Source organism: Oncorhynchus gorbuscha, linkage group LG01 (genome assembly GCF_021184085.1).
Source record: "Oncorhynchus gorbuscha isolate QuinsamMale2020 ecotype Even-year linkage group LG01, OgorEven_v1.0, whole genome shotgun sequence".
Taxonomy (NCBI): Eukaryota; Metazoa; Chordata; class Actinopteri; order Salmoniformes; family Salmonidae; genus Oncorhynchus; species Oncorhynchus gorbuscha.
The window spans coordinates 38,189,884-38,478,241 of NC_060173.1; the positions used below are offsets into that span (position 1 = coordinate 38,189,884).

General features: G+C 45.2%; 6 protein-coding genes across 11 annotated transcripts in view; 4 read left to right on the forward strand and 2 right to left on the reverse strand.

The window, feature by feature from the left end:
- Positions 1-2,540: 2,540 nt before the first annotated feature.
- Positions 2,541-10,727, reverse strand: LOC124037150 (trafficking protein particle complex subunit 14-like). The gene is made up of 12 exons (XM_046351816.1): positions 9,676-10,727; positions 8,543-8,638; positions 8,146-8,275; positions 7,892-7,978; positions 7,568-7,688; positions 7,223-7,370; positions 6,671-6,753; positions 6,334-6,485; positions 5,974-6,110; positions 5,505-5,583; positions 4,180-4,294; positions 2,541-3,927 (listed from the first exon to the last, which is right to left on the reverse strand). The coding sequence occupies exons 1-12, from the start codon at positions 10,192-10,194 to the stop codon at positions 3,771-3,773; spliced, it is 1,824 nt and encodes a 607-aa protein (XP_046207772.1). The 5' UTR covers positions 10,195-10,727; the 3' UTR covers positions 2,541-3,770.
- Positions 10,728-39,648: 28,921 nt separating this feature from the next.
- On the forward strand, positions 39,649-55,939 carry LOC124037184 (transcriptional repressor CTCF-like). Of its 4 annotated transcripts, XR_006839140.1 has the most exons (13): positions 39,651-39,843; positions 41,068-41,158; positions 41,361-41,861; positions 41,999-42,353; positions 42,456-42,626; positions 42,721-42,975; positions 43,072-43,221; positions 46,954-47,114; positions 52,775-52,957; positions 53,058-53,205; positions 53,316-53,564; positions 54,000-55,391; positions 55,437-55,939. XR_006839140.1 is itself a non-coding variant. In XM_046351863.1 (12 exons), exons 2-12 carry the CDS (start codon positions 41,135-41,137, stop codon positions 54,209-54,211), a joined length of 2,394 nt encoding a protein of 797 aa, XP_046207819.1. In that variant the 5' UTR covers positions 39,649-39,843; positions 41,068-41,134; the 3' UTR covers positions 54,212-55,939. The 4 variants fall into 4 exon arrangements, 3 of the variants coding, with proteins under 3 accessions (XP_046207819.1, XP_046207813.1, XP_046207824.1); XM_046351863.1 differs by having other exon boundaries at positions 39,649-39,843; positions 53,316-53,549; positions 54,000-55,939; XM_046351857.1 differs by having other exon boundaries at positions 54,000-55,939.
- Positions 55,940-56,099: 160 nt separating this feature from the next.
- LOC124037207 (capping protein, Arp2/3 and myosin-I linker protein 3-like) lies at positions 56,100-134,391 on the forward strand. Its single transcript, XM_046351878.1, has 39 exons — positions 56,100-56,246; positions 56,506-56,600; positions 57,134-57,184; positions 78,058-78,117; positions 80,761-80,882; positions 81,177-81,274; positions 81,415-81,485; positions 81,623-81,772; positions 82,354-82,442; positions 82,682-82,776; positions 82,900-82,986; positions 83,193-83,302; positions 86,857-86,934; positions 87,082-87,158; positions 87,231-87,335; positions 87,494-87,563; positions 87,855-87,936; positions 90,706-90,802; positions 90,974-91,028; positions 94,661-94,833; positions 94,964-95,032; positions 95,171-95,264; positions 95,345-95,443; positions 96,134-96,262; positions 96,409-96,522; positions 96,720-96,895; positions 97,111-97,198; positions 97,723-97,812; positions 97,967-98,033; positions 100,042-100,391; positions 103,851-103,957; positions 124,430-125,162; positions 125,261-125,365; positions 125,669-125,705; positions 130,567-130,641; positions 130,765-131,139; positions 131,768-131,878; positions 133,247-133,351; positions 134,050-134,391. Exons 1-39 carry the CDS (start codon positions 56,210-56,212, stop codon positions 134,244-134,246), a joined length of 4,923 nt encoding a protein of 1,640 aa, XP_046207834.1. The 5' UTR covers positions 56,100-56,209; the 3' UTR covers positions 134,247-134,391.
- Positions 134,392-134,811: 420 nt separating this feature from the next.
- On the reverse strand, positions 134,812-140,643 carry LOC124037218 (transmembrane protein 170A-like). The gene is made up of 3 exons (XM_046351889.1): positions 140,174-140,643; positions 137,068-137,238; positions 134,812-136,919 (listed from the first exon to the last, which is right to left on the reverse strand). The coding sequence occupies exons 1-3, from the start codon at positions 140,286-140,288 to the stop codon at positions 136,789-136,791; spliced, it is 417 nt and encodes a 138-aa protein (XP_046207845.1). The 5' UTR covers positions 140,289-140,643; the 3' UTR covers positions 134,812-136,788.
- LOC124043283 (craniofacial development protein 1-like) lies at positions 140,601-189,801 on the forward strand. Its single transcript, XM_046361748.1, has 8 exons — positions 140,601-141,046; positions 141,240-141,372; positions 141,553-141,721; positions 141,769-141,786; positions 141,979-142,103; positions 145,171-145,296; positions 173,130-173,288; positions 188,697-189,801. Exons 1-8 carry the CDS (start codon positions 140,977-140,979, stop codon positions 188,788-188,790), a joined length of 894 nt encoding a protein of 297 aa, XP_046217704.1. The 5' UTR covers positions 140,601-140,976; the 3' UTR covers positions 188,791-189,801.
- Positions 189,802-201,233: 11,432 nt separating this feature from the next.
- The window catches only part of LOC124037227 (breast cancer anti-estrogen resistance protein 1-like), a 114,519-nt gene continuing 27,394 nt past the window's right edge, over positions 201,234-288,358 (forward strand). The window contains exons 1-2 of one of the 3 annotated variants that reach the window (XM_046351906.1): positions 201,234-201,735; positions 280,879-281,568. In XM_046351906.1, the coding sequence (XP_046207862.1) occupies positions 201,724-201,735; positions 280,879-281,568 (702 nt within the window). In that variant the 5' untranslated portion in view covers positions 201,234-201,723. Of the gene's footprint in view, positions 201,736-270,199; positions 270,528-280,878; positions 281,569-288,358 lie in introns of those variants that run through there. The other 2 variants (XM_046351898.1, XM_046351917.1) reach the window with 2 other exon arrangements.

The following is a 288,358-nucleotide window of genomic DNA, read 5'->3' on the forward strand; positions in this document are numbered from 1 at the left end:
AACTGCCGTCCAGGAGTTTCAACCGTGGGCTAAATTGTCGTGATCAGATGCTTCAAGTTTGTATCCATACATTTTTGATGAGCTGATCATAGCGAAAAAGAAAAATACTTCTGCATTTCCCGCTGTGTAAACACATTGATTCTCATTCCAAATAGGCAGATAAAGTTGGCCGTAGCTGATATTCATAGCTTAACAGGAAACTTCACCGCTATACACTCTGGGGTGTTGTTCAAATCTCCCTACATAATTACGAGTGATGAGAGGGTGTTTCACTCCACTCCACTTCAATGTCTGTGTGAAGTTGCTTGATATTGGCGGGAACTGGAACACGCTGCTGTACACGTCGATACAGAGCTTCTCAAACATGCTCAATGGGTGACATGTCTGAGTATGCAGGCCATGGAATAACTGGGACATTTTCATCCCCCAGGAATTGTGTACAGATTTTTGCATTATCATGCTGAAACATGAGATGATGGCAGATGATGACTGACACAACAAAGGGCCTCAGGATCTCCTCATGGTATCTCTGTGCATTCAAATTGCCATCATACCCGTACGTACCATAACCCCACCACAACCACGGGACACGCTGTTCACAACATTGACATCACCTAACCACTCGCCCGCATGACGCCATACATGCTATCTGCAACGTACAGTTGAAACCAGGACTCATCCGTGAAGAGCACACTTCTCCATTGAAGGTGAGCATTTGCCCACTGAAGTTGGTTACCACACCGAACTGCAGTCAGGTCATGACCCTCCTGAGGACGACGAGCACACAGATGAGCTTCCCTGAGACAATTTTTGCACAGACTGACGGAAACTATTTGGTTGTCCAAACCCACAGTTTCATCAGCTGTTCGGGTGACTGGTCTCAGACGACCCTGCAGATAAAGAAGCCAGATGTGGAAATCCTGTGGAATTGTGTTGTATGGCAAAACTACACATTTTAGAGTGGCCTTTTATTGTGCCCAGTGCAAGGTGCACCTTTGTAATGACCATGCTGTTTAATCATCTTCTTGATATGCTTCTTCTTGATTGTTCAGTATATGACTGAATACCTTTTTAGCCCTCTCAGTTCCTTCAGGTTGCCCACAGTAATTCCAAACCAAACCTCTTGTCAGTTTGTTACCATGGTGATATACAGCTGCTCAGCCGTCAACTTCACTTCGGTAATCAATCCATCAACAAGATTAACCAATAAACTGTATCAATCAATACAGTACTTATGGCCAAATCTTCACATAGTTGAGACACATATGGGCTCTGGTGAAAAGTAGTGAGCTATAAAAGTAGTGAGCTTGTTCCCTCCAGGTAGATATTGACCTGTGGATGCCTAACTGTCCAGCCTCCATGACGCTCCGCCCTCCCCAGTCCAAAGTCACGTTGACCAAAGATGAGATTCTCTCCATCTTCCCGGACATCAACTCCACCTGCAACCTCATCACTGTCCCTACTGTCCCAGCAGACTACGTACAATCCACACATCTTGTCTCTTATCCACTAAAATCTTGTCTTTTACCTCCATCTCTTCTTTCCTCTCCTAGGAAGCCTCTGTGTCAGTATCGTGAGCCTGTGTTCAGCAGTGGCGCTCCTCGCAGACTGGTGGAGAAGGTGCAGGCCGAGCTCAGGGCCATTTCTGATGAGATCACAGACAGGAACAAGAAGCTGGAGCTGCCCTACGACTACATGTCCACCGACAGCATCGAGAACAGTGTGGCCATCTGAGCTGCTGTGATTACACACTCACGTAGACACACACACACTTCCAGACAGACAGACACACACTTCCTGCCACATGCACACACTAGCATAATGATTTTACTATATCAACCACAATGTTTGTTCAGTTTATAATAATCATGATTACAAAAATATTTTTAAACACTGAAACACAACTGCTTTGATGGTGTTGTTGTCTTTTTACATAGTCATTAAGACTGCACTCCAGTTCTCATTACACTATTGACCTCAAAGCCAGTTTTTTAATTGTTACCCTTTAAAATCAGGGACTGATTTACAACTGGGACACCAGGTGTGTGTAATTAGGTAGAACAGAAAACCAGCAGGCTCTGGACCTCCTTGGGTAAGAGTTCAGTACCCCTACACTATTGTGTAGCCTATACCACGTGTCAAACTCATTCCACGGAGGGCCGAGTGTCCGCAGGTTTTCGCGCCTCACTTATACTTGATTGATGAATTAAGGTCACTAATTAGTAAGGAACTCCCCTCCGCTGGTTGTCTAGGGCTTAATTGAAAGGAAAAAACAAAAACCAGTAGACACTAGGTGTGAGTTTGACACCCCTGGCCTATACACTACACCAGGGGTATTCAACTCATACCTTACGAGGTCCAGAGCCTGTTGTTTTTCTGTTCTACCTGATAATTAATTGCACACACCTGGTGTTCCAGGTCAAAATCAGTCTCTGATTAGAGGAGAACGATGAAAAAAGGCAGTGGAACTGGCTTCGAGGTCCAGAGTTGAGTTTGAAGGCACTACATACTCACCTCAGTTTAAAATGACACAGTGTAGTGCTGCTGATGGGATTTAATGATCTTGATGAGATGCAGCGATACAGAGATCAAGTAGTTCTCTCCTCTCCTAATGTAAACCAGGAATCAACAATAGCAGAAAAGAATACCAGCTGCATCTCAATAGTCTATAGTGGCCTCCTCTCCTATTATCCTGTCCTTTTCCCCTCCATCTTTCCTGCGTGAGAGGCGGACTAGGACTTAGCTTCCACCTTGCCAGTTTCTTAATGTCAGTGTACTTAGATGGAGGAAAGGTGATGAGTGCACACCCCCTAAGACTATTGAGATGCATCCCACGGAGTTTCAACAACAGGGAGCAGCACTGATTCACTGTAAAGCGACTTCAATTAAAGTGCCTGAGCATTTTAAACTGTCAATATTAACAAAAGTCTTTAAAAACAATCAAAACATGCTTTCACAAGCAGCAGCTTAAAAGTATGGCTTTGCTGATATTACTATACTGACACTGAGCCAAGAAGGGGGGGGGGGGAGTAAGAGATCAGAATAATAAATAGAGCTAAACACTGTAAAAGGCATCATGGACAGTGAAGTTTGTACAGTGCAATAATGTTCTGTATAGCTTGCATAACTGGCAGCATTTAGCAAAGTATAACACAGTATTTGAGAAGTGTACAATAGTATTTCTCCTTAAAAGGGATAGTTCTATCTAAATAAGAAATTAATCAAGGGAAAAGTCTAAACGGAATCCTTAGGACATCACAATTCTGACGTCACCCCATTGAAGTTTAAATTTAACAGTTATGGCGAGAGTTAAGATTAGAGTTAGGTAAGGGTTATGTTTACAGTAAGGGTGGGGGTTATGGTTAGGGTAGGGACATCAAACCGACCACTGTGACCTCACAGATGCGACATGGTTTCACATGGGTTCTCTTCACACTCCAACAGGTTTGTTGTTCTGACCACAGAAATAGAATAAACTACTTCTATAGTTCACACATCAGTAGCAGCATGAGTGTTAGAGATCAAAACAGTTACATTTAGATAACTGTGGCTTCTGCCTCATCCTCAGTTTAGATCTTAGGCCCTCATCTTCACACTCATTTCTCTCTATCTGCATCTTTCGCTCATCTATCCTTGTCAACATTCTTCTCCCTCCATTCATCTTATCTATCTCTTATTCTCTCTCTACCCTATCCCCCCCCCATCCTCCTTCACCCCACATCTTGTATCTTCCCTTCCCTCTTCACCTCTCATCTCCCTCCCTCCCTCTCCTAGCTGATGTGGTCCAGCACCAGGACTTTGCACTCCCTCTTAGCGATCTTGTCCAATGACAGCACAGCTTTCTCCTGGGGGGGCAGGTAGAGGGGCCGACCTACAGGAGAGCCCACCGGGGGGGTGATGGCTCGCCTTTCCATCGCACTGCCAGTCCTGAAACACAGACACACCCGTATGAGCTTAAAGATGCATGCGATACAATAAATCAGTGTACAGAGGACACATAATGACTGTGTGTGTGTGTGTGTGTGTGTGTGTGTGTGTGTGTGTGTGTGTGTGTGTGTGTGTGTGTGTGTGTGTGTGTGTGTGTGTGTGTGTGTGTGTGTGTGTGTGTGTGTGTGTGTGTGTGTGTGTGTGTGTGTGTGTGTGTGTGTGTGTGTGTGTGTGTGTGTCCTCCCTGCTAACCTCATGATGTGAGAGCGTGACGGTTGTTGATGAGAGAAACTCTGTGATCGTCCCAGACTGGCCTGGTGTCTATCCAGTAGGTCTCTTACAGCAGGGCTGGATGGACTGTTCTTACCTAGAAACACAGATACAGTTGCTCTTTGTTTTCCTTCAGTTCATGTTAAAAAAGGATTTGTCATTTACTAATAATAGTAAAAAATTTGCTTAATTTGAAAAACGCTTTTCATTAAAAGTTATCTCGGAGCTCTACTGAGGAAAAAAATTAAACATACAATAAAAACAACAGTACTGTCACGCCCTGGTCGAAGTATTTTGTGTTTATCTTCATGTATTGGGTTAGGCCAGGGTGTGGCATGGGTTTTTGTATGTGGTGTGTATATATTGGGACTGTAACTAGTGGGGTGATCTAGCAAAGTCTATGGCTGTCTGGAGTGGTTCTCAATCAGAGGCAGGTGTATATCCTTGTCTATGATGGGGAACCATATTTATGCAGCCATATTATTTAGGTTTGTCGTGGGTGATTGTCCTTAGTGTCCTTGTTCCTGTCTATGTGTTAGTGTACACAAGTATAGGCTGTTTCGGTTTTCGTTACGTTTATTGTTTTTTGTAGTGTTTGTATTTAGATTCGTGTTACGTTTGTTTATTAAAACATGGATCGCAATCTACACGCTGCATTTTGGTCCGACTCTCCTTCACCACAAGAGAACCGTTACAAGTGCCTTTGGAAAGAATTCAGACCCCTTGACTTTTTTCCAAATTTTGTTAGGTTACAGCCTTATTCTAAAAATTGATTAAATTGTTTTTTCCCCCCTCAATCTACACACAATACCCCATTATGACAAAGCAAAAACAGGTTTTTCGTCATTTTATTCTCAATTAAAAAAATAATAACAATAAAAACATCACATTTAGATAAGTATTTGCAAAAAAAAATTTAAATCTCACTTTGTCATTATAGGGTATTGTGTGTAGATTGCTGATAATTTTTTTTATTGAATCATTTTAGAATAAGGCTGTAACATAGCAAAATTTGGAAAAAGTCAAGAGGTCTGAATATTTTCAGAAGGCACTGTACATTTAGAATCATGCAGGTACAATAGCATTAGTAGTCTAGTAACATGCATGGCAACATAACAAGCAAAAATAGAACAGAAAAATCTAGTTTTCACAATTTCTGATGAACATTATCGATATGCATATTCAAAGGGGTCTCCAAAAATGACGCATTAATGTATCATAGCCTATTGTCCTTCATTAACATGTCATAGTGTATAGATTGTCCTTCATGCCATTCTATAGACTCTGTAGATTCTCTAGGTTCTTACGGGAGAGAGGGCGGGCGTCGGGGGGTGGGTTGGAGACAGATGCTGTGAACTGCAGCTTCAGCTTCATATGTTGACTCAGCTATAGAGAGAGAAAGAGAGAGGAGAAAGGATAACATAATAATAATGATTCTTACTACACTGAACAAAATTTCTATAAACACAACATGTAAAGTCTTGATCCCATGTTTCATGAGCTGAAATAAAAGATCAGAGAAATGTTCCATATGCACAAAAAGCTTATTTTGTGCACAAATTTGTTTACATACCTGTTAGTTAGAATTTTTTAAATAAGCTTTTTGTGCATAGGTCAAATTTTGGGGATCTTTCATTTCAGCTCATGACACATGAGGCCAAAACTTATCATATTGACTTCACATATTTGTTCGGTATACAATGTTTTTTATCATCAGACACACCCGAATAGGCGAATACACACACACAGTGTATCCCCATCCCGTGTGTATTGTACCTCGTAGAGTCCTGCCTTGAGTATCTGGAAGGCGACAGTGAAGGAGAGAGTGCAGCCTTTCCGACAGTGGCCCAGGTTACTGAGGGGGGAGTGACACACTACAGCCCCCAACGATGCATCCTCACTCTGCCCACGACCTGGAGGGGGAGGTGAAGGAGGAGAAAGGGGGTAGAAAGGAGAGAAGAAACTGAGAAAATGAAAAGGTGCTTGAAAACTGTTCTTCACAGAAATAAGACACCCATCACCATTGGCAAAAACAACTTAATAAACTAATTGGTCACAATGATTGTACATTTGTCAAGGAATCTTCCTTCCTCGGCTGTCCAGAGCCTCCACACACCACCCCCCCCTCACCCTCACCCTCGGGTGTCCAGACCAGACGTACAGCCAGGAAGTCTTGCAGGTTGTTGAGCAGAGTGTATCTGACCCTAAAGTGGTCCTTGGTCTGCACGGTGCTGGGGCTACTGGCAGTCATCACGAACCTGGGACGGTCCAACCGGATACTGGGCAGTCTGGAGGGAAAGTGGGATGGATGAAGGAGAGAAAAGGGAAGGGTAGGAGAGGAGAGTTAAACTAATCTAAGAAAACTGAAGTTTCTGGGTGGATGGTAGCAACATCATAAACAGTTGTAGGCCAGACAGAAATTAGTAGTGAAGTGACATTGTGCACATGCAACAAACATGCAATTCAGTGGCACCTGTAGTGTGTGTAGATGCAGTTGGTGAAGGGCATCTTGGGAGTTGACCACTGAAGCACTGCTACTAGAGGAACTTCAAGACCCTGAATAAACACATAGTGACACATCACACTCTGAAGTGACAAAAGTTACTTTTTGGGTAACCGACCAAATTCAGAGAGAAATGTGAGTTATAGTTCTGTAATTCTCATTGAATGCAATTATAAGAAGTGGTCAATCTGTTCTATGTGCGCTATTTCTTAAGTTTCGTTTTTTTGCGTATTTTACTTTAGATTTTGTACACCAGCTTCAGACAGCTGAATATTAATACAATATTTTTGGTTATGGAAAAAATATTTCACAGCGGTTTAGATGGTACAATGATTCTCTACACTATACTTGCTTTGTCACATAAACTCAAATTAGGCAAACTATTTGAATTTCAGCAACCAGAAATGTCTTTCTGCATAGTGTTTTTAACTTAACTCAGAAAAAAAACATATTCACATACACACCACAGCTGGGTGGTGGCACCTTAATTGGGGAAGACGGGCTTCTCTCTCACTCACACACCTCTTTGGAGTCGTCCTGGGGCATGTCGCTGAGCTGCAGCTGGAACAGGAAGTCATATTCCTCCAGGGCACTGAGCATGCTGGGTAGTCGACAGGCTACACTCTCCATCCTGAAGAACGACTCCATGGCAACCTCTCCTGACTGGTGGCTGGAAGGATAGACAAAATATAACAACACGGATGTGAGGAAGACAATCATTTAATGTACCAGTAAATACACTATGTGTGGACACCAACATACAATGTAGGGTACTAACATTGTCCAGTCAACACAATGCACAAATAACACAGTTACACGTATACACAGACCCCCGCCCCCCTTTCCCTCTCACACACAAAGTCGTACCACACGTTGTCGACAAGCATCACAGATCCATCTGGCATCATGGGCAGGTAGGAGGTATTGAAGTTTGGCAGAATCCTGATGGCCCTCACAGTCACCTCCTCCTGAGAACACTCATTTAATACTGGAAAGTGGGGAGAGAAGAGAAGAGAGGCGGAAAGAAAGGGTTGAAATGGGAATAGGAGACTGAGAGAAGAGAAATAAGGGCAGGAGGCAGTAGTTTAAGTAACATCAATCTGATCCATCTATCTAATCCAATTATTGTATCAGTGGAACTAGTATTGACTCTCAAATGAGTTGTCAGTACTGGCCATCTGGCCCTCATACCTTTGAGCACAGTGAGATGCTTCCCAGAGACAGTCATCTGCTTACAGCGAACAGTAGGGGGTGGTAGCACTGTCAGAGTGGTGCTCACTGAGGAGAGAGGAGAGAGGGGGTGCTTAGTTAAATCTGATATGCTTTATTAAGTCAATAGATGTAGATAACGGATTCATATCCATATCTGATATGGTCAAAGAGAGGGTAGGATGGCTTTGTCAGTGATGCGGTGTTGACAAGTGTGTGTGTGTATTTTTCTGTACCCTGTGCTTTGAAGGTGTTAAGGTCTTGTCTGAAGGTGTGTGTGGGGATTCGCTGCTGTAGGATGCTAAGGTAGCCATGTTCCTGAACCTCCGCTTTCTCTGCCTCCCTCTTCCACACTGTCACCATCACCTGGACACACACACACACAAACAATATGCAGATAATGAGCCCCTTAAAAGCTGACATTGTTCACTTTTCACACTTGATCTAAAACCAAGCCTTCCAAGGGTACTACTGTATGAATGCAATTTCTTTACGCAAAATGTAAAGCATTAATGGAACACTGAGGCTGCATCCCAAATGGAATATTCCCTATATAGTGCAATAAAAAGTAGTGCACTACATAGGGGAAAGGGTGCCATTTGGGACACACCCTGAATTAGTCTGACCTCTCACCTTGACTTTGAGGGTGTCGACGGGAAGTTTGTCTAATGACACGGTCAGGGGGAAGATGACTTCATCAGTCAACACAACAGGCTCGTCCAATGGAGACTAGAGGAGAAAGAAGGGGGAGTGCGGGGGAGAAAGGGGGAGGAAGAGATACAGACAGACAGCAGAGTGAGAGGTAGGGAGGAAGTAAGAGGGGAAAAGGAAGACAAAAAAGGAGCAGGAGAAAGAAAAAAAGGAGAGATGGAAGAAGACAAGAGGCAGAGAAAGAGAGAGGATGAACATTACCCATGCTCTATTTACTGCAATCACAGAGAGAGGTCATTGTTACACAAAATGCCTCTCCATCTTCAGTCAGTCATTAAGAGACAACACAGGGAGTCATTATTGTTCTCCTCACACACACACACACACTATTGTCACGGGGTCAACAAAAGACAGCGGCAGACACAAATACTGTAGATGTTTTCTGATCTCTATGCCTATGAGACAACAGTACAGTAGTGGATTTAGTTAGTGTGATCTGTGATGTTGCTGCTGATACTTTACTAGCTAGCTACAACTCTATGATACTCATTCAAATGAAGGGACTTTACCTAGCCTATATAAATCACGCAAAATCTCCACAGGCCAGTAGGAAAGACTCTTGACTGAACAACCAACCAACCAACCCCTTACGATGTCATGTCAGTTTCTATCATAGAAGTAGGAATCAGAAATAATTTCTATACTGACACTAATATGAGGCTTATAAGAAAGTTCCCAGTATGTCAGCCAATATACAGTGCGGGTGCTGCTGGGTGTTGATGTTATGATGCAGATTACAGAATAGAGATGAGAGGCCATCCGTTAAAAACAAAAAACCTGTCAGTTTGCATTCTGAGGTGACTTGTGAGAGCAGGTCAGAGTAAATATAGCTAAGGTAAGGGGTTAGTGCAGAACAGACCGATAGGGGCAGATACAGAGATGAATTCCCTTAGAAGGGCATATAGAAAGAAAGAAAACATAATTAGATTCCTATCAAAAATGTTCATACCAGAATCTAGGAAACCAAAGTTACACAACAAACACACACAATACCAAAACACACACAATACCAAATAACCCATAACGATCCCCATAACCCATAATGATCACCATACCTGCAACGGCGCCCTGCGGAACTCCCGAACCCCACTCCCCGTGCTGTTGTGGATGAGAAGCGGCCTGCAGTCCCTGAAGCCCCGGCATCTCGCATCCACCCTGCCTGTCAAAGCCGGAGCCCCGTACTCATCCTCGGCCTCCTCCGTGCCCTCGTCCCCGCTGCTCTGGTAATCATGGTGGAGATGATGCGACCGGTGCCTGCTCTCTCCGGGGCTGACGCTGGCCACGGCGCACAAAGAACCGGCCAGCTCCCTCCATGCCCGGACACTTGGGGTCTCCGAGCCGAACCCAGCAACACCTTCCCCGCCTCCCACTATCCCAATCCCCGGCCCTGTCGGTGTCTCTCCGCTGGACGCGTCCCTGCACCGAAGCACCAGGAGGAAGCGGACCGTCTCGCCGAGGTAGAGGTGACTGCGCCGGGGTAAGGTTCTGTAACGGGCCGGGTCCGAAAGGTCGGAGATTGGCACCGCGGGGAAATACATGAAATACTCGCACTGAGACTCCATCATCCGAACCATCGCAGCAAACAAGCACCTGCCTGTCAAATATAGGCTATAGAGATTGAATATTCTACAGACGCTCCTGATGTAGCCTACACAAACAGATCATCAAGCATTGCACTGATATCAAACCGAATAAGATCCAGCATCCTATCTATTTGGTGATCAAAAGGTTAACACCATTCTTGATTTAAAGACAGTAGCATAGTCATTTCATAGGTCCTGCATCATCATCGCTCCTCTACATACATGTAGCTGCTACTGCAGATGGGCTAGCAGCCTCCGAAGCGATGTTCAAAAGCGCAAGTAGCCACGGGCAAAAGTAACTCAGCATAGAGGATGCTGCAACAATAACAAATGGGTTTCAGAATCATTTATCAATAATGACGTGCCCTGCCCTGTGTGAGTATGTGTGGTTGACCCTGGAATGGATTCAAATTAAAACATAATATAGCCACGTTGAAATAAGTTTGTATATCACATTTTAGCCACTCAAACATACAAGGTTATCACTATTTAACACAGCCACACAAGTCATAATTATGGCTAAACCCCGCCCATTTCTACAATTGATTGTAAAACCTAACCTTAACCACACTGCTCACCTTATGCTTAACCTCAACCTTAAATTAATACCAAAAAGCTCATTTGTGTAGTTTCGTGGCTGTGTTATTTGGTGGGAACCAACATATGGTTTTAGCTAGCAGATTGTATAAAGACAGTTTCAGATTGGATATTCGCCTGTAGTTTTCCTTTAGTCCACCAACAGCAGTTAGGGACCGTCAACATAGTGACAAATCAAATTTTTCAAATGTCAATAGCTATTTAACCACTACTCCTAAAACTTTCAAAACTGGTTCTAGCTAACCCGATGGCATAGACACACATTGCACACATTTATTTTTTGTCAATTTACATCTGCACTATTTTTAAATCATTTATTTACATTTTTTATTTCAATAGCTTATTGGTCATGACCTACTGGACTCAAACAATGTTCAGAATGTCCACTGACTACCCTTCTATATTGCACACCCTTTAGTTTGTCCATTTTCATCTCACAAGATTTTACATGAATTTTTCCAAATGTAAAATTCCAAAAGCTCCTTGGTCATGTGACCTACTGACTTCAAACATGGTGCAGAATGTACCCTTCTATATCGCACACTCTTGCTTGTGTACTGTAAAATCACTTTGGTCATGTCAATTACACACCTAAGAAGCGTGCAGTGAATATACACTCATATTGCACAACCTCGAGTTATGTCTTTTCTATATTGTTGTACATTAATATTATTTTGACAATTAAGGGGTTCAGTCCAGTGTTGTGTTTACCCTTTTCTTTAATATTTATCCATAATAATTACTTATTTTCCCAGTCTTTTATTTTTCTACAGTATTTAACAGTGGTGCACAATAGGAGAGAGACAGATAATATCTCCTTTCGTCGTTAATATCAACCATAAAGGAAAAGGGCAAAGTACGAGCGTCATGCTATTAATTATCCAAAGCAGGGATGGAGAGTGAGCTGGTGAGGTAGGCTGCAGTGGGTTTGCTGGTCAATACATATACTGAACATGTAACCACAGTAATGGTGGCCAGTAAATCAATGAATAAAAATGTAATATTGACAAATTAAACAGAAATTGTACACCTTTAATCTTTTCCAACATGTCAACAGACACTTAACTTCAAATAAGTATGAAACATTTCACAGTGTTAACTTCCTCTTTATCCCTGGTTGATGTACATTACAGAGCCTCTTCAGTGTGGATGGGGTATAGCAGACATGAACCCTGGTTGATGTACATTACAGAGCCTCTTCAGGTGGATGGGGTACAGCATACATTATCCCTGGTTGATGTACATGTCAGAGCCTCTTCAGGGTGGATGGGGTACAGCAGACATTAACCCTGGTTGATGTACATATCAGAGCCTCTTCAGGGTGGATGGGGTACAGCAGACATTAACCCTGGTTGATGTACATGTCAGAGCCTCTTCAGGGTGGATGGGGTACAGCAGACATGAACCCTGGTTGATGTACATATCAGAGCCTCTTCAGTGTGGATGGGGTACAGCAGACATTAATCCTGGTTGATGTACATGTCAGAGCCTCTTCAGGGTGGATGGGGTACAGCATACATTAACCCTGGTTGATGTACATGTCAGAGCCTCTTCAGTGTGGATGGGGTATAGCAGACATGAACCCTGGTTGATGTACATATCAGAGCCTCTTCAGGGTGGATGGGGTACAGCAGACATTATCCCTGGTTGATGTACATATCAGAGCCTCTTCAGGGTGGATGGGGTACAGCATACATTAACCCTGGTTGATGTACATGTCAGAGCCTCTTGGTGGATGGGGTATAGCAGACATGAACCCTGGTTGATGTACATATCAGAGCCTCTTCAGGGTGGATGGGGTATAGCAGACATTAACCCTGGTTGATGTACATATCAGAGCCTCTTCAGGGTGGATGGGGTATAGCAGACATTAACCCTGGTTGATGTACATATCAGAGCCTCTTCAGGGTGGATGGGGTACAGCATACATTAACCCTGGTTGATGTACATGTCAGAGCCTCTTCAGTGTGGATGGGGTATAGCAGACATGAACCCTGGTTGATGTACATATCAGAGCCTCTTCAGGGTGGATGGGGTATAGCAGACATTAACCCTGGTTGATGTACATGTCAGAGCCTCTTCAGGGTGGATGGGGTACAGCATACATTATCCCTGGTTGATGTACATATCAGAGCCTCTTCAGTGTGGATGGGGTACAGCAGACATGAACCCTGGTTGATGTACATATCAGAGCCTCTTCAGTGTGGATGGGGTATAGCAGACATGAACCCTGGTTGATGTACATGTCAGAGCCTCTTCAGGGTGGATGGGGTACAGCATACATTAACCCTGGTTGATGTACATGTCAGAGCCTCTTCAGGGTGGATGGGGTACAGCAGACATTAACCCTGGTTGATGTACATGTCAGAGCCTCTTCAGTGTGGATGGGGTACAGCAGACATTAACCCTGGTTGATGTACATGTCAGAGCCTCTTCAGTGTGGATGGGGTACAGCATACATTAACCCTGGTTGATGTACATGTCAGAGCCTCTTCAGTGTGGATGGGGTACAGCAGACATTAACCCTGGTTGATGTACATGTCAGAGCCTCTTCAGTGTGGATGGGGTATAGCAGACATTAACCCTGGTTGATGTACATGTCAGAGCCTCTTCAGGGTGGATGGGGTACAGCAGACATTAACCCTGGTTGATGTACATGTCAGAGCCTCTTCAGGGTGGATGGGGTACAGCAGACATTAACCCTGGTTGATGTACATGTCAGAGCCTCTTCAGGGTGGATGGGGTACAGCAGACATTAACCCTGTTTGATGTACATATCAGAGCCTCTTCGGTGTGGATGGGGTACAGCATACATTAACCCTGGTTGATGTACATGTCAGAGCCTCTTCAGTGTGGATGGGGTACAGCATACATTAACCCTGGTTGATGTACATGTCAGAGCCTCTTCAGGGTGGATGGGGTACAGCATACATTAACCCTGGTTGATGTACATGTCAGAGCCTCTTCAGGGTGGATGGGGTACAGCAGACATTAACCCTGGTTGATGTACATGTCAGAGCCTCTTCAGTGTGGATGGGGTATAGCATATGTTTTCAACAACAACCGACTGCACTTCCAGTTTGTGTTCTTTACTCTGTTGAACTCTTGTGTCTTCATTCCTGAGCACAGCACATGGAACCACCGTTGGAACGCAAAACATTCAATCTAAAACAAACAAAGTAAAACACGTTATAAATCATATCAAATATCAATGTAGTATGTCGAATGACAAATTAGCCAATCGAATGACAAATTAGCCAATGATTGTGTTATATCATAAATTGTCTTACACGCCGTCACTGTTATCAAAAGATTATAAACATGTTACATTTTAAGTTACTAACCCAGTCAGTCTTTGGGCAACATCCAGGTTCTTTATCAGTGGCACACAAGCAGTTGTTGGCTTTGTTGAATATGGCTGTCCGACACAACTACATAAAAATAAAGAATTGACATTTACTCTGAATTAAATGTCATTTCATACCAGACATTTTTAGTATATCCTCAGCCATTTCTTTTCGCAGTTGCTCCATGTGTTTTTGAGGTTCCATATCAATTTGGGAGGGGATGTTGGGGAAGTTCTGTGCAACTTCGTTGGCCATCTACACCAAAGAATAAAATATAATTTTTGACCTAATTTTCATATAACAGCTAACCATTCATTATTGAAAATTACCAAACTACCAAACCTGCATTACAAAGACCCCACAGCTGAAGGTGTCCTGCTGCATGGTGTGAATTATTTCCCCTCCTTTACACTTTATGTCCACACAGTCGCCTTTTCCATGGCAGGATCTTCTCATTTTGAAGTATTCTCTTTTTTTATGTAAAAATAATGGAATTCTGATTAGTTATAGTCAAATGAATACACAAGCCAAATTTGTATGCTGTTTTCCTTATCACTATAATCTAGTAGTAATTTAGTAATAAAGGTCATTTCCTTAATGCCCCATTCTACACACACAGCCTAAATTATAGTCACTGAACCATTTACAGGACAATAATAAAAGTAGCATATAGGATCCAACCCTATTACAGAGTGAATGAGTGTAAAGCGTTTATAGACTTTAAGAAAAAAAATATTAAGTGACAGTTTCATCAGTACGTGCTTAAAGAAAGTATATCACAAAGATCACAGATGACAGTGCCCACCAAATCTATGACAATAGAGAATGAATTGTAAGCACCAAAGTGTGTTTGTCAAAATAATATCTTAAAATGTCAGTTGTTGAACATAATACTTTGATTTGCAATAGCAATTTATGATATATGCAGTTGAGGAATATTCCATGTACCAACACTACATGTAGGACGGACGTAAGACATTCCCACATACAGTATTTTTTAAATTTCTTTTATTTTTTATTTCACCTTTATTCAACCAGGTAAGCCAGTTGAGAATAAGTTCTCATTTACAACTGTGACCTGGCCAAGATAAAGCAAAGCAGTGTGACACAAACAACAACACATAGTTACAAATGTAATAAACAAACGTACAGTCAATAACACAATAGAAAAGTCTATATACAGTGTGTGCAAATTAAGTAAGATTAGGGAGGTAAGCCAATAAACAGGCTGTAGTGGTGAAATAATTACAATAATAATTACAATTTCACAAATGGAGTGATAGATGTGCGGAAGATGAATGTGCAAGTAGAGATACTGGGGTGCAAAGGAGCAAATATATATATATATATATATATATATATATATATATAAATAAAATAAATAACAATATGGGGATGAGGTAGTTGGATGGACTATTTAAAAATGGGCTATGTACAGGTGGAATGATCTGTAAGCTGCTCTGATAGCTGATGCTTAAAGACAGTGAGGGAGATCTCCAGCTTCAATGATTTTTGCAATTCGTTCCAGTCATTGGCAGCAGAGAACTGGAATGAAATGCGGCCAACAGAGGAATTGGTTTTGGGGGTGACCAGTGAAATATACCTGCTGGAGCGAGTGCTACTGGTGGGTGCTGCTATGGTGACCAGTGAGCTGAGATAATGCGGGGCTTTACTTAGCAAATACTTATAGATGATCTGGAGCCAGTGGGTTTGGCAATGAATATGAAGCGAGGGCCAGCCAACGAGAGCATACAGGTCTCAGTGGTGGGTAATATATGGTGCTTTGGTGTCAAAATGGATGGCACTGTGATAGACTGCATCCAATTTGCTGAGTAGAGTGTTGTAGGCTATTTTCTAAATGACAATCCCGAAGTCAAGGATCGGTAGGATAGTCAGTTTTACGAGGGTATGTTTGGCAGCATGAGTGAAGGATGCTTTGTTGCGATATAGGAAGCCGATTATAGATTTAATTTTGGATTGGAGATGCTTAATATGAGTCTGGAAGGAGAGTTTACAGTCTAACCAGACACCTAGGTATTTGAGGTTGTCCACATATTCAAAGTCAGAACCTTCCAGAGTAGTGATGCTAGGGGTGCGGGCAGGTGCGGACAGCTATCAGTTGAAAAGCATGCATTTAGTTTTACTTGCAGTTGGAGGCCACAGAAGGAGAGTTGTATGGTTAGTTAACACAGTGTCCAAAGAAGGGCCAGAAGTATACAGAATGGTGTTGTCTGCGTAGAAGTGGATCAGAGAATCACTAGCCGCAAGAGCGACATCATTGATCTATACAGAGAAAAGAGTCGACCCGAGAATTGAACCCTGTGGCACCCCTATTGAGACTGCCAGAGGTCCGGACAACAGGCCCTCCGATTTGACACACTGAACTCTATCTGAGAAGTAGTTGGTGAACCAGGAGAGGCAGTCTTTTGAGAATCCAAGGGTGTTGAGTCTGCCGATAAGTTCCTAATTTCCCTGAAAAGTTGCATATCGCGGGGGCTATTCGATGTTAATGCAGTACACCACAGGATGTTTTTATTCTGGTCAAGGGCAGTCAGGTCTGGAGTGAACCAAGGGCTATATCTGTTCCTGGTTCAAACATTTTTGAACGGGGCATACTTATTTAAGATGGTGAGGAAAGCACTTCTGTGCTCAACCTTGTGGGTCCACAATCACGTCTGTGAATGTTTTGTTTTGTTGGTTGATTGAAAAACAAGAAAACTTAAGAAAACTTTCAATTGAAAAAAAAAGTAGAACCTAGAACTGTTTGAGCACAGACCTGGATAGCATGACAGAACTCTGCAGTAGATTGCAACTCCACACCCTTTGGCAGTTCTGTCTTGGTGGAAAATGTATACACATACAGTACATAGAGGAACTTTTCAGCTATGACTTTACCACTAAGAATCCAGAATGGATATGACAATGTGGCCAGCACAGGATGTAATACACCCTTACAACAATCTACTTTCTGAACTTCTTGACTTCTTATCTGGTAAACTGCTACTGTGTGTCAAGAAAATAGCCCCAATTAGGGGTTAGAGTACTCCAGTAAAAAAGGTCTGGTTTAGATTAAAAACTATTGACCTGTGTCCCCGTTCATAGGGGCATGAGAGACTCATCACTGGTAGAATTGAGTTGGCACTTTATTGGCCAAAACACCTACAAACCCACAAGGTTGAGGTTACTCATGGACAGTAATTAGTCATTTATTTATTTTTTGCATTGATGCATTGCGTCTTCTAACTGTCCAAGAATAGGATCCAAAGTGTTAGGAAATATTTGTTCCCATAAATACAAAGGAGGATGTCTCTCCTCATACCTCTGACACTTTCGTCAGACTGCCAGACTTTGCACCACAGAGCCAATCAGGAGGGAATACAAATGGTGCCATTGAAAGTCAAGGTGTGTGTCTGTGCCTTTTGCATTACTCTCTCTTTACAGAGAACTCCTGTGGTTCAAGTCAAGCGTTACCCTTCCCCTTTCAGTCTGCTCTGCGCATGTCTGAAAGTGACAGGGCCAAGAGTTTTTCACAGTATGTCATGAAAAATAATTACACTTATGAATGCATGTAAAATGCTAGTATGTATTAGATCCAGTACAATGGAATAACTAAGACCTGAATTTGAATGCAGCGTGTTTCAGATTCCTCCTTCTCCTTCTGTCCAGCAGGGTCAACCAAAAACACTTGGCCTGATGGTTCATGCAGATACTGGGGAAGCAATATAGAAATGTATTGATCCCTTAAATTATTTTACTCTTAAATGACCCATATCACAACCCTCATACACCATCACAAAAATGTACCTAAATCAATTTTGGAAAAAGGCTTTTACTCACAAAAGACGTAGGAATTTATTTCCCCAGTTAGAAATAGTAGGCCATGCATCAAATAATTATTTTCATCAGCAATACCAACCCTCAAATGCACTATTGCAATGTGTAAGTTGTCTGCAGGTGGCTTGTTGTGAATGCACTCAAATATCAAGTCATTATCAGGTTCTGTAAACTGCTTTCTAATACTCAACGTAGAAGGATTTGTCTTAATGTCAGTATATGAAAGTGATGCTATGAAAAGGATTCTTTCACCCTATCAAGCTCACTCTGACTGACAAATCATTGCGTATTACTGTAATTAAAAGGAGCACACGAAACAGTGTTTTTCATAAGGCATACCTGTGCACCTTCCTTTAAGCATCTCTGTTCGAACACCTCTCCTGTCCTTGATCCATACCACCTACAGCCATTTGCGGATCTTTTCAGTTTGTTATCTTCAAAAAATGTTTTTAACACCCATATGAAATGAAGGACTGCAAAGCTTACCGATTTAAGTCTAATAGCATGAGATGAAAGTAGACAAACATCAGAGTGTGAGATATGAAGGTATAGTCAGTGGACATTCTGAACCTTGTTTGGGGTCAGTAGGTCACATGACCAAGGAGCTATTGAAATTCTAAATTTTGATAAATTCATGTAAAATCATGTGAGATGAAAATGGACAAACTAAAGGGTGTGCAATATAGAAGGGTTGTCAGTGGACATTCTGGACATTGTTGGAGTCAAGTAGGTCAAATGACCAATGAGCTATTGAAATTTGAATGTAAAAAAGTTTGTATAGGTAGATAACAGGAAATCCGATAGGTTAAAGTACAGGCAGGGAATGGGCAACAACAATCATACATGGGAGGAGTAAATCACAGGAAACCACATCACTCTGAAAATCATGTGTCACAAAACAAACAATACCTCACAGTGATGGGGTGCAAAGAACTGAACTAAATAGTGTGTGATAATGACATACAGGTGGTTGAACAGGTGATTAGAATTCAGGTGATTGAGATCTGGAGGTTGAGCTGCGTTGAGGGGATCTACATGTTTGAGAGTGTGAGCTGGAAAGTAAGCTGCGTTCAAGGGATCAGATGTTAAGGTACCCGCTGTATTTAGCCTCGTTATTGTTATTTTATTGTGTTACTTTTTGATTTATTTTTTACTTTATTTTATTTAGTAAATATTTTTTAACACAATTTATTGAACTGCATTTTTGGTTAAGGGCTTGTAAGTATTTTATTTATTTTATTTATTTATTTCACACACCTATGTTAGAATCACATTTGGCAGCGATAACAGCTGTGAGTCTTTGTGGGTAAGTCACCAAGAGCTTTGCACACCAGGATTGTACAATATTTGCACATTTAGTCTTTTTTAAATTCTTCAAGCTCTTCAAACTCGGCCACTAAGGAACATTCACTCTCTTCTTGGTAAGCGACACCAGTCTATTTGGCCTTGTTTTGGGTAATGGTCCTGCTGAAAGGTGAATTAATCTCTGTTTTGTGGAAAGCAGACTGAACCAGGTTTTCCTCTGGGATTTTGCCTGTGCTTAGCTCCATTCTGTTTCTTTTTTTATCCTGAATAACATGATGCAGCTATCACGAAGCTTGACAATATGGAGAGTGGTACTCAGTAATGTGATGTATTAGATTTGCACCAAACATAACACCGACAGCGTCTGACGAACTTCAAGGCTGAAGGCACTCTGACTTCTGCCTCCTGGTCCGGGAACAATGGAGGGGCATAGCCAAACTGACACTCGTGCGGGGACATACCAGTGGAGGAGGAGCGCAAGGTGTTGTGCGCGTATTCGGCCCAAACAATGAAGGACGACCATGTGGACGGGTTGTTACGAGTCATACATCGGAGGGTGGTTTCCAGCTCTTGATTCATCCTCTCAGTTTGGCCGTTGGACTCCGGATGGTACCCTGAAGATAGACTGGCAGAAGCCCCCATGAGTTGGCAGAAGGCCTTCCAAAACCTAGAGGCGAACTGGGGACCTCTGTCAGAAACCATATCTTGAGGAATGCCGAAGACTCGGAACGCATGATTAATTACCAACTCAGCCGTTTCCTTGGCAGAAGGTAACTTAGTCAGAGGGACGAACCTGGCCGCCTTTGAAAACCTGTCGATAATGACTAGGATAGTAGTATTGCCATGGGATGGAGGAAGGCCAGTAATGAAGTCCAACGAGATATGGGACCAGGGTCTGTGGGGAACAGGTAAAGGGTGAAGGAGTCCTTGCGGGCGGAGGTGAGAAGATTTGCCCTGGCAGCACACGGGGCAGGCATTGACGAAAGTGGCAACGTCTTCTCTTATGGTAGGCCACCAGAACTTACGCTGGATGAACTCCAAGGTGCGACCTACGCCCGGGTGACAGGTGAGGCGAGAGGAGTGCCCCCACAGAAGGACCTGAGTCCTAACTGCCTTGGGGACAAACCGATTGGCAGGACCTCCTTTCGGGTCCGGTTCAATAGCTTGAGCTCGTCTCACGGTATCCTCAACTTGCCACAAGATCGGAGCCACGGTCTTAGCAGCAGGAAGGACAGGCATGTCCGTGTCATCTCGAATGGCAGGAGCGTAGACTCGGGACAGGGCATCCGGTTTGAGATTCTTCGACCCGGGCCGATAGGTGAGGATAAACTGGAATCGATTGAAGAAAAGAGACCATCTAGCTTGTCTAGAGTTCAACCGCTTCGCCTGCTGGATATACTCCAGATTTTTGTGGTCCGTAAGCACTTGAAACGGGTGAGAAGCCCCCTCGAGCCAGTGTCTCCATTCCTTCAATGCCATCTTAACCGCTAGGAGTTCACGATCCCCCACATCGTAGTTCCTCTCAGCCGGGGTAAGCCGGTGTGAGAAGAAAGCGCACGGATTAAGCTTCTTGTCTTCACCCCTCTGAGACAGGACAGCTCCAACACCAACCTCTGAGGCGTCTACCTCCACCACAAACGGTTTATCCGTAGTCGGTAGTATCAGGATGGGAGCAGAGAGGACGCGCTGCTTGAGTCCTTGGAAGGCCGTCTCAGCTTCTCTTCCCCACAAAAACCTTGCATTGCCACCCTTGGGTAAAGCTGAGAGAGGGGCTGCCACCAAGCTGAAGTTCTTGATGAACTTGCGGTAAAAGTTAGTGAAGCCCAGGAAACGCTGAACTTCCTTAACGGATTTGGGGGTGGGCCAATCCGCTACCGCCCCTACCTTCCTGGGGTCCATTTGGACTCGACCGGGTTCCACTACAAATCCCAGGAATTGTACTCGGGATGAATGGAATTCACATTTTTCCGGCTTAACGTACAGATGGCTGTCTAGGAGGCGTTTGAGTACTTGTCTGACATGCTTAGTGTGTTCTTGAAGAGAGCTTGAAAAGATGAGGATGTCATCCAAGTAAACGAACACAAATATGTTAAGCATATCCCTAAGCACATCGTTTATGAGCTCTTGGAACACCGCTGGGGCGTTGGTCAGGCCGAAGGGCATCACCAAGTATTCATAGTGACCAGTAGGCGTGTTGAAAGCGGTCTTCCAATCGTCACCAGGTCTGATCCGCACAAGATGGTATGCGTTCCGCAGGTCAAGCTTAGTGAAAACAACTGCTTCCTGGAGCAGCTCGAAGGCCGTGGCCATAAGGGGTAGCGGGTAACGGTTACGGACGGTTATGGCATTGAGTCCCCGGTAGTCGATGCAAGGACGTAATCCACCGTCTTTCTTGGCCACAAAGAAAAACCCTGCTCCCGCCGGGGAGGTGGATGGACGCATGAGGCCTGCTTCCAGAGCGTCCTTGATGTAGGTATCCATAGCAGCTCGTTCGGGTGGAGATAGGGAAAAGATCCGACCCCTGGGAGGGCAAGTGCCCGGAAACAGTTCGATGGGGCAATCATAAGGTCTATGGGGTGGTAGCATGGTGTCCCTCTGTTTGCTAAATACTAGTTTGAGGTCATGGTAACACTCGGGAACTCGGGTCAGGTCGATGGATTCTAAAGACTCGGGAGTAGAACTCGGGGAATTCGGGAAAATACAAGTAGCTTGGCACGTAGGAACCCACTGCTTGATAGTGCCCACAGACCAGTCGATGTGAGGGTTATGGCTGTGAAGCCAGGGGTATCCAAGGACGAGAGGGAACTCGGAACAGGAGATCAAATGAAAGTTCATCAATTCCTGGTGTTGTGAAACTCGCAAGTCGCAAGGAGGTAGTGACATGAGTGACAAGTCCAGATCCCAAAGGGCTTCCATCCAATGTAGTAACCCTCATGGGGTCACTTAGTGGTTCAGAGGGAACGCCATTCTCCTTCGCCCAGACACCATCCATGAAGTTACCTGCGGCTCCAGAGTCTACCAAGGCTTGAAGGTGAAGCTTGTGGTTGTCCCAAGAAAGGGTGACTGGAATGAGCAGACGGGAGTTGGACGGATGGGAGGAGGTTATGTTTCCCGTTACAGTTCCCCCCGGTCTGTACGGGACAGAGCGTTTCCCTGGAGCCCAGGACACGTGGAACGGAAATGGCCCGGTTTGCCGCAATATAGACAGCGTCGCTCCCTCATCCGGCGGTCTCTCTCAGCCTGGGAGATGCGTCCAATCTGCATGGGTTCCGGTGGAGCCAGCGAGGATAAAGGTGGGGACTCGGAGCTGGGACTGATAGGGGCTAGAGGTCTACGGTTGAGTTCTCTCTCTCTCAGACGCTGGTCAATGCGTGAGGCCAACTTGATCAGGGACTCGAGATTGTCCGGTGGTTCCCGAGTGGCCAGTTCATCTTGGATAGTGTCGGAAAGGCCTTTCAGAAAGCACACCGTGAGCGCCTCGTTGTTCCAGCCACTCGCTGCTGCCACCGTGCGGAACTGGATGGCATAGTCCGTCACGCTGCGCCGACCTTGGTGGAGAGTCAGGAGCTGTTTGGCTGAGTCAGGGCCACTGCTTGGGCCTTGAAACACTCTTTTGAATTCCTCAGCAAAGGCAGAGTAGCTGGCACAGCAGGAACTATGGGCATCCCACACAGCAGTAGCCCAGGCCAGGGCTTTTTCCGACAGCAGGGTGATGATATATGCGATCTTAGACCGGTCGGTGTGGAACGACGAGGGTTGCAGCTCGAAGGAGAGAGAACATTGGGTGAGAAACCCTTTACAAGCACTTGGATCACCTGAGAACTGTTGGGGAGGTGGAAGACGAGGTTCAGCCAGAGGGTTAACTGCCATGGGTACGTGAATCTGAGGTACTGGGACGGGAACTGTTGCCGGGGTAAGTCGATCAGATATCTGCTTTATGGAAGTCAGCATCTCCAACAGAAGATAAGAATGTCTAGCCATTAAGGCCTCTTGCTGAACCAGGGCGGCTTCGTGGCGTTGGACAGTCTCCTGGTGGTGGGACAGCATGGCAACAAGGTCCTGGGAACTGGCTGCCTCTGGGTTCATTTTTGGCTCTGTGTTTCTGTCAGGACCCGGTTACGAACCCGGGTCTCCGGAGTGAGAAACAGTCACTTAACCAACTGAGCCACAAATAGTCGGCAGAACCCAGAAGATGAGGCAGACACAGCAGTACTTGAGACGGTGTATTTAATGAAGTAAAAAGTGAAGTTCTTCAGGAAAACATGTGACTCCACAACCTCAAAAGGAATCCTACAAGAACAAATGTAATCCTCCAAGACAAAAAAGGTAAATCCACAAGGTGGAAGGTAAAGCACAAAAAGCCTCGAAAGATACTCAAAAAACAAACAAACAAGCACAAAAAACAGAATTCCACAAGAGAGTCCACCGGGATTAACAAGAGTTCTCAGAGTACTAGGGCTGGGTGCTAACATACAAACACAGAGCAAAGAACAGAGGAAAACAAAGGGTTTAAATACAATCAGGGGAAACGAGGCACAGGTGCAAATAATAATGGGGATCAAGGGAAAACAAAAGGTCAAAAGGCACAATGGGGATATCTAGTGCCCAAAACCCGGAACAACCCTGGCCAAATCCTGACAGAAAATAATAAAGATTGTAAAAAAAAACTCACTTCTCCCTAAGACAAGTAAAGTCCCTTTCGACTATTTTCTAGTTTCATTTATGATCCAATTAATAGTCTGGTTAAATCTGTCTTGACTAACCACAAACCACATGAACATGTTCAACAATATCCCTAATGGTGAGAACAACTCCACATACTTTTTTGCTATATCTGGTTTAAAGGGTAGGTAGCATAAATGTCACTTACCCCGGCAACAGTTCCCGTCCCAGTACCTCAGATTCACGTACCCATGGCAGTTAACCCTCAAGCTGAACCTCGGCAAGACGGAGCTGCTCTTCCTCCCGGGGAAGGACTGCCCATTCCATGATCTCGCCATCACGGTTGACAACTCCATTGTGTCCTCCTCCCAAAGCGCTAAGAACCTTGGCGTGATCCTGGACAACACCCTGTCGTTCTCAACCAACATCAAGGCGGTGGCCCGTTCTTGTAGGTTCATGCTCTACAACATCCGCAGAGTACGACCCTGCCTCACACAGGAAGCGGCGCAGGTCCTAATCCAGGCACTTGTCATCTCCCGTCTGGATTACTGCAACTCGCTGTTGGCTGGGCTCCCTGCCTGTGCCATTAAACCCCTTCAACTCATCCAGAACGCCGCAGCCCGTCTGGTGTTCAACCTTCCCAAGTTCTCTCACGTCACCCCGCTCCTCCGTTCTCTCCACTGGCTTCCAGTTGAAGCTCGCATCCGCTACAAGACCATGGTGCTTGCCTACGGAGCTGTGAGGGGAACGGCACCTCAGTACCTCCAGGCTCTGATCAGGCCCTACACCCAAACAAGGGCACTGCGTTCATCCACCTCTGGCCTGCTCGCCTCCCTACCACTGAGGAAGTACAGCTCCCGCTCAGCCCAGTCAAAACTGTTCGCTGCTCTGGCCCCCCAATGGTGGAACAAACTCCCTCACGACGCCAGGACAGCGGAGTCAATCACCACCTTCCGGAGACACCTGAAACCCCACCTCTTTAAGGAATACCTAGGATAGGATAAGTAATCCCTCTCACCCCCCCCCTTTAAGATTTAGATGCACTATTGTAAAGTGACTGTTCCACTGGATGTCATAAGGTGAATGCACCAATTTGTAAGTCGCTCTGGATAAGAGCGTCTGCTAAAGGACTTAAATGTAAATGTAATGTAAATGTCATGTATGGATTTGCATTAGTATACACATCGAAAGCCTCAAAGTAAAGTTACACCTCGCTTGTATTTTTTTCTGAGTTATTACATAAAACCGATCAGAATTCAGAAGAAAGTAATTGGACAATGTTTTTCCCGGAGGTTCATGTACTATGGAGGTCCCGGCAAGCCAGCCTATTCCCAATAATGTAAACTTGAACAGAAATAACTTCAAATGTATAACTTAGTTGTTTGCACTCATATCTACTGGTTTCAATAAAAATTTCAGGCAACTTACAAGCAAACACTTTATGAATGTAATGTTTCATATCAACTTGCAAAGTTGCTAACCCTATTAACCTGCTAACGATAGCCCTATTAGCCTGCTAATGTTAGCCCTACCAGCCTCCTAATGTTACATTAGCTCTACACGAGTCAGCAAGTTGCTATCAACACCTAGCTTACAGATACATTAAAGTAAACAAAGTTTTGGGAATGCATAACCAGTTATCAAATAATGTTAGCTATATGCAGTTATGTTAGCCAGTCAGCTAACATTTTCTATTTAGCTAACTAGCTATTAGCCTTCTCAGCAAGCTAGAGCCCAACCACTGTAGACCAGCTAGAACACAACTAAAACATAACCACAGATCAAAGCAAAGAGAGAGCAGAGACTTACAGATGGATGTCTAGGGCACATCCCATGGTAAAACTTAAAGCTTAGTTCGCTACCAAAGCCAGGGGGAAACAGGCACTTCACCAGCCGATGGAGAGTCAGGATAATCCAAAATAGATAGATTCAAGATGTCCGTCAGCTAGCGCACTTGCACTACTGTAAGTCAAGGTGGAAAAAGTTACAAAACTCCCGTAGCCTACTTCACAGAGAACATACCGAAAAGTTGTAAAAAAAAACTAAACTGAGAACAGACGAGGTCCTACATAATCAGAGCAAGTAGGTATGATTTTCTCTTTAGTTTTGAGCCCACAGTAAGAAGGCAGCAGAGCCTGTCGTGCTAAGCGGTTCCAACAAGATAACACAGCTACAAATTCTGTGAAGAGCAAGCTCCTCCTTCATACTTCCTGTGATTGGTGGATTGTAGCTCACCACCACCAACACTTGATCTGGAATGTAATTACATACTAGCATGGTTAGTGGCTAAAATTAGCCAGCTTGTGCTAGCTACCCAGCTAGCATACAAACTCGGTAGTACAGAGTAGATCCCCCATATGACATTGAGAAATTGTGCATTGTGGGTAGTTTAGAAGCTATCTGGAAATAAGGTAATAAATATGTAATAACCCCTAAACATAACTATGTACTTATCATAACTACAACTAAGTTACTAAGTATTTGACCACACTGTGTTGTTACATTGGTGAGCAAAAAGTAATGCTTCCTACTCCTTACAGCACAGGTGTCAAACTCAGATCACAAAGGGTAGAGTGTCTGCAGGTTTTCGGCCTCTCTTGTACTTGATTGATGAATTAAGGTCACCAATTAGTAAGGAACTCCCCACACCTGGTTGTCTAGGGCTTAATTGAAATGAAAAAACAAAAACCTGCAGACATTAGGCTCTCCTTGACACCCCTGCTTTAAAGCATCATATTTCAGTCTCTGTTTTAATTGTAAACTAGTCCCTGACAATTAAATGGAATAACATAAGTGAAATACAATTTGCAGAAAGACACACTGGGAAAAATGTATTTTCAACATAGTATATTAATTTGCAGCCCTAGCAAACTTAACTTTTTGTGTGATCAACTCAGCTATTTGAGTTGCAATTCTGAAGTTAACACAACAATTATTTAAATTTCAGCTCAATTTGAACAAAAGTTATTGGGTTGGTGGAGCATTCCATATGGCCAACTTGGATTTTTAAGCTAGCACATTATAGTATATATAAAAAAGTTGACATGTTAAGCCAAACTGTAGTTGATGTTTTATTTTCTAGTGCCCTTAGATCTGTAAATGCATCTATGTATATTGCCCCAGGGTTTACAAATATTTCATTCCAGCTACACAGCAGCACCTCTTGTGGTGCACATTTATAATTGGGCAACCAAAGTCCCAAAGAAACCATGAAACAGCATTCTGTAAACATTGTGTTGATTTTACTAAGTGATAGCATTTCAGATTTATGGGAATAACTGTCCAGGGGTGAAAAAAAATATTCAAAAGAAATATTCAAAATATTATTATTATTATTATTCAATTTAGAATGTGAAGTTTTGTCACACAACACAATGACACAGACGTCTCAAGTTTTGAGAGAGCGTGCAATTGGCATGCTGATTGCAGGAATGTCCACCAGAGCTGATGCCAGATAATGTAATGTTAATTTCTCTAGCATAAGCCGCCTCCAACATAATTTTAGAGAATTTGGCAGGACATCCAATCGGCCTCACAATCACAGACCACGTGTATCCACGCCAGCCCAGGACCTCCACAACCGGCTTCTTCAACTGTGGGTTGGTCAGAGACGAGCCACCCTGACAGCTGATGAAACTATGGGTTTGCACAAACTAAGAATATCTGCACAAACGTTCAGAAACTGGGAAGCTCATCTGCCTGCTCATCATCCTCACCAGTGTCTTGACCTTACTGCAGTTTGGTGTCGTAATGGGCCCGACAATGGGCAGGCATAAGCTACGGACAATGAACACATTTGCATTTTATCTATGGCAATTTGAAAGCACAGAGATACCGTGATGAGATTCTCAGGCCCATTGTTGTGCCATTCATCTGTCACCATCACCTCATGTTTCAGCATGATAATGCAGGACCCCATGTTGCAAATGGTAGTGCATGACCCCATGTTGCAAGGATCTGTACATAATTCCTGGAAGCTGAAAATGTCCCAGTTCTTCGAAGGCTTGCATACTCACCAGACATGTCACCCATTGAACATGTTTGGGGTGCTCTGGATCGACGTGTACGACAGACAGCGTGTTCCAGTGGAGTGGGACAACATTCCACAGGCCATAATCAACAGCCTTGATCAACTTTATGCAAAGGAGATGTGTAACGCTGCATTTGGCAAATTGTGGTCACACCAGATAATGACCGTTTTTTTTATCCACGTCCTTACCTTTTTTGTCAAGGTCTCTGTGACCAACAGATGCATATCTCTATTTCCAGTCATGTGAAATCCATAGATTAGGGCCTCATGAATTTATTTCAATTGACTGATTTCCTTATTTGAACTGGAATTTAGTAAAATCTCAGAAATTGTTGTATGCTGCGTTTTATATTTTTGTTCAGTGTACAGTCGTGGCCAAAAGTTTTGAGAATGACACAAATATTAATTTCCACAAAGTTTGCTGTTTCAGTGTCTTTAGATAATTTTGTCAGATGTTACTATGGAATACTGAAGTATAATTACAAGCATTTCATAAATGTCAAAGGCTTTTATTGACAATTAATCAAATCAAATCAAATCAAATGTATTTATATAGCCCTTTGTACATCAGCTGATATCTCAAAGTGCTGTACAGAAACCCAGCCTAAAACCCCAAACAGCAAGCAATGCAGGTGTAGAAGCACGGTGGCTAGGAAAAACTTCCTAGAAAGGCCAAAACCTAGGAAGAAACCTAGAGAGGAACCAGGCTATGTGGGGTTGCCAGTCCTCTTCTGGCTGTGCCAGGTGGAGATTATAACAGAACATGGTCAAGATGTTCAAATGTTCATAAATGACCAGCATGGTCCAATAATAATAAGGCAGAACAGTTGAACCTGGAGCAGCAGCACGGCCAGGTGGCCTGGGGACAGCAAGGAGTCATCATGTCAGGTAGTCCTGAGGCATGGTCCTAGGGCTCAGGTCCTCTGAGAGAGAGACTACTGCAGCATAAATACTGGCGGCTGAGACAGGAGGGGTCAGGAGACACTGTGGCCTCATCCGAGGACACCCCCGGACAGGGCCAAACAGGACGGATATAACCCCACCCACTTTGCCAAAGCACAGCCCCCACACCACTAGAGGGATATCTTCAACCACCAACTTACCATCCTGAGACAAGGCCGAGTATAGCCCACAAAGATCTCCGCCACGGCACAACCCAAGGGGGGGTGCCAACCCAGACAGGAAGATCACATCAGTGACTCAACCCACTCAAGTTACGCACCCCTCCTAGGGACGGTATGAAAGAGCCCCAGCAAGTCAGTGACTCAGCCCCTGTAATAGCGTTAGAGGCAGAGAATCCCAGTGGAAAGAGAGGAACCGGCCAGGCAGAGACAGCAAGGGCTGTTCGTTGCTCCAGAGGCTTTCCGTTCACCTTCCCACTCCTGGGCCAGACTACACTCAATCATATGACCCACTGAAGAGATGATTCTTCAGTAAAGACTTAAAGGTTGAGACCGAGTTTGCGTCTCTTACATGGGTAGGCAGACCATAGGCAGACCATTCCATAAAAATGGAGCTCTATAGGAGAAAGCCCTGCCTCCAGCTGTTTGCTTAGAAATTCTAGGGACAATTAGGAGGCCTGCGTCTTGTGACCGTAGAGTACGTGTAGGTATGTACGGCAGGACCAAATCAGAGAGATAGGTTGGAGCAAGCCCATGTAATGCTTTGTAGGTTAGCAGTAAAACCTTGAAATCAGCCCTTGCCTTGACAGGAAGCCAGTGTAGGGAGGCTAGCACTGGAGTAATATGATCAAATGTTTTGGTTCTAGTCAGAATTCTAGCAGCCGTATTTAGCACTAACTGAAGTCTATTTAGTGCTTTATCCGGGTAGCCGGAAAGTAGAGCATTGCAATAGTCTAACCTAGATTTTTGCAATGTTACGTAGATGGAAAAAAGCTGTCCTTGAAATGGTCTTGATATGTTCTTCAAAAGAGAGATCAGGGTCCAGAGTAACGCCAAGGTCCTTCACAGTTTTATTTGAGATGACTGTACAACCATTAAGATTAATTGTCAGATTCAACAGAAGATCTCTTTGTTTCTTGGGACCTAGAACAAGCATCTCTGTTTTGTCCGAGTTTAAAAGTAGAAAGTTTGCAGCCATCCACTTCCTTATGTCTGAAACACATGCTTCTAGCGAGGGCAATTTTGGGGTTTCACCGTGTTTCATTGAAATGTACAGCTGTGTGTCATCCACATAGCAGTGAAAGTTAACATTATGTTTTCGAATGACATCCCCCAAGAGGTAAAATATATAGTGAAAACAATAGTGGTCCTAAAACGGAACCTTGAGGAACACCTACATTTACAGTTGATTTGTCAGAGGACAAACCATTCACAGAGACAAACTGATATCTTTCCGACAGATAAGATCTAAACCAGGCCAGAACTTGTCCGTGTAGACCAATTTGGGTTTCCAATCTCTCCAAAAGAATGTGGTGATCGATGGTATCAAAAGCAGCACTAAGGTCTAGGAGCATGAGGACAGATACAGAGCCTCAGTCTGATGCCATTAAAAGCTCATTTGATTTGATTTGATTGGATTTGTCAGAATATGTGGGTTTTTGTTTGTCCACCCACCTCTTGAGGATTGACCACAAGTTCTCAATGGGATTAAGGTCTGGGGAGTTTCCTGGCCATGGACCCAAAATATTGATGTTTTGTTCCCCGAGCCACTTAGTTATCACTTTTGCCTTATGGCAAGGTGCTCCATCATGCTGGAAAAGGCATTGTTCGTCACCAAACTGTTTCTGGATGGTTGGGAGAAGTTGCTCTCGGAGGATGTGTTGGTACCATTCTTTCTTCATGGCTGTGTTCTTAGGCTGAATTATGAGTGAACTCCCTTGGCTGAGAAGCAACCCCACACATGAATGGTCTCAGAATGCTTTACTGTTGGCATGACACAAGGACTGATGGTAGCACCTTCTCCGGACAAGCTTTTTTCCGGATGCCCCACACAATCGGAAAGGGGATTCATTAGAGAAAATGACTTTACCCCAGTCCTCAGCTAGTCCAATCCCTGTACTTTTTGCAGAATATCAGTCTGTCCCTGATGTTTTTCTTGGAGAGAATTGGCTTATTTGCTGCCCTTCTTGACACCAGGCCATCCTCCAAATGTCTTCGCCTCACTGTGCGCGCAGATGCACTCACACCTGCCTGCTGCCATTCCTGAGCAAGCTCTGTACTGGTGGTGCCCCGATCCCGCAACTGAATCAACTTTAGGAGACGGTCCTGGCGCTTGCTGGACTTTCTTGGGCGCCCTGAAGCCTTCTTCGTAACAATTTAACCGCTCTCCTTGAAGTTCTTGATAATCCGTTAAATGTTTGATTTAGGTGCAATCTTACTGGCAGCAATATCCTTGCCTGTGAAGCCCTTTTTGTGCAAAGCAATGATGACAGCACATGTTTCCTTGCAAGTAACCATGGTAGACAGAGGAAGAACAATGATTCCAAGCACCACCCTCTTTTGAAGCTTCCAGTCTGTTATTCGAACTCAATCAGCATGACAGAGTGATCTCCTGCCTTATCCTCGTCAACACTCACACCTGTGTTAACGAGAGAATCACTGACATGATGTCAGCTGGTCCTTTTGTGGCAGGGCTGAAATGCAGTGGAAATGTATTTTGGGATTCGGTTAATTTGCAATTAGTTGCAATTCATCTGATCACTCTTCATAACATTCTGGAGTATATGCAAATTGCCATCATACAAACTGAAGCAGCAGACTGTGAAAATTAATATTTGTGTCATTCTCAAAACTTGTACATACGAGAGACTTCTTGGAGTTGGAGCGAGCGGTCGCATCGGCACTTCGCTCCGCAGGTAGTATAACTTTTTCATTACATTTCATTATAGCACAACGGTTTGATTTGTCTAATCTTAGCAATTTCTTCTTAGCTAGCTACATAGCCGTCTTTGTATCAAAGATAATTGCGTAATTATCGTATTTCGTCGTCCTAACGTAGTCTGCCCAGCAGCTAGCCAGCTAGCAAACGTCCACCGATTAGCTGCACTGTAGAAACTATTACACTCAACTGAACGACTTGATTAGTGTAGTGTTAGCTAGCTACATAGCTGTCTTTGCTGTCTTCGTATCCAAGATAATTGTGTAGTTTAGAGTGTGTAGTCTTAGAGTGATTATCTTAATTTACCGAGGTTAGCTAGCCAGTTATTTGTCGTCCTTAACGTAGGAGACACTGCTAGCTAGCCAACAGCTAGCCAACGTCTTCTGAATAGAACTCAACAACCCGGTCGCATTCACAGGTAGTATCACATTTTTCATTTCATTTCATTACAGTACAACGGTTTGATTTGTTTGATCGTAGCTAGCTACATAGCTAGCTACATAGCTGTCTTTGTATCAAAGATAATTGTGTAGTCTAGAGCGATTTTCTAGGTTAGCTAGCCAGCTATTGTCGTTCTTTTAACGCAACATAACGTAATCAACACTGCTAGCTAGCCAGCTAGCCCCCGAATAGCAGCACTGTTGAAACTATTACACTCAACGGAACGACTTGATTAGTGTAGTGTCAACAACGCAGCCACTGCCAGCTAGCCTACTTCAGCAGTACTGTATCATTTTAATCATTTTAGTCAATAAGATTCTTGCTACGTAAGCTTAACTTTCTGAACATTCGAGACGTGTAGTCCACTTGTCATTCCAATCTCTTTTGCATTAGCGTAGCCTCTTCTGTAGCCTGTCAACTATGTGTCTGTCTATCCCTGTTCTCTCCTCTCTACACAGACCATACAAACGCTCCACACCGCGTGGCCGCGGCCACCCTAATCTGGTGGTCCCAGCGCGCACGACCCACGTGGAGTTCCAGGTCTCCGGTAGCCTCTGGAACTGCCGATCTGCGGCCAACAAGGCAGAGTTCATCTCAGCCTATGCCTCCCTCCAGTCCCTCGACTTCTTGGCACTGACGGAAACATGGATCACCACAGACAACACTGCTACTCCTACTGCTCTCTCTTCGTCCGCCCACGTGTTCTCGCACACCCCGAGAGCTTCTGGTCAGCGGGGTGGTGGCACCGGGATCCTCATCTCTCCCAAGTGGTCATTCTCTCTTTCTCCCCTTACCCATCTGTCTATCACCTCCTTTGAATTCCATGCTGTCACAGTTACCAGCCCTTTCAAGCTTAACATCCTTATCATTTATCGCCCTCCAGGTTCCCTCGGAGAGTTCATCAATGAGCTTGATGCCTTGATAAGCTCCTTTCCTGAGGACGGCTCACCTCTCACAGTTCTGGGCGACTTTAACCTCCCCACGTCTACCTTTGACTCATTCCTCTCTGCCTCCTTCTTTCCACTCCTCTCCTCTTTTGACCTCACCCTCTCACCTTCCCCCCCTACTCACAAGGCAGGCAATACGCTCGACCTCATCTTTACTAGATGCTGTTCTTCCACTAACCTCATTGCAACTCCCCTCCAAGTCTCCGACCACTACGTTGTATCCTTTTCCCTCTCGCTCTCATCCAACACCTCCCACACTGCCCCTACTCGGATGGTATCGCGCCGTCCCAACCTTCGCTCTCTCTCCCCCACTACTCTCTCCTCCTCCATCCTATCATCTCTTCCCTCTGCTCAAACCTTCTCCAACCTATCTCCTGATTCTGCCTCCTCAACCCTCCTCTCCTCCCTCTCTGCATCCTTTGACTCTCTATGTCCCCTATCCTCCAGGCCGGCTCGGTCCTCCCCTCCCGCTCCGTGGCTCGACGACTCATTGCGAGCTCACAGAACAGGGCTCCGGGCAGCCGAGCGGAAATGGAGGAAAACTCGCCTCCCTGCGGACCTGGCATCCTTTCACTCCCTCCTCTCTACATTTTCCTCCTCTGTCTCTGCTGCTAAAGCCACTTTCTACCACGCTAAATTCCAAGCATCTGCCTCTAACCCTAGGAAGCTCTTTGCCACCTTCTCCTCCCTCCTGAATCCTCCTCCCCCTCCCCCCTCCCTCTCTGCAGATGACTTCGTCAACCATTTTGAAAAGAAGGTCGACGACATCCGATCCTCGTTTGCTAAGTCAAACGACACCGCTGGTTCTGCTCACACTGCCCTACCCTGTGCTCTGACCTCTTTCTCCCCTCTCTCTCCAGATGAAATCTCGCGTCTTTTGACGGCCGGCCGCCCAACAACCTGCCCGCTTGACCCTATCCCCTCCTCTCTTCTCCAGACCATTTCCGGAGACCTTCTCCCTTACCTCACCTCGCTCATCAACTCATCCCTGACCGCTGGCTACGTCCCTTCCGTCTTCAAGAGAGCGAGAGTTGCACCCCTTCTGAAAAAACCTACACTCGATCCCTCCGATGTCAACAACTACAGACCAGTATCCCTTCTTTCTTTTCTCTCCAAAACTCTTGAACGTGCCGTCCTTGGCCAGCTCTCCCGCTATCTCTCTCTGAATGACCTTCTTGATCCAAATCAGTCAGGTTTCAAGACTAGTCATTCAACTGAGACTGCTCTCCTCTGTATCACGGAGGCGCTCCGCACTGCTAAAGCTAACTCTCTCTCCTCTGCTCTCATCCTTCTAGACCTATCGGCTGCCTTCGATACTGTGAACCATCAGATCCTCCTCTCCACCCTCTCCGAGTTGGGCATCTCCGGCGCGGCCCACGCTTGGATTGCGTCCTACCTGACAGGTCGCTCTTACCAGGTGGCGTGGCGAGAATCTGTCTCCTCACCACGCGCTCTCACCACTGGTGTCCCCCAGGGCTCTGTTCTAGGCCCTCTCCTATTCTCGCTATACACCAAGTCACTTGGCTCTGTCATAACCTCACATGGTCTCTCCTATCATTGCTATGCAGACGACACACAATTAATCTTCTCCTTTCCCCTTCTGATGACCAGGTGGCGAATCGCATCTCTGCATGTCTGGCAGACATATCAGTGTGGATGACGGATCACCACCTCAAGCTGAACCTCGGCAAGATGGAGCTGCTTTTCCTCCCGGGGAAGGACTGCCCGTTCCATGATCTCGCCATCACGGTTGACAACTCCATTGTGTCTTCCTCCCAGAGCGCTAAGAACCTTGGCGTGATCCTGGACAACACCCTGTCGTTCTCAACTAACATCAAGGCGGTGGCCCGTTCCTGTAGGTTCATGCTCTACAACATCCGCAGAGTATGACCCTGCCTCACACAGGAAGCGGCGCAGGTCCTAATCCAGGCACTTGTCATCTCCCATCTGGATTACTGCAACTCGCTGTTGGCTGGGCTCCCTGCCTGTGCCATTAAACCCCTACAACTCATCCAGAACGCCGCAGCCCGTCTGGTGTTCAACCTTCCCAAGTTCTCTCACGTCACCCGCTCCTCCGCTCTCTCCACTGGCTTCCAGTTGAAGCTCGCATCCGCTACAAGACCATGGTGCTTGCCTACGGAGCTGTGAGGGGAACGGCACCTCAGTACCTCCAGGCTCTGATCAGGCCCTACACCCAAACAAGGGCACTGCGTTCATCCACCTCTGGCCTGCTCGCCTCCCTACCACTGAGGAAGTACAGTTCCCGCTCAGCCCAGTCAAAACTGTTCGCTGCTCTGGCCCCCCCCAATGGTGGAACAAACTCCCTCACGACGCCAGGACAGCGGAGTCAATCACCACCTTCCGGAGACACCTGAAACCCCACCTCTTTAAGGAATACCTAGGATAGGATAAGTAATCCCTCTCACCCCCCCCTTTAAGATTTAGATGCACTATTGTAAAGTGACTGTTCCACTGGATGTCATAAGGTGAATGCACCAATTTGTAAGTCGCTCTGGATAAGAGCGTCTGCTAAATTACTTAAATGTAATGTAAATGAGTAAGGGGACCAGCACCTAAGATATCGGCCCATAACCATGCGTTCCTGCTTTGCAGCGAGCTGACTACCTCTAAGACCTCAGCCTCAGAGATTGGTTGTCATAGAGATTCTCTATGTTTCTTATCAAAGAAAGTTGCCTGGTTTTCTCCCAAGTCTGCACACAGTAGAAGTAGTCAAACCTGGAGTATTAGAAAAAAATGTAATCAGTTTAGCGAGATAAACAGTTTGGCAACACTCATTTAAGAGCATTGTAAAGCATATATCAAAAGCACGTGTGGTAAATTAATCTTTAAGAATTCTGAACATTATCACAAGGATAAGTCTGCTTATTCAAGTGAATGATATTTGTAAAGGACAAAGCATTGCTCACAAAAAACAAAAAACAATTTAAGACACAACACACAACATTTAGCGCAAACACAAACCCACAGGTACGTGATACTGAAAGAAGTTCAACCAAAAGAGCGCAGTCTATCTCGAGAATGTCAATAAACTCCCCTTCCAAGCCCCACACCTGCACTTTCCATGACATAGACTGACTAGATGAATTAAGCTGAAAGATATGATCCCTTTTTGGTATCGTGTTAAATCCACTTCGATCAGTGTAGATGAAAGGGAGTAGGCAGGTTAAAGAATGATTTTGAAAGCCTTGAGACAATTGATAAATGGATTGTGTTTGTGTGCCATTCAGAGGGTGAATGGGCAAGACAAAAGATGTACGTGCCTTTGAATGGGGTATGGTAGTATGTGCCAGGCGCACCGGTTTGAGAGTGTCAAGAACTGCAACGTTTTTCATTTTCAACATTTTACCGTATGTATAAAGAATGGTCAACCACCCAAAGGACATCCAGCAAACTTGAAACTACTGTGGGAAGCATTGGATTCAACATGGAATGCTTTTGACACCTTGTAGAGTCCATGCCCTGACAAATTGAGACTGTTCTGAGGGCAAAAGGGGGTGCAACTCAATATTAGGATGGTGTTCCTAATGTTTTGTACACTCAATGTTTACAGTACCAGTCAAAGGTTTGGACACACCTACTCATTCAATGGTTTTACTTCATTTTTTACTATTTTCTACATTGTAGAATAATAGTGAAGACATCACAACTATGAAATAACACATATGGAGTAATTTAGTAACCAAAAAAGTGTTAAATAAAGATGATTCAAAGTAGCCTTGATAACAGCTTTGCACACGCTTGGCATTCTCTCAACCAGCATAACCTGGAACGCTTTTCCAACAGTCTTGAAGGAGTTGCCACATGTGCGGAGCACTTGTTGGCTGCTTTTCCTTCACTCTGTGATCTATCCCATACCATCTCAATTGGGTTGAAGTAGGGTGATTGTGGAGGCCAGGTCATCTGATGCAGCACTCCATCACTCTTCTTCTTGGTCAAATAGCCCTTACACAGCCTGGAGGTGTGTTGGGTCATTGTCCTGTTGAAAAACCAATGATAGTCCCACTAAGTGCAAACCAGATGGGATGGCGTATCACTGCAGAATGATGTGGTAGCCATGCTGGTTAAGTGTGCCTTGCATTCTAAATAAATCACTGACAGTGCCACCAGCAAAGAACCCCCACACCAAGACAGAGCGGTTGGAAACAAAAATCTCATATTTGAACTCATCAGACCAAAGGACATATTTCCACTGGTCTAATGTCCATTGCTCATGTTTCTTGGCCCAAGCAAGTCTCTTTTTCTTATTGGTGTTCTTTAGTAGTGGTTTCTTTGCAGCAATTCGACCATGAAGGCCTGATTTACGTAGTCTCCCCTGAACAGCTGATGTTGAGATGTGTCTGTTACTTGAACTCTGTGAAGCATTTATTTGGGCTGCAATTTCTAAGGCTGGTAACTCTAATGAACTTATCCTCTGCAGTAGAGCTAACTCTGGGTCTTCCTTTCCTGTAGCAGTCCTCATGAGAGCCAGTTTCGTCATAGCATTTGGTGGTTTTTGCGACTGTACTTGATGAAACTTTCAAAGTTCTTGAAATGTTCCGGATTGACTGACCTTCATGTCTTAAAGTAATGATGTCCTGTCATTTGTCTTTGCTTGTTTGACCTGTTCTTGCCATAGTTTGGACTTGGTATTTTACCAAGGCTATCGTCTGTATACCACCCCTACTTTGTCACAACACAACTTTTTGTCTCAAACACATTAAGGAAAGAAATCCCACAAATTACCTTTAACAAGGAACACCTGTTAATGGAAATGCATTCCAGGTGACTACCTCATGAAGCTGGTTGAGAGAATGTCAAGAGCCTGTAAAGCTGTCATTAAGACAAAGGGTGGCTACTTTGAAGAACCTCAAATATAAAATATATTTTTATTTGTTTAACACTTTTTTGGGTTACTACATGGTTCCATGTGTTATTTCATAGTTTTAATGTCTTCACTATTATTCTACAATATAGAAAATAGTCAAATAAAGAAAAACCCTTGAATGAGTAGGTGTGTCCAAACCTTTGACTGGTTTTGTATATACTTCATTATTTTCATGCACCGTTTTCTGAATTGTTAAAAATCTGAGTTATACCAATCAAATAATTTCCCCAGAGGTGGTGAAGGGGGCCATCCTCCTGCGGGAGCCCCCTCACTTAAATGCACTTTTGATCTGCTGTATTTGTAATGAAGCTGGTTTTCTGATGGTCTGTGTGGAGAATGTCAGCGTGTGGAAGGAGTAATGAAGTAAATCATGGGGGTGGAAGGGATTTGGTTGTTCCTCAGGAGATGATGGTGGTGCAGTTCCACACTCTAGGACCACAGTCTGATGAGGAGCTTATTGCCATGCCGGCCAGGAAGAAGTCGTCTGGAAAAACATTTATTACAGTGCCATCATTCCATACTATCATTCTATGATTCATGGGAATATATATTCCACGGGAAGTGTACACATTATGTAGTTGAATTGTAATTCAGTTGGCATTGTTAAAACAATCTAAGTAAATTAATATTTGGTTTGAGTGCTGATACCTCAATAAGTCACCATTCACTTCCTCAGACTTGCCACTAGGTGATATAACTGAAGATGATTTCAGCTGTATGGGTGGTGGAGTTCTTTTTTATTATCATTAATATTGAAAACTTAAAACTGTGATGGACTTGCCTTTTTGGAGCAGAAAATTTCTCACTGAAACAGACAACCAAACTGCTTGTACTGGCCACCTGCTGGCCATATAGAGTGGAATCAGGGTGTGATGAGAACGGGCATTCACTGTACATTATTACGTTTTCAGATTGATCTGTTTTATTATATAGCACTTCAAAATAACAATGGACTTCAGTGGATTCTTCAATGTATAAGTGGCTCAAGTTTACAGTGGAACGAGGTTTAATTAGACTTGAGATGAAATACTGTAAGAATGAATAGATACAGTGCTAATAGAAACAAAGTATATGTATTTACCTTTGACTGCAGCTTTAAAATATATATATTTGTTATATTGTCTGGCAAATATCATGTCTGGCATCAAATGTGATACAAACTATATATTGTAACCTTGGTGTTTGGCACGGGGTAAACATACTTAAATGATTGTTCAAACTGATGGAAAAATCTGGATATTATTGATGACAAAATTGAATGGCTCAATGAAATGTATAGGTTTTTAATAATTTTGGTACAACTACACATTTGGAGTATTTATTATAGGCCTGTTGGATAAATATAGAATACAGCCTGTGATAACCGCTTTTAACTGCCTGTGAAGATCATAAAACAGACATTGACATTCGTATGAAGTTAAAAATGAAATCAGATTTATGACAAATAACCTCATAAATGATATATTCATTACGGTGTACTGTATTTCAAAAGTAGCGCCCCACATGGCCAATCCCCATAATTCAATGTTTAGAACGGTTTACACCCACACTCTCGCCACCGCCCCCCTTCAATGCACAGGCGCACTAACTTTCACAAGGCCGCCATTTTGTGCGGAGCCCACTCTGCAAAAGCGTGAGAGGATTAAAACCGCAGGAGAAGAAGGGCGCAATTCTCAACCATCTCGATCTGATTGAAAAATATACTCTGGGCTTTCTGTCGAATTCAGCGAGGAATTAAACGACGAAGAGCAGGTAAAGTAACAGTACTTTTCAGGAAAGGGGGCAGTTTTGCAGGATCTTTAATCGGCCTCTAGGTGTCACGATGGGGCTCCCGGTCCAGGCGGTAGACGGGGGTGTTTGTCTCCCTCTATCGTTATCGAACATTCAGCAAAAAAAAAACATTATAACCCAGAAGTTCAACGAAATGTCTCATTAACGAGTATTTTTAGAGCTATATTAGTTTGCACTTTGGCATGGCTCGATCATTAAATACTTCAACGTGTTGGTTTAGTGTTTAGGCCAGGCGTCCATTTTATTTTTCTTCTTTGTGCCAAGATAGAAACTCGCGGCTGCATATGAAGTCAGCGAGCGACAAATTGTAGCTCAGTACACGGAATTTACTAAATCTCACAAGCATAATCTAACTAGTTAGACTCCTATCTACACAACATTAGTTTTGTTAGCTAGTAAAGCCATCAATCGAAATTAGCTATAATTTACAAGATCGGTTTACTGTCAATATTGCCCCACCTTGATAACGGCCTTCGCAAAAGCTAACGTTAGTAACCCCTTCCGTTGATCAAACGTTAAATAACTTTCTAATTAGCTAGTTAACGTTCACTGTTTTTATATTACACCACATTAACTATAACTTCTAGCGTTCGCTGACAAGCGTTTTAAAATGGTAAGGTCCTAGATGCAAAGACTTCACAATTTAGCAGACGCTATTTCTCTAGCAATATAAAAGTTAGCTGGCTTGGCTTGTTGCGCAGACCGAATTCAAACAAGGAAGATTCATAACGTAAATGTCTCCGGCAGTCATTAATGCGAGCGTTTCCACTAGTACGACGTATTCCTCCGGCCTCAAATTAATGCCACTTATCTAAAAATAAAAAATCTAAATGCCTCTGCTGCAGTTCGTCTTCCATCCAGTGTCCGCTGTCTGATTCAAAGCCTACATTGAGCTACAACGGCACTAACGTAAGCGGACTAGAATGGACAAAAACAGGGTAGAGCTCCCTCTACAACCCGGCTGGTAGCGGTACAAAAACATGACTACCTATGTGACTTCATGTCCACTATCAAAACGCTGGCCATGTTCACTGTGAATGAATGTCACATCATACTTGTAGGTTGTTTTTGATAATACCAGGTCAGCCACATTTGCTAGACTGGCTTAACTAGCTACGGATGTGTCTGCATTCAATACATGCAGTAGGTTTATGTAGACGTTCAACTTGTTTGTCTTCCCCACAGGTTGAGTGTCAGGTAACAGTCAGGAGTGTTGAGTGAGAAATTGAGCAAGCCAAGCAGATCTAGAAAGATGAAGTATTCCTTTCTAGAGCAGGTAACAATTTAGAAAGCTGGGGAAGTTGCATTATGTTTGAGATCTTGCCTGAACTGAACACAGTATGCCATTTTCAGTCTGTTAGGCCTTTCTAGATTGATCATATGTCCTGGTACACTTTCAACATTTATTAATAAATGGTTATGCGTTAAGATTACATTTTTAGATTGTGTGCTGATTGGTTTTGGGGCGACTCTCTCAGTTATTACCGATGGACGGAGGACCAACGGATGTTGTGGTTGAGGCCAAGGACTTCACCTATGAGGGGGAGGAGGTGGTGGCAGACCTGCTCCAGCAAGCAGCAGAAGGGGTGATGGACCAGCAGCCAGAGGGAGTTGCTGGTCTGGATACCCAGCAGCTGGTGGAGGGAGTCAATGTGGAGATGATGGTAATGGACTCCCTGGACCCGGCCCTGCTGCAGTTGAAGACTGAGGTGATGGACGCCCCTGTGGCTACAGCCCACGAGGCCACGGTCACCACGGTGGATGAGACCCAGATCATCACTCTGCAGGTTGTCAACATGGATGAGCAGCAGCTGGGAGGCCTCGGGGAGCTACAGCTGGTCCAGGTCCCTGTCTCTGCTGTCCCTGTCACCCAGGCTACTGTAGAGGCGCTACAGGGTACCTTCGTGGACACCACGGCCATGCCCAAAGACGGGAACCCTGTTATCTGCCACACCCTGCCCCTGCCAGAGGGATTCCAGGTAAGAGATGCTGCACTTCATGACTAAATATTACATTAATTCAGAACTAATAGGAGCATATTTCACTATGGGTGTACACAGGTGCCTATCTAAATGTACTAGTCGCAGAGAAATTAAAAACACTACTGCTTCTTCAGGTGGTGAAGGTGGGTGCGAATGGTGAGGTTGAAACAGTGGAGCAGGATGAGCTCCAGCACCAAGAGGCACAGCAGGTCCAGCCTGAGGAGGAGGAGGAGGAGCTGCACTGTGAGCCCCAGCCTGAAGAACCACAATGGGCCAAGGACCCCGACTACCAGCCCCCAGCCAAGAAGACCATCAAGAAGGCAAAAAAGAGCACGCTGCGCTACAACACAGAGGGGGATAAAGACAACATGGACGTGTCTGTGTATGATTTTGAGGAGGAGCAGCAGGAAGGGATGCTCTCGGAGGTCAACGCAGAGAAGGTGGTGGGCAACATGAAACCCCCCAAACCCACCAAAATTAAGAAAAAGGGTAAGATTACCCCTTCTTTCTGTGTCCTTTGTTTATGAGGTATTTTGTAACTCAAGTTGTGGTGCTAAATGCCTCTGCAAGTGCTGACTTTGTATGCTCCAGGTGTGAAGAAAACATTCCAGTGTGAGCTGTGTAGCTACACCTGTCCCCGCCGCTCCAACTTGGACCGACACATGAAAAGCCACACAGATGAGAGGCCCCACAAGTGCCATCTGTGTGGAAGGGCCTTCAGGACTGTTACCCTGCTAAGGAACCACCTCAACACACACACAGGTATGGTGACATCATAGGCACATTGACAGACAATTCTATATTCCTGTCCATATTACCATGTTAGATACTATTATAACTCTATTTCTGTTTACAGGTACCAGACCACACAAGTGTCAAGATTGTGACATGGCCTTCGTGACCAGTGGAGAGTTGGTCCGACATCGTCGCTACAAGCACACTCATGAGAAACCCTTCAAGTGCTCCATGTGTGACTATGCCAGTGTAGAGGTGAGCAAGCTAAAGCGGCACATCCGTTCCCACACTGGGGAGCGTCCTTTCCAGTGCAGTCTGTGCAGCTACGCCAGCAGAGACACCTACAAGCTGAAGAGACACATGAGGACACACTCTGGTGAGGCACAGCTGCAGGGATACTGTGTAAACACAATTAGTGACTGGCCTGATTTGTTGAACTTGTGCACTCATGTTTTCCTGCTTTGTTTTCCAGGAGAGAAGCCGTATGAGTGCTATATTTGCCACGCCCGTTTCACCCAGAGTGGAACCATGAAGATGCACATCCTGCAGAAGCACACAGAGAACGTGGCTAAGTTCCACTGCCCCCACTGTGACACAGTCATCGCCCGAAAGAGTGACCTGGGTTAGATAGCTAGTCATTGACTTTTGGCCTGATTATCCCAATATGCTGACAGCATAATTTGGAAATCTCCACCGTAAACTTAATTGTGACTAAGGCTGTTGCGGTGACCGTATTGGCGGTCACGAGTCATGAAGGCAGTAAACTTCCACATGACCTTTTAGTCACGGTAATTAGGCTTCTCCTAGCTCTGCTGCTGATGGTCATTAGTAGCCTACCGAACTTGCTAACTGCCTGGTACTCAGCACTCTATTGCCCCTCTAATTACTCTGACATCAATGCAAATGTATTGGGAAATTTAATCAAACACTTCAGGAGCTCGTGTTGCGCAACATTTCTATAGGCTATGCAATTGCGCAACAAAACAGAGTGATGGCCTCTACAAAAAAGAGGAGGATCCCATCAGCTTTCTATAGGCTAGGCCTAACTATATTTATTTCTCAACTTTCCTAATATTCAGCACATTGCTTATATTTACAACAAGAGTATAGCCTACCTGGCTGGCATGAAAATGAACCATGGGGAAAGCATCCTCTATTTGCTATTTAAATGCACAGATGACATGTATTTTTTTCATGCTGCACCTGTTTTGTTTCAGGTGCATGATAATGGTCCATTCTAAATCGAAACAAATTTCACACGTATGTTATTTAGTGTATGGAAAGTTAAGATTAAATCAAGAATAGTCTGATGGGTGACCGTATTAGCCGATTACGTGTGAATTATTCTTGTTTTTTGGTGCTAGTGGTTGTATTAATTTGGGATCTATTCTATCCCGCAGCTGTCCCAGACTACGTTTGGAATATTTATTTGTCGCACAGAATAGAATAGCTTAACCTTTGTACTATGGAGGATTTGGAGGATGATGGAGGCAACAGGTGAAAAGAACCTCAGATCTCCAAAGTCCCTTCCACCAGGTGGCTGATGAGATATGTTTGCACGACTGCCATATTGCATCTCCATCCCAAAGCCCTTGCTTGGAAGTGTACTTTGCCAGACTGCCAAGAACCTTGCCCTCATCCAGGCCAATGTGGCAAGAAACAGTAGTGATGACACCATAGGCCTTGTTGATCTCTGCACCAGATAGGATGCTCTTGCCAGCATACTTGGGGTCTAACATCTACACTGCGGCGTGTATGGGCTTCAGGCAGAGGTCTTCACGCTTTTTAAAGTTTTTCAGAACTGCAGTTTCCTCTGCTTGGAGCAACAGTGAAGAGGGCAGGGCAGTACATTTCTTCTCTTACATCTGCAAACAGAGTCTGAACATCAGACAGGATGGCATTGTCTCAATCTGTGCAATGGCTACTGCTATAGGTTTCAGGCTGCTTACCACTCTCTCCCAAAATAAATCATCCAGGAGGATCCTCTTGATGGGGCTGTCCATATGGGCAGACTGTGATATGGCCATTTCTTGGAGAGACTCCTTCCTTTCCAGGAGAATATCAAATATGATGCCAACACCACCCCAACGGGTGTTGCTGGGCAGCTTCAATGTGGTGCTTTTATTCTTTTCACTTTGCTTAGTGAGGTAGATTGCTGCTATAACTTGATGACGCTTTACATAGCTAATCATTTCCTTGGCTCTCTGTGGAGTGTATCCATTGTTTTCAGTGCCATGGTGTCCTGGAGAAGTAGATTCCAAGCATGAGCAGCACAGCCAATGGGTGTGATGTGAGGGTAGGACTCCTCCACTTTAGACCAAGCAGCCTTCATGTTCGCAGTATTGTCTGTCACCATTGCAAATATCTTCTGTGGTCCAAGGTCATTGATGACTGCCTTTAGCTCATCGGTAATGTAGTGTCTGTTGTCCCTTGTGTATGTGCTCTTGTAGAATACTGGTTGAGGGGTGGAGATTATGTAGTTAATTATTCCTTGCCCACGAACATTCGACCACCTATCAGAGATGATTGCAATACAGGCTGCTTTCTCTATGATTTGCTTGACCTTCCCTTGAACTCTGCATCCAGTAAATGAGTAGATAAAGCATGTCTGGTTGGAGGAGTGTATGCTGGCGAATAACATTCAGAAATCTCTTCCAATACAAATTTCCTGTGAGCATCAGAGGTGAACCAGTTGCATACACAGCTCGAACAAGACATTCATCAGCATTTCTCTGACTACTTTCCTCCATTGGGTCAAAAAAAAACATGAGTACCATGAGCTGTTGATATCGATAAGGTGTCTGATTCATCATTTTTACCTCAAATAGAAGTATAGGGACTTTTGTCAGAGGTTGCTTGTTGTAAGCGCTGAGGGAACTTTATGCACTTGACCAGATGATTCTGCATCTTTGTTGCATTCTTCAGATAGGATTTGGCACAGTATTTGCAAATGGACACAGCTTTTCCTTGTACGTTAGCTGCAGTGAAATGTCTCCACGCATTAGATAGTGCCTGTGGCATATTCCTATAAAGATTAGGGGGAAAAATTGTACAAAAAATTCCATGTACAGATAAGTGGTTAAACAGTTAGATTAAACAACTCCTTTGTAAGATGAATATTTCAAATTAAACATGTATGGAAACGGGTGAATTAACATTCCTCAGTTAGCAGGCTCAAGGAAGCTAAAACCCACATGGTAGCAAAAACTAACTAGCAGAAATTAACAAGTTAGAAATTATTTAAATACAATTTGCTGTAGGATACTATTTACTAGTTAACAAAAATCCTCTATGTCCTAAAAAATATATTCACCCCACCCAGTATTGCAATCAAAACTTACCAGAAATCATGTAGTCCTTGGCTCAGACAGTGTAGTAGTGTGGGTTCAATAGCATCTCATTAGTATGCAATATCTTGAGAATCAGCTGTACATTGATGAAGATTGCACTTGAACATACCTGTGATGGAAGAATGCACTGTGCATGCAGAGGGTTGCAATTCCATTGTATTGTGGATAGTTTAACCAAAATATGCAACAGGACCTAGAATTGCCTTATGTGTATCCCACAAAAAAGGTTCACAGTTATAAGCTAACTTTTTTGATGAATTTAAGCAAACATTTCAAGTGTCCTACAAAGTTTCCAACCCATTGCAACCCTACAATTAAATAATGCCACAGAATGTTAAGCAAATCTCGTCTGCTAAATGAACTCGTGTAGCCCCCAGCCATTTGGTATAGCCAGACCAGTACCTAACATAAGGATTCTGTTCTTCTGAAATAGACTACATTTTCTTCATATCATGTTTCTTCAGACCTGTCTAAAATAAATGATGGATTTATTGTGACGGTGTAGGCTATATTACATGGATTTATTGTGACGGTGTAGGCTATATTACATGGATTTATTGTGACGGTGTAGGCTATATTACATGGATTTATTGTGACGGTGTAGGCTATATTACATGCATTTATTGTGACGGTGTAGGCTATATTACATGGATTTATTGTGACGGTGTAGGCTATATTACATGGATTTATTGTGACGATGTAGGCTATATTACATGGATTTATTGTGACGGTGTAGGCTATATTACATGGATTCATTGGACTTTTTAAAATGTAAATGTTCCAATTGTCTGCATCATTGGCTTGTAGGCTGTGTGTGGAAGCCAGGAGATGCTAAATGTGTTTGTTAATTAACGGTAAATTACAGGGAGACCGACAGTTATTCGCTTGACATTCACCGGCTGACAATTTCGTGACCGACACAGCGATAATTGTGACTGAACTTGTTTATATTGATGACATTTTTCTCAATAAGCTTTTTTTTGCCCCCTTCTCCTCCCCTTCAGGCGTCCACCTGCGAAAACAGCACTCATTCATTGAGCAGGGCAGGAAATGTCGTTACTGTGATGCTGTGTTCCACGAGCGCTACGCACTCATCCAGCACCAGAAGTCCCACAAGAATGAGAAACGCTTCAAGTGTGACCAGTGTGATTACTGCTGCAGACAGGTGAGGTCCTGCTGTCTCTAACCTGGGATGATAGAGAATCTAGGCTGGAGTAAATATTAGGGGTATGAACGATTAAACCAGGGGTCGGAACCGGTTCAGGGAACAGAACTTGAAAACTGGAATGGAAGTGCTCAATACTTTTCCTGTACAGAACCATTATTTTAAACTCATTAGAACCGGTTAAAAACCTTTTGCTTTGCGGACATGTTTTTCCAGTCCCACAAAAAAATGCTACAAAGCACCTATGCAAAACTCTGCATTCAATCAGAATCTTCTTCCAGTGTCTGCCTGCCATCTGAAAATATTTGCCTGTGTGTGCGCATGTAGGCTTCCTTTCCCTCCCCCCGCAGACGCTGTAGCCTAGCCTATTGACGTTAAAACCGTGATTCAAATGATTGTGACATGTTTAATTGGAGAAGAATGGATTCACCTTTTTAATGCTAGCTTAGGATACTATAGTTATCACATTTCTCAACTACTTTTTAATATTCTGCTGCCGCACTGCAAAAACAAGCTTGTTAGCTAGCTTCTCTGGTCCAACGTTAAGCCAACTCTGAAGTTCAGACATGAAAAGTTCCTCCGTTTAAGCCACCCCTCCGTTGGTATAATTCTCCGGGCCTAATTCAGATAATGTCATCACCAGATGCCCAGCGCTTTAAGCCAAGCTGCCTCCACCCTTTATCCCCACCTGTAAAATTGGTTGCAAGCCTCATGCCTTGTCTTTCCATCACGCATGTAAACAACTCACTGAACTATAGCTTGCCTGCTCCAAAGCAAGCTGCTCTATCCGCACTGCATGATTGGTGAAGAAATGTCATGTTGAGCTAAATGTACAAATATATGATTTCAGAGGTTTAAAAAGGAACAGAAAGAAATGATAAACGGTACTTTTTTGTTCTAACCAGTTTTACTGGTCAGAACAGTGAAACAAAAAAAAACTGTGGTTCTGTTTTAGAACGAAACGATTGGAAAATAGTTTTGCACCCAACCCCTGGTTTAAACTTCTTGTTTAAAAAAAATAATAAAGAAATGTAATTGTTAATATTAAGAAAACAACTAAATTAAAATCACAGTGCCGTTATCACAAAACTACCACTAACAGGTCCTGATCATCATAAAGTTGAAAAAATGAACACAAAGGTCTGCCTAACCCGGTTTGTTACAGCATTGTAATGCATGTAGTGCCTCCCAAGTGGCGCAGCAGTCTAAGGGGTTATGGGGTTATTTTATTTTTATTAACCCCTACCCCCACCCCCTTTTCAGAGGACAAATATCTTTAGTTTTTTTACAGCTTTTTTGCATACATGGTACTTTTATTTAAAGCAGTCACATAACAGTAATACATTACCAAACATAAGCTCTTTAATCACCACTCTCAGCTCGTCCCTTCTTTCACTATAGACCACCCTAGTTTGGTTTCCATGTGCCATATATATTTAAATTGTACTATGATGTTTCACAACATTTTGGAACCTATTCTATTCATATATTATCCACAGATTGTGGGCTAAAGATGAAAACCTTTCCTACGGGTATTATTATATTGTTTATTGACTGACTACAGCTATCCAAATCACCCAAAACTGTTATTTGTAAGGTTAATTTTAAGTGCATGTTGTGATTTAAAAAATAATAAAAATAAAATAAACATTTTGCCATTCCTGAACCTGTGACCAGAAACGAGCTACATAGGGGCAATCCAGAATAAATGAACTATTGATTCTGTCTCTTCGCGACAAAATCTACAGAGCTGTGATTGTTGTATGCTCCATATACAGCTCTGAAAAAACATGAAGAGACCACTGCAAAATGATCCTTTTCTTTGGTTGTACTATTTATAGGTATGTGTTTGGGTAAAATGAGAATAACATTTTTATTCTATAAACTACTGACATTTCTCCCAAATTCCTATTAAAAATATTGTCATGTAGAGCATTTATTTGCAGAAATGACAACTGTCAAAATAACAAAGATGCAGTGTTGTCAGACCTCAAACAATAATTGTTTTATGAAGGTCATACCAAGGACCATTTAGCTATTGATTTAGAATTTTAAGACCTCTTGAAGTATTTTGTGTGTATATGTATGTGTGTATATGTGTATATATATATATATATATATATATATATGATAAACAATTATTTTGGGCATCACTGCTATTAGTTTGAATAATAGATTCACTACATGGAACAACAGATGGGAACAAAACATCAAAGGGAAGTTTGTTCCGAAGTGTCTCTCCTATATCTGAGAGGTTTTTAAAGCCATGTATTTAACCCCTTACTTTTGGCTCTAAACGGTCTCCATATTTACTTCCATTAATTATTTTCAACTGGTACCCGGGACCTTCAAACTTGTCTCCTAGAGCAAAACAACTGACATGTTCGTGAAAAACTCACCTTTCCACAGAGGGGTCATATTAGTGTGTAACCCAAACTGTTCGGACAGTTATGCCTGTAGCCAAGTTGGCAAATCGGCTGTACAGACTTTAGACGAGTCCCAAGACGCTTGTGGGGGTCATAGAGCAAGAGAACATCATCATATTCGTGAGTTATCTTTCCATAGAGGGGTCATAATAATGATGATGGCGATGATAATAAGAGCAAACCTGAGAACACCATTGTGTTTGTGAGAGTCATCTTTTAATAGAATGATCATAATAGATTCTAGGCCAAACCGTTTGGACGATACATACAATTATGTGAGGAGACCGATTTTCGGGATGTCTCGTGGTCTGACCTGACCGCTCTAGCTCTGCCACCTTTCACCGCAGATGGGATGTCTCATGGTCTGACCGCTCTAGCTCGTCTCATGGTCTGACCGCTCTAGCTCTGCCACCTTTCACTGCAGATGGGTTGTCTCGTGGTCTGACCGCTCTAGCTCTGCCACCTTTCACTGCAGATGGGTTGTCTCGTGGTCTGACCGCTCTAGCTCTGCCACCTTTCACTGCAGATGGGTTGTCTCATGGTCTGACCGCTCTAGCTCTGCCACCTTTCACTGCAGATGGGATGTCTCATGGTCTGACCGCTCTAGCTCGTCTCGTGGTCTGACCGCTCTAGCTCGTCTCGTGGTCTGACCGCTCTAGCTCTGCCACCTTTCACTGCAGATGGGATGTCTCATGGTCTGACCGCTCTAGCTCGTCTCGTGGTCTGACCGCTCTAGCTCGTCTCATGGTCTGACCGCTCTAGCTCGTCTCGTGGTCTGACCGCTCTAGCTCTGCCACCTTTCACTGCAGATGGGATGTCTCATGGTCTGACCGCTCTAGCTCGTCTCGTGGTCTGACCGCTCTAGCTCGTCTCATGGTCTGACCGCTCTAGCTCGTCTCGTGGTCTGACCGCTCTAGCTCTGCCACCTTTCACTGCAGATGGGATGTCTCATGGTCTGACCGCTCTAGCTCGTCTCGTGGTCTGACCGCTCTAGCTCGTCTCGTGGTCTGACCGCTCTAGCTCGTTTCGTGGTCTGACCGCTCTAGCTCTGCCACCTTTCACCGCAGATGCGGAAAGGCGATATCGGCAAATGCGGGGGGTTGAGACGCAACTTTAAACAGATGGATTTTGACTGAGATTTTTATTCATTTACGTTAATTAGATTTCCGCGGGGGGCGCCAATTGAAGGCTAACGGTTAAGCTAGGAATATTTTTTGCGCTGATACGCTGATGTCGTTGTGTGAATTTAGATCGGACTCTAAACCCTTACCTTCCTGCCAATGACCATGATTGGGTATTCAGTGACAAAGGAGCACTGAATTCATAGCCCAGCATCCTACATTCACTAGAGATGTGACAAATGGATGTTTTATTTTTTCATGTTTAAACTGCCTTTTTTTTTAAATCATTTTTTCATTAAAACAATAAGAAAATGTAATAACATTCCATGTGAAATCCTATTGTGCTGTATGACCACTAGGGGCAGTGAAGTTCTACCGCAGTCGTAAAGTAGGCTAAGGCATCTGGAATCTGCTTTGTGGCTGCCTGAAAAGCCAGGAGAGATTTTGTCCTGACGACCGCTGTTAATTCACATTGACTCGTGTTCCTTCCATTTGTTATGTGCATTAGCTACTCTAGCCAAGTGATTATACTTCTTCTCCCTGCATTCTCTTTTCCCTGCATTAGGCCTACCTATCTCTCTCACAGTTATGATCTGATCGCTCCCTCTACACACACACACACACACACGTGTTGCGTGCCCAAGCTCACATTAAGCCTACGGAAATGACTGCCTACAAAAACATATCTAACTGACGGGATACACTAACAAAGCTGTAGACCAGCAACATTCCTTGCCAAATCATGACATTTTTTTCACAATTTCAAAATGGACTGATTGATTTAAAGTAGAGAAATGCGTGTTCCAACCCTGAACTACAGTTCTGGAATAATATATGTGTTTTGTCTATTTTAGGCTTCTTTTTTTGCGAACTGCTATAGTGTTCTGTTTCGATTAGGTTATAACCCCCCCTAAACACTGGCAGGTTCTGGACTGAAATATGCAACAAAAACATATTCATTAGTCTCTGGGCCTACTTTGTTTCATGTTTAACAAAAGCCTGCCCACTAAGTTTAAGCTCACATATCAAACACAGGGCAAAAGAAAGCAACATGCCAAATGAGGGTATATATTGGTAAAAAGGGGGAAGAATTTTGGCTTTCTAATGCTGTGAATTGGGCTTTGACTAAACCAGTATCGTGATAATTGTTCCATGTCAATCGTGAAAACACGAAGCAGATAACTCTTTGGTCCTTTATAAACATGCTTTATGTAAAATAGTGTGCTATAGCTTGGAAAATGAATAAAATGTGACTGGATGACAACATAATGATTGTCCTGTACCTAGCTGTTAAACAGAAACAAACGAAACAGGTAGAGGCTAACCTGAATTTGTCAGATTTTTTAAAACTCTCGTTTTGCTCTTAGTTTATAAATGGTTTCATAATGAATACACCCCTGGCTGAGAGAGGGTGTGTGCGATGGTGTGATCAAAATGCACCATAGGTGTAGCCTGCTTGTAAACTGTTGACAATAGACCCATAACTGATCTAAATGGTTGGATAATCAGGCCTAGGCTTTATGGTACTCCGTGTATATAGCTCCATTCTTAATAATAGGCGTGCAGTAGGATATTCAGCAGTAGGATGCTTTGATCAGTTGATTGGCTGTTGTAGGCTACTGTAGAACAAACTTTCCTCTAGTGTGGATGCTCACTAACAGTTTTTAAAGTCATGTGTAATTTATAGTTATCATCCTTTAACGGATGTCCCTTAACACTTAAAGTGGTAAATGCTGCCCTCTAGCGGATAATATGACTGGTATGAATACAGTAGTGGTTCTCAACCAGGGATTGATTTGATAGAAATCACGACTGCAACATTGATCACCTAGTAAAAAGGGATTCAATATTCCCTGCTATTTTGTTTTAATGATCATTTTGGAGGGGGAAGGTTAAAAACAGACAGTCAAGTTTCAAGCGCTCTGGAAGGGCCAGGTGAAAATATATATTTTCCTCGGGAGGACCATCTATTTTAATTGCATTGCAATTACCTCCAGGTGTCCCTCAATATTAAAATGTTCACTCATGGATATTGGACAATCAGCATAGTTTTGAGATGGAGTTGGTAAAGGTTTTCTGTCCGTGTTTTTCTTGCTGTCCTTGCATTGACTAGGAGCGCCACATGCTGATGCACAGGCGCACCCACACAGGAGAGAAGCCTTACGCCTGTAGCCAGTGTGAGAAGACCTTCCGTCAGAAGCAGCTCCTGGACATGCATTTCCGGCGTTACCATGACCCCAACTTTGTGCCCACCGCCTTTGTGTGCACCAAGTGTGGCAAGGCCTTTACCCGCAGGGTATGGACACTTACTCAAACACACATTTATTGAGTGGAAGAATACATCCATTGTTTTTGGTATAGCCCTTCATTTGATCCTTTTGTTAAACTCTCCTCAGAACACAATGGCCAGACATGCAGAGAACTGTAACGGGGATCCTAGTGAAGGAGAGAACGGATCCCCACCCAAGAGAGGACGAGGCGGGAGGAAGAGGAAGATGCGCTCAAGGAAGGATGAAGACGATGATGATGACGATGACGACAGTGGTGAGAGGCCCTTTCTAATACTGAAACATATCTAATTGTAATGTCCTATAAACTATTGCTCTTTGGATGTAATGAGATCAGTGTTAGACTCTTTAACTTCCCACCTCCAGAGGACAATGCTGATCCTGAGCTGGATGACATTGATGAAGAGGATGAGGAGGCTGAGGCAGCACTGCTGGAGGAAGAGGAGGAGGAGGAGGAGATGATGGAGTTGGAGCAGGCTCCACCCACCAAACCTATTCCTGCCCCTGTAGAGCCACCTGTCAAGAGGAAACGCGGCAGACCTCCCAAGAACATCCCCAAACCCTCCCCTCCCGCCAAAGCCAGCAAGGCTGCCCCCAAAGGCAAGGCTGCTTCAGGTGAGTTAAATCTCCCTGATCCAATATCATGCAATGTTTAAATCAAGGATGGCAACTTTGATGGGGGTAGAGGCCACAAAAAATCTGAACTCTGCGATTCTCAAGTTTCCCATGTGTATCAAGAATAGGCCACCCCCCAAAGGACATCCAGTCAACATGACACAGCTGTGGGAAAGCAGTCCACATGGGCCAGTATCTCTTTGGAACGCTTTCAACACTTTGTAGAGTCCATGCCATGATGAATTAAGGCTGTTCCGAGGGCAAAAGTGGCTGCACTTAGTATTTTTTAAACATTTTGGGTAAATTGATCTGCAGGCCTACAAAAAGGGGACGGGCTGCCAGTTGCCCATCCCTGGTCTAAATCTATGCCCAGTTTATGCTTTACTGAGCATTTTAATGGCAAGTTATAATACCGGGTGTTATCTGTCTCCTCAGCTGCAGCCGTCATCCAGGTGGAGGATGAGAATACCGGCGCCATAGAGAACATCATAGTGAAGAAGGAGCAAGAGGCTGAACAGGCTGCCCCAGAGGTGGTGGTGGAGCAACCAGAGGAGGCAGGGGTGGAGACGGTGGAGCTGCCTGTAGCAGACGCTGCCCCCAACGGAGACCTCACCCCTGAGATGATCCTCAGCATGATGGACCGGTGATCTAGCCCACACAGACTGCTCAAAGACGTCCCCTTGTCTCAACCTTTCCCTTCAACAAGTCTACTCTCTTCATACGATCTGCCATCTTACAAACCACTCCGCTTTACACTTTTGGTTTTTGTCTTAAACAAATCGGTGTGTTTTCTTATCACTCTCAAAACCACTTCCTTCCATGCATTCACTGTAACAGTTTAAGTTCTAGCTGCTTGGTCTGTAGAAATGTAGATATTTTTTTGTGGGAGGAATGTTGTAGAAACGTGTAATAATGGATCCCTTCATGGAGGGATCGTAGCTGAGGTTTGACATTGGGACTTTCTATAGTGGTCTTATTTTTTTCCTCTAACTAATAAACTATTTTCTTAACCTGTTTGTGAGCTTGACATGGCAACAGTGCCAGTAATTTCAGCCTTGTTATCTAGGACCTCTGCGGTAGACTAAAACTATTACTTTCACTGTCAAAGGAAGTCCTTCCATTTTTTAACACTTTATTCACTGCATATTACATTTTACTTACTGTTATACTTGTCACAGATTATGGAGTTTGTAGAGGCTTACATTAACTACTATAATCGGGGACAGTGACATGCATTAAGACTGCAGTTATGTTGTACAAACGGTCATCTCGGCTGGTTTTGCTTGTAAATACTTTTTTTGTTTTATTACAAACATATTTTAATCTTTTTCTAGTGATCTAAAAAACTTTAATGCTGGGAGAAAGGAACTGTTAACCATAGTTGTTTGGAACACAGGCAGTATGTGGATTTCTAATCTCTAAAGTGGGAGGCTTTGCCCACTCTGTAAATCATGTTGGGGATATGATCTTTCAGGTTTTGAGCTTTTTAGCCTGAATATCTAGTGTTCTTTTTGGAGGTACAGAGGTTAGCAGCTTTACTCACTCTTAACCTACCTAACATCTCGACCGCATGGACTAATGTTAGAGGTTTTGAAAGATGACCATGTACGTCTTGTTTTGCTTTTCAAGATAAGGTAGAGCGATTGTGATGTAAATTGCGCCCATGTTCTGGAAAGCTTTAATCAAGTTCTGTGTGAAACTGTAAAGGGGGGAGGTGTCCAATTGAACTAGCTTCAGGTCTATACTGTAAAGGGGGGAGATGTCCAATTGAACTAGCTTCAGGTCTATACTGTAAAGGGGGGAGGTGTCCAATTGAACTAGCTTCAGGTCTATACTGTAAAGGGGGGAGGTGTCCAATTGAACTATCTTCAGGTCTTAACTGTACTAGCTTCAGGTCTTAACTGTAAAGGAAAGATGATGATTAAGGCTTTGGGAATCTTGTGAAGCAGAATGTTTCTCCCAGTTAATTTCTCAAACCATTTTGTTCTAATGGTGCAGTTGTGTTGTGGGATGTATACAGATGCGGACAGAGGGCCTCGTGGAATTCTGATTAGGAGGTTCAAAAAGGGGAGGAGACAACTATAAGGGAAATATATTTTGTATAAAGGTTGTTAGTCATTTCAGAGAACAATGCCCTTTCTTTCAGACCATTTGACGCTGATACAACATGAAGCTTCCTTCTATATGTAATTGCATTTAAATAGCTTTTGTCAAGCTCTTAAAAATTCTAGGTTGATGCATTTTTGTACCTGGCTGTACTGTGTGAATTTTACAATGAACTGAAAACCAACATAAATACATGTATTGTTGGGTTGAGAGGGCATGTTGGTATGCGGAATGTATTACTGTACAGCTAATAAAGATATTGGCCTACTCCTGTTTTTTCCTTTGTATTTTTTGTTGAAGTGCGTTTGATGTTACTATGTTATTGCAGAAGATCATGTAAGGATCTTTAGCAAAGGTGATACTGAAAGGGTTGTCATTTCCTGTCTCAGGGCTCCTAGCTTGCTATGGTTTCACTCTGAGTGTGGTAGACAGCAGCAGGATGTGTGTGTGTGTACCTCCCAGACCTTCCTGAGCTGCCTCTGCTGCTGCTACTCCCACGCTCTCTCTTACCCCTACTGACAAGAGCTGGGCCCAACATCATGGCTGGCAATACTGACATCTCTTACAGCCTGCAAGGTATGGAGCTCCACTGTTTTTCCTGCCACTTATCTTTCTCAATGTATTCCTGTTTGTATGCTCATTTAAGATTGAGATGGCCTCTATTTTTTTCTCCTGTCCCCCCGCCCACCCCCCCCAAATATATATTTGTGTTACGGCGGTGCTTGTGTCCTCTTGCCAAAGATCTGTCTGAATGCCGGGATGAGTCTGAAATATTTGATTTATTGTATGAATGGCTCGCTGTCCCTGTTATTCTTCTCTATTCTCTCCTGAGAAGAGTACATCACTCAGCTGCTGAAGCCCCAGAAGATTTGTCTCATGCGGCAGGTGCAGCTAAACCAACCCAAGGGGAAGGCTGAGAGCAGGGTTCTGGTGAGTAGGGACCTCGTGGTCCCTGGGTCCAACAAATCACTGTGGTGGGTGGTTTTTAACCTGTTCTGGTTAAGAAAACCCTGCTTCTTGGCATGGGCTGGGGCTTGTTTGGCGCTATTGGCATTTGTTTATGTTGACCACAGAGGGTTAAACTGTATTAGCTGTGTATGTTTAAATGTGCAAAAGAGCAGCAGCCGATTATCTGGAATCTGGTGTGTTTGCATATTGGGCTGGAACAAAATGCTACCGGAGGGTCTCCAGGAGGAAGGTTCACCCCTAGAGAAATAAGGTGTATCTGTTCGTAATGTGGCTGAAGTTACCAGGTTCCACCTGCAAGTGGAGCTATTAAGCTGACAGCTGACAGTCTACACTGCAATGTGAATGGGGGAGAATTTGAATAAACCTCCAATACAGTTAGCAACATACAATGTAGTCCATTCTCACACACACACACTCTCTCACACACATGCAGACAGTCATTGATCTTGTAGTGGTTACTGACATGTTTGTTTTTGTTTACACTTTGAAACCAGGTGATGACTCTCTGGAGAGCTTATGTTGTCCACAGTAAGCAACCTGCCAGGGTAAGTGTTTGTGTGTTTACTCAGGTTTACTCTGAACACAGTTGCTCCAACTGTAAATCAACTACATTGTTAACACCATTGCTTGAGTCTGGTTATGGTCAGTCTGAAATGAGCTTACAGAAGAATGAGGAAATGATTGTAAAAATAGACTTTGGTAACTGGAATTCAGGTATGTATTTCCCTTTAGAAGAAATACCCAGCCAGTGCCAGCTGAGTCCCAGCACACACCTGAAATAACAGTGAAGACCTGCAGGTCAAGTTAGTATTATTAGTAGTATTAACTTACCGAGCAGAGGAAGGGAGCATGAAACGCTAGATAGAGAGTGAGACTGGAGGAAGGGAGCATGAAACGCTAGATAGAGAGGGAGACTGGAGGAAGGGAGCATGAAACGCTAGATAGAGAGTGAGACTGGAGGAAAGGAGCATGAAACGCTAGATAGAGAGGGAGACTGGAGGAAGGGAGCATGAAACGCTAGATAGAGAGGGAGAGTGGAGGAAGGGAGCATGACACGCTAGATAGAGAGGGAGAGTGGAGGAAGGGAATATGGCACGCTAGAGAGAGTGGAGGAAGTCAGCATGACACGCTAGATAGAGAGGGAGAGTGGAGGAAGGGAGCATGAAACGCTAAATAGAGAGGGAGAGTGGAGGAAGGGAGCATGAAACGCTAGATAGAGAGGAGATTGGAGGAAGGGAGCATGAAACGCTAGATAGAGAGGGAGAGTGGAGGAAGGGAGCATGAAACGCTAGATAGAGGGAGAGTGGAGGAAGGGAATATGGCACGCTAGATAGAGAGGGAGACTGGAGGAAGGGAGCATGGCACGCTAGATAGAGAGGGAGACTGGAGGAAGGCAGCATGGCAAGCTAGATGGAGACTGGAGGAAGGGAGCATGGCACGCTAGATGGAGAGTGGAGGAAGGGAGCATGGCACGCTAGATGGAGAGGGGAGGAAGTGAGCATGGCACGCTAGATGGAGAGGGAGAGTGGAGGAAGGGAGCATGGCACGCTTGGGAGAGTGGAGGAAGGGAGCATGGCACGCTTGGGAGAGAGGGAGAGTGGAGGAAGGGAGCATGACACGCTAGACAGAGAGGGAGAGTGGAGGAAGGGAGCATGGCACGCTAGATGGAGAGTGTAGGAAGGGAGCATGGCACGCTAGATGGAGAGTGGAGGAAGGGAGCTTGGCACGCTAGATAGAGGGAGAGCGGAGGAAGGGAGCATGGCACGCTAGATGGAGAGTGGAGGAAGGGAGCATGGCACGCTAGAAAGAAAGACTGGAGGAAGGGAGCATGGCACGCTAAATGGAGAGTGGAGGAAGGGAGCATAGCACACTAGTTAGAGAGGGAGAGTGCAGGAAGGGAGCATGGCACGCTAGATAGAGGTAGACTGGAGGAAGGGAGTATGGCACGCTAGATGGAGAGTGGAGGAAGGGAGCATGAGATGCTAGATGGAGAGTGAGACTGGAGGAAGGGAGCATGGCACACTAGATAGAGAGGGAGAGCGGAGGAAGGGAGCATGGCATACTAGAAAGAGAGGTAGACTGGAGGAAGGGAGTATGGCACGCTAGATGGAGCGTGGAGGACGGGAGCATGGCACGCTAGAAAGAGAGGGAGACTGGAGGAAGGGAGTATGGCACGCTAGATGGAGAGTGGAGGAAGGGAGCATGTCACGCTAGATGGAGAGAGACTGGAGGAAGGGAGCATGGCACGCTAGATGGAGAGGGAGAGTGGAGGAAGGGAGCATGGCACGCTAGAAAGAGAGGGAGCCTGGAGGAAGGGAGTATGGCACGCTAGATGGAGAGTGGAGGAAGGGAGCATGGCACGCTAGATAGAGAGGTAGACTGGAGGAAGGGAGTATGGCACGCTAGATGGAGAGTGGAGGAAGGGAGCATGGCACGCTAGATGGAGAGTGGAGGAAGGGAGCATGGCACGCTAAATTGAGAGTGGAGGAAGGGAGCATAGCACACTAGTTAGAGAGGGAGAGTGGAGGAAGGGAGCATGGCACGCTAGATGGAGAGGAAGGGAGCATGGCACGCTAGATGGAGAGGAAGAGTGGACGAAGGGAACATGGCACGGTAGATAGAGAGGGAGAGTGGAGGAAGGGAGCATGGCACGCTAGATAGAGAGGGAGACTGGAGGAAGGGAGCATGGCACGCTAGATAGAGAGGGAGACTGGAGGAAGGGAGCATGGCACACTAGATAGAGAGGGAGACTGGAGGAAGGGAGCATGGCACGCTAGATAGAAAGGGAGACTGGAGGAAGGGAGCATGAAATGCTAGATAGAGAGGGAGACTGGAGGAAGGGAGCATGAAATGCTAGATAGAGAGGAAGGGAGTATGGCATGCTAGGGAGAGGAGGAAGGGCGCATGACACGCTAGATGGAGAGGGAGACTGGAAGAAGGGAGCATGGCACGCTAGATAGAGAGGAAGGGAGTATGGCACGCTAGATAGAGGGAGACTGGAGGAAGGGAATATGGCACGCTAGAGAGAGTGGAGGAAGGGAGCATGACACGCTAGATAGAGAGGGAGAGTGGAGGAAGGGAGCATGAAACGCTAGATAGAGAGTGAGACTGGAGGAAGGGAGCATGAAATGCTAGATAGAGAGGGAGACTGGAGGAAGGGAATATGGCACGCTAGAGAGAGTGGAGGAAGGGAGCATGACACGCTAGATAGAGAGGGAGAGTGGAGGAAGGGAGCATGAAATGCTAGATAGAGAGGGAGAGTGGAGGAAGGGACCATGAAACGCTAGATAGAGAGGGAGATTGGAGGAAGGGAATATGGCACGCTAGAGAGAGTGGAGGAAGGGAGCATGGCACGCTAGATGGAGAGTGGAGGAAGGGAGCATGGCACGCTAGATGGAGAGTGGAGGAAGGGAGCATGGCACGCTAGATGGAGAGTGGAGGAAGGGAGCATGGCACGCTAAATTGAGAGTGGAGGAAGGGAGCATAGCACACTAGTTAGAGAGGGAGAGTGGAGGAAGGGAGCATGGCACGCTAGATGGAGAGGAAGGGAGTATGGCACGCTAGATAGAGAGGGAGACTGGAGGAAGGGAATATGGCACGCTAGAGAGAGTGGAGGAAGGGAGCATGACACGCTAGATAGAGAGGGAGAGTGGAGGAAGGGAGCATGAAACGCTAGATAGAGAGTGAGACTGGAGGAAGGGAGCATGAAATGCTAGATAGAGAGGGAGACTGGAGGAAGGGAATATGGCACGCTAGAGAGAGTGGAGGAAGGGAGCATGACACGCTAGATAGAGAGGGAGAGTGGAGGAAGGGAGCATGAAATGCTAGATAGAGAGGGAGAGTGGAGGAAGGGACCATGAAACGCTAGATAGAGAGGGAGATTGGAGGAAGGGAATATGGCACGCTAGAGAGAGTGGAGGAAGGGAGCATGAAACGCTAGATAGAGAGGGAGACTGGAGGAAGGGAGCATGGCACGCTAGATGGAGAGTAAGACTGGAGGAAGGGAGCATGAAATGCTAGATAGAGAGGGAGAGTGGAGGAAGGGAATATGGCACGCTAGAGAGAGTGGAGGAAGGGAGCATGACTCGCTAGATAGAGGGAGAGTGGAGGAAGGGAGCATGAAACGCTAGATAGAGAGGGAGAGTGGAGGAAGGGAGCATGACACGCTAGATAGAGTGGAGGAAGGGAATATGGCACGCTAGAGAGAGTGGAGGAAGGGAGCATGAAATGCTAGATAGAGAGGGAGACTGGAGGAAGGGAGCATGGCACGCTAGATAGAGAGTGAGACTGGAGGAAGGGATCATGACACGCTAGATAGAGAGGTAGACTGGAGGAAGGGAGTATGGCACGCTAGATGGAGAGTGGAGGAAGGGAGCATGGCACGCTAGATGGAGAGTGGAGGAAGGGAGCATGGCACGCTAAATTGAGAGTGGAGGAAGGGAGCATAGCACACTAGTTAGAGAGGGAGAGTGGAGGAAGGGAGCATGGCACGCTAGATGGAGAGTGGAGGAGGGAGCATGACAGATGAAGAGTGGAGGAAGGGAGCATGGCACGCTAGATGGAGAGAGACTGGAGGAAGGGAGCATGGCACGCTAGATAGAGAGGGAGAGTGGAGGAAGACTGGAGGGAGCATGGCATGCTAGATGGAGCGTGGAGGAAGGGAGCATGGCACGCTAGATGGAGAGGAAGAGTGGACGAAGGGAACATGGCACGGTAGATAGAGAGGGAGAGTGGAGGAAGGGAGCATGGCACGCTAGATAGAGAGGGAGACTGGAGGAAGGGAGTATGGCATGCTAGGGAGAGTGGAGGAAGGGCACATGACACGCTAGATGGAGAAGGAGACTGGAAGAAGGGAGCATGGCACGCTAGATAGAGAGGGAGACTGGAGGAAGGGAGCATGAAACGCTAGATAGAGAGGGAGACTGGAGGAAGGGAGCATGAAACGCTAGATAGAGAGTGAGACTGGAGGAAAGGAGCATGAAACGCTAGATAGAGAGGGAGAGTGGAGGAAGGGAATATGGCACGCTAGAGAGAGTGGAGGAAGGGAGCATGACACGCTAGATGGAGAGGGAGACTGGAGGAAGGGAGCATGGCACGCTAGATAGAGAGTGAGACTGGAGGAAGGGAGCATGGCACGCTAGATAGAGTGAGACTGGAGGAAGGGAGCATGAAACGCTAGATAGAGAGGGAGAGTGGAGGAAGGGAGCATGACACGCTAGATAGAGAGGGAGAGTGGAGGAAGGGAGAATGACACGCTAGATAGAGGGAGAGTGGAGGAAGGGAATATGGCACGCTAGATAGAGAGGGAGACTGGAGGAAGATAGTATGGCACGCTAGATAGAGAGGGAGAGTGGAGGAAGGGAGCATGAAACGCTAGATAGAGAGGGAGAGTGGAGGAAGGGAGCATGAAACGCTAGATAGAGAGGGAGACTGGAGGAAGGGAGCATGAAATGCTAGATAGAGAGGGAGAGTGGAGGAAGGGAATATGGCACGCTAGAGAGAGTGGAGGAAGGGAGCATGACACGCTAGATAGAGAGGGAGACTGAAGGAAGGGAGCATGGCACGCTAGATAGAGAGGGAGACTGGAGGAAGGCAGCATGGCACGCTAGATGGAGAGTGGAGGAAGGGAGCATGGCACGCTAGATGGAGACTGGAGGAAGGGAGCATAGCACGCTAGATGGAGAGGGGAGGAAGTGATCATGGCACGCTAGATGGAGAGGGAGAGTGGAGGAAGGGAGCATGGCACGCTTGGGAGAGTGGAGGAAGGGAGCATGGCACGCTTGGGAGAGAGGGAGAGTGGAGGAAGGGAGCATGGCACGCTAGACAGAGAGGGAGAGTGGAGGAAGGGAGCATGGCACGCTAGATGGAGAGTGTAGGAAGGGAGCATGGCACGCTAGATGGAGAGTGGAGGAAGGGAGCTTGGCACGCTAGATAGAGGTAGACTGGAGGAAGGGAGCATGGCACGCTAAATGGAGAGTGGAGGAAGGGAGCATAGCACACTAGTTAGAGAGGGAGAGTGCAGGAAGGGAGCATGGCACGCTAGATGGAGAGTGGAGGAAGGGAGCATGACATGCTAGATGGAGAGTGAGACTGGAGGAAGGGAGCATGGCACACTAGATAGAGAGGGAGAGCGGAGGAAGGGAGCATGGCACGCTAGAGAGGTAGACTGGAGGAAGGGAGTATGGCACGCTAGATGGAGCGTGGAGGAAGGGAGCATGGCACGCTAGAAAGAGAGGGAGACTGGAGGAAGGGAGCATGGCACGCTAGAGAGGGAGACTGGAGGGAGTATGGCACGCTAGATGGAGAGTGGAGGAAGGGAGCATGTCACGCTAGATGGAGAGTGAGACTGGAGGAAGGGAGCATGGCACGCTAGATGGAGAGTGGAGGAAGGGAGCATGGCACACCAGATAGTGAGGGAGGGTGGAGGAAGGGAGCATGGAACGCTAGATTGAGAGTGGAGGAAGGGAGCATGGCACGCTAGATGGAGAGGAAGGGAGCATGGCACGCTAGATGGAGAGGAAGAGTGGACGAAGGGAACATGGCACGGTAGATAGAGAGAGAGTGGAGGAAGGGAGCATGGCACGCTAGATAGAGAGGGAGACTAGATAGAGAGGGAGGAGGAAGGGAGCATGGCACGCTAGATAGAGAGGGAGACTGGAGGAAGGGAGCATGGCACGCTAGATAGAGAGGAGACTGGAGGAAGGGAGCATGGCACGCTAGATAGAGAGGGAGACTGGAGGAAGGGAGTATGGCATGCTAGGGAGAGTGGAGGAAGGGCGTATGACACGCTAGATGGAGAGGGAGACTGGAAGAAGGGAGCATGGCACGCTAGATAGAGAGGAAGGGAGTATGGCACGCTAGATAGAGAGGGAGAGTAGAGGAAGGGAGCATGAAACGCTAGATAGAGAGTGAGACTGGAGGAAGGGAGCATGAAATGCTAGATAGAGAGGGAGACTGAAGGAAGGGAATATGGCACGCTAGAGAGAGTGGAGGAAGGGAGCATGACACGCTAGATAGAGAGGGAGAGTGGAGGAAGGGAGCATGAAACGCTAGATAGAGAGGGAGAGTGGAGGAAGGGAGTATGGCACGCTAGATGGAGAGTGGAGGAAGGGAGCATGAGATGCTAGATGGAGAGTGAGACTGGAGGAAGGGAGCATGGCACACTAGATAGAGAGGGAGAGCGGAGGAAGGGAGCATGGCATGCTAGAAAGAGAGGTAGACTGGAGGAAGGGAGTATGGCACGCTAGATGGAGCGTGGAGGAAGGGAGCATGGCACGCTAGAAAGAGAGGGAGACTGGAGGAAGGGAGCATGGCACGCTAGAAAGAGAGGGAGACTGGAGGAAGGGAGTATGGCACGCTAGATGGAGAGTGGAGGAAGGGAACATGTCACGCTAGATGGAGAGAGACTGGAGGAAGGGAGCATGGCACGCTAGATGGAGAGTGAGACTGGAGGAAGGGAGCATGGCACGCTAGATGGAGAGGGAGAGTGGAGGAAGGGAGCATGGCACGCTAGAAAGAGAGGGAGCCTGGAGGAAGGGAGTATGGCACGCTAGATGGAGAGTGGAGGAAGGGAGCATGGCACGCTAGATAGAGAGGTAGACTGGAGGAAGGGAGTATGGCACGCTAGATGGAGAGTGGAGGAAGGGAGCATGGCACGCTAGATGGAGAGTGGAGGAAGGGAGCATGGCACGCTAAATTGAGAGTGGAGGAAGGGAGCATAGCACACTAGTTAGAGAGGGAGAGTGGAGGAAGGGAGCATGGCACGCTAGATGGAGAGGAAGGGAGCATGGCACGCTAGATGGAGAGGAAGAGTGGACGAAGGGAACATGGCACGGTAGATAGAGAGGGAGAGTGGAGGAAGGGAGCATGGCACGCTAGATAGAGAGGGAGACTGGAGGAAGGGAGCATGGCACGCTAGATAGAGAGGGAGACTGGAGGAAGGGAGCATGGCACACTAGATAGAGAGGGAGACTGGAGGAAGGGAGCATGGCACGCTAGATAGAAAGGGAGACTGGAGGAAGGGAGCATGAAATGCTAGATAGAGAGGGAGACTGGAGGAAGGGAGCATGAAATGCTAGATAGAGAGGAAGGGAGTATGGCATGCTAGGGAGAGGAGGAAGGGCGCATGACACGCTAGATGGAGAGGGAGACTGGAAGAAGGGAGCATGGCACGCTAGATGGAGAGGAAGGGAGTATGGCACGCTAGATAGAGAGGGAGAGTGGAGGAAGGGAGCATGAAACGCTAGATAGAGAGTGAGACTGGAGGAAGGGAGCATGAAATGCTAGATAGAGAGGGAGACTGGAGGAAGGGAATATGGCACGCTAGAGAGAGTGGAGGAAGGGAGCATGACACGCTAGATAGAGAGGGAGAGTGGAGGAAGGGAGCATGAAATGCTAGATAGAGAGGGAGAGTGGAGGAAGGGACCATGAAACGCTAGATAGAGAGGGAGATTGGAGGAAGGGAGCATGAAATGCTAGATAGAGAAGGAGACTGGAGGAAGGGAATATGGCACGCTAGAGAGAGTGGAGGAAGGGAGCATGACACGCTAGATAGAGAGGGAGAGTGGAGGAAGGGAGCATGAAATGCTAGATAGAGAGGGAGAGTGGAGGAAGGGACCATGAAACGCTAGATAGAGAGGGAGATTGGAGGAAGGGAATATGGCACGCTAGAGAGAGTGGAGGAAGGGAGCATGAAACGCTAGATAGAGAGGGAGACTGGAGGAAGGGAGCATGGCACGCTAGATGGAGAGTAAGACTGGAGGAAGGGAGCATGAAATGCTAGATAGAGAGGGAGAGTGGAGGAAGGGAATATGGCACGCTAGAGAGAGTGGAGGAAGGGAGCATGACTCGCTAGATAGAGAGGGAGAGTGGAGGAAGGGAGCATGAAACGCTAGATAGAGAGGGAGAGTGGAGGAAGAGTGTATGGCACGCTAGATAGAGAGGGAGAGTGGAGGAAGGGAGCATGAAACGCTAGATAGAGAGGGAGACTGGAGGAAGGGAGCATGGCACGCTAGATAGAGAGTGAGACTGGAGGAAGGGAGCATGAAACGCTAGATAGAGATGGAGAGTGGAGGAAGGGAGCATGACACGCTAGATGGAGAGTGGAGGAAGGGAGCATGGCACGCTAGATGGAGAGTGGAGGAAGGGAGCATGGCACGCTAGATGGAGAGTGGAGGAAGGGAGCATGGCAAGCTCGATAGAGGGAGAGTGGAGGAAGGGAGCATGGCACGCTAGATGGAGAGTGGAGGAAGGGAGCTTGGCACGCTAGATAGTGAGGGAGGGTGGAGGAAGGGAGTATGGCACGCTAGATGGAGAGTGGAGGAAGGGAGCAAGGCATGCTAGATGGAGAGTGGAGGAAGGGAGCATGGCACGCTAAATTGAGAGTGGAGGAAGGGAGCATAGCACACTAGTTAGAGAGGGAGAGTGGAGGAAGGGAGCATGGCACGCTAGATGGAGAGTGGAGGAAGGGAGCATGACATGCTCGATGAAGAGTGGAGGAAGGGAGCATGGCACGCTAGATGGAGAGTGAGACTGGAGGAAGGGAGCATGGCACACTAGATAGAGAGGGAGAGTGGAGGAAGGGAGCATGGCACGCTAGATGGAGCGTGGAGGAAGGGAGCATGGCACGCTAGATGGAGAGGAAGAGTGGACGAAGGGAACATGGCACGGTAGATAGAGAGGGAGAGTGGAGGAAGGGAGCATGGCACGCTAGATAGAGAGGGAGACTGGAGGAAGGGAGTATGGCATGCTAGGGAGAGTGGAGGAAGGGCACATGACACGCTAGATGGATAGGGAGACTGGAAGAAGGGAGCAATGCACGCTAGATAGAGAGGGAGACTGGAGGAAGGGAGTATGGCACGCTAGATAGAGAGGGAGAGTGAGGAAGGGAGCATGAAACGCTAGATAGAGAGGGAGACTGGAGGAAGGGAGCATGAAACACTAGATAGAGGGTGAGACTGGAGGAAAGGAGCATGAAACGCTAGATAGAGAGGGAGACTGGAGGAAGGGAGCATGAAACGCTAGATAGAGAGGGAGACTGGAGGAAGAGAGCATGAAACGCTAGATAGAGAGTGAGACTGGAGGAAAGGAGCATGAAACGCTAGATAGAGAGGGAGAGTGGAGGAAGGGAATATGGCACGCTAGAGAGAGTGGAGGAAGGGAGCATGACACGCTAGATGGAGAGGGAGACTGGAGGAAGGGAGTATGGCACGCTAGATAGAGAGGGAGAGTGGAGGAAGGGAGCATGAAACGCTAGATAGAGAGGGAGACTGGAGGAAGGGAGCATGGCACGCTAGATAGAGAGTGAGACTGGAGGAAGGGAGCATGGCACGCTAGATAGAGAGTGAGACTGGAGGAAGGGAGCATGAAACGCTAGATAGAGAGGGAGAGTGGAGGAAGGGAATATGGCACGCTAGAGAGAGTGGAGGAAGGGAGCATGACACGCTAGATAGAGAGGGAGACTGAAGGAAGGGAGCATGGCACGCTAGATAGAGAGGGAGACTGGAGGAAGGCAGCATGGCACGCTAGATGGAGACTGGAGGAAGGGAGCATGGCACGCTAGATGGAGAGTGGAGGAAGGGAGCATGGCACGCTAGGTGGAGAGTGAGACTGGACCAAGGGAGCATGGCACACTAGATGGAGACTGGAGGAAGGGAGCATAGCACGCTAGATGGAGAGGGGAGGAAGTGAGCATGGCACGCTAGATGGAGAGGGAGAGTGGAGGAAGGGAGCATGGCACGCTTGGGAGAGTGGAGGAAGGGAGCATGGCACGCTTGGGAGAGTGGAGGAAGGGAGCATGGCACGCTTGGGAGAGAGGGAGAGTGGAGGAAGGGAGCATGGCACGCTAGACAGAGAGGGAGAGTGGAGGAAAGGAGCATGGCACGCTAGATGGAGAGTGTAGGAAGGGAGCATGGCACGCTAGATGGAGAGTGGAGGAAGGGAGCTTGGCACGCTAGATAGAGAGGGAGAGCGGAGGAAGGGAGCATGGCACGCTAGATAGAGGTAGACTGGAGGAAGGGAGTATGGCACGCTAGATGGAGAGTGGAGGAAGGGAGCATGGCACGCTAGAAAGAGAGGGAGAGTGCAGGAAGGGAGCATGGCACGCTAGATGGAGAGTGGAGGAAGGGAGCATGAAACGCTAGATAGAGAGGGAGAGTGGAGGAAGGGAATATGGCACGCTAGAGAGAGTGGAGGAAGGGAGCATGACACGCTAGATAGAGAGGGAGACTGGAGGAAGAGAGTATGAAATGCTAGATGGAGAGTGGAGGAAGGGAGCATGAAACGCTAGATAGAGAGGGAGAGTGGAGGAAGAGAGTATGGCACGCTAGATAGAGAGCGAGAGTGGAGGAAGGGAGCATTAAACGCTAGATAGAGAGGGAGACTGGAGGAAGGGAGCATGAAACGCTAGATAGAGAGGGAGAGTGGAGGAATGGAGCATGACACGCTAGATGGAGAGTGGAGGAAGGGAGCATGGCACGCTAGATGGAGAGCGGAGGAAGGGAGCGTGGCACGCGAGATGGAGAGCGGAGGAAGGGAGCGTGGCACGCGAGATGGAGAGCGGAGGAAGGGAGCGTGGCACGCGAGATGGAGAGCGGAGGAAGGGAGCGTGGCACGCGAGATGGAGAGCGGAGGAAGGGAGCGTGGCACGCGAGATGGAGAGCGGAGGAAGGGAGCGTGGCACGCGAGATGGAGAGCGGAGGAAGGGAGCGTGGCACGCGAGATGGAGAGCGGAGGAAGGGAGCGTGGCACGCGAGATGGAGAGCGGAGGAAGGGAGCGTGGCACGCGAGATGGAGAGCGGAGGAAGGAGCGTGGCACGGAGATGGGAGCGTGGCACGCGAGATGGAGAGCGGAGGAAGGGAGCGTGGCACGCGAGATGGAGAGCGGAGGAAGGGAGCGTGGCACGCGAGATGGAGAGCGGAGGAAGGAGCGTGGCACGCGAGATGGAGAGCGGAGGAAGGGAGCATGTCACGCGAGATGGAGAGCGGAGGAAGGGAGCATGGCACGCGAGATGAAGGAGAGCGGAGGAAGGGAGCGTGGCACGCGAGATTGCGAGCGGAGGAAGGGAGCGTGGCACGCGAGATTGCGAGCGGAGGAAGGGAGCGTGGCACGCGAGATTGCGAGCGGAGGAAGGGAGCGTGGCACGCGAGATTGCGAGCGGAGGAAGGGAGCGTGGCACGCGAGATGGAGAGCGGAGGAAGGGAGCGTGGCACGCGAGATGGAGAGCGGAGGAAGGGAGCATGGCACGCGAGATGGAGAGCGGAGGAGGGAGCGTGGCACGCGAGATGGAGAGCGGAGGAAGGGAGCGTGGCACGCGAGATGGAGAGCGGAGGAAGGGAGCGTGGCACGCGAGATGGAGAGCGGAGGAAGGGAGCGTGGCACGCGAGATGGAGAGCGGAGGAAGGGAGCGTGGCACGCGAGATGGAGAGCGGAGGAAGGGAGCGTGGCACGCGAGATGGAGAGCGGAGGAGACTGGAGGAAGGGAGCGTGGCACGCGAGATGGAGAGCGGAGGAAGGGAGCATGGCACGCGAGATGGAGAGCGGAGGAAGGGAGCGTGGCACGCGAGATGGAGAGCGGAGCAAGGGAGCGTGGCACGCTAGATGGAGAGCGGAGCAAGGGAGCGTGGCACGCTAGATGGACAGGGAGACTGGAGCAAGGGAGCGTGGCACGCTAGATGGACAGGGAGACTGGAGCAAGGGAGCGTGGCACGCTAGATGGACAGGGAGACTGGAGCAAGGGAGCGTGGCACGCTAGATGGACAGGGAGACTGGAGCAAGGGAGCGTGGCACGCTAGATGGACAGGGAGACTGGAGCAAGGGAGCGTGGCACGCTAGATGGACAGGGAGACTGGAGCAAGGGAGCGTGGCACGCTAGATGGACAGGGAGACTGGAGCAAGGGAGCATGGCACGCTAGATGGCAGGGAGACTGGAGCAAGGGAGCATGGCACGCTAGATGGACAGGGAGACTGGAGCAAGGGAGCATGGCACGCTAGATGGACAGGGAGACTGGAGCAAGGGAGCATGGCACGCTAGATGGACAGGGAGAGTGGAGGGAGGGAGCATGGCACGCTAGATAGAGAGGTAGACCGGAGGAAGGGAGCATGGCACGCTAGGGAGAGAGGAGGAAGGGAGCATGACACGCCAGATACAGAGTGGAGGAAGGGAGTATGGCACGCTAGATGGAGAGTGGAGGAAGGGAGCATGGCATGCTAGATAGAGAGGTAGACTGGAGGAAGGGAGTATGGCACGCTAGATAGTGAGGGAGACTGGAGGGAGGGAGCATGGCACGCTAGATAGAGAGGGAGACTGGAGGAAGGGAGCATGGCATGCTAGATGGAGAGTGGAGGAAGGGAGCACGGCACGCTAGATAGTGAGGGAGACTGGAGGAAGGGAGCATGACACGCTAGATAGAGAGGGAGAGTGGAGGAAGGGAGCATGACACGCTAGATAGAGAGGGAGAGTGGAAGAAGGGAGTATGGCACGCTAGATAGAGGGGGAGACTGGACGAAGGGAGTATGGCACGCTAGATGGAGAGTGGAGGAAGGGAGCATGGCACGCTAGATGGAGACTGGAGGAAGGGAGCATGACACGCTAGATAGAGAGAGAGAGTGGAGGAAGGGAGCATGACACGCTAGATAGAGGGGAGACTGGAGGAAGGGAGTATGGCACGCTAGATGGAGAGTGGAGGAAGGGAGCATGGCACGCTAGATGGAGACTGGAGGAAGGGAGCATGACACGCTAGATAGAGAGGGAGACTGGAGGAAGGGAGCATGGCACGCTAGATGGAGACTGGAGGAAGGGAGCATGACACGCTAGATAGAGAGGGAGACTGGAGGAAGGGAGCATGGCACGCTAGATCGAGAGGGAGACTGGAGGAAGGGAGCATGGCATGCTAGATTGAGAGGGAGACTGGAGGAAGGGAGCATGGCACGCTAGATGGAGAGTGGAGGAAGGGAGCATGGCACGCTAGATAGAGAGGTAGACTGGAGGAAGGGAGCATGGCACGCTAGGGAGAGAGGGAGACTGGAGGAAGGGAGCATGGCACGCTAGATGGAGAGTGGAAGAAGGGAGCATGGCACGCTAGATAGAGAGGTAGACTGGAGGAAGGGAGTATGGCACGCTTGATAGTGAGGGAGACTGGAGGAAGGGAGCATGGCATGCTAGATGGAGAGTGGAGGAAGGGAGCATGGCACACTAGATAGAGAGGGAGACTGGAGGAAGGGAGTATGGCACGCTAGATAGAGAGGGAGACTGGAGGAAGGGAGTATGGCACGCTAGATAGAGAGGGAGAGTGGAGGAAGGGAGCATGGCACGCAAGATAGAGAGGGAGACTGGAGGAAGGGAGTATGGCACGCTAGATAGAGAGGGAGACTGGAGGAAGGGAGCATGGCACGCTAGATAGAGAGGGAGACTGGAGGAAGGGAGCATGGCACGCTAGATAGAGAGGGAGAGTGGAGGAAGGGAGCATGGCATGCTAGATAGAGAGGGAGAGTGGAGGAAGGGAGCATGGCACGCTAGATAGAGAGGGAGACTGGAGGAAGGGAGTATGGCATGCTAGGTAGACTGGAGGAAGGGAGTATGGCACGCTTGATAGTGAGGGAGACTGGAGGGAGGGAGCATGGCACGCTAGATAGAGAGGGAGACTGGAGGAAGGGAGCATGGCATGCTAGATAGAGAGGGAGACTGGAGGAAGGGAGCATGGCATGCTACATGGAGATTGGAGGAAGGGAGAATGGCACACTAGATAGAGAGGGAGACTGGAGGAAGGGAGTATGGCACGCTAGATAGAGAGGGAGACTGGAGGAAGGGAGTATGGCACGCTAGATAGAGAGGGAGAGTGGAGGAAGGGAGCAGGGCACGCAAGATAGAGAGGGAGACTGGAGGAAGGGAGTATGGCACGCTAGATAGAGAGGGAGACTGGAGGAAGGGAGCATGGCACGCTAGATAGAGAGGGAGACTGGAGGAAGGGAGCATGGCACGCTAGATAGAGAGGGAGAGTGGAGGAAGGGAGCATGGCATGCTAGATAGAGAGGGAGAGTGGAGGAAGGGAGCATGGCACGCTAGATAGAGAGGGAGACTGGAGGAAGGGAGTATGGCATGCTAGGGAGAGTGGAGGAAGGGAGCATGACACGCTAGATAGAGAGTGGAGGAAGGGAGTATGGCACGCTCGAGAGAGTGGAGGAAGGGAGCATGACACGCTAGATAGAGAGGGAGACTGGAGGAAGGGAGTATGGCACACTAGATAGAGAGGGAGACTGGAGGAAGGGAGCATGGCACGCTAGATAGAGAGGAAGACTGGAGGAAGGGAGTATGGCACGCTAGATGGAGAGTGGAGGAAGGGAGCATGGCACGCTAGATAGAGAGGGAGACTGGAGGAAGGGAGTATGGTACGCTAGATAGAGAGGGAGACTGGAGGAAGGGAGCATGGCACGCTAGATAGATAGAGAGGGAGACTGGAGGAAGGGAGCATGGCACGCTAGATAGAGAGGGAGACTGGAGGAAGGGAGAATGACACGCTAGATAGAGAGGGAGAGTGGAGGAAGGGAGTATGGCACGCTAGATAGAGAGGGAGACTGGAGGAAGGGAGCATGGCACGCTAGATAGAGAGGGAGACTGGAGGAAGGGAGTGTGGCATGCTAGATAGAGAGGGAGACTGGAGGAAGTGAGTGTGGCACGCTAGATAGAGAGGGAGACTGGAGGAAGGGAGTATGGCATGCTCAGGAGAGTGGAGGAAGGGAGCATGACACGCTAGATAGAGAGGGAGAGTGGAGGCAGTATGGCACGCTAGATAGAGAGGGAGACTGGAGGAAGGGAGCATGGCACGCGAGATGGAGAGTGGAGCAAGGGAGCATGGCACGCAAGATAGAGAGGGAGACTGGAGGATAGGAGCATGGCACGCTAGATGGAGAGTGGAGGTAGGGAGCGTGGCACGCTAGATAGAGAGGGAGACTGGAGGAAGGGAGCGTGGCACGCTAGATAGAGAGGGAGAGCGGAGGAAGGGCGCATGACACGCTAGATAGAGGGAGACTGGAGGGAGGGAGCATGGCACGCTAGATAGAGAGGGAGACTGGAGGAAGGGAGCATGGCACGCTAGATAGAGAGGGAGAGTGGAGGAAGGGAGCATGGCATGCTAGATAGAGAGGGAGAGTGGAGGAAGGGAGCATGGCACGCTAGATAGAGAGGGAGACTGGAGGAAGGGAGCATGACACGCTAGATAGAGGGAGAGTGGAGGAAGGGAGCATGACACGCTAGATAGAGAGGGAGAGTGGAAGAAGGGAGTATGGCACACTAGATAGAGGGGAGACTGGAGGAAGGGAGTATGGCACGCTAGATAGATGGAGATGGAAGAAGGGAGGCAGAGATGGAAGAGAGGGCAGAGATAGAGAGGTAGACTGGAGGAAGGGAGTATGGCACGCTTGATAGTGAGGGAGACTGGAGGAAGGGAGCATGGCATGCTAGATGGAGAGTGGAGGAAGGGAGCATGGCACTAGATAGAGAGGGAGACTGGAGGAAGGGAGTATGGCACGCTAGATAGAGAGGGAGACTGGAGGAAGGGAGTATGGCACGCTAGATAGAGAGGGAGAGTGGAGGAAGGGAGCATGGCACGCAAGATAGAGAGGGAGACTGGAGGAAGGGAGTATGGCACGCTAGATAGAGAGGGAGACTGGAGGAAGGGAGCATGGCACGCTAGATAGAGAGGGAGACTGGAGGAAGGGAGCATGGCACGCTAGATGGAGGAAGAGAGGGAGACTGGAGGAAGGGAGCATGGCATGCTAGATAGAGAGGGAGAGTGGAGGAAGGAAGGGAGCATGGCACGCTAGATAGAGAGGGAGACTGGAGGAAGGGAGTATGGCATGCTAGGTAGACTGGACGAAGGGAGTATGGCACGCTAGATGGGAGAGTGGAGGAAGGGAGCATGGCACGCTAGATAGAGAGGGAGACTGGAGGAAGGGAGCATGGCATGCTAGATAGAGAGGGAGACTGGAGGAAGGGAGCATGGCATGCTACATGGAGATTGGAGGAAGGGAGAATGGCACACTAGATAGAGAGGGAGACTGGAGGAAGGGAGTATGGCACGCTAGATAGAGAGGGAGACTGGAGGAAGGGAGTATGGCACGCTAGATAGAGAGGGAGAGTGGAGGAAGGGAGCAGGGCACGCAAGATAGAGAGGGAGACTGGAGGAAGGGAGTATGGCACGCTAGATAGAGAGGGAGACTGGAGGAAGGGAGCATGGCACGCTAGATAGAGAGGGAGACTGGAGGAAGGGAGCATGGCACGCTAGATAGAGAGGGAGAGTGGAGGAAGGGAGCATGGCATGCTAGATAGAGAGAGAGAGGGAGAGTGGAGGAAGGGAGCATGGCACGCTAGATAGAGAGGGAGACTGGAGGAAGGGAGTATGGCATGCTAGGGAGAGTGGAGGAAGGGAGCATGACACGCTAGATAGAGAGTGGAGGAAGGGAGTATGGCACGCTCGAGAGAGTGGAGGAAGGGCTGGAGGAAGGGAGCATGACATGCTAGATAGAGAGGGAGACTGGAGGAAGGGAGTATGGCACACTAGATAGAGAGGGAGACTGGAGGAAGGGAGCATGGCACGCTAGATAGAGAGGAAGACTGGAGGAAGGGAGTATGGCATGCTAGATGGAGAGTGGAGGAAGGGAGCATGGCACGCTAGATAGAGAGGGAGACTGGAGGAAGGGAGTATGGTACGCTAGATAGAGAGGGAGACTGGAGGAAGGGAGCATGGCACGCTAGATAGATAGAGAGGGAGACTGGAGGAAGGGAGCATGGCACGCTAGATAGAGAGGGAGACTGGAGGAAGGGAGAATGACACGCTAGATAGAGAGGGAGAGTGGAGGAAGGGAGTATGGCACGCTAGATAGAGAGGGAGACTGGAGGAAGGGAGCATGGCACGCTAGATAGAGAGGGAGACTGGAGGAAGGGAGTGTGGCATGCTAGATAGAGAGGGAGACTGGAGGAAGTGAGTGTGGCACGCTAGATAGAGAGGGAGACTGGAGGAAGGGAGTATGGCATGCTCAGGAGAGTGGAGGAAGGGAGCATGACACGCTAGATAGAGAGGGAGAGTGGAGGCAGTATGGCACGCTAGATAGAGAGGGAGACTGGAGCAAGGGAGCATGGCACGCGAGATGGAGAGTGGAGCAAGGGAGCATGGCACGCAAGATAGAGAGGGAGACTGGAGGATAGGAGCATGGCACGCTAGATGGAGAGTGGAGGTAGGGAGCGTGGCACGCTAGATAGAGAGGGAGACTGGAGGAAGGGAGCGTGGCACGCTAGATAGAGAGGGAGAGCGGAGGAAGGGCGCATGACACGCTAGATAGAGGGAGACTGGAGGGAGGGAGCATGGCACGCTAGATAGAGAGGGAGACTGGAGGAAGGGAGCATGGCACGCTAGATAGAGAGGGAGAGTGGAGGAAGGGAGCATGGCATGCTAGATAGAGAGGGAGAGTGGAGGAAGGGAGCATGGCACGCTAGATAGAGAGGGAGACTGGAGGAAGGGAGCATGACACGCTAGATAGAGAGGGAGAGTGGAGGAAGGGAGCATGACACGCTAGATAGAGAGGGAGAGTGGAAGAAGGGAGTATGGCACGCTAGATAGAGGGGGAGACTGGACGAAGGGAGTATGGCACGCTAGATGGAGAGTGGAGGAAGGGAGCATGACACGCTAGATAGAGGGGGAGACTGGAGGAAGGGAGTATGGCACGCTAGATGGAGAGTGGAGGAAGGGAGCATGGCACGCTAGATGGAGACTGGAGGAAGGGAGCATGACACGCTAGATAGAGAGGGAGACTGGAGGAAGGGAGCATGGCACGCTAGATCGAGAGGGAGACTGGAGGAAGGGAGCATGGCATGCTAGATAGAGAGGGAGACTGGAGGAAGGGAGCATGGCATGCTAGATGGAGAGTGGAGGAAGGGAGCATGGCACGCTAGATAGAGAGGTAGACTGGAGGAAGGGAGTATGGCACGCTTGATAGATGAGAGGGAGACTGGAGGAAGGGAGTATGGCACGCTAGATAGAGAGGGAGAGTGGAGGAAGGGAGCATGGCACGCAAGATAGAGAGGGAGACTGGAGGAAGGGAGTATGGCACGCTAGATAGAGAGGGAGACTGGAGGAAGGGAGCATGGCACGCTAGATAGAGAGGGAGACTGGAGGAAGGGAGCATGGCACGCTAGATAGAGAGGGAGACTGGAGGAAGGGAGCATGGCACGCTAGATAGAGAGGGAGAGTGGAGGAAGGGAGCATGGCATGCTAGATAGAGAGGGAGACTGGAGGAAGGGAGTATGGCATGCTAGGGAGAGTGGAGGAAGGGAGCATGACACGCTAGATAGAGAGTGGAGGAAGGGAGTATGGCACGCTCGAGAGAGTGGAGGAAGGGAGCATGACACGCTAGATAGAGAGGGAGACTGGAGGAAGGGAGTATGGCACGCTAGATAGAGAGGGAGACTGGAGGAAGGGAGCATGGCACGCTAGATGGAGAGTGGAGGAAGGGAGCATGGCACGCTAGATAGAGAGGTAGACTGGAGGAAGGGAGTATGGCACGCTTGATAGTGAGGGAGACTGGAGGGAGGGAGCATGGCACGCTAGATAGAGAGGGAGACTGGAGGAAGGGAGCATGGCATGCTAGATAGAGAGGGAGACTGGAGGAAGGGAGCATGGCATGCTAGATGGAGAGTGGAGGAAGGGAGCATGGCACACTAGATAGAGAGGGAGACTGGAGGAAGGGAGTATGGCACGCTAGATAGATAGAGGGGGAGACTGGAGGAAGGGAGTATGGCACGCTAGATAGAGAGGGAGAGTGGAGGAAGGGAGCATGGCACGCAAGATAGAGAGGGAGACTGGAGGAAGGGAGTATGGCACGCTAGATAGAGAGGGAGACTGGAGGAAGGGAGCATGGCACGCTAGATAGAGAGGGAGACTGGAGGAAGGGAGCATGGCACGCTAGATAGAGAGGGAGAGTGGAGGAAGGGAGCATGGCATGCTAGATAGAGAGGGAGAGTGGAGGAAGGGAGCATGGCACGCTAGATAGAGAGGGAGACTGGAGGAAGGGAGTATGGCATGCTAGGGAGAGTGGAGGAAGGGAGCATGACACGCTAGATAGAGAGTGGAGGGAGTATGGCACGCTAGATAGAGAGGGAGACTGGAGGAAGGGAGCATGGCACGCGAGATGGAGAGTGGAGGAAGGGCGCATGACACGCTAGTTAGAGGGAGACTGGAGGGAGGGAGCATGGCACGCTAGATAGAGAGTGGAGGAAGGGAGCATGGCACGCTAGATAGAGAGTGGAGGAAGGGAGCATGGCATGCTAGATGGAGAGTGGAGGAAGGGAGCATGGCACGCTAGATGGAGGAAGGGAGCATGGCACGCTAGATGGAGGAAGGGAGCATGGCACGCTAGATGGAGAGTGGAGGAAGGGAGCATGGCACGCTAGATGGAGGAAGGGAGCATGGCACGCTAGATGGAGGAAGGGAGCATGGCACGCTAGATGGAGGAAGGGAGCATGGCACGCTAGATGGAGGAAGGGAGCATGGCACGCTAGATGGAGGAAGGGAGCATGGCACGCTAGATGGAGGAAGGGAGCATGGCACGCTAGATGGAGGAAGGGAGCGTGGCACGCTAGATGGAGGAAGGGAGCATGGCACGCTAGATGAAGGGAGCGTGGCACGCTAGATGGAGGAAGGGAGCATGGCACGCTAGATGGAGGAAGGGAGCATGGCACGCTAGATGGAGGAAGGGAGCATGGCACGCTAGATGGAGGAAGGGAGCATGGCACGCTAGATGGAGGAAGGGAGCATGGCACGCTAGATGGAGGAAGGGAGCATGGCACGCTAGATGGAGAGGGAGGGTTAAATGGAGCTGCTCAAGGCATTAGAGAGAGGATGGGACCTGTATTAGTACATTCTAATAATTGTTATACAGTGTAGAAACAAGTTATGCTGGCCTCAGTTTCTGTTGTTTGTTTACTTATAAAGCAGAAATGCCTCACGTGGAAAAAGGGAAGTAACACAAATAAAATGTCATCTCATGTGACAGAAAGTGGACATGAATTTATTTATGCTTATGTCAGTTGTGTACTTTGCTATAGGTACCGTGACCATGGCTGGAGGCCCATGAAGGCAATTGTTTTGTTTAAGTTTCAGTCGTAATGACCTCCCTCCCCCACTCTCCCCTGTTAGCTGACATAGTAATGAGAGCTCTTATCTTACTTTGACTCTCATTGGAGCCGTAGCTCCCGCCCCCCCCCCCCCCCCCCCAACCAGGACCTCAGTCTCTCCCACTCACCCCCCCTCTCTTTCTCTCTCTTCCCGTCACCTTCCCTTTCATGTATTAACCTGTGTGAGTCAGTATACATTTTCTTTGTTTGTTTCAGTGCTTCACTGTTGTCCACAGTCTGGTCTCTCCCTGCAGGTGGAAAGCTCCTTCAGCTATTTAGAGATTTATGCCATCAGCATTGAGAGTCTTAATCAGGTAAACCAAATAATGTCCTTGTATATGTGTTTAAGTGACATGTTTTGTATTGTGGTGTGTGTCACTTCTAACTTGTCTGTTCTGTTCAGCTTGAATGATGTATGTTTCTCAGTACTTGAACTATTTGAAAGCTGCCTGAACCAGGATGCAAAAATGTGTTGCACATACAGTACCTGTACTGTGTATATAAAGGGAGCGGGAAACAATGGTATATGGCTGGCTGACCACTGTGACCCATGGTTACCACTGCCTGGGTGTTAAGAGGTTTTAATGTCTGTTGGAGAAATAGCAGCCCTGATTGACAATAAGCTAGCTCTGATCACTGCTGGTCATGTAAATGATTTGCTGTAAAAACATGCTTTGTGCGGAATAAGTGAAACCGGGATCAGAAGCACATAGCAAATTATCCAACTCAATGCTGTTAAATGTGAACAGTAAAATATTCCAGATGTCATTTCTTTGTAATTTAGCAGACATATAGGAGCAATTTGGGTGCCTTGCTCAAGGGCAAATCAACAGGTTGTTCACCTAGTCAACTTGGAGATATCAAACCAGTGACCTTTTGGTTATTGGCCCAATGTTCTTAACCGCTAGGCTACCTGCTGCTGTTGCTGTCCTCAACTCATCACCATATGTTTACAGTATTTGACCTACCACATATGAAGATGGAATTATACCATTAAGAAATGGCGTAAACTTCAGATTTCCATCCACTCATCTGAAGAATCCCCTCCTTACGCACCTCTGGTCCCATTCCATATACACAGGATGCAGTCAAAGGTCACCAGACTTCAGTCAGGGCTCTGAGATTGTGGTGGTTTGTCTTCTGTAGCGCTGCAGAGATTAACACTCTACGTCCTGTTGGTAGGAAACATTAGTCACCACCACCGGTTCAGGTACTCGAGGGGTAAACATGTGCAGACACTGTCATTCTTTCTCTGACTGTTGCTCAGTTCAGGGACACCAAATATGTTTTAGAACTAACCCAAGATAGACCACAGCCTGTCGTTTCCAATGGGAATGAATGAGCCTAATAGGGTTAAACTGCATTTTAATGTCGACTTCGCTTGATGTGCTTTCCGTAAGCAAAGGGTTTTTACACATGGTCAGTTCTTGTGTCTCGAGGGCTATGCGAGTGGAAATTTGAAATGTATGTTATGGAACTCCCTTGTTGACATTAAATGTGGAGAATGATACATTTGCGTTCTTGTTTTAGTTTTTTTGCACCCCCCACTTTGAGACAAATTCAGGCGCCAATGTCACCACTCACCACAATGTCTACAGTAGTGGGGCGCTGGTCAGTTGTTTGTTCACCCAGAACTGCCTGACTATATGTGATAAAGTGAAAACCTGCACCTGAGCCTAAACTGCTATATAGAAAATACGCTGTAGGCTACAGTCAAAGATGGTGGAATGTTTTTTTTGACAGGGGGTACAGTATTTTTTGCCAGGTTTAAATGTTTCTTAAAATTTCCGACGCTGATAAAGAGCACCTCAGACTGTATCTAACTGGGCATTCACATTCTCTCAAGATGCTGAAGGAAAGAAGTCATGTTTCTCCACTCCTGTTCCCTAGTCAACATTTTGCCTACATTAATATTAAGGCTATGTGAGAGGTTACAGTCCAGATGTCAGTTTCCATTTAACCCAACCCTTGACGTGCCATAAACCTATTGTAAGTCCCATCTTGTGACTGTCGAATATGTAAAGCACCTCACAACCACACATCCAGCCACACAATAGTTAATGACCCCAAACCCACCGGGACTGCGAGCTATGAGTGCATCACTACTCTACAGGTATTTAGTTACACCAAATGAACAAGCAGAGACGGTGGGGTGGCAGCGTAGCCTAGTGGTTAGAGCATTGGACTAGTAACCCAAAGGTTGCAAGATCGAATCCCCGAGCTGACAAGGTACAAATCTGTCCTTCTGCCCCTGTTCCTAGGCCGTCATTGAAAATAAGAATTTGTTCTTAACTGACTTGCCGAGTTAAATAAAGGTAAAATATATATATATTTTCTCCCCAATTTCGTGGTATCCAATTGTTGTAGTAGCTACTATCTTGTCTCATCGCTACAACTCCCGTACGGGCTCGGGAGAGACGAAGGTTGAAAGTCATGCGTCCTCCGATACACAACCCAACCAAGCCGCACTGCTTCTTAACACAGTGCGCATCCAACCCAGAAGCCAGCCGCACCAATGCGCCGGAGGAAACACTAGCGCACTAGCGCACAATGCGCCCAGCCCGCCACAGGAGTCGCTGGTGCGCGATGAGACAAGGACACCCCTACCGACCAAGCCCTCCCTAACCCGGGCGACGCTAGGCCAATTGTGTGTCGCCCCACGGACCTCCCGGTCGCGGCCGGTTACGACAGAGCCTGGGCGCGAACCCAGGGACTCTGATGGCACAGCTGGCGCTGCAGTACAGCGCCCTTAACCACTGCGCCACCCGGGAGGCCAAAATATCTATATTTTTTAAAGAGACTGTGTTAATGTGTTTCCGAGTTCATGTGTCCACTAACCACTATTAGACAATGTTTCTGTCAGAATGTGTATCTGTGTCTCTGCATGGTGGTTGTATGTAATGGTGTTGACAGACCGATAGAAAGAATCCTTTGTACTGTGTGTGTTGACCATTCAGGTGGTGATTGAGACAGACAGACAGACCTGCTCTCTCAGTCTGACGTCTGTTGAGGACCTCGAGGCTATGGTCAGTCATGTGACAGCTTCTCTGAAGAAGATCTTCCCTGATTCATCTCCAGGGTGAGTGTCGTGGCAATGCAGATGGACATTTTCCTCCCTCAAACATGGTGAGAGTTGCTTGTGATATACTTATAGCAGAAACCCCTGAGGTGAAACCTCTCCACATTAACCAACTGATTAGGGCTCCTCTTCTATCCTCTTCTATCCAAGGAATGGAGCTTTTTTTACTCAGAGGTCACTTCTGAATCCTATTTCAATCCAATGCAGATGATAAAGTGGATACTATGTTAATATCTGTCATTTAAAGAGGATTCAAATGTGTGACATGTATGTGTGTCGATTTCCTGCCCTCAGGAAGATCCTGAAGAAGATCCCTCCAGACCTGCAGGAGCGGCTGTGGAACCTGGCAACCCGGGTGGAGGAGCACCTGACTGGAACACTGGGACCATGTGGTCAGTAGAATCAATCCGAGCACTGCAGCATTGTCCCCTCACTTGTGTGTTTCGTACTATGTGCACATTTTGTAGGTGTGTGAACGTGGATTTGTACAGTATTTGATCGCTCTGCCATTCCTTGGTTCTCTACACTACAGGAGGCTTCTCAGAGACGTATGCTGCTCTATGTGACTTCAATGAATTACCTTGCAGAGAGGAAGTCCAATGGGTGAGTAGGTTACATCCCCCTATGACGACACAACATTCAATGTTTCTGATTGAAAAGATTATCTACTATTAATATCAAATGATGTAGTCACACATCAAGAATATTAGTAAAGGTGTTTATGATTTATATTCTTTCAGGACGTGGACAACATTTACTATGTCCAGAATTGTCGGGAATTCAACCTCCTGGATTTCAGTCATCTGGAAAACAGAGATTTGGCCTTATCAGTGGCCGCACTTTCCTTCAACCAATGGTTCACCAAGATCTCCAGCAAAGACCTCAAACTGGTAAACATTTTAGCCACATCTTGGTCTGTTTCTCCAGGTCCAGTTGGAGAGCTCACTGTCTCATGTTATCACTCTCTATCCCTGAGTACTGCTCTCTCTGGGCCTGTCATGACTGTCTGTACGTGTTGGCAGTGTGAGCTGATGATGGGATCCTGTGGCTGACCTAACTGGCAGCCTGGTCTAGGCTGCAGGGCCTAGCAGGGCTTATCAACAGTCATCACATGTACACACAGACTGTTGTGCCCTGGAGGCAGGGCACGATAATGACTTCATAATCTAGCTACTTTTGTGTTAGTGATACTGGAGTGCCTTTAGGCAATCACATGGCTATGATGGAGTTCAGGCGAAATGACCTTCATGATGAGGGAGAGAAGCTGTCTGGAACTGCACAGATGTAGTTATATACTACAGGAAAATGTATTTAAGGTGGTTTGCGACCAGAGAAAAGGGCTGACACTGAAGATGGAGATCATATGGAGATTCTCATTGAGATGAGATTTCCTGTCAGTGTATGGAGGCGGGATGGCTAATGATTCATTAGAAATCAGAGGAATAATAATCCCCTCTGTATCTATCCGCAGAGCTCAGAGGTTCAAGAGCAGGTTCTCTTCATGATCAACAGATCCTCCACCTTGGAGGATGTGTGTCTAGAGGGATGTGGGCTCAAACTGTGAGTAGTCTACTACCTGATACACCTTCACCTCATTAAAAAATCCCTTATTCCCTCCCTCTCTACCTCCCTCCTTCTCTCCCAAAACAGTCTACCTGGTGCCAGAAGCACAGAGGAAGTGGGAAATCTTTGGATGACATTTGATTTATGTCATTGGTTGACACTTTATTATTCATTTTAGTTCACAGGAATAACTATTTTCCATTCCTCTTTCTCTCTCCTTGCCCTTCCTCTTGTAGGGATTTTGCAGTGAAGATGGCCTGTGCCCTGCGAGATCACACCTGCTCCGCCATCCACACCATCAACTTGTCAGCCAATCACATAGAGGACAAAGGCAAGCATTTAGTTATCATTGAAAACTTTTTAGGTTTGTCAATGTCCATTGCTAGTGTTCCCAAGGAATGGCTAGTGACTACTCATCTGCTCATGTGTGTAACGTTGTGATATCTGTCATCAGGTGTGATAGCTCTCAGTCAGGAACTGGAGAATCTGCCCAATGGTCTCACCCAGCTGTCCCTCTCCAGGATTAGTGTCTCTCACAAAGGTACATTCCAACTCTTCTGTCTGCTGCACCCTTTTGACATGCCCATCTTCCACAAAGATGTGAATGTAATGTCTTTTACATATTCTATTGAAAGCATGCTTGACTACTTGGGTTGCTTTTGTTAGTGCTACATACTGTGAATAAGTAGAGATCCGTGCAGCTTCTTTTCTCTCTCTGATTCCTTTCCCTCCCTTCCATCTATCCAGGTCTAGGAAATCTGACTCAGGCGTTACGGCAGAACAAGGCCTTCTCCAGCTCTCTGTGTCACCTGGACCTGTCAGGGAATACAGGCATTCTGGCTACAGAGGAAGCTGTGGTGAGTACGGGGGCAGCACTTGTTTTCAGTTCACTTCGTAGAATTCAGTCTCGCTCGCTCCATACACTTGAGTAAAGCTCCATACTGTAGACACTGCTAATCTCAGCTAAATGCATTTTGTAATGTATAGGGTGTATGCTATGGAACATTAACTCTGTGGTTATATTCAGTAATGGGTTGTCTAGAGGTTATTTGACAAAGGGAGTTTGTTTTGCCAGGACAGTCTCAAGTGACAGGATATGCATGCTACTTGATACTGATATGTGACAGGATATGCATGCTACTTGATATCGATATGTGACAGGATATGCATGCTACTTGATATCGATATGTGACAGGATATGCATGCTACTTGATACTGATATGTGACAGGATATGCATGCTACTTGATACTGACATGTGACAGGATATGTATGCTACTTGATACTGATATGTATTCTACTTGACACTGATATGTGACAGGATATGTATGCTACTTGACACTGATATGTGACAGGATATGTATGCTACTTGACACTGATATGTGACAGGATATGTATGCTACTTGACACTGATATGTGACAGGATATGTATGCTACTTGATACTGATATGTATTCTACTTGACACTGATATGTGACAGGATATGTATGCTACTTGACACTGATATGTGACAGGATATGTATGCTACTTGACACTGATTTGTGACAGGATATGTATGCTACTTGACACTGATATGTGACAGGATATGTATGCTACTTGACACTGATATGTGACAGGATATGTATGCTACTTGACACTGATATGTGACAGGATATGCATTATACTTGATACTGATATGTGACAGGATATGCTTGCTACTTGACACTGATATGTGACAGGATATGTATGCTACTTGACACTGATATGTGACAGGATATGCTTGCTACTTGATACTGATATGTGACAGGATATGTATGCTACTTGACACTGATATGTGACAGGATATGTATGCTACTTGACACTGATATGTGACAGGATATGCATTATACTTGATACTGATATGTGACAGGATATGTATGCTATTTGACACTGATATGTGACAGGATATGCATTCTACTTGATACTGATATGTGACAGGATATGTATGCTACTTGATACTGATTTGTGACAGGATATGTATTCTACTTGACACTGATATGTGACAGGATATGTATTCTACTTGATACTGATTTGTGACAGGATATGTATTCTACTTGACACTGATATGTGACAGGATATGCATTCTACTTGATACTGATATGTGACAGGATATGCATGCTACTTGACACTGATATGTGACAGGATATGTATGCTACTTGATACTGATATGTGACAGGATATGTATTCTACTTGACACTGATATGTGACAGGATATGCATTCTACTTGACACTGATATGTCAAATCAAATCAAATCAAATTTATTTATATAGCCCTTCGTACATCAGCTGATATCTCAAAGTGCTGTACAGAAACCCAGCCTAAAACCCCAAACAGCAAACAATGCAGGTGTAAAAGCACGGTGGCTAGGAAAAACTCCCTAGAAAGGCCAAAACCTAGGAAGAAACCTAGAGAGGAACCGGGCTATGTGGGGTGGCCAGTCCTCTTCTGGCTGTGCCGGGTAGAGATTATAACAGAACATGACCAAGATGTTCAAATGTTCATAAATGACCAGCATGGTCAAATAATAATAAGGCAGAACAGTTGAAACTGGAGCAGCAGCACAGTCAGATGGACTGGGGACAGCAAGGAGCCATCATGTCAGGTAGTCCTGGGGCACGGTCCTAGGGCTCAGGTCCTCCGAGAGAGAGAAAGAAAGAGAGAATTAGAGAGAGCATATGTGGGGTGGCCAGTCCTCTTCTGGCTGTGCCAGGTGGAGATTATAACAGAACGTGGCCAAGATGTTCAAATGTTCATAAATGACCAGCATGGTTGAATAATAGTAAGGCAGAACAGTTGAAACTGGAGCAGGAGCATGGCCAGGTGGACTGGGGACAGCAAGGAGTCCTCATGTCAGGTAGTCCTGGGACATGGTCCTAGGGCCCAGGCCAGTTGAAACTGGAGCAGCAGCATGGCCAGGTGGACTGGGGACAGCAAGGAGTCATCATGTCAGGTAGTCCTGGGGCATGGTTCTAGGGCTCAGGTCCTCCGAGAGAGAGAAAGAAAGAGAGAAGGAGAGAATTAGAGAACGCACACTTAGATTTACACAGGACACCGAATAGGACAGGAGAAGTACTCCAGATAAACAAACTGACCCTAGCCCCCGACACATAAACTACTGCAGCATAAATACTGGAGGCTGAGACAGGAGGGGTCAGGAGACACTGTGGCCCCATCCGAGGACACCCCGGACAGGGCCAAACAGGAAGGATATAACCCCACCCACTTTGCCAAAGCACAGCCCCCACACCACTAGAGGGAAATCTTCAACCACCAACTTACCATCCTGAGACAAGGCCGAGTATAGCCCACAAAGATCTCCGACACGGTACAACCCAAGGGGTGGGGGGGAACCCAGACAGGCCGACCACAACAGTGAATCAACCCACCCAGGTGACGCATCCCCCCAGGGACGGCACGAGAGAGCCCCAGCAAGCCAGTGACTCAGCCCCGTAACAGGGTTAGAGGCAGAGAATCCCAGTGGAAAAAGGGGAACCGGCCAGGCAGAGACAGCAAGGGCGGTTCGTTGCTCCAGAGCCTTTCCGTTCACCTTCCCACTCCTGGGCCAGACTACACTCAATCATATGACCCACTGAAGAGATGAGTCTTCAGTAAAGACTTAAAGGTTGAGACCGAGTTTGCGTCTCTGACATGGGTAGGCAGACCGTTCCATAAAAATGGAGCTCTATAGGAGAAAGCCCTGCCTCCAGCTGTTTGCTTAGAAATTCTAGGGACAATTAGGAGGCCTGCGTCTTGTGACCGTAGCGTACGTATAGGTATGTACGGCAGGACCAAATCAGAGAGGTAGGTAGGAGCAAGCCCATGTAATGCTTTGTAGGTTAGCAGTAAAACCTTGAAATCAGCCCTTGCTTTGACAGGAAGCCAGTGTAGAGAGGCTAGCACTGGAGTAATATGATCAAATTGTTTGGTTCTAGTCAGGATTCTAGCAGCCGTATTTAGCACTAACTGAAGTTTATTTAGTGCTTTATCCGGGTAGCCGGAAAATAGAGCATTGCAGTAGTCTAACCTAGAAGTGACAAAAGCATGGATTAATTTTTCTGCATCATTTTTGGACAGAAAGTTTCTGATTTTTGCAATGTTACATAGATGGAAAAAAGCTGTGACAGGATATGCTTGCTACTTGACACTGATATGTGACAGGATATGTATGCTACTTGATAGTGATATGTGACAGGATATGCATGCTACTTGACACTGATATGTGACAGGATATGTATGCTACTTGATACTGATATGACTTAATGATACAGGAGGAATCTCAATCAGAGTAAATCTATTACTCCACTGTACAGTATTGAATTGAGTTGCCCTGTAGTTGGGTTTGGCTCTAGTCTACAGGACCATAGCACTGAATAGCTTTACATCTTTACCTGTCAGAACCTGTTTAAGTTCCTGTCTGGGACCAATGCTGTATCTTACCTGGACCTGAGTGGCACAGACTGCCCTGTGGACACTGTAAGTGGCCTTTGCCCTTTCACCTCCAGCCAGGTGCTGTCATATTCATCCATTTAAAATACACAATCTGATCTGCTTTTCGATGTCACATGTTTGTGCCAATGTGAACCAAGAACCTTTACATCCCCAACTTCCTTCTCTCCCTAGCTGTTTGTATCTCTGTCAGCAGGCTGCTGCGCCAACCTGGCCCACCTCAACCTGTCCAGAAACCCCTTCTCCCACAGGTGAGCTCCCTGCTAGCTGTCATCTCTGACTAGTGTTTTCCAACCCGTCCACTGACCTGTCTCTGTCCCCAGGAAGGTGAGGGAAGTGACGAGGACTGTAAAGGAATTCTTCAGTAAGAGCAATGAGCTCAGATACGTGGGATTGGCAGGAACCAAACTACCCCCAGAGGCTCTCAGGTGAGCACTGATGGAATGTTAAACCAGTGCATGCCAAACAGAATTTGATGCCTACTTATAATTATGTGTTTTAATTTTGATTGACATATGTATGTGTATACTGCTGTTTGATACGCATCTTTTAGTGGTGAAATGAACCCAATCGGTCTTGTATGCAGATTGTTGTTGCAGGGTCTTGCCACAAATACTCATCTGTGTGGGCTGGAACTCGACCTGAGTGGCTGTGAGGTACCTATATATATATATATATATAACACACACACACACACACATACGCATGTTGTCGTGGAAATTCAGTACTGAGAGAGATTTGATATTTAATATTGATTAATTATTGCACTAATGAGGCTGGTTGACCCCCGCCCACCGTTGAGTGTTGGACCGAGTAACCTAACCTTTACACATTTTTCTATCACAATGTACTGTACACACACACCGTTCACTTTTTTTTAATCATCACTAACCAGGTAGCTGAGCTAGGTTTTGTCTGGCTGATAATCATGTGTATTATATGTGCAGCTGAGGTCTGCTGGGGCCCAGGTGATTCAGGAGCACATCTTTGAAGCCAAGGCCATCAGCAGTCTGGACCTCTCTGACAATGGTATGATTCCTCATCTCCCCATTTTCTCTCTCGCTCTCTCTCCTTCTCTCTCTCGCGTCTTCTCTCTATCGCTCTCTGAATCGGATGCTCTCTCATTTTCTTCCTACCCGGAGAGAGTACAGGGAGGTGTGTGTTAGGTGGTGCCAGCAGGTGATAAATCACACACAATTCAGATAATATAACATACATTATTCTCAGTGTGTGTGTGTCTCATGGGATGATCCCCTGCTCTATAGCACAATGAGAAGAGGCAGCCCAGCCTCACCAAGGGGGAGTGGAGGGGGCTGAAGGGCTGTTCTGGGAACTGATCAGGGGGACCAGTGTGTGGGCATCATTATGATCAAACCCCTTCACTAGCGTTGAGTATTCTGTATACATTTCTGAGCAGGAATCTCCGAGGGCAACCAAATGCTGCAGGCAATTTATATTCAAGACCAAAGAAAACATTTGGCTTTCCATTAATAATATGAAATGCGAAGTACCTGTTTTTTCTGCGTTAATATTATAACTAGGCATACTTTTGGAACTACCAATAGAAATGAGAAAATACCATTCTCTTCTCTTACTATGATCTACAGTAGCTTGCGAAAGTATTCATCCTCCTTTGGCATTTTTCCTATTTCATTGCCTTACAACCTGGAATTTAAATGATTTTTTTGGGGTCGTTTGTATCATTTGATTTACACAACAGGCCTACCACTTTAAAGATGCAAAATATTTGTTATTGTGAAACAAACAAGAAATAAGACAAAAAAAACAGAAAACTTGAGCGTGCATACTATTCACCTCCCCAAAGTCAATACTTTGTAGAGCCATCTTTTGTAGCAATTACAGCTGCAAGTCTCTTGGGGCATGTCTCAATAAGCTTGGCATATCAAGCCATTATGATTTTTGCCCATTCTTCAAGGCAAAACTGCTCCAGCTCCTTCAAGTTGGATGGGTTCCGCTGGTGTACAGCAATATTTAAGTCATTCCACAGATTCTCAATTGGATTGAGGTCTGGGCTTTGACTAGGCCATTCCAAGACATTTAAACGTTTCCCAAATGTTTCCCAACCACTCGAGTGTTGCTTTAGCAGTATGCGTGGGGTCATTGTCCTGCTGGAAGGTGAACCTCCGTCCCAGTCTCAAATCTGTGGAAGACTGAAACAGGTTTCCCTCAAGAATTTCCCTGTATTTAGCACCATCATTCCTTCAATTCTGACCAGTTTCCCAGTCCCTGCCGATGAAAAACATCCCCACAGCATAATGCTGCCATCCCCATGATTCACTGTGGGGATGTTGTTCTCGGGGTGATGTGAGGTGTTGGGTTTGTGCCAGACATAGCATTTTCCTTGATGGCCAAAAAGCTAAGAATACCTTATTCCATATGTTTGGGGAGTCTCCCACATACCTTTTGGCAAACATCAAATGTGTTTGCTTATTTTTTTCTTTAAGCAATGGCTTTTTTTCTGGGCACTCTTCCGTAAAGCCCAGCTCTGTGGAGTGTACGGCTTAAAGTGGTCCTATGGACAGATACTCCAATCTCTGCTGTGGAGCTTTGCAGCTCGTTCAGGGTTATCTTTGGTCTCTCTGTTGCCTCTCTGATTAATGCCCTCCTTGCCTGGTGAGTTTTGGTGGGCGGCCCTCTCTTGGCAGGTTTGTTGTGGTGCCATATTCTTTCATTTTTTAAATAATGGATTTAATGGTGCTCTGTGAGATGTTCAAAGTTTTGGATATTTTTTTATAACCCAACCATGATCTGTGCTTCTCCACAACTTTGTCCCTGACCTGTTTGGAGAACTCCTTGGTCTTCATAGTGCCGTTTGCTTAGTGGTGTTACAGACTCTGAGGCCTTTCAGAACAGGTGTATATATACTCAGATCATGTGACACTTAGATTGCACACAGGTGGACTTTATTTAACTAATTATGTGACTTCTGAAGGTAATTGGTTGCACCATATCCTATTTAGGGGCTTCATAGCAAAGGGGGTGAATCCATATGCACAAGTTTTTGAAAAGTTATTTTTTAAATTTCACTTCACCAATTTGGACTATTTTGTGTATGTCCATGACATGAAATCCAAATAAATTTCCATTTAAATTACAGGTTGTAATGCAACAAAATAGGACAAACACCAAGGGGGATGAATACTTTTGCAGGCACTGTAATTTAAACCTGGTTCTGGAAACACAGTCAAAAGCTGGACCGCTGAGAATAGCTCAAATCAGGCCATGTTATTTCTGGAACAGGCAGATAAGATCAGGCAGGCATTGGTCCCAGCCTCCCACAGACAAACCTCCATGCAGCACTGAAGAGTGACCAAGGGCAGACACATCAGTGTCAGTCAGAATAGACACAGCACTGCTGGGACACTGAGGGTCCTGCACCTGCCTGTCTCCCAACCAATTTCCTCATCCATATTCATCCGGTACAGACAGAGCTTGGACAACAATTTATAATGACGAGAGGATACTATGGTGTATTACTGTAACCATGTAGCATGAACACTTCTGGGGATCACACCGACATCACACTGACCAAGGCTATGATGATGTGGTACAATCTCCTACACTAGCCAGTGGCTCAGATACAGAGACCATTCGTTTTCATGGAGAATGCACCTTTCAAACGGCTCTTGGGAATCCTAATTGGTGTATTTATGACTGAGTAGGCTCAACATAAATTGATCTGACATGAGATGGCTTCCTCAAAGCATACAGATATACAGCATGCAGAATGTCTACTCTTCCACAGTGAGTTACTGATATACATCTCTCTCCTCTCAGGTTTTGAGAGTGACATGGTCACCTTGGTGCTGTCCATCGGTCGTAGTCACTCCATTCGCCATCTGGCTTTGGGACGCAACTTTGCCATGAAGTCCAGGTGAGTAATTTAATCTGTCAGAACCACTGTTCTCTATTCATCTACCTGTCAGCTGTCTCTTCACTCTCTCTCTCTCTCTCTCTGTCTCTCTCTCTCTCTCTCTCTCTCTGTCTCTCTCTCTCTCTCTGTCTCTCTCTCTCTCTCTCTCTCTCTCTCTGTCTCTCCCCACAGAGCTCTAACAGATGTCCTACACCGTATCGTCCAGCTCATTCAGGAGGAGGAGTGTGTGAGTGCTTGATTTCGTACAGTGCATTCTGAAAGTATTCCGACCCCTTGACTTTTTCCATATTTTGTCATGTTACAGCCTAATTCTAAAATCGATTGAATAAAAAATGTCCTCATCAATCTACACACAATACCCATTAATGACAAAGAGAAAAACAGGTTTTTAGAAATTTTTGCTAATTTATAAAAATGACAAAAACCGATACCTTATTTACATAATTATTCAGACACTTTGCTATGAGACTTTAAATTGAGCTCAGGTGCACCCTGTTTCCATTGATCATCATTGGGATGTTTCTACAACTTGATTATGGTCAATTCAATTGATTGGGCATGATTTGGAAAGGCACACACCTGTCTATATAAGGTCCCACAGTTGACAGTGATGTCAGAGCAAAAGCCAAGCTGCGACATCAAAGGAAATGTCTGTAGAGCTCCGGAGACAGGATGGTGTCGAGGCACAGATCTGGGGAATGGGGTCTGTAGAGCTCGGAGACAGGATGGTGTCGAGGCACAGACCTGGGGAATGGGGTCTGTAGAGCTCCGAGACAGGATGGTGTCGAGGCACAGATCTGGGGAATGGGGTCTGTAGAGCTCCGAGACAGGATGGTGTCGAGGCACAGATCTGGGGAATGGGACCAAAACATGTCTGTAGAGCTCCGAGACAGGATGGTGTCGAGGCTCAGATCTGGGGAATGGGGTCTGTAGAGCTCTGAGACAGGATGGTGTCGAGGCTCAGATCTGGGGAATGGGGTCTGTAGAGCTCCGAGACAGGATGGTGTCGAGGCACAGATCTGGGGAATGGGGTCTGTAGAGCTCCGAGACAGGATGGTGTCGAGGCTCAGATCTAGGGAATGGGGTCTGTAGAGCTCCGAGACAGGATGGTGTCGAGGCACAGATCTGGGGAATGGGGTCTGTAGAGCTCAGAGACAGGATGGTGTCGAGGCACAGATCTGGGGAATGGGGTCTGTAGAGCTCCGAGACAGGTTGGTGTCGAGGCTCAGATCTGGGGAATGGGGTCTGTAGAGCTCCGAGACAGGATGGTGCCGAGGCACAGATCTGGGGAATGGGGTCTGTAGAGCTCCGAGACAGGATGGTGTCGAGGCACAGACCTGGGGAATGGGGTCTGTAGAGCTCCGAGACAGGATGGTGTCGAGGCACAGATCTGGGGAATGGGGTCTGTAGAGCTCCGAGACAGGATGGTGTCGAGGCACAGATCTGGGGAATGGGGTCTGTAGAGCTCCGAGACAGGATGGTGTCGAGGCACAGATCTGGGGAATGGGGTCTGTAGAGCTCCGAGACAGGATGGTGTCGAGGCACAGACCTGGGGAATGGGGTCTGTAGAGCTCCGAGACAGGATGGTGTCGAGGCACAGATCTGGGGAATGGGGTCTGTAGAGCTCCGAGACAGGATGGTGTCGAGGCACAGATCTGGGGAATGGGGTCTGTAGAGCTCCGAGACAGGATGGTGTCGAGGCACAGATCTGGGGAATGGGGTCTGTAGAGCTCCGAGACAGGATGGTGTCGAGGCACAGATCTGGGGAATGGGACCAAAACATGTCTGTAGAGCTCCGAGACAGGATGGTGTCGAGGCTCAGATCTGGGGAATGGGGTCTGTAGAGCTCCGAGACAGGATGGTGTCGAGGCACAGATCTGGGGAATGGGGTCTGTAGAGCTCCGAGACAGGATGGTGTCGAGGCACAGATCTGGGGAATGGGGTCTGTAGAGCTCCGAGACAGGATGGTGTCGAGGCACAGATCTGGGGAATGGGACCAAAAAATGTCTGTAGAGCTCCGAGACAGGATGGTGTCGAGGCACAGATCTGCAGAATGGGACCAAAACATGTCTGTAGAGCTCCGAGACAGGATGGTGTCGAGGCACAGATCTGGGGAATGGGACCAAAAAATGTCTGTAGAGCTCCGAGACAGGATGGTGTCGAGGCACAGATCTGGGGAATGGGACCAAAAAATGTCTGCAGCATTGAAGGTCCCCAACAACACACTGGCCTCCATCATTCTTATATGGAAGAAGTTTCGATCCACTCTCCCTAGAGCTGGCCGTCCGGCCAAACTGAGCAATCGGGGGAGAAGGGCCTTGGTCAGGGAGGTGACCAAGAACCCGATGGTCACTCTGAAAGAGCTCCAGAGTCCCTCTGTGGAGATGGGAGAACCTTCCACAAGGACAGCCATCTCTGCAGCACTTCACCAATCAGGCCTTTATGGAGTGGCCAGACGGAATCCACTATTCAGTAAAAGGCACATGACAGCCTGCTTGGAGTTTTCCAAAAGGCACCCAAAGACTCTGACCATGAGAAACAAGATTCTCTGGTCTGATGAAACCAAGATTGAACTCTTTGGCCTGAATGCCAAGTATCTGGAGGAAACCTGGCACCATCCCTACGGTGAAGCACGGTGGAGGCCGCATCATGCTGTGGGGATGTTTTTTAGCGGCAGTGACTGGGAGACTAGTCAGAATCGAAGGAAAGGTGAACGGAGCAAAGTACAGAGAGATCCTTGATGAAAACTTGGTCCACAGTGCTCAGAACCTCAGACTGGGGCGAAGGTTCACCTTCCATCAGGACAATGATACTAAGCACACGGCCAAGACAATGCAGGAGTAGATTCAGGACGAGTCTCTGAATGTCCTTGAGTGGCCCAGCCAGAGGCCGGACTTGAATCTGATCGAACATATCTGGAGAGACCTGAAAATAGCTGTGCAGCGACGTTCCCAATCCAACCTGACAGAGCTTGAGAGGATCTGCAGAGGAATGGGAGAAACTCTCCAAATACAGGTGTGCCAAGCATGTAGCATCATACCCAAGAAGACTTGAGGCTGTAATTGCTGCCAAAGGTGCTTCAACAAAGTACTGAGTAAAGGTTCTGAATACTTATGTAAATGGCATATTTCAGCTTTTTTTTATATACATTAGTAAAACATTTTTACCCTGTTTTTACTTTGTCATTATGGGGCATTGTTTGTAAAATGATGAGGAAAATAAACAATTTAATCCGTTTTAGAATAAGGCATAACCAAATGTGGAAAAAGTCCAGGGGTATGAATACCTTCTGAATGCACTGTACATAGGGCAGAAGCCTCGAAGTTAGAGGATGAGTAACCTGGTGGTAGACTGCTAGTGACAGTGACTAAGTTCAGAGCAGGGTACTGGGTGGAGACCAGCTGTGTTTGCTATTTAACAGTCTGATAGCCTTGAGATAGAAGCTGTCTCTCGGTCCCAGCTTTGATGCACCTTTACTGACCTCGCCTTCTGGGTTGTAGTATTCTCCTGTTCCCTGCTAGGAGAGCTTTGTAATGATGGAGGCTCTGTGGAAGCATAGTCCTCTGGGACCTCCCCTTGAGTGAAAGAAAGTATTTTAATTATCCCAAATCTTTCTCCAGCGAGACGAGGCCCGCCTCAGTAATTACACATTGAGCAGCTGAGACTCGTACAGTATACAAGGCTCATTGAAATCAGGTAGACATTTTCTCTGAGTATCAAAAAGCCAGATGTCAGGCTGAAGGTCATGTAATCCAACTGAAGTTTTATCAGGCCCAGAGCCCCAGACTCTGGGCTCTGATTGGACAGATCAGATCAGTGGTGTATGTGTGTGTGCATGTGTGTGTGCCATGCCCACAGCCCCTTGAGTCTCTGTCAGTGTGCGACTCCAAGCTGAAGACAGGCACCACCATCCTCATCAACAGCCTGGGTTGCAATGCCAGCCTCACTAAGATAGACATCAGTGGCAACTGCATCGGAGACACTGGAGCCAAGATGCTGGCCAAGGCCTTACTCATCAACACTAAACTCAGGTAACCTAGCTATAACCCAACCTAACCATAAACTGACCTGCCCCAACCTTGCCTACCCTAGCCGCAATCTGGAATTATATAACCGTGAACTAACCAACACCTGACCTGCCCAGTGTATATCTCTACACAGGACTCTGGTCTGGGACAGGAACAATGTGACAGCCAGGGGATTTCTGGATGTGGCCAATGCTCTAGAGAGGTAAGTCATAGAGAGGAAGAGTCTCAGTCCATCAAACAGGAATATTGCCTAAAAGATAACGTTTACCCCTCTTTTCCTTCCTTTGATTGGTTGATTAATTCCTTATTCTTTTCTCTCTGTGTGTATGCATAAACACAGGAACTTCACACTGCAGCACATATCCATCCCCATGAATGATGTCACACACGGGTATCGTAATAGTCCCGAGAAGACAGAGGAGGCTCTGCAGAAGGTGAGATTGGGTTGTCCACGAGGTGCATGATAAAAATGCATGTCTGAGTCACCCTGGTATAAAACACCTGTTGTGTCCAGATCCAGTCGTGTCTGATCAGGAACAGCCAGAGAAAGTCTGCAAGCCCAGACCAGATACTAAACCTCCAACAGGGCCTGAAGACCGTACGCTCTGAACAGGTGGGTCAGTCCTTGTTCTTGGAGGCAACAGAAATATACACTGAGTGTACAAAACATTAGGAACACCTGCTCTTTCCATGACATAGACTGACCAAGTGTATCCAGGTAAAAGCTTTGATCCCTTATAGATGTCACCTGTTAATTCCACTTCAATCAGTGTAGATGAAGGCAAGGAACCAGATTAAAGAATGATTTTTAAGCCAATTGAGACATGGATTGTGTATGTGTGCAATTCAGAGGGTGAGTGGACAAGACAAGAGATTTAAGTGCCTTTGAACAGGGTATGGTAGTAGGTGCCAGGCGCACCGGTTTGAGTGTCAAGAACTGCAATGCTGCTGGGTTTTCACGCCCAACAATTTCCTGTGTGTATTAATGGTCCACCACCCAAAGGACATCTAGCCAACATGATACAACTGTAGGAAGCATTGGAGTCAACATGTGCCAGCATCCTTGTGGAATGCTTTCGACAACTTGTAGAGTCCATGCCCCTTGATGAATTGAGGCTGTTATGGGGGCAAAAGGGGGTTCAACTCAATATTAGGAAGGTGTTCCTAATTTTTTGTGCACTCAGTATATTAGTGTCTGTTAGTGTCTGTATATATGAGGGTCTGTTCCTTTCCCAAAGTCCTACATTTCTGGCACATTTGCCATTCTCACCCTGTGTCTGTCTGTCTTCATCCCACATCTCAGCTGGTTCAAGGTCTGTGTCAGAGGTTACAGGAGAGTGTCCGACCTTTAGCCCCCTGCAATATACAGGAAGTGCAGTCAGACATATTGGCTGCAGAGGAAGTGCTTCATAATACTAAAACCTCCATTATGGTAAGGTATCTTTGAGTCCCACTGATACGAAATGTTCATTTATGTTTTTGAGAGGTCTAGATTCAACATAAACATCTAATGCCTAATAATGAAGGATTTTGAGAATGGTGAAATATCACTAATAAGTTTGTGTGTTCGACCTCTAGCTATTGCCTTCACTTTATGATCTGGTGAAGACACCCTCTAGTGGTGCAATGCTGCAACACATACTGAATGACACGGCCAAAACAGTCACCAACGAAATAACAGAGGAGATTCAGGTAATACTGCCATTTTTGTTTCTGCATCATGTGTGTGAACAATGTATATGAGGCACATCGTATCAATGTCAGTTACCAACCACTGATGACGATCAACATTCAGACAGATTGAAGAGATATGTCTAAACCTGCAACATGTGGTAGGGAAAGTCTCAGGAGAGGTCATCCAGGTGACTGGTATGCCATGTGTGTTCCAGGAGCTGGCTCAGGCCTTGTTGCAGTCAGCCCAGACCCTCTGTCCTAGGGTCACCCACAGGTCAAGTGTCTGTGAGCAGCTGGCTGACTGTGTGGCTAAGAAGTCCAGACAGACAGCTCTGTTCATCCAGGACACCTTCATGCAGCACATAGGAGAACTCCTCAGTAACAAACTAAGGTAAGCAGCTGAATACACGCACATCCACCCTGAAACAAAAACACAGCTCATGTAGAACACAAACAGTTACATCGTACATAATCCTTGTTGTTTTGTGTAATGCTCATGGAATTTTTCCTCCCAGTGCCTCCCACATCTCTCATTAAGCTCACTGGTGTTGCTTAGGATTTACTTCTCCCCTTCCAATATTTCTTTGTTTTTCATTTCTTTTTCAGTGAACTCAAACTGTCAGTTAGTGTCTCCTTGGTGGAAAGTATCATTGATGAGGTTCTGCTGGACTTGTCTGTGGCTCAGCAGAAATTGGTGAGAGAGAGAGAGCGAGAGAGAGAGAGAGAGTGTGTGTGTGTGCCAAGCACACACTGGGAGAAGTTAAGCTACACTACATCTACCCTTAAGAAAAATACAGTTTACTTAACAAAAGTTGTTCCCTACATACAAACTACTTTGCGATAAATGATCATATCTAAATTTGAAATGTCTTAGACAACAAATTGCAAGAACAGATCACTCTGGAGTTGGATGTTAACAGAATGTGTCATTTGGCCTATTAAACTGAAAAACTGTTTCATGTAAGAACTAGACAGGTCTGATGACGGGTCATATTTTATTCTAGCAAAAAAGTAGTGTGAGGTTCCAATAGATAGCTACACCTATACATGGAAAAAAACAAGTTATTTATTACTGAAAACACTGAGTTCAACTACCACCAAACTACTGCATAATGTAGTTAAATTACTAGTTGAACTATGTATTTCCCTACTCCGCAAAACTCGTTGTGTTGGGTGTGTTCGATTAGTATAACTGATCACCACCCTCCCTCACCTCAGGACCGTCATATGAGGGAGCAGACCACCTCTGGACTCAAAACCAACGTCCCTCATCTACGAGTGGTAGACCATGACTTCCCCATGGATGATGTAAGAGCTCTAACTTAGCCCCTCTCTAAAACACACATAACCCACCATACTAAACAGTATATGCCATACCATTGTACCAGTCTACACAAGTATCTACATGACCTGCATTAGTTCTTGTTTAATACAACTATCTGAATTTCTCTCTCTTTGTCAGTATGTTCCTGTCATTTGGAGGAGCAGCATCCACTCCAAGAGTATCCGTCCAGCACCCTCAGTGAAAAGTAAGAACCAGGCTTGTCATCAGTCTAATTCTGATTTATTATACAGACTTTTTAGTAGGAAAGCTTGGAGTCTGGGATGAAACTAGCCAGATTGATTACAGTGTTAATCAGGTTTAGTTATTGGCTGCAGTCTGCTACAGAAAAATGCCCTTGACGTGTGATGTCAGCAGCTGCAATCAACCGCCACTGTGATTGGCTTAGAAAAAGGTTTCAACCAGAATTCACAGTTGAAAAGGTCAGGGGTCGTGTCTAAAGCATTTAATTATCCAGTTAGGAGTGAGCTCTAACAAAAGAGGGTCAGAAGGGCAGTAACATGAAAATAATGGAGCCGTCACAACAGAGGGAGATTCCACTAGAGCAATATGTTTCTGGATTGTTCTGCGTAAATCCCTTTAGTGCATCTTAAGTACATCCCAAATCAGATTTAGAACCAGTCAAAATGTGTCAGTGTGTTACACTCCTCCTGTGAGTAGAAAATAACACTGCACTTTTTTAGCTCCTTGTCTGTGGAAAACTCTGTCAAGAGGCACCTTTAAGCCCATGTGTTTTACCGAACGTGAAGGGGTTATTGCTTATGTGTGTCATTCATGCAGCCTGGAACACTTGAGGGGCAGTCCCACAATGCGTCTTGGGAGTTGCCCCTCCTTGTGATAGTGCTGTGTCAGGGTGCTGTAGGGTTAAGGTCCCATATCGGAGGGGAGATTCTGGGGGGCGGTGATGGAGGTGGTAGGGGGGTTAATACTCTAGCCTCAACAAAAGATAATCAGCTGTCTGTCCAATAAAAAGGGCTGTGGCTAACTGGAGCATGGCCGGGTTACTTTCAGACCACTGAACTTCACTTGGGGGGACGGGGGATGGAGGGAGAGGGGGGCTTACAACCATTGTACAACACCTCCCCCTCCTTTGCCACTCTCTCCAGCCGTCCTGCTCTGCCACTACCTGCAATCTGTCTCTCTCCCCATCTCTCTTTCTCTCTCCCCATCTCTCTGTCTCTCTCTCCATCTCTCTGTCTCTCTCCCCATCTCTCTTTCTCTCTCCCCATCTCTCTGTCTCTCTCCCCATCTCTCTGTCTCTCTCCCCATCTCTCTGTCTCTCTCCCCATCTCTCTTTCTCTCTCCCCATCTCTCTGTCTCTCTCCCCATCTCTCTGTCTCTCTCCCCATCTCTCTGTCTCTCTCCCCATCTCTCTGTCTCTCTCCCCATCTCTCTGTCTCTCTCCCCATCTCTCTGTCTCTCTCCCCATCTCTCTTTCTCTCTCCCCATCTCTCTGTCTCTCTCCCCATCTCTCTGTCTCTCTCCCCATCTCTCTGTCTCTCTCCCCATCTCTTTGTCTCTCTCCCCATCTCTCTTTCTCTCTCCCCATCTCTCTGTCTCTCTCCCCATCTCTCTGTCTCTCTCCCCATCTCTCTGTCTCTCTCCCCATCTCTCTGTCTCTCTCCCCATCTCTCTGTCTCTCTCCCCATCTCTCTGTCTCTCTCCCCATCTCTCTTTCTCTCTTGCGCCATCTCTTTTTTTGCTCTCTCCCTCTCTCGTCCGTCATTTAGATTCAGTGCTGTAAATCTGTCTGATTAGTCTCCTCTCTTCTCTGTGCTGTTGAGCCTATATCTATTGTCATCCGTCGGACTCCTCTTCCATCCATATTTTCTGTTTGTAGCTCTGATTTTTTTATTTGTCCTCTCCTCCCCCTTTCTTCATCAATGGTCTCTCAATCACTATTCTCAGCTCGTCCTCTCTCTCTCTCTCTCTCTCTCTCTCTCTCTCTCTCTCTCTCTCTCCCCCATTATATCTTACATCCCCTCCCAGTTTGTCATCTCCACGTTATACATAGTTGCCCCATTTTTACATGCATCCTATCATACGCCCTGTGCCTTTGTGTGTTGGTACCATTCCCTCTCTCTCTCTGTCCTCCTCTCTCTCTGTCCCCCGCTCTGTCTCTCTCTCTCTCTCTCTCTGTGTCCTCCTCTCTCTGTCTCTCTCTCTCTCTCTCTCTCGTGTTTCTCTCTCTGCAGGTCTCCTGGATGTGGACTCTGAGCAGCAGGCAAGAGAGAGCATGCATTATCAGCAGGAAGGAGCATGGGTAGGAGGGAATGTGCAGGCGCTGTCGTCAACGACGACACTGTCAGTCACAGTGGGAGGCCAGCTGAAATCTGAAGGCCCCTCCCACACAGGGAGAGAGGCGGATGCTGCTCCTGCTCCTGCAGCTGCTGCGGCTCTTAGCAACAGTGAGCCCCGGCGCCCTGAGCCCGCACCTCCTCAGGCCCCTATGGACCTGCCCATCGACTGCCACACACTGAGGCACTACACCCGCTCCAGGCCCAGACCCAACCGCCGGAACAGCAAGCCGCCCAGCAAGACCCAGGTAAGAGGCAACACGACGAGCACCATGGAGGATGGGGATGGAGGGAAGAAAGGGAGGGAGGCACAGACAGAAGAATAGAGAGTGGGTGGCATGCAGGGAGAGGCTAATCAATTGTAGCGACAGAGTTGCTTTCTGACAGAAGGCTGGATGAGAAGGGATGGCGAGAAAGAGAGATGAGGGAAGAGAAAAATCAGGGGAGAGCAGAGAGAATGGTGATAGAGGGGGAGGGAAGAAGAGTTGTGATGGCGGTATTCAGGTTATTGCAGCTACAGCAGTAGAGGCAGTGTCAGTGGCTTGCAGCTCTGGGCATTCTCTCTACATCTCCCTCCTTCCCTCTCTCTGTCGATCTGATTCTATTTCATCGTCTTGTCAGTGCTGCTGCTGTAGCTGTTGATGTGTTGAGGAGCCATTTCTGTGTGTTTTCTCCATATTTCCCCTGCATTAACGGCGGTCCTGTGGTTCTCAGTGGTGGACAGGGCGCTCTCCCCACACTGATTCTGGATGGCTCTGCTCTCTGTGTGACTGCTGTAGCATTTTAATTATTCATGTTTTCACATCAAGGAGTGCTCCCTCTCTTTCACTATCGCTCTCCTGTCAATGCCCTTCGGAGAATCCCTCTTTTTACAGTGTAATATTGTTAAGGATTGTCAATGGGAACTGGTTGTGCACATGTGTGGGTGTGTGCCTGTGGGTATGTGTTTGCATGTATATATTCATTGTCGTGTTTGATTAGAATGTCTCAATGTTCAGCTGGTGCTTGGTGATGATTGATGGAGTTCTAGTGGTCTGTCTGTCTGTCTGTGTGTGTATTTGCCTCTGACACGGTCTGTTTTGCCAACTGATCAAAGACAGCTCTCTGTTATGTGTGAAAAACAATGCTGCAGCCATCTTATAAGCAGCACTTGTTCAAAATAAATTGTTTTCTTTGTAACATCATCTGTGTGTGTGTGTTTTTGTGTGCGTCTGTGTTTTGTGTGTCTGTTGTTGTTAGTGCTGCTACATTGGTGTTGTAGTGTGATTCATTGTTGGTGTAGTAACAAGGGAATTGTTGTTCCTATTGCAGGTAACACTGTGCAATGGAATGTTTACCAATACCACATTAACTGGATGTCTGTATCCCCTGTGTTGTCATTACTGGAACACAGTGTCTACACTTTGTTATTTAGACTGGATTCAAGGTGCCCCATTCTGTACTTCTGTATTTCCAGTGCTGTCGCTGGTTACCTGTGTGTCTGTAATACGATTGAAACAGTCCTGGGACCTGTGTGTCTGTAATACGATTGAAACAGTATTTCCAGTGCTGATGTCTGTGGCCACCTGTTTTCCTGTATAGTGATTGAAACAGTCCTGGGACCTGTGTGCCTGTAATACAATTGAAATAGTTTATTCATTGCTATTGTCCATGGTTACCTGTGCTTCTGTATAGTAATTGTTCATGCAGTTCATCCCTGTGTGGTTATCTGAGCCTCTGGGGTCACTATGCAGTCAGGAAGGACGGGCGGCCAGCTCAGATCAGAGATTTTCTGGAGAGGACGACGACTACTCCTCAGTTACCACAGTTACCACAGAGATGAGAGGCAGATAGAACCGCTTTACCCTTCTTTACCCTTCTATGGAAAAGGCAGAAGTTCACATATACTTGAAGCTAAGTGTGTCTGGATCTATAGGTTTTTATGAACATAAAACATGCATGTGTATCACAAGTAGGTTTGTCTAATGTGCATGTTGATAATGTAGCTAGTTGGCCTGGTGAAATAAGGGGCCAGGTGGTGGTTGTAGCTTGGAGGGCTGCTTGCTGGCTGTGTTGACTGTGGAAAAGGAAAGGGAAGGGTCTACTGTTATTCTGCTGTAACACTCACTGTGGTTGGTGGTGGTGGTGGGACTGCTCCTTCTTCTGGGTGTGCCTGCTACCTGGCCCACTTTGAATATTCTCACATGACTATCGACTGTATATTATTCCTGCAGCAGCATTTTATTACAGCTGTAGAAAAATGTAAAACAATCTGCTTTGGGTTTTTATGTAACAGCATTTTCCTCCCCAGAAAATGTCTTGCGTCAATGTTGCAGAGAGGGAGCTCCTTGTTCTCATGAGGTTTGCTCATAAACCATTCACTTGCCATCACTTTAGTGCAATGTTGAAGCCAAAGCACAGCCAGTCCAGTGCTATATGAGGAATTTCAGACAGCCTAGCAGTTGAATTCTGCAAATGGTGGGAACTCCTACTGAATGATGCTCTGGGAATGTGGGGGAGACTATTCATTTGAAATCCAAGATATCATATTATCAAACATATGTCAGTGATTTCTCTTAGATTTGATGCTCACTGTTGATTGAATTAGATTGAAATATCATTGAATGAGCAGAGCCCTCTACCTACATTGACATGTACTGTATGTGGGAAAAGGCCACCTATTGATGTCCTATTTACCATAATAGAAAATACACTGCAAAGACAATAGAGTCCCACCCCCTTCTACATTATGAAGAAACCAATGGACACACCCCTACCACACAGTCTATCAGTAACTGTTGATATGCTAGATAGATAGATGAAAGTGTTAGTGTGTCGTCATCAATGGAAACACCATCCTTGTGCTTTATGGCAAGTATTTTTCTCTTCCTGAAGATAGAGTGGAGTGATGGGGATCGTTGCTCTCTGATTGGCTGGGAGGTACTAAATTATTTATAATACATTTCTCATGCGGCGTGGCACACCATTTGCATACGTTTGTTATAGCTGTTCTGCAGTGGGTTGGTTCTCCTGCTCTCTGTAACCACAGCGCCTAAAGGCCTCTCTCCTCCCTCACAGTCTGTTCAGCAGCAGCTGCACTCATAGACTGGCTAAATACAGAACATCGTCTCAGACACTGAGACACTGAGAAAACAGTCCTCGCCTTCACTCTCTTTCCACCCCTGAAAATTGTCAGCCAATACTACCTGTCAAAATATTGTGCACTGCCTGTTTGTATTTGAGTAAGCGACAGACAACCATTAAGAGATTGCTCTTCCCACCAGCCTGCTAAATAACAGTGAATAATGAATCTTTTAAATCATCACAGTATGATCCAAACTAAAGAGCTGCTCTTCAGACTGGAACAGAGGAGAGAGTGGTGGTGGTGAAGGGGGTGTCTGAGAGATATAATCATATTGTGGAGGATCAGGGAGAGGATGGGGCTGAGGGGTTGTGTTCTCTGCTGGGACCTAAAGCACAGATGTGCCTGCTGCAGACACACTAATGGTCTATAGAATAGAGAGGATGATCGTGTGTGTGTGTGTGCGCGCATGCGTGTTTGTTCATAAACATATATTTTTCTCTATTGCATATCTGTTGGCAAGCATCATAATCAGTATGTGTACTGTGAGTGTACTCAGCCTACACTATTCAGTCACACAATGGTATTACCATAAGCATCCGCCAAGCCTCTCTCTCTCTCTCTCTGTGTGTGTGTGTGTGCGCAGGAGCAGGCAGCTGAGAGTGAAGAGAATGGAGCCAATGAGACCATTGGCAGGGTGGATGAGGGAGTAGAAGAGTTCTTCACTAAGAAGATCATCCATGATGACCCTCTGTAAGTATCCATATAGTAAACCTCCAAGTGAATATACCTTTCCATACTAACACAGATGGCATAGATGTACTGCATGCACCCACACAAAACAAACCAACTAACACTGGCTCTCTACACCCACACTAAACAAACCAACTGACACTGTCTCTCTGCACCCACACTAAACAAACCAACTAACACTGGCTCTCTGCACCCACACAAAACAAACCAACTAACACTGGCTCTCTACACCCACACTAAACAAACCAACTAACACTGGCTCTCTACACCCACACTAAACAAACCAACTAACACTGGCTCTCTACACCCACACTAAACAAACCAACTAACACTGGCTCTCTGCACCCACACTAAACAAACCAACTAACACTGGCTCTCTACACCCACACTAAACAAACCAACTAACACTGGCTCTCTACACCCACACTAAACAAACCAACTAACACTGGCTCTCTGCACCCACACTAAACAAACCAACTAACACTGGCTCTCTACACCCACACTAAACAAACCAACTAACACTGGCTCTCTACACTCACACTAAACAAACCAACTAACACTGGCTCTCTGCACCCACACTAAACAAAACAACTGACACTGGCTCTCTGCACCCACACTAAACAAACCAACTGACACTGGCTCTCTACACCCACACTAAACAAACCAACTAACACTGGCTCTCTGCACCCACACTAAACAAACCAACTGACACTGGCTCTCTACACCCACACTAAACAAACCAACTGACACGGGCTCTCTACACCCACACTAAACAAACCAACTGACACGGGCTCTCTACACCCACACTAAACAAACCAACTAACACTGGCTCTCTGCACCCACACTAAACAAACCAACTGACACTGGCTCTCTACACCCACACTAAACAAACCAACTAAACAAACCAACTAAACAAACCAACTAACACTGGCTCTCTGCACCCACACTAAACAAACCAACTAACACTGGCTCTCTACACCCACACTAAACAGACCAACTAACACTGGCTCTCTACACCCACACTAAACAAACCAACTGACACTGGCTCTCTACACCCACACTAAACAAACCAACTGACACTGGCTCTCTGCACCCACACTAAACAAACCAACTAACAAACCCACACTAAACAAACCAACTAACACTGGCTCTCTACACTCACACTAAACAAACCAACTAACACTGGCTCTCTGCACCCACACTAAACAAAACAACTAACACTGGCTCTCTGCACCCACACTAAACAAACCAACTGACACGGTCTCTCTACACCCACACTAAACAAACCAACTGACACTGGCTCTCTGCACCCACACTAAACAAACCAACTGACACTGGCTCTCTACACCCACACTAAACAAACCAACTGACACTGGCTCTCTACACCCACACTAAACAAACCAACTGACACTGGCTCTCTACACCCACACTAAACAAACCAACTGACACTGGCGCTCTGCAACACTAAACAAACCAAAACTCTGCACCCACACTAAACAAACCAACACACTGGCTCTCTACACCCACACTAAACAAACCAACTAAACAAACCAACTGACACTGGCTCTCTGCACCCACACTAAACAAACCAACTAAACAAACCAACTAAACAAACCAACTAACACTGGCTCTCTGCACCCACACTAAACAAACCAACTAAACAAACCAACTAAACAAACCAACTGACACTGGCTCTCTACACCCACACTAAACAAACCAACTAACACTGTCTCTCTGCACCCACACTAAACAAACCAACTGACACTGGCTCTCTACACCCACACTAAACAAACCAACTGACACTGTCTCTCTGCACCCACACTAAACAAACCAACTAACACTGGCTCTCTGCACCCACACTAAACAAACCAACTAACACTGGCTCTCTACACCCACACTAAACAAACCAACTAACACTGGCTCTCTACACCCACACTAAACAAACCAACTGACACTGGCTCTCTGCACCCACACTAAACAAACCAACTGACACTGGCTCTCTGCACCCACACTAAACAAACCAACTAACACTGGCTCTCTGCACCCACACTAAACAAACAAACTAAACAAACCAACTGACACTGGCTCTCTACACCCACACTAAACAAACCAACTGACACTGGCGCTCTGCACCCACACTAAACAAACCAACTAACACTGGCTCACTACACCCACACTAAACAAACCATCTAACACTGGCGCTCTGCACCCACACTAAACAAACCAACTAACACTGGCTCTCTACACCCACACTAAACAAACCAACTAACACTGGCTCTCTGCACCCACACCAAACAAACCAACTAAACAAACCAACTGACACTGGCTCTCTGCACCCACACTAAACAAACCAACTAACACTGGCACTCTACACCCACACTAAACAAACCAACTAACACTGGCTCTCTGCACCCACACTAAACAAACCAACTAACACTGGCTCTCTACACCCACACTAAACAAACCAACTAACACTGGCTCTCTACACCCACACTAAACAAACCAACTAACACTGGCTCTCTGCACCCACACTAAACAAACCAACTAACACTGGCTCTCTAAACACTAAACAAACCAACTAACACTGGCTCTCTGCACCCACACTAAACAAACCAACTAACACTGGCTCTCTACACCCACACTAAACAAACCAACTAACACTGGCTCTCTACACCCACACTAAACAAACCAACTAACACTGGCTCTCTGCACCCACACTAAACAAACCATCTAACACTGGCGCTCTGCACCCACACTAAACAAACCAACTAACACTGGCTCTCTACACCCACACTAAACAAACCAACTGACACTGGCGCTCTGCACCCACACTAAACAAACGAACTAACACTGGCTCACTACACCCACACTAAACAAACCAACTAACACTGGCGCTCTGCACCCACACTAAACAAACCAACTAACACTGGCGCTCTGCATCCACACTAAACAAACCAACTAACACCGGCTCTCTGCAACCACACTAAACAAACCAACTAACACTGGCTCTCGACACCCACACTAAACAAACCAACTAACACTGGCTCTCTGCACCCACACCAAACAAACCAACTAAACAAACCAACTGACACTGGCTCTCTGCACCCACACTAAACAAACCAACTAACACTGGCACTCTCTACACCCACACTAAACAAACCAACTAACACTGGCTCTCTGCACCCACACTAAACAAACCAACTAACACTGGCTCTCTACAACACTAAACAAACCAACTAACACTGGCTCTCTACACCCACACTAAACAAACCCAACCCACACTAAACAAACCAACTAACACTGGCTCTCTACACCCACACTAAACAAACCAACTAACACAACACCCACACTAAACAAACCAACTAACACTGGCTCTCTGCACCCACACTAAACAAACCAACTAACACTGGCTCTCTACAACACTAAACAAACCAACTAAAACACTCACACTAAACAAACCAACTAACACTGGCTCTCTGCACCCACACTAAACAAAACAACTGACACTGGCTCTCTGCACCCACACTAAACAAACCAACTGACACTGGCTCTCTACAAACTAAACAAACCAACTAACACTGGCTCTCTGCACCCACACTAAACAAACCAACTGACACTGGCTCTCTACACCCACACTAAACAAACCAACTGACACTGGCTCTCTACACCCACACTAAACAAACCAACTGACACGGGCTCTCTACACCCACACTAAACAAACCAACTAACACTGGCTCTCTGCACCCACACTAAACAAACCAACTGACACTGGCTCTCTACACCCACACTAAACAAACCAACTGACACTGGCTCTCTGCACCCACACTAAACAAACCAACTAACACTGGCTCTCTACACCCACACTAAACAAACCAACTAACACTGGCTCTCTACAAACTAAACAGACCAACTAACAACACCCAACTAAACAAACCAACTGACACTGGCTCTCTACACCCACACTAAACAAACCAACTGACACTGGCTCTCTGCACCCACACTAAACAAACCAACTAACACTGGCTCTCTACACCCACACTAAACAAACCAACTAACACTGGCTCTCTACACTCACACTAAACAAACCAACTAACACTGGCTCTCTGCACCCACACTAAACAAAACAACTAACACTGGCTCTCTGCACCCACACTAAACAAACCAACTGACACGGTCTCTCTACACCCACACTAAACAAACCAACTGACACTGGCTCTCTGCACCCACACTAAACAAACCAACTGACAAACCACACTAAACAAACCAACTGACACTGGCTCTCTACACCCACACTAAACAAACCAACTAACACTGGCTCTCTGCACCCACACTAAACAAAAACAAACCAACTAAACAAACCAACTGGCTCTCTACACCCACACTAAACAAACCAACTAAACAAACCAACTGACACTGGCTCTCTGCACCCACACTAAACAAACCAACTAAACAAACCAACTAAACAAACCAACTAACACTGGCTCTCTGCACCCACACTAAACAAACCAACTAAACAAACCAACTAAACAAACCAACTGACACTGGCTCTCTACACCCACACTAAACAAACCAACTAACACTGTCTCTCTGCACCCACACTAAACAAACCAACTGACACTGGCTCTCTACACCCACACTAAACAAACCAACTGACACTGTCTCTCTGCACCCACACTAAACAAACCAACTAACACTGGCTCTCTGCACCCACACTAAACAAACCAACTAACACTGGCTCTCTACACCCACACTAAACAAACCAACTAACAACACCCACACTAAACAAACCAACTGACACTGGCTCTCTGCACCCACACTAAACAAACCAACTAACACTGGCTCTCTGCACCCACACTAAACAAACCAACTAACACTGGCTCTCTGCACCCACACTAAACAAACAAACTAAACAAACCAACTAACACTGGCTCTCTGCACCCACACTAAACAAACCAACTGACACTGGCGCTCTGCACCCACACTAAACAAACCAACTAACACTGGCTCACTACACCCACACTAAACAAACCATCTAACACTGGCGCTCTGCACCCACACTAAACAAACCAACTAACACTGGCTCTCTACACCCACACTAAACAAACCAACTAACACTGGCTCTCTGCACCCACACCAAACAAACCAACTAAACAAACCAACTGACACTGGCTCTCTACACCCACACTAAACAAACCAACTGACACTGGCGCTCTGCACCCACACTAAACAAACGAACTAACACTGGCTCACTACACCCACACTAAACAAACCAACTAACACTGGCGCTCTGCACCCACACTAAACAAACCAACTAACACTGGCGCTCTGCATCCACACTAAACAAACCAACTAACACCGGCTCTCTGCACCCACACTAAACAAACCAACTAACACTGGCTCTCGACACCCACACTAAACAAACCAACTAACACTGGCTCTCTGCACCCACACCAAACAAACCAACTAAACAAACCAACTGACACTGGCTCTCTGCACCCACACTAAACAAACCAACTAACACTGGCACTCTACACCCACACTAAACAAACCAACTAACACTGGCTCTGCACCCACACTAAACAAACCAACTAACACTGGCTCTCTGCACCCACACTAAACAAACCAAAACAACACCCACACTAAACAAACCAACTAACACTGGCTCTCTACACCCACACTAAACAAACCAACTGACACTGACTCTCTACACCCACACTAAACAAACCAACTAACACTGGCTCTCTACACCCACACTAAAACAAACCAACTAACAACCACACTAAAACAAACCAACTAACTGGCTCTCCACACTAAACAAACAACTAAACAAACTAACACTGGCTCTCTAAACAAACCAACTAACCCACACTAAACAAAACTAACACTGGCTCTCTGCACCCACACTAAACAAACCAACTAACACTGGCTCTCTACACCCACACTAAACAAACCAACTAACACTGGCTCTCTACACCCACACTAAACAAACCAACTGACACTGGGCTAAAACACCACACTAAACAAACCAACTGACACTGGCTCTCTGCACCCACACTAAACAAACCAACTAACACTGGCTCTCTGCACCCACACTAAACAAACCAACTAACACTGGCTCTCTGCACACACCAAACAACTAAACAAACCAACTAACACTGGCTCTCTGCACCCACCACTAAACAAACCAAACACAAAACTAAACAAACCAACTAACACACTGCACCCACACTAAACAAACCAACTAACACTGGCTCTCTACACCCACACTAAACAAACCAACTGACACTGGCTCTCTGCACCCACACTAAACAAACCAACTGACACTGGCTCTCTGCACCCACACTAAACAAACCAACTAACACTGGCTCTCTACACCCACACTAAACAAACCAACTAAACAAACCAAACACTGGCTCTCTGCAAACTAAACAAACCAACTAACACAAACCAACTAAACAAACCAACTAACACTGGCTCTCTGCACCCACACTAAACAAACCAACTAAACAAACCAACTAAACAAACCAACTGACACTGGCTCTCTACACCCACACTAAACAAACCAACTAACACTGGCTCTCTCTGCACCCACACTAAACAAACCAACTAACACTGGCTCTCTACACCCACACTAAACAAACCAACTAACACTGGCTCTCTGCACCCACACTAAACAAACCAACTAACACTGGCTCTCTGCACCCACACTAAACAAACCAACTAACACTGGCTCTCTGCACCCACACTAAACAAACCAACTAACAAACCACACTAAACAAACCAACTAACACTGGCTCTCTGCACCCACACTAAACAAACCAACTAACACTGGCTCTCTACACCCACACTAAACAAACCAACTAACACTGGCTCTCTACACCCACTAAACAAACCAAACACCACACTAAACAAACCAACTAACACTGGCTCTCTGCACCCACACTAAACAAACCAACTAACACTGGCTCTCTGCACCCACACTAAACAAACCAACTAACACTGGCTCTCTGCACCCACACTAAACAAACCAACTAACACTGGCTCTCTGCACCCACACTAAACAAACCAACTGACACTGGCGCTCTGCAACCACACTAAACAAACCAACTAACACTGGCGCTCTGCACCCACACTAAACAAACAAACTAAACAAACCAACTGACACTGGCTCTCTACACCCACACTAAACAAACCAACTGACACTGGCGCTCTGCACCCACACTAAACAAACCAACTAACACTGGCTCACTACACCCACACTAAACAAACCAACTAACACTGGCGCTCTGCACCCACACTAAACAAACCAACTAACACTGGCGCTCTGCATCCACACTAAACAAACCAACTAACACCGGCTCTCTGCACCCACACTAAACAAACCAACTAACACTGGCTCTCGACACCCACACTAAACAAACCAACTAACACTGGCTCTCTGCACCCACACCAAACAAACCAACTAAACAAACCAACTGACACTGGCTCTCTGCACCCACACTAAACAAACCAACTAACACTGGCTCTCTACACCCACACTAAACAAACCAACTAACACTGGCTCTCTGCACCCACACTAAACAAACCAACTAACACTGGCTCTCTGCACCCACACTAAACAAACTAACTAACACTGGCTCTCTACACCCACACTAAACAAACCAACTAACACTGGCTCTCTACACCCACACTAAACAAACCAACTGACACTGACTCTCTACACCCACACTAAACAAACCAACTAACACTGGCTCTCTACACCCACACTAAAACAAACCAACTAACACTGGCTCTCTGCACCCACACTAAAACAAACCAACTAACATTGGCTCTCTGCACCCACACTAAACAAACAAACTAAACAAACCAACTAACACTGGCTCTCTGCACCCACACTAAACAAACCAACTAACACTGGCTCTCTGCACCCACACTAAACAAACCAACTAACACTGGCTCTCTACACCCACACTAAACAAACCAACTGACACTGGCTCTCTACACCCACACTAAACAAACCAACTGACACTGGCTCTCTACACCCACACTAAACAAACCAACTGACACTGGCGCTCTGCACCCACACTAAACAAACCAACTGACACTGGCTCTCTGCACCCACACTAAACAAACCAACTTACACTGGCTCTCTACACCCACACTAAACAAACCAACTAAACAAACCAACTGACACTGGCTCTCTGCACCCACACTAAACAAACCAACTAAACAAACCAACTAAACAAACCAACTAACACTGGCTCTCTGCACCCACACTAAACAAACCAACTAAACAAACCAACTAAACAAACCAACTGACACTGGCTCTCTACACCCACACTAAACAAACCAACTAACACTGGCTCTCTGCACCCACACTAAACAAACCAACTAACACTGTCTCTCTGCACCCACACTAAACAAACCAACTGACACTGGCTCTCTACACCCACACTAAACAAACCAACTGACACTGTCTCTCTGCACCCACACTAAACAAACCAACTAACACTGGCTCTCTGCACCCACACTAAACAAACCAACTAACACTGGCTCTCTACACCCACACTAAACAAACCAACTGACACTGGCTCTCTGCACCCACACTAAACAAACCAACTGACACTGGCTCTCTAAACAAACCAACTGACACTGGCGCTCTGCACCCACACTAAACAAACCAACTGACACTGGCGCTCTGCACCCACACTAAACAAACCAACTAACACTGGCTCACTACACCCACACTAAACAAACCATCTAACACTGGCGCTCTGCACCCACACTAAACAAACCAACTAACACTGGCTCTCTACACCCACACTAAACAAACCAACTAACACTGGCTCTCTGCACCCACACCAAACAAACCAACTAAACAAACCAACTGACACTGGCTCTCTGCACCCACACTAAACAAACCAACTAACACTGGCTCTCTACACCCACACTAAACAAACCAACTAACACTGGCTCTCTGCACCCACACTAAATAAAACCAACTAACACTGGCTCTCTGCACCCACACTAAACAAACCAACTAACACTGGCTCTCTACACCCACACTAAACAAACCAACTAACACTGGCTCTCTGCACCCACACTAAACAAACCAACTAACACTGGCTCTCTACACCCACACTAAACAAACCAACTAACACTGGCTCTCTACACCCACACTAAACAAACCAACTAACACTGGCTCTCTACACCCACACTAAACAAACCAACTAACACTGGCTCTCTACACCCACACTAAACAAACCAACTAACACTGGCTCTCGACACCCACACTAAAACAAACCAACTAACACTGGCTCTCTGCACCCACACTAAAACAAACCAACTAACACTGGCTCTCTGCACCCACACTAAACAAACCAACTAACACTGGCTCTCTGCACCCACACTAAACAAACCAACTAAACAAACCAACTAACACTGGCTCTCTGCACCCACACTAAACAAACCAACTGACACTGGCGCTCTGCAACCACACTAAACAAACCAACTAACACTGGCGCTCTGCACCCACACTAAACAAACAAACTAAACAAACCAACTGACACTGGCTCTCTACACCCACACTAAACAAACCAACTGACACTGGCGCTCTGCACCCACACTAAACAAACGAACTAACACTGGCTCACTACACCCACACTAAACAAACCAACTAACACTGGCGCTCTGCACCCACACTAAACAAACCAACTAACACTGGCGCTCTGCATCCACACTAAACAAACCAACTAACACCGGCTCTCTGCACCCACACTAAACAAACCAACTAACAACACCCACACTAAACAAACCAACTAACACTGGCTCTCTGCACCCACACCAAACAAACCAACTAAACAAACCAACTGACACTGGCTCTCTGCACCCACACTAAACAAACCAACTAACACTGGCTCTCTACAAACTAAACAAACCAACTAACACTGGCTCTCTGCACCCACACTAAACAAACCAACTAACACTGGCTCTCTGCACCCACACTAAACAAACTAACTAACACTGGCTCTCTACACCCACACTAAACAAACCAACTAACACTGGCTCTCTACACCCACACTAAACAAACCAACTGACACTAACTCTCTACACCCACACTAAACAAACCAACTAACACTGGCTCTCTACACCCACACTAAAACAAACCAACTAACACTGGCTCTCTGCACCCACACTAAAACAAACCAACTAACATTGGCTCTCTGCACCCACACTAAACAAACCAACTAACACTGGCTCTCTGCACCCACACTAAACAAACCAACTAACACTGGCTCTCTACACCCACACTAAACAAACCAACTGACACTGGCTCTCTACACCCACACTAAACAAACCAACTGACACTGGCTCTCTACACCCACACTAAACAAACCAACTGACACTGGCGCTCTGCACCCACACTAAACAAACCAACTGACACTGGCTCTCTGCACCCACACTAAACAAACCAACTTACACTGGCTCTCTACACCCACACTAAACAAACCAACTAAACAAACCAACTGACACTGGCTCTCTGCACCCACACTAAACAAACCAACTAAACAAACCAACTAAACAAACCAACTAACACTGGCTCTCTGCACCCACACTAAACAAACCAACTAAACAAACCAACTAAACAAACCAACTGACACTGGCTCTCTACACCCACACTAAACAAACCAACTAACACTGGCTCTCTGCACCCACACTAAACAAACCAACTAACACTGTCTCTCTGCACCCACACTAAACAAACCAACTGACACTGGCTCTCTACACCCACACTAAACAAACCAACTGACACTGTCTCTCTGCACCCACACTAAACAAACCAACTAACACTGGCTCTCTGCACCCACACTAAACAAACCAACTAACACTGGCTCTCTACACCCACACTAAACAAACCAACTAACACTGGCTCTCTACACCCACACTAAACAAACCAACTGACACTGGCTCTCTGCACCCACACTAAACAAACCAACTGACACTGGCTCTCTGCACCCACACTAAACAAACCAACTGACACTGGCGCTCTGCAACCACACTAAACAAACCAACTAACACTGGCGCTCTGCACCCTCACTAAACAAACAAACTAAACAAACCAACTGACACTGGCTCTCTACACCCACACTAAACAAACCAACTGACACTGGCGCTCTGCACCCACACTAAACAAACCAACTAACACTGGCTCACTACACCCACACTAAACAAACCATCTAACACTGGCGCTCTGCACCCACACTAAACAAACCAACTAACACTGGCTCTCTACACCCACACTAAACAAACCAACTAACACTGGCTCTCTGCACCCACACCAAACAAACCAACTAAACAAACCAACTAACACTGGCTCTCTGCACCCACACTAAAACAAACCAACTAACACTGGCGCTCTGCACCCACACTAAAACAAACCAACTAACACTGGCTCTCTGCACCCACACTAAACAAACCAACTAACACTGGCTCTCTGCACCCACACTAAACAAACCAACTAACACTGGCTCTCTACACCCACACTAAACAAACCAACTAACACTGGCTCTCTACACCCACACTAAACAAACCAACTAACACTGGCTCTCTGCACCCACACTAAACAAACCAACTAACACTGGCTCTCTGCACCCACACTAAACAAACCAACTAACACTGGCTCTCTGCACCCACACTAAACAAACCAACTAACACTGGCTCTCTACACCCACACTAAACAAACCAACAAAACAAACCAACTAAAACAAACCAACTAACACTGGCTCTCTGCACCCACACTAAACAAACCAACTAACACTGGCTCTCTGCACCCACACTAAACAAACCAACTAAACAAACCAACTAACACTGGCTCTCTGCACCCACACTAAACAAACCAACTAACACTGGCTCTCTGCACCCACACTAAACAAACCAACTAACACTGGCTCACTAAACAAACCAACTAACACTGGCTCACTACACCCACTAAACAAACCATCTAACACTGGCGCTCTGCACCCACACTAAACAAACCAACTAACACTGGCTCTCTACACCCACACTAAACAAACCAACTAACACTGGCTCTCTGCACCCACACCAAACAAACCAACTAAACAAACCAACTGACACTGGCTCTCTGCACCCACACTAAACAAACCAACTAACACTGGCTCTCTACACCCACACTAAACAAACCAACTAACACTGGCTCTCTGCACCCACACTAAATAAAACCAACTAACACTGGCTCTCTGCACCCACACTAAACAAACCAACTAACACTGGCTCTCTACACCCACACTAAACAAACCAACTAACACTGGCTCTCGACACCCACACTAAAACAAACCAACTAACACTGGCTCTCTGCACCCACACTAAAACAAACCAACTAACACTGGCTCTCTGCACCCACACTAAAACAAACCAACTAACACTGGCTCTCTACACCCACACTAAAACAAACCAACTAACACTGGCTCTCTGCACCCACACTAAACAAACCAACTAACACTGGCTCTCTGCACCCACACTAAACAAACCAACTAACACTGGCTCTCTACACCCACACTAAACAAACCAACTAACACTGGCTCTCTACACCCACACTAAACAAACCAACAAACACTGGCTCTCTACACCCACACTAAACAAACCAACTAACACTGGCTCTCTGCACCCACACTAAACAAACCAACTAACACTGGCTCTCTGCACCCACACTAAACAAACCAACTAAACAAACCAACTAACACTGGCTCTCTGCACCCACACTAAACAAACCAACTAACACTGGCTCTCTGCACCCACACTAAACAAACCAACTAAACAAACCAACTAACACTGGCGCTCTGCACCCACACTAAACAAACAAACTAAACAAACCAACTGACACTGGCTCTCTGCACCCACACTAAACAAACCAACTAACACTGGCTCTCTGCACCCCAAACAAACTAAACAAACCAACTAACACTGGCTCTCACCCACCTAAACACACTAAACAAACCAACTAACACTGGCTCTCTACACTAAACAAACAACCTACACACTAAACAAACCAACTAACACTGGCTCTCTGCACCCACACCAAACAAACCAACTAAACAAACCAACTGACACTGGCTCTCTGCACCCACACTAAACAAACCAACTGACACTGGCTCTCTATACCCACACTAAACAAACCAACTGACACTGGCTCTCTATACCCACACTAAACAAACCAACTAACACCGGCTCTCTACACCCACACTAAACAAACCAACTAAACAAACCAACTGACACTGGCTCTCTGCACCCACACTAAACAAACCAACTAACACTGGCTCTCTACACCCACACTAAACAAACCAACTAAACAAACCAACTGACACTGGCTCTCTGCACCCACACTAAACAAACCAACTAACACTGGCGCTCTGCACCCACACTAAACAAACCAACTAACACTGGCTCTCTACACCCACACTAAACAAACCAACTAACACTGGCTCTCTACACCCACACTAAACAAACCAACTAACACTGGCTCTTTGCACCCACACTAAACAAACCAACTAAACAAACCAACTAACACTGGCTCTCTGCACCCACACTAAACAAACCAACTAACACTGGCTCTCTACACCCACACTAAACAAACCAACTAACACTGGCTCTCTGCACCCACACTAAACAAACCAACTAACACTGGCTCTCTACACCCACACTAAACAAACCAACTAACACTGGCTCTCTACACCCACACTAAACAAACCAACTAACACTGGCTCTCTGCACCCACACCAAACAAATCAACTAAACAAACCAACTGACACTGGCTCTCTGCACCCACACTAAACAAACCAACTGACACTGGCTCTCTACACCCACACTAAACAAACCAACTAACACTGGCTCTCTACACCTACACTAAACAAACCAACTAACACTGGCTCTCTGCACCCACACTAAACAAACCAACTAACACTGGCTCTCTGCACCCACACTAAACAAACCAACTAAACAAACCAACTAACACTGGCTCTCTGCACCCACACTAAACAAACCAACTAACACTGGCTCTCTGCACCCACACTAAACAAACCAACTAACACTGGCTCTCTGCACCCACACTAAACAAACCAACTAACACTGGCTCTCTGCACCCACACTAAACAAACCAACTAACACTGGCTCTCTGCACCCACACTAAACAAACCAACTAACACTGGCTCTCTGCACCCACACTAAACAAACCAACTAACACTGGCTCTCTGCACCCACACCAAACAAACCAACTAAACAAACCAACTGACACTGGCTCTCTGCACCCACACTAAACAAACCAACTGACACTGGCTCTCTACACCCACACTAAACAAACCAACTGACACTGGCTCTCTACACCCACACTAAACAAACCAACTAACACTGGCGCTCTGCACCCACACTAAACAAACCAACTAACACTGGCTCTCTACACCCTAAACACTAAACAAACCAACTAAACAAACACTGGCTCTCTGCACCCACACTAAACAAACCAACTAACACTGGCTCTCTACACCCACACTAAACAAACCAACTAACACTGGCTCTCTGCACCCACACTAAACAAACCAACTAACACTGGCTCTCTGCACCCACACTAAACAAACCAACTAAACAAACCAACTAACACTGGCTCTCTGCACCCACACTAAACAAACCAACTAAACAAACCAACTAACACTGGCTCTCTGCACCCACACTAAACAAACCAACTAAACAAACCAACTAACAATGGCTCTCTGCACCCACACTAAACAAACCAACTAAACAAACCAACTAACACTGGCTCTCTGCACCCACACTAAACAAACCAACTAACACTGGCTCTCTGCACCCACACTAAACAAACCAACTAAACAAACCAACTAACACTGGCTCTCTGCACCCACACTAAACAAACCAACTAAACAAACCAACTAACACTGGCTCTCTGCACCCACACTAAACAAACCAACTAACACTGGCGCTCTGCACCCACACTAAACAAACCAACTAACACTGGCTCTCTACACCCACACTAAACAAACCAACTAACACTGGCTCTCTGCACCCACACTAAACAAACCAACTAACACTGGCTCTCTATACCCACACTAAACAAACCAACTGACACTGGCTCTCTATACCCACACTAAACAAACCAACTAACACCGGCTCTCTACACCCACACTAAACAAACCAACTAAACAAACCAACTGACACTGGCTCTCTGCACCCACACTAAACAAACCAACTAACACTGGCTCTCTACACCCACACTAAACAAACCAACTAAACAAACCAACTGACACTGGCTCTCTGCACCCACACTAAACAAACCAACTAACACTGGCGCTCTGCACCCACACTAAACAAACCAACTAACACTGGCTCTCTACACCCACACTAAACAAACCAACTAACACTGGCTCTCTACACCCACACTAAACAAACCAACTAACACTGGCTCTTTGCACCCACACTAAACAAACCAACTAAACAAACCAACTAACACTGGCTCTCTGCACCCACACTAAACAAACCAACTAACACTGGCTCTCTACACCCACACTAAACAAACCAACTAACACTGGCTCTCTGCACCCACACTAAACAAACCAACTAACACTGGCTCTCTACACCCACACTAAACAAACCAACTAACACTGGCTCTCTACACCCACACTAAACAAACCAACTAACACTGGCTCTCTGCACCCACACCAAACAAATCAACTAAACAAACCAACTGACACTGGCTCTCTGCACCCACACTAAACAAACCAACTGACACTGGCTCTCTACACCCACACTAAACAAACCAACTAACACTGGCTCTCTACACCTACACTAAACAAACCAACTAACACTGGCTCTCTGCACCCACACTAAACAAACCAACTAACACTGGCTCTCTGCACCCACACTAAACAAACCAACTAAACAAACCAACTAACACTGGCTCTCTGCACCCACACTAAACAAACCAACTAACACTGGCTCTCTGCACACTGGCTCTCCCACACTAAACAAACCAACTAACACTGGCTCTCTGCACCCACACTAAACAAACGAACTAACACTGGCTCTCTGCACCCACACTAAACAAACCAACTAACACTGGCTCTCTGCACCCACACTAAACAAACCAACTAACACTGGCTCTCTGCACCCACACCAAACAAACCAACTAAACAAACCAACTGACACTGGCTCTCTGCACCCACACTAAACAAACCAACTGACACTGGCTCTCTACACCCACACTAAACAAACCAACTAACACTGGCTCTCTACACCCACACTAAACAAACCAACTAACACTGGCTCTCTACACCCACACTAAACAAACCAACTGACACTAGCTCTCTACACCCACACTAAACAAACCAACTGACACTGGCTCTCTACACCCACACTAAACAAACCAACTAACACTGGCTCTCTACACCCACACTAAACAAACCAACTGACACTGGCTCTCTACACCCACACTAAACAAACCAACTGACACTGGCTCTCTACACCCACACTAAACAAACCAACTGACACTGGCGCTCTGCACCCACACTAAACAAACCAACTAACACTGGCTCTCTACACCCACACTAAACAAACCAACTAACACTGGCTCTCTGCACCCACACTAAACAAACCAACTAACACTGGCTCTCTACACCCACACTAAACAAACCAACTAACACTGGCTCTCTGCACCCACACTAAACAAACCAACTAACACTGGCTCTCTGCACCCACACTAAACAAACCAACTAAACAAACCAACTAACACTGGCTCTCTGCACCCACACTAAACAAACCAACTAAACAAACCAACTAACACTGGCTCTCTGCACCCACACTAAACAAACCAACTAAACAAACCAACTAACAATGGCTCTCTGCACCCACACTAAACAAACCAACTAAACAAACCAACTAACACTGGCTCTCTGCACCCACACTAAACAAACCAACTAACACTGGCTCTCTGCACCCACACTAAACAAACCAACTAAACAAACCAACTAACACTGGCTCTCTGCACCCACACTAAACAAACCAACTAAACAAACCAACTAACACTGGCTCTCTGCACCCACACTAAACAAACCAACTAACACTGGCGCTCTGCACCCACACTAAACAAACCAACTAACACTGGCTCTCTACACCCACACTAAACAAACCAACTAACACTGGCTCTCTGCACCCACACTAAACAAACCAACTAACACTGGCTCTCTACACCCACACTAAACAAACCAACTAACACTGGCTCTCTGCACCCACACCAAACAAACCAACTAAACAAACCAACTGACACTGGCTCTCTGCACCCACACTAAACAAACCAACTGACACTGGCTCTCTATACCCACACTAAACAAACCAACTGACACTGGCTCTCTATACCCACACTAAACAAACCAACTAACACCGGCTCTCTACACCCACACTAAACAAACCAACTAAACAAACCAACTGACACTGGCTCTCTGCACCCACACTAAACAAACCAACTAACACTGGCTCTCTACACCCACACTAAACAAACCAACTAAACAAACCAACTGACACTGGCTCTCTGCACCCACACTAAACAAACCAACTAACACTGGCGCTCTGCACCCACACTAAACAAACCAACTAACACTGGCTCTCTGCACCCACACTAAACAAACCAACTAACACTGGCTCTCTGCACCCACACTAAACAAACCAACTAAACAAACCAACTAACACTGGCTCTCTGCACCCACACTAAACAAACCAACTAACACTGGCTCTCTGCACCCACACTAAACAAACCAACTAACACTGGCTCTCTGCACCCACACTAAACAAACCAACTAACACTGGCTCTCTGCACCCACACTAAACAAACAAACTAACACTGGCTCTCTGCACCCACACTAAACAAACAAACTAACACTGGCTCTCTGCACCCACACTAAACAAACCAACTAACACTGGCTCTCTGCACCCACACTAAACAAACCAACTAACACTGGCTCTCTGCACCCACACCAAACAAACCAACTAAACAAACCAACTGACACTGGCTCTCTGCACCCACACTAAACAAACCAACTGACACTGGCTCTCTACACCCACACTAAACAAACCAACTAACACTGGCTCTCTACACCCACACTAAACAAACCAACTAACACTGGCTCTCTACACCCACACTAAACAAACCAACTGACACTAGCTCTCTACACCCACACTAAACAAACCAACTGACACTGGCTCTCTACACCCACACTAAACAAACCAACTAACACTGGCTCTCTACACCCACACTAAACAAACCAACTGACACTGGCTCTCTACACCCACACTAAACAAACCAACTGACACTGGCTCTCTACACCCACACTAAACAAACCAACTAACACTGGCGCTCTGCACCCACACTAAACAAACCAACTAACACTGGCTCTCTACACCCACACTAAACAAACCAACTAACACTGGCTCTCTACACCCACACTAAACAAACCAACTAACACTGGCTCTCTGCACCCACACTAAACAAACCAACTAACACTGGCTCTCTGCACCCACACTAAACAAACCAACTAAACAAACCAACTAACACTGGCTCTCTGCACCCACACTAAACAAACCAACTAAACAAACCAACTAACACTGGCTCTCTGCACCCACACTAAACAAACCAACTAAACAAACCAACTAACAATGGCTCTCTGCACCCACACTAAACAAACCAACTAACACTGGCTCTCTGCACCCACACTAAACAAACCAACTAACACTGGCTCTCTGCACCCACACTAAACAAACCAACTAAACAAACCAACTAACACTGGCTCTCTGCACCCACACTAAACAAACCAACTAACACTGGCGCTCTGCACCCACACTAAACAAACCAACTAACACTGGCTCTCTACACCCACACTAAACAAACCAACTAACACTGGCTCTCTGCACCCACACTAAACAAACCAACTAACACTGGCTCTCTACACCCACACTAAACAAACCAACTAACACTGGCTCTCTGCACCCACACCAAACAAACCAACTAAACAAACCAACTGACACTGGCTCTCTGCACCCACACTAAACAAACCAACTGACACTGGCTCTCTATACCCACACTAAACAAACCAACTGACACTGGCTCTCTATACCCACACTAAACAAACCAACTAACACCGGCTCTCTACACCCACACTAAACAAACCAACTAAACAAACCAACTGACACTGGCTCTCTGCACCCACACTAAACAAACCAACTAACACTGGCTCTCTACACCCACACTAAACAAACCAACTAAACAAACCAACTGACACTGGCTCTCTGCACCCACACTAAACAAACCAACTAACACTGGCGCTCTGCACCCACACTAAACAAACCAACTAACACTGGCTCTCTACACCCACACTAAACAAACCAACTAACACTGGCTCTCTACACCCACACTAAACAAACCAACTAACACTGGCTCTTTGCACCCACACTAAACAAACCAACTAAACAAACCAACTAACACTGGCTCTCTGCACCCACACTAAACAAACCAACTAAACAAACCAACTAACACTGGCTCTCTATACCCACACTAAACAAACCAACTAACACTGGCTCTCTGCACCCACACTAAACAAACCAACTAACACTGGCTCTCTACACCCACACTAAACAAACCAACTAACACTGGCTCTCTGCACCCACACCAAACAAACCAACTAAACAAACCAACTGACACTGGCTCTCTGCACCCACACTAAACAAACCAACTGACACTGGCTCTCTACACCCACACTAAACAAACCAACTAACACTGGCTCTCTACACCCACACTAAACAAACCAACTAACACTGGCTCTCTGCACCCACACTAAACAAACCAACTAACACTGGCTCTCTGCACCCACACTAAACAAACCAACTAACACTGGCTCTCTACACCCACACTAAACAAACCAACTGACACTGGCTCTCTGCACCCACACTTAACAAACCAACTGACACTGGCTCTCTGCACCCACACTTAACAAACCAACTAACACTGGCTCTCTGCACCCACACTTAACAAACCAACTAACACTGGCTCTCTGCACCCACACTTAACAAACCAACTAACACTGGCTCTCTGCACCCACACTTAACAAACCAACTAACACTGGCTCTCTGCACATGCATGTTCCCACACTCTCCACAAAGACTGACAGATATGGCAATACACACCATGCATACATACTGTACAAACAGAAAGATAACAATGTTTTCGCAGAATGTTTGTCTACTGTGGTTGAAATTATGTATCCCAAATACACAGCATCCCACTGATCCCATCCCAAAAGCCACAATATCCCATCACTAGATAGTGTGAACACTGAACAAGCACCACCACTGAATGGAGACTCAGAAGTGTTGTTGCTGTTTTGTGCTTCACCTCAATTGCAGAAAAGCGCAGAGGGAGGAGATCCTTGACAAAGCACAACCCACAGAGTCGACTTCCACCACCCCTGCCCCTCCTAGCACGTCTGCCCCGGCCCCGCCCCCCTCCACCACCACCTCCTCTAGCACCTCTTCCTCCTCCGCGACTGAAACAACCACCCTTTCCTCCGCCCCCTCCAAAAACATAAAGAAAAAGTTTGGGGACTTCTTCGCCTTCAAGAAAGGCCGTGCCAGCCGGGGGGCGAAGGGCGAGGTTTGCCCAGAGGGCAAGGTCAAAAAGACCTCCATTGCTGATCTAATCAGACCACTCAGGGAGGCAAAAGAGAAGGAAAAAGAGAGGGAGCAAAACAAAAAGGGGAAATTGGAAGAGGAGAGGGGTGCTAAGGCCACCAGTGTTAATGATTCTGATGCCACCACAACAGTAAGAGCAGCAGATGACGACACCATGGCCCCCGCCACTCCCTCTGACGTCGCCACTACCTCCGCCTCCCTGCCCACCAGTGCCTATGCCCAGGAGAAGGGGACCCCCATGTCCCCCAGCGCTCTGACCCCCAGCCCCGTCATTAGCCCTATTGGGGGGTTCTTGGTGGAGAGGGAGAAGAGCCGGACTCTGGAGAAGAGCAGGACCCCAGATGGAGAGAGGAGGCTGAAGGCCACACGGCGCTCCCTCAGGGATGGGAAGTCCCAGTCCCTCATCCTGCTGACAGGCCTGGAGGATGGCACTGCCACACATGGAAAGGTAGGTACCACTCTGCACTGGTCAGAAAGCACATAGAACCAATCTGTGATAAACAAAATGCACATCATTTAGATATGCCTTTGGTCATCCTCTTTCAGAAACACGCATCTGAGAGCACATCCAGCCTTGAGCAGCGTCTCCACGTCATGCTCCACCGCATAGGGGTGGCCAAGACACCTCCTGCAGACACAAAGACCAGCCAGGTGTGTGTGTTAATGTGTGATATGAATGTTTGTGGACCACCCTTCATGTTCTCTACTTGACTATTTCCTTTCTGTTCTGAGCACACAGCTGTAGTGGGATTCATTAAGGATTACAGTACCTTTGTGACATTAATGTAATGTGGCATGGCCTTGAATGTCTCAGTATCTGATGGTGAGGGTGTGACAGCCTCTGTATTGTAAATGATTTAATAGGGCTTATCCACTGCAGCCTGCATTTTCAGTCCAGGTAGGAGCACATAGGAGGATAACTCAAGAATAACATTGTCTTATATCCCCTTGTAGAACAAAGAAGAGGAGCTGAGAAAAGCCAACTCAGAGGGTAAGACTCTCCCCACTCCTTCTCAGCTGTGTGTCTGGGATCTGGGATTTCCTGTTCCTAGCTCCTCTTCACACTGTATGTAGGAGAGACTGGGGTTGGTTGTCACACTTACTGGTTAGTGTTTTCCTCTCAGGTTGAAGTTTATTGTCACAAATCTTGCCCTGGAGGCAGAACTGGGCGATTTCCCCTTAGATAGGCTAGCTGCAAAGTCCAAATTGGCTATGTTGTAAAAATTCATGAAAACAAATTAGCTTTTTGGTCTTAATTTAAGGTTAGGCATTAGAGTTAGCTGTGTGGTTAAGGTTAGTGTTAAGGTTAGGTTTAAAATCAAATTGAATGACTTTGTGGCTGTGCCAGCTTGCGACTCCTTACGGAAATGAAATATATTGAAGATATATTTTTCATAATAAGATAAAACAGTATATTATCATATGTGTTGGGATATATTATAATATACCTGTATATATCATTATTAGCCATAATGACAAAAAAAATATCAAGCATTATAATTATTTAGATTATAGTGCTAACAGTGTGAATGAAACATAATACCCCAATAAAATAACATGTACACACTACCGTTCAAAAGTTTGGGGTCACTTCGAAATGTCCTTGTTTTCCATGAAAACATTGATGAAATTAGTTGCAAAATGAATAGGAAATATAGTCAAGACATTGACAAGGTTATAAATAATAATTTTTAATTGAAATAATAATTTTGCAGCAATTACAGCCTTGCAAACCTTTGGCATTCTAGTTGTCAATTTGTTGAGGTAATCTGAAGAGATTTCATCCCATGCTTCCTGAAGCACCTCCCACAAGTTGGATCGGCTTGATAGGCACTTCTTACGTACCGTACGGTCAAGCTGCCCCCACAACAGCTCAATAGGGTTGAGATCCGGTGACTGTGTTGACCTCTCCATTATAGACAGAATACCAGCTGACTGCTTCTTCCCTAAATAGTTATCTAAACAGTTCTTGCATAGTTTGGAGCTGTGCTTTGGGTCATTGCCCTGTCGAAAGTGGCTCCAATTAAGCGCCGTCCACAGGGTATGGCGTTGCAAAATGGAGTGATGGCCTTCCTTCTTCAAAATCCCTTTTACCCTGTACAAATGTACATAGAGGGAGCAGAGGGTCGGTTTGTGTAGGAGTATTTACTAGCCTCTCGAAGAACTTCATGATGACGAAAGTGAGTGTAACGGGTTGGTAGTCATTCAGTTCAGTTATTTTCACTTTCTTGGGCACCGGATGATAGTGGACATCTTGAAGCAGGCCTGAGCTAGAGACAGATTGAAAATGTCCAAAAACACAACAGCTACCTGGCCTGCACATTCTCTGAGGGCGCGGCTAGGGATGCCGTCGAAGGCCGGCAGCCTTGCAAGGGTTAACAGGTTTGAATGACATAAATATGTCCACCGTGGAGACCGTAAGCACATACAGTGGGGAAAAAAAGCATTTAGTCAGCCACCAATTGTGCAAGTTCTCCCACTTAAAAAGATGAGGCCTGAACTTTTCATCATAGGTACACTTCAACTATGACAGACAAAATGAGGAAAACAAATCCACAAAATCACATTGTAGGATTTTTAATGAATTTATTTGCAAATGATTGTGGAAAATAAGCAAGATTTCTGTCTCTCACAGACCTGTAACTTCTTCTTTAAGAGGCTCCTCTGTCCTCCACTTATTACCTGTTTGAACTTGTTATCAGTATAAAAGACACCTGTCCACAACCTCAAACAGTCACACTCCAAATTCCACTATGGCCAAGACCAAAGAGCTGTCAAAGGACACCAGAAACAAAATTGTAGACCTGCACCAGGCTGGGAAGACTGAATCTGCAATAGGTAAGCAGCTTGGTTTGAAGAAATCAACTGTGGGAGCAATTATTAGGAAATGGAAGACATACAAGACTACTGATAATCTCCCTCGATTAGAGATTATGGGGCTCCACGCAAGATCTCACCCCGTGGGGTCAAAATGATCACAAGAACGGTGAGCAAAAATCCCAGAACCACACCGGGGGACCTAGTGAATGACCTGCAGAGAGCTGGGACCAAAGTAACAAAGCCTACCATCAGTAACACACTACGCCGCCAGGGACTCAAATCCTGCAGTGCCAGACGTGTCCCCCTGCTTAAGCCAGTACATGTCCAGGCCCGTCTGAAGTTTGCTAGAGAGCATTTGGATGATCCTGAAGAAGATTGGGTGAATGTCATATGGTCAGATGAAACCAAAATGGAACTTTTTTGGTAAAACTCAACTCGTCGTGTTTGGAGGACAAAAATGCTGAGTTGCATCCAAAGAACACCATACCTACTGTGAAGCATGATGGTGGAAACATCATGCTTTGGGCTGTTTTTCTGCAAAGGGACCAGGACGACTGATCCGTGTAAAGGAAAGAATGAATGGGACCATGTATCGTGAGATTTTGAGTGAAAACCTCCTTCCATCAGCAAGGGCATTGAAGATGAAATGTGGCTGGGTCTTTCAGCATGACAATGATCCCAAACACACCGCCCGGGCAATGAAGGAGTGGCTTTGTAAGAAGCATTTCAAGGTCCTGGAGTGGCCTAGCCAGTCTCCAGATCTCAACCCCATAGAAAATCTTTGGAGGGAGTTGAGTCCGTGTTGCCCAGCAACAGCCCCAAAACATCACTGCTCTAGAGGAGATCTGCATGGAGGAATGGGCCAAAATACCAGCAACAGTGTGTGAAAACCTTGTGAAGACTTACAGAAAACGTTTGACCTCTGTCATTGCCAATAAAGGGTATATAACAAAGGATTGAGATAAACTTTTGTTATTGACCAAATACTTATTTTCCACCATAATTTGCAAAAAAATTCATTAAAAATCCTACAATGTGATTTTCTGGATTTTATTTCTCATTTTGTCTGCCATAGTTGAAGTGTACCTATGATGAAAATTACAGGCCGCTCATATTTTTAAGTGGGAGAACTTGCACAATTGGTGGCTGACTAAATACTTTTATGCCCCACTGTAACTCAAGTTCTCCTCAGAGGCTCTCCTCGGCAGCTCGGTTGTTTTGCATTGGTGTCCGAGACATGACGGCTTTATTTTTGTAATCCTTCATCGTTAGAAGCCCCTGCCACATACGCCTCATATCCAACCTGTTTAATTGCTCCTCCACGCTGTCCCTATACTTGTCACATGTAGTATATTCAGTGTAGTATATTAATAAGTGAAAAAAGTAAAGCTGTAAACATTTGTGTCAACTCAATGTTTTGTTGAAAACAAGGAATGCTTTTTCAAACAGGAAGAGGTGTGCGTGTTTGTGAATGTTGCTGACTCTGTTGGAGAAGCAGGTTCGGAACGGACCAAAACAGAACCAATCATAGACATCCATGTTTCCCAAGTTTTGACAGCACAATATACAGTAGAGCACAACAGAGTACAGTCAAGAAAAGTAGTGTATTCAGTAGAGTATAGTTCAGTAGAGCACAGTAGAATACAGTAGAATATAATGTATTGTATCTCAACTGTACTGTACTCTACTTTGCTGTACTCTACTATACTGAATTGTAAGTCGCTCTGGATAAGAGCGTCTGCTAAATGACTTAAATGTAAATGTAAATGTAAACTGTACTGTACTGTACTCTGCTGAATTAAACTCTATTGTGCTGTACTGTACTGTCCAAAACTTGTGAGGCATAGAGGTCTTCTATGCATCTTCTCAATGTAATTTAGCTTACTGGGCACATTGTTACAATGGAGATGGTTGTCAGATTGTGACAAGCAACCTAAACATCAATGTGACAACCATTCCCAATCTTAATTAGCATGCTAATTAAGATGCTAGTTACCACATGGCTTGATCTAAGAACTCACAAATAGGCTTGAAATAAAGCTCTCCCTTTCCTATTTTCAATTTTTATTTTATTTTTATGGACACTCCCATCATACAACTATTTATGAAAGAAATAACAAGCATATTAATATTTAATTTCACAGATGAAAAATCCAGTTATTCCTCTTACCTCAGTGTTTTGTAATCCTGACCTGAATTGACCAGATGGATGATCTCTCCTATAGAGGACACACATTTTTATCTTGAAATTATTACACAGCCGCCCCCCCCCCCCCACACACACACTGTGTGACATCCAACCCCCCGGTCTCCCCTACAGATCCTTTCCTGCTGATAGGAACGTGGCAGCATCTCAGGTTTGCTGTAGACGTGGAGACTAAGTCCATTTAGAGTTGGCTTGTTGCGCTAGATGTCAATGTCTCATCTTATAGTTGTTGGATTGTAGACTGTTAAGTAAAAGTGTTGCTGTGACACTAGTGATGTGATTTGACAGTAGATGCTAGTATAATGTCAACTGCAGTTGTTGTGCTTCTTGAGTAACCCTTGAAAATATAAAGGAACCTATAGATAATATTCTTCTTAATTTTGATTTGATAGAAATGTAAAAACTGTGCTTATTTATGTCAAATTCACCTTCAGATGATGAAGGTCAGTGAGAAGACCAGAGAGGTAAAGGTTAACAGAGAAATCAATCCTACATCTATAATAAAAGTGATACATGGAGTTGACCGAAATTTAGAGCAGGTCAGAGAGGCTCATGGGAGGTCAGAGCAACACAGACAGGCCAGCCTGGGAGTCATTTCGTCCATCTGTCACTCAGTGCTGGAGGTCAGGGGTCAGTTCACACATCCACTCAGAGGGGAACTCGGCACTATCAGCCAATGCCTTGTGCTCTAAAGGTGACAGTGACAGCTCCCTTTGTCTTTTGTGTGGATTTTTTTTTTCTGTTTCAGGCTGCTTCAATTATGGAGGGGCTCATCGTATGTGTAGGTGAACTTCCCCGTTTGCTATAATCTTCTTCTCTTTCTCAGGTGCAATTCTTGACAAAAAACCTGAACCTCCAACCACGTTGATGAAGCCTCGCACTATGTCCACATCAGCTTCAGGTAATTATGACACTTAAAGCTTGTGAATGGATGTCCATGTAATAAATCCACCCATACTCCAAACCAATATGTAAATGTTATGTTGCAGTAATGACTTCAGTGCTACTGCCCTTCTCTCCTCAGACACCAGGTGGCCAATCAGAGCAGGCCTAACTCCTCTGGAGGCCCCCCGAACAGATAAGCCCCTCCTCCCAGGACGACCCATCGGCCCCCTCCCTCCCAAGCCCACAGTGGCAGCCAAACCCCCTCTCCCTGCCCCCCAGCAGCCCCCTAATGCTGCAGCTAGGACGTCCCCGGGGTTCCCCCGGCAGCCAAACAAAGCTACAGGCCCAGAGACCCAGCCAACAGAACCAGAGCCCTCCCAGAGCCAGCCCCAGCAGAGGGAGCCCCCCTGCCCCTCCCCCCGCAAGGAGACTCCCCCTGCCCCATCGCCACGCAGGGGACCCTCTGCCCTGGAGAGCAGGGAGCGCTCTGAGAGAGCACAATCAGTTACTGAAGGTACAGTTATATACAGTCCTCACCTCTTCTTGGTGACAAAATATATGAGCAGCTTTGGTGTTTTTCTGTCTGAGCAGAAAAAGACCAAGCTAGCTTGTATTTGTCTCTTCTCTTTGTCTCTCCAACTCTCTTTGATGATTTGTCTTCCATTATGAGCTTAATATTAAATAATGCAAGAACAGTGAATGCTCAGAGCATGATAATTACTTCAGTGTCTCTCTCTGTTTTCATATACTGTAATATTTTGTGGATGGCAGCTCCTAATGCACTTTCTGTATTGGAAAGATTGTTTTACACAATCGAACAGAGCTGAGATCAATCCTGGGAATCCATTTGCCAGGAGTTGGACTGTATTGGTTTTGACTCAGCAATGCCGAATTCGAAGGACTGAATTACCACCACCAATATTTAACACCCACTCATCTGATGTTATTTGGGTTCAGATTATGGCAGAGGATGGCATCCCAAACATGTGAGCCAAACATGTGTTGGGTAGTGCAATGCCTGGTCTGGTCTTCTTTTGAACATGAATGTCATTGTGACTCAAGTGTCAAGTGCCTAAACCCACCTCCAGTTATGTTGTGTGTGATTGTGTATCTGAGTCCTGTGTGTCTTGGTCGTCCCCTAGAGAGCCTTCCTAAACCCCGGCCCCGCATGAAGCCCTCTCCCCAGCGGAGAGCTGTGTCTGTCTACGACGACTCTCTCCTCCGAGAACATGCTGCTCTGCTGGACTATGAAGGTGAGCTCAGCAGCAGAGAGAGAGCACTTCCTGCTGGACACCACAGGCTACTGCAGAGGATCAGAGCCATATAAAGCCTATACTGTGGTGTATACAGTGCCTTTAAAAAGTATTCACACTCCTTGACCTTTTCCACATTTTGTTGTGTTACAGCCTGAATTTAAAATGTATTAAATGTAGCTTATGTGTCACTGGCCTACACACAATACGCCATGGTGTCAAAGTGGAAAAACATTGTTTTTAGACATTTTTACAAATTCATAAAAAATTAAAAGCTGAAATGTCTTGAGTCAATAAGTATTCAACCCTTTTGTTATGGCAAGCCTAAACAAGTTCAGGAGTAAATATTTGCTTAACAAGTCACATAATAAGTAGCATGGATTTACTCTGTGTGCAATAATAGTGTTTAACATGATTTTTGTGTGACTACCTCATCTCTGTACCCCACACATACAATTATCTGTAAGGTCCCTCAGTCGAGCAGTGAATTTTAAACAGATTCGACCACAAAGACCAGGGAGGTTTTCCAATGCCTCGCAATACGCCCGGTTACTACAAAGATACAGGCATCATTCCTAACTCAGTTGCCGGAGAGGAAAGAAACCACTCGGGGATTTCACCATGAGTCCAATAGTGACTTTAAAACAGTTTAATGGTTGTGATAGGAAAAAAACTGAAGGTGGATCAACAACATTATAGTTACTCCACAATACTAACCTAAATGACAGAATGAAAAGAGGGAAGCCTGTACAGAATACAAATACAATCCAACAAAATACATCACTGAGTACCACTCTTCATATTTTCAAGCATGGTGGTGGCTGCATCATGATATGGGTATGCTTGTCATCAGCAAGGACTAGGGAATTTGTATGATAAAAATAAACTAAGAGATAAGCACAGGCAACATCCTAGAGGAAAACCTTGTTCAGTCCACTTTCTAACAGACACTGGGAGACAAATTCACCTTTCAGCAGGACAAAAACCTAAAACACAGGACCAAATATACACTGTAGTAGCTTACCAAGACGACATTGAATGTTCCTGAGTTACAGTTTTGACTTCAATCGGCTTGAAAATCTATGGCTAGACTTGAAAATGTCTGTCTAGCAAGATTCAACAGCCAACTTGACAGAGCTTGAAGAATTCCTTAAGGAATAATGTGCAAATATTGTCAAATCCAGGTGCGCAAGCTCTTAGAGACTTACCCAGAAAGACAGAGTGGAATCGCTGATTCTAACATGTATTGATTGACACAGGTGTGTGTCAAATACATTGAAAATACTAGCTGTGTTCATAGACGTCCTGCTGCAATTTGGATATGAGGAAAATTCCTGAGGCAGGTTGTTTCTTTTCTCTCCTTCTCAGAGCTGAAGGCAACATTGCCACGATTTCAGAGGTCACCAGCCCAGAAACGTGCCAACCCCGGGGAGCTCCCTACCTGTAGTGAGGACCAGCCTGAGGGGAAGGATGGTGAGTAAAATCCTCAGAGGAGGAAATCTTGACAATTACATTTTATACTGAGTGTTTTTACACATGGGGAGATAAGTTACTAAGTGAAAATGGTTTGAGAGATTTTAATGTGTAAGGCTGTAAAATGGATGCTCTTTTTGAGGCATTGTGCCAAATGTACAAATGTTTGGTTTGGGACCTATAAACCTTGGACTAATGGGCATATGCTCACTTCCTCCCCTTCTTTCTGCTTTGTTATATAATAACTCACCCATCAGGCCCTCAGCACCACATACACTGTAGTGCAATTACCATCCTATTATATCTCAAATACTTGTTTGTATTCTGACGCAGGGATATTCATCACAATTTCCTGGCAAATCACCTTCAATTACAGAAGGACTGAATATCAGGTCCTTAATGTGACAGATTTATTAAAGTGATGCTTCATCATTATGCCCACAACCCTCAGTAAATATCTACCTAACAGCATGCTATAGAGTGCAGCTATTAACATCTAGAATAACCTTGTTTTGGTTTAAACAGAAATTACTTATTGAATGATAAATCTAATCAAGAAACTTTTGTTTTTCTTTTCTCTGTTCAATTTTGTTAGGTTTATCTTTCTGCCTGTAAAAAAGTCAGGTTGTGTCTTGTTCTCTGTTGTCCTTGAGATTGAAAATCTAATCTCTGCTGTGTCTTATTAATAATCCAAACAGCAGAGGAGAGGACTGGCGAGGGGATGGACAGCAGGCCAAAAACAGAGGACAAGCGAGGGCCAAGCCCAGTGGGGACCAGTCAGGGAGAGAGCACAGTAGAGAAGAGGGGAGAGACTGTCTCACAGCAGCACACAGCACAGGCAGAAACATCAGACCAAAGAACTGAACCCCCCTTACCAGAGACACACATGGATTGACCTGCGCATAGTCTATTTTCTATCATGTCTACCTTTGCCTTGCACGCCAGATTATGGAGAAAAAAATAATTATAAACAAAATGTTTTAAAGAGTAAATCCATACATATACATGTTAATTATTAAAAAGTTGATTTTGAAGTGTCATTAAGTGCACTTTCCTCACTGCTTTAATTTGATGCACAAAGCTACAAAACCTTGGTTCATTCATTTATCAAATATTCAGCAGTGTTTTGCCTGAAGTGCATGGAAAACATGAAACATTATCTCAGTGATGATCATATAAAACGCCAGGCTGTCTCATGGAGTGCAGCCTGGATAGTGGCCCCCTCATGAGTCATCTGTGTGTAGTTTCTCCTTGGTAACGCCACATTACTCCCTCCGTCCGCCACTGAGCCATGCTGCTGCTGGGAGTTGGCTAGTGGAGGCAGTAAAGGCACAGGAGTGCCATCTGTGTGTATGGAGAGGCAGAAAGATGGAGCAGGAGATAAATAATCAGTATTTACTCTGGGGTTATGCAGTATTGTTGAAATCAGTCAGGTGTAAATCAATACACTACTCAAACGATTAATGTAAACATTTTTTATTACATGAAAATATTAACAATTGGCACTTAATTTACTGTAATAAAATCAATCCATGGATTCAAATCACATGGTAAATAAAGAGCATGAACTTAATGGAAATTGAGACAAACCAACCAGCTATAACAAACAGTGTGCAGTCAAGCTACAATGAGGAAAGTTAAAGAACTTTAGAAAAAATAAACTCTGTGGAATTGAGGTGTCCAAGGCTTAGATGAGCAGAGCATGGCTTTCAACATGTCACTGCCAGGACGTAGACCAGCTCTGGCCTGCTGTTAACTTTAATCACCACAAATGTCTACATTACAATAATGATTCATAATCCTGTAGTGTTATCGGCAAGCCAACCTCAATATCCTAATTTATTCCTATAACCTGTCTGCTCTCAATCTACCCCTTGTATTATTTACTGCACTTCTAATGGTCACTAATCTGCTGATAGTTTTGGACAATCTGCATGCAGCGGTGCTGAATAATAAAAAAACATTTGAGTTTAACTGTAATTAATGCTTCATTTCACTAGTCTTTGCTACTCTTGGCATGTAATAAGAGATCTCTGCAAAGTTGTGATTTTTTTTTTCTTGACAAATTTGACTTTACCCTTGTCCTTTCACACGACTCCAGATTTAGACTCTAGATACACTGTCAAAATCCTTAAAGTAGGATTTTGGTATATGGGCGCTTTCAGTTCAAACTAAATCGGTTCTCTTTGGTAAAAGTTAAAGAAATTCCACAAGGGATTTTAAGGAAATTAGATTCACATTCATGGTTTAGAGTTGCCTCTTCCTTTAGCATAATCAATGCCAAAGTAACAATATATTACACTATTCCTATATACTGTTCACCATTAACACCAAGGCCAATATCAAATTAACAAAAACTGAGCAATGCTGCAAAGGTTCTTGAAAGAGATATACAATTCTATAAGTGTGTTGATGCCAGATAACCAAGTGCAGTCTGCTACTGTTAAGATTTCACTCAGAAAGAAGTGTTGCATACACACTGGACGTAACCCGCTGATCAACCATCTGAAAATACCCCTAACAACATAGAAAAATATTTAAGAGAATAAAATACATGGATCAACTCTATTCCTTATGGCAGTGGTATATTGAAGTCCAGAGCCTGATGGTGTTCTGTTCTACTTGACCATTAATTGCAGCCTCCTGATGTCCCAGGTCTGAATCAGTCCTTGATTAGAAGGGAACAATGAAAAAAAAAACGCTGCGGAACTAGCTTCGAGGTCGAGAGTTGAGTTTAGGGCCCCATGGTTCTCAGCAATATACAGAATAAACTGGAATGGGCTTAAATATTATGTACAAACTTTCTTTTACACACCCCAAGTAGGAACGTTAAAGTATAGACAGTCTCTAATGCTATAAAACACGTGGAAATGACAAAGCTTAAAGTTGTAGCTATGTCTGACTTAAAATATTTAAAAAGTCAATACCAATGTCATATCATCGAGCACTGTGCCTCATTGTAAAGATATTACACCTCAGTCAAGACATTGTATTAAGCTGAATTACTTTGGGAGGAGCAGAGAATGTTCTTCTTTAGTGTTTCTCTAAAGGCATGCAGGCTCAGACATGTATAGGCGAGTCTTTTACAGGCTGTTGAACAGTGAAACTTAAAGTTTACTCAACCAAATTGTAGAGTGCAATTTTTCTGGAATGTTTCATTCCCAGCCATGTGTATGATACACATAACTCACAAAATGAGAAGGCTAGTTCAGAGTATAGTGCCACAGCCACAACAATCTGAATGAAGAAGACCGAGCCTCTGGTTAGCCCTGAAATATACCACTTTGGAAAAGAATCATGTATCAAACAAAGAGTCATCCAGTAACGGTTATAGAAAATAAGGCCTCTGAAGGAACAGCTGTCTCTTGCATATGCCGTCCTGCTGATTGCATGTTCTTCCCCCCCTCACTCCCTTCTTCAATTCCTGTGTCATTGTGCTAGAGTGTAGCTAGGATTCTGAGGAAGGATATAATGAGAACACAGAAGGACTGGCCCACTCCAAACACCAAGGCCTCCAAGGAGATCATCCTCTTCCCTGCTGCTTTGTAAACCCCAGCTATGGCAGCACCTACAAGCACAAATATTTTTGTTTTTAGAGCAATGTATAAAATAATTTGAACATCATGGCTTTGAGCACTGAGTTGATGAGTAGTGATGTTTGTGTACTATAATGGATCATGTTTATAGCTTATCAGAAGATGAGGTGAGTAACTCACTGGTAAGTACTCCACCACACACAAGGCCCACGATGCCCATCAGTAGGATGGCGATGGGCATGAAGCGGGCCATCTTGTGTTGTCGCAGGGTGGCGAGGGCCAGGAGAGCAGCGGGGAGGTGGAACACCAGTGAAGAGACAGCAGCCCACAAGAAGACTCCATACCACATCTCTGAGCGAAAGAGCAGAGGGAGTTAAGCAACCGAAGGAAGTAAGTGTAGGCAGGTTAAGGGCGTTGGTTTGAATCCAAGCCCGGCTAGGGGGGGGGGTCTGTCGATGTGCCCTTGAGCAAGGCACTTAACCCTAACTACTGCTGTAAGTTGCTCTGGATATGAGCTTCTGCTAAATGACAAAAATGTAACTAATGCAAGCGCATCATGATATAATAGAGCTATTCCATGTAAATGGACCCATGAGCACCAACAGGTGAAGTTCATAGGAGCATGTCAAAGGAAAGCCAAGAGTCAGTTTTTTTATTAAGGTATGTATATACACATTTCTCCAACCAATTTCTATCCTAAAGTTAGGAATAAGCAAATGCTTTGATTTCTGGTCAAACAAATGGAAAAGAAGTCTTAAAAGATATTAGAAATACATCGAAACATAATGTTGAACTAAAGACCGCTGCCTAATATCAACATTTATATTTCGTTTTGGAGAAATGAATTGCCTTTAAGTTCAAAAGAATATTGCCTACTGTAAATCTGTTACCAAAAAACCCACATACAGTGCTGCAAAAACATTTTTTTCCCCTTTCTGATTCTCTCAAGTTTTTATTAGGAATATTAAAAGATCTTCAACCAAAACCTAATATTGGATAAAAGGAACCTGAGTTTACAAATAACAAAAAATGTATAACCATTTTCATGAAGCCTTGGATTGTGTGTTTTGGATCATTGTCGTGCTTTATGACCCAGCTGTGCTTCAGCTCACAGACAGAGGGCCTGACATTCTCCTGTACAATTCTCTGATACAGATCACAATTCATGGTTCCTTCTATTAAGGCAAGTAGTCCAGGTCCTGAGGCTGCAAAGCATCCCCAAACCATCACACCACCATGCTTGACCGTTGGTATTTGTAAACTCAGGTTTCCTTTATCTAATATAAGGTTTTTGTTGAAGATCTGATAATTCAGTATAAACATAAATACACCAAAGTAGACAAAATTATAAAGGGGGCAAATACTTTCACAGAACTGTATCTAAGATATTTTCATATTTCTCTCCCTCATGAGGGAGGATAGTAAAATTAATAGTAGATCTACCAATTAGTTATTGTGTTTCTACTGATGGCAATTTTGTTAATTATTAAGTGGGCCTAATTAAAATGCATCATTCTGTTACCAAATCAGTAACAGAATGAGGGGAAAAATATATAACATAATTACTGCAATAGAATTGTCTACAATGGGAAATCATAGTAGTCACAAACCACAGTTGGGTCACCTCTTCTACAGTACTGAACTATACTCAACTAAACTATACTGTGCTCTGATTCAGAGGGGATGGGTTAAATGCAGAAGGCACATTTCAATTGAATACATTCAGTTGTCCAACTGACTGGGTATACCCCTTTCCCCTGTACTGAACTCTACTGTGATGTCCAAACTTGTGAAACTCAGAAGTCTATGATTGATACAGATTCAGTCCAGTCCGGACCAAATGTGGTCTTGTTCGGGGGCAGAGCTCATTAAAATAACCAGTTTGTAGAATAATACCCAAATATGCATGATATTGCATATTTCTACCTTTGTGTACCTATTCAGGATACATCACCATAAAGAGAATGGCAGTCATATCCATAATTATGCATTTAGTACTGATCAGGTATCCATGATGTCATTATGTTGTTGTTTTTCAACTCAAGGTGTCATAGCTGACACCCCATTAATTATTTCTGCAGAATTTTGAATCTTAATTCAGAGTAGACTTAAGTTTTTGGGAAACATGGTCACAGAGATTTTATCATCATTCTGTTACTACATTTAGCATCTGCACTGTTCTTCAAGTAGCCTAAATGTGTTATTTTATTTCCTGTGTTAACTAGCTAGTCCTTGTGCATTGAGTTGTATCGTTTTTGTTTGGCGTGCATTTTAAAGTGAACCTTCAGAGTCTCAGCGTCATTCTGTTACCAAGGAATTGCCCAGAGGTTACACCAGGGCTTCCCAAACTCTGTGCACGTTTTCTGTTTTTGCCCTAGCACTACACAGCTGATTCAAATAATAAACTATTCACCAAGCTTTGATCTTTTGAATCAGTTGCTATCAGACTGTATAATAACTCTAGCTCTTAAAATGGTTCTCCCAAAAATGGTATCAAATATTTAAAATGTCCATCATGAAACATTTCCTGTAACGTTTTCAATTGTTCAATATTCTATTTATCACATGCGCCGAATAAAACAGGTGTAGTAGACCTTACAGTGAAATGCTTACATAGAAGCCCTTAACCAACCATGCGGTTTTAAGAAAGTAAGAGCTAAGATTGATGTCACGTATTATGCATTTTAAATTAGTGTTTTGCAATTATTAGTAATGTAAATGATGCATTTCTGAAGTTATCTATAAGCAAGAATAAATCAACTCAAACTCAGTGTTAGGGCAAAAACTAAACGTTCACCGAGTTTGGGAAATGCTGGGTTGCCTGTTGTCTCTGACACGTGTTCTGAATTCAATACTACCTACCCAGTACCCATGTTTCACATTCATAATGTAAAACCGACCCCTACATAACGAAGCGAAATAATATAAAATGCTAAAGATTACACATTATATACACATCTCTCACACACAGTAGTCTGGAGAATAATATTTCTCACAAACACATGGAACTTTCTCTAAAAAAGACCACTGCATTGGTGACTAATATATTGATTAACGTTTGGGGCAATTTAAAGCTGTCCGCTTGTACGATAGCTAATATTTTTGTTATTGCCAGCTAACATAGATTAGCTACTCAGTGTACGTTAACGTAAGCTAACGCTAGCTATGTTAACTTAGATTGCTTACTAGTTAGCTACGTTAAATCGGTTAACGAAACATTCACTTTAGGTTTACAGCGAAAACTGTTCGCCTGGATACAACAGAGCGAGGCGAGATTGAATCTCACCTGAGAAGTCGCTAAGCGATGTGTCGTTGCCTCGATTGGTGCCATTTTTCCTTGGGACCAAATTCAAGCTAAGAATTTGCTGAACAAACCCAATCTCGTTATATCCGTTATGCATGTCTTATGCACATGAGACCACGAATATCCGAATAACACCATGAGAACATTAAAGTTGGATCTAGTAAATCCACAAGGGTTGGGTTGGTTGATCTTCCTGAATATATCTGTTAGCTTGATGTCAACACGACTTGGTTTGACGTCACGCCGTTAACATACTCAAAGGGCTACAACAACGATTTCACAATCGTAATACGCTAGCTAGCATGTTGAACATAATTTACAAAGAGTATTGACATGTACAAATATAACAATGCAATCGATAAAGAAACCGGTATTTAATTTCCAACAACAAATATGCTATAAACCCGTCGTTCTTAACGATTTGTTGATCCTGTGGACTTGCCGTAGTAGAACAGGAAGTCCCCAGCTACCAGATAATTACTCACTGAGCTCCTCCCTGTAGCTAGTCACAAAAGCCACACGTTTTCATAGTGTAGAAACGTGTTTAGTATTTGTTCGTTAATTTAGTTGTAGGTATAATAAGCTATACAGCTAGAAACAGTTGATAGATTTCTCCGTTATTTTGTAACCGCGTGATACTAGCTACAGCAAGGGTTTGTCAGACTACCGGTGCTTTGCCTTTGTAACTTGCTGACGTTACTGGAGACAGCTATCTAGCCAACTATCCATACATTCCTTGCCGTGTTTACTATTGGTAGAACGTGTAGGCTCTTTCTGGAGGGGAAATGATGAATTACTCAGATTATGATTCCGATGGCTATTCTTCAAATGCAGATCAAGACTATGTCCCATCTGGTAAGGTTACTTCCACAAGCAGATAGACATGCAATGCTAGAGTTGAATATATATTTTATTACACGTGACAGAAAATCATAACCACTCTATACAGTAGTTATGCACTGTAGGTGTCATATTCTTCATGTATGCTACTGTATTTGTCATTCAATTCAAATATTCTAATCATGGTTGTTGTGTGATTGAATGACAGATGACAACCTTAGTGAAGATGACATGAATGAATGTGTGAAAGAGGATGGTCTGGAAGGGGGTGACCAGCATGGCCAACAGTCTGATAATGTCACCAAGAAGAAAAAGAAGAAAGGCCAACACATTGGCATGAGGTGAGTGACTCAACACGTTTGTGTTTGGCTCAGTTTTTAGACCATTGGTGTGCAGTGATTGCTTTGTTTTGCTCAGTTTTTCTTGTAAAGTCCATGTTGTTAGTCTGCTGGAATTGGTGGATGACAATGTACTACTATATTTGTACATTATTTTCCTACTGCACTTGTCAATTCTCATAGGAAAAGAAAGAAAGGTGGACTGAAGTTAGAGGAGACACTGCATGATGGCAGTGTGGAGGATCAAAAAGTAGAGCAGGGGGAGGAGAGAGAGTTTTCTACTCCCAGGCCCAAGAAGGAGGAGGATGAAGAGAAAAAAAGAAGAAGGCAGATGATTTGTGGGCCAGTTTTCTGAGTGATGTTGGTCACAAATCCAAGCCACCTACCCCAGTGCCGCAGGCTACTACTAAACAGCAGGTATTGCACCAAATATAACAACTCCTGGCCTATAGAGATACACCAGTAATATGATAGTTGGAACCTGGGTTCCTGTTACAGTTTGGTGGTTGTGCATATTTTTTGCATTGGAATCAAGTTTTCAGTTTTTGGAGCACTACTCCAAATGTTTAATGATGTTTAACACCTGTTTTGTTTTATTATCTCCACCAGGCTGCACCCACAGACAGTCCGAAGAAGCCCATTTCGGCTCCATCAGAACCTCAACTACCAGAGCCTAAAGAGCCCTCTAAAGTCACCATCACTAAGGTGTTTGACTTTGCTGGGGAAGAGGTCCGGTAAGTTTAGACCACTGGTGGACAATCAATCAAATTGATTTATAAAGCCCTTCTTACATCAGCTGATGTCACAAAGTACTGTACAGAAACCCAACCTAAAACCCTCAACGGCAAGCAATGCAGGTGTAGAAGCACGGTGGCTAGGAAAAACTCCCTAGAAAGGCCAAAACCTAGGAAGAAACCTAGAGAGGAACCAGGCTATGTGGGGTGGCCAGTCCTCTTCTGGCTGTGCCGGGTGGAGATTATAACAGAACATGTACAAGATGTTCAAATGTTGATAGATGACCAGCAGGGTCAAATAATAATAATCACAGTGGTTGTAGAGGGTGCAACAGGTCAGCACTTCAGGAGTAAATGTCAGTTGGCTTTTCATAGCCGATCATTCAGAGTAGCAATTGTAAATGAGAACTTGTTCTCAACTTGCCTACCTGGTTAAATAAAGGTGAAATAAAAATAAATAAAATAAAATCTCTACCGCACCTGCTGTCTCTAGAGAGTTGAAAACAGCAGGTCTGGGACAAAGTAGCACGTCCGGTGAAAAGGTCAGGGTTCCATAGCCGCAGGCAGAACAGCTGAAACTGGAGCAGCAGCACGACCAGGTGGACTGGGGACAGCAAGGACTCATCAGGCCAGGAAGTCCTGGGGCATAGTCCCAGGGCTCAGGTCCTCCGAGAGGAGGGAGGGAGAGTGGGGAGAGAGAGAGAGCATACTTAAATTCACACAGGACACCAGATAAGACAGGAGAAATACTCCAGATATAACAGACTGACCCTAGCCCTCCAAGACATAAAATATTGCAGCATAAATACTGGAGGCTGAGACAGGAGGGGTCTATGCATATACTGGTAGATGTACACTCTGACCACCTGATGGCAGTGCAACCTAACAGTTGAAACCTTCACATTGTTCCTGAGAAAGTGTCTGAATTCCACAGCATACTGTAGCATTTAGATTTATGAGTTACAACACCAAATGTCAGTTTACAGGCCAAATAATGTGCTGGGAAGGGGTTTTTACTTAGTCGGGGTCTCACCAGTAGTATTATCTATATAATATGATGCACATTAAAGGACTTTGTTTATTTTCTCTGAAAGCCCTAATTATTGCAACATATGATTACCATTGCACACAGCCAGCTATAACCCAGACCCTAATGGATGCAATCCCCTTAAGGAATGTATTCCCAGAGGGATGTACTGGTTGACCTTAGTATTGGACTGTTTTCCTACACAGTGGTGTATTGGCACATCTTATCCCTGTCATTATGTTCTATTTGAGAAGAGAGTTAGGTCTATTATATCTGATGGAGTGCAGTGTCTGTTGAGGGATTCAGATGCTGTATCATCCACTACACTCAGGGTCGGCATTAGCCTTTTGGGGGCACTAAGTGAGATTTGGTTGGGGGTCCCCCCCACCCTCGATGCAAAACATTTGTGGCCCCTCTCATGACGCAGAGTAACTTCCCTTTAATTCTACACATTTTGCAATGGTGGCGAGAGAATTTAGCTATTTTTTATAACACATTTAATTAAATTCTATAATTTTGTCATTGGTCAGAGAGATATAATGTGCAGTTTTGCAGTTCATTTCCTGCAATTCTAAAATACAGGGTGGAAACTTGTGTTTTTGCATCTCCACTTTTTTACCAGCAAATTATCATAATCAATTGGGTAAACTGGTCTGTATCTAAACAATATGAGCATTTCATAAATGGTAAAATAGCTTGTGATGTGATTGCATTTTGGAAGCCCGCTCCCCCTGTTCCCCAAAGATGAATGGTTTTGACCATGCTCTCTCTACTGCTTTGATTAGTGTAGCTAGAAATCACAAGTGCCTGTTTTTTAATGAAAAGGTACCCGCAAAAGAAAATGTCACAAACTTGTTTATTTATTTTGTGATGTTATATTTGTTTTGGTGTTTTGTTTCATGTCCGATGCACTGATGGTGTTACATATAATTTGCGACATGCATCATGAGCAAAGTCATTGCCATTTCACTTTTTTTAGCTATGAGAACAATGGCATGAGCATGGACTTATTTGGCATTGCTGTAGCGCATCAAAATAGCCTGCAAGCAGCCTACCAAATTTTGCACCCTGTCATTACAATGTAGAAAAATGTATCTGTAGTCCAAATCGTTCATTGGTCAGGCTATCCATATTACCGGTGCTTCATCTTATTATTTTTATTTCTATGGCGGACTCGCAGCCGCAATTTATGGAACATGGCAAAACTTGAGATAACAATAGATTGCAAATTCAAAGATACTGATTTCCCCTATCCATCTGTGGCAGAGTTTTCCCTAAATGCTTATGACAAATCCAGCTCAAGAACCTGCTATTGCATAGCCAGCTGGCTAATATTTTGAATACGGTGTAGCAACAACAGATAACATTAGCATGCTAGCTAACTACACTGACAGCTGTCAGTGCCCTACTTGTTGTTATTTCTCCACTCCAAATGGAAATCACCACAACGTTCCTACCCCCTGCACCTGGTGTGTTTTACTATTCTTACTCACAATAGTAAGAACCCCAACATTATATATATATTTTTTGACCAGGCGCCCTAAGTGACCACATGGTTGTGTAGATGGGGTGCTAGAAGCGAGTGCAGGGTTTAAGGAGGAAAGGGAGAAGAAACAGAAGAGTGAGAGGCAGAGGCATAGCCTTGAATAAAAAATTACCACTTGGCAGGAGATGGAGGGAAAGTATTGTCAGATATTACAGAATGTTGATTCGTGTTTGTGTGGGAGGGGATTCTTGTACTACCAGCGAGGGACTCAACCAAAAGCATTGGCTTGTAAACAGTGACCAGCCTAAGGGGTTTATGAAACATCAGCCGTGCCGTTTTTGGGAAAAACTGATGTTTTTATGTGTGTGTGTGTGAGAGAATTATAGAGAGGGTGTTTGTTTAAATGCCAGCCAACCCATGGCTTCTTGTCTGTGTGTCCTTTTCTTGAGAAATGTACAGACTTAACGTAACTTGATGATATTTACTTATGTTCGTTAGACTGGCAAATTCAAAGTCCTGGGTTCAAGTATCTGTCTGTCTTTTTCCGTCTCCAGGGTATCGAAAGAGGTTGGTGCTGACTCCAAGGAGGCCAAGAGCTTTCTGAAGGCCAAGGAGGAGACACCATATGTACAGACTGTACCCAGAAGATTTGAGCCCCCCTCCCTTGCCCCTGGACCGAGGTACATCCCCACCTAGTCACTACATCACCCAGACACCCACATCTCTCTCTTAATATTTGACTTGTAGAGCAGTTAAATATCACTGTATTTCCTTAATTAGCACTTTCATTTGTATAGGAACAGAGGTATTTCCACTGCTTAAAGCTGGAACCCTTAATGGTGAAACAACCACGTCTGGTTGCGATATTACAATGAAGAAGTTACTGCAAATAACAAACATTGTTTTCCCCCTCGGACTTCATTGCGCGCGATAGAAGAGCACAATATTTATTGCCATTTTTTCTCTCTCAGCTCGGCAACAAAAATAATAGTAACGGTGGTGGGGTGGCCAGTGGCGCTGTTTCTCCCTACTGCAGATTCCATCGTTAAGTTACAGTAATGCTAACTGTATAACGTGGTGGCAATTGTGTTTCCACAGCCATGTTTGAATAGTCTGTGAAAGGCACGTGTATGTGTCTAGGACATGAGGGTATAATCCTTGCCGGTTTCACTCCATTCATTTCTGACAGCTCTTCCAGAAAGCCTTTGATCCTGTCATTCCGCTCTCTCTGCTACCGAGACACCAGGGAAGGGGATTATTGCTCACCTTTCACACTACTCTGATACAACTGGTTGTGTGTGAGTGAGAGGGAGAGTGTTAGAGTGCATTTTAGTCGTGATGGGGGGGGGGGGTCGATATAGTTACATATCACAATATTCTTTTGGACGATATTATATCAATACTTTGACTCCAAGGTGGAGAACAAGCTATAGGTACCTTTTTTTTATGGTATAGTTAGAAAGCCCTAGTCGGCTGTACCTGCTCCAAAACTCTGGTATTGTTCATCTTATAGCTTGGACTGCATCTTCTTTTTAAATAGTGAGCCAACATATTTTCAGCACTTTCTGTTCCATGACTGGTGAAAACTCATTTTCTCATGCTCTCTTGTCTCTCTGCAGCAGACATATATAGTGAGCAATATGTTTGAACATCAAATCGCCATATAACCACAGTATCGAATCGCAAAACATATATCATAAAAATCGCAATACATATCGTATCCTGATATTATCGTGAGGATCCCTGGCAATTCTCAACACTGCGTTTTAGTGTATGTGAAGTTGTGAATTCATGTTCCGTTCAAGCTTGCATGTTTGACTACAGTATTTCGGAGTAGTTGAACTTTGCACTGGATGTCAGGGGAAGGAGCTGTGAGTTTGAAGTGGATGTGTGTTGTAGCAGCAGGCGGTGCATCATGCATTGGTGCATCGTGCACTTTTGGTTGCTTGGATAGTGTCTGTGCGTGTGTTGTGTGTATGTTCTATTTGTGCATATTATTTTGTGTGTGTAATGTGGGTGTATCATTGTCTATCTATGACAGCTCCAGCTGCTCTACTCTCCCGCTCCCCTGCATGTCAATACTTCCCTCTGTTGCCATGGTGTTTAATTTGCCGAGCGCATCTTTCCTCTGAGGCAGTGGCTTGTGTCCAGACAGGAAGTGATATTTTCCTTACAGGATGTACAGTGTGTCCAGAACCATTTCCTGTTGTAGAGGATGGGCTTACCTACAGTACGACAACAGGAAGTAGCCGTCAGTCAGTCAGCAGCCCTCCCTCGTCATTCGTGTAGACCAGAAGTTAATTACCTCGCCTTAAAACCACATCACAACCTGCTGCATGGACAGGGCAAATGTTGTTTAATTTTGTTCTTATCAGCTCCTAAGGCTCTTTGGACGTTGAGCTAACGTTGCAGTTACGTAAGGGTGCCAAACGCTGTGCTGTTACAGAGGTCCCATGGTGCTCTCTCTTTCCCATGTTACACCCACTAGTTTCCCGCCTTAAACAAGAGGCAGAAAAGTGTTGACTGCATTTTTCCACCCTTTGTCACTCCATTATTTTCTCCATCTTCGGCTCTCCTGTCCTGTCTACACCCCATCTCACCACCTCTATCTCTCTCTCTCTGTCTCCTGAGTCCTGCGTGATTGGAGTTTAACACCTCTCTCTCTCTCTCTTGTATGATTTGAGGTGAGCATGGTAGTGGTGTTGTAACTTTAATGTGTTTGAGTTCATGTTTAAGTTTATTCTTTGAGCTGTATTTGTAAAGATATTTCTTTAGATTTATTTGCATATGTAATTGTATTGGGTTGTGTTGAATTACGCTTTTTGACTGCAAGTCCCAGAATGCCTTGCGAGAGGGATGAGTGATAACGCGCCAATTATGTGCAGGTGCGAGTGATTGTGGCTGACTTTCCGACAGCATCTTAACTGCATTACTCTGTACCACAACCATTGTTGTTAAATGTAACGTAACCAAGTATTCTTACTAAAAGAAGCTTTCTTATCAAACCCGACGTCCCGAGTCATTAATTTGAAGTTAACAAATCTAAAAAGTGGAAGGCCTGAGTCAGCAGGACAGGCCCCAGACATGTGATCTCCATTGAGTTCAGCCTCTCTTAAATGAACACGTGCCTCCCTGCCATACTGTTCAGCTCTGTCTGTCTGAGCTCCTACTGCACTGTAATGTGGCCCTGGCCTTCTGACTGCCATTACTGCGCACAAAAAACTGCTCTCTTGTCTGCTTTTTCATTCACTTTCTGTCTCCCTCCTTTCTCACTTCTCTCAACCTCATCTCAATCTATTTTTCTCTCTTACTATCCCCACACCTTCCCTCCCTCTCTGTCTTTCTCTATCTACATTTTATATAATTCTTCCTTTATAGATCTGTTTCTGGGAGGCACTATCAAGATAACTGTATTGAGACATGAAATAAACACAATAAAGGAAAGATGGCTAAAAACAGAGCTCTGTGGTGCCTGTCGTTGCATAAGGCATCATAGTGGTGTACTCAGCTTTGGCGGTATCCAAATTGGAACACCTTCATGCCTTAATACCTTGTGCCTTACCAGGATATTTGGTAATGTCAGCACTGAACACAAGGGGTGCTATTTTCAAACCCACCTTAGCCTCTGTAATCCGATGGTTAGCAATGCTAACAAGTACATGTAAAATCCCAGAGAAAGTGCTAACTAAATACTAACGAGCGTATTGCAAACATTGTATACAGTCCCTTACCTGAACTATTTGCAGGACAGCTCATAAAGTTTTACAAGTAACAAAAAAAATGCAACTCACATTTTGCTGCATACACACAACAAATATTTGGCAGCAAGGCTCTTGATCCAGGAGGCATTGGAGGCTCCTCAGAGGAGGAAGGGGAGGGCCATCCTCAGTGAATTTCATATATTTTTTTACATAGTGAAACATTAAGAAAGTTATCCTTTCTAGATAAAACTATACTAAATATATTCACGTCACCAAATAATTGATTATAATCACAGAAGCCTCAACAGCACAGTCTGTAGTTGCACCATTGTGTAGCCACCGGACAGCTAGTTTCTGTCCTCCTCTGGGTACATTGACTTCAATGCAAAACCTAGGAGGCTCATGGTTCTCACCCCCTTCCATAGACTTACACAGTAATCATTACAACTTCCGGAGGACGTCCTTCAACCTATCAGTGCTCTTGCAGCATGAACTGACATGTTGTCTATGCAATCAAAGGATCAGAGAATGAATCTAGTACTGAACGCATAATCTACAGCTAGCTAGCACCGCAGTGCATAAAATGTTGTGAGTAGTTGACTCAGCGAGAGAGCGCGCTATATATATATATTTTTTCTTCCCACTTGTTTAGCTAGCGAATGCAAACACCCAGCTCAAACAGACAGAGGCTATGTTAGCTAGCTGGCTGTGGCTATTCAACACTGGAACTCTTCCAAGTCAAGGTAAACTTTTGGTTTTATTAATTTATTGCCACCGGGGCCAGCTGGTGTAACTGCTAAACTACTTTCTGTATTCTGTACTGCATTATTGTAGCGGGTTTACTAACGCATTAGTTCTAGTAGCTATGTTGACTATGACGTTAGCCAATATGGTGACAACGTTGTAGACTGTGTGTAGCGGTTATGGTATGAAGGTTTGGCTTGTTTTTTTTGCCTGTTCACAGACAGCTGTTGTGTTGTGCCCTGAAGTCCACAAATAAAGGGAACAGGTGAGAGGAGGAAAGCTCATAGATGCGAGAATGAGTTGTACAACAAGCAAAGTGATCATGCTGTTTGTTTGTCGCTGCTATGAAAGTGAACTGTTTTTGCGGGTGATCAGGGGCGTTCCACCGTCAACTGTTGGACTAATGATTCCGCCCTTGATCAGCTAGATGCAGGCAAGACTGTTTTCAAACCCAAGGCGGTATTTAATGTGTCACTGTCTGTCACCTTGATTACTAAGAATGTTCTCTCGACCTGTTGTAGCAACCTTATGATGGGTATAGGGACAATTTTAGTATCAAGTAGTAGCCTAATCCTTTCAATGTTACATTGAGCTGGTTGAATGGAATATGGAGACAGTCATCCGATATGCTGTAATAGAAATAAGGTCATGCTCATCTTAAACGACCCCGACTGCCACTACCTGCTGTTAGACTACCTCAGCTTGATTTTGGAAGAAGCTAGCCACTTAGCTAGATAGCTAACTAGACAATAAATTAGCAAACCAAATGCACAACTGCAGAGCGTTTACAACATTTTTAGACAGTTCACTTAATAGTTATAAGATGTCTAGCTGCCAAACATATAGTTGTGAATTTCATACTGTAACTAGATCCCCTGGTGCTTGCTGCTCACAAGGCGGTCTCTCGTCGTTGTGTGCTTGTAAACGAACACCACATGACTGGGGTCTACTGGTAAGCTTCATAATGAAAAATTGTTTAAACGGTATTGAAAAACCATCTTGTGGCTATTTCCAAATATCCCGGTATACGGTATACCGCCCAAGCCTAGCACTCAACAAAAACACCAGCCAACATTTCATCAATCCTCCATCCCCCATCTAATTGAGAGCAGTTGTGTTCATAGATTTGATTGACCTGCTGTCATGCTCTGTGTGTGTGTGGGTGGGTGGCTTGGCTATAATCTGCCAGAACAGTGGTCCACAGCGGCATTGTGATATACTGGCGGTTCAGGCTAAGTGCTATCGATTAGCATACCGCTGAGATTTAGAGCCGCTTGTTGGGAACTCTAGTGATTGGTTGATTGATTGCTCTCTGTCTCTATGGTGCTACCTCACTACTCAACACCGGGTGACATTGATTCTGAACGTAGGCGGGCACACACTCACGTACACATGCACACACATCATCGCCACTGACACAACATTAAGACTGTCTTCTCTAGACTTCCTAATGTTACTGTAGTCTTGTGTACACACACACACACACACACACACACACACACACACACACACACACACACACACACACACACACACACACACACACACACACACACACACACACACACACACACACACACACACACACACATTTGGTTGTTGATCAAATATATTTATTCCTGTTTTTCTCATTTCACCTTTCAAGTTATTACATATTTAATGATTTAGAATTTCAGACAAGGTCACAGCCATTTTTTACATTGTTCAGAGGATGTGCTTCTTAATCCTGATCCTGGGGACCCAAATGGGTGCACATTCCCAGCCGCACCCGCATGCACCCAACCCCAATGAGGGGCTGAATGGGTCCCCAGGGCCAAGAAGCACAGCTCAAATGTACATGGACGGGTATGGTAGCAGATCTCAGCAGTTTCAAATCAGTTCAACAGAATGGAGGCACGTCAGATATTTGGAAAATAAATCATAATTACAAAATCAGCGACAGTCAGTCAAGTAAATTACCTGGAAAGTCTTGCCTCTGAAGGAGGGAGGAAATAGATCAAGTCCTGCAGCCATTGACTATGCGATGGTGGGCGACCGTTTTTCCACTCCAGGACTTTACATTTCTTGGCAAAGATGGTAGCAAAAGTAATTGCATCCTGCACACCATTAAACAAGTAGGTGGTAGACCAAAAAGGGCCAACAGAGGGCACAATTCTACATTGACTCCAAAAACTACAGACATTGTTGCAAAAACACTTGTCCAAAACACAACGATCTTGGGACAGGATCAAACATATGAAGAACAGTGCAGATGCAAAGTTTGGCAACACAATGATGGCACAGCAGCACAAACCATCATTCTGTTACCAAACTTTGCATCTGTTCTTCAAGTAAATATGTTTTTGTACAAATTTCTGTGGAAATTGTTACAACTATGCACAAGGTTTGTTTAACTTTGCATTCATAATTTTTTTTGACCCCCGGTCTCAGCATTATTCTGTTACCATGGAATTGCCCTTCTTCATTAATGTAATTGTTAACTTCCCACTCTTTGTTCCTGACTGTAGCTGGCTCTCTATACAATAAGCCTGTGTTATGGTGTGTGAGTATTTCAATGTTAACAGGGCAGTTGCATTGGTTGATATTTTCCTGTATTTTTGTGTGTATGACATATGTTCGGTGTGAGTGTGTGTGAATGAATTTGTGTGTGCGCACGCTCATGCTTCGTGAGAGAGTAAGTATGTCTGCAAAGGCTAATGATTTCCATATGTTCTCAGCTTAGAGGGCTGCTTTTCTAATTCTAGAGGGACATCTCAGGGGCCTAAAAATAAACATTTTCTTTGTTTTTACAAAGATGGAGAGGAAAGCTATCATACATTATGTCTGGCCTGACTCTACACCCAAGTTATACATTAGAGGCATGTCTGTCTGTATTTTTGCGCACACACCTCTCAATTTAGTGTGTGACTGAGTGCGTATGTGTGAGTGTACACGTTTTTGCATGTGTGTGTGTATGTAAGTGTGTGTGAGTTCGAGCCTGACTGGAACATTTTGCTCCCAGATCAGAACATTTTGCTCCCAGATCAGAACATTCTCATGAATTCTACAAAGTTCTGCAGTGTTATTTTAAAGGGTCTCTGCTCAACTCTGATCTTAACTTAATAAATCGGGGAAAGGAAGGCCTACATCTAGAACAGTAGAGAGGGTGATGAGAGACTACCAGTGAGGTATGCTGCAGCGACAACAGTAGTAGTTTTCTCATCATTGGACTCTATGGCTGTGGACCATCCTCTAGAGCTCTGTAGCACACTCATGTTTCCCATCTCACTGAGAGCTCTGAGAGCAGGTTGCCCTCCAGAGGTGAGGGGTCACGGGATAAGTGGGGTCAGAGCCAGCAGCAGTGTGACTGAGGGAATTAATGAAGGGTAATAGAGTAGAGATGATGAATCTGTGGCGCTGTCAGTGAAGAGAGAGGTGTGGCAGAGGACGAGTGCTCCCCAGATTTAGGAACATAAACTATTTTCCTTCATCATAGATGTGTGTGTCCTCTATTGCTGAGCGATTAGTGCTTTTTGAGGTCGGTTTCAATTCGTTTTTAAATCACCGATTTCGGTTTCAATATTTATTTTACATTAAATGCGCTATGCGTTATGTGGGTTGAATACTCTAAAAACACAAAATAAAACAATTCGTACAAGTCCCATGATGGTAGTGACTGTCCATTACTGATGATCACTTATTAACCATCATTTATTGACATTACTTTAATACAATATTTTAGATGTTGTGTATTTTATTTGATGAATGTAATTATTTCATTCCAGGTCATCATCTCATCTCTATAGAACTGCTGCTTATATCTGTCTGACAAAATCACTATTTGGTAGTTCTTCAAAGGCATACTTTAATGACTGCTGAATACCAACTATCAATCACTTAGATCATGTATTTTCAGGTAGAGAACTCGCAAAATTAAAGCTGCTCTTTATATCATCTCATGCTCATGCATTCTTTTGTCTCTTCCGTAGCAGGTGTAAAAGAAAACACAGACCGGACAAGTAGATGCGAAATGGATTATGGTCATTGTAGTTAATTACCATGTTTATGCTTTAAATTACACTGTATATACAAAAGTAGGTGGACACCCATTCAAATAAGTGGATTTGGCTATCGGGAAGCAACATCAACGCAAGAACTGTTTGCGTTCTCTGGAGTGATGAATCACGCATCTCCATTTGGCGGTCTGAAGGATGAATCTGGGTTTAGTGGATGCCAGGAGAATGCTACCTGCCCCAAAGCATAGTGCCAACTGTAACGATTGGTGGAGGAGGAATAATAATCTGGGGCTGTTTATCATGGTTTGGGCTAGGCCCCTTAGTTCCAGTGAAGGGAAATCTTAACGCTACAGCATACAATGACATTCTAGACAATTCTGTGCTTCCAACTTTATGGCAACAGTTTTGGAAAGGCCCTTTCCTGTTTCAGTATGACAATGCCCCCTGTGCACAAAGTGAGGGCAATACAGAAATGGTTTGTTGAGATCGGTGTGGAAGAACTTGACTGGCCTGCACAGAGCCCTGACCTCAGCCCCATCGAACACCTTTTGGATAAATTGGAATGTAGACTGGGAGCCAGGCCTAATTGCCCAACATCAGTGCCGACCTCACTAATGCTCTTGTGGCTAAACGGGAACAAGTCCCAGCAATAATGTTCCAACATCTAATTGAAAACCTTTCCAGAAGAGTGGAGGCTGAATTAGCAACAAGGGGAGGACTAACTCCATATTAATGCCTATGAGTTTGGTATGAGATATTTGACCAGCAGGTGTCCACATACTTTTGGTCATGTAGTGTATGTAGAATATTGGCCTGTTGGAAACAACAACTCCCTATTAAATTCCACAGTTCAGGCTGGATCTGATTTATCTCCAGAAAAACTGTGCAATGTGCGCATTGAGCTCACAGAAAAAAACAGAAGGCAATGGAATTCAAATAATTGAACCCGATGTCGGTCAATTAAGTTGTTTTAAAAAACAAAAAATAACCAACATTTTGATGAATCGCTCAGCACTAGTGTCAACGCCCAGAAGTGAAGGACCAGTCATGGTGTTATGTTTCAGCAGGGCTATCAGATGTGCCTCACCACCATAGGTTATTATGTCTGAGTGTTACACGTTGATATGTTTGTAATGAGAGGGTGCTAAAAGATATTACCTAAATGTGGAGGAGCCTCATTCAGCTGCAGAGCAAAGAGCATCCTCACATAACAGTGAGACCTCTATAGAAACCTGCTGTACATGCACCATCTAGAATGTACGAGCTGTGTGTCGTATCTTATGTTGAGGTTTCTATGTTTAGGTAGAGTTCTGTGGTGTCATGATAACTGTTGAGGAGATTGACGTAGTCACCCGTAGAGAAGCATCTGTGTGTTTGTTGTGTGTACACACTGCGCGGTCAGGTGACCGGTGAGATGAAATGTCCATTGTATAGCTTTTAACCTCACCTTACATGGTTACACCACCTTATAACAACCCTTTCTTTAATCCTCATCTTCTTTCAGAATTGTGATTTACAGTGCCTTGCGAAAGTATTCGGCCCCCTTGAACTTTGCGACCTTTTGCCACATTTCAGGCTTCAAACATAAAGATATAAAACTGTATTTTTTTGTGAAGAATCAACAACAAGTGGGACACAATCATGAAGTGGAACGACATTTATTGGATATTTCAAACTTTTTTAACAAATCAAAAACTGAAAAATTGGACATGCAAAATTATTCAGCCTCCTTAAGTTAATACTTTGTAGCGCCACCTTTTGCTGCGATTACAGCTGTAAGTCGCTTGGGGTATGTCTCTATCAGTTTTGCACATCGAGAGACTGAAATGTTTTCCCATTCCTCCTTGAAAAACAGCTCGAGCTCAGTGAGGTTGGATGGAGAGCATTTGTGAACAGCAGTTTTCAGTTCTTTCCACAGATTCTCGATTGGATTCAGGTCTGGACTTTGACTTGGCCATTCTAACACCTGGATATGTTTATTTTTGAACCATTCCATTGTAGATTTTGCTTTATGTTTTGGATCATTGTCTTGTTGGAAGACAAATCTCCGTCCCAGTCTCAGGTCTTTTGCAGACTCCATCAGGTGTTCTTCCAGAATGGTCCTGTATTTGGCTCCATCCATCTTCCCATCAATTTTATCCATCTTCCCTGACCCTGCTGAAGAAAAGCAGGCCCAAACCATGATGCTGCCACCACCATGTTTGACAGTGGGGATGGTGTGTTCAGGGTGATGAGCTGTGTTGCTTTTACGCCAAACATAACGTTTTGCATTGTTGCCAAAAAGTTTCATCTGACCAGAGCACCTTCTTCCACAAGTTTGGTGTGTCTCCCAGGTGGCTTGTGGCAAACTTTAAACAACACTTTTTATGGATATCTTTAAGAAATGGCTTTCTTCTTGCCACTCTTCCATAAAGGCCACATTTGTGCAATATATGACTGATTGTTGTCCTATGGACAGAGTCTCCCACCTCCGCTGTAGATCTCTGCAGTTCATCCAGAGTGATCATGGGCCTCTTGGCTGCATCTAAGATCAGTCTTCTCCTTGTATGAGCTGAAAGTTTAGAGGGACGGCCAGGTCTTGGTAGGTTTGCAGTGGTCTTCCATTTCAATATTATCGCTTGCACAGTGCTCCTTGGGATGTTTAAAGCTTGGGAAATCTTTTTGTATCCAAATCCGGCTTTAAACTTCTTCACAACAGTATCTCGGACCTGCCTGGTGTGTTCCTTGTTCTTCATGATGCTCTCTGCGCTTTTAACGGACCTCTGAGACTATCACAGTGCAGGTGCATTTATACGGAGACTTGATTACACACAGGTGGATTGTATTTATCATCATTAGTCATTTAGGTCAACATTGGATCATTCAGAGATCCTCATTGAACTTCTGGAGAGAGTTTGCTGCACTGAAAGTAAAGGGGCTGAATAATTTTGCACGCCCAATTTTTCAGTTTTTGATTTGTTAAAAAACTTTGAAATATCCAATAAATGTCGTTCCACTTCATGATTGTGTCCCACTTGTTGTTGATTCTTCACAAAAAATACAGTTTTATATCTTTATGTTTGAAGCCTGAAATGTGGCAAAAGGTCGCAAAGTTCAAGGGGGCTGAATACTTTCGCAAGGCACTGTATCATTGAAAATCTCCCTGGCCCGAATCTGTGTTTGAAATTCACTGCTCAAATGAGGGACCTTACAATTATCTGTATGTGTGGGGTACAGGGATGAATGGGGCAGTCATTAAAAAATCATGTTAAACATTATTGTTACACATCGGATGAGTCCATGCAACTTATGTGACTTGTTAAGCACATTTTTACTCCTGAACGGATTTAGGCTTGCCATAACAAAGGGCTTGAATACTTATTGACTCAAAACATTTCTGTTTTTCATTTTTTATTTGTAAAAACATTATACCACTTTGCCATTATGGTGTATTGTGTGTAGTAGTAGGCCAGTGACAAAAACATATCTAAATGTGATACATTTTAAATTCAGGCTGTAACACAACAAAATGTGGAACAAGTCAAGGGGTGTGAATACTTTCTGAGGGCACTAAACATTTAATTGCAACTAAGCACTTAAAACTGGGTTGTGTTTGTGGGGGGTGTATCCATCCACTTGTGTTAGTATGTTTCTGTGAATGTCCTCTCATTGGCGTTGTTGTAAGGAAACCACTTGCACTACCTGTAACCTCTAGCACATCTTCAGGTTGCAGGTCTATGTGTAGCTGGCTGAGCCTGAGTGAGGTTAAGCTAAACCTGTGGTGGTGACAGGCTGAGCCTGAGTGAGGTTAAGCTAGGTCTGTGGTGGTGACAGGCTGAGCCTGAGTGAGGTTAAGCTAAACCTGTGGTGGTGACAGGCTGAGCCTGAATGAGGTTAAGCTAGGGCTGTGGTGGTGACAGGCTGAGCCTGAGTGAGGTTAAGCTAGGGCTGTGGTGGTGACAGGCTGAGCCTGAGTGAGGTTAAGCTAAACCTGTGGTGGTGACAGGCTGAGCCTGAATGAGGTTAAGCTAGGGCTGTGGTGGACACAGGCTGAGCCTGAGTGAGGTTAAGCTAGGTCTGTGGTGGTGACAGGCTGAGCCTGAGTGAGGTTAAGCTAGGGCTGTGGTGGTGACAGGCTGAGCCTGAGTGAGGTTAAGCTAAACCTGTGGTGGTGACAGGCTGAGCCTGAGTGAGGTTAAGCTAGGGCTGTGGTGGTCACAGGCTGAGCCTGAGTGAGGTTAAGCTAGGTCTGTGGTGGTGACAGGCTGAGCCTGAGTGAGGTTAAGCAAGGGCTGTGGTGGTCACAGGCTGAGCCTGAGTGAGGTTAAGCTAGGTCTGTGGTGGTGACAGGCTGAGCCTGAGTGAGGTTAAGCTAGGGCTGTGGTGGTCACAGGCTGAGCCTGAGTGAGGTTAAGCTAGGTCTGTGGTGGTGACAGGCTGAGCCTGAGTGAGGTTAAGCTAGGGCTGTGGTGGTGACAGGCTGAGCCTAAGTGAGGTTAAGCTAGGTCTGTGGTGGTGACAGGCTGAGCCTGAGTGAGGTTAAGCTAGGTCTGTGGTGGTGACAGGCTGAGCCTGAGTGAGGTTAAGCTAGGTCTGTGGTGGTGACAGGCTGAGCCTGAGTGAGGTTAAGCTAGGTCTGTGGTGGTGACAGGCTGAGCCTGAGTGAGGTTAAGCTAGGTCTGTGGTGGTGACAGGCTGAGCCTGAGTGAGGTTAAGCTAAACCTGTGGTGGTGACAGGCTGAGCCTGAATGAGGTTAAGCTAGGACTGTGGTGGTGACAGGCTGAGCCTGAGTGAGGTTAAGCTAGGGCTGTGATGGCCTCAGGCTGAGCCTGAGTGAGGTTAAGCTAGGTCTGTGGTGGTGACAGGCTGAGCCTGAGTGAGGTTAAGCTAGGTCTGTGGTGGTGACAGGCTGAGCCTGAGTGAGGTTAAGCTAGGGCTGTGGTGGTGACAGGCTGAGCCTGAGTGAGGTTAAGCTAGGTCTGTGGTGGTGACGGGCTGAGCCTGAGTGAGGTTAAGCTAGGTCTGTGGTGGTGACAGGCTGAGCCTGAGTGAGGTTAAGCTAAACCTGTGGTGGTGACAGGCTGAGCCTGAATGAGGTTAAGCTAGGACTGTGGTGGTGACAGGCTGAGCCTGAGTGAGGTTAAGCTAAACCTGTGGTGGTGACAGGCTGAGCCTGAATGAGGTTAAGCTAGGACTGTGGTGGTGACAGGCTGAGCCTGAGTGAGGTTAAGCTAGGGCTGTGATGGCCTCAGGCTGAGCCTGAGTGAGGTTAAGCTAGGTCTGTGGTGGTGACAGGCTGAGCCTGAGTGAGGTTAAGCTAGGTCTGTGGTGGTGACAGGCTGAGCCTGAGTGAGGTTAAGCTAGGGCTGTGGTGGTCACAGGCTGAGCCTAAGTGAGGTTAAGCTAGGTCTGTGGTGGTGACAGGCTGAGCCTGAGTGAGGTTAAGCTAGGGCTGTGGTGGTGACAGGCTGAGCCTGAGTGAGGTTAAGCTAGGGCTGTGGTGGTGACAGGCTGAGCCTGAGTGAGGTTAAGCTAGGTCTGTGGTGGTGACGGGCTGAGCCTGAGTGAGGTTAAGCTAGGTCTGTGGTGGTGACAGGCTGAGCCTGAGTGAGGTTAAGCTAAACCTGTGGTGGTGACAGGCTGAGCCTGAATGAGGTTAAGCTAGGACTGTGGTGGTGACAGGCTGAGCCTGAGTGAGGTTAAGCTAAACCTGTGGTGGTGACAGGCTGAGCCTGAATGAGGTTAAGCTAGGACTGTGGTGGTGACAGGCTGAGCCTGAGTGAGGTTAAGCTAGGGCTGTGATGGCCTCAGGCTGAGCCTGAGTGAGGTTAAGCTAGGTCTGTGGTGGTGACAGGCTGAGCCTGAGTGAGGTTAAGCTAGGTCTGTGGTGTTGACAGGCTGAGCCTGAGTGAGGTTAAGCTAGACCTGTGGTGGTGACAGGCTGAGCCTGAGTGAGGTTAAGCTAGGGCTGTGGTGGTGACAGGCTGAGCCTGAGTGAGGTTAAGCTAGGGCTGTGGTGGTGACAGGCTGAGCCTGAGTGAGGTTAAGCTGGGGCTGTGGTGGTGACAGGCTGAGCCTGAGTGTGGTTAAGCTAGGGCTGTGGTGGACACAGGCTGAGCCTGAGTGAGGTTAAGCTAGGTCTGTGGTGGTGACAGGCTGAGCCTGAGTGAGGTTAAGCTAGGGCTGTGGTGTTGACAGGCTGAGCCTGAGTGAGGTTAAGCTAGGTCTGTGGTGGTGACAGGGTGAGCCTGAGTGAGGTTAAGATAGGGCTGTGGTGGTGACAGGCTGAGCCTGAGTGAGGTTAAGCTAGGGCTGTGGTGTTGACAGGCTGAGCCTGAGTGAGGTTAAGCTAGACCTGTGGTGGTGACAGGCTGAGCCTGAGTGAGGTTAAGCTAGGTCTGTGGTGGTGACAGGCTGAGCCTGAGTGAGGTTAAGCTAGGGCTGTGGTGGTGACAGGCTGAGCCTGAGTGAGGTTAAGCTAGGGCTGTGGTGGTGACAGGCTGAGCCTGAGTGAAGTTAAGCTAAACCTGTGGTGGTGACAGGCTGAGCCTGAGTGAGGTTAAGCTAGGGCTGTGGTGGTGACAGGCTGAGCCTGAGTGAGATTAAGCTAGGGCTGTGGTGGTGACAGGCTAAGCCTGAGTGAGGTTAAGCTAGGGCTGTGGTGGTGACAGGCTGAGCCAGAGTGAGGTTAAGCTAGGGCTGTGGTGTTGACAGGCTGAGCCTGAGTGAGGTTAAGCTAGACCTGTGGTGGTGACAGGCTGAGCCTGAGTGAGGTTAAGCTAGGGCTGTGGTGGTGACAGGCTGAGCCTGAGTGAGGTTAAGCTAGAGCTGTGATGGTGACAGGCTGAGCCTGAGTGAGGTTAAGCTAGGTCTGTGGTGGTGACAGGCTGAGCCTGAGTGAGGTTAAGCTAGGTCTGTGGTGGTGACAGGCTGAGCCTGAGTGAGGTTAAGCTAGGGCTGTGGTGGTGACAGGCTGAGCCTGAGTGAGGTTAAGCTAAACCTGTGGTGGTGACAGGCTGAGCCTGAGTGAGGTTAAGCTAGGGATGTGGTGGTCACAGGCTGAGCCTGAGTGAGGTTAAGCTAGGTCTGTGGTGATGACAGGCTGAGCCTGAGTGAGGTTAAGCTAGGGCTGTGGTGGTGACAGGCTGAGCCTGAGTGAGGTTAAGCTAGGGCTGTGGTGGTGACAGGCTGAGCCAGAGTGAGGTTAAGCTAGGGCTGTGGTGTTGACAGGCTGAGCCTGAGTGAGGTTAAGATAGACCTGTGGTGGTGACAGGCTGAGCCTGAGTGAGGTTAAGCTAGGGCTGTGGTGGTGACGGGCTGAGCCTGAATGAGGTTAAGCTAGACCTGTGGTGGTGACAGGCTGAGCCTGAGTGAGGTTAAGCTAGGTCTGTGGTGGTGACAGGCTGTAACTGCGACACTGGAAGGTGAATATCAGTGTATCAGTGATGTGTGGGGAGCTGTGACAGGAGAGAGATGACAGTCTCTGTGTACACATTAGCAACCAGTGAGCACACTGTGACTGCCACACACACACACACACACACACACACACACACACACACACACACACACACACACACACACACACACACACACACACACACACACACACACACACACACACACACACACACACACACACACACACACACACACACACACACACACACACACACACACACACAGCTCTCTAGCAGCCATTATAAGGTGTGGGTAGGTGCAAACCCACTGGGTGGAGCGGAAGGCGGTGTTGTCAAAAGTATGTCTCAGGTTGTGTTTCACAGGACCTGATGCATCACGCCTGCCTGTAGTGTGTGTGTGTGCGAAGTTCTTTCTTTCAGATGGTGCTTACATTTGTGTTGAGGAGGCATCACTTTTGTGAACTTGCATGGGATTTGTTCGTTTTTTATTGGTTAGAGGCAGCCAGTGTTTTATGGATAAGAAGCAAGACAAGCACTCACCATGTAGATGTCTCAGTAGGTTACTCTCAACATGTAGATGTCTCAGCAGGTTACTCTCACCATGTAGATGTCTCAGCAGGTTACTCTCACCATGTAGATGTCTCAGTAGGTTACACTCACCGTGTAGATGTCTCAGTAGGTTACACTCAACGTGTAGATGTCTCAGTAGGTTACTCTCACCGTGTAGATGTCTCAGTAGGTTACTCTCACCGTGTAGATGTCTCAGTAGGTTACACTCACCGTGTAGATGTCTCAGTAGGTTACACTCACCGTGTAGATGTTTCAGTAGGTTACACTCACCATGTAGATGTCTCAGTAGGTTACTCTCACCATGTAGATGTCTCAGTAGGTTACTCTCACCATGTAGATGTCTCAGTAGGTTACTCTCACCATGTAGACCATGTAGATGTCTCAGTAGGTTACTCTCACCATGTAGACCATGTAGATGTCTCAGTAGGTTACTCTCACCATGTAGACCATGTAGATGTCTCAGTAGGTTACTCTCACCATGTAGGCCATGTAGATGTCTCAGTAGGTTACTCTCACCATGTAGATGTCTCAGTAGGTTACTCTCACCATGTAGACCATGTAGATGTCTCAGTAGGTTACTCTCACCACTTAGATGTCTCAGTAGGTTACTCTCACCATGTAGACCATGTAGATGTCTCATTAGGTTACTCTCACCACGTAGATGTCTCAGTAGGTTACACTCACCATGTAGATGTCTCAGTAGGTTACTCTCACCATGTAGATGTCTCAGTAGGTTACTCTCACCATGTAGACCATGTAGATGTCTCAGTAGGTTACTCTCACCATGTAGATGTCTCAGTAGGTTACTCTCACCATTTAGACCATGTAGATGTCTCAGTAGGTTACTCTCACCATGTAGATGTCTCAGTAGGTTACACTCACCATGTAGATGTCTCAGTAGGTTACTCTCACCATGTAGATGTCTCAGTAGGTTACACTCACCACGTAGATGTCTCAGTAGGTTACACTCACCACGTAGATGTCTCAGTAGGTTACACTCACCACGTAGATGTCTCAGTAGGTTACACTCACCATGTAGACCATGTAGATGTCTCAGTAGGGTTACTCTCACCATGTAGATGTCTCAGTAGGTTACTCTCACCATGTAGGTGTCTCAGTAGGTTACTCTCACCATGTAGGTGTCTCAGTAGGTTACTCTCACCATGTAGGTGTCTCAGTAGGTTACTCTCACCATGTAGATGTCTCAGTAGGTTACTCTCACCATGTAGATGTCTCAGTAGGTTACACTCACCACGTAGATGTCTCAGAAGGTTACAGAAGACATGTTGCAGTGATGTTGACGTGTCATTGGATATGTCAGTATGAGTCAGTCTGCATCAACCCACTAATGCACAATCCTGTAATCCCCACACACACACACACACACACACACACACACACACACACACACACACACACACACACACACACACACACACACACACACACACACACACACACACGAGACACCCAAACCCTGAGCCACATTTCCCGAGACCTCCCTCCTTCCTTTTGAGTTGGGATGTTTGACAGCTTCCCTGGCAACCACAGCAGCAGAGGAACATGTGTGCTGGGGGTATCCTCTGGGAGAAAAAGTTTAAACTGTTAGAGGTGCCCTGAGACCCCCCCAGCCCCCTCTGGTTCGGGCCTAGTCTGTGTTAGAGGGCCTGATGAAAGAGGAGAGGCCCCTGATGAAACAGCACACTGGGGCCCACTGCTCTGACGTTCCCTTCTCTTTTTAGCTGTGGTCCAGCCTGACCTCTGGTGCTCTATGTGTGTCTGCTTTTATGTAATTTCTCCAGACTAAATTGGCCTGATATGTATTTCTGAATCACATAGTTGTCAGTCCTCCTGAGAGTTCTGGGCTAGTCTGCACTTTATCCCTGATTTGTTTAAACCATCTGGATTTTTACAGAAAGTCAGATTGAGAGAAACTGAGAGGGGAAATATTGAGTGGGACTCATGGGGAGGAGTACTGTATGAATAGCCTGTGTGAGAGCGAGCTAGGGCTGGTGAGTGTGTGTAAGTGTGGAGTGAGGCCCCCGTTGAGAGGCCCAGCAGGGGAGAGGAGATATTAACCAAAGTGCTGTTTCGTTATTCACTTACGACACATCACAGCCAGACAGAGCAGCGCAGAGTAATGAGCTACTGCTGCAGGTACAGTGTGGCTAGACCTGTTAGGGGACAGAAGGGGCTGTGCATGTCACAGAGTGCCAGAAGGGACCTGTGGCGGTGTCCCAGGGGTGTGCCTGGCCAGGTAGGTCAAGGTTTGTGTGTGTAACCAGGTGGCAGTATCCAGAGGGTGGTTGGCCAGCTGACCTGGGAACAGGTGGCAGCAGTATAAAAGAGCTCCTCCACAGCAGGTGTTCCCTATTGTTCACCCTAACCTAGAGCTGTCACTCACTCACTGACTCACTTACTCACCCAGGGCAGGTCATGAGATACCAGCACCCCGGCAACACATTCCTGACTGGACCATGCTTTGAAGATGGGAGGGATGGCGACAGAGATGGAAAGAGAGAGGAAGGGAGGGATTTAATCTTCTGAGGAAAGTTCAAATGGGTATGTCAGAATACACACACACAAAATACGGTTTAGTCCATTTTGGCATCACTTCAGTCACCTGAGTCTTGCACCAGAGAGAGAGTCTGTACTGTAGGCCAGTTGGAGGACAGAGTGGGGCTCGGGCCTCTGGTACGGCTGTTGTTGGCTCATTTAGTTTGATATTATGGGCTTGTTTTAAAAATGAGTCTTTCAAAGGTCTCTATTCAAACTGTCAAGGCTGCAGTGGAATAAAGCCTTTAGCAAATACAATTAAACCTACTCTACTGTCCCTATTTTGGTATCCAAAACACACTCATAATCATGCATAGCCTATCACTGATTGTCCACAGGCTAGAAGTTTGCGCTTGTAATGAAAGGATTGTGATTGGGTTGTATGGGACCATTGTGATGCATAACTACTCTTTTCTCTGGATACTACTCCCGCTCTCTGGCTGATGTTAAGGTCCTCTCTGTCCTACCTGGCCACTGCTCCAGGAGCATTCCTACACATTATTTCCCTGATATCGGGGTCATTCAAACATCTCCCTGCCCCATTGCCCAGAAAGACCTCTCAGCACAGGTAAGACAGACAGGGGACAGACAGGTGAAGTTTTAGGTCCACAACGAAGAGGATTTGACCATGGTGTTCTGTTCTGTAGTATACCAGAGCATAGTTGTCGTTATTCCTAACTAACCATCAGCAGCCACTCCATTCTATTCTAGTGGTCCATTTGTTTGTTATGGGTGAATACTGGGGTCAGTCCCACTCTGAGAAGGGGACGCATTTCTTCTGGAGCACAATGGAATGCGGTTGGCATCCTGCCAGAGAGATGACCATGTCACAGTCCTGTCTGTCTGCAGGGGGTGGAGGAGGCTCTTAGCCCCACCTCTCCTCACCTCGCTTTGCCTTTTCTGCTTCTCTCCTTCCTTGTGCCAAAGTTGCAGAGCTGCGTGTGTGTGTCATCATTCCCATTTTGTTGTGTGTATTTATTGTGTGTGTACTGTGTACAGTAAGTGTGTGTGTCTTCATGCTCTGTGTGTTATCAGTCTCCCTATTTGAGACATCTATAGAGAGAGGCTATGGTCATGGGAGACCTCAATCTTCAAATAAAATGGATTGTGATTACTTCCAGCATCCTATCAGCCAGACCCAGTGTGTTTCCCCAAACAGGCCCTGCAGCCTGGGCAGTACGTTTAACATTCTCCCCTGCAGCCTGGGCAGTACGTTTAACATTCTCCCCTGCAGCCTGGGCAGTACGTTTAACATTCTCCCCTGCAGCCTGGGCAGTACATTTAACATTCTCCCCTGTAGCCTGGGCAGTACGTTTAACATTCTCCCCAGACAGACACAAAGACACCGAGAGAGGAGTGCTGCAGCCTGGCACACTGCCCAGACCTTCCCCAACCCACCACACAGGGACGGGGACAGGCTTGGATAGAGTATCAGTTGAGCCCTGATGGTCTATTGATCCCCTGTCACAGCAGTTTGGAGCCTGGATTACAGTGGCGTTGTGTGAGCATGTACTGTATGTGTCTATAGCTGCACTGTTTATCGTGCCTGTTCTCTAAGGAACTGCTTTGTGTCACTTTCTAGTTTCTCCTTCATCCCTCTCACTCCATCCCTCATTGGTCCTTTATTCAGGGGAGAACGACTGCCCCCTCTCATTGAATCCACGGAGGTTTAAGGCCGACCACAGTACTTCAGTTATTGTTAGCAGAAAACGGGATCCATCCCTCATTATAGTGAATGGAAAAATGGCAATCTTCGTGTCAGTAAAATGTTTCAAAGACAGTCATGGTACCAATAATATATGTACTTGAATCAGTTTATTTTAAAATCGGACACATAAGAAGTTGCTCTTTGAAACATTCACCATAGTACCCTCAAAGCTCATCACTTAGCTAAGGATCCTGGGACTAAACACCTCCCTCTGCAACTAGATCCTGGACTTCCTGATGGGCGCCCCCAGGTGGTGAGGGTAGGTAGCAACACATATGCCACGCTGATCCTCAACACTGGAGCCCCTCAGGGGTGCATGCTCAGTCCCCTTCTGTACTCCCTGTTCACCCACGACTGCATGGCCAGGCATGACTCCAACACCATCATTAAGTTTGCAGACAACACAAAAGTAGGCCTGATCACAGACAACGACGAGACAGCCTATAGGGAGGAGGTCAGAGACCTGGCCGGGTGGTGCCAGAATAACAACCTATCCCTCAATGTAACCAAGACTAAGGAGATGATTGTGGACTACAGGAAAAGGAGGACCGAGCACGCCCCCATTCTCATCGACGGGGATGTAGTGGAGCAGGTTGCAAAGATGCCTGCCATCCAGGACCTCTATACCAGGCGGTGTCAGAGGAAGGCCCTAAAAATTGTCAAAGATTCCAGCCACCCCAGTCATAGACTGTTCTTTCTACTACCACATGGCAAGCGGTCCCGGAGTGCCAAGTCTAGGACAAGTCTAGGCCACCCACCAACCGTCTTTTACGCTACTGCTACTCTCTGTTTATCATATATGCATAGTCACTTTAACCATATCTACATGTACATACTACCTCAATCACCCCGACTAATCGGTGCCTGTATATAGCCTCACTACTGTTATAGCCTCGCTACTGTATATGCAGTTGAAGTCGGAAGTTTACATACATTTAGGTTGGATTCATTAAAACTCGTTATCAACCACGCAACAAATGTCTTGTTAACAAACTATAGTTTTGGCAAGTTGGTTAGGACATCTACTTCGTACATGACACAAGTAATTTTTCCAGCAATTGTTTACGGGCAGATTATTTAATTTATAATTCACTGTATCACAATTGAAGTGGGTCAGACGTTTACATGCACTAAGTTGATTGTGCCTTTAAACAGCTTGGAAAATTCCAGAAAATGATGACATGGCTTTAGAAGGTTCTGTTAGGCTAATTGGCATCATTTGAGTCAATTGTAGGTGTACCTGTGGATGTATTTCAAGGTCCAACTTCGAACTCAATGCCTCTTTGCTTGACATCATGGGAAAATCAATAGAAATCAGCCAAGACCTCAGACAAGAAAATTGTAGACCTCCACAAGTCTTGTTCATCCTTGGGAGCAATTTCCAAACGCCTGAAGGTACCATGTTCATCTGTACAAACAATAGTACGCAAGTATAATTCCCATGGGACCACACAATCACAGAACAACAGGAAAGGACCTTGTGAAGATGCTGGAGGAAACGGGTACAAAAGTATCTATATCCACAGTAAAACGAATCCTATATCGACATAACCTGAAAGGCCGCTCAGCAAGGAAGAAGCCACTGCTTCAAAACTGCCATAAAAAAGCCGGACTACGGTTTGCAACCGCACATGGGGACAAAGATCATACTTTTTGGCGAAATGCCCTCTGGTCTGATGAAACAAAAATAGAACTGTTTGGCCATAATGTCCATCTTTATGTTTGGAGGAAAAAGGGCGAGGCTTGCAAGCCAAAGAACACCATCCCAACCGTGAAGCATAGGAGTGGCAACGTCATGTTGTGGGAGTGCATTGCTGCAGGAGGGACTGGTGTACTTCACAAAATGGATGGCATCATGAGGATGGAAAATGATGTGGCTATATTGAAGCAACATCTCAAGACATCAGTCAGGAAGATAAAGCTTGGTCTCAAATGGGTCTTCCAAATGGACAATGACCCCAAGCATACTTCCAAAGTTGTGGCAAAATGGCTTAAGTACAACAAAGTCAAGGTATTGGAGTGGCCATCACAAAGCCCTGACCTCAACCATATAGAACATTTGTGGGCAGAACAGAAAAAGTGTGTGCGAGCAATGAGTCCTACGAACCTGACTCAGTTACAGCAGCTCTGTCAGGAGGAATGAGCCAAATTTCACCCAACTTATTGTGGGACGCTTGTGGAAGGCTACCCGACACATTTGACCCAAGTTAACAATGCTACCACATACTAATTGAGTGTATGTAAACTTCTGACCCACTGGGAATGTGATGAAAGAAATAAAAGCTGAAGTAAATCATTCTCTCTACTATTATTCTGACATTTCACATTCTTAAAATAAAGTGGTATTTCTAACTGACCTAAGACGGGGCATTTTTCCTAGGATTAAATGTCAGGAATTGTGTTTAAATGTATTTGCCTAAGGTGTATGTAAACTTCCGGCTTCAACTGTAGCTTCGCTACTGTTGTTTTTCCAATGTCTTTTATTGTTGTTTTTATTTGATTTATTTCTTTACTTACCTATTGTTCACCTAATATATTTATTTTTTAAATATTTATTTTTAGAAATTGCACTGTAAGGTGTTCACCTGTTGTATTTGGCGCACGTGACAAATAAACTTTGATTTAATGCAGCCTGTAGTACATTTACATTTACATTACATTTAAGTCATTTAGCAGACGCTCTTATCCAGAGCGACTTACAAATTGGTGCATTCACCTTATGACATCCAGTGGAACAACCACTTTACAATAGTGCATCTAAATATTTTAAGGGGGGAGGGGGGTGAGAAGGATTACTTTATCCTATCCTAGGTATTCCTTAAAGAGGTGGGGTTTCAGGTGTCTCCGGAAGGTGGTGATTGACTCCGCTGTCCTGGCGTCGTGAGGGAGTTTGTTCCACCATTGGGGAGCCAGAGCAGCGAACAGTTTTGACTGAGCTGAGCGGGAACTGTACTTCCTCAGTGGTAGGGAGGCGAGCAGGCCAGAGGTGGATGAACGCAGTGCCCTTATTTGGGTGTAGGGCCTGATCAGAGCCTGGAGGTACTGAGGTGCCGTTCCCCTCACAGCTCCGTAGGCAAGCACCATGGTCTTGTAGCGGATGCGAGCTTCAACTGGAAGCCAGTGGAGAGAGCGGAGGAGCGGGGTGACGTGAGAGAACTTGGGAAGGTTGAACACTAGACGGGCTGCGGCGTTCTGGATGAGTTGTAGGGGTTTAATGGCACAGGCAGGGAGCCCAGCCAACAGCGAGTTGCAGTAATCCAGACGGGAGATGACAAGTGCCTGGATTAGGACCTGCGCCGCTTCCTGTGTGAGGCAGGGTCGTACTCTGCGGATGTTGTAGAGCATGAACCTACAGGAACGGGCCACCGCCTTGATGTTAGTTGAGAACGACAGGGTGTTGTCCAGGATCACGCCAAGGTTCTTAGCGCTCTGGGAGGAGGACACAATGGAGTTGTCAACCGTGATGGCGAGATCATGGAACGGGCAGTCCTTCCCCGGGAGGAAGAGCAGCTCCGTCTTGCCGAAGTTCAGCTTGAGGTGGTGATCCGTCATCCACACTGATATGTCTGCCAGACATGCAGAGATGCGATTCGCCACCTGGTCATCAGAAGGGGGAAAGTACCCCAGTTAGCCTTCAACTTGAGTTACTCAATGATAGGGGACTTCCTGAAGAAGCTCAAACTGCTCATGTTATGTCTCCAAATGTCCTATGTTTATTTTTTAAATCGTAATAAATAGAAATAAAGCGTGTTATGTCTCCTTGAGATGCAAAAAGCATAAGTAAACTGCACCCAAAAACAATGCCACTCCGACATTGCTTGATCTAATATTTATATATTTTATAATTCCACTGTTGGAGCTAGGAACACAAGCATTTTGCTACACCAGCAATAACATTTGCTAAACATGTCTGTCATCAATCAAATTTGATTTTGATTTGATATATTTTGGTATTTCTTTCATTAGTCCGTTGTTGATATAGTACCAATATGTATTGCATGTCAGCAATCAAGTTTTCAAAATACAGTAGCAGTCAAAAGTTTTGACACACCTACTCATTCAAGGGTTTTTCTTTTCTTTTTACTATTTTGTACATTGTAGAATAATAGTGAAGACTTCAAAACTATGAAATAACACATATGGAATCATGTAGGAATCCAAAAGGTGTTAAACAAATCAAAATAAATATTTTTGATTCTTCAAAGTTGCCACCCTTTGCTTTGATGACAGCTTTGCACACTCTTGGCATTCGCTCAACCAGCTTCACCTGGAATGCTTTTCCAACAGTCTTGAAGGAGTTCCCACATATGCTGAGCACTTGTTGGCTGCTTTTCCTTCACTCTGTGGTCCAACTCGTTGCTGCAGAATGCTGTGGTAGCCATGCTGGTTAAGTGTTCCTTAGAATTCTAAATACATCCCAAACCATCACACCACCTCCTCCAAGCTTCACGGTGGGAACCACACATGCGGAGATCATCCGTTCACCTACTCTGCGTCTCACAAAGACACGGCGGTTGGAACCAAAAGTCTAAAATTTGGACTCATCAGACCAAAGGACAGATTTCCACAGGTCGAATGTCCATTGCTTGTGTTTCTTGACCCACGCAAGTCTCTTCTTCTTATTGGTGTCCTTTAGTAGGGGTTTCTTTGCAGGTTAATCGACCATGAAGGCCTGATTCACACAGTTTCCTCTGAACAGCTGATGCTGAGATGTGAAGCATTTATTTGGGCTGCAATTTCTGAGGCTGGCAACTCTAATTAATTTATCCTCTGCAGCAGAGGTAACTCTGGGTCTTCCTTTCCTGTGGCAGTCCTCATCAGAGCCAGTTTCATCATAGCGCTTGATGGTTTTTGCGACTTCCCTTGAAGAAATGTTGAAAGTTCTTGAAATGTGCCGTATTGACTGACCTTTATATCTTAAAGTAATTATGGACTTTATTTTCTCTTTGCTTGTTTGAGCTGTTCTTGCCATAATATGGACTTGGTCTTTTACCAAATAAGGTTATCTTCTGTATACCACCCCTACCTTGTCACAACTCAACTGATTGGCTCAAATGCATTAAGAAGGAAAGAAATTCCACAAATGAACTAAAAACAAGGCGCACCTGTTAATTGAAATGCGTTCTAGGTGACTACCTCATGAAGCTGGTTGAGAGAATGCCAAGAGTGTGCAAACCTGTCAAGGCAACGGGTGGCTGCTTTGAAGAATCTAAAATATACTTTGATACTTTCAAAATACAGAAATACCGCTGGTTTGATGCAAAATGCATCATACATGAAAAACATTTTGGGACTATATAAACAATGGACTAATGAAACCAATACATAAAGGGTGGAATTTTGTTTTTTTGGGGGTGGAATTTTCCTTTAACCGTCTTCATTTCACTTCAATGTGCTATTGAGTCTTCAGATAGGGTTGAAAGGTGTCATGTGATCTATGGCTTTGTCCATTAATGTGCAGCCATTGCTTGTAATAGAGAAGTTGTGCCACAATATGAGACTCACAAACCTTTACACAGTCACACACATGTTGAAATATTAACACTGGAGTTGTGTAACTGTCCTCTATAGATCTGTGCGCTGTAGCCTGTTGGGGGAGGCTGAGGCTCACTTTGCTGCATTAAGGCTTGCTGCTTGCACATGACTGAGCAGCAGCAGCCCAGTGTTTTGCAGAGGCCGATGATGCAGTACAGTGATTGGGACATTTGCAGCACTTGTCTTGCGAGCTTCTACAGAATTAGATCAGGGAAAAGAAAAACAATATTAGATATGACCTTAATTCATTTTTCATTTATCACTACTCCATGTAGTTCTGTTCACCATACACTGTGTTCTAAGTGGATATTATTGTTTTTGTAGGTGCAGAACGATGGTGTGTGTGTGTGTGTGTGTATATGTGCATGTGCTAAGCTATTTGGATGTTTAGTCTGGCCCATGTCAGGCTGTCGTGGGAACAGTGCTCAGTGGGCACAGCTGGCAGAAAGCTGTGTGTAAGCATGGGCTTATGTGACATGTTCAGTCAGTGTGTGTGTGTGTGTGTGTGTGTACATTACTAAGGGAGTGTGTTATTGAGGGGGAGTTTGGTTGTGTGTTGGTAGGATAAGACGTGTCTGTGTGTGAGAGCATTCTGCCATTCTGCAGGAAATTGATCTGTTCCTGAAGTGCATCACAGAAAGACCCACAAACAAAACAATGCAGAAGAAAAGTTCCCCCTTGCATTTCTGTTGCCCGCCATCCTCTTCTCTCTGAGCGATGCAGACAGCCCCGGTACAGATGGCAAATGCATTCTGTCAGGCAGACTTTACCTTTGTTTCTCTTCAAAGCACCCTTATCCTCTCTGTGGAATGAGAACAATATCTGCCTTGTGTGGACCAGGGGTCTTTCTCCTATTCCTCTCTTTCTCTCTGTGTTAATTCACTTCAGTACTTTTAGTAGCAATATACTGTAGTAGCACTGTATGACTGACAATGTGTTACTGATTCAGGCTTGTCGTTGGCCCTACCTCCAGCTGGATTGATTAGTATATGTTTGCCTGTGTGTGTTTGTCCTCTCCTTGCCGTTTCATTTTATAGCCAGCCTGTTACAGGCATTTTAGATTATGAGCTGCTTGTTGTAACACACTTCCAATGAGCTGGAACTCTATAAACAGGCTTGTTATCAACATGGTTAGAGTGGGATACATGGGTGTGTGTGAGTTTGCACGTGCGGGTAACACACGCACATGTCTTCTTTTGTTGACCTCTGTTTCAGTGTCACTTCCATTTCCTGGTTATCCACAAAAACCTTGATATAGGAGACGCCCTTGTTAAACACACCCTGTCTTTACTGTCTGCTGACACACACAGATGCAAACAAAGAGAGGAAAGCATCAGTGTGAACACATTTAGAGTCTGTTCTTCTAGAAGGGACCTGCAATATGACTCAACTGTGCATGAAAGTGCTCGTCCTTGGACCCTGACACCGTCCAGTACCTCCAAGGTCTGATGGTGCCCAAACCACTCCGCCAGCACTCTGGGAGGCGTGCCAGTGTGACGTCTTCAGCTATTTCTCAGCACACAGTGTTTAGCATTTCATTGCTGCAGCCAAGAGAAACCTCAGTGTCAGGATGACTTTATTCTGTATCAAAATGGACTGACATCTTTGTTCACACAGCTGCACAACGAGACGAGGTGATGCTCTGAAATAAATTGCTAGAAGAATCATTTCAATTCGGGAGCCTGTTTTGTTTGGTTTTATAATCTGAAATCTGTATATTTCCTCTGTCCTGTCTCTTCTTTTCTCTCCTCTCTTCCCTCATTCACTCTCTTCTCCCATTATTCAATTTTCTTCATTGTGAGCATTGGAGGTTGTGACTATTTAATTTAGAGCCCGATACCGATTCAGATTTTTTGGGGGACAAAACTTTACGATATATCTGCCGATATACTGTTTTATGCCGGGGAAATTCAAGTGTAACTATTCCACACTGAATTCTTATAAATTGCCATCCAAAATAGCAATTGTCCAACAAATATGTTTAAAATGAAAAAAATAAATTACATTGTGAAATGAATCACAGCAAGCGTTCAGATAAGCATGAGATTCCCATTTTTCATCCTATTTATTAGTGGAATTATAGGCTGATACCGATATAGAGGTAAAAGGCCAATATCAGCTGACAATATCAGTCGGGCTCCAATTTCATTTATTGCTCTCCCTTGAAAATGTCATAACTTCGCTCTGCTGTTTTCTGAAGATGAGGCTTGCAAAAATATCCAACTTCATCAGCCCTGCGTCACAATGAAGCACCTCCCCTCCTCTGTGTTCTCTTTTATTTTGTTTATATGTGTCCCCCTCAGTGTGAAGAGGCCTTTAGGGATGGGTAGCATCCTGAACTGCCTCGGGGGGAAGAAACAGAAGATGAGCACGTTAGAGAAGTCTAAGATGGACTGGAATGCCTTCAAAGACGAGGAAGGCATCGGGGACGAGCTGGCCATCCACAACCGCGGCAAAGAGGGGTGAGTCTCTCTCTAATAGTACCAGCGATGCCATACAATGTACTGCAACACCATTCCACCAGTTCAACAGGCTGGTAAACTGATAGTTCAGTTAAAAAGTATTTTGCCTCTACCCACCAGCCTTGTCCTGATGGACTGGTCCTATATAATATCTACTGTCTAGTACTACTGTCCAGTACTAATCCTGAGGTACAGAACACCTCTGTGTCACATACCAGTGGCCTTTATCTGTTGTGATGGAGCAGCTAGTCCGAAACACCCTAACACAGGCGGGAGGCATGAAATGAACAGCCCTGAGGCAGTGGTTGTAGTTCCTTTTCTTTTGTATTGTCGCTAAACAGGTTTTCTTTTCACCAGACAAAATAATTCCAGTACAAGGTAGCGTCCAACAGCGTAAAAATAATACACATAAACTAACCAGTTGACCTAAAGGTCATGGCCAAAAATGGAACACGAAACAACAAACGGCTCCCCTTGTCTTTAGACTATCATCTACACATCATATTTACAGGGCGAACGCTTCCCTCTATCAATAGCCTGCCTTGTTTAACATAGAGCCGAGGTGCATCAGATGAAGAAGCTTTCTCTGAGGTAGGAAAGTCCAACGTCCTCACAGGTCCCGGTGTCTGCTCCCAATCCACCTCGCGCTCATCTCCTGGCACACCTATATAGAGGGAGACACCTAGCCAATCAGTGGGCCCAGGTATGTACTAATTGGCTTTACACTGAGTACCGATCCCCTGAGGAGGGTGCTGTCGAGTCGTCTTCTTCCGGCTGGTCACTAAATCCTCACACTATCTACAGTAGTCATCAGCAGGTTGGACTGTGGATAGTCATGAAGAGAATCCCCTATAGACAAGAGCTTTGTGATCGACAGCTTGTACCTTGCTGAGCTTTGCAGCAGTCCAGCCTTATTAAGATGCCTAAATGAGTCATGCCTATAAATTGGCAATTGTAAGCATTTAATTGTGTTTGGTAAAATGATAGACCTTTTTTATGCAAATTTATTAGCAAGTAACTTGATGCCTGCTGTGCCTAAGTGATATAAAGTTGTTTAACGGTAATATTATAAAAATCCTGCTTTTAAACCATTATACTGTGATTTACTTTAATCTCATATTAATATTGTCTGTCTATGACAAGCAGAACGTTTTTGATTAAAATCTATGTATTATTTTATATTAATGTCTAGAAATCAATCTCTGAATTTGCTACCTTGATGAAATCACTCTCCTACTCCGCTACGATGTAACAATTGCAGGGATGCCAAGATTTAATGGACAGTCAGAAGAGCGAATTAAATGGTAGGAAGGACATCCCAGCTTCAAGTGGTTTCAGATTTCGCATCCTACATCACACAGGCTCAGAAAATATAGTGTGGTTGCAGTCCAAAAACGTTATTTTTACGCACTCGTGCTAGCCACTTTGCCTTGCAGGAATCCTTGACGAAACTAGATGCAGTTTGTCTTAAGTGGAGGTCCAATTCACTAACGTTGCCCCCTCGATTTAGCTCAAGGGAATGATCACTTGTGGGGTTGATATGACAATTCAATGCAAACTGTGGTCACGTGTCATACTCCGGTGGCCGGAAAGTGTCAAATTTAATCAACACTGCTGCATTTTCGGCATGTCAGACAAATTATGAATTTTGTAAGCTAGCTTACTAAAACAAATGTATAGATGACATTAGTCTTGTAGTGAGGACCCTATAAAACATAGCTAGCTTCATAAACATATTGGAATAAATTACCAAACTATAAAACTAGTTAGCCAGCTATGGGTAACTGTAGCTAACTAGCTAACTGACAGAAGTGCTAGCTAACTACATTAGCTTGCTAGGTACATTCATAGCTTTAGGTTGGTTGTTTTTGAGCTCAATTTCAAGATTTCAACTAAGGACATTGGCTCTCAGATATGACATTGTAAAACGTCATTCAAGGGCTGTTTAGGGCCACGGTCTGTCTACTTTGAATTTGGACTGCAGCCTCTGTATCCGTGGGAACCAGGGCTATCGCTCAATTCAAGCCATTTTGATCTACAGTGTCCACAGATCGATATAAGGGAAAATGACGTTCGGAATCTGTACCAGAACCACGCAGGTCCCCTAAACAGGTTTAACAAAAGAATGGTCAAAATATCTCCTCCAGGAGGCGAACCCGCAATGTTATGACCCACAGCTGGGAACTCTAACCATTACACTAGGAACTTAACACCTTGCCTTCAACAGACCATTCAAATTTTTTGGAAGCGTTCATTCCAAAATGATTTTGTTAATTCACTCAGTAGTGATTCCACATTGATTTCTCTTGCTTGGTTAAAACAGTTGATTTAACCTCTAGCGTCGAGCAATCCCGTATCCGGGAGCGTAATCATAGCCTCAAGCTCATTACCATAACGCAACGTTTCCTATTCATGAAAATCGCAAATGAAATTAAATAAATATATTGAAACACAAGCTTAGCCTTTTGTTAACAACACTGTCATCTCAGATTTTCAAAATATGCTTTAACCAAAGCTACACAAGTATTTGTGTAAGAGTATTGATAGCCTAGCATAGCATTAAGCCTAGCATTCAGCAGGCAATATTTTCACAAAAACAAGAAAAGCATTCAAATAAAATAATTTACCTTTGAAGAACTACGGATGTTTTCAATGACGAGACTCTCAGTTAGATAGCAAATGTTCATTTTTTTCCAAAAGATTACTTGTGTAAGAGAAATAGCGCCGTGTTGTTCATCACGTTTGGTAAAGAAAAACAAACAAAAATGTAGTCAACACAACGCCAAACTTTTTTCAAAATTAGCTCCATAATATCGACAGAAACATGGCAAACGTTGTTTAGAATCAATCCTCAAGGTGTTTTTCACAATTCTATTTGATGAAAAATAATTTCTCATCCGAGGCAAACGGAAAAATACTGCAGCTGGAGATTACGCAATAATTGCGACGGAGGACACCAAGCGACCACCTGGTAGATGTAGTGTCTTATGGTCAATCTTCCAATGATATGCCTACAAATACGTCACAATGCTGCAGACACCTTGGGGAAAACGTGGAAAAGGTAAGCTGACTCCTAGCTCCCACACAGCCATATAAGGAGTCCTTGCCATGAGGCAGTTTCAAAAAGTGCGGCACTTCCTGATTGTATTTTTATCTGTTTTTTTTCTGTAACATCAGTTCTGTGGCATTCACAGACAATATCTTTGCAGTTTTGGAAACATCAGAGTGTTTTCTTTCCAAAGCTGTCAATTATATGCATAGTCAAGCATCTTTTCGTGACAAAATATCTTGTTTAAAACGGGAACGTTTTTCATCCAAAAATTAAAATAGCGCCCCCTATATCCAAGAAGTTCAAGTAGTTAACAAAATGCTTGCCAACTTGGTTTTCTTTTGACCTCACGCTGACCTGATCGTATAGCATTTCGTATTATTCTGTATGTAAATCCGTGACATTCCATTTATACTGAACAAAAATATAAATACAACATGCAACCATTTCAAAGGTTTTACTGAGTTACAGTTAACCTCATAGTCCGCCCCATCCCGCATGCGGTCGCATTACTACAGCTTCAAGCTCATTACCATAACGCAACGATATGCTATTGAGCCCACACTACTACACGGTCTGAGCCAAGGACTACAAGTTTTGATTACAATACTGGGTGGGGTGAATATATTTTATATGACGTAGATGATATTTTTGTTAACTAGTAAATCGTAGCCTACAGCAAAGTGTGTTTAAATAATTTCTAAATTGTTAACAATTTTTGTAGTTATTTTTTGCTACCATGTAGATTTTAGCTTGCTTGAGCCTGCTAATTGAGGAGTGTTAATACACCTGTTTCCATACATATACTCTTAAAACATTTATCTTACAAAGGAGTTGTTTAATCTAACTGCTTAACTATTTATCTGGAATTGGATGGTTTTTTGGTCTTTTTTTCTAATCTTTACAGGAAAATGCCACGGGCGCTATCTGATATGTGGAGACAATTCACTGCAGCTAATGTAGAAGGAAAAGCTGTGTACATTTGCAAATACTGTGCCAAATCATATGTGAAGAAGAATGCAACAAAGGTGCCGAATCATCTGGCCAAGTGCATAAAGTTCCCCCCAGCGCACACAACAAGCAACCTCTGACAAAAGTCCCTATACTTCTATTCGAGGTGAAAATGATGAATCGGACACCTTATCGATAGCAACAGCTCATGGTCCTCCTGGAATCAGAAGTTTTTGACTCAATGGAGGAACGTAGAGAAATGCTGATGAATGTCTTGCTCGAGCTGTGTATGCAACTGGTTCACCTCTGATGCTCACAGGCAATGTGTATTGGAAAAGATTTCTGAATGTTCTTCGCCCAGCATACACCCCTCCAACCAGACCTGCTTTATCTACTCATTTGCTTGATGCAGAGTTCAAGTGAAAGTCAAGCAAATCATAGAGAAAGCAGCCTGTATTGAAATCATCTCTGATAGGTGGTCAAATGTTTGTGGGCAAAGAATAATTAACTACATCTCCACCCCTCAACCAGTATTCTACAAGAGCACAGACACAAGGATAACAGACACACCGGTCTCTACATTGCAGATGAGCTGAAGGCAGTCATCAATGACCTTGGACCACAGAAGGTATTTGCTCCAAGGTGACAGACAATGCTGTGAACATGACGGCTGCTTGGTCTAAAGTGGAGGAGTCCTAACATCACATTACACCCATTGGCTGTGCTGCTCATGTATTGAATTTGCTCCTCAAGGATGTCATTGCACTGAAAGAAAATGGATACACTCTACAAGAGAGCCAAGGTAATGGTTAGGCAGGGTCATCAAGTTATAGCAGCAATCTACCTCACCAAGCAAAGTGAGAAGAATAAGAGCACCACATTGAAGCTACCCAGCAACACCCGTTGGGGTGGTGTTGTCATCATGTTTGACAGTCTCCTGGAGGGGAAGGAGTCTCTCCAGGAAATAGCCATATCACAGTCTGCCGATATGGACAACCCCATCAAGAGGATCCTTCTGGATTATGTATTTTGGGAGAGAGTGGTAAGCATCCTGAAACTTTTGAAACCAATAGCAGTAGTCATTGCACAGAATGAGGGAGACAATGCCATCATGTCTGATGTTTAGGCTCTGCTTGCAGATGTAAGAAAATAAATCCGTACTGCCCACCCTATTCACTGTTGCTCCAAGCAGAGGAAATTGCAGTTCTGAGAAGTGTGAAGACTTCTGCCTGAAGCCCATACACGCCGCAGGCAGCGTATATGTTGCACCCCAAGTATGCTGGCAAAAGCATCCTGTCTGGTGCAGAGATCAACAAGGTCTATGTTGTCATCACTTTTGTCTCACCACTTTGGCCTGGATGAGTGCAAGGTTCTTGGCAGTCTGGCAACGTACAATTCCAAGCAAGGGCTTTGGGCTGGAGATGCAATATGGCAGTTGTGCCAACATATCTCATCAGCCACCTTGTGGAAGGGACTTTGTGGATCTGTGGCTCTTTCCCCTGTTGCCTCCATCATCCTCCAAATCCCACCAACATCAGCGACCTCAGAGCGCAACTGGCCCTTGGGAACACACACACCAAAGCACGCAATAAGCTGACCAGTACAAGGGTTGGAAAAGTGGTGGCCATCTGGGCAAATTTTAGGATTTTTGAACCTGACAACGAGCCGTCCTCAACAAGGTTGGAAAGAGATAGTGAAGATGAGGCCTCCGAGTCTGATGCTCAAGAGGTGTACATTGAGGAGGTCCAGGGAGAAGACATCGAAGCCTGAGAGGACGACAACCAAAGCTTTAGTTTCTAGACTATCATTTTACCAATGTTGAAAATGTTTTTGGGAGATGCGATTGATTGACCAATGGGTATCATTCAAATATTCCCTTTTGTGAAGTAGGATGGCTGTTTCCCAAAGGTCTGTGATTTTAAAGTTAACGTAACTAACTAGTTTTGTCTTGTGTAAGAAAGTATGCTCTATTTCGGTGCATGAACTGGCCATACACGTTAGTCAACGTAAGATTGTAATGCTAGCTAAGGTTGCTATCGTAGCAAGTTCGCAAGTTTATTTGTGCATATTTGTTTGTGCTCCGATTACACGAGATCAGCAGTTTACACATGATGACTTCAGCCTTATGTGAAAAACCTTATTTGGGTAAATATAGTTAGCTAGCTTCCCTCGCTTGTTAGCTACCTAGCCAACGTTAACTCTCATCTGACTTGTATAACGTTACATTATTTAGATACCTAGCTCATCAAAACAAAACCACATTCATTTGCTAGCTAACTTTTATTTGGCTATTTGTTAGCTAGCTAGCTTTCACCTGACTGGTGTTAGCTAGCTACAGAGGCTAGCTGCTGAACTTTGTACACGCAAGCTAACATTAGCTATGTAACTTTAGCTACCTAGCTAATCTAAATATCTGTTTGCATGTATTGATTAACCTCAGCTTGAATATACCAGCTAGCTACATACAGTAACCTAGGTTTGTTCGCATATACTACCTGATTGGCAGCTGCGTTGTAGCTGAGCAACCAACCTGGTGTTAGAACTCTGAGATTCGGCCGATAAGAGATGGTAGCATATTGTCAGAGATGCTACAAGAAGTTAGCACGTCGTTGTTGTTAAGAAATGTGCACGGGAGAGCGATAAGTTGTACATTTAATAAAAAACTGTTGCACCTACAAATTTTGTCAGTCCAGCATGTTCTTATGTCCAGTGCTCACTTTATGGATGCTATAGTCTAGTTTTAATCCGACATCTAGAATTTGAGCTAGGTAGGCGCAAGTAATACTCTTAAAAATCAATTGCTAACAACCCGGTTAATTAAAAAATCTGGTATGTGGTTCTCGGCAACGGGTGGATGGCTCATGGCGAGAGGCTGTGTACCGCCAACCGAGTTGATTTGATTATTTTCATTGAAATTGTTGTGATATTGTTTTAGATATGATTGATGGAAGATTTGAATTTAACACAGAGTTTCAATCAATGCCTATAATCCCCCTGCTTGACCTGTAGCTGTGGAGCAGCTGTCCATCTGCATGCCTTCTCAGAATACCAGCATCATCTGACATCCAGGGCTTTCAGTGGCGCTCATCTCCCTTCCTGCCTGCCTGTTCTCCCAGAACAGGATTTTCTCTCTGCTGTCAGAGAGGCCCTGCAGTGGCATTATTCTTTCCTAAAGGTTACTGTTGAACAGATGAATAATTGAACAGCCCCCCCCCCCCACCATATTTCTCTCCACTTCTCCATCCTCCTCTGTGTCTCTGACTGATGAGCTATGCAGCCTGGCTGCTGGTCTCTGTTCCTGCGTCACAGGAAAGGAAATGTACGGAGCAGAGCTAAGAAAACACAGTCGAGAACAGGTTATATATGAGGTTAGAGGGGGGCAGGGAGTCGGGTGCAGAGCAGCACCTGCTCTATACATAGCAATAGCAGTCCACATCCATTTACCCAGGAGCTCTGCAGATAAGGCGTCCTGCCTTTCACTCCTTGATGCTGATGAATGCACTACTATAGCTTGCCCTTTGCTGCAGTGTATAGGTGTGTGGTTAGGTGAGATCGCGTGTGTATTCATATGCATTTTTAACCTGCTCTTTTCTGAGTACATTTTTGAAACCCCACACATACACAAAGCACTTGTCCTATGTGCCTGTTGTATGCAGTGAGTGTTTCAGAGCAGCCAACCACAGGAGTGTGAAAAGACACCTACACTAAAGTGGTGCCTATACACTGCCCACTTCCCCCTCCCCCTATGTTCTGTGGATATTAATAGATATGTATGCATCATACATATGCCTATTTCTGTCACACACACAAACCACATACGAGATAGTCAGGCCGTGAAATGAGAGTTCACTCTAAATCGGCAAATGGCGGCCCATGGGCCACCTCCTTTTTGTAGGCTTGCGGATTCATTTCCTGGTCTCAACTTACTATTAAAAGTCAGAATAATAGAATTCACAGGGTGCAATTTCAAAATGTGCTTGTGCATCAGGATTTACATTTACATTTAAGTCATTTAGCAGACGCTCTTATCCAGAGCGACTTACAAATTGGTGCATTCACCTTATGACATCCAGTGGAACAGCCACTTTACAATAGTGCATCTAAATCTTTTAAGAGGGGGGGGGTAGAAGGATTACTTTATCCTATCCTAGGTATTCCTTAAAGAGGTGGGGTTTCAGGTGTCTCCGGAAGGTGGTGATTGACTCCGCTGTCCTGGCGTCGTGAGGGAGTTTGTTCCACCATTGGGGGGCCAGAGCAGCGAACAGTTTTGACTGGGCTGAGCGGGAACTGTACTTCCTCAGTGGTAGGGAGGCGAGCAGGCCAGAGGTGGATGAACGCAGTGCCCTTGTTTGGGTGTAGGGCCTGGAGGTACTGAGGTGCTGTTCCCCTCACAGCTCCGTAGGCAAGCACCATGGTCTTGTAGCGGATGCGAGCTTCAACTGGAAGCCAGTGGAGAGAGCGGAGGAGCGGGGTGACGTGAGAGAACTTGGGAAGGTTGAACACCAGACGGGCTGCGGCGTTCTGGATGAGTTGTAGGATGTGTTCTATTATGTCAGTCACTGACAGTCACTCAATAAGCCCATGTCAGCTAAACATTTTTAGATTGGTAAGTTAGTTTAGTGGCCAGCTATTTAAACTTGTAGTAAGCAAGGTCGAATTCCTGACCGGGTGGGGCCCCATTGATCATCAGATATCATATTGAAAACTGCAAACATTTGTCTCAACCCTATGGCAAAATGTGTGGAATTGCAGGAAATTAAATCTAAAACTTAAATTGTTTCTCTTCACTGTCAAGAGGGGAGCCGCTATATATTTTTTGCTCGCAACAAAATGTTGCTTAGGGCCCCCAAAAGGCAAGGGTTGACTCTGACTGCATGTGGGTATGGATGTGTGTACGCAGACCTGCGAGCCACTGCGGTCTCTCATCAGTTCCGATTTTTTTAGTGTGGCTCCCACCCACATTAAAGTTGCCCATCCCCTGGTCTAAATTAACTATGTAACCAACTTTCTTCTGAACATCTCTTTGCTTTTGATCATGAATGTTGAAGAGATGTAGGCCAGTCTTATGGTGTGTGTAGCTCACAGTTAAGCTAAGGGATAAAAGTAATCTGTGTAGACAACAAACTACCTAGCACGCTATATTCCTATCTCCTCAACCACTAAAAGGTTGTCACCTCGATGCTTATCACTTAGTCTAGTTCAAGTGTTCACTCACAGGGAGGTGACCTGCTTTGTGGGGCACATTATGAAATGACAGAGAAATTAATGATGTCAAAATAACACAGTGATGTGGATTGGGTGAAAAATGTGTGCAGATGACCCAATTTTGTCAGGAGGGCCGAGGATCTCTATCAACTGAGTGGTGACAACAGACATGGGCAGTATTTCTGTTACGTGTATTTGAAATATGCATTTTAATTACGTATTTTTTAAACTGGGCTGAACTACACTCAAATGTATTTTGTTACAAGATACCTTCGAGAGCTGTAGTTTATTTTCAAAATACCTTTCTATACCATATTTTATAGAGGTTTGCCATTTTTCATGGCCCCCTTTCACCTTGCATTGGTATCAGATGTCTGATGGTACTATGGTGTGATAAGATCATCTGCTAAATTAACTAAATATAAATGTGTATGTAAAAATGTACAATTGCAAAGAATGCTGAGTATTATTCTAATGAGCTCTGCCCCGAAACAAGGTTTTGTCAAAGTTGGCTTTTTTAGGCAGGTTTCTGAGAATTTACACAGCAGATTTGTAGAATTAGGTTTAACTGTACCCCACATTGTTTTGTTTTTTGTATGTTCATTTTCATATGTACATTTTACAAATCCAGAATAACTTACAGTCAGTGCATTCAACTAGAAACAATAACATATCACAGTCATAGCAAGTAAAATGTTCTGTAACTGTTACTGAGAATGTTTATTGCCTTTCGGCCCGGCTACTTGCAAATGTATTTTAAAATACAAAATACATGTATTTGAATTAAATGCATTATAAAATACAAGTATTTTGTTGTTTATTTTGATACATTGATCTCTCTTTTTTTGTGATTGTATTTTGTATTTTGTAATTTTTGCTCATCCCTGGGTGACACTGAAAGTCAGGTGTCAGGTGATATAGCCAAGTTCTGTAAGGTGGGTTGTTATTGGCAGAGAGGTTTGCCTCTGTTATTGGTCTATTAACTTATACTGCCTTCTGATATCACCAGGCAAGCAAAAACTCCACTGATGCAAAACCTGCTGATTAGAAGGTCCTGTGTCAATTTTATTTTCAACCAGCAACTATCAGGAAAAACATTTTTGATATAGTCTCATTAGATGTTGTACAATATGATACAAAACATAGAAAAAAACAGAATTTTGACTGCACTGGGCCTTTAAGGGTTCATTTGTCTCTTAAACCCAATAAAAGGAGTCAGACATCTGCTCACCTGTGATTACCCAGCCTGCTCTGGAGCAGGGGATGACATACCTGCTGCCACTGGTTGAGGTCTCTGTACTATCTCCTCCCGTAATCATCATAACCCAGCCTGCACCTGTCTCCATGGCTACCCAGCACTCCTCTGTGTGAGCAGGCTCTCGTTTCTCCAGTCTCACTGTTTTGGGATGATTTGGTCTCCACCAGGGGGGATGCTAATCTAGCATGACATCATTGGAGCAGCCTTGGAGACATTGGGATGATTAACTCTGTCACTGCCTGTTGAGAGTAGAAGAGGCTTTCAACCATGCAGGCAGAGATGTCACACTACCACCACTTACCCTGGTTTTGGTTATGTCTGTCTGTGCTTCAGTATAGGAGATGAGAGAGAAGAGTCTTACTGTATATTCAGCCAATCTAGATTGTGGTGAGATGAAGTAAATATACATTAAATTAAAGACTGTAGTTGGAGAGTTCAGAAATACAGCCTATCTGACATGCTAAATGGCTACTTTCTCCCAGTTCCTCCCTTTTCTCAGTGTTTATCTGTCTCTTTGGGAGGGATGTGGTTGTGGAGGCCAGGGTCCTGAGAGAGAGGCAGCTGAGGGCGGTCCACTAGGCCACACTGGGAGAACACATAGCTGTTCTTGGAGCTCCAGACAACCCCATGGTAGGGGTTGGGACTGCCCTGGGACTGCTCTCCCACGGGGGGGGTCACACACAGGCTGGGGGGCCAGTGAGGAGGCCTCCCTCCCTCTGATCCAGGGCCAGACAACAACCAGTGGTGGGCGTGAGCCATGAGGCAGCTGGTAATGGCTTTGGGGAGGAACTTTGGGTATCTGTGGTATCTCTCTAGCTGTCCCTTATGTATAGAGAAGGCTCTATGTGGTGTGCATAGGCCATGCTAGGAGAAGGAAAATTAGATGGAAATCGAATAACATTTTATTGGTCACATACACATATTTAGCAGATGTTGTTGCAGATGTAGCGAAATGCTTGTGTTCCTAGCTCCAACGGTGCAGTAATATCTAACAAAACACACAATTCTAAAATAATGGAATATATAAATGTTAGATTGAGCAATGTAGCCGTGGAATTGACTAAAATACAGTAAAATAGAATATAGTATATATGGTTGAAGTCAGAAGTTTACATACACTTCGGTTGGAGTCATTAAAACTAGATTTTCGGCCTCCCGGGTGGCACAGTGGTTAAGGGCGCTGTACTGCATCGCCAGCTGTGCCACCAGAGACTCTGGGTTCGCGCCCAGGCTCTGTCGTAACCGGCCGCGACCGGGAGGTCCGTGGGGCGACGCACAATTGGCCTAGTGTCGTCCGGGTTAGGGAGGGTTTGGCCGGTAGGGATATCCTTGTCTCATCGCGCACCAGCGACTCCTGTGGCTGGCCGGGTGCAGTGCACGCTAACCAAGGTTGCCAGGTGCACGGTGTTTCCTCAGACACATTGGTGCGACTGGCTTCCGGGTTGGATGCGCACTGTGTTAAGAAGCAGTGCTGTTTGGTTGGGTTGTGTATCGGAGGACTTTCAACCTTCATCTCTCCCGAGCCGTACGGGAGTTGTAGCGATGAGACAAGATAGTAGCTACTAACAATTGGATACCACGAAATTGGGGAGAAAAAGGGGTCAAATTCAACAACAAAAAAACAAAACAAAATAAAACGAGATTTTCAACCACTCCACAAATTTATTTTTAACAAACTATAGTCGGTTAGGACTAAGTCATTTTTCCAACAATTATTTACAGATAGATTATTTCACTTATAATTCACTGTATCACAATTCCAGTGGGTCAGACGTTTGCATACACTAAGTTGACTGTGCCTTTAAACAACTCAGAAAATTCCAGAAAATGATGTCATGACTTTAGAAGCTTCTGTTAGGCTAATTGACATAATTTGAGTCAATTGGAGGTGTACCTCTGGATGTATTTCAAGGCCCACCTTCAAACTCAATGCCTCTGCTTGACATCATCGAAAAATCAAAAGAAATCAGCCAAGATCTCAGGAAAAAAATTGTAGACCTCCACAAGTCTTGTTCATCCTTGGGAGCAATTTTCAAACGCCTGAAGGTACCAAGTTAATCTGTACAACAATACAAGTATAAACACCATGGGACCACGCATCCGTCATACCGCTCAGGAAGGAGACGCATTCTGTCTCCTAGAGATTAACATATTTTGGTGCGAAAAGTGCAAATCATCCCCAGAACAACAGCAAAGGACCTTGTGAAGATACTGGAGGAAACAGGTATCTATTTCCACAGTAAAACGAGTCCTGTATCGACATAACCTGAATGGCCGCTCAGCAAGGAAGAAGCCACTTCTCCAAAACCGCCATAAGAAAGGCAGACTACGGTTTGCAACTGCACATGGAGACAAAGATCGTACTTTTTGGAGGAATGTCCTCTGGCCTGATGAAACAAAAATAGAACTGTTTGGTCATAATGATCATTGTTATGTTTGGAGGAAAAAGGGGGAGGCTTGCAAGCCGAAGAACACCATCCCAACCGTGAAGCACAGAGGTGGCAAGCATCATGTTGTGGGGGTGCTTTGCTTCAGGAGGGACTGGTGCACTTCACAAAATGGATTGCATCATGAGGATGGAAAATGATGTGGATATATTGATGCAACATCTCAAGACATCAGTCAGGAAGTTAAAACTTGGTCTTCCAAATGGACAATGAACTCAAGCATACTTCCAAATTTGTGGCAAAATGGCTTAAGGACAACAAAGACAAGGTATTGGAGTGGCCATCACAAAGCCCTGACCTCAATCCTATAGAAAATGTGTGGGCAACACTGAAAAACCGTATGCGAGCAAGGAGGCCTACAAACCTGACTCAGTTACACCAGCTCTGTCAGGAGAAATGGGCCAAAATTCACCCAACTTATTGTGGGAAGCTTGTGGAAGGCTACCTGAAATGTTTGACCTAAGTTAAAGAATTTAAAGGCAATGCTACCAAATACTAATTGAGTGTATGTTAACTTCTAACCCACCGGGAATGTGATGAAAGAAATAAAAACTGAAATGAATAATTCTCTACTATTATTCTGACATTTCACATTCTTAAAATAAAGTGGTGATTCTAACTGACTTAAGACAGGGAATTTGTACTAGGATTAAATGTCAGTAATTGTGAAAAACTGAGTTTTAAAATTTGGTTAAGGTGTATGTAAACCTCTGACTTCAACTGTACATGAGATGAGTAAAGCCATATGTAAACATTATTAAAGTGACTAGTGTTCTTTTATTAAAGTGGCCAGTGATTCCAAGCCTATGTACAGTACCATTCAAAAGTTTCGAACACAGCTACTCATTCAAGGGTTTTTCTTAATGACACAACGGTTGGAACCAAACATCTCCAATTTGGAATCCAGACCAACGGACATATTTCCATAGGTTTAATGTCCATTGCTTGTGTTTCTTTGATCCAAGCAAGTCTCTTCTTCTTATTGGTGTCCTTTAGTAGTGGTTTCTTTGCAGTAATTCAACCATGAAGGCCTTATCCACACAGTTTCCTCTGAACAGGTGATGTTGAGATGTGTCTGTTACTTGAACTCTGTGAAGCATTTATTTGGACTGCAATTTCTGAGGCTAGTAACTCTAATGAACTTTTCCTCTGCACCAGAGGTAACTCTGGGTCTTCCATCCCTGTGGCGGTCCTCATAAGAGACAGTTTCATCATAGCACTTCACCACTCTGTCTGTGTGGGTGGACCATTTAGGAGGATCTTACGCCAAGGAACTTAAAACTTTCCACCTTCTCCACTCCTGTCCCGTTGATGTGGGTGGGACAAGAGTGCCTTCTTGGGTACAGGAACAATGGTGGCCATCTTGAAGCATGTGGGGACAGCAGACTGGGATAGGGAGAGATTGAATATGTCCGTAAACACTCCAGCCAGCTGGTCTGCGCATGCTCCGAGGACGCGGCTAGGGCTGCCGTCTAGGCCGGCAGCCTTGCAAGGGTTAACACGTTTAAATGTCTTACTCACATCGGCCACGGAGAGGAGAGCCCACAGTCCTTGGTAGCGGGCCATGTTGGTGGCACTGTATTATACTCAAAGCGGTTAAAGCAGGTGTTTAGTTGGTCTGGAAGCAAGACGTCACTGGTTTTCTTTTTGTAGTCTGTGATTGTCTGTAGACCCTGCCACATACGTCTCGTGACATTGAATTGCGACTCCACTTTGTTTCTATACTGACATTTTGCTTGTTTGAATGCTTTGCGGCGGGAGTAACTACACTGTTTGTATTCGGCCATACTCCCAGTCAAATTTCCATGGTTAAATGCGGTGGTTCGCTTATTAACTCACTCAGCGTATCAATCAATATTATTTTCTGAGGCTACCCGGAACATGTCCCATTCCGCGTGATCAAAACAATCTTGAAGAGTGGATGCCGATTGGTCAGACCAGCGTTGAATAGTCCTTGTCACGATTACACCCTGTTTGAGTTTCTGCCTAAATGAAGGGAGGAACTAAATGGAGTCGTGGTCAGATTTGCCGAAGGGAGGGCGGGATGCATGCATCGCGCAAATTAGAGTAGCAGTGATCCAGGTGTTTTGCCAGCGTGAGTACTACAATCAATATGCTGATAGAATTTAGGTAGCCATGTTCTCAAATTTGCTTTGTTAAAACCCCCAGGTACAATAAATGCAGCCTCAGGATATATTGTTTCCAGTTTGCATAAAGTCCAGTGTGTGTGTGTGTGTGTGTGTGTGTGTGTGTGTGTGTGTGTGTGTGTGTGTGTGTGTGTGTGTGTGTGTGTGTGTGTGTGTGTGTGTGTGTGTGTGCCTGCCTGCCTGCCTGCCTGCCTGCCTGCCTGCCTGCCTGCCTGCCTGCCTGCCTGCCTGCCTGCCTGCCTGCCCGCCCGCCCGCCCGCACGCACGCACACGTGGGTGCGGGTGCTTCTTAATATCTCCTGCTAGATGTTTATTTGATTTAGTAATTCCTTTTTCTGTGTTTGTTTTTAGGTATGTGGAAAGAAAGAATTTTCTGGAGAGAGTTGACCACCGGCAGTTTGAGCAGGAAAAGAAAGTGCGTCTCGGCAACATCATGAAACGATGACAAGGAATAATGTTACAGTTACACTTACATTTGTGACACACACCAACTGTACATGCCTGCCCAGTTCCTCCCAAGGTTTCTCAGCCCAATACTTAGCCACCGGACTGTCCATGTCTCTGGATGGCCTACTGACTGTTCCTGCTGCCGGCTGCTCCTTGACCTATCAGACCTCACATACCCAGTTTACACTCAGCACTCTCATTAAACCGCCATCTGTTCCTGGACCTGTGTGTGACCTGAGTCACCTGGACTCAGACCCCTGACTGTCTGCCTCAGTGGCTTGCTCCCTCTTCCTGATTTAGAGGTGTGGTTGCACTGCTAACTTGCTTGCCTCAGCACATGGCTGTGTGGCCGAGTGTTTCTGTACATTTGCCATAATCAAAAAAAAAGGGAAACCACTCCAGGAGTGAGAATGAGTAGCACACCCTGAACTCTGAATCAGACTTTATGACATTGACTTGGAAGAATCCACACAGCTCAGATATTTGTGCCATCCCTCTCCACCTGCAGTGATTCAGTTTGGTGCACTGTTCATTGGAAGAGTTCAAGTTGATTGCATTTCACCTCCTTGTTGTGCACACTGTGATTCTCTGGAGTTGTTCCAACTAATCTGAAGATAAAAAATGGTCTCACTATTATGTACCTTATTTATACCAACAACAATCAGAAATTCTGACATGATAAAATATTTATCAACAGGTCAGCTTAGCTGCTTGTTAAACCTGAGCTAAGAGGGGAAAGGATTGCTAAACGTTCCTCAACTGTTTTCTCAACGTAATGGCACAGCTCCTATTACAATGTAATTGTATGGCTGTTCAATAGTAGGCACTCACTCTCACACACAGACAGACAGGTGAATTCAGGGACTTTAGTTTTAGTTCCTGGTTGTTAAATGAATGTGTCTGAATTCAAGTGTGTCTGAATAATCACAGGTGAATTTGAACTTGTTTTGTGTTGTCATCCTGTTGCTGTACTTTGTAACATGGAATAAAGCTTGTCATTTGGTTTGAAGTTGTTGTTTTAGTACCAATGGTCTTGTTTTGCTCGTTTGTACCCCTCACCTCCCTAAGGCCTTATATTCCACCCTTCCTCTTCCCGCTACCAAGGCTCTTCCTCTCTCTCCAGACGACTGTCTACAGACACACTACCATTTCATCATACCCTTGCCAGTCTTTCCCTGCCCCCCTCTTCCCCAAATGCAACTGTTTCTATCTCCCTCACCCCCCAGGTCCTACACCCCCAACCCACCTCCCTCCTATCCCTCACAGGCCTTGGACGGGTGCCTGCCATCTTACCCACTCTGCGCTGTCCTAAATAAGGTCAGAAGACTCCAGTCACACAGTATCTTTCAACCTCATTTCCTCTGTATCCAGGCCCCCTCCACTGCTTCTGTGTTTCCTGCCTGAGTGTTTGGAAGGGAAAGGAGGAGACGCCTGTGTATCCTTCATAGAGGGTAATTGACTTGTTTACGTTACATAGGGATCCACCCTCCAGCCCCATGGGTGCAAACTCTACATTTGTTTGTTTCTTCTAATTGTGCTTCATGTTAACAGATGAAACTTACTCTATGTTCTATATAAGCAGATTTAGATAGAGATCCCGTGTACTGTACTCTCTCACATGGAAAGACTGCAGAGACTATTTAAAAAATAATCATCCTTAACTTTATAACTCTGCATTGTTGGGAAAGGACCCAAGGAGTAAGCATTTCACTGTTAGTATACACCTGTAGTTTACGACGCATATGACAAATAAAATTTGATTTGAGACATGCATATTATTCATAAACAAGCTCACACAAACAGTTGCGTATTGGATGGAGATTATTATTATTTACTTTTTAGCTAACAGTACAAAATGAAACATACAGACATACACAATCATCAACAATCTCACTCCTGCCCAGACCCAGCTGCTCTCACCCCTATCTCCAGTGCCGGCACTACTCACTACTATGTCCTAAAATTGCACCATTTTGTTCCTCTCAATTGCCTACGCTCTTTCAATATTCAGATAATGAAGCATATGATTTTTTTAATGGTCTTAACTATGGGAGATTGGTTGGTTTCCAGTTTAAGTATATGTTTTTCTCAAGACAATTGACGAGAAGAGTATCCTCCAGTCCATCAGGTAACTAACTCACTGCCCCCTCATATGACATGTCTTGAAAGATGCCGACAGATGGATTTGAAGTAAAATTACATTTGTAATACTTCTGATAACTTTCTAACTCCAGAACTTTTGGACTTCATGGCAATCCCAGAAGGAATGGGTTATTGCGTCATTGTTAGTTTTACATGATGACTCTTGTTGTGCTGTATAATTTTTTAATTGATTTTTTATTTGTAAGAAACTCGATACATTGGTTTAAGCGTACATTTTCGTTACCTGTCATTTTGTTAGTTATGTTTCAACATTCCTTCCATCTTGTGCCTAAGTATTGGTTCTTACCTATATCATATGAATATCCTTTTCTGACTCAAACGGCTTTCCTTCAAGATTTGCTCTGATGTCCAAAATATTTAAAATCTAAATTTGTGATAGGAAACTTTTAAGTTGCATGTACAGTGCCTTCAGAAAGTATATATACCACTTGACTTATTCCACATTTTGTTGTTACAGCCTGAATGCAAAATTGATTTTTTTTTCTCACCCATCTACACACCATACCCCATAATGACAAAGTGAAAACATGTTTTTAGACATTTTTGGAAATGTATTGAAAATTAAATACAGACATATCCCATTTACATAAGTATTCACTGTAACGGCTTTCTTCCGTTGAAGGAGAGTCGGACCAAAATGCAGCGTGGTTAGTTCAATACATCTTTAATAAAGAAAAAACACGAACAATACAAAAACAACAAACGGAACGTGAAAACCTATACAGCCTATCTGGTGACAACTAACACAGAGACAGGAACAATCACCCACGAAATACTCAAAGAATATGGCTGCCTAAATATGGTTCCCAATCAGAGACAACGATAATCACCTGACTCTGATTGAGACCCGCCTCAGGCAACCATAGACTAAGCTAGACACCCCACAAAAACCCCATGACAAAAACGCACCACAATAACCCATGTCACACCCTGGCCTGACCAAATAAATGAAGACAAACATACATTACTTCGACCAGGGCGTGACAGAACCCCCCCCCCCCTCCCTAAGGTGCGGACTCCCGGACGCACATCAAAACAATAGGGAGGGTCCGGGTGGGCGTCTGTCCATAGTGGCGGCTCCGGCTCGGGACGTGGACCCCACTCCATCAATGTCTTAGTTCCTCCCCCTCGCGTCCTGGGATAGTCCACCCTCGCCGCTGACCATGGCCTAGCAGTCCTCACCCAGAACCCCACTGGACTGAGGGGCAGCTCGGGACTGAGGGGCAGCTCGGAGCTGAGGGGAAGCTCGGGACTGAGGGGAAGCTCGGGACTGAGGGGAAGCTCGGGACTGAGGGGAAGCTCGGGACTGAGGGGAAGCTTGGGACTGAGGGGAAGCTCGGGACTGAGGGGAAGCTCGGGACTGAGTGGAAGCTCGGGACTGAGGGGAAGCTCGGGACTGAGGGGAAGCTCGGCACTGAGAGGAAGCTCAGGCAGGTAGTTGGCTCCGGCAGATCCTGGCTGGCTGGCGGATCTGGAAGAGTCTGGTTGACTGGCGGATCTGGAAGAGTCTGGTTTACTGGCGGATCTGGAAGAGTCTGGTTGACTGGCGGATCTGGAAGAGTCTGGTTGACTGGCGGATCTGGAAGAGTCTGGTTGACTGGCGGATCTGGAAGAGTCTGGTTGACTGGCGGATCTGGAAGAGTCTGGTTGACTGGCGGATCTGGAAGAGTCTGGTTGACTGGCGGATCTGGAAGAGTCTGGTTGACTGGCGGATCTGGAAGAGTCTGGTTGACTGGCAGATCTGGAAGAGTCTGGCTGACTGGCAGATCTGGAAGATCATGGCTGACTGGCAGATCTGGAAGATCATGGCTGACTGGCAGATCTGGAAGATCATGGCTGACTGGCGGATCCTGGCTGACTGGCCGATCTAGCTGATCTGGCTGCTCCATGCAGACTGGCAGCTCTGGCTGCTCCATGCAGACTGACAGCTCAGGCTGCTCCATGCAGACTGACAGCTCAGGCTGCTTCATGCAGGCTGGCAGCTCTGGCTGCGCAGAATAGGCAGGAGACTCCAGCAGCGCTGTATTGGAGGAAGGCTCTGGCTGCGCTGAACAGGCGGGAGACTCCGGCAGCGCAGGAGAGGAGAAAGGCTCCGACAGCGCTGAACAGGCGGGAGACTCCGACAGCGCAGGAGAGGAGAAAGGCTCTGGCAGCGCTAAACAGGCGGGACGCACTGAAGGCCTGGTGCGTGGTGCTGGTACTGGTGGTACTGGACCGAGGACACACACAGGAAGCCTGGTGCGGGGAGCTGCCACTGGAGGACTGGTGTGTGGAGGTGGCACTGGATAGACCGGACCGTGCTGGAGCTCTTGAGCACCGAGCCTGCCCAACCTTACCTGGCTCGATGCCCACTCTAGCCCGGCCAATACGAAGAGCTGGTATGTACCGCACTGGGCTATGCACACGCACTGGAGACACCGTGCACTCCATAGCATAACACGGTGCCTGCCCAGTCTCTTTAGCCCCCCGGTAAGCACAGGACGTTTGCGCAGGTCTCCTACCTGGCGTAGCCATACTCCCTGTGAGCTCCCCCCAATACATTTTTGGGGCTGACTCTCAGGCTTCCATCCGCGTCGCCGTGCTGCCTCTTCATACCAGCGACTTTCCGCTTTCCTCGCCTCCAGTTCTTCTTTGGGGCGTTAATATTCGCCAGGCTGTGCCCAGGGTCCTTTTCCGTCCAATATCTCCTCCCAAGTCCAGAAGTCCTGTGATTGCTGCTCCTCACGATAAATAGGGGGAGTTGGCTCAGGTCTGAACCCTGACTCTGCCACACTCTCCCTGAGCCCCCCACAATACATTTTTGGGGCTGACTTTCGGGCTTCCTTGCCAACCGTGTTCCCTCGTATCGTCGGCTCCTCTCTCCGGCTGCCTTGCTCTCCTAAGTGCCTCCACCTGTTCCCATGGGAGGCGATCTCTTCCAGCCAGTATCTCCTCCCAAGTGTAACAACCCTTGCCATCCAAAACGTCTTCCCATGTCCATTCCTCCTTTCGCTGCTTCTGCTGTCGCTGCCTGTCACCACGCTGCTTGGTCCGGGTGTGGTGGGTGATTCTGTAACGGCTTTCTTCCGTTGAAGGAGAGTCGGACCAAAATGCAGCATGGTTAGTTCGATACATCTTTAATAAAGAAAAAACACGAACAATACAAAAACAACAAACGGAATGTGAAAACCTATACAGCCTATCTGGTGACAACTAACACAGAGACAGGAACAATCACCCAATATACAATATTGGGTTGAACAATATACTCAAAGAATATGGCTGCCTAAATATGGTTCCCAATCAGAGACAACGATAATCACCTGACTCTGATTGAGAACCGCCTCAGGCAGCCATAGACTAAGCTAGACACCCCACAAAAACCCCATGACAAAAATGCACCACAATAACCCATGTCACACCCTGGCCTGACCAAATAAATGAAGACAAACATACATTACTTCGACCAGGGCGTGACATTCACACCCCTGAGTCAAAACTTTGTAGAAGCACCTTTGGCAGCCATTACAGCTGTGAGTCTTTCTGGGTAAGTCTCTAAATGTTTCCAAGCTCTGTCAAATTGGTTGTTGAACTATTTTCAGGTCTCGCCACAGATTTTGAAGTAGATTTAAGTCAAAACTGCAAATCATAAACTCGGGAATATTCACTGTCTTCTTAGTAAGTGTAGATTTGGCCTTGTTTTTGGTTATTGTTCTGCTGAAAGGGGAATTCATCTCCCAGTATCTGGTGGAAAGCAGACTGAACCAGGTTTTCCTCTAGGATTTAGCTCCATTCCATGTATTTTTTTATCCTGAAAAGCTCCCCAGTCCTTAACGATTACAAGCATACCCACAACATGATGCAGCCAACACTATGCATGAAAATTTGGAGAGTTGTACTCTGACGTGTTCTATTGGATTTGCCCCATACATAACTCTTTGTAGTCAGGACAAAAAGTAAATTGCTTTTCCACATTTTCAGCAGTATAACGTTAGTACCTTGATGCAAACAGGATGCCTGTTTTGGAATATTTTTGTTTTGTACAGGCTTCCTTCTTTTCGCTCGGTCAATTAGGTTAGTATTGTGAAGTAACTGCAATGTTGTTGATCCATCCTCAGGAGAAAACTATCACAGCCATTAAACTCTAACTACTTTAAAGTCACCATTGGCCTCATGGTGAAATCCCTGAGCGGTTTCCTTGTTCTCCGGCAACTGAGTTTGGAAGGATACCTGTGACTGTGTAATAATACACAACCCAAATTGTAATAAATAACTTCACCATGCTCAAAGGGATATTCAATGTCTGTTTTTACATTTTTTTTATTGGAAAATTTGTGTTTGAAATGCACTGCTCGACTGAGGGACCATTTGTAGGGTGTGGGGTACAGAGATGAGGTAGTCATTCAAAAATTAAACACTATTATTGCACACAGTGTGCTGACAGTGTCAACAGCAAAGCATCATCACACCACCTCCATGCTTCCCGGTGGGAACCACACATGCAGAGATCCATTCACCTACTCTGCGTCTCACAAAGACACGGCGGTTGGAACCAAACATCTCAAATTTGGACTCATCAGACCAAAGGATAGATTTCCATCGGTCTAATGTCCATTGCTGTGTTTCTTGGCCAAAGCAAGTCACTTATTCTTATTGGTAGTGGTTTCTTTTCAGCAATTCGGCAGCAATTCGGCCTGATTCACGCAGTCTCCTCTGAACAGTTGATGTTGACATGTGTCTGTTACTTGACCTACTTGCAATATTTATTTGGGCTGCAAATTCTGAGGCTAGTAACTCTTCTGAACTTATCCTCTGCGCAGCAGAGGTGACTCTGGGTCTTCCTTACCTGTGGCGGTCCTCATGAGAGCCAGTTTCATCATAGCGCTTGATGGTTTTTGCGACTGCACTTGAAGAAACGTTCAAAGTTCTTAATGTTCCGCATTGACTGACCTTCATGTCTAAAAGAAATGATGGACTGTCGTTTCTCTTTGCTTATTTGAGCTGTTCTTGCCATAATATGGACTTGGTCTTTTACCAGATAGGGCTATCTTCTGTATTCCACCACTACCTTGTCAAAACACAACTGATTGGCATTAAGAAGGAAAGAAATTCCACAAAATAACTTTTAACAAGGCACACCTGTTAATTTAAATGCATTCCAGGTGACTACCTCATGAAGCTGATTGAGAGAATGCCAAGAGTGTGCAAAACTGTCATTAAGGCAAAGGGTGGCTACTTTGAAGAATCTCAAATATAAAATATATTTAGATTTGGTTTAACAATTTTTTGTTGTGTTATTTCATAGTTTTGATGTCTTCACTATTATTCTACAATGTTGAAAATAGTAAAGAAAAACCCTTGAATGAGTATGTGTCCAAACTTTTAACTGGTACTGTACATGCATACACACTCCTAGAGAGGCCAGTACACTCTCCAGAGCTGTGGAGAGCAAGAAATCCTCATACTTATTCAAATACACCTTCTCTCATGTTTTCTGTTACTTCTCTTGGATGGTTAAGTGACTTTGTGAGCCCCAAGTCATTTTCCCAGCTTGTCTCCTTCCTTCGCTGACTGCTCACTTCAACCTTGCTGTTACCCTTCAAATGCATTTTAAACTCTCAACTTTGTCACCGTTTATTTTGCTCAGTTTAATTTTACCGCTCTTCACCTCATCTAACTTGCTATCATGTACGAAGGTGAACTTGAAATACTTGTGTGCAACCTGTGCTTGACGATGATGCCAAAATATCTTCCTCCAGTAGAACAATAAAGCTTATCAAACTTAATCTAATTGACTTAGTCTTTACTATGAGCCTTGCCTCTTGACAAAACAACAGATTGAAGGAAAAGGGAAGAGGATGGATAAAGAAGACATGAAGATCAGATTAAAGGCCAAGGGAATGTGGAAGAGAGAGATGGCTGAGAAGCAACATGTATATAGATTGTAGACCGTTGCTGCTGTTGTTAATGGAAAGGAGTCTTATTAGTGTGAAGAACCTACTGTAACCTTTAATCCTCCACTGAGGTTGTTGTCTCAAACCTTACAGATAATTCTATATGTGGTGTACAGAAATAAGTTAGTCATTCAAAGATCATGTGAAAAACTATTATTGCACACCTATTATGTGACTTGTTAAGCAAATTTCTACTAACAAAGGGGTTGTACACTTATTGATTCTCCACATTTCAGCATTACATATTTTAATAATGAGTTACAAAATATATATATACAAAAATAATCCACTTTGATATTATGGGGTATTGTGTGTAGGACAGGAACAGAAAATATCAGTTTAACTCATTTTAAATACAGGCTGTAACAATGAAATGTGGAAAAAGTAAAGTAGTGTGAATACTTTCTTAAGGAACTATATTTTAAAGTATTTTTCATTGATCAGTGCAAAATTGCTTTTTAATTCTGTGATGTAAATAAATGTATTTCCTATTACCAAGTAATTTACGGTTTCTATACCTTTTAGGTTTCCATGTGGACCAATTTTATCGGTGCATTCTGAAAAGCTATCCAAGGACTGTTCCATGTGGTTGTGTTTTTAGGGAGTGATATTGGTTCTTGTAGAATCCTTAAAATTTTCCTCCATATTGTTATAGTGTTCTTAACTATGAAGTTGTTAATGTTCTTAGCTTTATCCTTTGAAAACAGACATGTGAAAAGATTCTGGGGATGAGCATGTACATCTTCAATATGTACCCATTGTTCCTCTTTAGTGCACTAAACTATGTCTCAAGTAAAAGCCCTGGGCGGTGAGTTGATACAATTCCATATCTGGGAGGTTAAAACCACCCTCACACTTTGGGAGATGTAAAACTTCCCTTTTTATTCTATGAGTTTTATTTGCCCATATAAAGTCTGCGACGGCCGAGTATACTTTTTAAACAAATTGATGGAGATTATTCTATATGCTATATACACTAAGTATACAAAATATTAAGAACACCTGCTCTTTCCATGACAGACTGACCAGATGAATCCAGGTGAAAGCTAGGATCCCTTATTGACGTCACTTGTTAAATCCACTTCAGTCAGTGTAGATGAAGTGTAGGAGACAGGTTAAAGAATGATTTTTAAGCCTTGAGACAATTGAGACATGGGTTGTGTATGTGTGCCATTCAAAGGGTGAATGGGCAAGACAAAATATTTAAGTGCTTTTGAACAGGGTATGGTAGTAGTTGACAGGCTCATCGGTTTGTGTCAAGAACTGCAACACCGCTGGGCTTTTCACACTCAACAGTTTCCTGTGTGTATCAAGAATGGTCCACCACCCAAAGGACATCCAGCCAACTTGACACAACTGTGGGAGTCCATCCCCCCATGAATTGAGGCTGTTCTGAGGAGGAAAGGGGAGGGGTGTAACTCAATATTAGGAAGGTGTTCCTAATGTTTGGTATACTCAGTGTAGGCCTTTGTAGGAGGCAGGCAGCAGGTTCCCCGGTGGAGGTGTGTGTGCCTCCTGCATTACATTTCCTCTTCATCACTGGCACATCTCTTTACATGCTGCCTCAACACCAGCACACACCAAAGCAGAAACTAGGTCTGCAGAGGCCTGCATGATCCATTCTACACTGCTGTTACACACACACACACACACCACCTCACTCTCTCTCTCCTCTCTGTCTCTCGCCGTCTTACACGGAGTCAGGAGAGGAGCAGTCATCCTCATCTTTATTCAATCCCCCACACACACACACACTCCTAGAGAGGCCAGTACACTCTCCAGAGCTGTGGAGAGCAAGAAATCCTCATACTTATTCAAATACACCTTCTCACATGTTTTCTGTTACTTCTCTTGGATGGTTAAGTGACTTTGTGAGCCCCAAGTCATTTTCCCAGCTTGTCTCCTTCCTTCGCTGACTGCTCACTTCAACCTTGCTGTTACCCTTCAAATGCATTTTAAACTCTCAACTTTGTCACTGTTTATTTTGCTCAGTTTAATTTTACTGCTCTTCGCCTCATCTAACTTGCTATCATGTACAAAGGTAAACTTGAAATACTTGTGTGCAACCTGTGCTTGACGATGATGCCAAAATATCTTCCTCCAGTAGAACAATAAAGCTTATCAAACTTAATCTAATTGACTTAGTCTTTACTATGAGCCTTGCCTCTTGACAAAACAACAGATTGAAGGAAAAGGGAAGAGGATGGATAAAGAAGACATGAAGATCAGATTAAAGGCCAAGGGAATGTGGAAGAGAGAGATGGCTGAGAAGCAACATTTATATAGATTGTAGACCGTTGCTGCTGTTGTCAATGGAAAGGAGTCTTATTAGTGTGAAGAACCTACTGTAACCTTTAATCCTCAAACCTTACACTAACTCAAACACAAATCTTTACCCACACACTGACCCTGACTTAAACACCTACAAAATCTCAATTTAAACCCTAAATGCGCATCCCCGGGTGTATTTATACACTACCCAAAGTGTAATTAATAACTTCACCATGCTCAACAGGATTTTGTCAGCTTTTTTCTCTTACATATCTACCAATAGGTGCCCTTTGCGAGGAATTTGAAAACCTCTCTGGTTTTTGTGGTTGAATCTGTGTTTTAAATTCATAAGTCTGTTTGTCAAATTTCTGCCCTGCTTGAGCTGCCCCTGGCAACTGTAAGTGCTGTTTTTGTGAAGTGGAAACGTCTAGGAGCAATAACGGTCCAGCTGCAAAGTGGTAGGCCACACAAGCTCACAGAACTCGTTTGTCCTCGGTTGCAACGCTCACTACCGAGTTCCGTCAGCACAATAACTATTTGTCTGGAGATTAATGAAATGGGTTTACATGGCTGAGCAGCCACACACAAGCCTAAAATCACCATGTGCAATGCCAAGCGTTGGCTGGAGTGGTGTACAGCTCAAAGGCATTGGACTCTGGAGCAGTAAAAACACGTTTGGTGGAGGAGGAACAATGGTCTGGGGCTGTTTTTCATGGTTCGGGCTAGGCCCCTTAGTTACAGTGAAGGGAAATCTTAACGCTACAGCATAAACTTACGTTCTAGACGATTCTGAGCTTCCAACTTTGTAGCAACAGTTTGGGGAAGGCCCTTTCCTGTTTCAGCATGACAGTGCCCCTGTGCACAAAGTGAGGTCCATACAGAAATGGTTTGTCGAGATCATTATGGAAGAACTTGACTGGCCCGCACAGAGCCCTGACCTCATCCCCATCGAACACCTTTGGCATGAATTGGAATGCCGACTGTGAGCCAGGCCTAATTGCCCAACATCAGTGCCCAAACTCACTAATGCTCTTGTGGCTGAATGGAAGCAAGTCCCTGGAGCAATGTTCCAACATCTAGTCTAAAGCTTTCCCAGAAGAGTGGAGGCGGTTTTAGCAGCAAAGGGAGGACCAATTCCATATTAATGGCTATTATTTTGGACTGAGATGTTCGATGAGCATACTTTTGGTCATGTAAGGTATCTGGCACACACTTCACCTCCAAGCATATGTAGCTGTCTCTCACCAAGGGCTTCGTTTTCAAACGGGGAAGCTGATTTTAAAATAGCCAACACCTTTGGGAGGATAATTATAAACAATCACTGGCACAAGAATCTCAAATAACAGCAGGAGCAAATAGTCAGTATGCCTTCCCTCCCTGCTATCCAACCACTGGAAGCTCCTAAAGGCTTTGGTAACACTTCATCCAGGTATAATTCCTTAGAGCTTCTTATAAGCATATTTGAGCCTTTACAATGTCTTATAAAAAGGCTTATAAATGTGTCTCCCAATGGATCAAACTGTCTGTTATTCCTACCATGAACGTGCTAATTAGGGTCCGTGGTGCTTATGCATTTGAAGAGGGTGATCATAGAGCGTTGCATAAGGTGATTTGTGATCAAAATCACTTCAAAAGACACCTGCACTTCCACCTAGGCATGTAGCCTAGGTTAGGCCACGTTATTGTATAACTAAATGTTTCAGTGATTAAACTTCACATTAATTATTGCAATACATTTGACATCAACCTCTCTTTCAGATGTGGTACATTTCCATAAATGTAGCCTATTGGACAATTCACTCCAGCAGCCGACAACAATGTAGACATTACCTTTAAGGGGCAACCTTGGGGAACTCAGAAATTATTCTGATGTATAAATGCATAGAATTCAATAGATTTAAAAAACATCAAATGCAAAAGCACATGAGTTTAACAGGATCAATTAGGGCAGGCTAAAGTAGTATCACGATTTTTTAAAACGAGTTTATTGCTGCATCTTCTTTTTGATGGTGGAAAAAATGAGACCATCCCTTTAAATAAAACTTGATGATTCCATTAGAACGGCTACAGCAGCAGCAGTGATACACGCAGCCGCCCAACCTGGCCGCAGCAAAGATTGTTGAGCAACATTTTCCCCCTTCTGCATGACACTGGTGCGATTTAAAACATTATTATATTTGTTTTATACATTGGATTCTTGGGAGGATAAACGAAACGTGTGACATAGAAGAACAATAGGAGAACGTGTTTGCGGTATTGGAGACACGGGTACTCTGGACGTTCATGAGGTGGACTTCGCCGCATTTGGTGGGCTGCTCCTAGCTTGGAAAATCCCACCACATATCCCTGACATTCATTCCAAACTCGACTTGTACGGTGAACTGTCACCGACGTAGATACATTTGAAAGGAAAAGCATGGAATAAAGCCTGACATCGAAGGAGTCCTGAAGAAAAGTAGTTTTTTTTTCTGGTGAAACTGCTGGTCCACTGCTTGTTTTAAATAACCTATTCATTATTAAGTAGCCTAGGAGAGGCATAGCCTACTCTTACAACTCATCACAAGATGTCTGTTCCGGTAAGTCTTATTTAAAGGTTAGATTTTAAATTTGGCATGAACTTTTGTTTTCTACAGATAGTCAGCGATACAATGTGGCCAAGTGTAATTTCCTTTGCTTCTCTGGCATTTGAAATGCACTAGGCTATGTGTCAGTGATGAGTATGCTACGTCTCGTGTATTACTTTTGTAGTATAATTGTAATACCACTGTTATAATGATATGAGATATGTATTTTCAATGTTTCTCTAATTTGTAAAAATGTCCACACTAGGAGTGCAAGCTCCAACGCACACTGCTAGCTGTCAGGCTGTTGGCAAACTGTCAAATTTGACTTGTAGGAGTGCCAACGTTGCAGCCTGAGTTTGAAAGTAAAGTTGAAACTTTACTGCAATTATGTAACCACCTGTATAGTTTGAGTCTAAGGTCAAACGTATTGGACTTGGACACTTCCAACATGTTTGTAGTGATTATGAAGTTATGTGAATAGGATCAGGAATATGCAGTTTTGCTGGAGACCATTTTTGCTTTCTGTTGTCTTTTTCTGTTGTGTTTCCTGTTGCCTTGCACCATTAATCCAACAGCCTGCAAATCAGTAAATAGCCCAATTGTGTACCCCTAATCATATCAAAAGGTACCAGTTCCATCCTTTGATGTGTATTTGGGTTGTGTACTGTAGGTGTGTGTAGATATTCAGGATATGACTGTTCCCCTTGGCTAAGTAAGCACTGTTCTATCTAGCTTGGCATGTGTTGTTATGCACACAGATAAAACAGCGTGCTCTAACCTGTGTGAGGATTCCTTCGGCAATACACATCTCAACCCTAGCAGTTTGTGGAGAGATTCCAAGTTTATGTATCTTGCTGCTTGAAATTCAGAACTCAATGTTTTCCCTGTCATGGTTAAGGAGTAAAATGTGCTGATTACAGGGTTGTCTCCTAAACACTGAGATATATGGAGGCATCTTTGCCTGTAGATCATCTGGAGACATGATATATACCATTTTATGAACTGGGTGGTTCGAGCCATGCTGATTGGCTAAAAGCCATGGTATAACAGACCTAATACCACGGGTATGACAAACATTTATTTTTGCTGCTCTAATTATGTTGGTGACCAGTTTATAATAGCAATAAGGCACCTTGGGAGTTTGTGGTATATTGCCAATATACCACGGCTAAGGGCTGTATCCAGGCACTCCGTGTTACGTCTGGCATAAGAACAGCCCTTAGCCGTGGTATATTGGCCACCTACCACACCCCTTCGTGCCTTATTGCTTAAATCACCCATGCTTATAGCCTCATTAAATTACAGCGATGTAAATGTGTAATGAACAAGCGTTATTTCCTTGTTTGCTTTGCTAAGTGTTTGAGCACATTATGAATCACTAACTGTATTAGGCTACACTTTTAGAAAAAACGGTTATATCCAGAACCTAAAAGGGTTCTTCAGCTGTCCTCATAGGAGAACCCTTTGAATAACTATTTTTGGTTCCAGGTAGAGCACTTTGGGTTCCAGGTAGAACCCTTTCCACACAGGGTTCTACATGGAACCCAAAAGGGCTCTACCTGCAACCAAAAAGGATCCTACCTTGAACTAAAAGGGTTCTCCTTTGGGGACATATGAAGATCTCTTTTTCATAAGAGTGTATGTATTATACTCTTGAGTAGGACTGTGTTTGGTTTGTACATATGTTTTTACCCTCAGCGACTGTTGCTACTCTGCGCTGTATTCAACAAACACAGTCCAGATTGCAAATCCCATGCCTTGCGGCCCGGCCCGGGTTTGATGGCAACAGCTGCTGTTCTCTGTGCAGACAGGATGACGAGTCTCCTAAACACCATCGGTAAACCCAGCACTGTAATGACTCCCTCATCTCCATGCCAACTAGTCTGAGCCCCTTCACCTGGCTGCCACACATGTCACTGGGAAATCAAAGACAAACAGACAGGGCCATGGTATGACTGTCCACCTAACCCAGTGGACAAATCATTCCTGCACACTTTTCTATTGCGTAGATATCATTTAAGATTTACCATAGAAATCAAGTTAGATATGGGGGTGTTTTGGAAGATGGCTGGTGTATAACAGCTCATTTCCATTTGTACACTACTATTATTGTGGTAATAGTGTAGTAACATTGTTATTATAATGTTATAGCTGTCAATATAACATCTGCTATAGGCTACATTTTAGTCTGTATCTTCTTATTGGGAATGCAGATTTTTCAACGCATCCGATGTTGTTGCTTGGGTGATGGGTGTATTCCCTCGATGGCCTGCCAGAATTCTAATAGACTGGGAGTCCCCATGGAGAGTATCCTCCTGCTGTATTTGATGGGTTAATTCCTCCAGTCAACCATATTATGAGGGAAATTAAACTGATGTTTGGATGGGATCAGCCCATAGAGTTAAGCATGCTTAGGTGAACATGAAGTCCCAGTTGGCTAGTAGCAGGGGTTCCAATGTTCCAACGCTGCAAGGCTTAGATGCTAAACACCCTGTCATTCACCATTCACATCTGTGGCTTTTTAGTCATCCCTCCTTTGATATTATGAATTTAATATTTGCAGGTTGTAATCCACTGATTTACTATACGTAGAATATAATAGCATCAATTGCATTGTTTTCCCAGTGTTTTATTTTCATGCTACATATACTGTATATAGGTTGCTATTATATTTTACAGTGTAGCATGCTTTTGCAAATGCAAACATTTTGGCAATATGCATGTCCTGAATACAGTACAACAGGACATATGGACAGATATAAAATCAAATCAAAGTTTATTTGTCACGTCCGCCGAATACAACAGGTGTAAACCTTACAGGGAAATGCTTACTTACAGGCTCTAACCAATGGTGCCAAAAAAGGTATGTGTGTGTGTGTGTGTGTGTGTGTGTGTGTGTGTGTGTGTGTGTGTGTGTGTGTGTGTGTGTGTGTGTGTGTGTGTGTGTGTGTGTGTGTGTGTGTGTGTGTGTGTGTGTGTGTGTGTGTGTGTGTGTGTAGGTAAGTAAAGAAATAAAACAACAGTAGAAAGACATTTGAAAAAAAGAGTAGCAAGGCTTTATACAGACACCTGTTAGCCAGGCTCATTGAGGTAGTACGTACATGTAGGTATCGTTAAAGTGACTGTGCATATATGATGAACAGAGAGTAGCAGAAGCGTAAAAAAAGAGGGGGTGGTGGGTGGCAGGACACAATGCAAATAGCCCAGTTAGCCAATGTGCGCGAGCACTGGTTGGTCGGCTCAATTGAGTTAGTATGTACATGAATGTATAGTTAAAGTGAATAAGCATATAAGATAAACAGAGAATAGCAGCAGCGTAAAAGAGGGGTTCGGGGGGGGGGGACACACACACACAATGCAAATAGTCCGGGTAACCAGTGGTTACCTGCTCAGGAGTCTTATGGCTTGGGGGTAAAAACTGTTGAGAAGCATTTTGGCCTAGACCTGGTACCGCTTGCCATGCGGGAGTAGAGAGAACAGTTTATGACTGGGGTGGCTGGGGTTTTGACAATTTTTAGGGCCTTCCTCTGACACCGCCTGGTGTAGAGGTCCTGGATGGCAGGCAGCTTTGCCCCAGTGATGTACTGGGCCGTACGCACTACCCTCTGAAGTGCCTTGCGGTCGGAGGCCAAGCAATTGCCGTACCAGGCAATGTGATGCACAGTCACTTTGCTCTCGATGTTGCAGCTGTAGAACCTTTTGAGGATCTCCGGGCCCATGCCAAATATTTTTAGTTTCCTGAGGGGGAATAGGCTTTGTCGGGCCCTCTTCATGTCTTGGTGTGTTTGGACCAATCTAGTTTGTTGTTGATGTGGACACCAAGGAATTTGAAGCTCTCAACCTGCTCCACTACAGCCCCGTCGATGAGAATGGCGACGTGCTCGGTGCTCCTTTTCCTGTAGTCCACAATCATCTCCTTAGTCTTGCTCCATATAGGCTGTCTCGCTGTTATCGGTGATCAGGCCTACCACTGTTGTGTCGTCTGCAAACTTATATACATGAATGCATGCAGCCGTATGTACAGGCATTCATAACATGCCATGAATTGATGTGGCCTATTGAGAATGTAGCACCTCTACCGGAGTACAGAGTATTCTTATCTTTAATATGAGCTCAGTTTCCCCAAGGGCACATCTCCGCTCAGCTGCAGTCTCTCTCGCCCCTCACTCCCTCCCTCCTTGCCAGCAGCCATGCAATGTAGGACACAAGGGGGTTAAATGGGATGTCTGCCGGGGCTCTATCGACAGCCCTCATATCTCCCTCTCAGAAGCCTGACATTTGACGCTTGTCATAGATGATGCTCCACATACATATTCATAATTGGTGCATTTCCATAACGCCTATCAGGCTCTGGCTATTTGTATGGGCAACATTTAGCCATCAGCCTCCCTTCCTTCTTTGTGTCTATCGCATGTAAATCTCTATTCTACTAGATAGGTACACATAACTCACAGCAAATGTATTATTACACAGGAGGTGAGGTTGCTTATAAGTCATCCAAAATGCATAGAATACAATGTACTACAACAGTGCAACCAGCTAACATCAACCAGTTGATGTAGCCTATTTGTAATTCCAACACACACACATGCATGTACATATCCACACAGGCATTCAAACACGCACACACAGTCACACACACACTCAGACACAACCTCTCTTCCAAGGGAAGCCAGGCTTCCCCAAAAACTGACCAAAAACTTTTTTTTTGTCTGTCTGTGTTTCATCATTTCCCCAACTTCACAAAAGGCTGAATGTATGGTCCTGGAGTACCAAAGAAAATATCAAGGGAAGCCTGTTAGTTTAAATTGTCCCTTTCCTCAATTAGCCATGGATGGAGATAAGGATTTGATTTGGAATTGTGGTTTACTTAATTCTTGTTACTGGACAATGATTATATGATTATAACGGTGATTCTGATCCAACCATAAATTCATACATTGTGCCCCTGGCCTGTAGTTCAATATTTAGCTAGATGTAGAAGGCTAATGTTAACTAGCTGGCTCATCATTGCCCATGAAAGGAAGTTAGGCTAGTGAGCAAGCATTTTAGCCAAGAGAACAACAACTGAAAGCATGTAGTCTACTGTATGACAGAGTCATAGACAGTTCGGGCGACATGAAAGAGAACAGGATAGCATTGGAGTTTCTCTACAAGTAAGGTGAGTCAACATGTTTTTTGTAATCGCGCACGCACACGCACACGCACACACACACGCACACACTGACTGAGGAAGTATTTTAATCCAGCAGTCAGCTGACACATCAATTTGTTTACAACTGACAGCTCAGGAGATATTATCATATTTATGCTATAAACAGCTGCAGGTAGAAATATGAATAAACATTTAAGCATACATATGTAAACTGCCACATGTCTCTTTTTCCCTAAATATACCATCATCAGGTGTCAATGGACCACACATAGCAACTGTTCATCATTCAGTTATTTTCTATTCCAATAGCACTGTACACTGAAATGGTGTTCTGATGCTATCTAGTCATCCTATCCAGGGTCTTATAGATTTCAGTAATGGTATTGACTATTGCGTGTCTATCATCAGTCAGCCACAGCTGACCTACTAATACCAAGGGCCCATCCACAGTCAGCCTGTCATATGAATCTCCACTAAAGGCCATGTCTTGTGACTGGTTGGTTTTATCTGATCTACAGCTAATACGTCTTGCTTGACTTTTCTCCTTCCACCATTGAACTGCCAGTATTTCAGGGAGAAGAGGTAACATCAGCCTTTATGAAAAGCTAGCCCCTGTGGCTAAGAGGAGAGCAATAGAGCAGAGCAGTGTGTGTGGTGGGACTGGGGCTGTGTGGAGTCTGTCCTTACTCACGCTCAAACAGTCAGACACACAATGGAGGAGCAGAGCCACTGCTGCATGCCAGAACATTCCTGCTCCAACGGTCTCTGGGGAATTCACTTTTCTCACTCTGCTCACTCACTGAAGAGAGACTGTGTGTGTGTGTGTGTGTGTGTGTGTGTGTGTGTGTGTGTGTGTGTGTGTGTGTGTGTGTGTGTGTGTGTGTGTGTGTGTGTGTGTGTGTGTGTGTGTGTGTGTGTGTGTGTGTGTGTGTGTGTGTGTGTGTGTGTGTGTGTGTGTGTGAGAGAGAGAGAGATTCTGCAAGAAGATTGAGTATTGGTTCGTACCTACATGTATGTGCGTTTTAGAGGACAGTGTGTGTAAAGGGGTGTGTAGATATGTGTGGGACATTGAATGAGTGTGTGTGTGGGAGAGCTACCCTATGTATGTGATCTTACATTCTTCTACTGTCCTCCATCAATCCTTGTCACAATGCAGTATGTGTGTGAGTATCTGGTATATTGTGGGAGGACTGTGTGCATACTTATGTGTATGTGTGTGATCATCTGGTATCTTGTGGGAGGACTTGTGTGCATACTTATGTATATGTGTGCGTCGTTTGTGCATGTTTAATTTTTTTTTTTAAACCAGGCTAGTCAATTAAGAACAAATTATTATTTACAATGATGCACTGGCAAGAGGCAAAAGGCCTCCAGTGGGACGGTGGCTGGGTTTACAAAAGCACAACAACAAAAAACAATGGAAGACAAAACTGACAATACAGATCGAAGCTACTGGCAACAGTACAAATACAACAGCAAGCAAACAGAGGGATGTGTGTGTGAAGTAAAACGACATGCTTCCTTACATAAGGCATTGCAAGTACTTGCGCGCGCGTGTGTGAAACCTTCTGAGTCAGTGTGGGAATGCTCAGTAATGAATAGCACTGTGTGCTGAAATTCCGTTCTGTGCGTGTACATCCTTATATGTGTTAAACCCTCTGTCTGAGAAAGTGTGTGAATGCTCAGCAGTGTGGTTCTCTGTCAGTCTATGTGGTGGTGGACTGGCAGCAGCTGCAGCAGTCATGTATCTCTCAGCCAGGACTCTGTAGCTATTGCTGTTATTTATTATCTTGGCTATTTCTAGTAGCAAACGCCACTATTTGGCGTCTCTCCCTCAATCTCTTTCTTTTTCTGTTCTTCTCTGTTCTCTTCATCCCTATCCATCATTCTAGCCATCTCCCTCCTCCTCTCCTCCTCCCTCCTTCTCTCCCCCCTCATCTCCTCCTCTCTCCTTCTTTCCTCCTCCCACCCTCTCTCCTTCCCTTTCTCCTCCTTCTCTCCGCTTCTCACCCTCTCTTCTCCTCTCCTCCTCCCACCCTTCTCCTCCCTCGTCAACTCCTCTCTCCTTCTCTCCTCCTCACACCCTTTCTCCTACTCTCCTCCTCTCTCGTCCTCCCTCCTTCTCTCCTCCCTCATCTTCTCCTCCCTCATCTCCTCCTCCTACCCTCTCTCTTCTCTTCTTCTCTCCTCCTCTTCTTCTCCCACCCTTTCTTCTCCTCCCTCATCTCGTCCTCTCTCCTACTCTCTCTCCTTCTTTCCTCCTCCTACCCTCTCTCCTCCTCCCACCTTCTCTCCTCTCCTCCTCCCACCCTTCTCCTCCCTCATCTCCACCTCCCTCCTTCCTTCTCTCCTCCCCATCTGCTGTTCTTTCCATGTTTATCCCATCATCTTCTTATTCCAGTTTCTTCCTCTTTGTCTTGGTTAATGATGGGCAGTACAGCCTTTGTCTTGGTATAGGATGGGCAGTACAGCCTTTGTCTTGGTATAGGATGGGCAGTACAGCCTTTGTCTTGGTTAATGATGGGCAGTACAGCCTTTGTCTTGGTATAGGATGGGCAGTACAGCCTTTGTCTTGGTTAATGATGGGCAGTACAGCCTTTGTCTTGGTTAATGATGGGCAGTACAGCCTTTGTCTTGGTTAATGATGGGCAGTACAGCCTTTGTCTTGGTTAATGATGGGCAGTACAGCCTTTGTCTTGGTTAATGATGGGCAGTACAGCCTTTGTCTTGGTATAGGATGGGCAGTACAGCCTTTGTCTTGGTATAGGATGGGCAGTACAGCCTTTTTCTTGGTTAATGATGGGCAGTACAGCCTTTGTCTTGGTTAATGATGGGCAGTACAGCATTTGTCTTGGTATAGGATGGGCAGTACAGCGTTTGTCTTGGTTAATGATGGGCAGTACAGCCTTTGTCTTGGTTAATGATGGGCAGTACAGCCTTTGTCTTGGTTAATGATGGGCAGTACAGCCTTTGTCTTGGTATAGGATGGGCAGTACAGCGTTTGTCTTGGTTAATGATGGGCAGTACAGCCTTTGTCTTGATATGTGATGGGCAGTACAGTATGCAGTGTATTGGTCAGTGCGGGAAAGGGAAAGGGTGATACCTAGTCAGTTGTACAACTGAATCCATTAAACTGAAATGTGTCTTCCGCATTTAACCCAACCCCTCTGAATCGGAGTGGTGCGGGGGGGCTGCCTTAATCAACATCCAGGTCAACGGCGCCCGGGGAACAGTGGGTTAACTGCCTTGCTCAGGAGCAGAATGACAGATATTTGCTTTGTCAGCTCTGGGATTTGATCCAGCAACCTTTCACTGGCTTAACGCTCCTACCCGCCAGGCTACCTGCCACCCTTATACAACTCAGTGTGAGACCCAAGCAGTTATCTTCTCATTTCAAAGCCTGGTGTCATTTTCCTCACACTGTCTCCTGGTTTGTCCCCAGTGATCTGGCCTAGACAGACAGCACTGGATTTCAGCCCTGTTGTCAGAAGTATTATGCCTTCCCTCCCAGGGAAAATCACCATCACAAAACACAATCCCGCACTCACCTCCCTGAGGAGAAGTCCTTACTTATGCTTTTATATTGTCCTGTTTGATATGAGCCTGTGAGAATGTGGGCCACGCTGAGGCAGAGATGGCTTCCCACAGAGTTGTGACCTCCTGATGAGAGAGAGAGAGAGAGAGAGAGAGAGAGAGAGAGAGAGAGAGAGAGAGAGAGAGAGAGAGAGAGAGAGAGAGAGAGAGAGAGAGAGAGAGAGAGAGAGAGAGAGAGAGAGAGACTCCTAACCTCCTGCCAAATGTATGACCATATTAGAGACACATATCCTTCAGATTACACAGATCCACCAAGAATTCGAAAACAAATCCAATTTTGATAAACTCCCATATCTATTGGATGAAATACCACAGTGTACCATCACAGCAGCAAGATTTGTGACCTGTTGCCACAAGAAAAGTGCAACTAGTGAAGAACAAACACCATTGTAAATACAACCCATATTTATGTTTATTTATTTTCCCTTTTGTACTTTAACCATTTGCTCATCGTTACAACACTGTATATAGACACAATATGACATTTGAAATGTCTTTATTCGTTTGGAACTTCTGTGAGTGTAATGTTTACTGTTCATTTGTATTGTTTATTTCACTTTTGTACATTATCTCTTCACTTGCTTTGGCAATGTTAACATATGTTTCCCATGACAATAAAGCCCCTTGAATTGAATTGAATTGAATTGATATTCCTCTGTGGCCATTATAAGAGCCATAATGAAACCCAGGGTTTCTCAGTGCCTTCTGGTTAGACTGTCAGAGCATAATAACCCCTCCACGTTGTTTCACTGCTCTCTAAATCACATCATCTCATTATGTGCTTCTCATTAGCCGTGCATACTTGTCTTCATGACAGGGGGAGAGAGTGGTATGTTTGTGTCAGTGTGATGTGCATATGTGGGTGTCATGAACAGTATGTTGGTGCACATTTTTTTTGCTCGATGCTATATGTGTGAGGTAAGTGAGGGTCAAATTGAGCAGCTGTGAGACAGACAGACAGACGGCAAGAGTGTGTGTGTATTGTGTCTGTTCCTTCTGCCAAAGCATCCCGTCCCTGGCTTCGTAAATCTCCTGGCTGATCTGCGTTGTGGCGCTGTTAATGGCTGCCCATCGATCACGCTCACGTGTGCATTATCGCCGACGTGGTTAGGTGCAGGCTTAGCGACTTATTTCGCTGGAAATTGGCCAGTCAATTTGGCAGAGAAGGACAGCGCTGGTCCAGAGAATTGATCATCATTTGAAATGCAAAGCTGTTGGCAGCATAAACGAGTGTGCGAGTGAAAGGGTCAACTGAAGAGCATAAGCTGGAGAGATGGGGATGGGGAAAGAGAGAGAGAGGGGGATGGGGAAGGAGAGGGGGATGGGGAAGGAGAGAGAGAGGGGGGTGGGGAAGGAGAGAGAGAGGAGGATGGGGAAGGAGAGGGGGATGGGGATGGGGAAGGAGAGAGAGAGGGGGATGGGGAAGGAGAGGGGGATGGGGATGGGGAAGGAGAGAGAGAGGGGGATGGGGAAGGAGAGAGAGAGGAGGATGGAGAGAGGGGGATGGGGAAGGAGAGAGAGAGGAGGATGGAGAGAGGGGGATGGGGAAGGAGAGAGAGAGGAGGATGGAGAAGGGGGATGGGGATGGGGAAGGAGAGAGAGAGGAAGATGGGGATGGGGAAGGAGAGGAGGATGGAGAGAGGGGGATGGGGAAGGAGAGAGAGAGAGAGAAGAGGATGGGGATGGGGAAGGAGAGGAGAATGGAGAGAGGGTATAGGGAGGAGAGGAGAGTAGTTAAGGGCATGTGTAATCGAGTACTCGAACGGACCTCAAAACTCGATCTTTAATCAGAGATACGATTTTTTTCTAATTCTGTACAGCTATTTGGTGGAATGTGCTTTGAAATTCTGTCTGGAAGATGTTTTATTGCTATGACTCTAGTGTTCCATTTGTACATGTGCATTTGTGGGGCACAACATCAAAGAAACCAAGGTAGGCATTAATTGCACAGTTCCATAATTCCCTTTCCCCTCCATGTCTCACTCACTCAATTGCATTCCGAGCGCACCCTCTACACACATGTGCCGAGTTCGCACACAAGCTCCCATTAGGCCTACAGAAATAAATGTCTCTAACTGATGGGATACAAGCTCCCATTAGGCCTACAGAAATAAATGTCTCTAACTGATGGGACACAAGCTCCCATTAGGCCTACAGAAATAAATGCCTCTAACTGATGGGACACAAGCTCCCATTAGGCCTACAGAAATAAATGTCTCTAACTGATGTGACACAAGCTCCCATTAGGCCTACATAAATAAATGCCTCTAACTGATGTGACACAAGCTCCCATTAGGCCTACATAAATAAATGCCTCTAACTGATGGGACACAAGCTCCCATTAGGCCTACAGAAATAAATGTCTCTAACTGATGGGATACAAGCTCCCATTAGGCCTACAGAAATAAATGCCTCTAACTGATGGGACACAAGCTCCCATTAGGCCTACATAAATAAATGTCTCTAACTGATGTGACACAAGCTCCCATTAGGCCTACATAAATAAATGCCTCTAATTGATGTGACACAAGCTCCCATTAGGCCTACATAAATAAATGTCTCTAACTGATGTGACACAAGCTCCCATTAGGCCTACATAAATAAATGTCTCTAACTGATGTGACACAAGCTCCCATTAGGCCTACAGAAATACATATCTCTAACTGATGGGATACAAGCTCCCATTAGGCCTACAGAAATACATATCTCTAACTGATGGGATACACAAGCTCCCATTAGGCCTACATAAATAAATGTCTCTAACTGATGTGACACAAGCTCCCATTAGGCCTACATAAATAAATGTCTCAAACTGATGTGACACAAGCTCCCATTAGGCCTACAGAAATAAATGTCTCTAACTGATGGGATACAAGCTCCCATTAGGCCTACAGAAATAAATGTCTCTAACTGATGGGACACAAGCTCCCATTAGGCCTACATAAATAAATGTCTCAAACTGATGTGACACAAGCTCCCATTAGGCCTACAGAAATAAATGTCTCTAACTGATGGGATACAAGCTCCCATTAGGCCTACAGAAATACATGTCTCTAACTGATGGGACACAAGCTCCCATTAGGCCTACAGAAATAAATGTCTCTAACTGATGGGATACAAGCTCCCATTAGGCCTACAGAAATACATATCTCTAACTGATGGGATACAAGCTCCCATTAGGCCTACATAAATAAATGCCTCTAACCGATGGGACACAAGCTCCCATTAGGCTTACAGAAATAAATGCCTCTAACTGATGGGACACAAGCTCCCATTAGGCCTACATAAATAAATGTCTCTAACTGATGGGACACAAGCTCCCATTAGGCCTACAGAAATACATATCTCTAACTGATGGGATACAAGCTCCCATTAGGCCTACAGCAATAAATACCTCTAACTGATGGGACACAAGCTCCCATTAGGCCTACATAAATAAATGCCTCTAACTGATGGGACACAAGCTCCCATTAGGCCTACATAAATAAATGCCTCTAATTGATGTGACACAAGCTCCCATTAGGCCTACATAAATAAATGTCTCTAACTGATGTGACACAAGCTCCCATTAGGCCTACATAAATAAATGTCTCTAACTGATGTGACACAAGCTCCCATTAGGCCTACAGAAATACATATCTCTAACTGATGGGATACAAGCTCCCATTAGGCCTACAGAAATACATATCTCTAACTGATGGGATACAAGCTCCCATTAGGCCTACATAAAAAATGTCTCTAACTGATGGGACACAAGCTCCCATTAGGCCTACAGAAATAAATGTCTCTAACTGATGTGACACAAGCTCCCATTAGGCCTACAGAAATACATATCTCTAACTGATGGGATACAAGCTCCCATTAGGCCTACAGAAATAAATACCTCTAACTGATGGGACACAAGCTCCCATTAGGCCTACAGAAATACATATCTCTAACTGATGGGACACAAGCTCCCATTAGGCCTACAGAAATAAATGTATCTTACTGATGGGATACAAGCTATCATTAGGCCTACATAAATAAATGTCTCCAACTGATGGGACACAAGCTCCCATTAGGCCTACATAAATAAATGTATCCAACTGATGGGACACAAGCTCCCATTAGGCCTACATAAATAAATGTCTCCAACTGATGGGACACAAGCTCCCATTAGGCCTACATAAATAAATGTCTCTAACTGATGGGATACAAGCTCCCATTAGGCCTACATAAATAAATGTCTCTAACTGATGGGACACAAGCTCCCATTAGGCCTACAGAAATAAATGTCTCTAACTGATGGGATACAAGCTCCCATTAGGCCTACATAAATAAATGTCTCCAACTGATGGGACACAAGCTCCCATTAGGCCTACATAAATAAATGTCTCCAACTGATGGGATACAAGCTCCCATTAGGCCTACATAAATAAATGTCTCTAACTGATGTGACACAAGCTCCCATTAGGCCTACAGAAATAAATGTCTCTAACTGATGGGATACAAGCTCCCATTAGGCCTACAGAAATAAATGTCTCTAACTGATGGGACACAAGCTCCCATTAGGCCTACATAAATAAATGTCTCTAACTGATGTGACACAAGCTCCCATTAGGCCTACAGAAATAAATGTCTCTAACTGATGGGATACAAGCTCCCATTAGGCCTACAGAAATAAATGTCTCTAACTGATGGGATTAACAAGCTACATTCTTTGCCGATAGTTTTATCACAAATGTTAAATGGACTGGTTGATTGAAGTAAGGAAATATGTGTTCCAAAAATGAGCTAGAGTTTTGGAATAATTGGATCTTGTCTATTTTCTGCTTAGGTTACTTTGCAAACTGCTGTTACCATTATGAATTGGTGATCTTAGGATATAACCCCCCTAAACATAGACAATTTTCCACACTTAAAAAATGCAAAAACATTGGTTTGAGAAAGACAGCGTATTTATATCAGAATCATTAAGCCTACTCACCAAACAGATGTCCATAATTCATCCCCATGCAGTGCTCAATGTGGAATTGTTTATCCATTTAGAAAATTCAAAAACATTCAGAGTAAACTAAATGGAATATCTGTTGACCTATATCGAAAAGAAGACACATTTTGGTGTGTAACACTGAAAAAATGGTCTTTCAACGTGTGAAACTAAAAGCCCCGTTTCAAATGATCTCTCTTTCAGAGTATCTGTTCCAGATCACTCCGCACTGGCAACTTTTACATTTACAAAAATATTCAGTTAGATTTGATTCTGTTATTTTACATCATGTTTTTTGCTAATCTTAAAATAAACATGGCATTGCTGTACACTGTTGATATATAGATAAATGCACACATTTTATTCCAGTGCGGGCCTTCCCCTTGTGTTCTAAAAATGTATTATATTTTCATTCCAAGTACTTGATTACAACAACAAAAAATTAGAGCAGGCACCTGAACAGTCAACAGTCATCGCTAGGAGTAGTACAACATCAATATGCCCATCTCCAGGAATAGTATAACATCAATATGTCCATCCCTAGGAGTAGTACAACATCAATATGTCCATCCCTAGGAGTAGTACAACATCAATATGTCCATCCCTAGGAGTAGTACAACATCAATATGCTCATCCCTAGGAGTAGTACAACATCAATATGCCCATCCCTAGGGGTAGTACAACATCAATATGCCCATCCCTAGGAGTAGTACAACATCAATATGTCCATCCCTAGGAGTAGTATAACATCAATATGTCCATCCCTAGGAGTAGTACAACATCAATATGCCCATCCCTAGGAGTAGTACAACATCAATATGTCCATCCCTAGGAGTAGTACAACATCAATATGCTCATCCCTAGGAGTAGTACAACATCAATATGTCCATCCCTAGGAGTAGTACAACATCAATATGCCCATCCCTAGGAGTAGTATAACATCAATATGTCCATCCCTAGGAGTAGTACAACATCAATATGTCCATCCCTAGGAGTAGTACAACATCAATATGTCCATCCCTAGGAGTAGTACAACATCAATATGTCCATCCCTAGGAGTAGTACAACATCAATATTCCCATCCCTAGGAGTAGTGCAACATCAATATGCTCATCCCTAGGAGTAGTACAACATCAATATGCCCACTGCTGCTTCTGCAGCCAAAACATGGTGCTATAAAGAGATAATGTTATGTAGCTCCTAGCAGTAAGACCTCCCCCTCATTTTGTCCTAATCTCCTCTCTTCTAAACCTCTAGTAAACCCCCTGATGACTCCACAACAGCATGACATTCAGCATGCAGCAGCATTTCCATGAAACACAGGACTAATGTTTTTCTGCTTACCATTTAAGACATAGGCTCCTACAGTGGGTCAGGGAGTTAGTAGGCTACTTTACTGTACGTCTCTTAGAGCCTTATGGTGGATAGTGTCATTTTCTTACTAGAGATGATCAACTCCACGGCAGGGCTGCTGTTCCATTAGATTAATTTTCTAAGCAAAAACTAATTACTGGAGGCCCAGCTGAGTCAGTGTTTTTGCATGCTCAAGTTCTCAAGAGGTACCTGAGAGAAGCACTAGACCAACAGTCAGATGTAATCAGCTTAGCCCACTGCGCCACACAGCAGGCCGGAGAGTAGGACCGCTGGGCTGCAGAGAGCAGGCGGCTCAGAATGGAATAGTGTGTGTTTGTGTAGTAGTGTGTGTGTGTGTGTGTGTGTGTGTGTGTGTGTGTGTGTGTGTGTGTGTGTGTGTGTGTGTGTGTGTGTGTGTGTGTGTGTGTGTGTGTGTGTGTGTGTGTGTGTGTGTGTGTGTGTGTGTGTGTGTGTGTGTGTGTGTGTGTGTGTGTGTGTGTGTGTGTGTGAGCATGAGCCTGTGCTAGTAATGTATTATCTATGAGCAGCTAACAGTGTGAAGAGCCTTTAATCCGTGCCCACGCAATGTAAAGAACCTCTAATCTGAGTGAAGGTTACAGTTGCTTTGTGCATTTACATTTCCCAAATCACTGATGCATTATGAATAATGTATGCACAGGCTCAGCGGATCCAATCTGGTGAGTGATGGATTCCGACAGATAAATTAAGGTTTATGTTTCCATCTTTAATTCAGACATTTAGCGCCGTCTGCTCTTGTACGCTATTACTGTACCATTCAACATATAGGGAAATCTGTTGGTGTGGTTTTGAGTTATAATGGAAATGAGAATTGATTATGGCATAATGGGTTTTATGATGATAAACTAACCTGTGGATGACTTTTAAGTATTGTTCTGTACATTTGAGAGGGAGGGATCATTCTCTTTCTCTTTGTGACCTCCATCAGCCCCATCAGTCACCATTCTCTCCTCCCTGACGCCCTCTCTCCGCCCTGTTCCCTCCCCAATAGGCATTATCATGAAGAGGGCACAACACCGCCTATTCCCCCTCAGGAGACTGAAAAGATTTGGCATAGGTTCTCAGATCCTCAAAAAGGTCTACAGCTGCACCATCGAGAGCATGTAGGCGGTGGTTGCATCACCGCCTACAGAGGGTAGTGCGTACGACCCAGTACATCACTAGGGCCAAGCTTCCTACCATCCAGGACATCTATACCAGGCGGTTTCAGAGGAAGGCCCTAAAAATGGCCAAAGATTCCAGCAACCCTAGTCATAGACTGTTCTCTCTGCTACTGCACAGCAAGCGGTACCGGAGCTCCAAGTCTAGGACCAAAAGGCTTCTTATCAGCTTCTACCCCAACCCATAAGACTCCTGAACATCTAATCAAAAGGCTACCTGGACTATTTGCATTGACCCCCCATTTTTATGCTGCTTCTACTCTGTTTATTATCACTTTACATACATGTACATATTACCTTAATTACCTCAGCTAACCTGTGCCCCTTCACAATGACTCTGTAACGGTACCCCCTGTATTTTGCCTCGTTACTGTTATTTCATTGTTGCTTTTTCATTATTTGTTATTTTAATTGTATTTATTTTTTACTTCAGTTTATTTTAGTAAATACTTTCTTAACCCTTAGTTTTCTTAAAACTGCATTGTTGGTTAAGGGCTTGTAAGTAAGCATTTCACTGTACACCTGTTGTATTCGGCGCGTGTCTTGATTTAATTGATTTCATTTGATTTTCCCCTCCCTGTCGCTCTCTCTCTGCCCTGTTCCCTCCCTGACATGAGCCTGCTCTTGGTGGAAATGTGTCATTCCTTGTGGGCCAGCCCTGTCACTCTGCTCTGACTTATCTACTGATGGAGGTTAGGCCATTTCTGATTGGGGATTTAGAGCAAAAATATAGCAGAAAAGAGGATGGAAAAGATGAGGAGGAGAAAGACAGAGAGATATAGAGCTAGACAGGGGGATCTAGAGCTAGACAGAGATATATAGAGCTAGACAGAGATATATAGAGCTAGACAGGGGGATCTAGAGCTAGACAGAGATATATAGAGCTAGACAGAGATATATAGAGCTAGACAGAGATATATAGAGCTAGACAGAGCGATATGGAGCTAGACAGAGAGATATAGAGCTAGACAGAGAGATATAGAGCTAGAAAGAAATATATAGAGCTAGACAGAGATATATAGAGCTAGACAGAGCGATATGGAGTTAGACAGAGAGATATAGAGCTAGACAGGGGGATCTAGAGCTAGACAGAGATATATAGAGCTAGACAGAGATATATAGAGCTAGACAGAGATATATAGAGCTAGACAGAGCGATATGGAGCTAGACAGAGAGATATAGAGCTAGACAGAGAGATATAGAGCTAGAAAGAAATATATAGAGCTAGACAGAGATATATAGAGCTAGACAGAGCGATATGGAGTTAGACAGAGAGATATAGAGCCAGACAGAGGGATCTAGAGCTAGACAGAGATATATAGAGCTAGACAGAGAGATATAGAGCTAGACAGAGCGATATGGAGCTAGACAGAGATATATAGAGCTTGACAGAGATATATAGAGCTAGACAGAGAGATTTAGAGCTAGACAGAGATATATAGAGCTAGACAGAGCGATATGGAGCTAGACAGAGAGATATAGAACTAGACAGAGATATATAGAGCTAGACAGAGATATATAGAGCTAGACAGAGGGATCTAGAGCTAGACAGAGATATATAGAGCTAGACAACGAGATATAGAGCTAGACAGAGAGATATAGAGCTAGACAGAGAGATATAGAGCTAGACAGAGCGAGATGGAGCTAGACAGCGATATATAGAGCTTGACAGAGATATATAGAGCTAGACAGAGAGATTTAGAGCTAGACAGAGATATATAGAGCTAGACAGAGCGATATGGAGCTAGACAGAGAGATATAGAACTAGACAGAGATATATAGAGCTAGACAGAGATATATAGAGATAGACAGAGGGATCTAGAGCTAGACAGAGATATATAGAGCTAGACAAAGAGATTTAGAGCTAGACAGAGATATATAGAGCTAGACAGAGCGATATGGAGCTAGACAGAGAGATATAGAGCTAGACAGAGAGATATAGAGCTAGACAGAGAAATATAGAGCTAGACAGAGCGATATGTAGCTAGACAGAGAGATATAGAGCTAGACAGAGAGATATAGAGCTAGACAGAGAGATGTAGAGCTAGACAGGGTTATAGAGCTAGACAGAGAGATATAGAGCGAGACAGAGAGATATAGAGCTAGACAGAGAGATATAGAGCTAGACAGAGATATATAGAGCTAGACAGAGAGATTTAGAGCTAGACAGAGAGATTTAGAGCTAGACAGAGCGATATGGAGCTAGACAGAGAGATATAGAACTAGACAGATATATGTAGAGCTAGACAGAGATATATAGAGCTAGACAGAGAGATTTAGAGCTAGACAGAGATATATAGAGCTAGACAGAGCGATATGGAGCTAGACAGAGAGATATAGAACTAGACAGAGCGAGATGGAGCTAGACAGAGATATATAGAGCTTGACAGAGATATATAGAGCCAGACAGAGAGATTTAGAGCTAGACAGAGATATATAGAGCTAGACAGAGCGATATGGAGCTAGACAGAGAGATATAGAGCTAGACAGAGATATATAGAGCTAGACAGAGATATATAGAGCTAGACAGAGGGATCTAGAGCTAGACAGAGATATATAGAGCTTGACAAAGAGATTTAGAGCTAGACAGAGATATATAGAGCTAGACAGAGCGATATGGAGCTAGACAGAGAGATATAGAGCTAGACAGAGAGATATAGAGCTAGACAGAGAGATATAGAGCTAGACAGAGCGATATGGAGCTAGACAGAGAGATATAGAGCTAGACAGAGAGATGTATTTTTTATTATAATTATGTTATTATGTATTATTATTATTATTTAGATGTAGAGCTAGACAGGGATATAGAGCTAGACAGAGAGATATAGAGCGAGACAGAGAGATATAGAGCTAGACAGAGAGATATAGAGCTAGACAGAGCGATATGGAGCTAGACAGAGATATATATAGCTAGACAGAGAGATATAGAGCTAGACAGAGAGATATAGAGCGAGACAGAGAGATATAGAGCTAGACAGAGAGATATAGAGCTAGACAGAGCGATATGGAGCTAGACAGAGAGATATAGATCTAGACAGAGAGATATAGAGCTAGACAGAGAGATATAGAGCTAGACAGAGCGATATGGAGCTAGACAGAGAGATATAGAGCTAGACAGAGAGATATAGAGCTAGCCATGAGATATAGAGCGAGACAGAGAGATATAGAGCTAGACAGAGAGATATAGAGCTAGACAGAGCGATATGGAGCTAGACAGAGATATATAGAGCTAGACAGAGATATATAGAGCTAGACAGAGATATATAGAGCTAGACAGAGAGATATAGAGCTAGACAGGGGGAAATTATTTCATGATGTTGACTCTATGTCATTTAGACACTTGTTGCTGCCCCTATCCCTCATCAATGCAGCTGCCGGATTACCATTGCATCAGCAGCACCATAGTGTTAACCGAATGTTGCGGCTCCCATTTTCCGCTCGTGGAGCGACCTTTATGTGCCTAACGCGCCTCTTTATTGCCATTTCCCGGGATTAAGCCTGGCTTGTGAAGGATAATGAAAGGACTCCACCCGTTATTACTGCGGCTTTGGGGGAGAGAAGGTCATTTATGATTTTGAAGATGGTTTTTGATTTCTCGCACAAAATCACGCTTCACAGGCTTGAGTGAAGGCAATTATTTGTCTTCTTTTTGTGTGATTGTGAGTGAAGGGAGATTATTGCTGCCCCTATGACCACAGCCCTTCCACACACATTACACACATACCCAGTGCTCACACGCACACCCACATTACACGCACTCACACCCATACACACGCACACCCACATTACACACACTCACACCCATACACACCAACCACCCACATTATACATACTCACACCCATACACATCAACCACCCACATTACACACACTCACACTCACACCCATACACACCAACCACCCACATTATACACACTCACACTCACAAACACACACACCAACCACCCACATTATACACACTCACACCCATATACACCAACCACCCACATTATACATACTCACACACATACATACCAACTGCCCACATTACACACACTCACACCCATACACACCAACCACCCACATTATACACACTCACACTCACAAACACACACACCAACCACCCACATTATACACACTCACATCCATACACATCAACCACACACATTACACACACTCCCACCCATACACACGCACACCCACATTACACACACTCACACCCATACACACGCACACCCACATTACACACACTCACACCCATACACACCAACCACCCACATTATACATACTCACACCCATGCACACCAACCACCCACATTACACACACGCACACCCATACACACCAACCACCCACATTATACGCACTCACACTCACAAACACACACACAATAACAACAACACACTCAAGACAGTAAGAGGCTATCTGTAATGCCGTGTGTATGGCAGGTTTTTGTTCATGGAGCATCTTTCCACTTGGAGAGACTTACAGAGCACCACATGGTTTAGTTATATTTTATAAGCACCGGGCCAGAGTTTTGGTTGGGCTCCTGGGAGCTCAGTATGCTCATCAGTAAACATTAATGTTCCTCAGCTGCCTTTTATATCCATACTTATGCTCAGAGCGTAACACCAAGCCCTTTTTATACACACAGGATTTTAGATTTCAGTTCAGTCAGCGGGTATAGTTTTAAAATTTTAAAAACTGTGCGTTAAATTAATGCAGAATCTAATGTTTTGGCTAAAGCTAGGATTTTGAAATGAGATGTCCTTATAGACTGCTGATGTGGTATTTCAGCTCTCTATTTGGCTCCAGCTGGTAGTAGGGACATATGGGATACCTCCACCACTCCTCATTCCCACTAGGATCTCTGATAAGCAGGTGGCATATGGTCGCTGGTGCCTCTTCCTACACAGATGCTCTGCTACATGTCCTCAAACAGAAGGTGTACTGATCACTGAAGTCAGAGGTAAAAGGGTACAGCTGTTACCTGGTCTTCCTGGGGTTAGATAGGTGTTCCAGGACAGTGTAAGACGGCCCTGTTCAATCTTAGTCAATAAGGTTTGGTAAGGTTGTTATGACAGGGTTGGCAGGGCCTTGGGCCTTAGCTGGGAAATGGCTACAGTGAAGGCTGCAAACATCAGGGCTTGCAGGCATTGGAGCTTCAGGTTTCTCTCAGTGGGGTTAAAGGGAAGATGGCTCTGAAGTCATTGGTCTGTGGAGATGGTGGGAACCAGGGCTAAATGGCTTTTTGTCCTGAGCCATAGGAGACCAGGGAGAAGGGATGGGTTGGATTTCAGCAACATTGGGGTATAGATTGTAGAGTAGATTGAAGATGAAATCAGAATCAAATGACGAAGACTCCCCTAACACACCTGGTCCCACATATCCCCACCTGACTGATGCTTCCCCACCTGACTGATGCTTCTCAGTCCCCATGTCCCCACCTGACTGATGCTTCTCAGTCCCCTTGTCCCCACCTGACTGATGCTTCTCAGTCCCCATGTCCCCACCTGACTGATGCTTCTCAGTCCCCATATCCCCACCTGACTGATGCTTCTCAGTCCCCTTGTCCCCACCTGACTGATGCTTCTCCACCTGACTGATGCTTCTCCACCTGACTGATGCTTCCCCACCTGACTGATGCTTCTCAGTCCCCATGTCCCCACCTGACTGATGCTTCTCAGTCCCCATGTCCCCACCTGACTGATGCTTCTCAGTCCCCATATCCCCACCTGACTGATGCTTCTCAGTCCCCTTGTCCCCACCTGACTGATGCTTCTCAGTCCCCATGTCCCCACCTGACTGATGCTTCTCAGTCCCCATATCCCCACCTGACTGATGCTTCTCAGTCCCCTTGTCCCCACCTGACTGATGCTTCTCAGTCCCCATGTCCCCACCTGACTGATGCTTCTCAGTCCCCATGTCCCCATCTGACTGATGCTTCTCAGTCCACATATCCCCACCTGTCTGATGCTTCTCAGTCCCCCATAGCCCCACCTGACTGATGCTTCTCAGTCTGCATATCCCCACCTGTCTGATGCTTCTCAGTCCCCCATATCCCCACCTGTCTGATGCTTCTCAGTCTGCATGTCCCCACCTATCTGATGCTTCTCAGTCTGCATACCCCCACCTGTCTGATGCTTCTCAGTCCCTCATATCCCCAAGTGTCTGATGCTTCTCAGTCCCCCATGTCCCCACCTATCTGATGCTTCTCAGTCTGCATATGCCCACCTGTCTGATGCTTCTCAGTCCCCCATATCCCCACCTGTCTGATGCTTCTCAGTCTGCATATCCCCACCTGTCTGATGCTTCTCAGTCCACATGTCCCCACCTGTCTGATGCTTCTCAGTCCCCCATATCCCCACCTATCTGATGCCTCTCAGTCTGCATATCCCCACCTGTCTGATGCTTCTCAGTCCACATGTCCCCACCTGTCTGATGCTTCTCAGTCCCCCATATCCCCACCTATCTGATGCCTCTCAGTCTGCATATCCCCACCTGTCTGATGCTTCTCAGTCCCCCATATCCCCACCTATCTGATGCTTCTCAGTCTGCATATCCCCACCTGTCTGATGCTTCTCAGTCCCCCATATCCCCACCTGTCTGATGCTTCTCAGTCTGCATATCCCCACCTGTCTGATGCTTCTCAGTCCCCCATATCCCCACCTGTCTGATGCTTCTCAGTCTGCATATCCCCACCTGTCTGATGCTTCTCAGTCCGCATGTCCCCACCTGTCTGATGCTTCTCAGTCCCCCATATCCCCACCTGTCTGATGCTTCTCAGTCTGCATGTCACCACCTATCTGATGCTTCTCAGTCTGCATATCCCCACCTGTCTGATGCTTCTCAGTCCCTCTTTTCCCCAAGTGTCTGATGCTTCTCAGTCTGCATGTCCCCACCTATCTGATGCTTCTCAGTCTGCATATCCCCACCTGTCTGATGCTTCTCAGTCCCCCATATCCCCACCTGTCTGATGCTTCTCAGTCTGCATGTCCCCACCTATCTGATGCTTCTCAGTCTGCATATCCCCACCTGTCTGATGCTTCTCAGTCCCTCATATCCCCAAGTGTCTGATGCTTCTCAGTCCCCCATATCCCCACCTGTTTGATGCCTCTCAGTCTGCATATCCCCACCTGTCTGATGCTTCTCAGTCCGCATGTCCCCACCTGTCTGATGCCTCTCAGTCTGCATATCCCCACCTGTCTGATGCTTCTCAGTCCGCATGTCCCCACCTGACTGATGCTTCTCAGTCTGCATATCCCCACCTGTCTGATGCTTCTCAGTCCACATGTCCCCACCTGACTGATGCTTCTCAGTCTGCATATCCCCACCTGTCTGATGCTTCTCAGTCCACATGTCCCCACCTGACTGATGCTTCTCAGTCTGCATATCCCCACCTGACTGATGCTTCTCAGTCTGCATATCCCCACCTGACTGATGATTCTCAGTCCTCTTGTGGCCTGTGATGTTGTTTATCTCTGGGTATTTGGCGTGAGCTGACGGACACGTGCAGGGCTGCTTGTTTGGAGTGTGTGGGCTGACCCGTCCATCACATCCTACGCCCCCCTTCGCCCATTTGGCCAGGAACGTCATCTGCTCAGCTGCCATCCTCAGAGCCACAGCTGAATTGGTTTTGAACCGAGAGGGCAAGCAATTTACTCCACATTCAGAGACCATTCCACTTCGCAGAACCCAGAGAAGTGAGGAAGGGGCCGATCCGGGAGAGAGGGAGCGAGATAGAGATGGAATATGGAATAGAGGAGGGAAACGAGGGCTTTGGTGAAAGATGTGGAGGCCATAGAGAGAGGTGAAAGTGAGAAAGGAAATGAGAGAGGGATTGAAGTAGAGAAAATAGGGGGAAAGGGGAATAATACCACTATTTGGATGGTGTGATGGAAAGAGAAATTCAAGCACAGAGATGATGAGCTTGAGTGATGTAGAGACAGACTCCTGTATGCTTTTAGTCCTCTTTCAAGTCACATAAATGGATCTTATTTTCAAAATTTGTATGCAAAGACGTAAACACATTTGTACAGTCGGACTAGCAGCTTCAGAAGCACAGGAAATATGATCCTCACAGGAGCCCTGGCAGCCAATATATCTACCAAAACAAACTGAGAAAAAAAACACGATCCTAACAGTGTTGCCTCAGCGTTTCTGGAATGGCCTGAATAGGTTATTTGTCTCAGCTACGGGTTTGAAAGCTGTTGGGCAGACTCCTGGACCGCCATGCTGGAATGTGGGATCACTCCAGAGTCTGGGCCCAGAGGATGAGAGCTGAGCTGAGCCCAGGCAAGGTCCAACAGACAGACAGCAGGAGCAGCAGGAGCTGGAAAGTGTTGTTGAGTCAAACTGGGCCAGCTCCAGCCTGATGTCCTGTCATCATCACCACCACACAGCCCTGCTCTGCTCACATCATCCCAGCCGGCACCTCCTCCTTTTCCAGGAGTCTATTTTAGCCCCAGAATAACTCAAATACCATTTATTTCCTGTGAACATTAAGTTCAAGAGTACTAAATTCAGCTGTTCAAATCAGATGTGCAGATGAATATGCATGCCCTGGTTCCATGGATCTAGGTCATTATCTGAGACAAATTAGGATCTGTAGACAGTTTAATTGGCAGAGGAACTGTATGCACACGGGTAGTGTACAACGGTGTTAATGTACTACCACAGATAACACCCAAGATGGCAGATATTATGCAACCGTTATGATAACTCTTATGATGACACAAGTTCTGTGAGGATGTTATGTGAGCATGTTCTGTGGGTATAACAGTGTTGCTTCCCTCCCTCTCTTTGCCCCAACCTGGACTTGAACCATGGACCCTCTGAACACATCAGCAACTGCCTCCCACGAAGCATCGTTACCTTTCGCTCTACAAAAACAGCTGCATTTGCAGCGCAAAGGAAACAACTACTTCAAGGTGTCAGAGCGAGTGACGCACACCGCTAACTAGCTACCCATTTGACACCAGTTACATGAAAATGCATGTTATAGCCTAGAAATAGCCCCTAAATAAACAGCAGAATGTTGAACATATTGCTGACATGGTGGAAGATACAGTAAGTTTGTTCTGATGTGTTCTGGATTTTATTTTAGAGCCCAGTCAGCTCTTCGCAAAGGCTCTGTCTAAAGCTCTTTGAATCCATGCCACCCGCCTCAGCTGTGGTCTTGGGACGGCTCCAGGTCCAGGGAGAGTCAGTCTGTCTCTGGGTAGCAGCAGCTCCTGAAATATCCCCCTGCAGTATTTCCAGCGGAGTGGAGGAACGGATGGACGCTGGGGTATTTTTACCCAAGGCCTGCAGCCCCGTCACATGACCCCATAGACAGCCTTGAGTCTCTCAATGAAGTCACGGTGTCCTTCTGTTCTTCAGGATTCAATACGGAATTTTCAGGCCCCTGTAATTTATGTATCTCCTCTAAGTATGTTTAAAGCCTCCTTTTTAGCTGGGTATGGTGAATGTTAAAGGATAATATCAAATTCCTCTACTCTAGTGCATCGTTAGAACACTGTATCACCTATTTGAATCTTTAATGTTCTTGCCCATGGAAAAGCATGGCGATAGTGAACAATTATTCTCTTGTGGACAGACTATATAAACATCTGACCAAATTACATTTTAGTTCTGGGTTAACCAATATTAGTGAACGGTTAATGTGCTGATGTACAGTAGCTAGCTGTACTTTCCCACAGTAAAAGTGATGGTGTCAGCTTCCCAGCAGAATCCCCCTCTGAGCAGATTGAAGGGAATCGCAGGAAATGGACAGAAATCACTCTGTGCTGGAGGGCGGAAGACCTTGTCCTGTTGGCTCCCATAATGGATTTCCCACCTAACCAAAGCTATATTTCGCAATTCTGGACTATGAGTTTACTGTACCTTTTATTTAAGGTTACTTTGACACTTTTTATTTTTTTCAAACTCCATTGTACAATTTAGGCCATTTATAGGACAGCTGCACCATCGAGAGCACCCTGACTGGTTGCGTCAACTGCTCGGCATCCGACCGCAAGGCGCGACAGAGGGTAGTGCGTACGGCCCGGTACATCACTGGGGCCAAGCTTCCTGCCATCCAGGACTTTTATACCAGGCGGTGTCGAAGGAAGGCCTCTGACACTGCAATAAGACTGCTAAACAGTTCATCAAATGGCTACCCGGACTATTTGCATTGACCACTTTTTTAGGCTGCTGCTACTCACTATTTATTATCTATGTCACTTTACCCCTACCTACATGTACCTATTACCTCAATTACCTCAACTAACCTGTACCCCCACACATTGACTCTGTACTGGTACCCCCTGTATATAGCCTCGTTATTGTTATTTTAATGTGTCACTTTTTTAAAACTTTAGTGTATTAAACGTTTATTAATTTTTTTTGCAAATATTTTCTTACTTACTTTTTAAAAAACTATGCGTTGTTGGTTAAGGGCTTGTAAGTAAGCATTTCACAGTAACGTCTACACCTGTTGTATCTGGCACATGTGACAAATAAAATGGGATTTGATTTATGAAAATTAACCTCTGGCCTGTTAACTTTGTTGAATTATGTAATCGATGTGCTTCGATGGCAGATGAATGTGTTGATGAATGAGCATTTGATGTCTGACTGGAGTGTGTTAATGCGTGTGAGGATGGAAAGATGTGTTTGAGGGTATGTTGTGTGTGTATGAGTGATGTGTGTGTTAGTGACGGTGTTAGCTGGTGTGTGCTAGACCAGGGGCAAGAGCTGCACAGCCTCTGACCATCAACACAATGGCCACCGGTAGAGAATCCAGCTGGGAGAAGCATTGTTCTGGGCTGCTACAAGCTTCCTGTTCCTTCATGCTGAGCTAGCTAACGCGTTCTCATCACTGCCTGGCTATTAGTCTAGAGAGAGACGGAGAGAGAGAGACAGAGACAGAGAGACTTGACATCTGCATTGATCAGGTGTCTGTGTATATGTGTGTTATTGCGCTGCCAGTGGTTGTCACTGAGATAGCTGCAGATGAGGCAGAGCAGTCTGACTTGTGAAAATGTGCATCAGGCTTACTGAAAATCCTCCTCCCCTGGTCAAAGGGGGGAGTTTAGAGTTGGACAGTCTTATCTAGGATTTCTGGAGGGGAATCAAGCAGGGCCCAAGACAGCTTTGCAGATCTGCAATTTCCTTGGCTGGCCCTCAGGGAAATCTCACTCAGCGGTCTTCCAGCCACGCAAGCCTCCCTTCATCCCTCATGGGCATGAGTGGACAGACACAGTGCACTGCCTTCAACAGTCAGAACCAACTCTCATCCTTACTCTTCCTTTACTACAAGTCTGTTCTCTAGACGGAGTGGTTCCATTTACTAGGGGTGGATAAACGGTAAAGTGGTGAGATGTACAGTATATGAATAATTAACTACATTACTTCCATGTCAGTATTTTCATGTTACTGTATTTCCCTAACAATGATGACATTGTTGTTAGCTACATGGTAGTACAGAATGTCTATGACAGAAAGGAGAGCTAACAGCCGACCCTTATTACTTTGTTACAGTTGTCACAGTACAGTAGTAGGAGGTGTGTGATCTGTACTTCCTTATCACGTTCCCAGCATCCCCCAGAGGCCCCTTTGGGATACGCTGCGACCGCACTGGGCATGCCCAGTACACTCAGGTCAACAAATGGAGCATTCATTTGTCCACACTGGGAGCCTGTAAACTTGGCTGGCTTGGTACAGGGCAGTATTGACAAGGTCTCACATTAGTGTGTGTTTCAACATTAGCCTATGTGTGTATGTTTTTGCATTCACACTCAAAGCTTTTAGTATAAAGGTCTTATGAGGGTTGGCTTGGAGGTAATCTAAGGCACGTAAGAGGCAGACAGACATACTTGTGAATGGGGGCTGCATAACAGCTTTAATACAGCTTTAATACCAAACTACCATCAGCAGGTCAGTGTGTAGTGCAGCAGGTTCCACAATGGCTGGCTACTCTAAATATGGTGACAGGGGGTAAAGAGCTGGCAGGGCTCAATGTTGTGGAAACAATGGAATCATAGTGGCTGGCTATTAGTGCCGAGTTAACGTATATAACAGAGACGAATCACTGATCTTATGCAACGTGGCAGCATTGTCGTTATTACATGTCACAGCAAATTGAGTGGAGGATGAACTCGATGGTGTTGATTTTAGTTGTTGATTTATTTGTCAGTTCTCAGCATGCACCCTCATTCAAATCGACATAAATGCGGACAATGAATGTTACCATGGCCTATAACAGACCCTTTCGGATTTATTGCTGTAGTTCAACTCTCCAACCACTATTCCATTTCCTCCTCCCATTCTGGAATCTTAAGATCCCAAAGAATCTGCTCTTGGAAAGAATGTTTTATGTCCATGGTAACAAACCTTTAAAACAGTTTATCTTCTCTAACGAAGCAGTTAACTTGGAGAAACAAACTTTCTGTGAATGTGGATGTTCTATGTCGACTACACAAGGCTCTCTCTAACACAGAAACTCACTGAAATCCATAATATGAATTTAGGTCGCCTCTGTTAGGAGTTGTCTCATGTGCAATGGCATGTCTCATGCCCAGGCCTCTACACTCCACATAGTAGTAGGAGGCTATGCCCAGTCCCCATGCAGTCCACATGAGCTAGCTGTAGCTGGCTATCTATAGCCCTTCCTCTGTTCATGTCATGCATTGATAGACATCAAACTAAGGGCTTAACTCTAATGGGAAAACGGGGCTGTGCTATTTCCATGCAGAGAGATGACTTTCCTCATTTTCTGTGGCTCTGTAGTCTCACATCATTATTGTAGATTAAGGGAAGATACCCGCCTCAGTAGCTCAGAGTTCTAATTGGTTTTCAGATGATTAGGCTTTGATTTACCAGCAACTTATAATTTTATTTCTCTGTAATGAAGTCATTTCTCGTTTTCCTCATCATCATGTCTGTGTGTATTGTAGTGAGGTCTCTGAGGAGAGAAGAGGCTACTGCAGGGTAGGGAAACACAGGGCAGTCAGAAGGAATTTTCTGCAGCTCTTTAACTATCTGACTACTGCACCTCTATGTGCACCTTTCCCCATAGTGTACATAGCTTAGAGTGTTTGAGTTTTCCTGTGTGTTTGTATGTGAGATCTCTGCTTACATGGAATGGAAAAGTGTGACCATCGGTAGTGGTACTGGGTTACCAACCTTACGGTTATTTTTGCTGTCATCATTACATACATCATGGTGTGCCATGAGAAGTATAGGGGTTGGTTGCGTGTACAGCATACAGAGTATGTGTAGGCTTTAGAGAAAAATGTGTTACCCTGGCTGGGTGGAGTCTCTCTCCTCTGCTGTCCATCACACACATCCCCTGATCTACATATCACCATCACCCCTGGACATGTTATAGAACCCAGTAACATTACACACACACACACACACACACACACACACACACACACACACACACACACACACACACACACACACACACACACACACACACACACACACACACACACACACACACACACACACACACACACACACACACACACACACACACACACACACACACACACACATCGCTGCCAAATGTGCTTCTACAATGTATTGGCTCAGGGGTGTGAATAGTTATGTAAATAAGATATTTTTGTATTTAATTTTCAATAAATGTGCAAACATTTCTAACAACATGTTTCCACTTTGTCATTATGGGGTATGGTGTGTAGATGGGTGATAAATATATATTTAATACATTTTGAATTCAGGCTGTAAAACATTCAAATGTGTAATAAGTCAAGTGGTATGAATACATTTTTAAGGCACTGTATATATCGAAATATACTGTTTTGTAGAAAGAGGAGGTAGCAGAGAGGAGTCTAGCCACAGCTATTGCATTAGAGTTAATATTGTAAGATAATTGATGTCTTGGGATGTGCCATTGTTATTGTGATCTTAGCCTGTAAGGTTTGTCTGTCAGGTCATGGCAGGGTTTGTGTATCTACCCCCTGTGTTGTTATTGCTTAGTGTGATGGTAGGTGGTCTGTCTGTACAGTATGTCTGAATATTGTTATTGTGTTTATGAATGAGCGCTGAGATCTCGGTTAGGGCTATGGCCTGTAGTTCAGCAGCATGCTCTGGGGGATTATTAGCCCTGGCAGGACTATTAGCCCTGAGGAAAGAATCTGTCTCTTAGGATGACTACATATCCCGGATTGTGCGGGACAGCATTTTATCCCTTTGTCCCGCGTCCTGCAACCAAATAATCGTGTACCGCATTTTATCAACAAATTCAAACACCACATATTTCAGTTAGACTTTCCAGCCTGTGTCTTGTAGTCACATTGCACTTGTAAAAATATATACATCATAATGATGTGGTACTGGTGATGTGGTACTGGTGATGTTTAACACTCCAATCGTTGTTGAGATCTGATATTCTTTGCAGCGCAAGACAAAGCGAAAGGCCGATGTAATAGGCCTATCATCAACCAATCATATTTCTCAAATACTTTCGTCCAAAATTCTAGATAAACTTGGAGAGGGCAATTAGGATGAACTACTAACTAAAAGTGTACTTCTGACGAAGAGCTACACAAGTAAGTAAATAACATTTGTGAGGCTCTCTATGCTTATTAGTTGCCCATTCAACATATGTGCTGCTATTTCACTAAATCCTGTTTTAAAAGTCTCCCTTCCTAATTCCTACTGTTTTACATTCCCTGAGACCAACCAGAAATGTTTCCCAGATTTTCGTAAAACAGCTACACGTGGTCTCTCATTTCTGCATCACCAAATTTTGCTCAAGGCAAAAGAGTAGGCACTAGAATCCCACAGTGTAGGTGTCATAATACCCATAAAACCAAGCGGTCAAACAGGGAAATGGTTCCAGTCGTTTTTTCACCACTCATTTTTCCCATAGGGAATTTTTAGAAACACTTACAGTAAAATACGGGCTGTGCTTCCTGTAGGCTTCCCCAGGCTTGAGGTTTTGATAACCATGTAAATCTTTATCGGACAAGGTGTCTTTTATCAATATATTCAGCTCTATTTACTCTCAGATTGTAAAATGATAATTAGCATCAAAGTAGACATCATGCAAGACTACAATCCCTGCAAGCTTCTGCATGTCATCTCTAGCCGATGCCTTTGCTAACAGATGGTGTCAATTTAAAACTTGCACAAGACAGCTCATAGAATTGTAAATTTAAAGAAATGTAGCCAATTTATTAATTACCACATTTCACTAATATTCAAAAGTTAATCCCGAGATTCTTACCTCGATTTGGCAGTCTTGTCCAGATCATCATGGCATTTGTAGTTCTTTATGACAGCCACATTAGCAGCTAATTAGCATATCAATTTTGGAGGGTAAATACAGACGAATATATTGATAAAAGTCACCTTGTCCTCAAGAGATTTACATGGTTAGCAAAATGTCACACCAGGGTAAGCTTACACAAAACACAGCCCTTATTTTAAGTGTTTGTAAAATCCCCTATGGAAAAAATGAATGCTGAAAAAACGATTGGAACCATTTCCTTGTTTGACCACTTTATGGGTATTATGATTCATACTGTGGTACTTCTTATAGCCTACATTTTGTTCGGTACAGCAGGAGCAGGGCTATAGAGCTGCCGGAGCCGCCACTTCTCACAATGGTGTTGATTTAGTAAAGTTAGATCAAAGCTGAATCTTGGAAGATCACATAATGATTAATTAGTAGTCTACATAACAGAACCAAATATAATATGGTCCTTCTGTAGCTCAGTTGGTAGAGCATGGCGCTTGTAACGCCAGGGTAGTGGGTTCGATCCCCGGGACCACCCATACATAGAATGTATGCACACATGACTGTAAGTCGCTTTGGATAAAAGCGTCTGCTAAATGGCATATTTATTTATTTAATAGCGTAGTATAACTTTACTGTTACACCAAAACACCACCTCATTTCTTATGAGATTATAGGATGGTTAGCTGAATAGTCACAAAAAAAGTATGATGCTGCCAAAACTCAACCTTGCGCTACAAGGCAGAATGTGCTTGGATTAAAACTAAATACAGGGAGGCTACGTACTTTGTTAACACCATCTGTCCTAATGTGCACACGAAACATCTGTTCTAATGTGCACACGAAACATCTGTTCTAATGTGCACACGAAACATCTGTCCTAATGTGCACACGAAACATCTGTTCTAATGTGCACACGAAACATCTGTCCTAATGTGCACACGAAACATCTGTTCTAATGTGCACACGAAACATCTGTTCTAATGTGCACACGAAACATCTGTCCTAATGTGCACACGAAACATCTGTTCTAATGTGCACACGAAACATCTGTTCTAATGTGCACACGAAACATCTGTTCTAATGTGTCCTAATGTGCACGAAACATCTGTTCTAATGTGCACACGAAACATCTGTTCTAATGTGCACACGAAACATCTGTTCTAATGTGCACACGAAACATCTGTTCTAATGTGCACACGAAACATCTGTTCTAATGTGCACACGAAACATCTGTTCTAATGTGCACACGAAACATCTGCTCACACGAAAATCTGTTCTGCACACGAAACATCTGTTCTAATTTTCTCACGAAACATCTGTTCTAATGTGCACACGAAACATCTGTTCTAATTTTCTCACGAAACATCTGTTCTAATGTGCACATGAAACATCTGCTCTAATTTTCTCACGAAACATCTGCTCTAATGTGCACATGAAACATCTGCTCTAATTTGCTCACGAAACATCTGCTCGAATTTGCTCACAAAACATCTGCTCTAATTTGCTCACGAAACATCTGCTCTAATTTGCTCACGAGACATCTGCTCTAATTTGCACACAAAACATCTGCTCTAATTTGCTCACGAAACATCTGCTCTAATTTGCTCACGAAACATCTGCTCTAATTTGCTCATGAAACATCTGCTCTAATTTGCACACGAAACATCTGCTCTAATTTGCACACAAAACATCTGCTCTAATTTGCTCACAAAACATCTGCTCTAATTTGCTAAACATCTGCTCTAATTTGCACACGAAACATCTGCTCTAATTTGCTCACGAAACATCTGCTCTAATTTGCTTACATTTTTCCACCATTCATCATTGAAGAACGATCTGGCCTTAATGGCCATGTATTCTTATAATCTCCACCCGGCACAGCCAGAAGAGGACTGGCCACCCCACATAGCCTGGTTCCTCTCTAGGTTTCTTCCTAGGTTTTGGCCTTTCTAGGGAGTCTTCTACGTCTGCAGTGCTTGCTTTTTGGGGTTTTAGGCTGGGTTTCTGTACAGCACTTTGTGACATATGCTGATGTAACAAGGGCTTTATCAATACATTTGATTGAATTTAATTCAAGAAAATCTAATTGCATATTCCCATGAAACTGATTGAGATCAATTCATTGTGAAGAATTATCTTTCGATTGACAGTAATGAGTGCAGTTACATGCACACAAAAATGCGATTACTTTGGCTAGTCAGACTAATTAAATAGTTTGATTAAAACATTTACTTGCTTTGCAAGAAGAACGATTTCCCTAATAATCCTGTTTACATGGACACATCTGAAATCAGGCTACCCGATGGCACTAAATCCAGAAAATCACCAATCAAAATAAATGTTCTACCACAGCAAACATGTCACCTTTGGGAATCATTTGATTTGGAGTTTGGACGTATAAAGTATGTATGTGAAAACTACTTCTAAGACGTATATGTTAATTTGTCCCGAACTGACTTCACCCATGCTAAAGAGGGAGGCTCGCTCGGCTGGTGCTAGCACATGTGCGGATCAAATACACTGCTGGAACACAGATGAATTGAGGTGTTTACATGATTTAATAATTCGAAAGATTGCTCAGAAAAACAGGTGTTTTAATCGGTGTATCGTTACGTCCGGGTTAGGGGAGGGTTTGGCCGGGGTAGGCCGTCATTGTAAATAAGAATTGACTTGCCTAGTTAAATAAATGTTCAATCAAATAGATGTAATATTTGACTGAAACAATCATTTCAAACCTTGCTTACATTTGTATACATATATATCTCTATTATGCGTGGGAATACTTTGGAACCGATTCACGAAAAAAAAAAATAAGATAATACAAATCATTTAAGACTTTTTTAGGTTACATGATGTTAGATAATTTAACTTGGTACAAAAAAAAACAAGAAAACAAAAACAAATTTAAAGTGAATTATCACTCAATATAAGATATTTAGGCTTGCTTTATTTCACTTTTTGCAGTGCTCTCCTGAGAATAGATGACCTTGGTGCCATCTGTGAACTCACAGCCTTAATCCTCCCCCCAGTCCTCTCAGGCTTCTTACAGGCTCTGGCCCTGACAGTTGATTGACGTTGGTCTGAGGGACTCTAAATCAGAGTTAACACAAATCTCATTCCAGCCAGCCCTCATTCCATCTCCTCCTCCGCACAAACTCCATCCCACTGCTCCCCCTTTAAATCCAGACGAGATGCTAATGCTAGACAACAAACATTCACTGAAGAACCAGAAATGAAATGTCTTTGTCAGTATGCTCCCCAGTCAGTGTCCTCCCAGTATTTAGGCCCCTCCTTCCTCCTGGGACTTCAACGATCATGTTTGGGAGGAACAGCTAGAGGTGAATATGTAAAAGCATTTCCCCTGTGTGGGCTGACATAGCCTTTTGAAAAGTTTCCATCTCTGAATAAGCAGGGCCAGGAAATGCTATTGTTATTATTTTTGATTTAAAGTAGGACTCATTTTCCAATTAGCCTACTCCACTTATGAGGAGGTATAAAAAGCTCTCTCTGCGCCTCTTGCTCATGTGCTCTCAGGGATGCAGCGTTCTAGCTCTGCTCAACCCACCTTCTTTTTTCTCCCTCTCTATCCAGAGTGCCCTGTGATGTAGGGCTGGCACAATAATCGCATAATCACGTAACCGACAATTATGGACAATAACGTGAACATAGCGTCATAATCTCGTCTATTATTCATTTTAGAAGGGGGGGGGGTGTCAAAATACGTTAGTTTTTGAGACGGGGTTGTCACCAACACTGTGTTGTATTCATTAGGTAACTTTGCTAATTTTCAAAGATGCATTATGATACATTACAAGCTCAAAATATTTTTCAACAAAAATGACAAGTTTGACAATAACCATGGCCATTTTCCGCTGTAGGCTGCTCTGCAGAGATCGGTAAGCTGCTCTGACAGCTGATGTTTAAAGATAGAGAGGGAGATATAAGTCTCTAACGTCAGTGATTTTTGCAATTCGTTCCAGTCATTAGCAGCAGAGAACTGGAAGGAAAGACGGCCAAAGTAGGAGTTGGCTTTGGGGATGACCAGTGAAATATACCTGCAGGAGCGCGTGCTACGGGTGGGTGTTGCTATGGTGACCAGTGAGCTGAGATAAGGTGGGGCTTACCTAGCAAAGACTTATAGATGACCAGGAGCCAGTGGGTTTGGCGACGAATATGAAGCGAGAGCCAGCCAACGAAAGCATGCAGGTCGCAGTGGTGTGTAGTATATGGGGCTTTGGTGACAAAACGGATGGCACTGTGATAGACTACATCTAATTTGCTAAGTAGAGTATTGGAGGCTATTTTGTAAATGACATCGCCGAAGTCAAGGATTTGTAGGATAGTCAGTTTTACGAGGTTATGTTTAGCAGAGTGAAGGAGGCTCTGTTGCGAAATAGGATGCCGATTCTAGATTTAATTTTGGACTGGAGATGCGTAAGAGTCTGGAAGGAGAGTTTACAGTCTAACCAGACACCTAGGTATTTGTAGTTGTCCACATATTCAGTCAGAACTGTCCAGAGTAGTGATGCTAGTCGAGCTGGCGGGTGCGGGCAGTGATCGGTTGAAAAGCATGCCTTTAGTTTTACTAGCTTTTAAGAGCAGTTGGAGGCCACGGAAGAAGTGTTGTATGGCATTGAAGCTCGTCTGGAGATTTGTTAACTTCTTATGGTATAGGGGACTCTTGCGTCCCACTTGGCCAAAAGCCAGGGAAAATGCAGTTCGGTAAATTCAAATAAAATTATATAAAAATCTAACTTTCATTAAACCACACATGTAAGATACTAAATTAAAGCTACACTTGTTGTGAATCCAGCCAACATGTCAGATTTTTAAAAGGCTTTTCGGCGAAAGCATAAGAAGCTATTATCTGATGATAGCACAACCGTAAACAAAGAGAGTAGCATATTTCAACCCTGCAGGCACTACACAAAACGCAGAAATAAAATATAAAACATGCCTTACCTTTGACGAGCTTCTTTGGTTGGCACTCCAGTATGTCCCATAAACATCGCAATTGGTCTTTTTGTTCGATTAATTCCGTCCATATATATCCAAAATGTCCATTTATTTGGTGCGTTTAATCCAGAAAAAAACAGCTTCCAAATTGCGCAACGTCACTGCAAAATATTTCAAAAATTGCCTGTAAACTTTGCCACAACATTTCAAACTACTTTTGTTATACAACTTTAGGTATTTTTAAACATTAATAATCAATCAAATTGAAGACGGGTCTTTGTGTTTTCAATAGCGGACGAGAGGAAACTAACGCTACTTTTCAAGTCTTGCGCAACTCTCAACAGTTACCCATTTCCTAGATGGCCTTACTTCTTCATTGCACAAAGGAATAACCTCCACCAAATTCCAAAGACTGGTGACATCCAGTGGAAGTGGTAGGAACTGAAAACAAGTCCCTAAGAAATATCGTTTCCCAAGGAGAACTCACTGAACAGACAGAGACCTGTTTTGGGGGGTGTTGCCTGCTACGTAAGTTATGTTATACTCACAGACATGATTCAAACAGTTTTAGAAACTCCAGAGTGTTTTCTATCCAAATCTACTAATAATATGCATATCTTATATTTTTGGCATGAGTAGCAGGAAGTTGAAATTGGGCACGCTATTTATCCAAAAGTGAAAATGCTGCCCCCTATACCTTAAGAAGTTAAGCAAGGATTCAGAGACTAGGCTATAAAAACTAGTCGTCTTATGCGTTGGGAACAGAGAATAAAAGGAGCAGATTTCTGGGCGTGGTGGAATATATTCAGGACTAGTCGAGACAGCAGTGTGCAAGGCATATTGACATAAGAGAGAGGCATATTGACATTAGAGAGAGGCATAAAGCAGTCACAGGTGTTGATCGGGAGAGCTAAGACAACAGCAGGTAAATGGTGATGAATGTGCAGAGCGGGTCAGTTATGTACATACAGGACCTGAGTTCGAGGCTGGGGCTGACAGATAATCAAAATGAGGTATCATGTTATTGAAACAGTCCAGGGGGCATCAGCTGTGTAGCCGAGTGATCATAGAGTACAAAGAACAGAAATAGGTGAGTCAGGGAACTGTTCAGTAGTCAGTACTACGCTAGGCAAGTGAGAAACACGGCGCTTAGAAAGCTAGCGGGCCGGGGCAAGAAGATGGCTCTTCGGCGACATCGCAATGGAAAATCCCATTGAGACCACATCAGGCGACCACGTCGGCAGATCAGTCGAATACTTCACATTTATACATACAGTGAAATATCTGTCTCATTGTACTATCCAGGGGCGCAACTTTCACTGGGGACATATCCCCCCACATTCTGAAATTGCATTTATGTCCCCCCCCAGTTTTATCTTTGGAATGTGGTACAAGACAAGGGAAAGGTGTGCATTAGGCCCATGTAGATGCCTCCGAGTGGTCGGGTAGGCTGTTTGGAGTGTTTATCCAACTGGATAATAGCCCTTACACAGCCTGGAGGTGTGTTAGATCACTGTTGAAAAACCAATGATAGTCCCTCTAAGCGCAAACTAGATGGGATGGTAGCCATGCTGGTTAAGTGTGCCTTGAGTGTGCCTTGAGTGTGCCTTGAATGCTAAATAAATCACTGACAGTGTCACAAGCAAAGCACTCCCACACCATTACATCTCCTCCATCCTTTACGGTGGGAACCACACATGCGGAGATCATCCGTTCACCCACCTACTCTGCATCTCACAAAGACACGGCGGTTGGAACCAAACATATCAAATTTGGACTCATCAGACCAAAGGACAAATTTCCACTGGTCTAATGTCCATTGCTCGTGTTTCTTGGCCCAAGCAAGTCTCTTCTTCTTATTGGTATCCTTTAGTCATGATTTCTAACTCTAATGAACTTATCCTCTGCTGCAGAGGTAACTCTGGGTCTTCCTTTCCTGTGGCAATACTCAAGCCATTTTTATCATTGCGCTTGATGGTTTTTGCGACTGCACTTGAAGAAACTTTCAAAGTTCTTGAAATGTTCCGGATTGACTGACCTTCATGTAATGATGGACTGTCGTTTCTCTTTGCTTCTCTGTGCTTATTTACGCTGTTCTTCCCATAATATGGACTTGGTCGTTTACCAGATAGGGCTATCTTCTGTATACCAACCCTACCTTGTCACAACACAAATGATTGGTTCAACCACATTAAGAAGGAACAAAATTCCACAAATGAACTTTTAACAAGCACACCTGTTAATTGAAATGCATTCCAGGTGAATACCTCATGAAGCAAGTTGAGAGAATGCCCAGAGTGTGCAAAGCTGTCATCAAGGCAAAGGGTTTCTACTTTGAAGAATCTCAAATATAAAATATATTTTTATTTGTTTAACACTTTCTTGTTTACTACATCATTCCTTATGTATTATTACATAGTTTTGATGTCTTCACTATTATTCTACGATGTAGAAAATAGTAAAAATAAAGAAAACCCCTTGAATGAGTAGGTGTGTCCAAACTTTTGACTGGTACTGTATTATATTGTTTTGTCCCCCGCACTTCTAAAACCAAAGTTGCTCCCCTGGTTCTATCTGTGACATTGGCGCAGCTTGCTAGTTAGCTAACATTAGCTATCAACAGCAGTCACAAGCCAAACATTGCTAAAAAAGCAACTGCCACCTTGTGGTGTGGAGTATTTTTAAAGAGGCTGATTGACATACGATCTGTGCTATGTGATCAACAGAAAGTTGGTGTGTCTGAGGCTTAAAATCAGAATCTGCAGACTGCTTTAATGCGTCCTTTAAATGTATTGATATAATTGTACAACCCAAATGCTAGAAACGGTTATTAATATGGAACATAGTGACTAGATGTGTATTTTTTTGTAAACAGTGATGCTACACCATCGTTATACCATAATGTGTTGCATCTCCCACCCTCCTCTCCCCCTCCTTCCACATCTCCATCCCTCCTTGCCTCCCTCCTTCCTCATCTCCCACCCTCCTCTCCCCCCTCCTTCCTCATCTCCATCCCTCCTTGCCTCCCTCCTTCCTCATCTCCCACCCTCCTCTCCCCCTCCTTCCTCATCTCCCACCCTCCTCTCCCCCCTCCTTCCTCATCTCCATCCCTCCTTGCCTCCCTCCCTTCTCATCCCTCCCTCCCTCCTTCCCTCCCACCCTCCGCCCCAGAGCAATGCTAATTGGAGGAGGCTGAGATGCATTATCAGAGGGCCTGCGCTCCCTGCAGTGCTGATTGGACGTGTTTACTTGACCTGCTTTCTGGCTGACCGCCGTCACTGTTTGTTTTACCAGAGAGAAAACACTGCTACAGTTAACTATGTTTTACTCTGTTAAAACCTACAGAATCCCACAACAGCAGTAGGTGTTTTCAGGCATACTTTATGCTCTGACAGCAGTGTGATTAGTGGAGCTAGCTGTAGGTGTTCTGAGGCAGCTCTGTTGGGTCCAGTGAGACAACCTATGCTATGTGTTGTGTAGAGAGGATGAAGAATGAGCAGTGGGTTAGAGGACATAGACATGTATAATCATTGTGGCGTGTTGCGTGTGACCTGTGCTGATGGATCGCCACAGAAGAATGCGGAGCGCCACATCGATTGTCTTATCAGCAGAACTGGACAGACCGGTCTGTCTCAAAGGGTCCTTCAGGGCTGGTAGCCATAGTAACCTCTCTCTCTGACCCCGAGGCCTGTGTCAGCAGAAGCAGCAATGTGCTAGTCTCTCTCTCTGTTTAGTGTGTGTGTGTCAGTCAGTGGTGGTCGGTGCTGTTTACTATTAGGGAGGACAATTTTTTTAATGAGTATGGCCTTATTTCAATTACAGCATATTGGATGACTGTCATTCATATTCCATTCACCCAGCTCAATGTAACATTGATAGGTTTAGTTTACTACATAATACTTGAATTTGCCCAGGTCGAGAGGCAAATTGGACTACTCAACGTGACAGACAGTGACACATTCAATACTGCCTTGCACACTCTTGCCTGCATCTAGCTGATCTGGGGTGTAATGATTAGTTCAAACAACTGCAAAACTGAATGTACAAAATAGGGTAGGTCCATCCCCATTTCATTTTGTTATAATTCAGTCTTCTGTCATGTATATAAAGTGTAATATCGGGATACAAACTCAAAATGTAATACATTTCAACTCTGTATCTGACATGGTACAGGTGTCTTCTGTTTTGTAAGCCCATAACCATGTGTATGAGGTGGATGCTTTTGTTTCACAGTAGATTTGTTCAAGACTACCAATAATCACTCTGTGTGACCCTGATTTAGCCTACTGCAGTAAAAGGTTAAGAAACATTTTGCAACAGAATCGCAGACTGATCACCCGCACACACAGTTCACTTTCATAGCAGCCGTATACAGCATCATCACTTTGCTCGTTGTATAACTCCTTCTAGCATCTACGCATTTTCCTCCTCTCATCTTTTCCATTCACTTGTGGACTTCAGTGCACAACACAACAGTTGTCTGTGGCAGACAAAAAAAAACTCTCCAAGCCAAACCTTTATACCATAACCACTAACTGCTACACAGCCTATATCGTTGTCATCATATTAGCTAATGTCATAGTCAACATAGCTACTAGAACTAATGCCTTAGTAAACCCACAATCCAATCCATGTGTACAATCAATCAGTACAGTGTACAGCAAGAAGTTTAGAGGATACACTGCTGGGCCCCGGTGGCAAAACATTTAAGAAAGCTTACCTTGACTTGGAAGAGTTGCGGTGTTGGATAGTCTTACCCAGCTAGTTAACATAAATAGTATTCCTCTCTGAGTCAGGTTGTTGAGTAGGCTACATTAGCTAGCTAAGTAATTGAAAGGTAAACTAAGAAGAATAAATAAATACAATTAAATATAGCTCTCTCTGCTGCTTCTTCTTAATTTTGGAAGAAATGAATTTGTTCAAAACTGTTAAACTATTGTCTTTCTCTCTCTTTGAGTCAACTACTCACCACATGTAATGCACTGCAGTGCTTGCTAGCTGTAGCTTATGCTTCCAGTACTATATTCATTCTCTGATCCTTTGATTGGATGAACAAGTCAGTTCATGCTGCAAGAGCTCTGATAGGTTGGAGATCATCCTCCGGAAGTTGTCATAATTACTGTGTAAGTCTATGGAAGAGGGTGAGAACCATGAGCCTCCTAGGTTTTGTATTGAAGTCAATGTACCAAGAGGAGGACGGAAGCTAGCTGTCCTACTGCTACACCAACCATGGTGCTACCCTACAGATTGCTGTTGAGGCTACTGAGGACCTTATTTGCAAAACAGTGTTTTAATCAGTTATTTGGTGACATCAAATCAAATCAAAGTTTCTTTGCCACATGCGCCAAATACAACAGGTGTAGACCTTACAGTGAAATGCTTACTTACAGGCTCTAACCAATGTGAATATATTTAGTATAGTTTCATCGAAAAAGGATAACTTTTTTAAATGTTTCACTATTTTTATTTTTGTGGAGGATGGTGTGTGGGTGTTATGCGGGTGAATGAGGACCCAAAAGCGACTTTACAGAAACAGAGTTTATTCCAAGTCAAAACAGGAATACTGAAACCCTCTAGACAGTAGAGGGGAACAACTGAAGATGCGACCACAGACTGCAGGTCGCTTCGGGAAGACGCAGGCCGTAGCTGATCTAGACACCTGCTCACACGCAGCATCTGAAGAAGGCAAAAAACATGACAGGACGGAACGAGGACAAGAACAGCGAACATCAAACAAGGATCCGACAAGGACAGAAGCGGAAAACAGAGGGAGAAATAGGGACTCTAATCAGAGGGCAAAATAGGGGACAGGTGTGAAAGAGTAAATGAGGTAGTTAGGAGAATGAGGAACAGCTGGGAGCAGGAACGGAACGATAGAGAGAGAGAGCGAGAGAGCGAGAGAGGGAGGGGAAGAGAGAGGGATAGAAAGAGGGAAAGAACCTAATAAGACCAGCAGAGGGAAACGAATAGAAGGGGAAGCACAGGGACAAGACATGATAATCAATGACAAAACATGACAGTGGGTGCAGAAACGTGTGGGTGCAGAAACGTAATGCAAGTGTGTGTATGCACTCATGTGTGCTACAGGAGGTATATTATAGCAGAAGAGATTTGATGAACATGGGGTAGGCACTAGGCAGCCTGGCATTGACTGCTTTACACTTGGAGACAATTACACAGAGTGGAAAATGTAATAGTATGGTGTTTAGAACCTGTGGTTCTCCAGTAGTCATGTTAGTGTTAGGTGTTATGCCTTTCCACAGGAGATGATTCTCCCTCCCTCTCCCCTCCTGCTTTCCCCTCCTGTCTGCTACCTCTCCCCTTTCTCTGCTTTCCCCTCCTGTCCGCTACCTCTCCCCCTCCAGTCCTCGGGTGACATTACCTGCCCTCTTTCCTGACACAGAGGATGCATACAGGGTGACACATGGTGATGAGTAATGGCTTCCCAGGGCCCGTAAAGATACCAACAGGACTGTGGGACTCAGCAAGGGGGGGGGGTCAGTTACCTGGGTCATGTGATAAGCTGATATAGGCTGTGGTCTATTTGAGGTGCCTGTCCCTAGGAGTGCCATGGGAGATGGGCTGGCTGTGTGTGGGGGGGGTAAGAGGGTACCGAGTTGGAGCACTGACTGCTATTGTTCCTCAGACAGTTTAAACAGTCTTTTGTGCTGTTTGCTTGACGCATGGACACCTGAAACATTACCAGATATCTATTATTTTGTTCCCATAATGCACACTTAAATACCTTCTCACCTGTCTAGTTCACTATGCTACATTAGCCAAAGCTTTCTAACAGTGACACACTAACACTTTTTGGCAGTTGTTCTCTAAACCTGGAAAAGGTCTATATTTAGGCCAGGTTGTGTCTGTGTTGGTTCAAAGGGCCTTGTTTCTTTGAAGTAATGAAAGACAAAGAGATAAAACAGAGCAGATCAGAGGTGGCTAGGCCAGCTGTGTCAACAACAGGTTGTTTCATCAGCGCTTATCTCCCAGCACTCTACTGTACTGTTACCTCTCTCAGCAAGAGTCACCAGGGGCTTCCCCTCCCCAACACCTTATCACCCAGCACTCTACTGTACTGATACCTCTCTCAGCAAGAGTCACCAGGGCTTCCCCTCCCCAACACCTTATCACCCAGAACTCTACTGTACTGTTACCTCTCTCAGCAAGAGTCACCAGGGGCTTCCCCTCCCCAACACCTTATCACCCAGCACTCTACTGTACTGATACCTCTCTCAGCAAGAGTCACCAGGGGCTTCTCCTCCCCAACACCTTATCACCCAGCACTCTACTGTACTGATACCTCTCTCAGCAAGAGTCACCAGGGGCTTCCCCTCCCCAACACCTTATCACCCAGCACTCTACTGTACTGATACCTCTCTCAGCAAGAGTCACCAGGGGCTTCCCTCCCCAACACCTTATCACCCAGCACTCTACTGTACTGATATCTCTCTCAGCAAGAGTCACCAGGGGCTTCCCCTCCCCAACACCTTATCACCCAGCACTCTACTGTACTGATACCTCTCTCAGCAAGAGTCACCAGGGGCTTCCCCTCCCCAACACCTTATCACCCAGCACTCTACTGTACTGATACCTCTCTCAGCAAGAGTCACCAGGGGCTTCCCCTCCCCAACACCTTATCACCCAGCACTCTACTGTACTGATACCTCTCTCAGCAAGAGTCACCAGGGGCTTCCCCTCCCCAACACCTTATCACCCAGCACTCTACTGTACTGATACCTCTCTCAGCAAGAGTCACCAGGGGCTTCCCCTCCCCAACACCTTATCACCCAGCACTCTACTGTACTGATACCTCTCTCAGCAAGAGTCACCAGGGCTTCCCCTCCCCAACACCTTATCTCCCAGCACTCTACTGTACTGATACCTCTCTCAGCAAGAGTCACCAGGGGCTTCCCCTCCCAACACCTTATCACCCAGCACTCTACTGTACTGATACCTCTCTCAGCAAGAGTCACCAGGGGCTTCCCCTCCCCAACACCTTATCACCGCAGCCACAGGAAGACCTTAGAGACTGTTTGGGAGAGGTTAACAATACATTTTACACACTCAAGGATAGCATGTTACTACAGGGTGGAATATTTCCAGGAACATTTGCATGTTGACGTTTATTGTCTTGAGTCTTGTCTTGGAGGCAGAACTGAGAGATTTGACCTTAGACAAACCAGCTGCAAAGTCCAAATTTGCTATATTGTAAAAATTCATGACAACTAAAATGTGCTTTTCAGTCTTCATTTAAGGTTAGGGTTTGGCAATAGGGTTAGCAGTGTGGTTAAGGTTAGAGATAAGGTTAGGGTTAGGTTTAAAATCAGATTTGATGACTTTGTGGCTGTGACAGCTAGTGACCACTCTACTCTGCAGAGCTGCCACCAGAACAAGATTCATAATGATGAAATATAAACAGGACTTGACAGGTTAGGAAGTTAGGTCCTGACACATGCTCACACTCACGCTTATGCTCGCAGACACTGGGATGATGGTGCTTCACTGCTTTTCCCAAACAGAATTAGCATGAAATGAAGATGGGCATGTTTGTGTCGAGCTGCTGCTCGCTTCCCTGACTTATTATTGTCATCTCATCACTTCCTCCTTCCCAGGTGTTCTGTAGAATGTTTGACTGCCTGCAGGGGGCATCATCAGAGGTAGGTACAGTACTGCATGGTGTGATCAGTACTGACTATTGACAGGTTTATGAATATACAACTGAACCTGTTATAGAAATGGGCCAGGGCCAGATGTAACACAGGACTAACCAGAGAGATTACTTTTTGGAGCGTGGTGCAGTTTGGTTAACCAGTTTGATTGATGTTCTAGCTAAACGTCAATGATGTGTGCACTGTGCATGAATGTGGGTTCTCTACTGCGTGTTTACAGTGATGATTAATTGCTAAGTGAACCACTGCCTCCAGACATCCACTGACCTCCCAACTAGCAATTCTAGGGAGAGAGAACGATTTTGTAATGTTACCCGTAATGTTCCTGTAATGGTTGAGTGTCCAGTTTTTCATTAGTTATGGGAACATTATATCTATACTAGCAAAAATCTCCTGAGAACCTTTTTAGCATTTGGCGTGAGAGTGAGAACGTTCCCTTAATTTCAAATAAAACATACCCAGAACGTGCTTACCATGTTCTCAGAATATCCCATATTAATGTTCTAGACACGTTTCATGGGATGCTGCAAGAACATTCATGTGTCCAGTTTTCTGTGGGTTAAGAGAATATTTCATCAACATCCCACCAAACATACACAGAACATGGTTGCCATGTTCTCAGAACATACGATCTTAAAGTTCTGGGTAAAATGTATTTGACATTAAGGGGATGGTCTCTTGGAGACATCCTTGCACATCACAGGAAAATTCCTCTAAAAATGTTATTTAATGACCTAATGAGACTTAAGGGAACGTTCTCTAAAGTTGGGGAACATTTGTTGTTAGCTGGGCTGGTGCCTCTTCTCGAGCTGAAACTGTGGAGAGGCTGCTATTCTTTTCTGTGTTTCTTCCCTTTTGTTCTCATCTCCATCCCTTCCATCCATCCTATCGCTCCCTCTATCTTTTAATCAATCTCCCCTACAATCTAGTCACAACTCATCATTTCCCCTCTCCTTGTTCTTATCCTTCCTCTTCCCACTCTCCTCTTTTCTCTTTCTCTCTCTTTTTCTCTCGGAGCTATACTTGGTTGTGTGGCAGTGCTGTGCGCCCCGTCAGCTCTCTAATGGTGGCTCCCACTGTGCAGGTCTCTATTTCAGCCATGGCCTCTAAACGATGCTCCAATTGCCAGCTCATCAGCCAGGGTGTTCTTCATTCCTTAAGCAGATCTGATCTAGGGCTGATTAAACACTGCTCATTTCTTCTCACGCTGTCTCCAAGCGGCTGTGCAAATAACAATGTGATGGGATTAAAACAGCTTTAGTAGAGGGAGGGTGCAAGACAACAGCATTAGGAGAGGGAGGGTGCAAGACAACAGCATTAGGAGAGGGAGGGTGCAAGACAACAGCATTAGAAGAGGGAGGGTACAACTCAACAGCATTATTAGAGGGAGGGTGCAAGACAACAGCATTAGAAGAGGGAGGGTACAACTCAACAGCATTAGAAGAGGGAGGGTACAACTCAACAGCATTAGGAGAGGGAGGGTACAACACAACAGCATTAGGAGAGGGAGGGTACAACACAACAGCATTGGGAGAGGGAGGGTACAACACAACAGCATCAGGAGAGGGAGGGTACAACACAACAGCATTAGGAGAGGGAGGGTGCAAGACAACAGCATTAGAAGAGGGAGGGTACAACTCAACAGCATTAGGAGAGGGAGGGTACAACACAACAGCATTAGGAGAGGGAGGGTACAACACAACAGCCAACACAACAGCATTAGGAAAGGGAGGGTACAACACAACAGCATCAGGAGAGGGAGGGTACAACACAACAGCATTAAGAGAGGGAGGGTACAACACAACAGCATTAGGAGAGGGGGGGTACAACAGCATTAGGAGAGGGAGGGTACAACACAACATCATTAGGAGAGGGAGGGTACAACACAACAGCATTAGGAGAGGGGGGTACAACAGCATTAGGAGAGGGAGGGTACAACACAACACTATTAGGAGAGGGGGTACAACACAACAGCATTAGGAGAGGGGGGTACAACAGCATTAGGAGAGGGAGGGTACAACACAACAGCATTAGGAGAGGGAGGGTACAACAGCATTAGGAGAGGGAGGGTACAACACAACACTATGAGGAGAGGGGGGGTACAACACAACAGTATTAGGAGAGGGAGGGTACAACAGCATTAGGAGAGGGAGGGTAAAACAGCATTAGGAGAGGGAGGGTACAACACAACACTATTAGGAGAGGGAGGGTACAACACAACAGCATTAGGAGAGGGAGGGTACAACACAACACTATGATGAGAGGGAGGGTACAACACAACACTATGAGGAGAGGGAGGGTACAACACAACAGCATTGGGAGAGGGAGGGTACAACACAACAGCATTAGGAGAGGGAGGGTACAACACAACAGCATTAGGACAGGGAGGGTACAACACAACAGCATTAGGACAGGGAGGGTACAACACAACACTATGAGGAGAGGGAGGGTACAACACAACAGCATTAGGAGAGGGAGGGTACAACACAACAGCATTAGGAGAGGGGGGGTACAACAGCATCAGGAGAGGGAGGGTACAACACAACAGCATTAGGAGAGGGAGGGTACAACACAACAGCATTAGGAGAGGGAGGGTACAACACAACAGCATTAGAAGAGGGAGGGTACAACACAACAGCATCAGGAGAGGGAGGGTACAACACAACAGCCAACACAACAGCATTAGGAGAGGGAGGGTACAACACAACAGCCAACACAACAGCATTAGGAGAGGGAGGGTACAACAGAACAGCATCAGGAGAGGGAGGGTACAACACAACAGCCAACACAACAGCATTAGGAGAGGGAGGGTACAACACAACAGCATCAGGAGAGGGAGGGTACAACACAACAGCCAACACAACAGCATTAGGAGAGGGAGGGTACAACACAACAGCCAACACAACAGCATTAGGAGAGGGAGGGTACAACACAACAGCATCAGGAGAGGGAGGGTACAACACAACAGCCAACACAACAGCATTAGGAGAGGGAGGGTACAACACAACAGCATTAGGAGAGGGAGGGTACAACACAACAGCATTAGGAGAGGGAGGGTACAACACAACAGCATTAGGAGAGGGGGGGTACAACAGCATCAGGAGAGGGAGGGTACAACACAACAGCATTAGGAGAGGGATGGTACAACACAACAGCATTAGAAGAGGGAGGGTACAACACAACAGCATCAGGAGAGGGAGGGTACAACACAACAGCCAACACTACAGCATTAGGAGAGGGAGGGTACAACACAACAGCATTAGGAGAGGGAGGGTACAACGCAACAGCATCAGGAGAGGGAGGGTACAACACAACAGCATTAGGAGAGGGAGGGTACAACACAACAGCATCAGGAGAGGGAGGGTACAACACAACAGCCAACACAACAGTATTAGGAGAGGGAGGGTACAACAGAATTAGGAGAGGGAGGGTAAAACAGCATTAGGAGAGGGAGGGTACAACACAACAGCATCAGGAGAGGGAGGGTACAACACAACAGCATTAGGAGAGGGAGGGTACTACAGCATTAGTAGAGGGAGGGTACTACAACATTAGCAGAGGGAGGGTACTACAACATTAGCAGAGGGAGGGTACAACAGCATTAGCAGAGGGAGGGTACTACAACATTAGCAGAGGGAGGGTACTACAACATTAGCAGAGGGAGGGTACTACAACATTAGCAGAGGGAGGGTACTACAACATTAGCAGAGGGAGGGTACTACAACATTTGCAGAGGGAGGGTACAACAGCATTAGTAGAGGGAGGTTACTACAACATTAGTAGAGGGAGGGTACTACAACATTAGCAGAGGGAGGGTACTACCACATTAGTAGAGGGAGGGTACTACAACATTAGCAGAGGGAGGGTACTACAACATTAGTAGAGGGAGGGTACTACAACATTAGCAGAGGGAGGGTACTACAACATTAGCAGAGGGAGTTTACTACAGCATTAGTAGAGGGAGGGTACTACAGCATTAGTAGAGGGAGGGTACTACAGCATTAGCAGAGGGAGGGTACTACAACATTAGCAGACGGAGGGTACAACTGCATTAGTAGAGGGAGGGTACTACAACATTAGCAGACGGAGGGTACTACAACATTAGCAGACGGAGGGTACTACAACATTAGCAGACGGAGGGTACTACAACATTAGCAGACGGAGGGTACTACAACATTAGCAGACGGAGGGTTCTACAACATTAGCAGACGGAGGGTACTACAACATTAGCAGACGGAGGGTACTACAACATTAGCAGACGGAGGGTACTACAACATTAGCAGACGGAGGGTACTACAACATTAGTAGAGGGAGGGTACTACAACATTAGCAGACTACTACAACAATAGCAGAGGGAGGGTACAACAGCATTAGTAGAGGGAGGGTACTACAACATTAGCAGAGGGAGGGTACTACAACATTAGCAGAGGGAGGGTACAACAGCATTTGCAGAGGGAGGGTACTACAACATTAGCAGAGGGAGTTTACTACAGCATTAGCAGAGGGAGGGTACTACAACAATAGCAGAGGGAGGGTACAACAACATTAGCAGAGGGAGGGTACAACAGCATTAGTAGAGGGAGGGTACTACAACATTAGCAGAGGGAGGGTACAACAGCATTAGTAGAGGGATGGTACTACAACATTAGCAGAGGGAGGGTACAACAGCATTAGTAGAGGGATGGTACTACAGCATTAGTAGAGGGAGGGTACTACAACATTAGCAGAGGGAGTTTACTACAACAATAGCAGAGGGAGGGTACTACAACAATAGCAGAGGGAGGGTACAACAACATTAGCAGAGGGAGGGTACAACAGCATTAGTAGAGGGATGGTACTACAGCATTAGTAGAGGGAGGGTACTACAACATTAGCAGAGGGAGGGTACTACAACATTAGCAGAGGGAAGGTACTACAACATTAGCAGAGGGAGGGTACTACAACATTAGCAGAGGGGGGGTACAACAGCATTAGTAGAGGGAGGGTACTACAACATTAGCAGAGGGAGGGTACTACAACATTAGCAGAGGGAGGGTACTACAACATTTGCAGAGGGAGGGTACAACAGCATTAGTAGAGGGAGGTTACTACAACATTAGTAGAGGGAGGGTACTACAACATTAGCAGAGGGAGGGTACTACCACATTAGTAGAGGGAGGGTACTACAACATTAGCAGAGGGAGGGTACTACAACATTAGTAGAGGGAGGGTACTACAACATTAGCAGAGGGAGGGTACTACAACATTAGCAGAGGGAGTTTACTACAGCATTAGTAGAGGGAGGGTACTACAGCATTAGTAGAGGGAGGGTACTACAGCATTAGCAGAGGGAGGGTACTACAACATTAGCAGACGGAGGGTACAACTGCATTAGTAGAGGGAGGGTACTACAACATTAGCAGACGGAGGGTACTACAACATTAGCAGACGGAGGGTACTACAACATTAGCAGACGGAGGGTACTACAACATTAGCAGACGGAGGGTACTACAACATTAGCAGACGGAGGGTTCTACAACATTAGCAGACGGAGGGTACTACAACATTAGCAGACGGAGGGTACTACAACATTAGCAGACGGAGGGTACTACAACATTAGCAGACGGAGGGTACTACAACATTAGTAGAGGGAGGGTACTACAACATTAGCAGACGGAGGGTACTACAACAATAGCAGAGGGAGGGTACAACAGCATTAGTAGAGGGAGGGTACTACAACATTAGCAGAGGGAGGGTACTACAACATTAGCAGAGGGAGGGTACAACAGCATTTGCAGAGGGAGGGTACTACAACATTAGCAGAGGGAGTTTACTACAGCATTAGCAGAGGGAGGGTACTACAACAATAGCAGAGGGAGGGTACAACAACATTAGCAGAGGGAGGGTACAACAGCATTAGTAGAGGGAGGGTACTACAACATTAGCAGAGGGAGGGTACAACAGCATTAGTAGAGGGATGGTACTACAACATTAGCAGAGGGAGGGTACAACAGCATTAGTAGAGGGATGGTACTACAGCATTAGTAGAGGGAGGGTACTACAACATTAGCAGAGGGAGTTTACTACAACAATAGCAGAGGGAGGGTACTACAACAATAGCAGAGGGAGGGTACAACAACATTAGCAGAGGGAGGGTACAACAGCATTAGTAGAGGGATGGTACTACAGCATTAGTAGAGGGAGGGTACTACAACATTAGCAGAGGGAGGGTACTACAACATTAGCAGAGGGAAGGTACTACAACATTAGCAGAGGGAGGGTACTACAACATTAGCAGAGGGGGGGTACAACAGCATTAGTAGAGGGAGGGTACAACAGCATTAGTAGAGGGAGGGTACTACAACATTAGCAGAGGGAGGGTACAACAGCATTAGTAGAGGGAGGGTACTACAGCATTAGTAGAGGGAGGGTACTACAACATTAGCAGAGGGAGGGTACAACAGCATTAGCAGAGGGAGGGTACTACAACATTAGCAGAGGGAGGGTACAACAGCATTAGTAGAGGGAGGGTACTACAACATTAGTAGAGGGAGGGTACTACAACATTAGCAGAGGGAGGGTACTACAACATTAGTAGAGGGAGGGTACTACAACATTAGCAGAGGGAGGGTACAACAGCATTAGCAGAGGGAGGGTACAACAGCATTAGCAGAGGGAGGCTACTACAACATTAGCAGAGGGAGGGTACAACAGCATTAGTAGAGAGAGGGTACTACAACATTAGTAGAGGGAGGGTACTACAACATTAGCAGAGGGAGGGTACTACAACATTAGTAGAGGGAGGGTACTACAACATTAGCAGAGGGAGGGTACAACAGCATTAGCAGATGGAGTGTACAACAGCATTAACAGAGGGAGGGTACTACAACATTAGCAGAGGGAGGCTACTACAACATTAGCAGAGTGAGGGTACAACAGCATTAGTAGAGGAGGGTACTACAACATTAGTAGAGGGAGGGTACTACAACATTAGCAGAGGGAGGGTACTACAACATTAGTAGAGGGAGGGTACTACAACATTAGCAGAGGGAGGGTACAACAGCATTAGCAGAGGGAGGGTACTACAACATTAGCAGAGGGAGGGTACAACAGCATTAGTAGAGGGAGGGTACTACAGCATTAGTAGAGGGAGGGTACTACAACATTAGTAGAGGGAGGGTACTACAACATTAGCAGAGGGAGGGTACTACAACATTAGCAGAGGGAGGGTACAACAGCATTAGCAGAGGGAGGGTACAACAGCATTAGCAGAGGGAGGCTACTACAACATTAGCAGAGGGAGGGTACAACAGCATTAGTAGAGGGAGGGTACTACAACATTAGTAGAGGGAGGGTACTACAACATTAGTAGAGGGAGGGTACTACAACATTAGTAGAGGGAGGGTACTACAACATTAGCAGAGGGAGGGTACAACAGCATTAGTAGAGGGAGGGTACTACAACATTAGCAGAGGGAGGGTACAACAGCATTAGTAGAGGGAGGGTACTACAACAATAATAATAATAATAATATGCCATTTAGCAGACGCTTTTATCCAAAGCGACTTACAGTCATGTGTGCATACATTGTACGTATGGGTGGTCCCGGGAATCGAACCCACTACCCTGGCGTTACAAGCGCCATGCTCTACCAACTGAGCTACAGAACCACAGAGGGAGCAGAGGTAGGGTACATTAGCAGAGGTAGGGTACAACACAACAGTGACACTACACAGGGGTTGCTTCATGGTCCACTATCAGCCTGTAATGTCCCTGTCCATCAGTCCTTCTTGTCCCTGTCATCATTTTGATTATAACTCTCTTGATATTCACTGAAGTCCACGGTGATGGGCTGTAAATACCACAATCTGTATTCTCTACACTACAGTCTGTTAGAGGCGTTCACAGGTTTTATAGCATTTTCCCAGGCTGCGTTGGTTCTGACCCCACCACCCAGAGATAATGACACCAGGATGTGCTCCTAATGTGGTTGTAGACAGTGCTCTTGCTGCCTTGGCTCTGGGGTTGGGATTGACTGTTGAAGCACCTCCTGCTGTCTGAAAGTGGAGCCTCCAAATTGTCCAATGAATTCCAGTGCCCCCCCAGTGTTTTTGCCTCTTGGAAGTGGAACACAACCTAGCAATCTCATTTGCCATTCCAAATGTATTGTGTATGATGTCATTCCTATTCCAGGGGGTGAGAGACAAGACAAGGAGATGAATGTGCACGGTGGCTTTGTCTAGAGGGTGACATCAAGGCATGGACGAATAGTTGGTTCCAGTGAAGTGGTGCCGTTGGCAGTGTGGCCACTACAGTATGCCTACTGTATGTGTTCACCAGCACTGTGAATAGTGTGTCTGTTTCCTTACAATTCATCTATGTGAGGTCTAAGAGCCCTTTCTCCTCCATGCTATCCAAACCACTAATTAGTTCATTAGCCCGGCCTGTCTTTCAGTTTGACTGGCACAAGCGCCTATTCACCTAATAATCCCACAAGCAGGCAGGCAGGCTGAGTGTGTGAGTTAGTGTGTGCAGGGAGCTGGTGTTTAAGTGTCTCGGTGGTGTTAGCGACACAGCAGGCATCAGAGAGCTGTGCTGATACTGATCTGCTCATTAGACAGCGTTATTCCCCATGCAGCTCTGACACACACCGCCTCCTCTTTCACAAAGTTCAGTGGAACGCACCGATCACAACGCCGGATCTGACTGACCCCTGACCTCGTCCGTGTGGTGTTGTCATAGACAGAGAGGGATAGTCAGTGGGGTGGGTCGTCAGATGATTTGTCTCCATGTCAGCCGCCAGCCTACCTGGTCTTAAATCTTCTTGTTAAAACAGTGGTCCCTCCACCTCTTGTTTCTCACTAGCACACATTCCAGGCCCTGATGAATGAGTGTCATGTTTCACTGGGCTGTAGTGGAGCCAGTGAACCTTAGAGGTTGTGGACCTCACAGGGGTAATGGATGGTCCTCAGGGTGATAGCCGCAAGGTGAACACGCCTGACCTTACACCACTTTGGCCTTGTAGGACAAACACAGGACAGAGACATTGACCACGTTTCACTCCTGTCACTTCACCAGATCACTAACATATCTCAGAGGGGCCAGTAGTGTCCTGGAAAATCAACGACTGGTTGGCACCATGTGCTAATTTGGTTGAAGGCTGTTCAATTACATAGATCTCTTTGGTTATACTGCAAGGACATTTGGATGTGATTATGTGATGCTTGTCTTATGTTTGATTTGATTTTGATGTTTGCAGTATAAACAAATACAAATGTTATGGTGGCCACTGATTCCATGGTTACCTTGATTTGTGTAATCTCCAAGGGGGCAGTAGTGCGCTCTCATCCCCGGAGCCATATACAGTATACAGTACCTATATATCTCTGTATACATTTCTCTTTGCTCAGCCCTGATATCTGTTGAATAGTTAGTTAACATCTTGGTGACAGGGGGGCAGTATTGAGTAGCTTGGATGAATAGGGTGCCCAGAGTAAACTGCCTGCTACTCTGTCAAATATGTTAATATATGCATATTATTAGTAGTATTGGATAGAAAACACTCTGAAGTTTCTAAAACTGTTTGAATGATATCTGTGAGTATAACAGAACTCATATGGCAGGCGAAAACCTGAGAAAAATCCAACCAGGAAGTGGGAAATCTGAGGCTTGTAGTTTGTAGCCCCTATTGTAGATACAGTGGGATATTGGTTATGTTGCACTTCCTAAGGCTTCCACTAGATGTCAACAGTCTTTTGAACTTTGTTTGAGGATTCTACTGTGAAGGGGGCCAGATGAGAGAGGAATGAGTCAGGTGTCTGGCAGATTGCCACAGGCTCTGAGGTGCGGTCACGAGAGTTCGCTCTCGTTCCATTGCTTTTCTACAGACAATGGAATTCTCCGGTTGGAACATTATTGAACATTTATGATAAAAACATCCTGAAGATTGATTTATACTTAGTTTGACAAGTTTCTACGGGCTGTAACGGAACTTTTTGAACTTTTCGTCCGACGTTTGGCGGGACCTGAATGCGCTTTTGGATTTGTTTACCAAATGCCCTAACAAAAGAAGCTATTTGGACATTATCAAACAAAACAAACATTTATTGTGGAACTGCGATTCCTGGGAGTGCATTCTGATGAAGATCATCAAAGGTAAGTGAATATTTATCATGCTATTTATGACTAATGTTGACTACCCAATATGGTGGATATATTTTTGGCTGCTTTGTTTTCTGAAAGCTGAACTCAGATTATTGCATGGTTTGCTTTTTCCGTAAAGTTTCTTTGAAATCTGACACAGCAGTTGCATTAAGTTGCAGTTGCATTAATTCCACGTATAACAGTTGTATATCCATCAATGAGTATTTCTGTAAATAGATGTGGCTCTCTGCACAATCACCACATGTTTTAGAACTACTGAACGTAAGGCGCCAATGTAAAATGAGATCGTTTGATATAAATATGCACATTATCGGACAAAACATACATGTATTGTGTAACATGAAGTCCTATGAGTGTCATCTGATGAAGATCATCAAAGGTTAGTAATTAATTCTACCTCTATTTGTGCTTTTTGTGACTCCTCTCTTTGGCTGTAAAAATGGCTGTGTTTTTCTGTGACTTGGTGGTGACCTAACATAATCGTTTGTGGTGCTTTCGCTGTAAAGCATTTTGAAATCAGACACTGTGGCTGGATTAACGAGAATGTTATATTTAAAATGATGTGAAATACTTGTATGCTTGAGGAATTTTAATAATGAGATTTTTGTTGTTTTGAACTTGGCGCCCTGCACTTTCACTGGCTGTTGGCGAGGTGGGACGCTACAGTCCCACATATCCCAGAGAGGTTTTAACAGCTCTGACCTGTATGTTATTTTCCTCCAATTAATAGTTTTTTGTCTCTTTTTTATTTTCATGGTTCCACTAGACGAGAGCTCTTTTAAATGATGAAGAAAGCTGATTAGAATACAGTGCATAGCTACAGAACTCATTATAGCTCTGTGAACCCTGACCCACACTATTCACTTATTCCTCATTAGCTGTCATCTGTTGTCATGGTTTCACGTGGCTAGGAACATCCGTGTGGCACTTGAACACGGTTAGGTAGTGTACCTGTGTTGAAATGAACACATATTTTTTTATTCAAACTTTACCGTTTGAACAAGTGTATTTATAGCTCATATTTCTCTCAAGAAGCTTGCCTGGTCCATGATCCCCATCCACAAGGGAGGCTGTGGCTGTATGGCGGTAATATTACAGTAGCCTAGTTGACAGTTACAAATGGCTGAGCTGACTAATCAAATTAAATTAGACCGTAGTCACACTTCAGTGAGAATTGTAATGATATTACGTTAGATGGCAGTTACTGATGGCCTGTCATGGCTGGCGCCGGTGCTTTCACCTCAACACCTCTCTAGGGCTACCTGTTATTTCATCTTCACACCCAACACCTCAGATACAAGACCACAGAGCAGTCAGTAATGCAAACACACATCAGGCAGATGGAGAGAGGGAAAGGCATCTTCAGAGATATAACTCTGCCTATGACTAAAGGGATTATTGCAGTTATTTGAAGGAACATAGAGGAAATCCTTCACATATCTCCAATTCTCCAGACATCTGCTCCAGAGAATGGTTTGACTGTGTTGTTCAAGCTATAGATTATAGTGATAAACATCAATATTACAGGTATATTACAAGTAATTGTGTCATGCCTATTTTGACATGCTTAGTGATGGTGACCACCTAGCTGCATTGTTTTGTAGTGACTCAGTTCTGCCACTGTGCCCATAGGAAAAGGTCCCCTTCCTGGGAATTATGGTTGGAAAGTCCGAAGTTATGGTAGAGTTAGGGTTGCAAACTAAAACTTTTAATAAATTCCCCGGATTTCCCATAGACCCGGTTGGAGGTTTCCTTGAATCAGTAGGGAATAAGTAGGAAATCCATAGTCCTCAAACCAGGATTTCTGGAAAACCAGGGAATTTATTGAAAATTCACAGAATTTTGTAACCCTAGGTGGATTGAAGAGTTGGAGCCACATTCCAACCTGACTGAAGGGACACTGTGTTTGTTTTTCTTAGTCTGTGTGTCTTGTGTCTATGTAAGTAATTCTGTCTGTGTGTGTATTTTGTGTGTGTAACTCTGTGTTCCTGTCTGTGTGTGTGTGTGTGTGTGTATCTGTTGTGAGTGAGAGTGTATTTGTTTGTGTGTTTGTGTATACCGTACACTACCGTTCAAAAGTTTGGGGTCAAAAGCACATTTTATGTCCATTAAAATAACATCAAATTGATCAGAAATACAGTGTAGGCATTGTTAATGTTGTAAATAACTATTGTAGCTGGAAAAGGCAGATTTTTAATGGAATATCTACATAGGCGTACAGAGGCCCATTGTCAGCAACCACCAACCTGTGTTCCAATGGCACATTGTGTTAGCTAATCCAAGTTTATAATTTTAAAAGGCTAATTGATCATTAGAAAACCCTTTTGCAATTATGTTAGCACAGCTGAAAACTGTTGTTCTGATTAAAGAAGCAATAAAACTGGCCTTCTTTAGACTAGTTGAGTATCTGGAGAATCAGCATTTGTGGGTTCGATTACAGGCTCAAAATGGCCAGAAACTAAGAACCTTCTTCTGAAACTCGTCAGTCTATTATTGTTCTGAGAAATGAAGGCTATTCCATGCGAGAAATTGCCAAGAAACTGAAGATCTGGTACAACACTGTGTACTACTCCCTTCACAGAACAACGCAAACCAGAATAGAATCAGGAGTGGGAGGCCCCGGTGCACAACTGAGCAAGAGGACAAGTACATTAGAGTGTCTAGTTTGAGAAACAGACACCTCACAAGTCCTCAACTGGCAGCTTCATTAAATAGTACCTGCAGAACACTCATCTCAATATCAACAGTGAAGAGGAGACTCCGTGATGCTGGCCTTCTAGGCAGTGTTTCTCTGTCCAGTGTCTGTTCCTTTGCCCATTTTAATATTTTTTTATTGGCCAGTCTGAGATATGGCTTTTTCTTTGCAACTCTGCTTAGAAGGCCAGCATCCCGGAGTCGCCTCTTCACTGTTGACTTTGAGACGGGTGTTTTGCGGGTACTATTTAATGAAGCTGCCTGTTGAGGAATTGTGAGGCATTTGTTTCTCAAACTAGACACTCTAATGTACTAATGTAGATATTTTTGTTAACTGCATGTGTGACATAACTCCACCAGTCCTATTTATGATATAATTTACAAAGATTCTACTTTTTTTAATCAATTAGTATATTTGAGTTTAACCATAATATTTCTTGTAGTATTTGTTCTGTCTCTTCTGGTGGATATTAAACTGAACTCAGTATTTGCGTTTGGCTCCGGAGCCCGGAGCCAGGCAGCAAATTTCACAAGATTTTAGCTGATTACTCTTCAGTGGAAGTGCTGCCGAACTAATGGCAGCACAACGACACCCAACTATAATAGAGATTAAAATGAAAAAGCAGATCAGGAGAATCTAATTAACTTGGCAGTGGAAAAGCGCATTTTGGGAGAGTCTGAGGTCCTATTGGACCTCCTCTCCTCTGCATACAGAACGCATCTCAGTGAGGAAGACGTTTTTCCCTAAACAATGACTTCCTCCAGGGATCATCTTCTCTCGTTTAGCCTGGAAATACAATCAGCCTCCCATTCTCCACACGCAGAGATAATGCCATTTGCTTCCTGACGCATTAATGCTAATCTTTTTATTGCAGCAAAACAGAGAGAGGGAAATTACCCCTGTGCTTCAGAGCGCTTATACTGAGGAACAGGCAGCTTTGTGGAGCGAGCTTTGATGAAAGAAATACTCACTTTGTGGTTTTTAATCATCTCAGAGTATTAACAAGCTTTCCTGATAAGAAAACAAATGAAATATATAATCAGAGAATAAACAAATGCAATTATCTATGGAAATGAATGTTGAAGCTGTTCAGATCAATCCTATTACTCGGGGGACAGGGATTTGTAAACACTTACAGTGAATATTGTTAATTTATCATGGTAGGCTATAGCTTGTTTTTTTCCTGTGCATCCCAGATAGTAGTCTCCTCCCTCAAACTGCCAGTCTGGAGCGAAGATCCAAAATGTCAGATCACACTTTCAGAATCTTTGACGCTGTATCCTGTAAGAGGACAGACTTTGTCCTGTGTGTGTGTGTGTGTGTGTGTGTGTGTGTGTGTGTGTGTGTGTGTGTGTGTGTGTGTGTGTGTGTGTGTGTGTGTGTGTGTGTGTGTGTGTGTGTGTGTGTGTGTGTGTGTGTGTGTGTGTGTGTGTGTGTGTGTGTGTGTGTGTGTGTGTGTGTGTGTGTGTGTGTGTGTGTGTGTGTGTCACTGTCCTTCCAATGTGTGCGAGCAAGCTTGGTTGTGTTTCACTTTGGATGAGTGTATCACTGTGTTTTTGGAGGATTTCCCCACTCTTCCATCTTAAGCCTTTGAAAAGCCTTATGTTACAGACTGCACAGCAGGACTGACACAGTCACAACAAAATAATCAGTCTTTTACTTTTTGCCCTTCGAAGCTGCAGGAATATTCCTGTTGACCAGGGGGGGGTGGATGTCAAACACAAGGATGTGCATTGTTTCACTCTCAGCCACTATAAATGATGTCACAGTTTTGCAGCACGGTCCCATTCCCCACAGGACACCCTTTGTTATTATGCATAGTTTGGATACGAGTGTGTGGATGATACAACTGTTTGGAATCAAAAGAAATGCCTTTCAATTATAACGGCTTACTAGTCAGAGGCTTACAGTAGTAGGGTTAATCAGTACAAATGACAGCTTGAGGTTTAGTAAAACCCTAATAATGATTAAATATCTATTTGAATTATGGAATACTAAAATCCACATTGTCATAGGCTTATACTAAAATTCATAAAATCTCACTGTAGAATGGGCTCATTTAATGCTAAACATCACACACATTACTGAATAAGTCATTTTTAAGGGGTTAATTAGGTAATTAGTGATCCACGTGATTCACCATTGTGAGCTGGTTTTGGGGAGATGGTGGAGGGAAAGCTGGAGAGACTGTGGTCCTGCCCAGCAACAGTCCCAGTAGGACCTCTGTACTCCCTGTGAATTCACAGAGAGACAGAAACATAACCTCAATTCACTAGGAAACAGAATTTCCATATTTCCTTATTCACATTTGGTGAACTACATCTCTTGTCCTCCTTAATGATAAGTCTGTTCTGTCTGAGCATGGCGAAGGGGGAACCAGTGTTTTCAGGCATTTGTACAATGTGTGAGTGACAAAGGCTGCGTGCTGGCTGGAGCAGGGGGGCATAGGGGCCAGGGACCAGGGCTGTGGCGGATGAGGCTGGGCCAGGAGAGGCACTCAGTGTGTAGGTGTGAGGAATGCATGGGCAGTTGGACAGCTATGGTCTGGACAACACCAGCACAATGGACCCAGTGTTCTGCTGCACAGCAATGACAGAACCAACAGACCCTAGATGCAAGCCATGCAGACCCACAAGGTCTAGATGAGAGATGTGTCTGAATTATGTGCTGCGGGTGCAACTGTATGTGCCTGCGGTTAATGACTTGTAGTCCACTGTTATATCTTCTTCTTCTGAGATATTTAGCCACCACCGCAATGTTATCTGGTCAGGTTTACAGGTCTATGTGTGTACCATCATTGGATGTCTTTCTTTGTGCCATGTGGTATTTTGACAGGTAGTTAAGCCTGTTACTCTGGGCTCAGGTCTTCTCTCCTGGGCCTGGGGTATTGATTAGTGGGCCTGGGTGAGGGGTGGCTCATTAGCTAAGTAGTGAGAGGGGAAGAGGGGAGGGAGTCTAATTCAAGTAATGTCTGACTCTGATGTGATGGTCTAATCTCTGTGTCTGAACTGGCTCTCTGTTTAATTGATAGCTGTGATCTCACCGAGGGTCTGACGAGAGAGACTGGGACTGTTGTACGGGTCCCATGAGACAACAGTCCCATGAGACCATGTAAAACTCTGAACTTCACACGTGTGTGTGTGTGAATTTGTGCTGCGTATGTGTGTATTGAGCACCAGACGTGAGTCTACTTCAGTGAAACAACTCAATCACCATGGTGATTGATACGACTCAGGACCTTTGGCTTCTTTCTTTCCTTCTTAATGCGTTTGAGCCAATCAGTTGTGTTGTGACAAGGTAGGGGTGGTATACAGAAGATAGCCCTATTTGGTATAAGACCAAGTCCATATTATGGCAAGAACAGTTTAAATAAGGAAAGAGAAAGAAAGTCCATAATTACTTTAAGACATGAAGGTCAGTCAAGACTGAACATTTCAAGAACTTTCAACATTTCTTCAAGGGAAGTCGCAAAAACCATCAAGCGCTATGATGAAACTGGCTCTGATGAGGACTGCCACAGGAAAGGAAGACCCAGAGTTACTTCTGCTGGAGAGGAAAAGTTCTTTAGAGTTACCAGCCTCACAAATTGCAGCCCAAATAAATGCTTCACAGAGTTCAAGTAACAGACACATCTCAACATCAACTGTTGAGGAGACTGCGTGAATCAGGCCTTCATGGTTGAATTGCTGCAAAAAAAACACTACTAAAGGTCACCAATAAGAAGAAGAGACTTGCTTGGGCCAAGAAACACGGGCAAAGGACATTAGACCGGTGGAAATCTGTCCTTTGGTCTGATGAGTCCAAATTTGAGATGTTTGGTTCCAACCGCCATGTCTTTGTGAGAAGCAGAGTAGGTGAAGGGATGATCTCCACATGTGTGGTTCCCACCGGGAAGCATGGAGGAGGAGGTGTGATGGTGTGGGGGTGCTTTGCTGGTGACACTGTTTGTGATTTATTTAGAATTCAAGGCACATTTAACCAGCATGGCTGCCACAGTGTTCTGTAGTAATACGCCATCCCATCTGGTTTGCGCTTAGTGGGACAATGTGTTTTTCAACAGGACAATGACCCAACACCTCCAGGCTGCGTAAGGGCTATTTGACCAATAAGGAGAGTGGTGGGGTGCTGCATCAGATGCCCTGGCTTCCACAATCACCCGGCCTCAACCCAATTGAAATGGTTTGGGATGAGTTGGACTGCAGAGTGAAGGAAAAGCAGCCAAGTGCTCAGCATTTAATTTTTTTGTAACCTTTATTTAATTAACTAGGCAGGTCAGTTAAGAACAAATTCTTATTTTCAATGTCAGCCTAGGAACAATGGGTTAACTGCCTTTTTCAGGGGCAGAACAACCTTTTTTTTACCTTGTCAGCTCTGGGATTCGATCTTGCGACCTTTCAGTTACAAGTCCAACGCTCTAACCACTAGGCTTCCTGCCACCCCATGTGGTTACTCCTTCAAGAAGGTTGGAAACACATTCCAGGTGAAGCTGGTTGAGAGAATGCCAAGAGTGTGCAAAGCTGTCATCAAGGCAAAAGGTGGCCACTGAAGAATCTCAAATATGAAATATATTTTGATTTGTTTAACACTTTTTTTGCTTACTACATGATTCCATGTGTGTTATTTCATAGTTTTGAGGTCTTCACTATTATTAGAAAATAGTAAAAATAAAGAAAAACTCTTTAATGAGTCGGTGTGTCCAAACTTTTGACTGGTACTGTATATTGAGTATGACATTCATATGAGCATTATAATATGATTACAACCCAAAAGTAATGTGAAATGAACTCATAACTTAGCTATGACAGCAATATATTTAGACTACTTTGCATTTGTCTGGGCTTGCTAGCAGTAGCCACTAGAGACCTGGGTGACGCATTACACCCTGGGAGTTGAAATGCACTCTTGGAATCGTAGTATCACAGTTTCTAAACCCAGAGGTGCATCATGGACAAACTGAAATGGTCCACCCACACAGACAGCATGGTGAAGTAGGCACAGCAGCTCCTCTTCAACCTCAGGAAGCTGAAGAAATTTGGCTTGTCACCAAAAACACTCACTAACTTTTACAGATGCACAATCGAGAGCATCCTGTCGGGCTGTATCACCACCTGGTACGGCGACTGCTCCGCCCACAACCGTAAGCCTCTCCAGAGGGTAGTGAGGTCTGCACAACGCATCACCGGGCACAAACTACCTGCCCTCCAGAACACCTACACCACCCAATGTCACAGGAAGGCCATAAAGATCATCAAGGACAACAACAACCTGAGCCACTGCCTGTTCACCCCGCTATCATCCAGAAGGCGAGGTCAGTACAGGTGCATCAAAGCTGGGAACAAGAGACTGAAAAACAGCTTCTATCTCAAGGCCATCAGACTGTTAAACAGCGAGCACTAACATTGAGTGGCTGCTGCCAACATACTGACTCAAATCTCTAGCCACTTTAATAATTTAAAATGGGATGTAATAAATGTATCACTAGTCACTTTAAACAATGCCACTTTATATAATGTTTACATACCCTACATTACTCATCTAACCACTAGGCTACCCTGCCGCCCCATAGAAAATCTTTGGAGGGAGTTGAAAGTCCGTGTTGCCCAGCAACAGCCCCAAAACATCACTGCTCTAGAGGAGATCTGCATGGAGGAATGGGCCAAAATACCAGCAACAGTGTGTGAAAACCTTGTGAAGACTTACAGAAAACGTTTGCCAACAAAGGGTATATAACAAAGTATTGAGATAAACTTTTGTTATTGACCAAATACTTATTTTCCACCATAATTTGCAAATAATTCATTAAAAATCCTACAATGTGATTTTTCTGGATTTGTTTTTCTCATTTTATCTGTCATAGTTGAAGTGTACCTATGATGAAAATTACAGGCCTCATCTTTTTAAGTGGGAGAACTTGCACAATTAGTGGCTGACTAAATGCTTTTTTGCCCCACTGTATATAGCTCATTGTGTATTTATTTCTGTTACTATTTTTATTTTCTATTATAAAAAAATACAATAAAAAGTATTTTGCATTGTTGGGAAGGGCCCATAAGTAAACATTTCACTGTTAGTCCACACATGTTGTGTATGAAGTATGTGACAATAACAATTTGATTTCATTTCATGGTGTGTAGACTATTGCAATATAGATGCTTCAGAAATTAGCTTGTTGTTTTGTAACTAATCTATTCATTTAATACATTTAGTTATTTTCCTGTAATGAATAATGAATCATAGTGTCACGACTTCCGCCGAAGTCGGCCCTTCTCCTTGTTCGGGTGGTGTTCGGCGGTCGACGTCACCGGCTTTCTAGTCACCACCGATCCATGTTTCAGTTTCGTTTTGTCTGTATTACACACACCTGGTTTCAATTCCCATATCATGTTCCTTATTTAACCCTCTGGCATACATTTCTGTTCTATCTGTGATTGTTGGTGTCTTTAGTGGTTGTTGATTGTGCTAGTGTGTATGTATGTTCCTATTTGGAATTTTGTTTGACTTTTTTTTGAGTAAACTCAGTTGTGTTGCTCAAAACCTGTTTTAATCTAGTAAAGGGCTCGATGATTAGTTTGAATCAGGTGTGCTGGCTGTGGAATAGTTCAAATACATGCAACAACTGGGGGTTCCCGAGGAGAGGTTTGAGAACCCCTGGTCTAATGAATGTCATTTGAACCAATATTATGGCCATACTGTACATGAGCAAATTAAACCTGATATGTATCAATTTACATTTTAAAACAGTTTAGATGTTATTGTCAAATTAGTCTCATATATGGTTTTTCATAAGGAACATTTAAGATGTTCTTCTGTTATTTAATATGTTGTTTAATTTTTATTTGAATGAATATAGAATATAATATATTCTATTTGTTATTTTAGTTCTACCAGTTCTTCATATTGTTCAATGTTTAAATAAATGAAAACCAGTGGTATTCTGTGACTAGCTGATATGCTTTCTTTTTTTGCTGTGGTATCCTTTCGGTATCAAGTATCGTTTTGGTTTTGAATATCATTTTGGTATTGAATATCGTGATGCTTAACCTGGTATCCGTTTCAAAGTCAATATTCTGGTTTCGTGACAACATTAGTTCTGAGGCTTGACAGTAGTGCCTGCTACCTCAGTGGTTAGTCCCATGGGACAGTGTGAGCCCTGCTAGACTGTCACCTCTATTCTGTCTCCCATAGCCTGCTGACATTTCTAGTGCTTTGTGTGGTGTTTTTTCCTCCATAGTCTATGATTGTAGTAGGTGCTGTTGCCCTCCATGCATTACACCTCTTTGACTGTAGTCTATGTAGGCTATGTAGTGGACTACCCATAGCCCTCACTCTGTAAGGAACATGTGTCTCCACCCTTTTTCACACCACACAGCCCCCACCTCCATGATAACAATCTCTATCTTTTTCTCAATTCAATTCAAAGGGCTTTGTTGTCATGGGAAACATATGTTTACATTGCCAAAGCAAAAGTTCCAAAGGAATGGAGACATTTCAAATGTCATATTGTGTCTATATACAGTGTTGTAACAATGTGCAAATAGTTAAAGTACAAAAGGGAAAATAAATAAACATAAATATGGGTTGTATTTACAATGGTATTTGTTCTTCACTGGTTGCCCTTTTCTTGTGGCAACAGGTCACAAATCTTGCTGCTGTGATGGTACACTGTGGTATTTCACCCAATAGATATGGGAGTTTATCAAAATTGGATTTGTTTTTGAATTCTTTGTGTGTCCGTGTAATCTGAAGAAAATATGTGTCTCTAATATGGTCATACATTTGGCAGGAGGTTAGGAAGTCTCTCTCTTTCTCACTCTCACCTTCACATACCTCATTCATATAACTATACCATATCCTACTCACCTTTCTGTCTCATAACAAAGTCTAGCCACTATTGATTGAATCAGTATACTGTAGTATGCCACATGGAGGTGAGTCATGTTTGGGTGTTAGACATATCTGCATGGAGACTGAATGGTTCCATTGGAAGCCATTGGTGTTGAGTTAGTTCTGGAATATTGATTGAGAAGTTGGCCTGCATTTGATCTCCTGACCTGCTTAATCTGGTTTAGATGGATGACTAGGAGTTGGATGTCATACCAGTTGGATGTCATACCATTGTTTGTTTTCCCTGAGCCGTGAACTCTACCTTAGATACGGACTTAAAGCTTTCTTCAACAACCTTCAGATTTTTCGGAGTACTTTAATGGCATCTTAACAGTCTTGTGAGATTTCCCTTGTGGAACTACTTATGTTATATACACTTATTATAAGGGCACAAGGTGAGACCCAAATGCAGACACAGGAGGCAGATGGTTGAGCGCCGATATTTATTACACCAAAAGGGGTTGGCAAAAGGCAGGTCGGGGACAGAGTTCATAACCCAGGTCAGAGTCCAAACAGTACCAGGGGATAGACAGACTCGAGGTCAGGACAGAGTTCATAAACCAGGTCAGAGTCCAAACTGTACCAGGGGATAGACAGACTAGAGGTCAGGACAGGCGAGAGTTCATAAACCAGGTCAGAGTCCAAACAGTATCAGGTGATAGGCAGACTAGAGGTCAGGACAGGCGAGAGTTCATAAACCAGGTCAGAGTCCAAACAGTATCAGGTGATAGGCAGACTAGAGGTCAGGACAGGCGAGAGTTCATAAACCAGGTCAGAGTCCAAACAGTACCAGGGGATAGACAGACTCGAGGTCAGGACAGGCAGAGTGGTCAGGCAGGAGGATTCGGCATCAGGACAGGCAAGGGTCAAAACCAGGAGGGCTAGGAAAAAACAGAGACTGGGAAAATAGGAGCTAGGAGAAACGTTGGTTGACCTGACAAAACAAGACGAACTGGCACAGAGAGACAAAAAACACAGATAAATACACCAGGGACTAATGGGGATATCAGGAGACACATGGAGGTGGGTGGAGACAATCACAAAGACAGGTGAAACAGATCAGTTATAGTTATTGTGTTATACTCTGATTTACCAAGTTCATTTCTCAAAGGACACGCCTTGTATGATATAAAAAAAATTGTGGTGTGGTTGTTGGGAAGGGGCTGCATGACCGACACTGAGATATTCTACCCAGTTGATATTATACTGAAGACAAATATAAATATAAATGCAACATGCAACAATTACAAAGATTTTACTGAGTTACAGTTCATATAAGGAAATCAGTCAATTGAAATAAATTCATTAGGCCTTAATCTATGGATTTCACATACCTGGGGATACAGATATGCATCTGTTCACAGCTACCTTAAAGAAAGCAGGGGCATGGATCAGAAAACCAGTCAGTATCTGGTGTGACCACCATTTTCCTCATGCAGTGCGACAGATATTTCGCATAGAGTTGATCATGCTGTTGATTTTCAGCTTCCAGGAATTGTGTACAGATCCTTGCGACATGGGACCATGCATTATCATGCTGAAACATGAGGTGATGGAGGTGGATAAATGGCATAACAGTGGGCCTCAGGATCTCGTCACGGTATCTCTGTGAATTCAAATCGCCATCGATAAAATGCACCTGTGTTCATTGTCCGTGGTTTATACCTGCCCATACCATAACCTCACAGCCACCATGGGGCACTCTGTTCACAAAGGTAACATCAGCAAACCGCTCAGCCAGACGACACCATACATGTGGTCTGCGGTTGTGAGGCCGGTTGGCCGTACTGCCAAATTCTCTAAAACAACGTTGGATGCGGCTTATGGTAGACAAATGTACATTCAATTCTCTGGCAACAGCTCGGGTGGACATTCCTGCAGTCAGCATGCCAATTGCACGCTCCCTCAACAGTTGAGACATTTGTGGCCATTTTAGAGTGACCTTCTATTGTCCCCAGCACAAGGTGCACCTGTGTAATAACCATGGTGTTTAATCAGCTTCGTGATGTGCCACATCTGTCAGATGGATAGATTGTCTTGTCTTGGATTTGAATGTGTGTGCTGTAGTACAACACACTGTCCGTAATAGTGTTTAGACATGCATCATTAGATTGACTAACATGTAACAGTATCATAAACGGCCGTGATTGGGAGTCCCATAGGGTGGTGCACAATTGGCCCAGCGTCGTCTGGGTTTGGCCAGGGTAGACTGTCATTGTAAATAAGAATTTGTTAAGGTTAAATCAAATACGGAGTGTATAATGTGTGTAAAATGTGTTCATGTATCTGAGCAACAATGGGAGACTGATGAGACGAAAGAGAAATAAGAATAGTTTTAGTGAGGAGGGAAATGCCAATTGAGTCTATAGCCAGCGGGTAGATAATACAAATAGAGATGAGATTGGTGAGGAGGAAAAGAGTGAGCCGAGGTGGCTGTGGGAGGTATGTGTGTTCTGCTGGGGTAATTAATTTTTTTTGAAAAACTCAGTGTCTGTGTCCCTCCAAGGTCTGAGCACAGGCACTAAACATTCCACACAGCCAGGGGGAGAGAGAGGGCAAGATTCATTAACATAAGAAGAGGTCCTTCGACCAATCACAGCCCGGGAGTGGGAACTGGGGGGTGTCGGATTACTGCGCATTCTTCCCTCCCTCCCCTGGCCAGAGACAGAGAGCAAGAGGGAGTCGGGAGAAGCAGCGAAGGACAGACACAGAGAGAGAGAGAGAGAGAGAGAGATGTAAATGGGACAGTCTCATTCTTGCACTCTGAGATCACAGTGCCAGAGAATGTGTTAGGATCTTCCCAAGTCCTTCTGCCTGGGAAAGAGACAACAGGGAACGTTAACTGGTGGCTAGACAGGGGCTGTTTCCAGGACCAAATCGCTGCCCTGTTACTCCTGTCTGGAGTCTGTCGGACGGACTCACACAAGAGGGCTGAAAATGAACTATCTGGTGAGTGTGTAATGTTTGTGTTTGCTGTTCCCATTGCTGTGTGAACACTTTTGTCAGGACATACTAAATGCCCCAAATGGGAAAGAGTAGAGATGTGGAAAAAAGAGAGGGAGGACAGCACACTGAGGGAAGAAAAGGACTCGAGTGGGGGGAACTTGAGTTAACATGTTTTCTGTGTATCTTACCTTTTCTTAGTTATCAGCACAACTTACTTTGTTTTCTGTGCTATGCGTTTCAGAATGTGTATTGTGTTGTGTATTTTAGGTAGATAGAAATGTTAAGTTAAAATTCTACACACGGAACTCTCCTTGGTCTTTTTCATACTAGTTCCTGAACAAAGTTTAGTGTTATTCTTTGCTGTCCTGTTTGGTTTGTAAAGGCCCCGCTTCTCTGAAAGGGGGAGAGTTGGAGGACTTAAGACGCTGTTAGAAGAAAGGGCTTTGGAACAGCCAGACAGGAGGGAGAGACATGGAGCTCCGCTGCTCTGGGCTGCCTCTGCTGACTCAGGAGAAAGTTGAAAGATTAAGGTTTTATAGAGAGAGTAGAGGGGAGAGAAAAGAGTGCAGTGGCCTGCTGCTGGAGTCTTTGGCAGTACCGTCCGTTCCTTGCTATTGTTTGAAAGTGTTGGCATTCTGTCAGCTTGTAGTGCTGTAATTACACAGGGGTTTGGTATTTGGTTGACAGGACCATACTGCATTTCCGTCTGAGAGGTTTATGCTCTTTAGCAGCACTGGGGCCGACCCCCTGGAGAGGCCTTGGATACTCCCCTTGTTTATCCCTGGGGTTTCACACACACATTAGAACACATGTAATTACAAAATCAACAAACACCACTGGCATTACCATATGTCTTTTAGACTTTTCCTAGTTGTCTTTAATTAACAATGACTGATTGGTGATGAGGTTATGTAGATGGCAGGTTTAGCCTTCATGTTTAAGAGATGTTTATTTCCCAGGTTGGCATGGGTAATTATGGATGCCATTTTGAGAGAAGCCTTGTAATGTGCTAGCTAGCTATCGGGTTGCTATTTCAGAAGGAGGAGTTAATGAAGCCAGGTGTGATGCTAGTTTACAAATCAGGGGTTCCCAAACTTTTTTGGCCAGCGACCCCATTTTGATATAAAAAAAACAATTTGTGACACACCATGTAAAACAAGTTATGTAATCAACAGCCAATGTTAACTTTATTTTATTTTTATTAATATGACAACCTACAGTATGTATGTGTTCCTGAGAGTTATCTTTCAGTGTTGTCCTAATATTTTGTAGCTTAAACCATTAAAATGATAGAGCCACATTTGTAGGAAGAAAGCAGAAACCATTATTTTTATTACATCTGCATCTAGCTGCTACCAGAGGTTACTGACTTAACCCTGGTTCTATGAACCAAACGCACATTTTCTCTCATGACCCCATTTTCAAATCAGGCGACCCCTAGTTTGGGAAACTCTGGTATAAATAGATTAAGTGGATTCCCACCATGCAGTAGTGACTGAGTGAGTAAATGGGGGTGTCTGTGGGGGTCAAAGGAAGAATGGCTCTCAGGCCTACAGAGAGCTCAACTGAGTAACTCGAAGGCCCTTGCCTCTCGCCCCTGTCTCCTAGGCCTGACTCATTTGTGACTGACTCACAGCCTCCTGCCTGCATGGGTGCTGGGGTGGAATTCCCCCTGTCATTCCCTGGGAGGTCTGGCAGTGAAACCCCTCACCCAGTCAGTCCCTTCCCTCAGAGAGATTATAGGTGCCACACAGTCACCGAGCGTAGTAATACCCACTGGGACACCAAGCGCCAGGCTGTGACTCAGCCCAGGTGTAGCAGGAAGGTTGATACAAGGAGGGTCACTCCACACTGGTGAAACTGTCAGCTCTAACGTGTCTGCACAACCAACCATGAGTCACAGGATTTCGGGTATAGGTTATAAACAGATTATTGGTACACACAGACATGTACAATATATGTTAGTGACTCAAATACAGTGCATTCGGAAAGTATTCAGACCACTTGACTTCTCCACATTGTGTTAATTTACAGCCTTATTCTAAAATGTATTAAATTATTTTTTTCCCTCATCAATCTACACAAAATACCCCATAATGACAAAGCGAAAACAGGTTTTTAGAAATGTTTAGAAATGTATTAAAATTAAAAAGCAGAATGACCTTATTTACATAAGTATTCAGGCCCTTTGCTATGAGACTATAAATTGAGCTCAGGTGCATCCTGTTTCCATTGCTCATCCTTGAGATGTTTCTACAACTTGATTGTAATCTACCTGTAGTCAATTGAATTGATTGGATACGATTTGGAAAGGCACACACCTGTCTATATAAGATCCCACAGTTGACAGTGCCTGTCAGAGCAAAAACCAAGCCATGAGGTCGAAGGCATTGTCCGTAGAGCTCAGAGATTGGATTGTGTTGAAGTACAGATTTGGGGATGGATACCAAAAAATGTCTGCAGAATTTAAGGTCTACAAGAACACAGTTGCCTCCATCAGTCTGAAATGGAAGAAGTGTGGAACCACCAAGACTCTTCCGAGAGCTTTCCGCCTGGACGAACTGAGCAATCGCGCGCGGGTAATCGCGGGTCAGGGAGCTGACCAAGAACCCAATGGTCACTCTGACAGAGCTCCAGTTCCTTTGTGGAGATGGGAGAACCTTCCAGAAGGACAACCGTCTCTGCAGCAATCAGGCCTTTATGGTAGAGTGGCCAGACGGAAGCCACTATACAGTAAAAAGCACATGACAGCCCTCTTGGAGTTTGGAAAAAGGCACCTAAAGGACTCTCAAACCATGAGAAATAAGATTCTCTGGTCTGATGAAACCAAGATTGAACTCTTTGGCCTGAATGCCATGTGTCACGTCTGGAGGAAACCTGGCACCATCCCTACGGTAAAGCATGGTGGTGGTAGCATCATGCTGTGGTTGATGTTTTTCAGAGGGCGGGACTGGGAGACTAGTCAGGATCAAGGGAAAGATGAACAGAGCAAAGGACAGAGAGATCCTTGATAAAAGATCTGGAGCGCTCGGGACCTCAGACTGGGGCGAAGGTTCACCTTCCAACAGGACAATGACCCTAAGCACACAGCCAAGACAACACAAGAGTGGCTTTGGGATAAGTCTCTGAATGTCCTTGAGTGGCCCAGCCCAAGCCTGGACTTGAACTTGATCGAACATCTTTGGAGAGACCTGAAAATAGCTGTGTAATGACGCTTCCCATCCAACCTGACATGGGATGAGAGGATCTGCAAAGAAGAATGGGAGAAACTCCTCAAATACAGGTGTGCCAAGTGTGTATCATCATACCCAAGAAGACTCGAGGCTGTAAATGTGATTATTCAGTTTTAAAGTTTTAATACATTTGCAAAATGTATTCAAACCTGTTTTTGCTTTGTCATTACTGGGTATTGTGTGTAGATTGATGAGGGGCAAAAAAACTATTTAATCCATTTTAGAATTAGGCTGTAATGTAACAAAATATGGGTAAAGTCAAGGAAGAATACTTTCTGAATGCATACAGTACAGTGTGCTATCACTCAAATAATTATGTTGAATTTGTTCTGTTAGGTTCTTTGTCATGAAGGTGTCATCATGTAGATGCTAAACATCATAATTTCATGGTGTTTTTCAAAGAGCTTTACGTTGAAGAAAACTACAGGTTTGAAACAGACCTTGGTTTGTGGCTGGCCTAATCTCTTAAACACAGTTCACCCGGTCTCTTCCGCAGATAGCACTGGCAGTATCTCTCTTTTCCCAGTTCAGCAGCCAACAACAGGGCCTGGGGGCACATGTTTTCTGCTGTAGTCAAACTGCACTCTCCCCAGGGCACCTGCTTTATGTGGGGGATAATTGGGCTTTACTGGAGGAATAGAGGCAGAGACGGAGGGAGTTCAGATAAGAAACCCGTTGCAGAGCAGAACAGCTAGCTAGGCCTACACCAGGCAAAATGGATTCTGCACAAAGTGCTGGGTCTTCAGCTGTTTGATCTAGTTCCAATAGCGCTTGGCTTTCTCCTCACACAGCCAGGTTGGTTTGATGCCCTCAGGGCAGTTGAATGAGCCAGGGAATGCTGTTGTCAAAGCTAACAGAACAGAACACATATCCACTGATATTTTATCTAAACAGATTGACTGAGGTAGTTCTGTGAGGCACGTGCAGATGCTCTAAAAACCTGTGGAGCTGTGCCACTTCTGCTTGGTTGAACCTTCCCATTCCATCCTAAGCAGTAGGCCAATCCTTATCTTGTCTTTGTATTTCCCTTCCCCTGAAATGTATCAGAGTGCTCCCTGAATTCCTAGCCTTGTCTCTCACACCTAACCACTGGAATGTTTGGCTGAGGTCACAATGACGTTTCACGCTCTGGAAAATCATTGTATCTCTCCACTGTATCCCCACTCAAGGCTGTAATTTTAGGATTTATTGTCGGGCATTGAGAGTTCTGTACATGTTTTTGCCATTGCGACTGCCTGTGTTTATAGATGAGAGGAGAAATTGTTTTGGTATGTAGATAGGAGAAATCAGAACTGGGTGTCATTGTCCTTCCTCTCTCGCTCTATGATTACAACAGTGGAACTTCTGTCAGCTTTGTGTGGCGTACAGGGTGGAGTTCCACCACACACTCACCGGTTAACCTGTCACTCAGTCTTGTGCAATGGGCAGAGCTCAAGCACTTTGTTGTAGCCTGTAGCTCCAAGAATCAGAGATCTTTTCTTACCGCTGTTGAAACTTGACAGGGAGGAGGGGGTTGATGCTCTTTGTGTTATTTGTCTCTTTTTTTCCACCTTGAGAAGAGATGATTCATAATAGTGGCATACATTTTAGCATGCTTTAGTGTGAAACGTGTCTAATGTCTATTTGTGTGAAATCCTTTATTTGACTTGGCCTATATATTGTAGGTGTGACTGATAAGATTTGAAAGTATGCTATGTTGATTACCACCTTATGAACGAGTCTTTCGAGCTAGTATGAATGTCTGTGTTTGTATTTTGTGTAGCGTGTTATAGTAGGGGTGTTGTGACACCTTTGAATTGTGAGGTAACAGGAGAGGTGTATGTAGAGGTTGTGGAATGTTCCGATGAGGGGTCCGCTGAGAGCTGGAGCTCGTGGGAGACGGGTCTGGGCTCGTCCGGAGAACACCAAGGACATGGAGAGAGATCAAGGTGTAACACACCAACACATACACACATTCACTGGAATAACAACATCAATTCTAAAAAATAGACATAACAAATGGAATTTACTGATATAGCCTATTTTCAACTAGGAGAGTGGTGTGCCTCTTTAACCTCTACGCTACCTTATGCTATTGTCTCTTATAGTTTATTTGTGTTAAGTCTTGTTCTGCAGGATTATTTTCCTGCGGCTAGACCCTGTTTGACTACTGTAGTTTATTGTTCACATTGTTTGCCTACAAATGGTCCCATATGGGCTTCTCGCTGGTCTTTTTATGAGGTAGACCCAAATTGTTGCTTGCTACCTTGTGGGAAGACGCCAATACCTCCACAGCAGCAGCACATTGTGTCTGTGTGTGTCACAGCAGTGTCTGTCTCAGCTGATAAAGACCAAAACAAAATCCCCATTGGACTGACTGAGTCACATCTCTCCATTCCCTCACTCTGGCCCTGTTTTTCTGCTTGGCAGGCAGACAGACAGACTGTCACGCCCTGACCTTAGAGAGCCTTTTAAATCTCTATTTGGTAGGTCAGGGTGTGACGACGGTGGGCAATCTATGTTTTCTATTTATTTGTTGGCCTGGTATGGTTCCCAATCAGAGGCAACTGTCTATCGTTGTCTCTGATTGGGGATCATATTTAGGTAGCCTTTTCCCACCTGTTGTTTGTGGGATCTTGTTTTTGTATTGTTGCTTTGAGCCCTACAAGGCTGTATGTTTCGTTGGTTACGAGATATTTCATTGTCTGGAGGCGTTAGAAAAAGTTTTTATTTTTCCACAAAGCACAGTGAGCAGCGTGTCCTGAGCTGCATGCGCTCTGGATCGGAAGGTGAACCCACTTCCTGTGTCATCCATATTCAGACAGACAGACAGACAGACAGACAGACAGACAGACAGACAGACAGACAGACAGACAGACAGACAGACAGACAGACAGACAGACAGACAGACAGACAGACAGACAGACAGACAGACAGACAGACAGACAGACAGACAGACAGACAGACAGACAGACAGACAGACAGACAGACAGACAGACAGACAGACAGACAGACAGACAGACAGACAGACAGTGTCTGATCCCTCCATCTGATACTGAGTCTGCTCCTGGTCTGTGAGTATGTCATATACCACTGGCTTACATATACCACTGGCCTAGCCAAGGCTTTGCTGTAATTGCAGTCTGTGTACTGCTGCTATGCTGCTGTGAGCATCTGAAGAGTCAAAGGCTATGTACCTGCATGCTACTTAGCCCCAGAGAAAGGCAGTGACTTCTCAGAAGTCTACCCCCAAACCAAAAAATGAAAACTTTACTTTGTGTAACCCAGTGGCATTGTTTGGCCAGGCTCAGGTGGCTAATGTGATTTAAGCAGCAGAGACAGCCTTGTTTTGTCTGCGGCGTCTATCTGTTTTAAACTAATAAAAACTTTCGATGACTGAGGGGGCGTTTGTTTAAAAGGGTGGGGGCTGGATGGGGAGAACAGAGAGACAGAAACAGCACAAAGGAGAAAGGGCAGAGTATTGTTTGCAAAAGACATGACTTATTGCTGTGATGCTTTGTAAGTCGAGGAGAGAGGGGCTTTCATAAAATGTCTGTGCCCAAAGTCCTGTCTCCGTGGGAAAAATATACAGTCGTGTACAAAACACACATACACCCTCTTGTGAGTTAACTAGTGTGTGTCCCACGGGGTCACGTAGAGGCAAAAGACAAAGACCACCCTGCTCTCACGTTCACACACACACACACACACACACACACACACACACACACACACACACACACACACACACACACACACACACACACACACACACACACACACACACACACACACACACACTTGCTGCCTTCCCCTTCACTGACCTTTCTGCACTGAGCGTGCTCAACCAGCTGCCACATTACTTCCTGCTCAGTGGCTGTCTGAATGGACACTGCAGCCGTTTCCTTCCCTCTCCCAGACCCACTGCACCTCTTTTTCCTCTCCCTCTCTTCCTGTGGATCTCTCTCCCTTTCCTTCATTTCTACCATCACTCCTTCCCTAGTTCCTACCCTAGCTTCTGCAGCTTGCTGTTAAGTGTAAATGTGTAAGATCCCCATTCCATGACCCTTCTAAATGCAAATTAATGAACTTTTAGGCCTCTGGACTCTCTCTTCACCTCTTTCTTCTCCACTCTTTCTTTCGTGGAGTGATAACGTTTGCCGTCAGACTTTGGCTGCTCCCGGCTCGAGGGTGATGGGGGCAGGCTTTGACCTGCTATTACCACAGGGACCTCCACGGTGATGTGTTAGCATAGTGACTTAGCTGTACACAGCTAGAAAACTGCTGGACCCCCGTGACTCACTGTTGCCATTGTCAGGTTTCTACCCCAAACAAAGGAAATGGAGCACAGCACAGACAGAGCCACTGGGTTAGTATGGCCACCTGAACAACATTGTTGTTGGAACAACAGATTCAAATGAGCCCTTGCTGTTTTGACTAGAGTTGGAGGTTGGCAGAATAGAAACTAATTGTGACCCGGCAGAGATGAGTTTTCTAGTCATGGCGATGTCTCCACTCTCAGCTGTGTCTGGGGCGGTGTGTACATCATATATGCAATTTATAGTAGGGAGGGAGACTAGTAGTCATCTAGTTATTTACTCATACCCAATCAGAATGGCACATGAATCATTCTCTAAGCACTTCCTGTTTCTGTGGCCAGAGTGAGAAAAACAGGGAGAGATCTGTGGGTGAGTTATACTGAGATTTGGCAGGCAGGCCTTCGGCTAATAAAGGCAAAGTTCAAATCTTGTGATGTCATCAGTCCTCTCTGTCCACTCCCTCGCTTCAACAGGAAATGAACTTATGACAGAGAGCAGCAGACAAAGCATGGCCGTCAAAGGAATCTCTTTCTTTTTGTCTGAAGGGAGAGATGGATGGAATAGATAAAGAGGACAAGCTGGAAAGGGAGAGTAAAGATAACATGGAAGACTTGGCAATATGAGGCACCATGCTACTCTTATCATTCCCTCATCGCCACTTAAGCATATAGAATAATTTATACTTCTGACTCTCATTCTGTTCAAACCTCTGTTAACATCCTCTCTAAAACCATTCACATTTCACGTGGCCTTTTTGAAGGTAGGGATTACTTGAAACCATGTATCTGTCCACGTTGAGTAGAATCCATTTATCCATTAACACCAGCTGATTTGATACATCCCTGGTGGGGAATGGAGAATCACTCTGGCGTCCTGGGAAAGCTCAGGGAGTCTGAAGACGTAAGCTCTGCTGCAGTCAAGATGTTGCTGTGAGTAAAACTCATAGTATAATGAGCTCTTTCTACTAGTCTGAGGACCCCTCATTATTTCACAATCAATGTGTGTGTGTCAGTGTGTGTGTTTATGTGTCTCTGCATGGTCAGTGTGTGTTCGGCCTGCATGGTGACATCGCAGACAGCTTCTGGCCACAAGAGAACCACTCAGAGGCTATAGTAGGGCGCTGTGTGTGGATCTGCCCGTCCAGAACCTCCTCAGGCGTGATGGGTCGTGGACTCAGAGCAGCTGTCCCTCTCCCATTACAAGAAGGACATTCATCAGACTGTGACTGCGAGATAGGCCCTGACTGTCCCTCCAATAGACCAGCACACAGCCCTGCATTCATCACCATCCCAATATGCTCTGAGTCAATCCCTGAATACACATGACGCAGACAGCGATGCATCACATCACAGCAACCCTCACTCAGCACGGGGACAATTCTGATTCCTTACGTTGACTACATATAGGGAACATCTGAACGTACATTAACATTGCCATTACCGTCAGGGTAATGTAATAGCACAATAATCATACATGTTTATAATTGACCATATCTGGCACACAGAGAGTAGGCAACCCAGGGTCTGTTGTAATTGTCTCTATCTGGCAGTGGAACAGGGGTGTTTGATATCTCATCATGAGACTGAAGGAGCCCGGGTGGGGGATGGTACATTTCTTACCTGACTGGGATTCAGGCAGCACAAAGAATGTGGGACATTTTATTTTTGGTAGTGTGTGTGTGTGTGTGTGTGTGTGTGTGTGTGTGTGTGTGTGTGTGTGTGTGTGTGTGTGTGTGTGTGTGTGTGTGTGTGTGTGTGTGTCAGAGAGAATGACCGAGAGAGGGGGGTTGTCAGGTCAGGGTGTGTTATAATGGGTTTTAGACGGGGGAACCTTCCTGACAAGACGACACCATATTAATAACTACACTGTGAGCAGAGGCACACTATCTCCTGCCTTGAACCCCGCTCCCCACACCCAGTCAGTCTCGGCACAAACATCCTTATCCCAGTGATAGTCAATCTGGGCTGGGGAGGGAGCGAGCCATGTGCAAGCGGGCGGGAGACAGGGCGGGAGCTCTCTGGGCACGTAAAGGATCAGCCTTGTGTCCTGTGTGGCATTGCTCCTCGGTAGAGGCCTGGGTGCTGAATAGACAGATGAATAGGAGCAAGGAATGAGAGGCCCCTCTGATTAATACGGCAGTATTGACTCTCACTCTCTCTTCCTCTCTTATTAAACACAAAGACACTAAGTTGGACAACGGGAAGCCAGGCAATAAATCAGGAAGTGGAGGCTCCTCACAATTAACTAATCAGACTTAGTTCATTTAGCTTGGGGACATTGATGGAGAACTGTGTGTGACCTGAGGTCTAGTGAAGGGGGCCACTTGAAGGGGCCGTGTGTGTGTGTGTGTGTGTGTGTGTGTGTGTGTGTGTGTGTGTGTGTGTGTGTGTGTGTGTGTGTGTGTGTGTGTGTGTGTGTGTGTGTGTGTGTGTGTGATCTGGCCCCATGCCAGGCTTGTCGTACCACTCTGTACTAGTGCCAGGGAAGGGAGAGGAGGAGGTACCGGTCAGGGGCGCACTCCAAATATTAGTTTAGTTTCAAAGCGTCCCAAAGTGAGTGGGTGGCTGTTTGCTCTGGGCAGACAGATGGAGCCTGTGTTGTGTCCTGCTAGGTGTCCGCTGTAAATTATAGTTATTTCACTGTCCTAGAAGGCCTTAAGTCTGGGGAGTCAGCCTGCACCAGTACTAGGGCATGTGACAGTCCAACATTATGGAAGCAAGAGTACTTTCTCACTGAAGGGTACTACAACAGTAGTAGGAGACACATCTTTTCTGTAAATGTTAAGGAATAATGAACTAACCCTCTCTTTCCTGTCTTCTGCAGAACGTGCTGGCCAAGGCCCTGTACGACAATGTGGCCGAGTCCCCAGACGAGCTGTCCTTCCGGAAGGGTGATATCATGACGGTATTGGAGCGGGACACCCAGGGTCTGGACGGCTGGTGGCTCTGCTCTCTGCATGGACGCCAGGGCATCGTCCCCGGCAACCGACTCAAGATCCTGGTGGGCATGTATGACAAGGCGGGCCAGCAGCAGCAACCTCCACTCCTCCAGGCCTCCCAGGCTGGCTCTGCCCAGACCCAGAGCCAGAGCCAGCTGGCCTTCCCCCCGCAGAGTGCCTACACTAAGAACTCCCCCTCCTCCCAGTACACAGCCATGCACCCTGCCTTCTCCAACCCTGGTCCTGTCCCCGCCCTACCCGACAGCATCTACATGATGCCCCCCAACCATGGCAAGCCCTCCCCTTCATGCCTGTACCAGATACCCACGGGTCCCCAAGCCCCACCCAAGGCCCCCATGCTCGCCCAGAAGCAGTACCACGCCCCTGTTCAGGACATCTACCAGGTGCCTCCCTCCATGGGGCCAGCTCCTGTCCAGGACATCTACCAGGTGCCCCCTTCAGCAAGAGGGCCTGTTCCTGGGCAGGATATCTACCAGGTTCCCCCCTCACTGAACCAAACTCAGATCCCTCCCTCCATAGAAAAGAGGAGCTGGGACTCTAAACCTCTAGGAAAGGTAAGAAAAACGTTTTGAGACACATATTCACATAACACAACATACACATTCCTCTAAAACCATAAATACAGACGGTCTCGTTAGACATTCAGGTCCAAAATAGCTGGTTTAAGCTCTCATTGTCATCTGACCTCATTCTGGTTGGGATCTGAGCATCTTCCTGGTATTGTTTTTCCCTCATGTCCTCCAGTCTCTGTCTGTTCTCACTCTAAACAACAGCTCAAGGTTCCCTGTCATTTTCAAAGCCGCAGGGATGACAGGAAAGGAAACAGAGGATAGAATGATAAAAGAAAACCCAAAAGAGAGAGAGGGGGGGTTGGGGGGAGGACAGGGGGACAGACATTGGAATAAATAATGGGGTGTTTAATAATTCAGGTATCTATCTCCTGAAGTTGGGTGAGTAAGCGTTTTGATCTGTTAGGCAGCAGGCTGGAAGGGGAGGGGGTACCAGTACCAGCCAGGCAGTGTGGTAACAGTGCAGTGTGTTGTGACTGGTGTTCTGCAGGGAGTGCCCCCCAGGCCTGCCTTAGTGCACTCAGCCATGTGTGAGAGCAGTGCTGGGAAGTGAAGTGTGATGATGATGATGGGTGAGTGATGGGGAGGCAGCGACAAGGTGCACCTGGTCCCTGCAGGAGGGGGCGTCGCACATGAGACAGCTCACCGTCTTAAATGAGGCTGCTGCTGCCATAGAATTATATAATATATACAGTATAGTATATCTAATCCTATAGCCCCCCACCCACCCTAACCCCTAGCAGGGCTCTCTAAGAGGCATGACCACAGGGATTTGTCCCTCACAGAGGGGGGGCTGGAGATGGGCCTTGCCATGTTGAAAATCTGCCTCTAAATAAGTCCTGAGATGACACGGAAATACTGAATCACACAGAAGGAAAAGAGAGTGAAATGTACAATAGTGAGTGACTGACAAGCAAGCATACATTGCCTTTGTGTCCCCCTGCTGTGTGTTGAACCTTTGTGTCCCCTGCTGTGTGTTGAACCTTTGACCTGTCACCAATGATCAATGGGTACAACCTGAAAACGAGAGGAGAATAACAGCTGTAGTAAAAGAGAGTGAATGGCTCCCAGGCTGAGACAACCTCTGTTTGAGGTGACATGAGCAACATCAGAGAAAGGCATCAGTGAATCAAAGATTTTATTTAACTAGGCAAGTCAGTTAAGAACAAATTCTTATTTTACAATGACGGGCTACCCCGGCCAAACCTCCCCTAACCCTGACAACACTGGGCCAATTGTTCGCCGCCCTATGGGACTCCCGATCACTGCCGGTTGTGATACAGCCCGGGATTGGACCAGGGTCTGTAGTGTCGCCTCTAGCACTGAGATGCAGTGACTTAGACAATTGCTCCACTCAGGAGCGAAAGATGAGTCCAAGGCCAGGGCTCACAGAGTCACAGTGGAAAGGATCTATGAGGAGCAACATAATTTCCATGACAGCTCCTGCCTGGTGATAAGACAATCAGAGGACTTCAACAGAGTTCACACTCCAGCCCAGAGCAGGGTGTTTCCAAATGTTCCATTGGATGATTGTAGAGTGATGCCTCAGTCTTTTGGAATGCTCTTAGCGTCATGCACTGTATGTCATCAGCAGGCAGTACAGGGAGGAGGGAGGAGAAGCAGCACCAGGCAGTACAGGGAGGAGGGAGGAGAAGCAGCACCAGGCAGTACAGGGAGGAAGGAGGAGAAGCAGCACCAGGCAGTACAGGGAGGAGGGAGGACAAGCAGCACCAGGCAGTACAGGGAGGAGGGAGGAGAAGCAGCACCAGGCAGTACAGGGAGGAGGGAGGAGAAGCAGCACCAGGCAGTACAGGGAGGAAGGAGGAGAAGCAGCACCAGGCAGTACAGGGAGGAGGGAGGAGAAGCAGCACCAGGCAGTACAGGGAGGAGGGAGGAGAAGCAGCACCAGGCAGTACAGGGAGGACGGAGGAGAAGCAGCTCCAGGCAGTACAGGGAGGACGGAGGAGAAGCAGCTCCAGGCAGTACAGGGAGGAGGGAGGAGAAGCAGCACCAGGCAGTACAGGGAGGAGGGAGGAGAAGCAGCACCAGGCAGTACAGGGAGGAGGGAGGAGAAGCAGCTCCAGGCAGTACAGGGAGGAGGGAGGAGAAGCAGCTCCAGGCAGTATAGGGAGGAGGGAAGAGAAGCAGCACCAGGCAGTATAGGGAGGAGGGAAGAGAAGCAGCACCAGGCAGTACAGGGAGGAGGGTGGAGAAGCAGCACCAGGCAGTACAGGGAGGAGGGAGGAGAAGCAGCACCAGGCAGTACAGGGAGGAGGGAGGAGAAGCAGCACCAGGCAGTACAGGGAGGAGGGAGGAGAAGCAGCACCAGGCAGTACAGGGAGGAGGGAAGAGAAGCAGCACCAGGCAGTACAGGGAGGAGGGAGGAGAAGCAGCACCAGGCAGTACAGGGAGGAGGGAGGAGAAGCAGCACCAGGCAGTACAGGGAGGGAGGAGAAGCAGCACCAGGCAGTACAGGGAGGAGGGAGGAGAAGCAGCTCCAGGCAGTACAGGGAGGCTAAACAGCACCAGTAGGGAGTAGTACAGGTGAAAATCCCCTATGGTTTTATCTCACCACAGCCTCAGGTTAGTGTCACTGGCAGGTTCTGAATTGCCTAAGATGGTGGTGAAGTGGTAGAGATTTTTATCAAGGTAATTCTTCACTGACGCATGAGCTAAGTTTGCTCTTAACGCTGTGGTGTGCAGGTTCTTTATGCACATATTTACCTTGTGAATGCCCTTAATTGTTATCACTTGTCCTTGTGCCCGTTCTGAACCGCTTCACCCCGCCCCCCTGCTCCACCACTGCCAGTTTCTCAATACAAGATAAGGAGGTCCTGCTGAGAGAAGAGATGACAGACATCAAGCCAACACACACACACACACACAAAGCTCTCACATACAAACTGGGATGAACACTAATTAGGGAGTGATGAAAAACCCAGGCATTGTCTCATCATCCTTTGCTGCCGGAGGAGGTAGAAACTAGTACAAATACAAGGTTACAGCTACACAGAACACTTGGCAAAGCATTTGAAAAGCAGGAAGCTTAACACACACTCAGAATCTCACTCTAACCCCATCTCCACAGTGTGATGTTGTTATGCTGCTAGCTCGGTTTTGTCTTTTAATCGGGGTATGTTGTGGAGGCAGGCCCGACCCCCTCAGCCTTTTCCTCAGATGGACTGGCATCACATTTTATTCATCACATGCTTCGTAAACAACAGGTGTGGACTAACAGTGAAATGCTTACTGACAGGCCCTTCCCAACAATGCAGAGAGAAGGAACATAGAGAAATAATAGAAAAGTAAAACAGGTAATAATAAAAGTAATAATAAATACAAAATGAGTAACGATGACTTGGCCATACTATATACACGGGGTACCAGTACCTGATTCGATGTGCAGGGCTATGAGGTCATTGAGGTAGGTATGTATATATAACTAGGAATAAAGTGACAGATAAGCAAGTCCAGGTAGCTATTTAACTAACTATTTAGCAGTCTTATGGCTTGGGGGTAGAAGCTGTTCACGGAGGGGTGATGGGTGGAGGGGCGAGGAGAGTGGTAATAATGTCCCTGTACAAGGAGCTTCCCACAGACTATCGCGTTTGAAGGGGGGCAGGGGGGGCGTCCTGATCCCAGTCAGCTGTGCCAGCCAGGCCTTGTCCGGGTCTGGGGGACTGGGGCAAGAGGTGGGAGAGGGTTGCAGAAGGCCAAGCAGCAGCTGGAACAACTGTGATTGGTTAGCAGGCTTTACATCAAACAGAACGTCTGAGGAGGGGCGTGGTGGCACGCGCCCTTCAAAACCCTGACACACGCCTCCAAGAGGCTGGAATTCCTCGCCCCCCCCCCCCTCCTTTCGCTCAGTCCCCACTCTCCATCCGACTGTGTTTTTCTGTTTTCTACCTAATCCATTTATGCTTCATTGGCATGCCACCCAGCCGCCCCAAAAAAACAACCCCCACCTCCTCTTCAAACCATGGCAACAGCTTAGCCCAGCCGGAGAAAGAAACAAGTAAACAATTCACCGCTGTCCCTGCGTCCTCTTCCCTTCTGAGAGGACAGACACAGAACCTGAGTGGCCTCAGTAAACACCCAGCTGCGTTGGAGCTGAAAACGCCACTGCACTCTGTGTCTCTGCAACCCAATTCATCAGAAAGTATATCTTTGATCACAGTTATGAAGACTCTTAGCTATCGCCCTCAGTACCTTTAGCAGTGTTGCTATTAGAGGTCATGAACTTGCTCTTGTATGTCTGTAGGAGAATCCACTGATCTACTGGTGATAACTGCTAAGCTGATAGGGGCTTGAGAGTTGCACCACTCAGACTTTGACTGCAGGGAGGAATGACAGACACCACTCTGAGTGAGGACTGGAGCTACGACCTGATCTTTACAACATGACTCTCCTGCAACTGTCTAGAAAGTATTCAAAGTACAATGTGTGTCTGTGACTGAATGACACGTTCATGGCCGAGCTCATTGCTTTGTGTGAAGCAGATGGTTAGGGGAGAGGTGGAGGCAGGACGGCCTGTTTGAACCTGGGTTCCTTTGATTAGGCCGTGGTAGGTAGATCAAGCCTTCTTATCACCTGCAGCCTCTAATGACCCTGGCCTGTTTGCAGGTGAGAGACGCTGTGATAAGGAGCCGGCTGCCCAGGGCTAACAGCACAAGCTCATCTCCTCACCTCTGCTCTGCTCTGTGGATTGAGATACTGCTGGTGGTTTTGTGGACTCCCTGCTCTGAAAGTAAATGTGTAATCTCAGGAGTGTTTAAAAAGACATGGTGGGCGCTCACCTGAAATGTAGGGAGGAGGAGATGGAGGAGCAGGCAGACATTTTGGGGGAGGGGTCGTTGTGGAGTGAGGGAAGAGAGTGAGACATGAGGGGAGAGAATTAAGGTGTGTGTGATCTCCTGCTGAAGAAATGACTGCATGCTGCTGCCTGTAGGTGTATCTGCTGCCTGTAGGTGTATCTGCAGCCTGTAGGTGTATCTGCTGCCTGTAGGTGTATCTGCTGCCTGTAGGTGTATCTGCTGCCTGTAGGTGTATCTGCTGCCTGTAGGTGTATCTGCTGCCTGTAGGTGTAACTGCTGCCTGTAGGTGTATCTGCTGCCTGTAGGTGTATCTGCTGCCTGTAGGTGTATCTGCTGCCTGTAGGTGTATCTGCTGCCTGTAGGTGTATCTGCTGCCTGTAGGTGTATCTGCTGCCTGTAGGTGTATCTGCTGCCTGTAGGTGTATCTGCAGCCTGTAGGTGTATCTGCTGCCTGTAGGTGTAACTGCTGCCTGTAGGTGTAACTGCAGCCTAGGTGTATCTGCAGCCTGTAGGTGTATCTGCAGCCTGTAGGTGTATCTGCAGCCTGTAGGTGTATCTGCAGCCTGTAGGTGTATCTGCAGCCTGTAGGTGTATCTGCAGCCTGTAGGTGTATCTGCAGCCTGTAGGTGTATCTGCAGCCTGTAGGTGTATCTGCAGCCTGTAGGTGTATCTGCAGCCTGTAGGTGTATCTGCAGCCTGTAGGTGTATATGCAGCCTGTAGGTGTATCTGCAGCCTGTAGGTGTATCTGCTGCCTGTAGGTGTATCTGCTGCCTGTAGGTGTATCTGCAGCCTGTAGGTGTATCTGCAGCCTGTAGGTGTATCTGCTGCCTGTAGGTGTATCTGCTGCCTGTAGGTGTATCTGCTGCCTGTAGGTGTATCTGCTGCCTGTAGGTGTATCTGCTGCCTGTAGGTGTATCTGCTGCCTGTAGGTGTATCTGCTGCCTGTAGGTGTTTCTGCTGCCTGTAGGTGTTTCTGCTGCCTGTAGGTAATAGCTCTCAATGAGCACTGGGACATTATCTCTTCACCCATCTAGCACATAAATATACTAAATATGGTAGCTCCAAATATGGTAGCACCTTACGTGTACGTGTGAGCACCCACATATATGTGAACGTGCAGGCACGTATGTGTGTGTGTGTGTGTGAGAGGGAGGAAGAGAATTGAATTGAAAGAGAGAGTGAATGTGAGGAGGGAAAAGAGAGAGATACTGTAGATGGATGTTCACGGCGAGGAGGCACTCTTCCACAGACTGGAGCATCCGTCTAAAAGCAGTGCAGCTGTCAGTCCGGGGTTTGGAAGTGTGCTCATCCATAGAGATGAGATGGGTGCTTTGTATTCCCGTTATTGCCTCATGGGCTTGTAATTTTGTGGCCTTCTTTAGCTGTAACCCACACGTTTCTATGTGCCCTGCCTCTCTCTGTACCTCACTCCCACACTGCCTCTCTCTGTACCTCACTCCCACACTGCCTCTCTCTGTACCTCACTCCCACACTGCCTCTCTCTGTACCTCACTCCCACACTGCCTCTCTCTGTACCTCACTCCCACACTGCCTCTCTCTGTACCTCACTCCCACACTGCCTCTCTCTGTACCTCACTCCCACACTGCCTCTCTCTGTACCTCACTCCCACACTGCCTCTCTCTGTACCTCACTCCCACACTGCCTCTCTCTGTACCTCACTCCCACACTGCCTCTCTCTGTACCTCACTCCCACACGGCCTCTCTCTGTACCTCACTCCCACACTGCCTCTCTCTGTACCTCACTCCCACACTGCCTCTCTCTGTACCTCACTCCCACACTGCCTCTCTCTGTACCTCACTCCCACACTGCCTCTCTCTGTACCTCACTCCCACACTGCCTCTCTCTGTACCTCACTCCCACACTGCCTCTCTCTGTACCTCACTCCCACACTGCCTCTCTCTGTACCTCACTCCCACACTGCCTCTCTCTGTACCTCA

Bases quoted from the DNA above. Each gene is read 5' to 3' on its own strand.
- LOC124037150 (XM_046351816.1), bottom strand. From the start codon at position 10,194: ATGGTTCGGATGATGGAGTCTCAGTGCGAGTATTTCATGTATTTCCCC. The intron at 7,979-8,145 runs GTACAGAAAAAT...CTCTCTCCTCAG, and splicing joins TAACACCTTCAAAGCACAGG to TGAGCACCACTCTGACAGTG. The intron at 3,928-4,179 runs GTTAGCAGGGAG...TCTGTGTTTCAG, and splicing joins TCACGCTCTCACATCATGAG to GACTGGCAGTGCGATGGAAA.
- LOC124037184 (XM_046351857.1), top strand. From the start codon at position 41,135: ATGAAGTATTCCTTTCTAGAGCAG. The intron at 41,862-41,998 runs GTAAGAGATGCT...CTGCTTCTTCAG, and splicing joins CCCTGCCAGAGGGATTCCAG to GTGGTGAAGGTGGGTGCGAA. The intron at 43,222-46,953 runs GTTAGATAGCTA...CCTCCCCTTCAG, and splicing joins CGCCCGAAAGAGTGACCTGG to GCGTCCACCTGCGAAAACAG.
- LOC124037207 (XM_046351878.1), top strand. From the start codon at position 56,210: ATGGCTGGCAATACTGACATCTCTTACAGCCTGCAAG. The intron at 56,601-57,133 runs GTGAGTAGGGAC...CTTTGAAACCAG, and splicing joins AGGCTGAGAGCAGGGTTCTG to GTGATGACTCTCTGGAGAGC. The intron at 87,937-90,705 runs GTATGATTCCTC...CTCTCCTCTCAG, and splicing joins TCTGGACCTCTCTGACAATG to GTTTTGAGAGTGACATGGTC.
- LOC124037218 (XM_046351889.1), bottom strand. From the start codon at position 140,288: ATGCATAACGGATATAACGAGATTGGGTTTGTTCAGCAAATTCTTAGC. The intron at 137,239-140,173 runs GTGAGATTCAAT...TCTTTCGCTCAG, and splicing joins ATCGCTTAGCGACTTCTCAG to AGATGTGGTATGGAGTCTTC. The intron at 136,920-137,067 runs GTGAGTTACTCA...TTGTGCTTGTAG, and splicing joins GTGTGGTGGAGTACTTACCA to GTGCTGCCATAGCTGGGGTT.
- LOC124043283 (XM_046361748.1), top strand. From the start codon at position 140,977: ATGATGAATTACTCAGATTATGATTCCGATGGCTATTCTTCAAATGCA. The intron at 141,373-141,552 runs GTGAGTGACTCA...CAATTCTCATAG, and splicing joins GGCCAACACATTGGCATGAG to GAAAAGAAAGAAAGGTGGAC. The intron at 173,289-188,696 runs GTGAGTCTCTCT...GTTTGTTTTTAG, and splicing joins CACAACCGCGGCAAAGAGGG to GTATGTGGAAAGAAAGAATT.